The sequence below is a fragment of the Sus scrofa genome, chromosome 1, assembly GCF_054392235.1.
Source record: "Sus scrofa isolate SSC_HxYL_T2T_F1_AM1 chromosome 1, Sscrofa_HxYL_maternal_Yorkshire_Landrace_v2.0, whole genome shotgun sequence".
NCBI classification, from domain to species: Eukaryota; Metazoa; Chordata; class Mammalia; order Artiodactyla; family Suidae; genus Sus; species Sus scrofa.
The window spans coordinates 287,381,857-287,656,935 of NC_139383.1; the positions used below are offsets into that span (position 1 = coordinate 287,381,857).

Below are 275,079 nucleotides of genomic sequence, written 5' to 3' on the forward strand. Positions count from 1 at the left end.
GGAGGCTGGGGAAGGAAACAACCCACAAGGGGAAACACTTGGACACTGAGAACCACGATTCCGCCGCTTAAGGAAGAAGCGAGGAGAGCTTACAGCAGTGGGAGCAGAGGGTGGGCAGCAGGTCCCGGGTGCAAAGCCGAGGGCACACCTGGCCTGCCCCACCCTCTGCCAGGCACTGTGGGAGACACGGCCATGGGGGGCGGTGGGGAGTCCCTTCCACGGTGGAGAGCGATGAGCAGAGGTCCACGCGCAGGGAGGGAAGGGCCGGAACCTGGCAGTAATTCCACGAGAGGAGGCAGACACGCGGTGAGCCTTCCCGGGTGGGGCGGGGGCGGGGGGCAGGGGTGGGCTGGGGTCTTGCTCACTGTCCATGTCCTAGAGCCCAGAATGAAATCAAGAGTATTCAGAGGTTATGGGAGCCTGGGTGCTGCTTGGGGTCAGCCACCAACAGGGATTGTTTCAAGGATCAGGGCAGGGCCATTAGCATCTTTCTCGCCCGAAGGCAAACCTGGGTTCAAATTCGGGCTCTGCACAGATGGGCTGGCACTTTGGGTGAGTCCCGCATCTTCTCTGATCCCCAATTTCCTCCTCTGTAAGGAGCAGAAATGACAGTATTCACTACGATTGTAGGTGACCTGATACAAGAGTGGCTTTAAAGTGGGGGACACAGGGCCGAGGGCAGCCTGAACGCTCGGAGGGGTGGCGGGGGGGCTGGCTGGACCTCCTGTGGTTCCCAGTGGAATTCTTTTTTTTTTTTTTTTGTCTTTTTAGGGCCGCACCTGTGGCATATGGAGGTTCCCAAGCTAGCGATCTAATCGGAGCTACAGCTGCCCCCACAGCCACAGCACCTCCAGATCTGAGTTTTGTCTGCAACCTATACCCCAGCTCGCAGCAACGCCAGATCCTTAACCCACTGAGCAAGGCCAGGGATTGAACCCGCAACCTCATGGTTCCTAGTTGGACTCATTTCCACTGAAATCCGACGTGTGGCGGGGCGTCCCTCCTACAGACAGGTCAGACTGCTGGCTTGGGGATTTTTCTCCCAGTTTCCCAGTGGCATAGAAACTTACCTCCCTGCTCAAGTCCAGGCCAGGTGCCTCTGGCTCTCAGCAGAGGACAAAACGCGTCTGTCCAGTCCGCTCTCGGGCCTGTGGCACAAGCCTCCTCTTTATGGTGAGGTCAGCTCTCTGGGCGGCACAGGGAGTTGCTTGACTGGCAGCTGTTTAAGCCAAGCCAAAGCTCAGATGCCCGTTCCGAGTTCCAGGTGTTGGGAGGGCTGAGTGCCCAGCGCAGAGGCACACGTGACTTTCACAGGAGGAGTACCCCTGTCCCCGGAGAAGCTGGCTGCCCACTGGAGGAGGGTGTTCCAGGCCCCGGGGTGGGGGTGCCGGGGGCTCGGGCAGTGTCTGATGGAATTTCTCTCTCGTTCAGGTGCATCGGAAAGCAAAGACCAGCTCCAGGCCAACAAACACACGCAACTCACCCAGGTACACACGCGTGCCCATGACTCCCACACACCACCCACTTCCCCGATCATACGTGTGATTTATACGGGGTGTAAAACAACGAAGAACTGTAAATCCCAGAAAGAACATTTCTCTTTACGTTGGGGTCTCATCCTTTCTCTGTGCAATATTTAATAGCTCCAAGATCACGTGGGGCAGGTAGGGAGCTTGAGCCTCAGGGGAGCAGAGGCCGACCGCCCAGCTCAAAGGGCAGCCCATGGCCACCCCAGCAAAACTCACCTCCACCCACCCACCACCCTCTGCTCCTGTTTCCAGGAAGATGGGAATTAAAGGGCATGTGGGGAATTTCACACCCCGTGTGGAGCTGTAACTGGAGACAGGGAGCAGGGGATCCCAGCCCGCGCATCACTGGCTGAATTGTTTGTTCAGAGGGCATGAGGACAGCTTAGGGCTCGCAAAGCCCCATGACCCACCTTCACTCCTCTTTAGAAACCTGCTCTGCTCTTGGGGGAAGGGGTGGGGACAGGGCTCTGGGCCTCTGGGACCAGGTGGAAGGGGGTACCCACCACGGACGCCTGGCAAGCCTGCTGCTCCAGGGAGCTCTCACCAAGGCTTAAAGAAGTGGCAGCAGTGGTGCCTGCTGTCACCTCGCAAGGGGGGAGTCCTCTGCTTCCCCCTTTGCTGCAGAGGGGTCACCCACAGCAGGAGCCGGGAGGGGGGAGGGGTGTCGGCCAACTGCGCCTGATTAATATCCCGGACGTGTGGACGTGTGGCGCGCAAGCTCCCTAGGGAACCTCGTAGGAGCCTAGACCCCAGCTTGGGCGCGGGGGTGGGGAAGGTGGGGGCCGGGAGGCTGTCCAGGCTGACATGTCTGCCACAGTCTTGGGCGCCCCGATCTGGCTGCCCTGGAAGTTCAGTCTCCACCCAGAAGAGGAGCTCCGAACTCTAAGGAAAAGAAAAAGTTAGGCGGGGTGAGCGGCAACTTTTTTTTTTTTTTAATTTTACCCCCCAATGACGGAATTCGGGGCCCCTCCGCCCTGGTTCTGGGGCTCGGCGTGGCGCGGGCACCGGGAGCGGCGAGAGCGCGGGTCCTGGGTGGGCGCTGGGCTTGGGCGCCGCGCCCGCCCCGAATCGGCTCCCGCCCCGGGCCAGCCCCCTCCCCGCCGCCACTCGCCGGCTGTCCCCGCCCCCTCGCCCGCGGCGCCCAGTGGGAGGCGGGGGCCGGCCTGGCCGAGCGCAGCGCGGGCTCTGATTTGCTGCGGGCGCGGGGGAGCGACGGCCTCCGCGGGTGTCTTCCCGGAGAGCGGGCGGGGGGAGAAGGGGGAAAAGTGCTCGGCGCCCAAGGCGAGGTCCGCACTCCTCGTCCCCGCGGCCGGCGCAGGACCTCACTCCAGCGGAGCGCCCACGGGGAGCGAGTCGCGGGGCGGCGGCGGCGGCGGCGGCGGCGAGGAGGAGGCGAGCAGGAGGCGGAGGCGGCGGGGGAGGCCAGAGGGAGCGAGCCGCGCGGGGTCCCAGGCGCCCCGCGGGGCCGAGGTCGAGCCCTCCCGCCCGTGGGCGAGCGCGCCAGCCGATCCTCCCGGGAGCCACCACCACAAAGAGATCCGGCGGGCGCCTGCTCCCATGACTCCCTAAAGTTGTGCCGGCCCCGCTGAGTCCGCTGCCCGGGCCGTGCCCCGCGCCCCGTGCGTCCCCGCGCGCCGACCCGCGCCCCGCGCCCCGCCGGCATGGATGTCCACACCCGCTGGAAAGCGCGCAGCCCGCTCCGCCCGGGCGCCCCGCTGCTGTCCCCGCCGCTGCTGCTGTTGCTGCTGCTGCTGTGGGCGCCGCCTCCGAGCCGCGCAGGTAAGGGCGCTGCGCGCTGGGGGGCGCGGGGCAGGGGCTGCGGGCGCGGGCGCGGGGCGGGCGCGGCTGTCATCCCCGCGCGCCGCCGGCCTCTTCCGCGCCGGCACCGCCTTCCCGCTTGGCTGTGGAATGCACGGGGCCGAGACTCCGAATGCCATTAGTTGGGGGCCCGGGAGAGAGAGAGAGACGCGCCGACACAATGCTCCCGGGGCGCCGAACGGGCCGGCCGGGAGGGCTGTGTGTTGGATCAGCCAGAGGGGTTGTCCACCAGGCCGACAAACTTTTGTCGCGAAACTTTGCGTGCTCTGTCCCTCAGCGCAAGCTCGCAGCTCTGGCCCACACAGCGCCGCTGCGGAACTTCCTCTCCCGAAACCCGGGAAGGGTCGCCCCCTAGAGTCACCGCGGGTCAGTTCTCCTGGGCCTCCTGGGATGGGGGGCCGCCGCGGGGCGGGGGCGGGGGCGGGGGAGGTCCCAGAAGCTGAGCCTCCAGGGCCTGACTTCTCCCAAGCACCCTCCAGTCTGCCCCCAGACCCGGCTGGCTCTCCCTTTCCCAGGGGACAGGACTTCTTGCAGTCCCTGCCGCCCAAGTACTCAGTGAGTGGTACTGGGGAGCCCCGGAAGGTGGTAGAGCAGCCCTGCTCTAATCCCACTTCTTGACCTTTCGGTGGGCTGTCTTTCTTGGGTTTGCCGCCCAGAGACGGGTTTCGGGATTCATGCTGCGGCACCGGGAGAGGGTCCTGGAGTCTGGCTGTGAGGGGTTCAGATGGTGCATAGCTGTGGGTCTCAAGGGAGGGCTGCCCTTAGAAGGAGCTGTCTCCCGCAGGCGTCTCCACCAGGGCTGGGCTGACAGTGCGCCTGCCTGGATGCTGGCAGCTCCCACTCCCTCCTGCACAGCTTCCGGATGGGCCAGTGGTTTTCTAAGGGTCCCCTTTTGTGCTTCCCTGTGGCTGGGTTTTTACACACCCTTGTCACTAGAGCCCAGGGCCCTAAAAGTCCCCTGAGGCCCTGGTAACAGATGGGGCATCTCGGGGCCACCAGGCAGGGTCAGGGAAGGTGCGGGCAGAGCCATGAGGCAGTGGCTCAGTGGACCCTGGACCAGCCAGAGGTCCCCCAGGAGAAGGCACTGCTTTCCCCCCCGCCCCCCCGCCTCCGCCACCCCCCCCCCCACCGCCCCCTCTTCGTAATTTGAAGACATGCGGGCAGAATCACTTCTCATGTTCCACTTGCCAATTAAGATATTCGGTCCCTTTTTCCTGGCACAGTGCGTGCTTGTGGGCCAGAGGGGGTGAGCAGGAGTCAGGGTGTCCGGCCAGTCAGGGGCTGGGGAGGGGAGGGCTGCCTGGCCTGGCTCCAGGGACCTGGGATCTTACCTCTGGGCAGCCACCAACGTGTCCTGGAGCCCCTGCTGACTGGCTCTCTGTTTCTCTTGGGGTCACTGAAGGTGGGGGACAGGAATGGCCTCCAGGAAAGTGATGGGGAGCAGGCTGGGGGCTGTGGTTGGGGACCTTGTGTCCAGGGACACAGCCCTGTCCCAGCTCCTCTGCCGGACGTTGCCCCAGGAGTCAGGTGGGAATCTTTTCAGGGCATCACCACCCCAAAAAGCCGGGGCTGGGCACTGGCTGGGGAGCACACACAGTCTGCCTTCGCCTGGATTTGGGGTCGGCTCTTTGCCCGGCTCCCCATCCCTGCCCCCTGCCCCTCTCTAGTTTCCCTTCCTGAGGGTGGCCCAGAGGTAGCTGCCTGGACCGTGGCTGCGGGGTTGGACCTGCTCCTTTTGCCAAAAAGACGTTTCGAGCCCTGGAAGAAGCCACTTCTCCGGGTGGGTTTCACAGACCCCCTCACCCCCCCAGGGTGGGACCAGCTTGGCTTGGAATCATCCTCGGTGCTCGGCCAGTGGGAGCGGCTTTCCACTGAGATGCGGGGGGTGGGGTGGGGGGAAGAGGCATCCAGAAGTATCCTCTCCATTTTGGGAGTCACCAGATGGTTTCTGAGTTCTCTCAGAACATGGCTTTTTTTTTTTTTTTTTTTTTTTTTTCCTACCTTCTTCTTGGCCAAGTGTGTGAGGGAATGAAAAGTGAGATTGCGTTTGGGGCCGTTTAACGTTGTAACGGGCAAAGGAGAGCATGTGAAATGAAACATGACCCCAATATTTGGAACTTGAGGTCATCTCCTCGGCCCATCATTGGTGGACGCCGGTCACGTGACCGCCTCTTGCAATAATTTGGTGGGAAGCGCTGTCCAAGTTTTGCGGGCCTTGACAGACATCGAATGGTTAAATTTCCTCTGACTCAGTCGAGCTGCTGGAAGGAGGGCCTCTTCCATCTTCCCTCCCTCCCCCCTTCTCCATAAAAGCACAGTCGGGGGAGGAGTTCAGAAGCCAAGCGAATGCCCCAAGCCTCGGTCTCCTCGGGTCCAGATTTCAGGGGCTGGAGGGCTTGCAGCGGCGGTCACTGCCTAGCTCTGGGACCACCCGGCAGGGGCCGTGGGCAGCCGTTTCTTCCCAAGGTGGAGGCGCAAAGCCCCTTGCTCCAGGGCTGCTCTGGGGTGCTGGCCGGAGCCTGCTGCATCACCCCACCCTTCGGATATTTCTGGAGGCTCACCACGGCCCCGCCCTCAGCCGAGCACAGCTGATGCCCGCCCGCCCCGCCTCTGCCTCCTGCTGTCTGGCTGTCTCCCATCCCTGCCCTGTCTGTGACCGGGGATGGAGGAGAGGGGTGCGGGGAACAGACACCCCCACCCCTCACCTTGTGAACGCAGAGTAGCTGTGAGCGATGCCCCCCGCCCCCGCCCCACCGCCCCGTGAGGGTCGAGGCTGAGTCACTCACACCCCAGGCCCGGTGGCTGTGCCCACACTGGGTTTGACTTGAGCAGCCCCCGGGAGATGGGCACATGAGGTGACCGCTGGACCGAATCTGCTGGCACCTGTCTGGTCTGCTCCTGGCCTTGACTCGGCAGCATCTCATGGACCCGCCCCCTGGGGCCTGTGAGGTGAAGGGGGCTGGGCTCCGAGAGGCCCAGGGAGCAGGTGCACTGGGACCCTAGACCCTGGTCTGTCTCATCTCTGCGCCCGGCCCTCAGTGGGCTTTCCTCCCTGTCCTCGACCACCGGTCCGCTCTCCCTGGGAGAGGCCCTGTGCCCAGGGTCGCAGTGGCCTGGGGCTCCGCCCAGACACAGCCCTGGGTCAGGGAGGTGTTCCGTTTGACCAGCAGAGTGTTTCCGTCTTCCTGGCACCCACCCCCCATCTGTTCCTGCCCCCCCTTTAATCTCAGTGCCATCTTGGGGCACCCAATGTCTGCCGTCTCCGCTCCCCTTTCCCCAGGCCCTTTGCTCACCTGCGTGACCTGCTGGCCACTGGAGGTTTGCCTGCCCTGGGCCTGGTGGTGGGAAGGCAGGGGTGACAGGGACGCCTTGGCTCCAGGGGCCCGCAGGCTGGTGGGGGCTCACTCTTCAGGCTCCTGCCGGGTGTCATGGAAGAGAGTGTGGAGGGTCGGCCCACTGGGGAGATCTGGGCCGCTTCCTGGAGGAGGCGACGCCAACCTCGACATGGCCCTCTCTTCTCCTCCCTTCTGTCCCAGAGAGGCCCCCAAGCGCCTCCTCGGCGGTGCCCTCGTCCAGCCCTGCCTTTTCCTGGAGGACTCTCCCCAGCGGCACGCTCCTCCGGGGCGACTTCCCATCGCTGGAAAGCCCCTCGTTTGCTCGGGTGGCGGGGCGCCCCCAGCACCGCCTGACCCCAGAGAGCTGTGCCAGCACAGGGGCTGCTGTGAGAAAGAGGGCGCCTCCGAGGGGACAAGAGGGAGGCCGGGACTTCCTGAACCCTCTCTGGGTCCTGCACTGAGACAGCGTGATGGCCTCCGCCTGCCCTGGCCTGGGAGGAGGGCTGGCCCCTTTGGGTCCCCTTGCAGGGGCGGGGGGGGTGCACTCTTCGACAGTCAGATTATTGAGCCCAGGGTGGCCTGCACGGCTCCTCTGCCTCTGAGCGCTTGGCTGGGTGGGTCAGTCGCCGGGCCTCATCGTTCCCCTCTGGCAAATGGGGCGAGTGGATTTCTTACATGGAGGGTGGCTGTGGAGACGGAGGCTGTCGGTGGGAACAGCATGTGGGACCCGAGGTGCGGGCGGCCCCTGAGTGATGGGGCCTCATCCCGACTGCGGTTTTGAGCGGTGTTTTTGCAACAAGCATGGTGTTGCCACCACCCCCTTAATGCCAGTTTTCCAGCGGGAGCCCGGTCTGGGGAGGCGTGTCTGTCCCAGGAGACTCTGGGGGCTGGTGAGCGCGCCCGGGGTGGGGGGGGTCTGCCGTCCACAAGTGACTCAGCCCGGCCGCTCCCTCACCCTCCTCGGCCCCTCATCTGTTGGCTGGCCCGCTTTCCCACGTCACCAGAAGCATCGTGTGTGTGAATGCTTTACAAGCCCATTCGAGGGTTGCGGGTGTGTGTGTGTGTGCGCGCACACGCTTCAGAGCCTGGGATGTGTGCGAGGTGTCCGTGCGTGTCTGTGGTGCACACGTGTGTAGGTGTACAGGTACTTGTGTTTTCAGGGCCTGCGCAAGCAGAGCTCACGGCAAGGCCCCTCTCGCTCCTGTGTGCCCCTGGGGGAGATGAGCTGTGGCCACGGGACCCGCCGGGCAGCCACAAGGTGGAGGGTCCAGCCCAGGTCGAGTGAGGTCCCGCTGAGGCTGACAATCTGATGAGTCTTTTTTTTTTATTATTCATAGGGGCTGCGGTTCTATTGCAGCTTCTGCATTTCCCTCTGTTTGTTTCTCCCCTATAATCAACTCATCTGGTGTCAGCATGTGGCCAGTTGTTAGTTTTAAGATTGCTGGCCTGGCTCATGGTGACACGGAGGCCCTGAAGGCGGAGCCCTCGCTGGCCCTTCTTGTCGGCAGGGCTGCCCCATCAGAGGATGCGACGCGGAGACCCGGCGTGGGGGTGGCTCAGGCCGGGCGGTCTGGGTCCCCAGCCTGCCGCCTCGCCCACCAGCTGTGCGTTTGGCCTCCGTTTCCCTGTCTGTCGGAGTGTCTGTGACTCTGCGGGATTTCTGAGAGGGTTCGGTGCATAGTGTGTGCCAAGCACAGAGCAAGCCCCTTTTTCTGTTGTCACTGTTCTGTCCTCCTTGGGCCCCAAGGTGGGAGGAGGCAGCGGGTCTGGGGCCTGGGGTGAGTTCCTGGCTCTGTTCCTGGTGGCCGAGTGGGCCCTTTCCTCTTTCCTGTGAACAGCCAGTCACCCTGGCGTCTCCCTTGTGGGTAAGCCCGAGAAGGGGTTTCACGGGCAGTGCCTACTGGTGACTTTATCGGATCCCTTTGCTGCTCCTTTTAGAATCCCAGCCTGAGCATGGAGGTGTGTCCTGGGCAGTTGTGGGGCGGTCCCCACCCAGCATGCCCGCCCCTTCCTCTTCAGGCCACCCCACTTGACAAAAAGGAATGGGGGGGGGCAGGGATGGGAATGGACCTGCCCACCCATGTCCCACCTCAAGGACTCTGGTCCTCCACCCCTAAGACTTGACCGTGGGTGATGGCTGATGGTCTGGAAGGTGCATCTGGCGGCGGGGGGCGGGGGGGGGGGAGGTGGCGGCACAGTGGGGGCTTTGCTCACTCAGACACTGTAGCTGTACCAGCCCAGCCCCAGGCGGCTGCAGCAACGCTGGTGGATTTGTGCTGGGGTGCTGGGGGTCCCTCTCCGTCATATATGTCATGATCCCATCAGCTTTGACTCACCCAGTGTTCCTGGGCAGATTCCCAACCTGCATAATAACCCACACGTAATAACCCACAGTAGGAGAACAAGTCACCACTCTTTGATGACTCAGACCTAAGAAATGGAACCACACGCTGACCCATTTTTCTCCACGTTTCATTTCACAGGGTCAGGGACCCAGCCCGTTTCCTGCGATGTCTCTGTGCATGAAATGGGGGTTCCTTTATTTTCTGTTTCCTAGACCTGTGTTCTTTGGGGGGAAATTCACTCCTATCTCCTGTTCTTTCCCGCCAGCACCTTGGCAATAAGGATTTTATTGCCCTCCTTTTTTTTTTTTTTACATTAAAAAAATAAACAAATGCCGCAAATCGACATCAAAATGTGTGTATGCCGCCGGAACGATTTAACTGTAAAAACTCTTGACATTCTCATTGGAAAAACAGTGATGTGGCAATGAGAAAGGATGAGCGTTTTAACCCAAGTGGAAGGTGGGAATGATGGTCTTCCTGGGGCGGGGTGTGGGGAGGGCGGCGGCTGAGGCTTTGGCGGAGTCCTTTCCCGTGCGGGTGCGGAGGGAACACCGCAGAGGCCGGCCCCTGTGTGGAGAACTGCTCCGGAGGGACAGTGGCTGTCTGGCGCGTTTGTGGACCTCTGAGGTGAGTCGGACCTCTGCCCGGCCCGGGGCAGCAGGTGCACAGGTGAGCAGTTGGTGACCATCCCGGCGCTGCAGGAGCCTCTGCGCAGCGGGGGACTCAGACCTGAGAACAGACTCTTGTATCCAGGGAAGGGCCAAGTGGGAGGTCCTGAAACACGTGTCAGCCAGTAGCAAGCTGCCTCCAGCCAATCAGAGGCAGGCACCCACCGGCCCCCTGGGCCTCCAGCCAATCAGAGGGAGGCACCCTAGCCCCTGCGCCACCAGCCAATCAGCGAGAGGTACCTGCAACCCCAGCGGTGCCCTGGCCAATCAGAGACCAGTGTGCTTCGCCAGGCCCTGAAGCTTCTGGGGTCCCACCCAATGAGTTTAAAGGGAGCTGTCCCTTGGCGGAGGCACGTGGCCATTTCCTGTGTGTGTCTGTGTTCTGCTTCCTGTTCATATTTAACCAGCCCCTCCTCTGGGGTGATACCCGGAGTGTCTGTGATCCCCACACCAGCCTGGACCGAGTAGGGTTGCCCGATCCTGCAGATGTGCAAAGGAAGGGCCTGTAGGGCAGCTGGCGCAAAGGCATGACGGTTGCCCTCTGCTTCCCAGTGAACGGCACCCCCTTTGGTGCAGGTCGTACCAGTTCCCGGCATAGATGCCGTAGTAGGTGCCATTCTCAAACCCAGGTAAAGGGGTCTCCCGCAGCTTCCGGTCCTTGTTTTCTGTGGGACAATCTCTTGGCGGCAGGGTCTTCATAAGGACGTCTGGGGCCCCCACCAACTGGCCCATGGGGGTCAGTTATGGGAGCCGGTTGAGTGGCCTGCGGAGTGGAAGTCTGGGGAGAAGCCGGAGCTGGCCCAGGGGAGGGGATGGGGGGCCAGTGTTCTCAGGACCTCCTTTCTCACCTGAGATAGGTGGACCGCAGGTGTCAGGATAAATGATGGGCCGGGGGGGGGGGGCGCTAGAAGGGGAGGAGTGCCAGGATGGAAGCCATAGATGATAGACACTCCCCCACCCCGTATCCTCCCCATTTCCTTCTGCAAGCAGCAGGGATGCTCGGCCTTTCTTTCCTACCTGGGGGCAGGCTCACCTTTCTCCTAAGGAAAGACGGTTCTACAAGAGCACAGAGCAGTGGTCAGGGCGACCGGGAGTTGGGGAAAGTGAGCCTCAGGGTTTACTGGGCTTGGCTCTGAGAGTGTTATTAGTATCGTTGTCGTTGTTGTTGGGGATGTTTCAAACGCAGCACATCGGATCCTGCGATCCACGTAGAATCAACAAGGACTGGCCCAAGGCCAGTCTCGTGGGGCCCAGTCCCCACCCGCTCTCTGCCCGATCACTTTGAAGCCGAGCCCTGACGTCACGTGTCACGCAGTGTCCACCTTTGTGACCTGTCCGTGGGGGTGGGATGGTGGACAGCCCCTCCTGAGGGGCTCAGAGAAGGACCTCAGCTAAGCCAGTGCCCTGAGGGGAGGAGTGGGCACGACTCTGTGACCCCCAGGCTTGCAGCTCCCTTGCGAGCCGAGAGGGCGGGGCCCTTGCTTCCAGCCTGTCTCCATGTGCCTGGGCTCAGCACAGGCACTGAGGCCCCTAAGAACACCTCCCTGAGCCTTGGTGGCCCCATCTAGGAAATGGACATAAATGAATACCTGTCCCAGGGGCCTGCTGGGCTCACAGCACTGGCTCCTGTCATTTTATTGCCACCTGTTAAAAGGCATGACGTCAGTACTCAGCATTTGCGTAGGTGGCGTGTGGGGAGCTCCCTCCTGCCCTGGCATCGAGCTGCTGGAGCCTGTTGCGATGCCACAGGAGAGAACTCAGGGACCACCTTTGTCCTCTTTAGGCCCAAGGAATTCACGGGCCCGGCAGGTGGTGCAGGCTCCAGACTCTTCCTCCAGCTCCAGCCCCTGCGTGGGACACTCCTGAGACAGGACCCTGCCATCTGCTGTTGGGAGCGGAGGGACCTGGCTCCCCTGTGTGAAGTGCCCCTGGGTGGCTTGGCCACAGTGACATGTCCCTTCTCCTGGGCTCAGACCTGGGTGGCCCCAGCTCCCGGGGGACACGGGCTGCTGCCGTGAGCCGACTGGCTGGGCCAAGCCGTAGGGAGCACAGTGTGTGTCCAGGCTTGGCTCAGCCTGGAGGCATAGGCGGAACCAGAGCGAGCCGAGGGACACTGGGCACTGTCACTTCAGCTGGAAGCCCCAGGAATGTCCATCACTCCTTTGGTTTTCATTTTATTGGGCTGTGTTTGTGACCTGTGGAAGTTCCCAGGCCAGGAATCGAACCCACATCACAGCAGCGACACGGGCCATTGCAGTGACCACACCAGATCCTTAACTCACTGTGCCACCAGGGAAGTTCCACTCCTTTGACTTTGGAAAGGAAAGTTCAGGACATGAGGCCGAGAAGCAGTGATGCATCAGTGCACGGCAAATGGGACCCTGCAAGAGCCTCCAAAGGGCTTCCACTCCCAGCTGTGTGACCTCGAACTCTTTCCTTAACCTCTCTGATCCAAGTTAGCTTATCTCCAAGCCAGAGGCACTAGCGCTGCCTGGAAGGACATGACCTGCCCGTGGACAGAGGGCCCATCCTGGGGTGTCCTGCATCCTGTGTTTGATGCAGGGCAGCGGATGCTGGAATCATCCTGAAAGCAAGAACTGTTCTTGGTCTCTGTGTTATTATTATTGGATAATAACGATTCTGTAGCATTGTTGCTATTTATATTGTTTCTCTTACTGGTGGAACTCAGGGAGGCAGTGCCCGTGGTTTCTCTAAGGTGCTTGAAACTAGGAATAAAGCTGCCTCTTGCGGGGCTGGGGCCACAGAGGAGGCTGAACCGTCAGCGCCAGGGGCCCAAACCTTGGGGCGGGGTTGGGGGGCAATCCAGGTGGGGTAGGGGGTGCATTTTACAGACAATATTTGGGGAGGCGGCTGTTGAACCTTCCACTGAATTCATTATGGGACCTTCTCCGGGTCATTTTCTTGGCCCAGGAGCGCTCGGCCCTGACGGTGGACAGGCCGCATCCCTCGAAGGAAGTGGATGTTTGCGCAGAGCAGGAGGGCTCCCCCAGTCAGTGGTCTAGCCTCTGGCCTTGGGGTCCTTTATTGCTGATGAGTCGACTCAGACCTGGTGGGCTGGGCCCCGTGTCCCGAGTCTGGGGGGCCCCGGTGGTCTCAGAGCTCCAGAATCAGGGACAGCATCTGAGCCCCACAGTCTTGTTCTGAGACTCCGAGGCTGGAGGGCAGCCTGGGTCTCCTGTCCTGACCCTTGTTCACTGGACACCTCTGTCGGGGAGCTCAGCCCCATGTGGGCAGCCGGCATCCAGGGGCAAAGCGCTGGAACCCGGCCTCCGGAGCCCATGCTTTCAACCTTCGTGCCGCCAACATGGGGCTCATGAGCCTCTCCAGGCTTCTTGTTCTCAGGACTGGGAACGAAAGTGGCTCCCAAGTGGAGAGGCTCATCCTCCCTCCCTTTTCACCCCCCCCCCCGCCCCCGTCTCCAGTGCTGCTGGGGAGGAGACGCGCCGGCCAGGGGGATGGTGTCCTGGCGAGGAGGCGGCCTGTCCTCACACCCCCCGCAGCGCCCTGGGCCTCTCATGGGCAGGCTCCCACCTCCCCTTCCTGGCCAGGCCCTGGCCGATTACAAACAGCTGCCTGGCCCGCGAGAAGGATTTACAAACACTGGGGAGGGCTGGGGTCCAGCTGGAAGGCACAGGGCACGGGGGTGGGGGGTGGGAGCAGCTGGGCTGGCTGGGTTGGCATGACCGACCTGGAGGCTCTTGGCCTGCCCGCCACTCTGGTCGCCTCTGGGCCTGGAGGATGAGGGGCCTCTGGTCCGAGCCAGCCCTGGGGTCCCTCGGCCCCTCAGTGGCCTCCTCGACCCAGCAGCTGATACTTGAATTAGGTAGAAGAGCATCTGACACAGGAGAGGTGTGTCTGCTTGGGAATATTCTCTGAAGGCGAGGAGTCGGAACTTCTGGATCTTTCTTTCCCCTTATCCCGAGTGCTGTCGACCGTCGTTTTATCCAGATGACGTCTTGGCAAGGTGGGAGCATCTCCATCTTCCAGGCAGGAAAACTGAGGCTCACAGAAGTCCCACCACTAGTAAGCTGGAGTCTTTACAGTCACATTCGAGTTGTGGAAACTGGGTTTTGCCCAGCCTCCTGGGAGCCAGACATTGCAGTGAAGGGAAGTTTCAGCCCCATCAGCCCCATCTTTCCATCTGGGGTCGGACCCCCCCGGGCAGCAAGGGGCTGAGAGAGGAGGAGGTTGGTGGAACCCAGTGGCTGCCCTCCACCTGTCTCCTGGGGCCCAGGCCGGGAGCTGGTGCCTGTTTGGTTTCGGGAGGAAGCCGTGCTGTATGGGGCGCCCACTTTCCAAAGCCCCCCAAGTCCCTCATCCTTGGGCTTCTCAGAGGAGATGGGGCAGGCTCTGACCTTGCGCCCTTGTGTTCAGCTGCAAGGAGCGGGTTTGTGCGGTGGGGGTGGGGGGGTGAGTGGTTCTAGCTGAGTCACTTTTTCCATTTTAGGGGGAAGGAAGGAGTGATGGGCGAGGATTGTGGCCAGGTGGGGCCTGCCTGTTTAATATCAGTTCCCACACGCGGCCCCGGGCCAGCAAAAGCCAAATGTTGCAGAAGATCAGGGCGGGGAGGCTGCGGGGGCTCCCCCTCTGAGGGCAAGGTGGGGGCCCAGTGGCCCCGCAGAGGTCCCAGGAGTGAAACTTGGGCAGCTTCCCCATCACCTTCTGGGTCAGGGAAGCTGGACCAGGCAAGGGCCCCATCTTTCAACCATCAGCACTTCAGCAGAGAAAAATGAACACGCGGAGAGGAGCGATGCCCGGGGGCCTGACGTCTGAGTCTGCCTTTTATCTCGTGGGCAGAGAGACCGTGAGAGCCAGCGGGCTTGCTGAGCACCAGGCTCAGGCGTTCAGCTCTTGGTTTTCCCTGAAGATGGATCGTGAGTTCTAGAGAATTCTCAGAGGCCTCAGAAATTTTCTCCTTGGGTGGCCCTCCTCCCCCACTGACCGAGGCCAGGCGGGTTCTCCTGGGAAAAGCCAGGGAGTTTTGGCGCATCTGAAACAGAGGGAAGAGGGCGCCTCCCGTCCACGTGGTCCCAGGCGTGTCTAGTTGGAGGTCACATCACTGGCGCAGAAGTCCCCGCAGATGGTGGAGAGGCAAGGCTAGTTCACTGTCGGGACAGCCGAGCCTCATGTTTCCAGACCAGGTGTGGGCATGGCTCGCCTGGAGGCCAAGGGCAAGACTGCAGCCGGGCCCCACCTGCCCGGGACCTGGCCTGGCTGGGAGATGCACTGCCAGGCTCCCAGCTTGACGTCAAAACAGCCTTTTTCTTCCGTGTCCTGGTTTCTGATGTGCAAAATGGAGCAGAGGGGGTCTCCGTCGTAGGTTTGGGTGAGAGTTTAAGGGGGCACCGTTGGGATCTCCACGCAGACGGGGTCTCCGGGTCTGTCCCATCCCTCGGCACTGGCAGTGCGCAGTTGAGGGAGGCTCACCAAGGAGCTGCGGGCTGGAGCGGAAGGCGTTTGCTAAGCCCCGGGGGTGTTGGCCGGCCTGCTTTGAACTGGCTCATTCTGAAGCAGGGCGGGCGGACGTGAGGGCGTCTGGGCTGGTCTGGGGGAGAAGGGGGACTCACTGGCTGGCAGAGGTGGGTGTCCTGGACTCGATGCTCCTAGAGGGGCCAGAGAAGGGAGGAAACGGGGGGTCTGCCAGGGGTGCTCTGGGGTTTGGTCTGGGGAACGCGGAAGAACAGCCTGGGGAGCCCGGGCGCGTTTGCGGGGTGGAGGCTGCGGGCTGGACTGTCCACACTGACATGCATCAACCACCTGCTTCATAGAGCCGTCCGAACTGCCCCAGGTCCTTCGTGGGCTCCCCAGGCGAGTGACTCGTGTGTGTCTCTGTGTGTGAGAGCGCACTCGTGTCACATGTACCTGAGCAGGTGTGAGCGCTGTCCCCCTGGTGTCTCCAGTGCCTTGGGCTCCAGTGCGCTGACTGCCCCCCCGTGAGCTGCTGTCTTACACTCGTGATTTCTCGCCCCCCTCCCCCGACAAGCCCCAAGGTCAGTCGTGCAAGGAGTGGTCCAGGTCAAGCTAACGAGGAGGAGACCTGGGATTCGAATGTGGCCCCTGCGGGACCCCAGGCCACCCCCTCGGCGAACCCCCACCCCTTCGTCCTCTTGATAATGTCCCCTGCTGTCGTCCTGCTGCTTCTCTGTAATCTGCCGAGGCGAATCTTCGCAGGCATTTTCACCCCAGGCTCCTTTAATTCCAGGATGGGTCGTCTTACCCTATCAGTAACTTCCAGAAACTCTTTCAGCGTGTTTTGGAATTCTTTCAACACTGCCAGCTTCTGCCCCCGCCCTGCTCTTCCGAGCCCTTACCTTGACCTGCATCATCTTCCAGGACTTGTGTGTGGGTAGAGGGATCACTTCCGGTGTCCCGGGCCGCCGCCTCCTCCCCTGCCCGCCAGAGCAAGGAGCAAGGATGCTGGCACCACGTCTCGCGCTCAAAGCTGCCTTCCCCGGGCTGGCTGCTCTGGCCTGGCCTGGGCTGCCTCTCGGTCCCACGATCCGCCCTCCTGAGCTGAAGTTAAGCCCCAGCAAAAATGTGGGGCTCCAGGCATGTGCCTTCCTCATAAATTGGTTGCCTGGTCAATGTCTCAGCAAACAAACAAAAAAAAAAACAACAAAAAACCACTTGAAGAGGGGTAGTCTGGTCTTTTTCCAGTCACTTAGGAGAACATTTTCTGGTCCGCTCTCTGCAGCAGGGGGGGCGGCCGTGAGCATCCGCCCCCAGAAAGGGCCCTGACGTCCCCCGTGCCATTCTGCACAGTCATCGTCTCTGGGCTCCATCAGCCTCTCTCAGAACCCCTCTTCCCCTGACCGCTCATTCCTCTCTCCTCTTGCTGCCGGGACCCTTCCCTCCCACTTTGCCCACCCCCTGGGAAGCTCCATGCTGGTGTTGCCACCTGGCTGGAGGCTGGTGGCAGGGGCAGCGGGGATAGCTCCTGTTGGAGGCCGGCCGGCCGGGTACACCTGCTTTCTCTCTCAGCCTCCCCAGCCTTGACGTTCTTGCCTGGCCCGGCGGGGGCGCTTCCTGGGCTGCGTCCCCCGCTCAGGTCCTCAGGGTCCGCAGTCCCCCACCTCCCCCTGTCTCGTTCCCAGCCTGGCCTTTCAGGCCCGGAAAGGAGGGAGATGTGGGCCGGCTTGCGTGGGAAGGGCATCTGCTGTTGATCAGGTCTTCGCTGGGCCAGAGGTTCCAGGCCCAAGGCTGCAACTCGAAACTCCGGGCTGCTGGCGCCTCCGGAAACCTCCCTTGTGCGCCCCTCACCTCCGCGTGTCCACCTGCCTGCTTAGGTGCATGGCAGGAAATGCTCTAGAAACACTGCCTCCGATTCGGACTCGCCTAAGGTCTTTGCGGGTGCCCCCAGCATCTCGGGCAGTGCGTGCGGCTTGGCCAAGGGGGTGGGTGGAGAGGCCGCCTTCCTAAAATGCCCTTCAGCATTGACTGCGCACCAGCTGTCGCACACGGCTGTGCCACGGCCGGAAGGGCTCACAGCCTGGCCTGGGATGGGGGTGCCCCCACCCAGCTCAGGCTGCCCCCGAGGCCCTAGAGTCAGTACACAGGGGCTTCTCCTCTCTCTTCTTTAATTGCATTGTGTGTATATATGTATAGTTAATATCAACATACATTTAAGCATATGTGGACACGTGTTTTTTAATGAGAAAGGATGCATGTTTAATATAGGCATTTTGGAAAATAAAAAAAAGTAGAGAAGACAATAAAAATCACCCATAATCATCCCAGACTCAAACCCCACTGGGTTCGAACAGAAGGAAAAGCCTCATGGTGGCTGGTCTGGAAATTTCCTCCTCAGCGGGGCCTTGATCCCCACGGGCGCCCCTCCCTGAAAGGAGAGGCCTCGGAGCCTAGCACAGCTGGTTTTGACTTTCTGTCTCCACTCGGCGACGAAGGCACTCTTCCCATCCGGGGTGGTGGGATTCAGCCTAATTCATGGAGAGTCTCCTAGTGCCGGACGTGGTCATTGCCCAGGGTTTGGTTCTGTGAGTGACTCTGCATTAGTGCGACGTGCTTACTCAGGCTCTATCTGAGCTGCTTCCTTCCCCCCTCGGGCTCCCCCGGGGGGGGGGGGTGGAGCATCTTGGGGGCGGGGTGAGCCGCAGAGCCTCCCCTCCCTGTGGACCGTCAAGGGGGTGCACAGCTGTTGCCCTGTGGCTCTGAAGGCCTGGTACCCGCAGGGACCTAGGGTTTGAGAAAGACGGCATTTCGCGTTGGCTGGGAAAGGAAGGCTTAGTCACTGAAACGGGCTGGGATGGGGACGAGCCATCTGGGAAAAAGAACTTGGATCCTGCCTCACTCTTGCACCAGAATGCATTCCAGATGGACGGATGACGACGTGAACTTGGAAAACGCAACCATAAAACTACTAGAAGAAAACCGAAGAGACTGGATTTTATGATCTTGAGATGAGAAGGCCTTTCTCAGTGTGACATAAACCCCAGAAGTTATAAAAAGAAAAAGAATACTGATTCTATAAAAGTCCACATTTTCTCTCTGCCCCAAACCACCCCCCAAAACCACCCATAAGAAAAGAATATGAAAATATGTGTGTCACAGAGAAGGGATTGATAGGCTGTAATATTCATAGAATTCCTGCAGATCATTAAGAAAAGCCTAAGAACCAAACACCTCCCCCCACCAAAAAAAAGAACAAAAGCCATGAATAGTTCTTAGAAAGAAGACTACCTATAGTTTTTAAACGTGTAGGAAGATGCTTAACTTGCTCATGAGAAGAGAATGCAGGTGAGCCCCAGGGAGACACCACATCTCACCTGGCCCGGTGGTCAAAGAACAAATGCTGAGAACAGGTGCTGTTGGCTCCAGTGATGGGAAGTGAGTGTCCTTACAGGTGGTTCTTCCAGGAAAGGCTTTTGCAGTTTCTCTGGAATCCCTTGGACCTGGCGACTCCGCGTCCTGGAATGTCTGCTGTGGACACACACACGTGTGTGCAGAGACCTGCGGCGACAAGAGTCAGGGCGCACCGCCGGCAGGAGCGGAGGGTCGACACGACCAGGTGCCCGTCCCGAGAGCCGTTTGGGTCAGTTACTGAGCAGTTACGGAGGAGTCGGTGCAGAGGCTGCAAGAGGGGCGTTTACCTGCCTTCACATTTCCTGAAATGCATCGGTCACCAAGATGTGTGAAAAGCAAGGTTAAGAAGGTTCCTCTTGGTACGAATGCGTCTCTGTTAAAAGGACATACGGGTCTGGAGTTCCCGGGATGGTGCAGCGGTAACCAACCCGACCAGTGTCCATGAGCATGTGGGTTCAATCCCTGGCCTCGCTTGGTGGGTTAAGGATCCAGCATTGCTGTGGTGTAGGTCACTGTGTGGCTTGGATCCCCCATTGCTGTGGCTGTGGTGTAGGCCTGCAGCTGCAGCTCCAATTTGACCCCTAGCTTGGGAACGTCCATGTACCATGGGTGCGGCCCTAAAAAGACAAAAAAAAAAAAAAAAAAAAAGACATGTGTCTAGGCCTGCCTATTCTAGATGACAAGCAGGACGCACACAAACTGGGACCTCTGGTTTTCTCTAAGGGACCTCTGAGTTCCCAGGGTGCACTTCTCTCCAGCATCTTTTAATCAGATGAACGTGTTGAAACAGGGGGTCAGGTGTGTAGGTAACAGAGGGACGAGGCTGTGAAGCATGGGCTGGCTGCCATGGGAGCTGCGGGCCTTTCTTTCTGGCGGGCAGATGCTTTTGGCTGGAATGACTTGGTCAGTTAAAAAAGTCTGTGGTCCTGGAGTTCCCTGGTGGCCTAGTGGTTAAGGATTTGGTGTGGTCCCTACTATGGCTTGGGTTCAGTCCCTGACCTGGGAACTTCTGCATGCCATGGGTGTGGCCAAAAAAAAAGGTGGTGGTTCGAAAAAATATTTGCCACCGTGGCCTTGAGGGGACCAGTGGGAAAGCTGGAAAGGGCCTCAGATGTGACAGCTTTTCCATGGGACGGTTTGTGTGCCAAGGACCTGAGGCTTAGCACGTGGTAGCAGGTGGTGGATGTGGCCCTGTGACCTCTGACCCCATGAGCACTGTGGCAGCTCTGTGGTCACTTTTGACCCTACATCATGGCCCTGTGCTCCCTTACCTGTTGTCACGAGGCTTGTCCCTTTCCAGGGTCTGAGTCACGGGGTCCTTCCAGCCTCCCTGAAATCCAGTCCAGACAAGAGACTTCAAGGCCTCCACATGGGAGGACGTCAGGGGAGGGGGCTTATGGCGTCATGAGACAATGGAGACTGAAGTTCCCGCTTGCACCCCAGGGCTCCGTGTCTTCTTTCTGGGAGGTCTCTGCGGGGAGGTGAACTTTTCCCCGACCTCAGCCACTGTTCCCACCAGGGCGCTGCTCTGCCCTCTTGGCGCATGGAGTCATTGAGGAGGGGGAGGGGCTGAGATGCTCTTGTTCGTGGTTCATCTGATGGTGTTACAGGTGCGCCAAGTGCCTTGGGTGGACCGTGACGCCAGGAAGCTAAAGGATGGACAGGCTCCCTGCCCTTGACTCCCACGTCCTGGTGGGACGGGACAGCCTTCACAGTATGTGCAGTACATCTGTTTTGTTGAGTCGTGTGAAGCTGCCATTTTGTCAGCCAAGAGAGCCGAACAGTCATTTCATGTGTTTGGATCTAATAGCATGTGAGTGGCCACTGAGGAGGGCCACCAACCCAGCATGGGGTCGGGGAGGCCCTTCCTGGAGGCAGCAGTGCCTAAGCTGAGGTCTGCTGGATGAAAGTGATTCACCAGCAGTGGAGGGCCGGCTGCCACGATTCCAAGTGCAGGGAACTGAACGTGCAGAGGCCTTGACACTATGATCTTGGTCTTTGAGGACAGGGTTTAGCTTGGCTAGAGCATAGCGTGAGTGGGATGGTGGGGTGGGGGGAGGGAGTTTTACAAAAGATGAAGCTTTGGGCATTTAAATTCAGTTTAAGTTGGCAAAGGCGTATTGCCACCTTCATCCATCCATCCATCCTATTTATCCACATATCTGTCCATCCATTTGTCCATCTTCCATCCATCCATATACTCACCTACCTGTCGGACCTTCCATCAATCCAACTATCCACCCACCATCCATCCATCCATCTACCCAACATCCATCCATCATCTATCCACCCACCATCCATCCATCCATCTACCCAACATCCATCCATCCATCATCATCTGTCCACCCACCATCCATCCATCTACCCATTCATCCACCCACCACCCCTTCATCCACCCATCCATCCATCCATCCATCTACACAACCATGATCCAGACCTCAAACCCATTCACTGATCCAGATCATAAATCCACACACCCATCCACCTGCCCACTGATCCATTCCTTCTTCCAAGAGAGCTCTGGGTTGCCTCCTTCACTAAACCATTTTGTCTTTTTGCATCAGTTTGTCTATGTCCGTCTAGATGTCCACTCTGTACACTGGGACTCCCTGAGGGCAAGGCATGGCCGACTCACTCCAGCTCCTGGGGTGCCTAGCATAGAACCAGGCACAGTGGGATCTTGTCAAGTTTGGTGGTCTGAACTGAGAGACAGGACATGTTCCAGTTGCTGCAGCAGCAGGCAGTGCAGTCTGGATAACAGAGAGGCACTGGTGGCTTTGTAGGAGTGGAGAAGAGAAAGGAAACCTGTGACTCTTGAGCCGCTGGAGAAATGGGAGGTGACCTGGGGCCCTGGGCAGAGGAGGGGTGTGGACAGGGTTGGGGGGAGCCCCAAGGGCAGCCTTCCAGTTGGCAGTAACATATAAGATAAACTCCATCTTGGAGTTCCTCTTGTGGCTCAGCCGCAACACACCTGACTAGTATCCATGAGGATGCGGGTTCGATCCCTGGCCTCGCTTGGTGGGTTAAGGGTCTGGCATTGCCGTGAGCTGTGGAGCAGGTCGCAGATGTGGCTCGGGTCTGGCGTTGCTGTGGCTCTGGTGTAGGCCGGCAGCTACAGCTCTGATTCAGCGCCTAGCATGGGAAACTCCATATGTCATGGATGCAGCCCTAAAAAAAAAGTATATTTATATATATATAAATTCCCTCTTGGGAACTGGGAAATATCCATGTTTCAGGATATTTGGTTACAAATGAAGAGATTCTACTCATTCTCCAAATACCTTTATTAACTTTGCTCAGCCATAAAAATAGAGTACTCATTAAAGCAAATTTGGGAAACAGAAAAAAATATAAAAATGCCTTTTCTCTTTCCTTTCTGTCTTAGTCTGTTGGGGCTGCTAGAAGAAAATGCTACAGACTGGGTAGCATAAGCCACAGAAATTTATTTCTCAAAGTTCTGGAGGGTGGGAAGTCCACGATCAGGATGCCAGCCTTGTGGGGGAGGCGGGTGCCTTCTTACCACGTCCTCACTCACTTGGGAGGGGCAAGGGGGTTCTCCAGAGCCATCATCTTTGGGGGAACAGGATTTCTCTGTATGAATGTGGGGGACACAGACTGTCCTCATGTCTCCCCCTCTTTGTGGCTGAGCTGATGCGGTGACAGTGTGGGGTGTGTCCTAGTCGCAGACACTTTTGTAAGTACCTTCAGGGCTGCACATTTTCTTTTTTGTCTTTTTAGGGCTGCACCTGCAGCATATGGAAGTTACCAGGCTAGGGGTCAAATGAGAGCTGTAACTGCTGGCCTACACCACAGCCACAGCAATGGGGGATCCGAGCGGCATCTGCGACCTACACCACAGCTCATGGCAATGCCGGATCCTTAACCCACTGAGTGAGGCCAGGGATCAAACCCACGTCCTCATGGATCCTAGTGGGGTTGGTTACCCCTGAGCCACAATGGGAACCCCAGGGCCGCGACTTCCCATCCTAGGCTTGCGCTGGCGTTCCCTTAGCTGTTCATCTCCTGTCGGATTTGGTTGCTTCCAGTGGTTTGTGTTATAAATAACACTTGGATGAACATCTTTTGAGGAATCCTTTCTGCCTCTCCGATTCTTTCCTTGGGGTGGATTCCTAGACACTGACTCACGGCATCAGAGCACAGAAACATTTTAAAGTCCTTTTATTGCAGAATTATGTTTTGGCCAACACTGGGCAGTTACCGCCGCAGCTGCTGTGCCCTGGGCCACGCTCTCCTCAGGTGCTGAACCCAGACGGACACGCTGTGATGGAAGTGGGGTTACCCACCCTGCTGTAAGCCAGTCACTCCCCGCTTTCTGCTCCCCGAGAGACGTGCAACCTGGCCTTTAATGCTTAGGGCTACTGTGACTGCCGCTGGGCCTGTGGCTCCTTCTGGGTTGCTTGGCCCTTGGCAGTCACTGCAGTTGCCTCGTCTGGAGAATGGAGGGCACTTCCTGTCCCACAGGGTTGTTGGCAGATGTCAGATTACTAATTACAGGTATAATGCATGTGTGTTCCCAGCTTTAGATGCCTCCTCTCGTTGTATCGGAAAACATAAGGGCATCTTCTAGAACTTAATCGAGAGTCAGTAGATGCTAATTGTCTCTCCTAACTCCCCCCCCCCCCCTCGGGCCATCTCTGTGTTTGCCAAGTCCCTGTGGTGGCCAGGTGGGTGGACAGGGACGTCAGGGTCCCGCCGATGGTAGGGTCTTCTCCCCACCAAGGTGGTTCCATTGAAGGAGGTGCTTGCAAGGTGCGTGCGGTCTGCACTGGAGGATGGGGGTCGGGGGAGAGTGGGCTGCGGTGGGGGCTCGCATCTGGGAGTGCTGCAGAGATGGGTGGGGGAAGGGCCCGCCCTCCTGGTGGGGCAGCAGGCTGCTCACCTGTCTGGGGCAGCTGGCTGGGTTCTAGCCATGAATCTCCCATGACTGGAAATGGGCTCCCCGTGGCTCTTCTTACTCTTGTCTTTCACCCACTTTCTGAGGGCGGATGGAGTTTTCTGAGCCCGTGCACATGACCTACAGCTGTCCACCCCTGGCTGTGGTAGGGGCCTTGAAACCCGACTTCATTACCCCCTGGAGTGTAGAGCTCAGAAAATTCAGCCGGGCCTGGTGGTGTGGACTCATGGTGTTGACTGTGGAGGTTGGTTCTGAATTTTGCTCCCCAGTGCAGTGCCTCCTGGGAGCTGATGGCATCTTGGCAGAGTTATGCTCTCCTGTCGTGTCCACGTGGCTGGTTTTGAGTGCCAGTTAAGAGTGTTTGAAGACCTTCAACGTTCTCGTGATTGGGAAATGCCTTCTTTCTGGTCCCGTGGGAGGCGCTGTGGCATATCCCTTCAAAGGTCACAGTGACCCGGTGCCGTGTTCTTTTACTTGAATCGCACAATTGAGGAGAGTAATGTCAGAGCCGGATGGTGAGAATTATCTAGACCCTGGGATCCCTCAGCGGCCTGAGCTCTGAACGCATCTCCGTTTGGGACTGTGTTGTGAAAGTGATGCTTGGCCAGACAGTGGCTTTAATCCGGACTGGGAAGTATTCCTTTAACTTTATCTGTCACGTTGTTTGCCTTGTGACATTTATTAGGTGTTTAAACCATCTTCTATTTCTGAAGTTTTCTTTTCTGATGAGAATTTCAAAGCAAATCCCAGCTGATGGCAGTGCTGGAGGATGCAGGAGCCAGCAGATACATTTGCCTTTGTCTGCATGTCAGTCCAAAAGGGCAGGAGTGAGCTGGGCCAGGCACGGCCAAGGGGGCTCTGTGAGGATGCCTGGGGCGGGTGGCTCATTTCAAATGTCAGACTCTGGGAAATGTAGACATTCCAAAGAAGTGCGAATGCAGTTTTGGCTTATAAAGACCAGTTACAAGTTGTACCTTATCAAGGCAAAGTCTAAAAGATCTGTGACTGTCCTGCATTTGGGGTAGGCACAGAGAGAGGACAGTTATTTAATTATATAGTGCATATCCTGCTGGACATTAGCTGGCGTTTATTATGTCCTTAATTTGTTATGAAAGCAATACAGGTCCATCACAGAATTGTTAAAAGTTACTAGAAAGTATAAATAAGGAAATAAAATACATCATAGTTCCTTACTTATTTAAAGCATGATGCTAATGATGCTGATGCTGTGATGGTTTCTGTTGAGTGCAGCCAAATGAATTGCTAACTGAACATTTTGAAGTATTTATTTTCCAGTATTTTTTCTAGCCTGGCTTTTACAAAATTAGGATTGCATACTCCTTTGTAACAGTTTTAACCTAAAAATATGGGGAGTAAATCTCTGAAAATGGGGGGAAAAGGGGAACTTCCTCAAATCTGATAAAGGACATCCATGTAAAATCTACACACTGAATGCTTTTCCCCCTAAGATCAGGAAAAAAGCAAGGATATCCATTCTCACTACACCTGTTTGATATTGTATGGTGATCCTAGCCTGTGCAATAAAGCAAGAAAAAGGAAATAAAAAGCATGTAGATTGTAAAGGAAGTTGTAAAACTGTCTTTGTTTGAAGACCACATGATAGTCTATGTCAAAAATTCTAAATAATGTACACAAAAGCTTTTAGAACTAATAAGAAAGTTTGGCATGGTCCCAGGAATCAGAATCAATATACAAAAATCAGTTCCCTGTCTAGGTGGTAGAAGTGAACAATTAGAAATAGAAACTTAGCCACTGCAGTAGTATCAAAAATATGATATACTTAGAGGATATTTGACAAAATACTTATACACTGAAAATTATAAAACATCACTTCAAGATATGAAAGAAGATCTGAAGAATTGAATAGGTATACCATTCTCATGGACACAAACACTAAATATTAAGATGTCATTTCCCCCCAAATTGATCTATGCATTCAGTGCAATGCCAGCCACCCATTTTAAAAATAGATATGGACAAGATGATTCTGCAATTTAGATGGAAATGCAAAGGACCTAAAATAACCAAAACAATTTCGAAAAAGAAGAATATTGCAGGACTCATGCTGTGTGATTTGGGGACCTCCTGTAAAGCTACAGTGATCAAGACATTGTGGTGTTGACAAAGACAGGCATATGGACCAATGGGACAGCACAGACGTACATCTTTCTGATCATTTGACTTTTGACAGTGAAGCTAAACTAATTCAATGGGGGAAAGCAAAGTTTTTATCAGCAAATGCTGTTAGAACACTGAGACATCCATTTACAAAATAAATAAATAAACCCGGATCTTTACATCACATCATATGTAAAAAATTAGGATGTACCGTAGACCTAAAGATTTCATACTGTGAAGAATCAAACAAAGGAGGACGTCTGTGTGTGACCTCCAATTAGGCAGAAATTTCTTGGAACGTACGCAAAAGTGTGAACCATAAAAAACGGATACGCTTGATTTTCTAACACAAAGACCTGTGCTCTCAGAAAGATGCTGCTAGGAAAATGGAACAGCAAGCCACGGATTGGAACAAAATATGTGTAAAACACACACCTGATCATCACTGAAGTCTAGCACGTAGAAAGGCACATTGTAACTCAGTGTAAGAAGGTCGGTGACCCAGTTTACCGGTTCCATCTGGGCAAAAGAGTCGAACAGACATTTCACCAAAGAAGCTGTATGAATGGCCAATACGTATGTGGAGAGATGCTTTTCAACTTCTGCCACCAGGGAAATACAAACTAAACCCACAAGGAGATACCACTATACCAGCCAGCATTGGCAAGGACGTGGAGGAGCTTTCCTATGTTGCTGGTGGGAGGGCAAGCTGATGCGGCCGCTTTGGGAAACAGTTTGGCAGGTGTTTATAAAGTCAGTGGGACTCAGCAATTCCACTCCTGGGTATTTACCCCAGAGAAATGAAGGCATCTATTACAGAGACATGTGCGTGTATGTTCATATGTCGTTCTGTCACCCCTTAGTGACACAGCTCGGCTGTCGCTCTGTGCCAGGCTGTCTGGATCACCCTTCCTGCAGCCTCTGCGGGGCGTCTCACAGACAAGCCTTGTTATTCAACCTGCTTCCCACTGGTGGGCATTTGCCTTGTTTCCACGTGTCCACCCACTGGTAGTTGGGACTGGGAAGGGACTGGGACACAGCCACGCAATGGCATACCCATGGGCAGGAGGGAACTGAATTCATGAAATAACGCGGGCACAAAAGTAGGACATTAAGTGAAAGAAGCAGACACAAAAAGCTGTAGACAATGTGATTCTATTTATGTGACATGCCAGAAAAGACAAAACTATAGGAATAGAAAAAAAATTCCTTCTTACCAGAGGGCAGCAGATGGGGAGAAGGCGTAAGATTTGACACATGCTGTGGCCCCGACCTCCGCGGTCAAGATCCGGAACCACTTTCATCCCTTTGAAAAGCCCCCCATGTCCCTCCCCCACCCCCTAGCCAGTTGGATGGGAGACAAAGGCGTCTTGATTTATTTAGATTTATTTAACTGCTTGTGACAGGGAGCATAATTTGTCTGTTCGCTCCCCCCCCCATTGTCTTTAGTTGCAAGAGCGTCACATATATGCCTCATTTGTGTTTCTGTTACAAGTATCTCCCCCTGTTTATGGCTTGCATGCTGTTGGGGTGCTCTGTCCTGCATCACAGCCACCCCCAAACTCAGTGTCTAAAGACGATGACCATTTGACTTCACCAGCTTAGTTTGCTTACGAACCCGCATCTGGGGCAGAGCCTGGCAGAAGTCGCTTGTCTGCACCCATGACGTCAGGTGGAGCCTAGGCTTGGAGGGCTGTTTTTAAGATGCTTTTCCCACCCAGCTGGCAAGTCCTTCCTAGTTATTGGCTGGGGGCTTGGCTGGGGCTGCTGGCTGGGGCCCTGGGTTTCTCTGTCCATGGGACCTTCCAAGGGGCTGGTTGGGCTTCCTCACAGTGTGGTGCCTGCTCTGTGAAAGAGCATTCCAGACCCAGGAAGTAGAAACTTCTGGCTTATTAAAGCCTAGATCAGTAAGCTCACATGCGTTTCTTCCGCCACATTCTCTGGGGCAGGTGGTCACAGAGCCCACCTTTTGTAAAGGGAGGGGACGTGGGTACCACCTCTTCATGGGCACCTGTGCTAAAGAATTTGTAGACCTTTTTAAAACTGCCACATCTAGGAGTTTCTGTTATGGCTCAGCAGGTTACAAACCCGACTCGTATCCATGAGGACGCAGGTTCTACTCCTGGCCTCGCTCAGTGGATTAAGGATCTGGCGTGGCTGTGGCTGTGGTGTAGGCAGGCAGCTGCAGCTCGGATTTGACCCCTAGCCTGGGAACCTCTGTATGCCGTGGCACACACACACACACACGCCCCCCCATCTAAAACACACGTTTTGGTGTTTTTGGTTCATAAAATGATGCAAGTTTTATGTGGATACATATAACATTTTTCGGAACTAGGGGTGTGCAGAGATGAGTGGCCATGCCTTTGAGTTCGGCTGGTAGTGTTCTGGGCATTTTCACGTGTACGTTTACCTGGCGCGTGTTCGGACCCCACAGACGTCTCTTCCTGAAACACACGAGGAACGGTGCTCTGCGAAGTCTGGTGACTTGCTCTTTGCCCTTAGTGACCCAGCTCGGCTGTCGCTCTGTGCCCGGCCGTCTGGATCGCCCTTCCTGCAGCCTCTGCGGGGCATTTCACAGACGAGCCTCGTTATTTAACCTGCTCCCCACTGGTGGGCATTTACCGTGTTTCCAGCTCTATTACACACGACATTGCTGTGCGTGTATAAGAGCCTTTCCGCAGGATTTAACCCCAAAGCGGGGGGCTGCCTGGTCCATGCACATACGCATCTTAATTGGAATCTGGCAAAATTGCCTCCCCTGCCAAAAGGTTTCTTCCATCAGCATTTATGTTGAATCCCCAGAGCGCACATTCCCTTTGTAAGGTGGTTGATTTCATTCACTGGCCGGCTGGTGGGTTGGGTCTTCCTTCACGGCCCTCAGCGTCTGCCCCGGGCTAAGCGCTTCCTGCCGCCGTGATGCTGCGGGACACTGTTCCTTCTCTCAAGGGGCTCACGACGATCGGTCAGGGAAACGGTACCTCCTGCTGGTCCAGTGCAGGCTGCGATGGGGAGCTGGGTGACACAGAGGAGGCACAGGCCTGTCCCTGTGTTTGGAGGGCTTCTTGTTCTCCTGGAGCTTCATTAGCAAAGAGGATGCCTGCAGACACCACTTTGACTCTCTCATAAGTCTTTTTTTTTTTTTTTTTTTTTAATGGCTCACCTATGGCAAATGGAAGTTCCCAGGGGTTGTATCTGAGCTGCAGCTGCAGCAGCACTGGATTCTTTAACCCACTGTGCTGGGCTGGGGATCAAACCTGTACCTGCGCAGAGCCCTGAGCTGCTGCGGTTGGGTTTTTAACCCACTGTGCCACAGCGGGAACTCTGTCATCCTACGTCTTGAGGGAGAGAAGGAGCCTGAGGAGCCAAGTGTTTTAGTGTTGCTGATTCTGGCTGCCATTCATGGCTTCTCAGTAGAGGCAGGTCCCGTTGCTATGGCAGCAGGTTAGTAAGCTGCCCGGCAGGGAAACTGAGGCCAGGGTGGCGGGGCGGCGGTTGGTTTGGGGGGTGCTGGCGCTGGTCCCATCGCGGATGTCACTGCCTGTAGTCCCTGCTCCTGGGGGCTCCACTGCCCCGTGCAGGAAGCCGGGGCTGCTCCTGGGGGTCCAGCCCGCAGCACGTGCGGAGGTCAATGGAGCCAGGGCACAGCCCGGCCTCTGCAGCGACCGGAGGGTCAGTCTGGAACTGATGTGGACCTTACCCACGTGCGGAGGCACAGCAGGCCTCAAAGAGCAGCGCTGAGTGGATGAGGCCCCCGTGGTGGCCCAGGCCGGCCTCAGTAACAGCTGCGTGTCCCTTTCCGGATGCTGTCTGGGGGTCCAGTCCGCCACTGGTGCCGTTCTGTAACTGGCCTGTGCCCGCCTTCCGCCTCAGTGTAGCTCCCTGGGTGCCGGGCCTGGGCGCGGCCTGGATATGGAGGGCCCTCTGCCAGCATGACCCCAGCTGGCCCGCGGACAGGCACTCCTCCCTCTGGGCCTCTTGGAGGCAGGCAGGGCCGTGCAGGAGCTGCCTGTGCAAACGCAGCCAAGCCCAGCAAGTGGAATCTGGCATCCCGTGCCATCCCCACCCCTTTTCTCCAGAACAAGCAGATAAATTACCTCTGAGGAAACTGAGTTTAATCATCTGGTTCCCCATCACACCTGTGGGCTCTGCTCCTGGACCAGCTCCCGCTGGCAGTGCCCGAGCATGTACAACCCCGCCCGTCCCGCCCTGCCCCGCACCGTCTCTGGCTGTTGGATGCAGGACTCATGTCCGTGGCTGTGTCTGTTCCGTTCATACCCTTTGAAGAATGATGGGGAGACAGACAGTGTCTGTTCCGTTCATACCCTTTGAAGAATGATGGGGAGACAGACAAATATACTTGCGGTTTTACACAGACAGATGGAAAGCAGGGGTGACCAATGAGAGGAAGAGGTGTGGCGTGGATGCGGGGAGGAACCGGGCAGGTCCTTCTTAGGGCCCGTCGGGAGGCTCCCCTTGCCCTTTGGCCGTGGCATTTCCTCCCAGTGCTCAGTGTAGAGGCTTAGTCTGGCTTGCACGACCTGGCGGGAGCACGCTCCTCTGCATGGCCTGGCGTCTGTGCCTCGACGTCCCCTTGCTGCTCTGCTGAGTGGTGGTGCCCCCGAGCCCAGAACGTTCCACATGTGGCCCCAGACTAGCCAGTGGGGCTTCTGTCAGCTCCTGAGGTCCTTCCTCGTCACTGCTGCTGCAGGACTCCATCTCGGGGGCTCTGCGGGTCCCCTGTCCCTCGTGTGGCTCCTTGTGGGCCATAGGACCTGCTTCCAAGTGACAGGGTGTGTGCTGGGGGCTCACCCGTTGGACTATAGGTGCCCTCAGGCTGGGTAGCAGCAGGGACATCTGTTTGAACCCTGCAGAAGCGTCACTAGCATCTGGCTCGGTGTGGGCGGATGTGGAGGTGCGGGTGTCCGGATGCAGGGGTCAGCCCCAACGAGAAGCAGAAGACGGCCATACCGCCCCGGGGCAGCGAGTTTTAGATGGTCCCGTCTCTGCACACGGGGACCGGGGAATGCCTCCCCACCGTGGCCCCTCCCTGGTGACCTTGTGTTCATAAGCAGGGTGGCACCCACACAGGCTGACATGTCACCATAAAAATCTCCCAAGCCTCTGTTAGAAGCTCCTCAGAGCTCTTGACTTTTTTGTCTGGACGAGTGGATGAGGAACGGTCCACCATGCGGTCCAGCTCCCAGGTCTGGGTCACTTTTCATCAGCCTCCTGGCGGTGGGGGCTGGACAGTGAGTCCCCTGTGTGGTCAGTTCTGCACCCCTCACTTCCCTGAGGCGCACACACCACAGGTTACCCACCCCACCCAGGTCCGTCCCAAAGGCACTGAGCCAGAGCGCCATTTGCCTCTTGTCAGGGAGGAGGTTGGCATGGAATCAGACACAGGCATCACACAGGGCTTCACCTCTGGCCCGGAAGGGAGCGTGAGACCACCCAGGACAGGGAGACGGTCAGGTGAGTGGTTGGTACCTAAAAGCTTTGAGAAATTAAAGTTTATCAATTGAATCTTCAAGATGATGGCATTCCTTCCTTCCATCCATCTAGCCATCCGTGAAGTCATTCCTCATCCATCCTTCCTTTCTGTCATCCTTCCATTAATCATCTCTCCTTCTATCCTTTCTTCCATACTTCTTTCCATCCTTCCATCCATCCATCCCTCCATCCATCCATCCCTCTATCCCTCCATCTTTCCATCCTTCCATCCATCCCCCATCCATCCATCAATCCCTCCATCTTTCCATCCATCATCCTTCCATCTTTCCATCCATCCCTCTATCCCTCCATCTTTCCATCCATCCCTCTATCCCTCCATCTTTCCATCCTTCCATCCATCTATCCATCCATCCATCGCTCTATCTTTCCATCCATCCATCCATCCATCCATCCCTCCATCCACCCATCACTCTATCTTTCCATCCATCCATCATCCCTCCATCTTTCCATCCATCCTTCCATCCATCCCTCCATCTTTCCAACCATCCTTCCGTCCATCCCTCCATCCTTCCCTCTTTCCATCCCTCTATCCCTCCATCTTTCCATCCATCCCTCCACCCATCCATCCCTCTATCTCTCCATCTTTCCATCCTTCCATCCATCCATCCCTCCATCTTTCCATCCATCCATCATCCCTCCATCTTTCCATCCATCCATCCATCCACTCATCATCCCTCCTTCTTTCCATCCATCCATCCATCCCTCTATCTTTCCATCCATCCATCCATCATCCCTCAATATTTCCATCCATCCTTCCATCCATCCCTCCATCGCTCTATCTTTCCATCCATCCTTCCATCCATCTAGCCATCCGTGAAGTCATTCCTCATCCATCCTTCCTTTCTGTCATCCTTCCATTAATCATCTCTCCTTCTATCCTTTCTTCCATACTTCTTTCCATCCTTCCATCCTTCCATCCATCCATCCATCCATCCATCCATCCATCCATCCATCCCTCTATCCCTCCATCTTTCCATCCATCAATCCCTCCATCTTTCCATCCATCATCCCTCCATCTTTCCATCCATCCCTCTATCCCTCCATCTTTCCATCCTTCCATCCATCTATCCATCCATCGCTCTATCTTTCCATCCATCCATCCCTCCATCCATCCATCACTCTATCTTTCCATCCGTCCATCATCCCTCCATCTTTCCAACCATCCTTCCATCCATCCCTCCATCCTTCCATCCTTCCATCCATCCATCCCCCATCCATCCATCCCTCCATCTTTCCATCCACCCATCATCCCTCCATCTTTCCATCCATCCCTCCATCCATCCCTCCCTCTATCCCACCATCTTTTCATCCTTCCATCCATCTATCCATCACTCTATCTTTCCATCCATCCATCCATCCCTCTATCTTTCCATCCATCCATCCATCCATCCATTCATCATCCCTCCGTCTTTCCATCCATCCATCCATCCCTCCATCCATCCATCCCTCCATCGCTCTATCTTTCCATCCATCCTTCCATCCATCCCTCCATCTTTCCACCCATCCATGCATCATCCCTCCATCTTTCCATCCATCCACCTATCCACCCACCCATCAACCCATCTCTCCATTCATCCATCCCTCAACCCATCCTTCCATCCCTCCACTCCCCCCTCCTCCGTTCCCTTCATCCCTATGCCCATCCTTCAGTGGGGATTATGGATGGTCCATGTGGTACTTTGAAAGGATCTTGTGAAGAGCAGAGGACCGTGTCTCCAGGCTGTTTTCTCAGGTGGTACCCAGGTCAGTACGCTGAGGCTGTGCACAGCTAGGAGACAGCCTCTGACCTGCCATTCGCCCATCAGCCCAAGATTCTGAGGTTCTCCATGGTCCCTTGGGGTAGAGGCTGAGGATCTCTCCTGTATCTGAGGGCTTCCTGAGGCCCTGAACCTCTAGAAGGAGCAGCTCCTCTGTGCCCTAGAGTGACCTCGCTCTGCCTTGTCACTGCCACCATGCTCTCTGGTCACTACTTGGAAGGGGGTGAGCCTGGCCGTGGTTTGTCTGGAGGTGCCTCGGGGAGTGTCCTGCCCTCTTTCTTCCCCATGGTGTTGGGGGGAGAAGAGGTATTTGCAGCCAGACACCCGTTTGCATGCCAGTGGCCTTGGGACACTCAGCTGCCTCTCCCAGCCTGTGGTTCCTCATCTGCCAATGAACGTGCTCACTTTGTGTGCTGTCTTGATGAACAAGGGAGTGGAGGAGTTGGGCGTAGAGCCCAGGGCATGTGGGCACAGTGGGTGCTCAGGGCCCAGCTGCCCCTCCCCCAGGCTGGGTGCACTTGAGCTGACGCTGCAGTCGCCGGCTGTGCTCCAGACTCACGTGGCCACCGTCCTGGTGCTGCCTCCTTGCAGTGTCCTATCTGTTTCGTAGATGGTGACTGGGGGCTCCGGGTAGAACCCTCTTTGCCCAGGGAGGCGTGGCTCACCAGGGGCTTGGGGATCGGGGCCACACCCACTGCACCATAAGCCCTGGTGTCCTGTGTCACCGCTAGGGACGTCACGGTGGCAGAGTCAGGTGGGTCTGCCCTGCAGAGTGGGCGGCTGGTCTGGGGGACAGAGGCTCCGCACGTGGTCTGGGTCTGCTCAGAGGGTGACCTGCAATGGCACCGTCTCCTCTCCCCAGAAGCCCTGCTGGCGGGTCCTCAGTCCTCCTTCAGAAAAATGGGCGCAAGGCAAGTGACAAACACAGTGTCTCTGAGCCCCACAGGCCCGAGCTGGCCTCATTGGTGGCTGTTTCTCGTCTCCGTGAAGCAACAGAGACTAGCGGGAGATGGGAGAGTGTGTTGAGGTGGGCGGGATTGAGTCGGGCGGGCCCTTCACGTCCATCCCTGTGGGTCCAGCCCTGCCTGCCTCCAGAGCGCTGCTCTCTGCTTTGCCAGCCTGCGAGGCCTACGGGCAGGCTCCTGGGCTGGGCAGGGCAGGGGTGCTGGGCACTGCTCACCCCCAGGGGCGCTGTTCTCGGGGGTCATGAAACACATGGCATTGGTGGGGAGGTGACCGGGGAGAGCTGGGTCCCCTGGGAAGGACTGGGGTCAGAGGGCTGGGGTGAAATTGGCCTGGACACTGAGCAGAGGAGTCTGGTATCCTTGGGGACAGCTCCATGGAGCAGAGCCTGGGGACCTTGTGTTTGTGCTGGCGCAGGAGCCCGTGAGCCTGTGCACATGCCCCCAGTTCACCTGCACTGGGCTCAGGCCTCTGCTCTGTGACACCCCTGGATGAGCGGCTGCAGGGATGATCCGGGACGGACGGCCGCCGCGGGTCCTGCCTGCCCTGCCCCCAGGCCTGCAGCACAGTTTCCACCCTGTTCTGTTGCTTTGTCCCCATTGCTGGCTCATGGAGCAGGAATTTCAGTCGGAGCCTCCAAAGCGGCTGTTTGTTTTCCAACCTGCTGGGCTGACCTCCCCGATGGGGCCACTTGCTCTGCGCGGGCACTTCAGCCCGGGGCCAGCGGCGCCTCCATGCTCCCAGCCCCCCTCCCCGCCCTGCCCGGGCCTCGGTCCTGGAAGAGCCGAGGCTCTTTTGGCTTCCAGGAGGCGTGAGAGGGAGCTAGCAGGGGTGCAGGGACCTGGGAAGAGTGGGGGTGCTTCCAGGGTCACCCTGCTGGGCGCCCCACAAACACCGGACAGATGTGGCGTTTGGTGGCAGTTACCATGAGAGTCGGTCAGGTTCCCCAGGCATCAGCCCCGCTGAGGTCCGCAGCCCAGGAAGGCAGAGCCACCTCACGCAGGGGATTAGACATATTGATACCTATGGAGCGGCAGGGGCACCAGGGCTGTGAGGGCAGTGGGTGAGGGCCAGCCGCAGGCTCCGTCTTCCATCTGCCTGTGCCGAGGGGGAGGAAGCTCGTGGGCCTGGGGTGGATCAGAAGCTGCAGGTGGCTCTGCATCCGCGTGCAGTGTGACCTTGTGATGGTCACACTCCTTTCCCACGCACCTCTTTCAGCGTGAAGGTCGTGAGCCTGGATGCTCTTCACGGCCCCTCTGGCTCTGAGGTTAGAAAGCTCTGGGAATTTTGAAGACGTCCGCCTTGGTGGCTCTGTGGGGGCGCCTGCATGTCCTCTTGAACATAACGACGTTGACCTTGGATGGAGCGGACACCCCCTCTCCGCTCCCGCCCCTCCTGCTGGCTCCCCAGCACCTGTCCCACTCGCTCTGCTCCCAGACGCCGGCAGGACCTGGCCTTGGGCTGAGGGTCCGGGGGGCTTGGTGTGGCAGAGGTCGGGCTGTGCCCTCGGGAGGACGGGCCGTGGAGCTCCATCCAGGGCCAGGGGCCTGGGAAGTCCTCCCTGCAGGGCTCACTTTGCCCGGAAGCACTCCTGGACCCGAGGGTCTTGAGTGTCCTGTGCCTCATCACAAGGTCCACGGCCTTCCCGGACCAGAGAAGGCAGGTGTGGGATGAGGCTGTTCAGGTGACCCCAGCGGTGAGTGACCTGATGGCCTCTAAAGTCACCACGTGAGCAGGTTCTGATTCATCACAATCTCTGCCCGAGCCTCTAGGCTGGAGGGGACGGTGACCACTGACCCCCTGGCGTGAGCTTCTAAGGCTCTCTTTGCCGATAGCGAGTGTTTAAGATTATTCATAGCCTGTTGGGAAAAAAGCAAAAAAGGGGTGGAATTTGAGTGAGAGCCCATGCAAGCCCTCGTGTGCCTCGTGCGGGAGGCCTCAACCCAGTGCCTCCCCAGCAGATGGAATGGCCGTGCGTCCCCTGCTTTCGGCCTGGGGTTGCCCTGAGAGTTAAGCCCACCATGAAACCATGACCGTGGAGCAGCACGGCAGGGGGAGATGGTGTTTTTTACGGAGGTGGCAGCAGTGTTCAAGCTGCCATTTCCCTCTCCCCCTGCCAGTTATAGGTTAAGAGCTGTGGGTTTGCTCACTCAGTCATTCAACAAACTTGGCTGAGTGCCCGGTGTGTGAAAGAGCTCCTGCACAGTTGATGACTAAATCCCACCCATTTTTGTGTCCTGCTGAGACTTGGGGGTGAATCATTAAATCCCAGAAGTGCACCCTTTACCAGGGCCTTGGCGCTCAGGTGGGTCTTTCTGGCTGAGTCACTTTTGTCCTGACCCCACCCCAGCACCAGGCTCCGAGGGCTGGGGAGGGCTGAGGAGGGCTGGGAAGATAAGGCATTGCTGTCAGCCCTTGGCGAGGGTCCGCCCATCCTGACTGTTCCCAGCCCTGGGGCACCAGGCCACTGGTGGCAGTGCCCCGTTAGAGCAGCCCGATTCTGAGGACACATCCTTGGCAGCCAGGGTGGTGACCTGGGCCCTCATCCTGCTTCCCCTCCTCTCTGCTCCTGAAAGCCAGGTGCAGCCTGGCGTTGTCCGCAGAGAAGCCTTCTCCCATGAGGGGTTCCACTTGCTAAGGCGGGGCTGCTGAGCCTGATACAGACCCTTGAACCCAGTCAGGCTGGCACTCCGGCCCCCATGGCCTCTTCCTTGCCCTGAGCCCTGTGGAGTGGTGTCCAGAGGCCAGCTGATGGCCAGGAACCAACTTAAATTCCTGCTAAGAGCAGTTGCCTGATTCCCTCTGCTCTCCTAGGTACTGGATGCCTGCACCCACCCCGGCTGTTCTGCAGGTTCAGGGGAGGGAAGCAGGGGGCGGCTGACTTTTAGGGGTGATTGTGGAGCCCCTCTTGGGGAGACAGGGAGATCATCCTTGTGTGGTTGGTGGAGACATTGCCGTTGACAGTTGAAACATCTGACTACTTAGCTGGACAATTGTGGAATTTATCTCTGGCACATCTGCCTCCTGATTTGTATCCCTCGTGTATATTGCTTGTTCATCCATCCATCTGTCCATCCATCTGCATCCATCATCCATCTGTCCATCCATCCATCATCCATCTGTCCATCTGTCCATCCATCCATCTTCCATCCATCCGTCCATCTGCCCATCCATCCGCATCCATCATCCATCTGTCTATCCATCCATCCATCCATCCATCCATCCATCCATTTCTCCATCCATCATCCATCTGTCCCTCCATTTGTCCATCCATCCGTCTGTCCATCCATCTATGCATCCATCCATCCATCTATCCATACATCTACATCCATCATCCATCTGTCCATCTGTCCATCCATCCATCATCCATCCATCCATCCGTCCATCCATCTGCATCCATCATCCATCTGTCTATCCATCCATCCATCCATCCATCCATCTGTCCATTTCTCCATCCATCATCCATCTGTCCCTCCATTTGTCCATCCATCCGTCTGTCCATCCATCCATCCTTCATCCACCATCTCTCCATCTATCATCCATCTGTCCATCCAGCCTACACTTCCATATTTGGGCTCCTCCTTTGTGCCTCTGCTTTCCTGGGCCCTCCTGCTGCCTTTTTGGCATCTGGCACCTGGAGCTCAGTTCTACATTCCCAAGTCCTTCCTCACGTGCTTCCTTCTGCCTTAAAACTGACCTCTCCGGCATCCAGTCCCTGACGGGTCCGGGGGTGTAATACCTGGTTGCCTCTGCACGGTCTCTGCAGGCTCAGTGCAACAGCAGAAAGTAAGCAGGCTGTTGTGGGGACGAGGCTGAGTGCAGGAAGTAGGGCTTACACAGCCAGCGGCAGAGCTGGAGCGCTGGGCTTATGGGTCTCCCACTCAGGGTCACATCCCCAAAGTAAAGTGGCCACTCAGACTTTAGGAAGTCACTGCTGCCAGTGTTCCTGGTCCCCGGGACCTGGTCGCAGGCCCTGGCTCGCAGCCCAGACCCTGCAGGAGGAGGGTCTCTCTTTCATTCCAGCTCCACTCTGAGCGTGGGACGCATTTGTGTTGGAGCGCTTCCCATAGGGCGTTCTGGGAAATGCAGTTTTTAGTGTCTGGGCTCCACAGAGCAGGGAGAACTTGAGTGAGCTGAGGCCGCTCCTGGCCCTCTCCCCCCCACCCCTCCCACCCACTAGGCCAGGGTTACGTGGGTGCCACTGGCTCTGCTTTCTCGAAGCCCTGGGACCATCACCTGTGGTCCTCGGGTGCTGTGAGCCTGGCGGAAGCCAGGGGTGTTCTCCTCGGAGGGAGGAGGCAGGAAAGGGATCCGCGTGTCAAGATCCTGGTCCGGGGAACTGTGCCGGGCCCTTCTCACCGGCCTCCAGAGAGGTCGTGGAGCCTGCTTCCTGGTGGGAGATGCTAGGCTCCAGCCCACACCCAACTGTTCCCAGAGCCGGCACCATCTCCCAGCGGACTCCTTATGCCGATAGAGAAACTGAGCTCCCGGTTCTTCCCAAAGCTGCGTCAAAAGGGCGCTGCGGCATCACCAGGAAGAAGAGCCCACGGGGACCGTCCTGCCAGACGGGCCGTCGCCACAACTTTTGTTAAGAGGAAGAACTGCCTTCTTAGCTCTGGCACAGGGAGCCCCTGGCTGGCAGGAGGGGTGGCAGAGGGCCTGGAAAGGTCGGTGGCCTTTTCAGCTTGTTGCAGCAGAAGTCCGTCAACTTGGCCCCGAAGCCTTCGGGCAAAAAGCTGTCCCCGCGCACAATGGAGAAAGCAGGTTCGCGAGCCTGCACGTCTGGAAAAAGCATCGCATGCGAATGGCGTGTGAGTCCCAGACGCCGGCCGGGCTCCTCGAGGCCTCTCCTGGCCACTGCCGCTCTTGGAGCCGAATCTCCGAGATGAGCCAGGGCTCGGCTCTGTCACTGAGGCAGGTGTGCCAGCGGCTGGCACGGCCATCTCTTCCCACGGGCTGCGTCCAGGGCACCTGTGCCTGGCTCTCTGCTTCTCTTGTCAAGTGGATGAGCACTGGCGAGGCCTGTGGGGGGCAGGGTAGGAGGGCTCGCTGGTGCCCAGATGCTACTGATGTGTGAGGGGCTGACCACCCCTGGGGGGACAGGGCTCTGGGTAGGAGCCACGAGAAGCAGCGACTCTATAGGTGGCAAACGCCAGCCCGGACCAAGCCTGTCCTGGGTCCCCCTGTGTCCCTCCCTCTGCAGAGGTGGGAAATCCCTGTCCCCCATGTTTCTTGTCCCTTGATTCAAATGACAGAGGTCTGGGAGTACCCTGATGGCCTAGGTGGCCTAGTGGTTAAGGATCCGGTGTTGTCACTGCTCTGGTTTGGGTTCGATCCCTGGCCTGGGAGTTCACAAATGCCATAGGTATGGTCAAAAAAAAAAAAAAAAAAAGAAAAGAAAGAAAGAAAGAAAGAAAGAAAGAAAGAAAGAAAAAATGACAGGTCTGCAGCAAAGCTGAGTTGTAGAAGTGACACTGTGGAACGCGGCCCTCAGAGCCCCAGCATGTGGGTCCTGGGACCGGGGCCGTGCTTCGCGGTGGAGAAGAGCAGCTTCTGTTCCCTTCCACCCTGCTCCCCCTCGGAGCCGGGCCCAGCTCCTCATGGGGGCGAACGGGGGGCCAGTGGCATCATCCACACTGACCGCCCTGGCCGGCACCTGCTCCCCTTCAGACCTGCCCCTGGGGACAGGGCCTCTGTCCGGGTGGGTCTCTTGTTAGGGCCTTGCCTGGACAAGCGGTGAGGCTGTGTGCACCCCCCACCGCGTACCCCACCCCCTGCCCCCGGTGGTGCTGGGCTCCACACACAGCAGCTGGCTGAAGGCTTGCCCAAAACCAGGGGAGACCAGCCTTGGGGGTCCTTGCTCACTTGCAGAACTTCCACCCCTGTTGCAAATGTGGAACTTTCCTCTTGAGCAAGTCCCAGGCATTTAATAACCCTCTGGGGAGAAAGGTCAGTGAGCCAGAAACTGAATAGTTAAGAGGCCCAGAGATCTCAGCAGTAAGCTTGCGCCAGCCCTGCTGTTGCCCCCAGAAGTGGGTGCGGACTTTTAGTAGCAGGTGTCAGAACATAACCCAAATTGGCATAAGCATAAGGATACCTTACTTATTCGTATAGATGAGTCTTCTTCAGGCACAGCTTGATCCAGGAGCTCAGACCGTGTGGCAGGAGTCTGTCCACACCCTCAGACAGGCACTCCCCAAGCCTTCAGGAGACGGTCCCCCGCCCAGCTGCAGGTTCATCGTCCATGGGTGGGGCTGCAGAGCAGAGAGGGATTCCTCTTTCTTAGAGGGGCAAGCCCCAGAAGGGAGCCTGGTCCAGTCACATGCCCTCCCCTGGGCATTGTGCTCTGATTGGCCAGGCAGGCTCACGGGCCCCAGTGGAGGGGGTATGGTCAGCCACACCCACAGCCACAGGGCCATGAAGGTGCTGGTTGCTGGGGTCCCCGAAAGCCTGGGGAGCGCCCCAGCCCTCCCTGTGTCCTGTCACTATGACTCTGAATTTGAGTTCACCTTCCCTGCCTGGACTCCCAGGGCCCCGAGTTTGTAGTAACACAGGCAGAACGTTGCGCACAGAACCGGCTGTGTTTAGGGCAGTGGGCGCGTGGCCCCCAAGCCTGCGGGCATCAGAGCCTGGAGGTCGGGGCTCTTCCTGATCTGGGGGCTGGTGCAGGCACGTGGAGTCCATCTTTAGCAGGTGTCGGGGACGGTGGAGCTCGCCCTGACGCCAGCTTCTCCCTGCCCTCTGGGGCTGTCTCCTTCTCTGCAGTGCCATGGGGGGAGGTCAGAACTTTCCAGAAGGGATGCAGGGACCTCCCTCGTTCTGGGTTCCGTGCCTGTCTTGCCCAGCAGGCGTCAGTCTTCTGGGGGCAAATGGAAACCGGCTATTTGTGTAAACCCTGATGGGAAGATTGCATTTTAATTGGATAAGGATGGAGGGGCAGATGACATGTGCCAGGGGCAGCCCCGCCGTTCTCAGTGGCCCCCAGGTGGTGGGCATGCTCCAGCGGTTTCGTAACAGATTTCATGAGCTGTCCGTCACTCCCGGTTCATAAGCCCACCCGCGGTCACCTGCTTCCGTCCGCGATGGGATCCAATGCCACCTCTCAGCTCCTGTTGGGGCGGATTTTCTGCGACACTAATACGAAGAGGTGTTTGCGGGCTCGGGGCTTGTAACACACTCGCCACCTGGGGACTTGGGGGCAAGAGCAACGTCAGTGCTTGGTCAGGGAGGACTGGCCCCTGGCGGGTGGCTGCTCTCAGGGACCGGGTCGGGGCCCTGGTTCGGCTGAGCGGGACGTGTGTGTTTCTGCAAAGCGGGGCGTCCTGGCCCCGAGGGCACCGCTTCTCAGCGGGGTGCAGGGAGGTGGCCGGGGTTGGTTTCCAGTTCACGAGGGCGGCCTGCCCTGGGCGCCCTCCTCTCCTGCTTGCGGCTAACTGCAGCCCTCCCCTTGTCGTTTCAGCTCAGCCAGCAGATCTCCTGAAGGTTCTAGATTTTCACAACCTGCCTGACGGGATAACCAAGACCACGGGCTTCTGCGCAGCGCGGCGATCTTCAAAAGGCCCCGATGTCGCCTACAGGGTCACGAAAGATGCCCAGCTCAGTGCGCCCACCAAACAGCTGTACCCTGGTAAGAGGGGGTCCGTGTCCCTCGGGCCCCTCCAGGGAGCAGAGCCTGGAGCTCGTGGGGTGGGAGGGACGTGGCTGGCTTTCCGGGAACCCCTCGAATGAGCCGGGTTTGATCTCCGAGCGCTGAGAACACAGCCCAGCCTGGCAGCTGTCACCCCTACCCCCCGAGTGGGGGTGGGTCTGCTCTGTTCCCGCCGCGCCCGCAAGCTGCTGTCTCTTCAGCTGTGGACAGGCTGCCAGGACGCCCAACGCAAAAAGGCTCTGGATGGTTCCCTGGTGACGCGGGTAGACCCCCCGGGGTCACGGGAAATGAGACACTTCTAGACAGAAGCTTAATTGGGGGCGAGGACATTAAGAGATGCACGAATCAATGTCATGGGCCCCAGTGCAGGAGCGCAGGCTTTTAATGAGAATCAATTGCCAAGTGTCACATCCCTGCTTTTAATTACGTGCCCTAAGCGGGAAGTGACAGGAGCTGCCGGAACGCGGCGTCCGAGTTGTCCCCGTCACCCGGCCGGGGGGCAGGGGTGGCTCCCTCCCCCCACCCCCTGGCATATTGGGCCGGCTGGGAACTTAGGCCCACGATCGACCACCCCTCCCGCTGCCCAAAGGGGCCCATCTTCCCGCGTGGGCCAGAAGGGGATCGGGGACCTCGGGCAGCGGCGCTGACCTCAGCTGTCTTGTCGTTATTAGATTTGTCATCTTTTTGGTGCTGGGAGGTGCCCCGACATCGAACCCCGAGCACTCTTTTGAGGGACCCGCTCCTCCAGGGCTGCGTTCTGCTCCCTCTGAGCCTGTCTGTCCCTCGTCACCCTCGTCTCCACCCCAGGCATGTCCTCCGCCGACCTTCGTCCACCGTCCACGGGGCCTTTGGAGAGTGTGGCTGGGGAGAGACGCCGGGTCTGCCCTTTCCAGGAATGTGGCTTTGGGTTTGGCGAGAGCCCCTTCATTGTGTCTCAAAGAGCCCCCCACTTTACCACCTCTGGGGGCCAGATGGGCTCGCTCCAGAAGGCCGGACACATCCTCGCAGGCAGAAGGCATGGCCACGGCTCCCTGGTCCGCTCGCCACCAGGAATGGCGGGGCTTTCATTTTCCCAGACGCCTGGCAGAGCACGCGTGCCCTTGTCCCTTAGAATCACCCAGGCGCTGTCTGCTGTGCTGCCCCGAGGCCCGCGTGTGGCATTCTCGTCCTAGAGGGATGGAGGGCACTGGCTCTGGGGAAGGCTTGTGAGAGCCGGTGGCCCAGGACCTCGGTGACTTTGGGACAGACACCCGCAGCGTGCTGTGAGCATGGCGTGGCCGGTCACCTGCCGAGGGCATCCTGTGGCATGAGGTGTCCTCCCTGGAGGCCCCTCTAGTTGGCTGGCTGACCGGTTAATCTGATCCTCGCCACCTAATTCAGGGTCCCAACCAACTCTCCAGAGTGTCTGTCCTTTCTCTTCCTTTCTGCTGATGTATCTCCTGGCGAGAAATATCACAGGGTCTCAGGATTCAGCCCGGTTATTGGAGATCTAGCACGAGCTCCCGAATAGCAAGATAAGGATTTTTTTTTTTAGCTCATCTTTTCCCAAGCTCTCAAATTAGGGACTTGATTAGACACTGAAAGAGTTTAAAAGGCTGTTGCGGTGCCTTCTGGCCACAATTAGCCTCCGGAGTTGGATGGGTCTCTATGTAATAATCACCTCATTAATGCCAAGCAAAGCTGGCGTTGCTTTGGGGTGATTGAAACGGGCATTTCTGGGGCTTAGGCGGGGAGCTCTGTGACAAGACATTCTCAGACATCAGTCAAGTGTGACCTGTGGACCTTGGGCCACGTGAAGCCACACAGCCCCTCTGTCCTTTCCTCTCTTGGGGACCTGGGGGTGCGCCCCCACCTGTCATGCTTTTTGCTCGGATGCCAACCTGCCCACCCCGGGAGCCAAGGAGTCTGGCTGCATTTTATTATTTTAATTTTTTTGGCCACGCCTGCAGGCTGCAGAAGTTCCTGGGCCAGGGGTGGAACCTGTGCCACTGCAGTGTCAGCACCGGCTCCTTAATCGCTAGGCCGCCAGGGAACTCCTGGCTGCGTTTTAGACGCCGTGTGTGCAGGGCAGCTGCAGGAGGTGTGGTCGGGGACCGTGGTGGCCCAAGCTGAGCACAGATACTTTCGACATCTCAGCGCAAAGCAAGTTTAGGTCCTGGTGACTTCTCTCCATGACAAGAACCCCGGATGTGGCCTGGATTCGCTGAGCCCGTGGTGCGCTGGCACTGGCCGTGGTGGTCTGGGTTCTGGGCGAGGGTTCGGGCCAGGGCTGAGCAGGTGTTAGGGAGCCTCTGTGGGGATCTGCCCCCAGCCCCGGCGAGATGCCAGTTTCCCGCAATGTCCAGCAGGCCAGCCTCATCAGCTCATCGATTCTGCGGCTTTGTCCTGACGGCCTGTGCTCCAGGCCTTCACTCTTTTCGGGAAACCAAGCTCCCGGGGCTGGGATCCGTCAGGGCCTCGCCCCCGGCACAGCTGCTAAAGAAGCAGGTGGGTGCTCTCTGCGCCCACCGGCAGTGCGGGGCCCAGGGTTCCTCCCCCGCCCCAGGAGGACTTGCTGGGCTTGCATAGAGCCTGTAATTTGGGCTCTGAGATTGGCAGGGCCCAGAGCTCGATGCCAAGTCCCCGACCTGTCCCGGTGGTTCATGCTGGGTGGTCCTGCCACCATGTAGACCAGGCCTTGAGGACTAAAGCAGCACCCAGGACAGTGACGCCCTGTGGGGAATGGGCACCCCCAGCACCCTGGAGAGGGTCGCCCGGCAGGCCTGGCGGTTCCCGGTGGTCTTCTGCCCGCCGTGTGGGGGTAGGGCATCAAGTCGAGCCCAGAAGATGCCATCATGGACCCTCCTTGAATGCAGGAAGCACACGTGGCCCCTGAGGCTGCCCGGGCCCCTGGTGGAGCCTGTGGCCATCACGCAGGGCCGAGCCTCCGCTCTGGAGACATCCAGACAAGGCAGCCTCCTTGGGGTCCCCCAGCCCCTCCTCTGTCTTGTGCCCAGGACTGGGGCCCTCTCCCCATTGTGTCCCCCTCTAGTAACCCCGGGGCCGCCGAGACTCCCTTCCTGCTCAGGACTTGCAGCAGGGGGCTGGGCCGAATGATGTCCTCCGGCCCCCCTCCCGGGCTGGGGGAAGGCTCCAGAGTCAGCCTCCCTCCAGCAACGCATCCTGTCCAGTGAGTCAGGTGCACGTATGAAACTCCCACTGTGCACCTCGGGGCCTCGGGGCCTCAGCCCACGTGGAAAGCAAATAACCAAAGGAAGTCACTGGGCCTCTGGGGAGCCCAGCTCTCAGTCCGACTTTTCTCAGAGCAGCAGGTGCGTTTCTCCCAGCCGAGGTAGATTACGGAGCGTGCCGGCTCCCGGCTCCCGCCACCACCAGAATGGACCGTCTCGAAAGTGACGGTAAATCCACTGATTCTGCCCGGAGAGAGAGAATGGCACACAGACTTACCCTTTCAGGTTATCTGTGCTGAGAACACCTGCTACCGTGGAGATTCAAAAATCGGGAAGCACATCTTACTGAGCTGGGAGGGAGAGGTTTCGTTTGCGGCCCTGGACGGTCCCCCACTCCCCAGCCTCTCACTATCTGAGACAAGGGGGTCCCTGGACGTGGCGTGGAGTCATCACCGGACAGGGACAGGAGGCGGGCGACCCTGTGAGACGAGAGCAAGGGCCTCAGGTCGTGGTTGTCGTGTGTCTCAGACCCGAGATGCTTGGGGTCAAACACCACCCTGGGCCCCTCGGTGCCCACTCGCCCCCAGGGCCCCAAGGGTCCTCCTCGGCCTGGCTGGGGGCTCCCGCGGGGCCTGCATGGGCAGGTCCCCCCATGTCCCACGTCTGGAGGACAGCAGTGGCCTGAACAGACCCCTTTCCAAGTGGTTTCCCATCGGGGGAAGGGCAGCCTGAGCCGGTTCCGCAGTGAAGGTGGCCTTTCCTCAGGTGACCGCACCTGCCACCTCCACCTGCCCCTTGGAGCTGTCCCCCTGCTCCGGGAGTGAGGCATCCAGCTGGGCCCCTGCGGGGAGAGCCGGGCCCCTGTGCTGAGCGTAGACCCCAGCTTCCCGCTCCGTCATGCACGCCTGACCCTGGGCTGCGAGCCTGGGCCTTTCCCGATCCACACCCTTGCCAGAGCTTTGGGGCCCGTGGGGTGGGTTTTTCACCCGCCTCCCGACACGGCCTTGAGAGCACACACAGCCCTCTGTTGGCTGTCGGGGTTTAGTTTCTCTGCCCGAAGCGCCTGTGGCGCCTGTTGGCCTCACCCTAGAGACCCTTCTGCCCAGGGCCCTCTTCTCCTCCACTTTGGGCCTCGGGCATCCTGTTTCCCTGGCAGGGCACAGTGACCAGAAGCAGAGGGCCGCGGCCCTGCAGTGGGGCGGTCCTGTCAGCAGAGGGCGCCTGCGGACAGCCTCCCAGCTAGACAGGCACGAACCCCCAGCTCTCCACCCCGGCCATCTGGTTGACCTTGTTATAGTTCTAGGAGGGGTGGGTCTGGTGATGGGCTCTGTCCTTACCCAGGAGGGTCGGCTGGGCTCCAGCCCTGCAGCACGCCGAGCGTGAGGCATGTCCAGCCCCAGGGCCTCGTCCTTCCCCTGTCCCGTGTCCCCACGGACGCCCCTCTGGGTCCGCTCCCTCTGCCTGGTTCTGAGATGCACGCGGACGGGCTGAATTTCCTGGTTGTGCATCGAGTAGCTCAGCTCTCAGTCAGCCCCCGGCCCTCGTTCTCAGCAGAAATGCAAACTGCACACAGAGGGAACCGCTGACTCCAGCCCCAGGATTGACGGGAGGAGGGGGCCGAGACCGCCTGTCCCCGCCACGGCCACGGGGCACGAAAGGTGTGCATGTATAGAGTCCCGGAGCGAGCGGAGCAGGTCTTATGCCCTCCGCAGGGCCAGCGTGGGTCTGGCTTGTCATGAGCTCATGTTGGTTCTGGCCTGTTTGGTAAGGAACCCTCCCTCCTACCAACACACCAGGGTTTGGCTTTTCTTTTTAAATTTGAAGTCTTTCGATGTATTCTACTTTTTCTCTGCTTTGTGCAGCAACCACGAAATGTCACAAAGTTCAATTCTAGTCACGAGCCTCTGCCTTTCTTCCCCTCTTCCCTCTCTGCACCCTCCCTCCACTGGGTGCTGGATGAGACACACTCTGCAAGGCACAGCTTTAGGCCCTGCAGAGGGTACAAAGATGCATCTGAACAGCCCCTTCCCACAGGAAGCTCACATTCTAGAAGGTTCTAAGAGGGATTTCTGCATAGATGTATTGAGGTGTGGGGACTGAAAAGATGGCATTGGAGGCTCACAGTCAGAAGGACCAATCAGGTTTGCATTTGAACGGAGCCTCCTCCAAGGGGGTAGGTAGGTTTGGCCATCTGGTGATGGGGAAAGGCTTCAGGAACAGTTTGATCAAGGGGCAGATGGGCAGCAAATGGCTGTGCACCGCCACACACAGCAAAGTCTCCCAGGTCCCTGGGCTGGTTTGTTTGGCTCTCTTCGCAGCTGGGGGCTTCCCGACTACCTTCTTATCTCTCCTGTCCTCTTTTCCAGCATCTGCGTTCCCCGAAGACTTCTCCATTCTAACCACTGTGAAAGCCAAGAAAGGCAGCCAGGCCTTCCTGGTCTCCATCTACAATGAGCAGGGCATCCAGCAGATCGGCCTGGAGATGGGCCGCTCCCCGGTCTTCCTCTACGAGGACCACACCGGGAAACCGGGGCCAGAGGACTACCCGCTCTTCAGAGGCATCAACCTCTCAGATGGCAAGTGAGTGGCACCACTCAGCAACACCCACCCCCCCGGCGGGAGGGTCGGGACAGGCCACCCAACGCTCCCTGCCTCAACTGGGGACATTATGGCGGGATGTGCTTTGTAGCAGGATGGTGCCGACCTGCCCAGCGGTGAGCCGCAGGCGGAGAGAGCACTGGGCTTGGAGTCCTGGGGGCTGGGTCTTGGGCTGGGGGCTGGAGCCTTTCGTCTCCCCAGGCCCCCACAAGCCCTTTGTGAAATGCCCTGAACTGTATTAGATGCTGGCAGCTTCGTAGCCAAAGGGACATGGGAAATTGTACCCAACTTGTCCCAGGAAGGATTTAGGATAGCCTTAAAGATAAGACACGGAGGAGTTCCCACTGTGGTTTGGGGGCTTCAAAATTCACCTGTAGTGGCTCAGGTTGCTGCAGAGATGTGGGTTTGATCCCTGGCCTGGTGCAATGGGTTAAAGGATCCCGAGTTGCTGCAGTGGCTTGGATTCCATCTCTGGCCTGGGAACTTCCCTATGCTTTCAATGTGGCCATAAAAACAAAAATAAGGGAGTTCCCACTGTAGTGCAGCGGAAACAAATCCAGCTAGTATCCATGAGGACGCAGGTTCGATCCCCAACCTTGCTCAGTGGGTCGGGGATCCAGTGTCGCCACGAACAGTGGTGTAGGTCGCAGATGTGGCTTGGATCCCGCATTGCTGTGACTGTGGTATAGACCGGCAGCTGCAGCTCTGATTTGACCCCTTGCCTGGGGACCTCCAGATGCCGCAGGTGGAGCCCTAAAAAGCAAAAGCAAAGAAAAAAGGTAAAAAAAACAAATAGAAACCAAAAAAACCTCTCCAAAGTCAAGTCTTTTCAGAATTCTCGACTGGGGCCTCCTGAAGCCTGGCCGTCTGAAATTGCCCCTTTTGGGGCTGACACGTCTGAGGCCACGTGCCGGGGCTTTGAAGACCTCAGGGCGGGATTCCTGTGTCTCTCCCCGAGCGGCATCTGTATCTCTCGGGCTCCCTGTCTCCCGCCGGCCTTCTCTGGCAGCCTTTGCCGTTGGGGGTTGAGACGGCCCCAGGGACGCGCCCCGCAGGCTCCCTGCCCTTGACCCCCTGACCCGCCCACTCCCGTCTCGGGGCTGCACTCGGGGCGGGACGGCTGTCCTCGTCCCAGAGATGAGACCCCGGGGCCTAGGAGCAGCAGGTCTCGCGTGGCCCTGGGCGTGGCCCTGCGCCCCAGCCTGTCTGACCACCAGCACTCGTGAGCCCCCTTCACCCGCCCGGGCTGTCCGTTCTCTGCAGGTGGCACAGAGTCGCGCTCAGCGTCCACAAGAAGAACGTCACCTTGATCCTGGACTGCAAGAAGAAGACCACCAAGTTCCTGGACCGCAGCGACCACCCCATCATTGACGTCAACGGCATCATTGTGTTCGGCACGCGGATTCTGGACGAGGAGGTCTTCGAGGTGAGCAGGACGGGCCGGCGGTCCCGCAGCCCGGACACGCAGCCTGGCCGCGGTCCGCAGGGCTGGCCTCGCCTTGGTGACCTGGGGCCGGCGGTGTCGACTGGCCTGATGCTGTCTTGGGGACAGCAGGAGGGAGGGGCCGCGTGCTGGTCACGCCGCTTCTGTTCGACAGTCGGGGATGTCTGTCCCTGGACGCGGGCATGCGATGGCACGCGCCTTTGGGCTTTGATGGCACGTGCGGAAAAGGAAGTCTCACTTCTCTCCAGGGTCCTCCCGGGCCTCGTGCGTGACCACGAGACGCTCAGGGGCAGCTGAGGGCCACACTCCCTGCTTTCTCGTGTGCTGATTCCCAGCCTCGTGCAGGTTGCTCTGACGTTTCTAAGCCTCAGGGCCTCCATCTGCCAAACGGGATCCCGAGGAGCTCCCTGGTGGTGCCGCGGGTTAAGGATCTGGCGTTGTCACTGCGGTGGCTCGGGTTCGCTCCCTGGCCCAGGAGCCTCTGATGACGCGGACATAGCCCAAAAAAGGGATCATGAAAGCAGGTCTTTCGCAGACGGTGGTGGGAATTCCGCGAGGTTGAATGCATGTGCAGTAAAGCACCCCGGCTCCTCATGGCAGGCGCTTGACACCTGCCAGTTCTGCCACTCACCCAGCACCAGAGCAGGAGGGACGGTGGGCCAGAGCCGTCGGGCGGATGAGGCTCGGCAGGGAAGGAGCAGAACAGCCACCTCTACGTGGAAGTGGGGTGGGGAACCAACCCGTGCGTGAAGGTGGGTTTGCGGGTCCTGCGAACAGGCGTCCAGGACGGCTGCAGCCTGGGGCCAGCAGGGCGGGCCGTGCACCCAGATCCGGTTGGCATTGCCAAACTCGAGGAGTTATATAGCCCCCCGCCTCGCCCCCAGCCACCCCGAGCCTGCCCCTGACCAGACCTGTGCAGATATCCTGACGAAGCGCAGAGTGGCCTGGCCGTTGCGGCCAGGCCTGGGCAGCTCTGCGGCTCTTCCCCGGAGCTGGTGTCAAAAGCTTGGGGGTTGCACAGACTGGGATGGAGGGGTTGGGTCTTTGCTGTGTAGACTTTTTGCTGGAGGGAGGGTCGGGGGAAAACCACTGACGTTGGTGAGCTTTAGGATTTATTTCTAGAACGTGGGTGAGGAGTTCCCGTTGTGGTTCAGTGGACACGAATCCAACTAGTATCCATGAGGACGTGGGTTTGATCCCTGACCTTGCTCAGTGGGTTAAGGATCTGGTGTTGCCGTGAGCTGTGGTGTAGGTCGCAGACATGGCTTGGATCTGGTGTTGCTGTGGCTGTGGCTGTGGCGTAGACCGACCCCTAGCCTGGGAACCTCCACATGCCGCGGGTACAGCCCTAAAAAGACAAAAAAAAAAAGTGGGTGTCTGTACCATTACCTCGAGAGATGTCAGGGCCCACCTGGGCTCACCTGTGAAGCGCTCGGCTCGGGTACCTGCTCGGTGACCTGGAGCCCGGGTTGTGGTCACCGCCCCTTCTTCTGTGGCCCGAGGTCTGGATGTGGCCGTGCGCCGGGGCTGGGGTTCGAGGACCGGGAGGTAGCTTTTCTGAGCCACATCATTCTAGTGTCTAAGGTGTGTCCTTTATTGTAAAGATACAGGAAAAATCTTTCTCTAGTGGAAACAAATTCGGATCCGAAACCAAATTCTTCCTTGATTTCCTGAGCCAGAAGTGCTTTTTCCCCACGAGCACACATCTGGAGCACCGCCGCTGGCGGGAAACACGAGGACAGGCAGGGCTGGGTTCGAATCCCAGCTCCACCGTTGCCAGGCGGCGAGATGGCGGGTGACGGCCCAGCCTCTGTGTGATGCTGTGTGGGTGAGGTGTGTTCGAGAACCCAGGCCTATGAGTGGCCCACAGCGAGCACCCCGTGGGTGTGACCCACGTGGAGGACTGGAGAAAGAAAACCGTTTATAATTTCCTTTTCTCTTCTCTTCTCTTTTTTCCCCTCTTTTATGGCCACACCTGCAGCATCTGGAAGTTCCCAGGCCAGGGGTCGAACTGGAGCGGCAGCTGCGGCCTACGCCCCAGCCGCAGTGGGAACTCCCCGTTTATAATTCTTGGAAAGGAACGTCTCGAATCGGGTGTCCCCTCTGCTTGTCTCTCCGTCGACAAGGCAGGTCTGCTCTGCAGCCTGACGCCGGCAGGCTTTTGATGGAGCCACAGCTCAGGAATATGTTCTGAGTCCCGGGAGCCTCCTGGTCGTGGTGTTCGCTTTGAGCTGGAGTGGCTGCCAGGCGCCAGAGATTTTTGTAGACCGCAAGGCCATGTTCTGAAGGAAGCGATTCTCCAGCCCCCAGCACCTCCTTGGCTGTGGGTGGCGTCTCCTTTGGAAAATGTGACGCATCCTTCCTAATGTGACCCGGGAGGCGGGGCTGCCTTTGGGGCGCGGGAGCATCCGTTTTTGCTTTTTCTCCGGGATAACGTGGGGTGGGTCGTCCTCACGGTCCCGGCTGCCCCTTGTCTCTTGGTGGGTGAAACAGAGTGTTTTATTTCTTTTGAAAGAAACGTGATTTAGCGCTTAACGTTCCAGCAGATCCCATAGAACAAGGCTCGCGGTTTTAACCACCCTGGTTTCTAGAGCAGCCTCTTTAACAGGCGGGGCCGGCCCTGGGGCAAAGGATTTCCCGGCAGCCGCATTCTTCCCCTGGAAGGGTGACTTCCCTCATTAAAAGCCAATTTGTCCCGAAGCTCTGCGCGCTCGTGGCCCTGGGAGGATGCTGGGTACTTTGGTGGGAGGCCAAGCTGCCGCGGGCACACGCTGTTTCGTGATTCGTGCTGTTTTCAAACAGCAGTGTAGCCAACTCTAGAGAGGCTGTTGGGGCCCTGGGGTTTTTCCTGGGGTGCACGTGGCCCCACAGAGGTCCCCTTCGTCCAAAGCAGATGGGGACCGTCAGAGCTGAGATCATGGCACCGTCCCTGCCGCGTGTCGCCGGTTCTCGGCAGACCGCACGGCGCCCGGGCTCCCCGGTGCAGATGCCAGCCTGGGTGTATGGCTGGGGCAGGTGTTGGCGCCCCGGCTCCCTCAGCCTCCCAGGCCCGGATATGAACCTGGCTCTGATGGGACCGCCCTGCCGTGCGGGGACACTGGAGTCCGCTCCTTCTAAAGCCACCCAGGGAGGGAGCGGGGTGCATGGCGAGGTCTCCCCAGCTCTCCTGCTCTTCCTCTCCCGCCGATGGCCTGAAGCCCACGCTGGCCCTCCCCAAGCCGTGTCCTCATTTGTGAAATGGGCACAACAGGGCTGAAGCTATGGGTCGTGGGGGGGCCGGATGGGATCCGCGTAAAGTGCCTGCGCCGGGAGGGCCACAGAGCACCCCGCTGAGCAGACAGACCCCTGGCAGTCAGAGCGAGTGGCCCGTTGTCAGCATCAAGCATGGTCTGGGCTGTGACCGAGGTGTGCTCCCCTGCAGTGGCCCAGGCTCACGAGCTGTCCCTTAGCTCTGCTTTGCCAGACTCACCTGCAGCTTAGGTGCTGGACTCTGGCTTCGAGACAAGTGTGCAGAATGGAGCTGCCCCGGCTGGCGGCCCTCCTCCTGTGCCCAGAGGGCGGCTCCCCGGCTGGCCCTGCCGCCTGTTTGCCGTTGTCTTGGTTCCCCAGGGGCTGGTGGCGCTGTCCTTGTCCCTGGGCAGAGCCCCCAGGGTGCCATGCTGCGCTCTGCAAGGTGCTCCAGCCGGCTCCCAGGTCACCACTGAGCCACCCACCTTGCTGACCTGGCCAAGCCCCCATCCTTGCCTGTCTGTCCTCAGGTGGGGCGTGTGCCTGGAGGGGCTGCCTGGGGTGGGGGTGGAGGCATCCAAAGCGCACATCCTGTTGCTTCTCCTGGGCTGTGCCCTGGGGTCAGTGAGCAGCCGGGGGTCCCGGGGCTTCATCCCGCTCCCCGGGGGGCCCATGGTGGTGGGGGGGGGGGCTAGGGGCTATTCTTCAGACCCCTCCTTCCTGCGGGCTTCCCTGTGCAGGAAAAAGTCTTGTTTTCACCCCGGGCTTAGGAGCAAGCTCTGTGTTTTCGGAAACAGACGAGACTGCCAGGAGTGCGTCTGGCAGGAGGTGGGATGTGGCTGTTTTTCTTCAGTGGCAAAGCTGGGTGGGAAGCGGGGCAGGGCTGCCAGCAGGGCCCCGTGACCACACGCCGCCTGTGGGCTCTGCCCTCCCTAAACTGAGGTTTCTGCACCAGAGGGGTCAGGTGGTCTGCTGACGGTCAGCCAGCACAAGGGCAGCCCGGTGGGGTCGGTCCCCAGATCTGCTTGTCCGATGTCACAGTGGAGGAGCAGGTGTGACGGTCACAGCAGCACGCACATCTCTCTCTCGCTTGACCAAGGAAACCAGACTGTCCCCAGTCAGGAGCCTTCCGTCTTGGAGGCCCCGACGGTGCTGGCGGTGCCCAGCCTTGCTCCAGGCTGCTCTGTTCCTGTCGCCCTGCACTGGCCCCCGAGGACACTGGAGGGCCCTGGCCTGTGGGGTCCGTGAGGCCCCGGAACCTTCCAGGGAGAGCCAGCACAAGCTGCTTGCAGGGGCGGCGGCTGCTAGAGCTGCCCTTCCCTGTGTGGCCGTGCCCCCTCGGCCTGCCAGCACCCTGAGGCTCATGTTGCAGGCCTGGGGCCCCGGTTCCTGATGGAGGGGTCTGCAGGGTGGGGCTGGGGCGGGTCAGAGCCTGGGCCGGTGAGGGGGGGCCTGTGCAGGGGGAGATCGGGCCCCCAGGGCGGGGGGGTGGGGGGCGCAGTGAGTTCCTTCTGGGCCAGGAGCTGAATCTGCTTTTAAGCTGTTGAATGTTTCAAGGGGCAACGAGACAAACAGAGTAGAAACTGGAGCTCTCTCTGCACAGCCCCCGGGCGCCAGCAGGAAGGAACGCACCGCATTCAAGGGACAGCCCTGCCGTCTGGCGGCTCTCCGCCGCCGTTTGGAAGGGACCCAGGGCTTTACCTAATCCTGACTCCCTTTTTCCAGGGGCCTGGCTTTTCCACTGACATGGTCTTTCTTGGAATTTAGTTTTCCCGGCGCAGGAACTGGGCCTTGGCTGAGGCGGCGCTTTTTCCCAGAGACCCATGGAGACGGCCTGGGATGCCTCTGACCTGACTTCGCCATGGGGAGGGTGCCTGAGGTCAAGGTCTTGACGGAGAGGGAGCAGTGAGTTGGCGTCAGAGGTCAAGGTGTGACCTCTGACCCTGGACCCCTCAGGAACATCCTGGCACCTGGCCCCTGGCCCAGGGCCCCCTGGGGTCGGGACACCGGTCTTGTGGCTCCAGAGGGGACAGACGTGCACCTGTGACGAGGGGTGTGGTGACGGGTGAGCTGCAGGGCCAGGTACCTTGAGGCCTCCTGTGCCCCTTGACATGCGGGGACCATCTGCTGGAGAAAGCGTTTCCCCGCGGGTGTGGACGAGCCCGGCCCCGCCGCGTCTGCGTGCCCTGCATTTGCATTCAACGGCCTTTCTGTGCGCCTCCCCGCGGCTCTGTCAGGTTGACCCTACTGTCTCTCCAGAGGGGCCACAGACCCTTCTAGATGGCTCTAGTCCCCTCTAGAAGGCGGTGCATTTGCAGGGTGGCGGGGCCAGTCGGGGTTCACCATTTGGGCAAGGTGGATTAGCGGGGGGGCGCGTCTGCCGGCGGTGTCTCTGCGCCCCCAGCCCCACTGTTGATGGCATTCACAGCCCAGGGTCCCCTCCCTGGGTGTCCAGGCGTTTTTCCAGTTGGTGTTGCTGGGGAGACCCGTCAGGGCGCAGGAGGAGCCGGACTCTGGCGCTGGACCAGGTGGGAACCTTGGCCCCATCCAGTACACGGGCCAGCGGGTTCAAGATTGCTGCTGAGTCCAGACCAGCTGCATGCATGACCCCCCATGTTCTCAGAGAGCCAGGTTCAGGGCAGACCGTCAGAGACCCCAACAGATGCTCCACACACCTGTCAGCGGCCACCTTCCTGCCCGTGTCTCTGCCAGAGCCGAAGGGGTGGCGTTCCTTTCCGGGGCCACCACGAGGTGGCTGTGCGGTGGTTCCGAGAGCCAGGCCCAGGCTGGTGTGGCCGCGCGCCCATCCCTGCGACTCCCAGTGGAGAGCCTGGCACACAGAGCAACAGAGGAGGGACCAGGTCTGCCTGGCGCACTGTCACAGTCTAGGCCCAGGGACTCTGTGTTCAGATGCAGACGCAGAAGCTCCAGCGCTGACCTGGGTCTGAATTCCCGAGGAGCCACAGGAAGCCAGGCTTTCCTGCACAGATGGCAGGCCTGGCTGGAGAGTGTGGGCATGGCTGGGGGGCATGGGCGTGGACAGCCCAGCAGCAGGGCCTGGTTCCTCCAGCTCTGCTCCAAGACCCATGTCTACCCTGGTCCCAGCTCTCTCCTTAGCGTCTTTCCGTGCTTTGCCCAGGAGCACCTCCCGGGCAGGTCCGGCCATGTGGGAGGCAGACCCCTAGGGAGGCAGAGGAACCCAAGTGAGTCAAGGTCAGGACCGCCTCTGCCTCAGCCCCGCGGCCTTCACAGGGACCTTCCCGGACTCCTGGGAAGGAGGGGGAGCTGCAGTCTCCTTGTGTGATGGGTCCATGATTTGGTGGCTTAAAAAGACAGCCTATTGTTTCGCAGTTCTGGAGGCTGGAAGTTGGAAATCAAAGGGTCAGATGGACAGGGCAGAGCTCCCTCCAGGGGCCCCAGGGGAGGGTCCTTCCTGCCTCTTCCAGCTTGGAGGGCCGTGGGCAGGGCCAGCCCAGTAGCAGGTGGAATAAAGTGGCAGCAGGCAGAAGCCAGTGTGACCTCAGGTGGCCTGATGTGGCCGAGAGGTTTTTCCCGGGGAAGCAGAAGCCCAGGTGTCCCTGGCTTGTGGCCGCATCGGTGAGTCTCTGCTCCAACTTTGTGGCTTCTCCTCTTCTCCTGCATCTTTGTTCTGCGTGCATCTTATCAGGACATATGTTTGGGGTCTGGGGCCCATCTTAATCCAGGCTGATCTCATTTCAAGAACGGTCCCTTATTTTTATTTACTTATTTATTTATTTATTTATTTATTTATTTATTTATTTTTTAGTCTTTTCAGGGCCACACCTGCAGCATGGAGAGGTTCCCAGGGTACGGGTTGAATCCGAGCTACAGCTCCCGGCCGACACCACAGCCGCAGCAACGCAGGACCTGAGCTGTGTCTGTGACCTACACCACAGCTCCTGGCAACGCCGGATCCTTAGCCCACTGAGCAAAGCCAGGGATTGAACCTGCAACCTCATGGATGCTAGTCAGATTCGTTTCCACTGAGCCACGATGGGAACTCTTTTTTTTTAATATTAAAGTCTAGTTAATTTCGAGTGTTGTGCCAATTTCTGCTGCACAGCAGGGTGACTCAGACGTATATACACATTCTTTTGTGTTCGCCTTTCCATTAAGGTCTCTCCCAGGAGACTGGGTAGAATTCCCCGTGCTGTACCGTAGGACCTCATTACGTATCGTTCTAAGCGGCATAGTTTGCATCTACTCCCCCCAAACTCCCCGTCCATCCCACTCCCTCCCCCTCGGCAACCCCGGGCCTGCTCTCCAAGTCTGTGCGTCTGTTTCTGTTTTGTAAATCATTCTATCTGCGAAGCCCCATTTCTAAATAAGGCCACGTCCCCAGGTTCCAGGGAGGAGGCCCGGCTCCTGCCATCGGGGTCTCTGTCCAGCCCGCTGCCAGGCCAGCGTGGAGAGAGGGGCTGATCTCCCGTTAACGCCTGCAGGGTGTGTGTGGCTAAGAAGAAGCCCGTCTCTGGGTGTGAATACTCGCTTGGTTTCCAGCCGAGGTTTTCTTGGGCTGCTGAGCTGTGTGTGCCCAAGGAAGTCAGGGTGAGCTCTCCCTGCCAGAGGGGCTGGCAGGGCAGCCCTATGTGGCTCCTGGCTTGAATGGGCAGCTGGCTGGCCAGAGGGGACAGTGGGCAGAGAGTTCGAGGTGTGTTTTTGTCTCCAGTGGGTGAGCCAGGGCCCGGACTCCTGCCTGGGGCGGATGGCCAGCAGCAGCCTGTGGGCTGGGACCCGTGAGCAGCCGGGCGTCTGGGAGGCTGGGACCCCTCGGCAGAGGCAGGGGGAGCAGGGTGGCCGTGGAGAAATCGCAGGTTCTCGTGTCAATGTCTGAGCCAAGGGGCTCGCCCCTGGAATCACCTGCTTGGGTGGGCACTGGGTCGGGGGAGCTGGCCGGGGTCGTGCCTGGTCCTTGTGAGCCAGCAGCCGGGGAGGGGCCGTCCCACCCTGGCCTGGCAAGGAGGGGTCCAGAGTGACCCCGAGGCGTCACACCCGCCCTGCTTCTGCGCATGCTCTGTGAGACCCGGCCCCCGAGGGCTGCGGGTCTATTCTGTGGAAACGGAGCGGCAGGCCCTTTGTCCCAGGCTGGACAGGCTGGCGCGGTGCTGGAGGCCGGCCACCGTGGGGTTTCTGATCTGTGGGTCCCCTTTGAGCATCGTGCCCGGTGATCCACAGGGGCGCCAGCGGAGGGGCCCCGAGGACGGGCTGGGTGGTGTCGGAGGAGGGTCGGGGCTGGTGGACGCAGAGTCCCTCCGTCTCAACTGTGGGGGCCGGGGGCGGGGTGGGAGGGAGGGGGAGTGGCCGAGGGGGACCCGTCCCCTGGAGGGCTTGGCGGTCATGCTGGTGCCTGGCCTTCGTTACCAAGGCCAGCGGTCACGGGCAGCCGGGGCCTCCACTTACCATCTGCAGGGCCCTGGGCAAGCCTGGGACTCAGCGTCCTCACCCAGAAGATGGGCCGCCGGGCTTGTGGGGAGAATGGCCGGCCACCGTGCCTGACAGTCCCCAGCGCAGGGTCCACAGCCCATCAGCCAGCACCGTCTGTCCTCAGAGAGGCTGGTCAAGGGCCCGGCGGCGGCTCATGCTTCTCCGGCCATCCCCGCCATGCGGGAGGGAGGCCGCTTTTGTGCTGGTTGTCGGGACAGTGACGGGTGCTGTTGCTGTTGCGGCCACGCTGTCCTGTTGATGGGTGATCCCGGAGTGGCGGGGAGAGGGCCTGAGTGCTGTAGGCTCGGCTGGGGCGGGGGCTGGACTGATCCTTATCTGCAGACCTTGTGCGTGGGCTGGACTGAGACCCCCTGAGCACAGAGCCTCCAGCAGGCAGGGAGGGCTCCCCAGGCCCACGGCCGGACCTCAGGCCCCTGGGAGGCCTCCTCCCACAGCCTTCAAGACGGGGGTGGGCTGACGCAGCTGTGGGTGCTCGGGGCTGGAGGGCCCGGGACCTGCTGACCGCTCGAGGACCGTCGTCAGAGCCTTTGATGGTTGCTGCCGAGTCTTGCTCTCTGAGGACGTGGAAAGGCGTCTGCTCATGTCTCTGTGCTGCTGGGATGGTCTGGAAGCCCTTAGCCTCGGGGAGGTCAGGCACGTGTGCGGCCACGCTGGCTGGTCTCCTCTGTCTGATGAGTACTCACAGAGCCGGGGAGGCCCTCACTGTCTTGGCTCTGCAGCCACGTGGGCAGCCTGGAGCCCAGAGAGGTAAAGCCACCTGCCCAGGGTCACACAGCAGGCAAGTTCAGGCCTGGATTTTGGGCTCAGCCTTGATAGCCGCTTCCCTGGATCAGCCTGGGCGGGGGCGCGCTGGGTCCCAGGTGTCAGACCTCTGTCCCTGTGCCTTTGAACAACTCCCCCTCCAGACAGACAGAGCCACTGCCTGGTGACTCCCTTCTCAGGGTGACCTTCTGGCCGGCCCGGTTCTTGGACCCTCCTGAGCTCCAAGGACTGAGCGTCCCCGGGAGTTTGGCACCCGGTCTCGCCCGGTCTGTCCCACGTCCGGCAGTGAGTGTGTGCGGCTGAGGTGGCCAGGGCTGGGGTGGGGACGGTCATGCGGGTGGCCTGTGGGGTCACGATGCCTCGGCGCTGGAAGTGAGGCTGGATCACGACGTGGAGTCCGCTCAGAACCCGGGAGCCGGCAGGACCTCTCAAATCCCGCCCCCCACTCCACCTGCCCTGCCCCCCCCACCCCGTCCGCCTGCCCCGCCCTCTGCGTGGAAGTGAGTCCCTCGGATGCCTGGACCCGGTCTGACGGTCCCAGACGTTGCCAAGGTGCTCTCTGGGTTGATGGAGGTGCGGAAAGGGGCCTCTCGGGCTGGGACCGTGTTGTAGAATCGAGGAAGTGAAATTCAATGCGGGTAAATGCGACTTTCTGCTTTGGGTCCAGAGCCGTCAAGCGGGGGATGCGGCTGTGAGGCGTCCCGAGAGGAGGTGCCGGTCCGCGCGGGCCAAGCTCGGTGGCCGTGGGTGTGATGTGGTGTCACAGGGCTATGCCGGGAACAGAGGCAGCATGATCAAGGGGCTGGACCGAGCCCGGTGAGGCTGAGCTAAGAGCTGGGGTGGGGGCTGCAGGAGGGACAGAGCAGGGCGGCGGTGAGGGGGGGGGATGAGGTGGCGGCAGGGGGAGGAGCGCGCATGTGAGCCTGCAGCACCCTCTCCTCCCCCAGACCCCGCTCCGAGGCCAGCCCCTCCAGGATGCCTGCCTTGATTGCCCCAGGCCGAGGGAGCCGCTCGGCCACCTGAGCACTTCTCGGGGCTGCAGTGAAGCTGGAGATTTGAGGTCAGGGATGCTGACCTATTCTTCCTTGTGTCCATGGGCTCGAGGTGCTGAGGACCCTGGGTCAATGAATAATCCGACCCGCTGCCTTCGGAGGGAGCGGCGGAGGGGGCTGGGACGAAGGCGGTCATGGCGTCGGGGTGGCGGCGGTGATGGAGGTGGAGGTGGCAGTGATGGAGGTGGAGGCGGTGGCGGTTGCCACTTTGTCTAGGCCCCACCCCTCCGTGTGTCCGGCCCTCGGGCCGTCTGCACGCACAGCATCTAGTCCTGGGGACACTGCTGGTGGGTAGGTCTTTATCCTCTTTTGCAAATGCACACGGCAGGTGCGGGGGGGAGGTGGGCATGGCTGGAGAAACTAAGTAATGTGCTTAAGCCCCAGAGCTGGCCGGGGGGCATCCAGTGCCCAGGCCACCTGTGGTCACAGCTCACCCTGGGTTGTGCCCCTTCCTCTCTGGAGCCCGTCACTCCACGTGCGTCCCCATGCTGCATGGCCAGCCCCGCATCCACAGGCCTCTGCTCTGAAAATCCAGAGAGAAGGAAGGCTCGGCTTCACCCCTGTGCTGCCCAGTCCGGGCTGGTCACCTAAATGTCCAGAGTGAAACATCTGGGGCCACAGAGGTGACAGGGAAAGGAGTTGAGACGCCCTTTATAGAGTCGGGTGGGCCTCCGAGCTGGCCTGCCGCTGGCTCTGCTGCCTTTGGTCTGGGGATGAGGTGTCCACACTCCGAGGTCACCAAGCTGACCCTTTGGTCACTGGGGCCGGTTTCAGGGTCCGATGAGGCTGGGAGTTGACCACACCCCCCACACGCACCCCTGCCCTTGGCCCCTTCGTAGAGACTCAGGTGTGGCCCCAGCCTGCATCAGCGCAGGGGTGAGGAGACTCGACTCTAGACACCTTGGGGCCGCCCCCTGCGGGTGGCACAGGTGAGAACTGGACCGGGCCGGGTGGCGGCCACGTGGCAGGGGCGGGGTCACAGGCTGGACCAGTGAGACCGACCTGGGGGCCCGGCAGGAAGTGGTTTCCAACCGCGTGGCACTATTTCTTGAACACGCACTCATGTGAAAGGTGTGAAAGGCTCTCCCACTCCAGGGCACTCTGAAAACCAGGAGAGGATGGTTTAGACCCTCTGGCTCGGCGTCCTTCCTTTTCCATGTGCGACTCGGGATGACAGATAGCACAGCGAGCGGTCAGGTGGGCTTGACAGGAAGAGGGGGTTCGCAAGTCTGCTGGACGTCAAGAAGGTGGCTTGTGCGACCCCCTGCCCTGGGTACCCCCCTCCAAGTCCTGTTTGTCAGCCCCCACCAGGCTCCCCCGGGGAGGAAAGCCTGTCGGGTGGACCGTGACTGCGTGTGCAAGTCCCCGCTGCTCCGTGCATGCGTGTGCCCTTCTGTGTCACTTGGGAGATGCGGTGGTGACACAGCTCCTGTTCACCGACGCCGGGCAGGTGACCCCTCCTGCAGCCCCAAGGTTGCTCCTGCTCCCCCCCCCCCACCCCAGCCATTGTTCAGACCAGGAGACGTTTTGGGGACATGCTCAGGTTCCTCGGGTGGGAGGGACACGCAGGTGTGCGGGTCCTGCCTTCCTCTGGGTCCCTGATGTCCGAGCTGGGGGCCCCTGCTGCCCCCTGAGCCTCAGGCCAGGAAGCCACGTGGCCAGGGACTGAGATGGCCTCGCACGGGGCAGATTTGTGGCCAGAGCCACCAGCGGCAGGAAGGCCGATGCTTTTCCCCTCTTGTTGCTGCTCCCGCAGCCTCGACAAGAAGCATCCATTTTCCTCCAAAGACTGGTGCATCTAAAATTAGCAGCAGAGTCCACAGGAGAAGCCAGGTGGGGGCCCTTTGCAGCCGTTCAGGTTGGATAAGGAGGGGCCCTGGGGTGGGGCGTTACCATGGGGCTGGCTTCCCCCAGGGACCTGTGGCTTTTTGTTGCAAAGGAGGAAGGGGGGAGAGAGAGGAGAGAGAGCCTGGGGCGTGATCAGCGGGGGTGGCAGGGATCACAAACCCCTCAGGCTGAGCCAGAGCCTTCCTCTTCTGGGCAGAGACCTTTTCCGCCTCCACAGCCCCCAGGGTTGCAAAGCTCTCCAACGAAAACTCTGCAATTTCCTCAGCTCGTAGTGGAAACGCAGCTTGGATAAAAGCTCATTATCGGAAAAGGCAGAACTGATTCCCTCACAAAATGCCTGGCTCAGCGAGGGCGGGCGACCCCTGTGCCCTGGCGTCCCAGGGGCTGTGGCCTTTTGCCCAGGCTGCCCCTGGCAGGAGGATGGACTGCCCATGGCCACCCTGGGCGTCAGGGCTGTGTAGGGAATCGAATGGCCGTGGTGACCGCGAGGCCGTGCAGAAGCTTCTAGGACCCCTGGAGAGCTTTCCTGGCCACGTGGGGTCAGAATAAGGAGGTAAAAGGCGAACCCGTGGGCAGCATCAGAGCGAGGGAGGCAGTCGAAGCTGCGGCGCCTGCGTCTCGGCAGGTGACTTGGGCCCCCAGGCGGGCTGTGCAAGCCCGAGTCCGGGCCTTGGTGTTTAGAGCTACACTGAGCGAGGCCTGGGATTGGAGATGGGGGCGCAGGTGGCCTGTTGGGCGGGGGCCTGGCCCATGGAGGGCTTCCTGGAGGAGGTGAGATGTCGTTTGTGGGAGCTGGAAGCATGTGCAGACACACCAGGAGGCTCTGGGCGGGAACCGCCTGTGGGGTAGAGACTTGGGACCCCCGCTCTGTGTCCTGGGAGAGTCACCCTGCCCCCCTGCTCCGCCCCGAGCCTCAGTCTGTGCATGTGTGAAATGGGGATGAGAGGGAGGCAAGGAGGGTCCAGCTCCCAGTGGAGAGCCGTGGGGAGGTGGGCTGGGGGGCGGGGGGCGAAAGGCAGAGGCTTGCTATGGGTAGTGCGCCTGGAGAGCCATCCCTTGGGGGCTGCGGGGGGAGGGGAGTGGCACCTGTGCCGTCAGCCCGGGACTTAGAGCTGCAGCTGAGGGAGGCGCCCGAGTCCCATCTCCCCCGTCCCTGGCTGGTGTCCCCTCCCCACATATCCCCCCCTCCCCGTATCTCCTCCACACCCTCTGCAGGTCAGCCGCCTGCTCTGGGCTGGGCTGCAAGTGACCTTGAGGACGGGGCTCGGGGGAGAGATGCTGGAAGGGCAGGGCAGGCCTGCGGCCGTCGGAGCTCCCCACAGGCGGGGCCCCCACTGCTCTGGGCTCTGCCGGCAACGAGGGGGGAGCCAGCGTGAGAAGGGGTCCCTTCCGGGGGGCAACCATCGCACTCAGGTCACGGCGGGGATCTGGTTGGTTGGGGGAGAGGGACGGCACAGCTGGGGACACTCTGTGAGGGCTCTGGCCATGGAGGATGAGGGGGCCCGCAGGCCCAGGTCACGTGCGAGGTCACAGGGCCGCCATGGGGCGGGGTCGAGGAGGTACAAGTGGGACCTTCTTGGTTCTGGAAAGCTCTTTGCCTCGGCTTTCCTGACTGTGAAATGGGGGTTGTGGTGAGGCTCAGGAGAGATGCCCGGGGGATGTCCAGCAGTGGCCAGGGGCACGATGAACCCCGGTCACGATGTCACAGTCCCCTGTACTCAGAGGCCTGGAGCTGACCCTCCGCTGAGCCCTGGCGGCCCCACCCCTGTGGACCTCAGATTCTAGTCTGTAAAATGAGACGATTTTCCTACATCCGGGATTTCGACTTTCTAAGAAAACCCTGTAAACCCTTCTGAACTGATCTATGCGGCAGCCTGATGTGTAAAGCCTGCTAGAGGCTCAGGCCGCCCTGGGGATGGGAGCCCTTTTGGGAAGCGCCGGCCAGGCTCAGGTCCCAGGTCCCCGTGTCCCGAGGGAGCCCTGACAGGTAGGAGGCCTGGGAGGCAGGACGCCAGGCGGTCCCAGGAGGCCGGCGCAGGCAGCGCTTCCCCGCCACTCCCCGGGCTCTGTGGGGCCGGGGCCGTCCCCGGCATCTCCCCCCAGCATGTCCCCCAAGCAGCTGCTGTGAAGGCTCCGCCAGGGGAGGGCTCCGTGGTGGGTCCAGAGTTTGGCACTTGGTTTCACATCAAACGAGCGTCGTGAAAATGCTCTCCAAACACGGCCACAAAGTTGCGGTCACGGTGTCACTTTGGAGAGGCAGCCTGCACCCGCTTAGGCAGCGGGGGGCTCGTGTCCCCATGTCGCCGGGCGGTGGCTGCCGGAAGCCCCGGTGGAGAAGGATGCTCAGGCTGCCTCTGGTCTCAACAAGGCCAAGGACAGGGGGAGCCGAGGTCTCTGCGAGGGGCCCCCAGGTGTCGGCGGCCCCAGACTAAAACGCAGACTCGAGTAATTCAAGTTCTGGCTTCCCGCTCCCGCGCGATGGCACAGAGTCTTCTTTGATTTTCTGACCTTCTGGCCGAGCTCTCTGCCTGGCCCTCCCGAGGGTGGAGGAGGCTGATGGCCGGCGGCGCTGGGCAGGAGCCCACGTGCCCCCTTTGTTTCAGAGAGAAATCTGATTGGATGCTCCAGAAGGGACAGGACTTCCTGAGGCCACCCCGGCACGGAAGGAGGGGCGCTCTCCGGGTTGGGGGGGCTGCCTTGGACCCAGACACAAGGTCAGAGCTTGTCTGAGGACAGCGGGGCCGCTATGGGTCCTGGCTGCCCCTCTCGATGAGCAGACCTCCGGATCCCTTTGGGGCAGAGGGTCTGGGAGGCCTGGGGCAGGAGACAGGACTTTCCTCCGCCCTGATGCCTCGTGGTGGTTACGGCCCATGAAGGGCGTGGGTTTCGGGGACGCGGGCCCACTCTTAGTGGTGCCCCATGGCCTCCAGGACGGCCTGTGTCCCCAGGAACCATCCCACTGCGGTCAGAACCGTCGGCCAACAGCCTGAGGTGAGAGCCGTCGGAACCCCCTGCCTGAGTGGTCCTGCCTGGCCTTGCGCTGACCTAGTGCTCCCTGCCCATCCCAGGAGGGGCTGGGGTGGTTTCCTCGGCTCGTGCAAGGTGGCTCTGGCAGCTTTGTGCTGAGCCCCAGCTTCTCTGCCCAGTTCTCAGGGGGCTCGGCTGCTGGGGGAGGGGGGACAGCATCCTGCAGCCCCCCCCTGCCCTGCCTTCAGGAGATGGTTCCAAAGTGGCTCCTGGCTCCACACGGCCCTGTGGGTGCAGGAGAGCCAGCCCTCCTTCCAGAAGCCCGGAGACAGAGCCAGGGACACGCCTGTCACCCCAGGTCCTACCCCGAAGCTCCCGAAGGGCCACCTTGGGGTGTGAGCCCCCAGCCCCGGAGCGGGAAGAGGTCGTGGGGGGTGGCTGGAAGGAGCTCCGGAAGAGGGTTTCCGGGGAGCTGCCCACCTGCACCTCAGATTCTGCTTCCCCACGGTGGGTGGGGGACGGGAGACCCCTGCCCGCTGAGGGACCCGCCCACAGAACAAGTGGGCCTGTTTTGGGGTGTGCAGAGCCACTCAAGGATTTGGTGGGGAAAAGATTTTTAATGCGTCTGGGCCTTTGCAGGGGAGGGTGGACTGGAAATGAGGGCCTGCATGCGTGTGGGGCCCTCAACGGACCCGTGTCCACTGCTGCAGCCCGGGGGCGGCGGGGGCGGGGCGCGCAGGAGCCTGTGCTGGCATTCCAGAGTCTGGGTGCGTGGTGGGGACCCCTCTGCGCTGGCCTGGCCTGTTTGGGGCTCTGGCTGCCCTGGTCTTTAGCCTTGCTCGTTGCTTGCTGTGGAGCCGTGAGTGCCTGTCGTGCAGGGCCTGGCACTGGGCTGGGCACCCTGGGAGGCAGGGACCCAGAGATGCACCGGCCCCGTGTGCGACCTTGGGGACCTGGGCTTTCCATGGGGGGCAGGCCCTTTTCTGGACCCCCGATGAGTGTGCTGACTGCTCCAGGGTCACAGCTGCGCCCCCCCGCCCCCGCAAAGACCCCAAGCCTCTTCTTCCTTCCAGTAAGTGCCTTTGGATAATGTATATTCAGATGTCAAGCTGCCAGCTTCACGGAGAAAATACTTTATTTGAATTGGATGGAATTTGAACTAGAAGCCATGTTGTTTAATGAAAACGTGTGGTTTTGATTCACTGTTCCCGTCATATGGTCCTTGTCTGCTGGAGAGTTTAAAACGTGGGCCAGGAGCCTCTGCCATCCCAAGGGAGAGAGAGAAGGAGAAGGACAGAGAGAGGAAGAGAGAGACAGAGAGAAAGTGATGGGGGCGGGGGAGTGTGTGGGTGGGCAGTGGTACCAGTCCAGGGAGGAGGGCACATCGTGATTTTGAGAGTGAAGCCTGTGGTCCGGGTGCTGGGCGGGGAGTGCCAAGGTCTGGGGCAGGTGGGGCCCCTCCTGCTCTGTTCTGTGACCCCCCCTCCCCACATGCCTGCTCCTCCCAGTAGCAGGAAGGTAGAGGGAGGGGCTGCACATGGAGCCCCCGCTGCAGGTGGAGTTGCGGTCGGAGATGCTGGCAGGAGGGCCCACCTGAGTGTGTTGCCCGAGGCAGAGCTGGGCGTGGGGGCTGCCCTCTTTAGAGCGAGGAGACGGGCTTCCCGAGGGAGCCCTCCCCGCCGCCCCCTGCTCATCATGGGGCTTTGCAGACCCTAGTCGGGGGGGGGGGGCACACGTTTTTGGACCCATATGCCCCCCAGGAATCAGGAAGGAATGAGGCTTTTCTGCTCCAGGGCTGGCACCCAGTTCGCCCCATCTCTGGGTCAGGTTTCCCACAGAGCTTCTGGGGAGCCAAGGAGGCCACGGGGGTCCCCTCCCCAGAGCTGTACTCGTGGTTGCACCTGTTCTCAGACCCTGGAGGCAATCCATGGACCTGTGCTAGTGACCCGGCGACACGTCCTGGCAGCCCTGCTGTGGTCCGGCGATGAGAGGCCACATCTGGCCCCTTCCTGGCCCCCCCCCCTTCTGGCACAGCCCGGGGTTTGGCACAGAGAAGGGCCTCATGCACCTTCACCAAATGGCTGGCAGGGAGGGTGCAGCTTCCTTGCCTGAGCCTGTGGCTCTGGCTGAGTAGATGGGCACTGGGCTCTCACTCCATGCCTGGCTCTGCCCTTCAGGAGCAGCAGGTGCCTTTGACTGGATCCTGGCAGAGTGGGGGTGCAGGAGCGGGGGTGCAGTGGCCCTGGAGGGGGCATTGATGAGAACCTGATGAATGCAGCCTGGGAGTAATGGGGTCTAACCACAGGGGCACAAGGCAAGCCCAAGGTGTTGGGGAGGGCGTGGGCACCACCAGGTGGTGGTTCTTGGCCATGGCTGCATCCCCCCGTATGTGGCGCAGTGGCTTGCATTTAGTAGGTGCTCAGTACTTGCTGCTGAGTGAGTGGATGGGTGCATAGATGGATGAGTGGCTGGAAGGAAGGATGGGTGGATGGATGGATGAGTGGGTAGTGGGTGCATGGTGATACCTGCATGGATGGGTGGGTGGAGGAATGGATAGGTGGATGGATGGGTGAGTAGTGGGTGGCTGCTGGTACCTACATGGATGGATGGGTGGGTGGGTGGGTGGAGGAATAAGTGTGTGGGTGGGTGAAAAGACAAATGGATGGATGGGTGGGTGGCTTGCATGGCTTTTGAAGGCAGCAGCTCTCCTAGAGGAGGTCTGACCCCGAGGATAAGCCCTCAGAAGTCGGGAGGGTCCCTGGGTCCCCATGTGCGTCCCCTCTGTGCCACCTGTTCATGGCGTCCATCCTTTTCCAGGGGGACATCCAGCAGCTGCTCTTTGTCTCGGACCACCGGGCGGCTTACGATTACTGTGAGCACTACAGCCCTGACTGTGACACCGCCGTCCCCGACAAGCCCCAGTCGCAGGACCCCAACCCAGATGAATATGTGAGTCCTGCTGGGGGCCGCGGGCAGCCCCTCTGGGAGGGGGCGGCGTGGAGGGACACAGAAGCCGTGGGAGCCCCGTTTCAAGTGGGCTTACTGGCTGGGACAGTAATCGATCAAGGGCCAGGGTGGGATCCCTGCTCACTTTCTGCCGGGTCTCCCAGGGCAGATGTCACAAAGACGCAGGCTTTTCTTACCCTCAACACCTGGACGGGTGCCCTTGGGGGGTGTCGAGCTTGCCGGGCGGGGCGGGGGCGGGGGTGGCGGGCTCGGGGCTGTCCTCTGACCCCCAGAGGGGCAGCAACTCTGAGAGGCAGCCTTTTCCTCTGACCGTGACCCCTGTGACTGAGGGTCAGCCTCTCCCGTCCACCTGCCCCAGCCTCCAGCAGCACCTGGGGCAGTTTTATCCGCAGTCTTTTGTATCATTTCCAAAGGAAGTCCTCCCCGCACTCAGATTTGACTCCCGTTTCTTTTAAGTAAAATAAGAGCCCTGCTCTTTATTTTTCCTCTGGGCCCCCCTTCTTTCTTGGCCGGTCCCGAAGCCGCTGGGATTCTGGCCCTGGCCTGTCTTACAAACCCTGGGACGGGATGGGGACGGGGCTCCCCGTGGGTCCTGCGGCCGAGGCCCCCTCCTGGTTCCTGATGCAGAAACGGTCTGAGGGCCAGACCGCCTCTCACCGTGATGCTCTCGCGTGTGGTCTGGGGCTTCGAGAGGATGGGGGACCCCAGGGGTAGTGGCTTTGCCCACAGAACCCATGTTCGGCTGGTTGTCCTGGCTTCAGGTCCTAAAGGTCAGAACTTGGGGACCGTCCAGGGCTCCTCTCTCTTTGAAGGGCGCCTGGGGTCCCCGTGTCCTCCTGGGACTTCTCAGGGGCAGCACTGCTTCCCCGGACCTGCAGAGGGGGCTCCGCTGGTGCCTGGAGCTGGCATGATGGTCGGGGGTCCGCTCTTCCGGTGGAGCCCGTGGGGGAGGGGCAGCTGGCATCTCGGGTGGGGGCTCACGCCTTCCTCCTGGCCCGATCTCCTTTCAGTACCCGGATGGAGAGGGCGACGGGGACACCTACTACTACGAGTACCCCTACTACGAGGACACGGACGACGTGGGCAAGGAGCCCAGCCCCACCAAGACGCCCGTGGAAGCTGCCCGAGAGACCACGGAGGTGGCCGAGGTCTGGCTGGGTGGCGCTGGCCCCGGAGGGCGCGGCATGGTGGGGGGAGGATGGAGGGGCTGCAGGGGGCACGGGGGCCACTTGGAGACTGGGCAGTGGCAGAGAAGGGATGGGAGGCCGTGTGCGCTTTGTCCTTACGGGGGGTGTGGGGCAGGGGGCTTTCCTCGGTGCCAGGGGACACCAGGGGACATGCCTGTGAAGGAACACCACCCGCTCCCCCAGGGTGGACGGGACCCCAGCCCACGTTGCTCTAAGACTCTGGAAGGTCTGGCTCTCGCACCAATTTGGAGATGCCTGGACCCAGTTCAAGTGCCCCGTTCTGGGGTTTGGCGTCACAGCACTCCCCAGACCCCGGCGGCCCCTGTGCCCGGATCCTCGGGGTTCGCTTGTCCGATGGGTCGGCCTGCCTCTCAAGCCGCAGGGGAAACCCCTGCCCTGGTCCCTGGCGCACCGGCTGCCCCCTGACGCCGCGTGTCCGCCGGTTTCCAGGAGCAGACCCAGCCCCCCACCAGCGCGCCGGTGCCCGACACCAGCGAGGCGGCCGGGAAGGAGGAGGACCCCGGCCTCGGGGACTACGACTACGTGCCCAGCGAGGACTACTACACGCCGCCCCCGTACGAGGACCTCAACTACGGCGACGGCCTCGAGGGCCCCGACGAGAACCCCGACCAGGGCGCCCGGGCTGAGGTCCCCACCAGCACCGTCCTCACCTCCAACGCCTCCAACGTAATTGAGCGACTGGGTCCGGGCGGGGGCGGGGCCACCCTGCTCCCCACCCCGCTCCCCGCCCCCGCCCCCGCCCTGCGGCCCTCGGCCCTGGGCTGGCTTAAATGCTGCCCCCGAGTTTGGAATCTCGAACTTGCCCAGGGGATCTTCGTGTTAGTTCGTCACCGGCAACATGGGTGGCGTGGGCCTCGCCCAGGTCTCTGGGGTTTGGGTGCAGGTGGGTGAGGACCTGCATTCGCGGTGTCCTCACTGTGGCCTGGGAGAGGGCAGGCTGGATGGGCACACGGCTGGGGCTCTGGGCGGGCAGCTGGCACACGAGGCCGAGGGGTGCTGGGCACAGCCGTGGGCTTTCTCGTCAGGCGGCCCTGACTTGGCATCTCCCTGGACATCCGTGACTCCCCCTTTACACGAGGGACATGCCTGCCTCTTGGGGTCATGGCCAGGTCTCCAGATTAGAGAGTTGAGCAGAGCCCGTGGCACATAGCGAAGCCTTGCAAATGGCTGATGCTGAATTCCTTGTGGCCCCAGAGCAGACGCAGGGCTTCTCACGGCCTTGGATCTCTCTGCCAGCGGGCATCGGGTTAGGGGCATGTTGTCCTGAGACCCCGAGCTTAGGGGGGAGCCCCTGGAGGCCCCGACTTCCCCAAGAGCCTGGGGCAGCCTGGCACGGCATGGCCACCCCCAGCAGCCCTGGTTTGCCAAGGCATCTTGGGGTTTGGGGGTGGGTTTCCCTGTCACGAGAAGGTGGAAGGTGCCCCCCAGCAAGGGCCCCTCCAGGCTCCCCGTGTCCTGTGACCTGGGAGTCCCCGGGCTGGGGGCCTGTGCCGCCCCGTTACCTGGCGCTGATGCCTGCCGGCCTCCCCCTCAGCCGGCTCCGCCTCCGGAGGAAGGGCTGGACGACTTGGACACGGAGTTCACGGAAGAGACCATCAAGAACCCGGACGAGAGCTACTACGACCCGTACTATGACCCCACCATCGCCCCGTCGGAGATCGGGCCCGGGATGCCCGCCAACCAGGACACCATCTACGAAGGGGTGAGCGCCTCGGAGGGCACCTTCCCGGGCCCTCGGGCGGGGCCCCTGGGGTGCTGTGGCCGTGGGGTAACTGCCGCCTTCTTCCTTCTCTCCCTCTCCTCGCCACGTCTTTCAAACTCCAGATGGGAGGACCGCGGGGCGAGAAAGGACAAAAAGGAGAGCCCGCCATCATCGAACCCGTAAGGCGCTTTCTTATCTTAACCGGCCGGGGGGGTGGGGGTCGCAGCTCGGGGCACGTGGCGGGTTGGGCAGGACATGGCCAGATGCTGGACCCCTTTCTGCCCAGGGCCACCGCAAGGACGCGCCTGCTGCTGCTGAAGCCCCCCAGCAGGGGGAGGGCTCTGGACCTCGGCTGGGCAGCCCGGGTTCCTGTGGGTCAGGACCCTGTGCCGTGTCCACCTAAGAGCTGGGCACGTCACCGTGCATGCATTTCTTCTCGATGAAAAGAGACTCAGCTTCTGGGAGGCAGGGCCCTGGAGGGTGGAGGGTCCGCCGGCTGAACGTGGACCCGGAGCTGCGGGTCTGAGGCAAGAGCCGTAGTCGGACCCGCCTCTCCGCGCTGGCTCTGCAGCCGTGTTGCTGCTGCGGACGGGGAACGGAAACCTGCTTGTCAGCTCAAACGGCGCTTGAGCGGCACTTCACTGAGCCAGGTGATGGGCCACGGGCAAGTTAGTGACCCTTGATGACTCCGACCGCTGGGACCACAGCCAAGAGGTCCCGTGTGCAAGGAGTGGGTTCGTGGGTGTTGGCGGGGCCCTCCTCTGTGTCGGCACGTCCCCTGCCTGCAGGGAGCTGCTCCCGCTGGGCCCTCCAGGGCCCACCCCGTGGCCCGAGGGCTGCCCAGGTCAGGGCCCTAACTGGGGTGGGCGAGGTGCCAGGCGATTAATCGCCTGGAGCGGGCCCCCTGGGACTGCTCGTGGTGGGCACGGCTGTGGGCTGGGAAGCGGCCCTGGACACCAGAGTGGGGAGGCCGGCTGCCAAGGTCCGCCCCTGCCACGTCCTCTAAGAGCCGGAGGGAGGAGGCCAGTGTCCTGCCCCTCGACCGGTCACGAGGCTGGGCTGGGCCCCGGCTTCCACTGCCAGCACTCGGTTCCCAGTGGCTGAGCCAGAATGTGACGTGGCGGCTCCAGGGTCTTCTGATCGTGGGCCCCCAGGAGGCGGGATGGAGGGGCCCCCACCCCTCCAGTGGGCTGGGAAGGTTTCTTTGGAACCTTATCTCCCTTAGAGCCCGTGGCCATGGCAGACAAGATGGGGGGTGACTAGATGACCGTCCTGCTCGGCCCCCCACTCCCCTGGCCTGTCTCAGGGCTGTGGCTCATCTTTTTCTCCTGGGCTGCGGTCACTGGGCACACGCGTCTTTTGCTCGGATGAGAACATCCCCTTTCCCTGCTCCCTGAAGGTCCACGGGATGCAGGGCCTGTCTGAGGCTGAAGGATGGGGTTTGGGGAAGGGACAGAGGTGCCAAAGGGAGGCGGGCATGGGTACCAGGGGGCCCCTTGCTCAGCGACATGAAAAATCCTGACAAGTGCAGGTGCAGGGAGAAAGGCCACCCCAGGGAGGGGCAGGCAGCCAGCGCTGGTTGGAGCCTCCCCTAAGGGACGGGCTGCCCAGGACCCCCTCCCGTCTTGCAGGGCTGGGGGTATGCCAGGAGGTGGGCCACCCCTGCTGTGGCTTCCGTGGTCCAGCCGTGCGTGGAGCACGACCCAGATGGCCTTGACCTGGCCGTGGACTTGGGTGTCCTCCGTAGCGTCCCCGTGGCCACAGTGAAAGGGGCCTCTCGTCCAGGAGGAGTGGGAGCCCCAGGCAGACAGGAGCCGGGCTCTGTGGGGTCCCGGGTTGGGTCCCAGCTCTGGGAGGCCTGGCAGCACCTAGGTCTGGCTGAGCTTCCCATTCACACGTCCCCCAGTCTGGGCTGACCCTGTGCAAAACTCATGGCAGCTGGACACCCCAGGTCGGGGCTGGGGGTGGAGGCGGCACCCAGGGAGTCCAGCTGCCCGGCTGCACCAGGCACCGCTGGTGAGGGCTGAACACGCCCAGGCCGTCCAATGCAAACAGCGTGTCCCTAGAATCCACTCCGTCTTCGCTGGGGGAAAAGCCAGCCATCTGGATGTGGTTAGGGACGCTGCCCGCCCCCTCGGGTCCTGGCGTTTGCTCCCGCCCAGCCCCCAGCCTGCTCGGAGCGTCTGCGGGGCCGAGGCTGGTCCCCCTGGGGAGATGGTGTAAACACTTGGAATTTCTCAACCTGGAGTGTCGCCAGCTGTCCTCAAAGTCTTAGTTCCTCATCAACAGATGGCCGCGTCCTGGGAGGTGGCCGACGGGGTCTCACGGCTGCGGCCGGTGTCCAGGCCCGTGGAGGGGGGGGGGGGGCTGTTTCCCCTCCCACCTGCGCAGCCACTCGCCCTCGGGTGTGTCACTCACTGAAACCGGCTCCTTGTCTCCGCCCACCCCAGGGGTGGGGGCTCTTTCCCACTCAGATCCGGTACCCTCCCTCTGTAGCGGCTCGGCAGCCTCGGGGGCTCCTTGAAAGGACAGGAACCCCTCAGCTGAGCGGATTCGGGCTCATCGGATCCGGCTGCCCCAGGCCCTCGGGGACCAGCAGTCTCCACGTTCAGGGTTTCATCATGAGGGAGGTGCATAGACATCCACCGTTAAGAGCTGTTTCGAGCTCGGCCAAAGGCGGAGGCCTGACACCCCGGTCAGGGAGGGGGAGCAGGGCTGGAGCAGGAGGGCGTGGCTCCCGTGTCACAGGACCGGTCCTCGGTGGGGTGGTGGCCTCAACCTGCTCGTTTGCCCGGTGGCCCCGCAGCCTTCCCCCAGCCGGCCCAGGGCGGTCCTCCCACGCGAGCCCACTGAGGCCCCGGCTCCCCGACGATGGCCCTTGGCATGTCCCGGAAACAGCTGCGGTGTCCTGCAGCCCGCAGGGCCTGGGCTCCTGTCCTCATCCCCGCTCGGCCCCGAGCCCCCTCAGCTGCCTGCGTGGAGAAGGAAACAGGGAAGCTGTCGTGGGAGGCTGTGGGATGAGCTGTCTGTGTGCAACGCGCCTGCAAACATTTCTCCGAGCGCACATCTGTGTAAACACAGGGTGCTCCTCCCTGCCGCTGGGCAGCCCCGGCAGGGGCGGGAGGGACGCGGCAGCCCTGGGACCCGCTGTCCCCCCGGCCGGCTGGCCGCCCCCTGTGCTGACCTCGTGCCCCAGGAAGCGGTTCCTGGTTTCCGCTTCGAAGAAAAACCCGGCCTTGATCGGCCCCTGCCCTGGCCTTGTTCCGGGGCAGCGGGGGGAGGCCGGCTGCAGGCCCGAGGGGTCCCAGCAGCGCAGGACATTGCGGGGAGGGAGGTGTCACTGTGCCCAGTGGCCCCACGTGTGGCTGAAGCCCGCCCCGCGCCTGTCCTCCAGCGCCCTCCACCCCCCACTCTCAGCCTGCAGACCCCCGTGGGGCCGTGCAGCCCCTCATACCCCCGAGTGGGCACAGAACACCCGGGATGCCGGGGCCTGCCTGACGTTGGCATTGACCTCACAGCAGAGAGGAGACCCACGCAGGGACGGAGGCTGATGGGGCGGGGGGCCTTGTCCCTATTTGGGGGGCAATGGTCAGGTCTGGGGGACCTCGTCCCAGCCCGGGAAGGGCCTGGGAGGGGAGCATGGCCGAGGGTCCAGTGGATTTGGCAGTTTTCCCACTTGCTCTGGGGCTGCTGGGTGGGCGGCGGGTGAGGCGTGGCCTGCCTGGAGGGGGAGGGGCAGTCTCAGGAATTGGGCCTGAAGGTTCCCCAGGCCTGAGGTTCCCCGGGCCTGAAGCCTCTCCAGGTGGGGCTCTCAGCCCGTGGGGCCCCTCTCCTCTTGTCCCCCGGCAATCCACCCGCAGCCGTCCCCCCACCCTCTCTGGCCCCTCATCCTGGGGCCCACGGCTCCCTCAGTGGCAATCACCAGGGCCTGCCTAGGCCTTGCCCCGCGGAGGGCAGGCGGACCCGAGTGGCACCGGGGGTCCTGGCCCTCCCTGTCCTCTGGAAGCTGCTCCGAGGGAAGCCTCTTGGTTTGCTGTGGGCTTCTTGCTGCCCTGGAAACGCTCGGGGGAGTCGCCGTGGCCGCACCACAGCCCCCGTTACAGAGACTGCTCAGGACCCCTGCCAGGCGGAGGGCGCTGCCCCAGAGGCCCGATCTCCGGTCCTCTGGTCCGTCCAGCCTGGAGGCGTCCCTGGGCCTGGCCCACGCGGGGTCTCTGGATGAGGAAGGACCCTGGGATCTCAGACGCTCTCCCGTCTCTTCCAGGGCATGCTTTTGGAGGGGCCGCCCGGCCCAGAAGGCCCCGCGGTGAGTGTCGGGGTGTATCTCCCAGGACTTGGGGGAGGTGCTCAGGCTGGAGGGAGGCCCTTTAATGCTCGTGGATGGAAAAGAGGAGCAGACGCCCCTGGCGGCTTGTCACCCCCGCACCACGCAGGAAGCGGGAACCCCCGCCAGGTGGGAACTGCCCCGTGGCTGCATCTTTGACCTCTGCCTCATTTTGTTTTTAATTCTAGGGTCTCCCGGGACCTCCAGGAACGATGGGTCCCACTGGCCAAGTGGGCGACCCTGGAGAAAGGGTAAGATGGCCGGGCCCCTGGGATCAGGGCTCCGCGGGTGTCCGGGCCCCTCCCTGCCGGGGACTGGCCGTGTCCTTGTGTGTGGGTGATGGCGACACACTGACGACCTTCCCCACATTGCCCCAGTCTCGTCACATCTCAGGCCACCCCCTACTGCGTCCGTCCTCTTTAGATAGTTAGGGGTCCACTCTTGGCCCTGAGCCGGGGCAGTGGGCTCCTGCGAGAGTGAGACTCAGCCGGGCCGTGAGCCCCCGGAGGCCGGGGGTCAGTGCAGCTTGGTGGCCCTGCGGCCCTGCATTAGGGCAGCAGTAGCAACGGCTGCAGTGGCCAGAGAGCTCGGGTGCTGCCTGGGCATCACGCGGGGTCCACCGTGGCCCACCCTTGATAGGAGACCTTGGTTGGTCTTCAGTCCCCCTTGCGCCAGCGTCCGTGTTGGAAATCAAGCCATAGACACAGGAGTCAAAGACCATCCTGGGCTCACCCTGGTCACAGGGGTGCATGCTGAGGTCCCCAGGTTAAGGGACAATTCTGAGGTCTCTCTGGTTACAGCAACCATCCCAGGCTTGCCCTTGTTCAAGGAACGCCTCTGGAGGTCCCCTTGGTGAAAGGGGTCATTCTGAGCTCACCCTGGTGAGAGGGATCCTCCTAGGGTCACCTCAGTCACAGGGACACATCCTGGGTGGGGGCCGGGGGCTGCCGTTGAGATGCTGGCTGAGCCCAGGATGCCCCAGTTTCGTTCTGACACCTAGTGGGGGTTTGCGGTACTGCAGCCCTGTAGGTTCTCCAGGTTGGCTCGGTTCTTTTTCTTCCCGTTTTTCCTGCTGGTTTAGCGAACGCCGATGTGAGCTCGGGCGGAATAAGCGCTAGTGATCGGGTGGCTAAGTTGTAGCTGGGACGTTATCCCTGGGCCTGGCACACTGCCCAGAGCAGAGTGAGATCCTCATGGTTGGGGGTGGACCATGGCTGGTCTGGCACGAGGAAAGGCGGCCAGGCCCTGGGGGCTTTGGGGTGATGCTCCCCTGAGGTCTGCAGACAGAGCGGTGACTGCAGGACCTCTGGGAGCAGCCGCACCAGTTGGGCACCTGTGGCCGGTGGCTTTGGGGGCCTGGCTCCGTGGGGGTGGGGGGCCTCCGCCTTCCCTACTTCCCCGCCTCTGCCACGTGCTCAGAATTCCAGACAAGCCATCGAGGGCCCACTGTCCTCCCAGACCCCAGAACTAGCACCACTTGGGTTTGGCCCCGGGGACTGTCGTCTCTAACCCAGCTCACTCCAAAGATCTCTGTAAGATGGGGTGACAGCCGTGTCCCCCCACAGAGCCACCATCAGAGGGACCCGTGGGTGTGACCGAGTCCACACATCAGTGAGAGAGCACAGCGTGGTGCAGCAGACATCTCCTTAGATGTAGGCTGGGCGCTGGCCCCAGGGGCCACTCTACTGACCAGCGTCCCTGGTTGGTCCCAGTGTTGCCCCAAGTATCTGCTGTCCCTCCGCTCATCTGTCCAGCACCCAGATACTCACCGAGTGTCCACAGTGCTGGGCACGGGTGTGTCCCTGAGGATCTAAATGCTCACGAACTAGAGGCACCCTCGTCCCCACTGGGTCCCTGCCTCTGGGCCGAACCTGCGCAGAGCCGGAGGCAGTGACCCTCCTGGAGCCCTGGAGAGGCCAAGACACCTGAGGTTGGAATCAGTGCTTTTAGAAGTGGCCTCTCTTAAGTTCAGGGCAGGGTCCAGGAGACGGGCCGGGGTGGGGGAGGCAGAGGGACCACCTGCTCCAGCGCCTCCTGGCCCTGGACTTGGAGGGAAACCCACAGCCCACGGACCTTCCCGTGGCACTTCCCAGGAACGGGGCTGCTTCCAGGAGCTGCGCGCTGCCCACCCTCTGGGCTGGGAATTATCCCTTGTCCAGGAATTGTCCCTGCTCACAGCTCAGCGTCCTCTCCTCTCAATGCCCAGATCTCTGGGTCGCCTGCTAATCAGCAGCGAAAGCACACTGGCTACAGAGTCGCCTGCACGGCCGCCTCACGAGGGCGACCTCAGAATCCCTGGGATTCTGCAGCCCTTCCTAACGCTTGTGGCTCATTACCTGCTGTCTGACCTTTTCTTGCTGGAACCTTCCTTCCTAACTGCATGGTGAGTTCCTCGAAGGCGGGCTCCACGCCTGCCTTTCTCCTGTGCCTGCAGTGGGCACGCAGCGGGCCGGTGGCCATGAGCCCGCCTGCATCCTGTGCCCACAGCATCCTGTCCAGGCATCCTGCCGACACGCGCCTGTGTTCCCTCCCCTTCCTGGCCCACACTCGCGCCCGCGGGCTCCCCGCTCTCCTGGCCGCGCCCCTTGGACCCGTCTTCTGCGCCCTGTCTTAGCTGCTGGCCCCTCCAATCCTTTCTCGCCGCAAGCTTCCAATAATCATTGCTTCACCAACGAGTGTGTTGGGTCCGAATGGCTGAGGCGGGAGCCCCTCCCTCGCCCAACGGCCTGGATGCTCGCGAAGCCTCAGGGGGTCCTCCCAAGGCCCTTCAGGACCGCAAAGGGGCCCTATCCCACAGGGGTACCTTCCCCCCGCAGAACCGAGATGCACCTGACACCCTGGCGGGGGGGCCAGGGAGGACAGAAGGGTCAGTGACTCTGGGTCTGTCCCTGCTCCGTCCATAGGGACACTGCCACGGGCACCGCCTCTCCAGCCCCTTCTCCTCAACCCCTCCCCCACATCTTCATTTTTTGAAGGTTGGGCTTCCCCACGGAAGGCCTTTTCTGCACCCTAAGAGGTTGGTAAGAACAGCCGTCACTCTGCCCACTGACAGTGGCTGGTAGCCTCCCCGGTGCCAGCTGGTTCAGTGCCCCACTGTGTCCGCACACTCCCTCCTGGCTGGCTGTACACCCCCGGCCAGAAGAGTGGATGCAGGCTGGGCCCTGCAACGTGACAGAGAGGCAGAGTCCCCTGAGGCTCGGGGGAAGCGTTTAGCCTCGCCAAGGCTACGGCGCGTGCCCGCGCCTGGTGCCCGCAGTGCCAGCTTGTTTCACTGTCTCCCGCCTCCTGGGGCAGGACGTGTGGCTCTGCCTCTGGTGCCCCTGTGTGCCCAGGACCCTTTCATGGGGCCACCCGGTCTGGGACACCTGGTTATTCCCCGGGGCCATCCCTGGTGTGGTGGGGCCACGGCCTCTCTCTGACTTGGTGCCCGCCCCCCCCCGCCCCGCCAGTGATGTCAATGAGGCATCATTGGTGCTGAGCCTCTGTCGTCTTGTTAATCCCTCGAATCCCCTGGAAGCCAGAAGGACCCTTTTCATATTAGGGAGCACACAGAGGGGGGCCCTCGCGAGGGGACAGGCTGAAAGCGGAACCCAGCCTCGGGCGCACCTCTGCCTCCTCCAGGCCTGCCAGGCTCTGAAAACCCTAGGGAGCTCGGCTGGGACTTGCCAGGCCATGAGCCTGCCTGCATCCCGTGCCCACAGCTCCCCCAGGGCTCTGGCCCTGACCGTGGGAGTAGCCCCTGACCCTGGCTTTCAGCATCAGAGCAGGAAGTGACCTCTGAACACTTTGCCAGACACTCCCAAGCTGCAACTGCCCAGGAACCAGCCTGACATTTTTTTTTTTTTTTTTAAAAAGCGTGTATGTTGGGGATCTGAGGGTTGATGCGTGTTCCTCTCCTTTTCTGGGTCTTTCTAAGAGCAAAACAAAAATATCTCAGCACAGATTCCTCTGGACTCTGGAGCTCCCTCCCCGACCCACTGCCTTTACTGCGAGACGCAGCTGGGCTCCGCTTGCTGCTTCCACCTACGTCACGCCTGGGGGTCACCCCGCGTCCTTCGTGGTGCTGAGCCCTGGGCTCACGGGTTCAGCCTCGGGCCTGAGTCTCTAGCTGTGGCCGATGGCCGCTTGGAGCTCCCTGGCCCTTCGCCTCTGTGCCAGGGCGGTGCCAGGACGGCCTCGGAAAGACCCTCTGCTAGGCGGCAGCCGATGCGCCACATGGAAAGGCTGCTGTGTTTCTTTCTCTGGCCCACGTGTGACCAGCCCTGCGGGGCCAGGGTTTTACGTCATCACCATCTGGCCAAATCAGGGTGCTGGTCTGGGGCCCAGCTGATGAAGTGACAGAAGACACAGGAAGACCGGGCGACGTTTCTCAGTTCGCCTTGAGCCTGGCGGCCGGAGCAGCCGCAGCTTGTCGCGGACCCGCGGCCGCCGGAGCGCCCTGAATGTCTGGCGCAGGCCGTGGACAGAGCGCGCCCCGTCCTCGGCTCGGGTCCCGTGTCCTGGGGGCAGGGAGGTGGCTGTGACGTAGCTCACCTTTCCGCTCAGGGGACCGAGTCCTTAAGGCACAGGCCTGGCTGCGTGCCCACGTTTTGCTGGCAGGTTTTTTGAGCGGAGGTAAATGCAGGTGCAGGCGGCGCTCCGCAGGCCTCAGGCCAGATGTTCGAGCGTTGGAAGGGGGCACGGGGGGGCTTTTCTCCCGCCAGCCACCTCCTTCTCGCGGGGTTTCCCGATTCGTCTCATCCGTCAGTTCACACGCTCTTGGGAGTCGCTCTGGATGCAGTTGTTGCTTCTACCAGCGCGAGGGTGAAATTGCTTTGGTGAAAATTCAGTTTTCACCCCATGGCTTAGAAAGAGGGGGAGGGAGAGCTTTGAAAGTGGCAACGGTGGACAGGAAGCCGCCCCGCTGTGCCTCCTGGCTTCCAGCGCCGTTCACACACACACACACACACACACACAGACGCACACACACACACGCTCACGCGCCAGGCGGACACCCTGTGGGTGGCATTTGCTCCCTGGACGACACGGACCCTACGCTTTGAACTGGGGGTGTGCTTTGGGATCAACGTGGGTAGAAAGCTCAGCCATGGGCACTGGATTTGTGAGAGGACATCTAGTGGGCACACACGCTCTGGCCCTTTGTTTGTTTAAGCAAGTGTTTCTTCTGCGAATGGTTTCCAGAGGGGCAGGAGAGGGCGATGTGGCCGTGTCCATTTGCAATTAAAAACAGAAAAAGGATGAAATCCTTTGGCCCTGCAGTTCCGCCTCTGAGGCTCTACCTAGAGAGATGCTGAAAAGCGGCCTGTGTCCTGATGAAACCGGGGAGGAGGAGGCGGATGGACCAAACAAGCGGTGGGTCTGTGCTGCCCGGGAAATGCGTTGGCTGCTAAAAAGACGGCGGCCACGCGCACACAGAGGCCGTGAGGAGCAGCAGAGGGCACCCTGCCCAACCGCATAGGCGGGACGATCTCAGCAAAGGGAAGAAGCCACCTCCCCGCCTCGCACCCCTAGACCAACGGGCGAGATTCACGCTGCGTTTGGCGCGTGTGCTGCCAGCCCTGCCCGGGCGTGGGCAGTAGGCCTGGTCACTTCCGGAAGAAGGAGAAGGACTCTCTCTTTGCCCTCTGGGTGCGTCTGTGATGTGCGGTGTTCACGGGAGCAGGGGTCAGTCTTGGGGTAAAAAGATCTGCGGGAGATAAGACAGGCAGGTGAGCGTTCTGGCCCAGGCAGTGCCTGCCCTTCTGGGCCCTTCCAGGATGGGCCACCCTGCGGCTTGGTCCCCTCCCGGTGGGCGTGGGGGGCACTGCCCTGCCTGGCCCCGGCCTGGGGCCCCGTGGAGGCCTCTCCCTGCGGAGGCGGAACTAAACCTCACCTGTTTGCAGCCAGCCCTCTGCCACCGCAAGCTGGTTGCAGGTCTGGCCGTGTTAGTGGGAAGCTGACAAAAGGCTTTTCTGAAGATAAGCGTGTGTACCAGCGCCACAGTCTCGTAGGCCTGGCGCGGGCGCCTGCCAACCTGGACACTGCCGAGGGGCGTGTGGCAGGGCCCGTGTCCTGGCCATGCAGCATCTGTGCACAAGCGGGTCCTTGACCTGCTCAGGGGCACTTGGCTCCTCTTGGCGTCTCTGTCCTCGAGTCTGTCCCAGAGCGTGGATGCTTCCTGTCTGACAGGGTGGCGGTGTGCAAGGAGGAGCCCCCCGCTGACCACGGACCCACTGGACCTCTGAGCGGCCAGGGCTCAGGTGTCCTTGGGCTGCCCTGATGGTCCGTGGGACAGCTGGAGGGGCCGTTCCTGGGACACAGAAGCCCTGACACCCCCCCACCTCCCACAGTGTCCCCCCCTTTCCATCCCTGACCCTCTGGATCTGCTCAGCACCCCCTCCCCATGTCCTTAGCCCACGGGGACTTCACTCGGACCCCTCCCCTGGGCTTGGGGTCTGGAGATTCCACGCCCGGGTCCTGTGCTTGTCCAGCGTGTGTCCTGGGGCCCTGGATCTGACTCGCATCTCGCCGAGCCCGGCTCCATCCCTGTGCACTGACCTGGCTCTCTCGGCCCCTCTGTCCACAGGGTCCCCCTGGACGCCCGGGCCTTCCTGGGGCCGACGGGCTGCCCGGCCCTCCTGGAACCATGCTCATGCTGCCTGTGAGTGCCCTTCCTTCTGGGGGGGGCGGGGGGCAGGGCTCGGGGCTCGACGTGCGACGCGGAGTGAGGCCCTGGGCTGTTTCCGAGGGGTCGATCCCCCAGCCACAGACCAGCTCCAGCCTGGGTCAGCTGTCCTGTAGAAATAGGGTCCCTGTGTGCCCGGCGGGGGCGGGGGAGGCGGGTGTGCTGCGGACACAGCCGAGTGGACCCCAGGGTCAAGGTCTCCACCTCTGCCGGCGTCCAGGGCTGGCCCCTCCGAGAGGGAGTGGAGCCCAGTCCTGCGGGGGCACCTGTCTCCGTCACACACCCGCCCCCTCCACTCAGGCCCGCGCCAGCCCGTCCCTCCTCGACCTCGACCTGCTCATGACCTTGGGGGTCTGCGGAGGAGCCGGGGCCACCTCCCTCCCGGGAGCCCAGGCTGGGGGCGACTGTGTGGAGGGCTGGGCTGGACTGTGTGGAGGCCGTGCCTGGAAACTGGCACTGCCCCGCTTGGCCTCAGCGCAGGCATTTGCATGGGCCCTGGGCGTTTCCTCGTAACAAGTAGGAGCTGGGGGTCTTGGGGAGATGCCGCAGACAGCAGGAGGGCAGGGCCTCTGGGTGGCCCCGGGGCTGAAATGGCAGGAGCGATGCAGCAACTCTGTGCCCTGTGAGCAGGAGGGCATCTGGGGCTGGAGGCAGCCCAGCCAGACCCTCCAAGACCCTGCTGTCACTGGAGAGGCCAACGGGCACTGCCTCGGCCCTGGGGTCCAGAGTGGGCACCCACATCGGTGAGCCCTTGGTGACCCCAAGTCTTACACCTGCAGTTCCGGTTTGGAGGGGGCGGCGATGCGGGCTCCAAAGGACCCATGGTCTCAGCGCAGGAGTCCCAAGCTCAAGCCATCCTCCAGCAAGCTCGGGTGAGTGGGGCCGGGGACGGGGCCCAGGGCCCAGCCCCTTGGGGCTCGGAGCCCAGCTTGGAGGGAAGCCTCTCTTTTCTCCTTGGCTGTCCTCACCTGCCGGGGAGTCAGGACCTTGCAGGGGTCCTGTCATCCGTGTGCATTTGGAGAGGTGGGAGAGGTTTTTCAGGGGTTCCTTGTCCACACTGGGGTCCAGGTTCCCGGATAAGAACACAGCAGCTGAGCCAAGAGGCCCCTGCCGGCCCACATGCCCTCTCAGCGGTCTGCTGCCCTCCCTGGGCCTGGGGATGGAGAGAAACCCCATGTGACCCTGGAAGGGGTCCCTCTGAGGGGGCTGGCGGAGCCCAACACCTCTGGGAGCGCCTCTGGGCCCCACAGCCCCTCCCTCAGCCTGGGTTGGGGGTGGGCATGGCACATTTGCCTCCTGCATGCTCTGCTCCTGGCAAATTAGCAGATGAGCGAATTGGGTTTTTAATTGACGAGGCTCCAGATTGCTGATTGCCTGTGATAAGAGTCAGAGCCACCCTGTGGGGTGGGCAAGCCTGCAGGGGAGAGCCCGTAACGGGCATCACGAGATGCCGCTCAGTCGTGCCTTGTTTGGGCAATATTTATGCCGCTCTGGCGGCAGATAGATGCTAATGATCAGAGCGCGTGGATAATTAATTGCGGGCCGTGAGCACGGAGTCGTTGCCATGGAACAAATTGCCGTGTGATGCAATCAGCGCGTAACAAGCCCCATCGCTGCCACCGGATGTCGCAGCCCTTCTGGCGGGTGGCCTCTGAATCTGTGTGTTTCGATTGATGCCAAGTGGGTGACGGGCTTCTGAGAGGGGTTTATGACAAAATCTTCCAAGATTAAAATGGCATCATGCCCATAGATAGAGCTGCATAGGGGGCAGAAGAGGCCCTGTGAGAAGCAGGTTGGAGTTCCCATTGCGGCTCAGTGGGTTAAGAACCCGACATAGTGTCCATGAGGATATGGGTTCAATCCCTGGCCTCGCTCAGTGGCTTAAGGATCCAGCATTGCTGTGAGCTGTGATGTAGGTTGCAGATGTGGCTCGGATCTTATGCTGCTGTGGCTGTGGTGGAGGCCGGCAGCTGCAGCTCCGATTCGACCCCTAGCCTGGGAACTTCCCTATGCCTCGGGTGTGGCCATCAAAAAAAAAAAAAAAAAAGAAAGAAAAAAGCAGGTTGAATCGTGCAGGGCAGCTGGGAGTGGCCTGGGCACGTGTCCAGGTGGGGCCTCGGGGACTGGGGCTCCACGGTTGCCTCTTCGGGCCGTGAACACGCAGGCGGGTGGAGCGCCCGCCGCAAAGCGGGGGGTGAGCATGACCTGGCTTCCGCCTCTGCGTCCCTTTCGTCCCTCTCGTGGTTGGTGCCGGGATCCCCAGAGGAGCGGAGGGGGTGGGCCTGGCGCCCCTGTGCCCTTCTCCCCAGAGGCTCCTGTCCGCGGCCCCGCTTCTCCCGTCGCCCCCTTCCCGCTTAGGATGGAGGAGAACCAGCCGTTTCTCAGCGGGTCCCCCTTTTTCTTGCAGCTGGCGTTGAGGGGGCCGGCCGGCCCCATGGGTCTTACTGGGAGACCTGGCCCCATGGTAAGTCATCCTGGGGGGCTGGGGGGGGGCTGGGGGCTGCCTCTCGCCATCCCCTGCCTGTTAGGCTCCGGGCTCACCCGGTCAGCGGGCAGTTTAAGCTGCCATCCCTGCTCTCGGGTGGGTGGGGAGGACCCGGGGGGCGGGGCCTGCAGTGGGGGCGGGGCTAGGAGCCCTCACACTTGCACTCTGACCCCGGGGGCTCCAAGGTTCTCTCTCTGGAGGCTGTCATTGTCGTCTCTAGTTAGTCAAGACTGCCTCAGTGGGGGGCAGACTCTGACCCTAGGCGCCCCGCCCCCCGGACCCCTGCTGCAGGAATGGTGAACAGCGTGCCCCAGGCACACCTGGCCAGGGGGCAGGAGGTGTGGTGGCAACCAGGCCAGGCGTGCAGCCCCTACGGTTTGCAAGGAGCCGGAGGATTGAAGCACACACCCGTGTGCCCGGAGGGTGGGCCTGGCCCCCGGTCTGCGTCTGCTCCTCGCCCCGTTGGCTGGTGCAGGGCGGTCACCACGTCTGGGGAGCTTGCCCTGTGATAGGCGAGGGTGTCCACGGGTGGCCCTGGGCTGTGATAGACGGGGCCCAGTTCATCCTGGAGAGGAGCCCCGTCTGAGCTCCCGGCCTCGCGCAGGCCGTGGTCCAGGGTCTCCCTCAAACCGGCAACAGATGCGGACCTGGAGGTGGTCCTGCCTGTCCCTCGGGCTCCGTCTGCCGGCCCACAGGGGGCCCTGCCCGGGGCGGTCCTGTGTCCTTTCCGCCCCCCCAGCCCTCCCGCCACCCCTGCAGCCGGTACCGCGCGGCATCCACTAACCAGACGTGTCTCCCCAGGGCCCTCCTGGGAGCGGAGGTCTGAAGGGCGAGCCGGGAGACATGGGGCCTCAGGTACGTGCCACCTCGCCTTTCTCTCTAAGGGCACCGCGGAAGGCGGGAGGGGCCCAGACGCTGCGTTTCCCCGGGACGTCGGTGGGAGCTGCCGGGGCGCAGGGCACAGCGGGTGTGGAGTCTCGGCCGTGTCTGTGGCGGCAGGAACGGGCTGGCTGTTTCCGTCCCTGCCATCCCTTGGGGCAGCCGGCCCTGTGTCCTGTCCCGGAGTTGCCCACGTGCTGGCAGCAGGGATGGCAGCTGTGGGCCTGGTGGACAAGCACGGGGACAAGGCTTTGCTTTTTCTTCTGAAAAATGCAGATTTACTCCTGACCTTTGCCCTCTGTTTCTGGACAGGGTCCCCGAGGGGTGCAGGGCCCGCCCGGCCCGGCAGGAAAGCCTGGAAGAAGGGTGAGTGTTTGGGGGGCGGTGACAGCGGCTGGGCCGCGATGGGCAGGCATCTGCAGCGCGTTTGCCCTGAACACTGCGTCCTGCAGGCCGGGCTCCCCTCCCTTCACGGGGTGCATCTGCCTCCAAGGCTGGCTGGTCCCTTTCTGAGGGGCGGATACAGGGACCCCACCCCCCGCTCCTGTCCCCAGCAAGGGAACCTAGTTTAAAAAAATTTTTTTTTTAATTTTAAACACGTTGTAAAACGTTATATTGAAGTGTAGCAAAGTGACTCAGCTGAACCTGTATCTTCTTCATCGTATGCTTTTCCATGATGCTTTATCCCAGGATATCAAATGTAGTCCCCTGTGCTGTGTCCGGCAGGACCTTGGTGTTTGTCCATCCTTTGCATCTGAGCCCAAACTCCCAATCCCCCCCCCACCCCTTGGCAACCACGAGTCTGTCCTGTCTGTGAATCTGTTTCTAACAAACATTTTTAATTAAAGCAATGTCCCGGGCCCCTGAGAGCACACGTGCGGAGGTGAAATTATCCGTGGCCCCCATTTATCTGGGACGGCCTCGTGTCTCTAGAAATGGCTTCGCTTTGGAGGACACGGCCTGGCGGCCGCTCGGCACCCCTTCTCCCCAACACCGCCGGCACCTCACCTGTGTGTCTGGCCTCCTGGCTTCTTGGCTTGGGGTGCAGTTCCAGCGGGTGGAACCGGGCTGCTTCCGAATGACTGTGGCCGCTGACCGAGGGCGTGCATTTATAACCCAATATAAAGTAATGAATCCCAGCCAGACGAACTCGGGAAATCCTCATTAACCCACATTAGGCTCTAGCAAGTGGCTCTTTTCAACACAGAAATGTTTCTACTGAGTGAAAAAAAACCTTTTTCTTTATATGTTGCCTTTCAGCTGACATGACCCTCTACCAGGGGAAGTGGCCACTTAGCTGCCTGTTCCCGCTCTAGCTGAGTGTATATGAGACCAAAGCGAGCAATGCCTCGGTGGTGAACACGGCCTCCATCCCAGAGTCAGTCGTAGTTAAGAGGGACGTGGCGGAGCGAGCCACCGTCAGGCATGGCTGTCTCATGCAGCCCCCCGAGGCGCCAGTTCGCAGATGGTGGAGGAGCCCCACCCAGGGACAAGGCAGAGGGGCCACTGGAACATCCTGACAGGGCTGGAATTCAGTGGTTCTCGGGAGGCAGGCGGTTTATCTAGCATCCGGTTCTGAAGACGGTTTTATTGCCTTGAGCTTTTTTCATTTTTTAGTTTTACTGAAGTGCAGTTGATTACAAGGTCGTGATTGTCTCTGCTGCACAGCGAAGAGATTCAGATGTACACACTCCCACGTCCATTCTCTTTCGGATTCTTTCCATGTTTTTTCTTTTTCCCACATAGCTCATCCCAGAATACTGGGTAGCGTTCCCTGTGCTAGACAGCTGCTGAGGGTTTTTTGGTATCTCTGTAAATACGTCTCGTCAAGTTTCCCTGGAAACAGTTTCTCAGGCAGGAGGTGAAAATGGGGAGCCATGGGGGGGGATGTTTGTAACGTGACTGGGGGCAGAGACCCGTGCCAGGGCTGCGGACCCCGGCAGGCGGCTGGAGAGGACGGGACGGCGTGAGGGGCTCGGGGCGGGGGGCGGGGGCTGGTCTTTAGTTCTGGGTCCAGCGGCCATGAGGAGCCTCTGGCCGTGTGCTCAGCGTGTCCTGCTGTGCAGTCTTTGTCATCTTTTCTGACCAAGTCCCCGTGATTTCTGGAAGTGCATGGAAGTCGGGGGAGCTCCCCCTTGGCCCTGTGCTCTCAGGGTCGTGTCTGCACTTGGCCTGGAGCTGCCTTGCCTGGGCGCCTTTCCTGAGATGCCTTCATCCTTGGCTGCACCTCGTGACCTTTCACCTGGGGCGCGGGCCGTCCGCCGGGGGCCCTCCTGGACCCTCGCCTCTTCCTGGTTATATACGGGGCCTCCCTGCCCGTCGGCGCACCTGGTGCCCAGGGGGCCTCTGCTCAGGTGCCTGTGGCAGAGCTGCTGTGGATCTGGGCCGGGGCTTCACATGCAGCTGCCTGACGTACAAGTTTGCACCTGTCCCGGTCCCTGTCCCGTCTGGGTGGCCTCACGCCTGGCGGCCTCTCTGTGCTGGCTGGGCGTCTTTACTGGGGACCCTGGCTGGTCCAGGCCCTTCCTTCAGCCCCAGGTGGGGATGACAGGCTGGCCTCTGTGGCTGGAAAGAGTGACCACGGAGTGGCCCTCGGGCACGGAGGGGCGTGCTTACTGTCGAGACCCTGCCTGGGGGCGGCCGTGTGGCCTCCGTGAGCCAGGCCACCCTCTGGGCCTCCGCTTCCTCCCCTGTCAGTCGGGTGCTTTCTCTCGCCCTTCTGTTCTCTGGGCCGGGCTGTCCCTGAATGTCCAGCTGGTGGACGGACCACACGCTGACGTCAGGGGCAGGCTCTCCCCTGCATCCCAAAGCGGGTCCCACAGACCCACACAGCCCGTCGGTCACCCTCCACCACCGTCTCACGACTCCGCACCCTCACCTCCAAACGCGGCGTCGGGGGCAGTGCGTTAGCCCTGCGGTGCGGTTCCGGGCGGCGAGGCGGAAAAGACCAGAACCTCACGTGAGGCGAATTGAGCCCCAGGCTCCGGGTCTGGGTCCGCCAGGTCGGCCTGGCCTCCGGGGCCGCGGACTCCTTGCCTGGCATCTCAGGAAGCCACCGCTGGGGGAGCCGGCCACTGCTCTGCACTGACAGCCTGCCCCTCCGTTCCAGGGCCGCGCTGGCAGCGACGGAGCCAGGGGGATGCCCGGACAGACCGGCCCCAAGGTAGGCGACACTGACCCACCACCTCCTGGTGGCCGCGTCAGCATCTTCACTGTCGTCCGTTGTCCACACAGGGTTATTTGACAGATGCAGGTAGATGCTGGCCCCCGGGGTAGGACCTGGGGGGAGGCAGGGTCAGCTTGGGTCAGTCCCCCTGGCATCTTGACCTGAAGACAGGGGTTGGCGGGGCGACTTTCAAGAGCCACTCCCAAGTCCATGGGCAGCAAGTCCTCTTGCCCCTGTGGGGGATGTTTGAGCTCCCTGGAGTTGACGGGAGCGAGCAGACAGGGCTGACGGGTGAGTGCAGAGATCAGGGCGGGCGTGGAGAAAATCCGCCCCGGGCTGCCCCTGCTGGAGCCCAGGGGAACCCCGCTGCTTCCTGGCTGCCGGGGTTGGGGGCCTCATCCCTTGGTCCCCGACGTTGGGATGGAACTGGCCCCGTCTTCCACCCTTCCTGCTCTGCTCGGGCAGAGTTTGTCCAAGGCCGTGCAAGGCGCTCGGGGAGGTGTCAGTTCTCTCCAGCGAGGACTCCACACTGGGGACAGCAGCTGTTTTTCTCTGGAGGGGGAGCAGGGCAGGGGTCCCCAAACCCTGCCCCCCGTAACGGCGTCCTGAGCTAACGAGAGGCTTTGGTCTTCAGGGTCCCGCGCCAATAGAGGAGAAAGTTCCTGAATCTGTCTGGGTAGATTAGCGTCTTTTCAACAACAAAAGTGTTGGAGCCTCAACATGGCCTGTAACACCCACGAGGCAGGGAGCTGGGCTCCAGGAGGCAGCCTGGGTGGCGGAAGGGAGGCTGGCAGGGAGCTGGGGGGCCCTCGGGCCGGTGGCAGTGCTGAGCCATCCGCCAGATGGGCAGCTCACCTGCCGTGTGCGGGCGGCAGGTATCGCTCTGGACCCCAAGGGTGTCGTGATAGGGAGCAGACAGCAGGTGCGGTGCGCGCACACACACACACAGACACACACACACATGCTGGCTTTGCAGCCTCACCCCAAACACTGGGGTCTCAGGACCGCCCACTGTCTGGTTCCGGGATAGAAGCCAGGTCTCTGTCTGCAGCCTCTGTGGTGTTTGGGGGAGGGAGACAGGGGTACAGACCCCGGGCTGTGGGCGAGTGGCGAGGGGCAGCCCATGGCACCTCCGGGTTCCTGGGACACTGATGCCATCCAGAGGTGGGCACCTGGGTGGGGGGCTGTGTGCTGCTTGGGCTGAGCTGCCCTCTGTCCTTGCAGGGTGACCGCGGCTTCGATGGCCTGGCTGGACTACCGGGAGAGAAGGGCCACCGGGTAAGTGGTTCCTGTCCGGGAGGCGCGGGGAGGGGTCCTGGTGGGCAGCGTTTCTCAGGAGGGCTCCCGGGGAAGCCTTAGGCTTCTGGGGGTGGGCCCTCAATTCCAGAGGGTCCCCAGACGAGCCTCATGGCCGTGGGGGCGTGGAGGTGGACGCGGGCGTGCCGTCTCTGGGGATGGAGGGTCAGACCAAGGGGAGCGGATTTCTCTCTGCGGCCCATGGCCAAAGAGCCGGCGGGGGTCCTGCAGGGACGAGGCGGGAGGGAGGTGCCCTCCTGGGAAGTGTTGGTACGGACCTAGCACACCTGCAGGAGGCCCATGGGCTGCCCTTGCGGGAGCGGCCAAGGGCACTTCGCCCCGTTAAAGGGCAGCTCTAGGAGGCGGACGGTCCCAAAGGCCGTCCCGTGGATGCGGCCGGGGTGTGCGCTGCGGGGGCTGCCCGTTTCCTCGCCCGCTTCGAGGCGTCGCCGCCTGATGCTCTTGGCAGCTCCTCGGGCGTTTCCTCCCTTTCCCATGTTCTTTGGCAAAGATGACGCCGCTCTCGTGTTCCGGCACATCCTGGACACGCAGGCACACGTGTGTGTCCATGCACACATCCACGCACACACACACACGCTGTTGGTCTTGTCGTGAGGGTCCCCCGTCACGTCCAGATGCCCTGAGACTTGGCCGTTGTGATTTCGCCCAGTGCTCATGTGGGAGGCGGAGTGAAGGTGGGCACTGCTCAGGGCCAGTCTGCCAGGCTGACTGATGAGCACGTATTGAGCGCCAACGGTGTGCGAGGCCGGCTGCAGGGCGGGAGGTGGACCCTCACAGCCCAGGGCAGTGGTGCTCTCAGCGCTCCCTGAGCCCGGACCCCGCCTCTGTGTCCCGGGGCGCCCGCTGTCCTGGGCGAGGGTCTAGCAAACCCGCCTCCAGGACACCAAGTCCCCAGTGAGAGTCCGACAGCCGGCAGTGCCCGGTCGCCCCGCTGGCACTGCCTCCCAGGGGTCCTCTGTGACTCTGGGAAAGTCGTGGGGTGGGGGTGGGATTTTCAGTCTCGGAAGCGGAGAAGAACAGGAGGGGGGGCTGGAGACAGCCCGGGTGTCTAATCTGACTCCGCTTGGCCCCTTAGGGTGACCCTGGTCCTTCCGGCCCCCCGGGGCCTCCCGGGGACGACGGAGAAAGGGTACGTATCCCGCTGCGTGACGGCCGCGTCTGCTGCCTGTCTCCTTGGTAAAAACTGTGCAAGATGTCCCGGCAGTGATGAGGCCTGCGTGGGGGGTCCGGGGGTGGGCAGCGCAGGGCTGACCTCCAGAGAAGAGACTGCAGGCCTCCACCCTGCCGACGTGGCGGGTCTCAGGAAGAGACAGGTGCCCAGGCCACGCAGGAAAGATGGCCCAGCCGATGAGCTCTGGGTGTGCGGGAGGAGCAGGCGGGCACAGCGAGGGGCACAGCTTGGGAACTGGGCAGAGGGCGAGATGGAGAGGACCCAGAAGATGCCTGTCCTTGGCTCTGGAGCGGGGGACAAAGAGACAGGAGTGTGTGGTCGGAGCGGGGAGGGGCACAGCCATCCGAGGCCTGGGCTGGCGTGGACGCTCAGGCAGGCTCGGCCCCGAGTCCCCGTTTTGTCAGGGGCGTCCTTAGGGCAGGGGGGCTGCAGGCGAGGCCTGGCCTTGAGATTACAGCACAGCTATCCCGGGTTGTGGGTGTTTAAGCCCCCCTCCCTCTGCCCCAGCCACTCGGGGGGGTTTCTTCAGGTGAGAGGGAACGCTTTAGAAGCCCTGGGGCCTGGGAGGAGGACCAGGCCGCTGCTGACAGCTCTCGCGCTGCTGTGGTCAGGGCACCGGCTCCTGTCTGGGCTGCAGCGCCGTCCACTGTAGGATGGGGGGGGTCCTCCAAATGTCCCTGCTTCTGGAATTCTGCCCCGTGTGTGTGTGTGAGTATGTGCCCTGTGCAGGGCTGTGTGTGTGCACGTGCCTCGTGAGTGGGTGGGTGTGAGTGTGAGCGTGAACGCGTGCGGGCTCCTGCGTGCGCGCAGGCAGTCATGGTGCACGCACACGTGTAGCTCTGAGCGTGCCTGCGTGTGCGGTGGAGGAGGGCAGGGGCAGCGCCTGGGTGGAAGACGCAGAGAGCTGCCGGGCAGCTCCTGGTTGTGAACCAGTCAGGCCAGGGCAGCATCTCCTCCTAGAGCCAGGAGGAAAAGTCTCCTCTTGCTTTGCTCCCCCGGCTGTGTTTAGGGCCTTTGGGGTTGTCCGGGGCTTCCAGCGGTTCTCCCGGAATCCCTCCCTACCCCAGTTTCCGTCATTCACCTACCCCCGTCTATCTGTCTGTCTGTCCACCCACTCACTCATCTAACACCCGTCCATCCACGCAGCCATCCATCCATGTATTATCTATCTAGACGTCTGCCGTCATCCATCTGTACGTCGAACCTTCCATCATCCATTCTTCCGCCCGTCATCTGTCTCTACTGGTTTAGCCATCCATCTGTTTATCTAGCCATCCATTGATCACCTGTCTACCCATCTGTCTGTCTTCTATGTAGCCACCCGTCCACCGTCTTTGTCTTCATCCATCCACTCATCCATCCATCCATAGATCGTCGGTGTATCATCCATGTGTCCACCCACCATCTTTGTATCTATCTGTCCACCCCCACCCATCTATCCATCCATCATCCATCTGTCCATTTATCATCTGCCCAATCTGTCCATCCATCTATCCACCCATCCATCCATCTCTCATCCATCATCTATTTATCTCTCTATCCATCTATCCATCCGTCGATCCATCTGTCCATCTATCATCTATCATTTATCCTTCTGTCATCCATCCATCCATCCATCCATCCATCATCTTTCTCTGTCTAGTTTCTGTTGTGCCATCTCTCATCTCTACCTTTGCCCAGCAGGTAACCAGTGGTTCTTCCTGCCCAGCTTCCCCTTCACTGGGGCTGTGGTTTCTGAGCTCCTGAGAAGAGTGTGCCAGAGCCCCAGGTGTCACCTTTTACCTGCAGCCTCTGGGAGTGGGGGCATTCCGGGCTTCCCTGCTGGCACAGGGTCTGGCCTATGTGGAAGCAGCCCCAGGCCAGAGAGCCCTGCACAGAGGAGGGAAGATTGTGTCCCTGGTGTCCAGGCTTCATGGCTTGTCCCTAAAATCATGCCTCTTTCCTCCCCCACAGGGCGACGATGGAGAAGTCGGGCCCAGGGGGCTGCCCGGGGAGCCCGTAAGTCTGCTAACTGTGGGGGATTCTGTCGCCTCCTTCATGCGCTCGCCAGAACTGGGGATTAACTCAGAGCGTAGATTAGAGAGGGCTCAGCTTTGAGACCGACACACCTGGGGCCTCCTGGGGGAGGCGTGGAGGAGAACCTGGGGAGGGGGGCGGCACAACTCTAGGGACTCAGGCTTCGCCTTTGCCAGGGGAAGGGGGTGGCCAGGCCCCTGAGGGCTGTGGTTGGGACTCCAGGGTGCAGACATGGTGGGATTCCAGGGTCCATGATGGTAGGTGTCTAGGGTCCATCCTGGTGGGTGTTCAGGGTCCATGATGGTGCGGGTTCAGGTCTGTGTTGGTGGGTGTTCCGGTCCATCCTGGTGGGCGTCCGGAGGCAGTCACAGAGCTGCCACACTCCGAGACTGCGTGGGGTCCTCCAGGAGCGCGCCCCTGCCTGGGCGTCGCAAAGCTCTTTTCCCCAAACTGACTTCTCTCGAAGGCCAGAGCCGATTTGCTCAGTGACAGAAGAACCTTAATTGCGTTTCACTTACTGTTACTTTCAAACATCTCGTTTTCCTCTCCACATCCACGCGGCCACATGCGCCGGAGATGTTAATTGTGGAGAAATATTGCAGACGCTGCGGGGGGAGAGCCCGGGCTGGGCGTGTGCTCCGCTCGCTCGGGACTGAATTGGACCCTGGGTGTCTGCTGAGCCACTAAGGAGAATTCCTCAACACAGCCCTCCTCTTAGTGGGCGTCTAGGTGATGGCGTCTCGGTTGTTAGCTTCCAAAAGACACTGGTGTGACCAGGTGTAAAGTGACGAAGGGGTCCCTGAAGTGGCACTGTCCGTGGGGAGGGCTTCTCTTCTGCTGCATCTGAAAAGCTTCCATCAAAATTAGGGGCACTGGAGTCTCTCTGCCTGGGCGACAGGCTCCAGAGCGCCCCGGCCTGGGGGAAGGTGGGGCGGCCAGGATGCAGGCTCGGTGGCCAATAATGCCCGCGGTGTCACCTTTCAATTCTTGTGACCTGTCCTCGGGGCAGGGCTGCCTTGGGGCTGTGTCCCCTCCCCTTGCGCCTGGGGTGGTGCCCCTTCCAGCCAGGGAGGGGGTGCTGAGCCCTTGGCCAAGTGGCCATCCCGGAGGAGACCTGGGCTCCTGGCTTCTTCGCGAGCCTGTCGTCACCAGGTTCCCGTCAGAGCCCTGGAACCTCCTGCCTGTGCTCCCCCCGCCCCCCCATCCTCGGGCTGTGGTGCACGGAGGGACTCGGGCGGGAGCTGCTAACGAGCCTGGACACTCCCCATGCAGCAGCGTGTAACCCTGACCGTGGCCTCCGCTGGAGGGGTTTTGTGTCCATCTGTCACCTTGTAGGACTCCCCTTTCCCCAGCCCCTATCAATCCGAGGTGCTCCTGCCTCTGGTTCTCAGGGCCCAGGTAGAGCTGGGGTGGGGGTTAGTGAGGCTCTGGAGCAAGGAAGAGGGGGTGTTGGTCACGTCCCTGGGAGACCTGCCTCTCAGCACAGAGGCTCCGGGAAGAGGGGGGCCGGGGGCGGGGCGCTGGGATTCCTGGCGGGGTCTGAACCCACCTTGCTCTTTCCGCTTGCAGGGGCCGCGTGGTCTGCTGGGGCCGAAGGGGCCCCCGGGCCCTCCAGGACCTCCTGTAAGTGCTTTGTGTGTGTCTGTCCCTTCTCTGCCCTCGAGACCCCATTGCCCAGCTTGTGGCCCACTCGGGCCTGGGGGCAGCTCACCACTCTGACCCTGTGCACGCCGCCCGGGGCTGGCGCGAGGTGCCCACAGGGCCCTGATGCTCGTCCACGGGAGGAAGGCCTCGGCAGGTGTGGGCTGGCAGGTGGAGGCACAGAGGCCAGCTGGTCTTGTACTTCCTTTTTTTTTTTTTTTGCCATTTCTTGGGCCGCTCCTGTGGCATATGGAGGTTCCCAGGCTAGGGGTCTAATCGGAGCTGTAGCTGCCGGCCTACACCAGAGCCACAGCAACACCAGATCCAAGCCACGTCTGCGACCTACACCACAGCTCACGGCAATGCCGGATCCTTAACCCACCGAGCAAGGCCAGGGATCGAACCCACAACTTCATGGTTCCTAGTCAGATTCATTAGTCCCTGAGCCACAGCGGGAACTCCTGGCCTTGCACTTCTGCTGCCACTGGCTTTGTCCCTTTCCCGCACACGGCCTGTGCTGTCCTGAACGGTAACCAGGACGCCCGGCTCCTCCCTGGAAAGCACTGCCCGCCTCCAGCGGCATCTTGGAACATCCTGGAAGGAGGCAGAAGCCCGTGTTTCTGGCGGAGGTCTTTCTGGCGGGGCTCTGTTGGGGGGCAGTAGCGGGAGTGGCTTCCCCAGGGCCAGCCCCTCGCCCTGCTTTCTGAGAACGCGGGGCTGTGCACAGGATGCTGGGGCCTGGCAGCCCCGTTAACCCCGAGCCGATCTAGGGATTCTTTGGGGTCCGACTTTCTCGCATTCCCAGGGGCCGTGCCGTCCTCCGCCAGGCGGCGGCCAGGGCTCAGGCCGCGTCGAGCGGCGTTTTCTGTTGAGCTTTGTGAATTCTCAGTCCCTTTCATTTCACTGTCGTCCAGGGTGTGACGGGAACGGATGGCCAGCCAGGCCCGAAAGGCAACGTGGTGAGTCGGGGGTCCCGCGGCAGAGGAGGGGATCCGTACACCCAAACCGCAGGGGGTCGTGACGGGGGGGCGAGGTGCAGGCCTCCATCGGGGCAGCGAGGGCTGAGGTCCTGTGGCTGGTGCTCGCTCTGTCCAGAGCCTGACCACATGGGGGGGGTGCTTTCTCACTGTGCCTGGCCAGCTGGCAGTGGGCACGTGCGGTGACAGTGTCCACCAAGAGTTCTCATGGGCTGGGTCTATTTCAAGGGCCTGGGAGACTTTAGTTGGCCTGGCGATTTGGGAATTTTCTGCCAAATGAATTATTTTCTGGGAGTGCCCGGGCAGCGGCCTGCTGTGCCTTCTGACTGTAAGCACACGCTCCTTGCCTGGAGGCCCCGGGCCTGGCTCCCTGGCCTCCCCCAGGGCTCCGGCCTCCCCGCCTGGGCATCAGAGCTGACTTCAGCCCCATCCAGACCTCTCTTCAGTGTCTTGCTTGTGTTTCCTTCAGGGACCCCAGGGAGAGCCCGGTCCCCCCGGACAGCAGGGTAATCCAGGTGCCCAGGTGAGTGAGCGGGCAGATTCCTGGGCAGCGGGAGGGGCGGGTCTGCGGTGCCCGGGGCCAGAGTGGCCAGAGTGCTGCCCGTGCTGCTGGTCAGCCCAGCAGGGCCTGCTTCCTGGAGGTGCCCTAGAGCTGGGGTGGCACCAAGACGCAGCAGAGTGTCTGGGAGGGTGGGTGGAGGGCAGGGAGGGGCTCTGAGTCAACCAGTCCCCCGACCCTTCCTCCTCACTCTCTCCCTCCCAGGGTCTCCCAGGCCCCCAGGGAGCCATCGGTCCACCGGGAGAAAAGGTAGGTGGCCGATGGGGCAGAGGGGCACCCCTGCCTGCCTGCCTGGGGTGCATCTCCTTCTCCTCCCTCCCTCCCCCGCCCGCCTTCTCCAGCTTTGTACTGAATTGCCAGATTCAGGAAGAAAAACGGACGTAGGATGCTGGGTTAAATTTGAACTCTGCGGATTGTCTGAAGTCCAGATTTAACTGGGCATCTCCTTTTGGTGGTGTTTTCTTTTCATTTTTGCTGCATTTAGCAACCCTGAATTTATCCCCGGCACCCCCAGTGCTGGGGAGAGAACTGGAGTTGGAGCCCTCGCAGGGCTTGGGGACCAGGGCACGCAGCCCCTCAGTGGGGACCAGCCCAGTTTCCTCCAAGGGGTGGTTTCCGGTGGGGGCTGTTTGAGCCGCGCCCCCGTCTTCACTTGATGGGTGATTCTGCTCCCAGAGCGGATCCTGCAGGCTCTGGGAGCAGCGAAGGGCAGAGGTCTGTGGTCCTGGGAGCTTGGCAGCCAGCGGGAGCAGGTGCCTCTGAGCGTCCTTTTCAGCAGATACTTTTGAGCAGAACAGTTGAAAAGTAGCTTTGGGGCACGTGGAGAGGGTGGGCAGTGAGGGAGCCCCCAGCACGTCTGCTCACGTGTGTCTGGTTTGTTCCAGGGTCCCCTGGGTAAACCAGGCCTCCCAGGAATGCCCGGCGCCGACGGACCCCCGGTGAGTGCCCCTGCCCCCCCCACCCCTTCATGCCTCCTGTCCTGTGTCCCCCCAGGGTGGGGGCCAGAAACCCAGGGCAAGCCACCCTGCCTTGCTCTCCAGATGCCGTACGCACACGGCCCGCGTCTCCTCGTCCACCCCTGTCCGCAAGGGCCTGTCTACACAGCGATTGCTCAGTCATTACTGGGTTTGGACACGCTTTCCATGACGTGTTTCCACCAAAGGCGGTGATTGTGTGAATAGGGCTGGTAGTTATTTATCAGGTTTGCTGCTTCCTCATCAGCACCCGGCCCGGGCTCCTCGCAATCACGGGTGTCGCCAGCGCCCGGTGTATTTTTAGCCGTCACGCCCTGAGGGGGTGGCGATTAACCGGGCTCGTGATGTGTGAGCCTGCGGCTGTGGAGCCAAAGTAGGTGCCGCCTGGAAAGAGGGAGTTAGTGACAAATCCAGTCTGTGGCCAAGCTGCGAAGGGAGGGGCGGGGAGGCGACAAACGCTGGGCATGAGCCTATCTGCGCCCACCTGCCACGATTGGTGTGGGTCGCTGGTGGGGTTTTTGTGTCTTGGTTATTTTTAGTGTACCCAGTTGATGCTGAAGAGAGAGCCTATTTCGGAAAACGAGATTAGCCACATCAATTATTTCAGACGGTTGCTTTGGTGTTTTGATAACCCCATGAAAGAATGCACCAGGCCGATACACGCACCGTGAGTCCGTGAGTCGGGGACGGGCGCGGCACGCGCGTCTCCGCTTTCACGGCTGAGAATCCTCTGGGCCAGGGAATCGCAGGTCCCCGAAGGTCCATCTTTACCTGAACCACCAGCTCCCCATCTCATTCCTGCCCGCACAACTTTGAAAGCTCCGTCTCCCGGGCGTCTGGGGCTCGGATGCCAGAGATGACTATTTTGCAATATGTCTTGGACGCCCCTTTTAATTGCATTTATACCTAATTGCATCTTCTACTCACAGCATAGCTTGTTATGGACAATTAGGACGATAAATAAAATGACCACAGAAAGAAAACCAGCTCTGGTCCCATCCCCCCGGGTTAAGCCCTGACAGCAGGCAGAGGTCCATCCTTCCAGGCTTCTGTTTGTGTGTCTTCTGCAATATTGAACATACAGAGAGCATTTCTGGCCGTGGCTCGTGGCAGTGGCCAGGCCGGGGCACTGCAGGGAGGAGATGGCGCGGCCGTCTCCCACAGACACTCCGTTTCTCTTCCCCCAACTGTTACACTTCCCTCGCTCTCTCTTTCTTTCTTTCTTTCTTTCTTAGGGCTGCACCCGCGCATGTGGAGGTTCCCAGCAGGGGTTGAATCAGAGCTGCACCAGCCTACACCACAGCCACAGCAACACGGGATCTGAACCACGTCTGCAACCTACACCACAGCTCACGGCAACACCAGATCCTTAACCCACTGAGGGAGACCAGAGATTGAACCCGGGTCCTCATGGATGATGGTCAGCTTCTCACCCTGCTGAGCCACAAAGGGAATTCCTATTACACCTTAGTTATTTATTTATTTTATTTATTGCTGCGCCCGTGGCACATGGAAGCTCCTGGACCAGGGATTGAATCGGAGCCACAGGTGCGGCAAGGTGGATCCTTAAACCTGCCGCACTGGGATTGAACCCGGGGTCAGGGACGGAACCCGAGTGGCTGCATTCAGTTTCTTAACCCACCATGCCACAGTGGGAACTCCTGCTACACTTTAAAATGTGAGTGTGCGGTAGCCCCAAGGGAGTGTTTCTGTGCTGGGTCAGCGCTGAAGATGCTTAAAGCGGAAGACAAAACATCGACCCTGCAGGCCTGGGGAGCGGAGCCCTTTTGTCGTAGGTGGCCCTGGAGGAGGAGCGGGATTTAAAAACGCTTTCCCTCCAGTGGCAGCACCCTTGTTGACTGACCTTAAAGAGAGGCCTTGTTCCTTTTGCCTCTTCCGTTGGTTGGGGTTTTGGCTTAAGAAAGAAAGGACAGAGCTCGGGTGTGGCTCAGTGGATTAAAGACCCGGCATAGTGTCTGGGAGGAGGCGGGTTCCATCCCTGGCCTCGCCCAGTGGGTTAAAGGGTCCGGCGTGGCTGTGGCTGTGGTGCGGGCCGGCAGTGGCAGCTCTGATCCGACCCCGAGCCTGGGAACCTCCACATGCTCCAGGTTCTGCAGGAAGGAAAGGAGGGAGGGAAGATTGATTTCAAGACGTCGAGATGTGAAAGGGGTTTCACGGCCGCCTGGGGGGGCTGGAAGCACGCCTCGAAGTCATGTGGTTAATGAATCACGGCTCGTGGGAATATTACGGAGCCGGGAAAAATCAAATTCCAGTGCATTTCGTAACAGGAGAAGATGCTCCTGTTATGATGGTAATTTAAAAAATACATCATATGCTGCCAGTTTTGCATGCAAATGAGCCGGGAAAGTAGATTACCTGCAGCAAACATCGCACCCCCGGCCCCAGGTGCTGCGCGTGGGGAGGTCATGAGGGCTTTAATTTTCTCTTCCACGTGCCTGCTGATCCCCGGCAAAGTCTATTTCTTTTTTCATCAGAATATATCCAGTGCAAATAACTTAAGCTTTATTATTTTTCCATTTGTCTTCAATGAACGTATATCACTTTTTAAATCAGAAACACATCAAATCTCTGTATCTTAGGCTTTATTACATGTCCACGATGCACGTTTCCAGAACGCTGGGGAACTGCCGACAAGGAGAGAGAGGGCAGAAACGGCCTGGCTGGAAACCGGTGTTCTGGCTCTGCTGTGTTTATGTTCTGCCCTTTTTCTGTTCAAACGTTTGTAAGAAGTGAGCTTTGTGTCCCCCCCAAAAAACTGCTCTCATCCCGGAAATTCAGCTTAGAAGGCACCCTAGAAGCTTGGCCTCAGCTCCAGCTCCAGCGATCGCTGTAGTTGGTGGCTCTTCGTACCCCCTCCGAGAGGCTGCAGTCAGGAATTCCCGCTAGAGCTCCACCCTGTAAGCGAGGACTTGGCCCCCCGAGGGGTCCGCTCCCCTTCCCCCACGACCGAGGTGGGGGTCTGCCCACATGTGTGTCCCTGGGGTCCGGCCTTCGCCGCCCACAGCCACCCATCCGCAGTTCCCGCAGAGAAAATTCTGGGTTTGATGGGAACTAAAAAAGGCCCCTAGGGGAGTTCCCAGTGTAACTCAGCAGGTTAGGAACCCAGCACCTAGTGGATCTCCTGGGCACAGTGGGTTAAGGATCCGGTGTTGCCATGAGCTGTGCTGTAGGTCACAGACGCAGCTCGGATCCTGCATCGCTGTGGCTGTGGTGTAGGCCGGCAGCTACAGCTCCGATTCAACCCTTAGCCTGGGAACTTCCTCATGCCTCAAGTGTGGCCCTAAAGAGAAAAATAAATTAAAGACAAAACAAAAACACCCTTGGGAGATCCCTGGTGGCTTAGTGGGTTAAGGATCCAGCATAGTCACTGCTGTCCTGCAGGTTCCATCCCTGGCCCGGGAACGTCCACAGGCCACGGGTCTGGCCAATTAATAAATAAATTTTAAAAAATAGCCCATGGAGAGCCCAGTGGCAGAGGGAGCAGCCCCCCTCTCCCCCTGCCCTTCTGGCCGTCCTGAGGCAGGATCTCCTGGGCACAGTTTGGGTGCAGCCCTGCCAGCATGCGATGTTGGCGCTGAGAGCCTCCTTCTGGCAAGGCGGGTGGCGGGCAGGGTGTCCCCTCCAGGCCCGGGCAGCAGGCCTGGTCCTACCTGGTGCCTGATTGTTCTCAAGGGCTCCCCGAGGGCACCCCACACTGCAGAAGAATTTCTATGCGCTCCCCTCCCATGGCCACCCCCATAGGCTGTTTGCTGTGGCATCACATCCAGTTCATGACTAATGAAAATAAAAAAGAACACACACAGAGTTCCCGGCGTGGCTCAGTGGGTTAAGAACCCGACATAGTGCCATGAGGATGCAGGTTCGATCCCTGGCCTCACTCGGTGGGTCAAGGATCCAGCGTTGCCACAAGCTGTGGTGTAGGTCACAGATGCGGCTTGGATCTGGCGTGGCTGTGGCTGTGGGGTACACCCTGCAGCTTCAGCTCTGATTCAGCCCCTGGCCTGGGAACTTCCATATACTGCAGGTGCGGCCCTACAAAAAAAAAAAAAAAAAAAGACACAGACAAGTCATTTATCCGAATTGAGGAGTTCTGTGTCTTCAGGATATGCCGCTGTGCTTTACAAGCAGAGCCCTAGAACTTTAGAGCCGTCGAGCTGAAGGAGCAGCCAGCCCACCCTGTCATTTCACACACGAGAACGAGGAGGCCCAGAGAGGGCGTGGACTTCCCCAGGGTCACACAGCGGGCCCGCGATGGAGCCAGGCTGTACCCTGCCCTGCCAGGCCTCTCTTACCGGAATCCCTGGCGTAGGACTGTGTTTCCAGACGGAAAACACTTGTGTGTCTGTTTTTACCATCTGTGTTTGGGTCATGAACTCAGAGGCTTGAACCTAGTGACCAGCTCGGGTCAGAGAGTCGGAGATGTTCAAGTTCCTGAGAACGGAATGGGTGGGGGCCAGGGTAGACGGGGCAGGGACCGAGGGGCCACCAGCGGTTCCCCTGGGCCTCAGCTCTGCATCGCTGGGGTTGGGGGGGTAGTCTCCCCTGTTCCCAGCTTCCCTCTCCATCTGTGTCACCTGGTGGGGGGGAGGGGTTGAAGCCCTAGGGTGCACTGGGGTGCCGGACATCTGGTCCCACTTCACTATCCTTGTTTGACGGGATGGCTTTGAGCAAATGCCCCTGTGGTCACTGTTCCCACCCAGAGCCCTCGGGGGCGGGCTCCAGCTGAGCCAGGCGACACTGGGGCACACTGGGGTCTAGAGCCCATTTGCGGGTGTCCAGTCACGACCCCACCGCTGTTGCGGGTCCCGGCGTGATTCCCGTTTTACAGGTGAAGCAGCGGAGCCCCGATCCTGGCTAAGACGGCGGCGGGGGGCGGGGCAGGCCAGCTTCCTCAGTGGTCACTGACTAACACTGACCTTCTCTTCCCCGACAGGGGCACCCCGGCAAGGAAGGCCCCCCTGGAGAGAAAGGAGGCCAGGTGGGTCCCTGCCCCGCCCTCGGCCCCCCAGCATCTTCTGCGGGAAGGACAGGGACACCCCACTCAGAAGGGCAGCCTCCCCTGTTCTCACCCAGCAGGAGACATCCCTGGGGCCCGCTGTCCCCATGGGGCTGGGCGCAGTGCCCTGTGGGTCTGACCTGAACGTCTGCTCTGCCCGTAGCAGGAGGGTGGTTTGCTGGGGGCAGGCGAGCTCTCCAGGTAGTGCCGGAAGGACCTAGCCCTCTGCCATCCCCCCTGAGAGGGGGCTAACACACTTTCCCCTCTGCTTTCAGGGTCCGCCTGGCCCCCAGGGCCCGATTGGCTACCCGGGTCCCCGCGGAGTCAAGGTGAGCGTCTGAGAGCCTCGGGTCCTCCTGGAGGTCAAGGCTGGGACTGGCGGGCACGGCGGCGTGTCCTGTTTTAGGTTCTACCTGCCTCCTGCTCATGCTGGGGGCGCCCTGCTCTGGGAGGTTGGGTCCCAGGATGTGAGCAGGGGCCAGCAGGGCCAGCGGGGACACTCCTGAGACAGCAGAGAAGTGGACATTCCAAGGACAAGGGCAGAGAGACGCCCCAGGTCCCAAGCCTTAGACGGGTGGCTTCTCCCTGAGGCCGGCTTTTGGCCGGCTTGGCGCCCGTGCGTGTTGAAGGGCGGTGATTTATCAGCCGTGCTGACTGGGTGAGCTCTGTGCGTGTTTATGTTACAAATTCCTGTTGCATAAAGCGTTGTCACCCATGCCAGCTACCCTACATGGCTAACCGCGTGGCGCCGCTTCTGGGAGCTGGAAAGGTGTCTGCTCCGAAATGGTAGCGTTGGATGCTCTTATCTGGTTGGACGGATTAAAATTCACCGTGACACAAGCAGTCGTGTTAGGTGGAGAAGCGGAGGGTTCAAGGGAAAGCGAGGCTGAACGCTCATTCCGTGGGAAGCAGACTCTCATCCCCAGGGGCCGGGAAGCGACAGCGGAGCCCACGCCCGCTGTGCCCCGAGGGCAGGGCCTGGGAGCCGCCCTCCCCTCCCCCCAGCACCTTGACGTCTCTGGCCTTCAAGCGTCCCCTGGCTGCCCTCCCACCTGTCCCTTCTTGGGGTCTGTTTGGGCAAATCAAACCCACCCTCCCTGAGCCGGTGGGAGGGGGCTGGGCTGGCAGAAGACCCCTCAGGATGGATGCGCTCGGGGCCTTGGCAAGCCCGGGCCTCCTCTGCGCCCTCACACCACTGGCAAGGCAGTTCCTGGCACTGGGCTCTTCTGTGACCTTTGCTGTCACTCCCGAGAGTGGGACGGCCAGGGCCGTGGCGGGCACTCTGGTCCAGGGCTTCTCCCTGCTGGGGATGCCCGGAGATGTTTCCAATTGTCCCGACCTGGAGGGGCTGCTGTCATCTGGAGGGTGGAGGTCGGGCGGTGCTGTTGGGCCCCCTGTGCTGCCCGGGGCAGCCCTGAAGGAAAGAGCCATCCAGCCCCAAAGGCAATGGTGCCCAGGTCCCCGTCCCCTGGACTTGGACGTGTCGTAAGACCGCAAACTTTAGGTCTGGGAGGGAGCCTAGCGACTCTCTCCCACCGTCTTGGTTTGAAAGGATGTGGGCTGGGCCAGAACCCCCGCGGCTTCGAGGTACCTGCTCCCCCCGCTGTGCCGAAGCGGACGCTGCCCTGAGGCCAATGGAGCCAGGGTGCAGGCTGAGCCGGCTCTCCTCTCGTGTCTGTCTGACCCTGTCCCCCAGTCCCTGGCCCCTCCCCAGCTTTTGTCAGGTCCCCCCGCTGGGGCCTTGGGGGAAAAAGGCTCAGAACTGCGACTTCTCTGCTAGGGTCTTGCTGCAAGAGAGCAGCTAGCAGCTTGAGGGTCTGGGGGATGGGGAGGGGGCGGCCCCGCCATCCTGGCTGCAGCCTCACATGAATGGGCCCCCCCCACCCCGCCTCTCCAGGGCCTGCTGGGCAGGTGGCCTGAGGACGCCTCGGGGCGAGTTCTGTGCCCTGCTGAGGGGGGTGGGGCTGTCACCTCCATCCCAGGGGCGGGTTGGTCACCTGGTCCAGCAGGTGGGAGCAGGGAGGCGAGGACCAGCTTGTCCTGCTCTGATGGTGCCTGTTTCGCACGAGGTGAGGCGCGTCCTGAGCAGGCACAGTGACGGCCGTGGTGGCCAGTGTCCTTGGTCGTGGTGAATAATAGTGCGGGCATCAGTGATGATGCCAGCAGAGGACGCAGATAACCAGATGGCACACAGCTGCCTTTACTGAGTGCCTGCTACGTGCCAGGCACGGTCCCCAGGGCTTTGCAGGGCCCCCTCCCACCAGCAGTGATGGGGTGACACTTGTCATCACCCCCACTTTCCAAGCAGACGTCAGGGACCCTGTCAGAGGCCACGAGCCTGAGCTCAGGTCTTAGAGAGACAAATGTTGCTGGAAGAGGGCAGGTGTCAGTGGGGGGCGGGCGCACCTCGTAGCTCTCCCCCCGCCCCCATGGTGGGGACACTGGGTGGGAGCTCATCTGGGAGGACAGCGGGCGCGGCGTCGGCTGCTGGCGTTCCGCCTTCCTCGGGGCAGGGTCAGGCCTGTCTCTTGCGAGGGTCCGGCTTGTGGCCGCTCATCATTCCTCTGTTTGCACAGGGGGCAGATGGCATCCGTGGTCTGAAGGGCACCAAGGGCGAGAAGGTGAGTGTCCCCCCTCTTCCCACAGGGGCTCAGCCCTGAGCTGGATTCTGTCTGGTGGCCCCATGGGTGACAAGTCTCCAGGAACGCCAGCGGAGTGAGGCTGAGGTCACCCCTGGGTATCAGGGGAAGGCTGCCACCCTGGGGGACAGACTCTGAGAGGCAAAGCTCCCAACCGAGGGTCCGGGGCTCTGCGCCCCCTGCCCGAGGCCAAGGCCCTGGCCCAGATCCGTGCATAGCCCCTGACTCTCTGCAGAGACCACAGACGCCACTCGCACGGCAGCTGCAAACGGGTCCACTGAGTTCAGTGTCCTTCCTGGGCGAGGGCGATGGAGGCTCCCAAGGGCAGAGGGTCCTATGAAGCAGGCGTGCCCCCGGCTGGGCGAGTTTCAGGCCCCCGTATCTCTGGCCTGCGGTCCCACCGGGCCCAGGATCTCTGCCCCGGGGAAGGTGGCTTCCTCAAGCCCAGAGGTGTGGACATATATCTTGTCACCCTTGTCCCTTAGGTCCAGACTGGGCTGCTCGAGAAAATGGTGATGGGGCTGCAGGGTGGACGGCTCTTGGTGGGGCTGTGCTCTCTGTCCCCAAGGGGCCACAGAAGGCAGCCTGAGGCCATTCCAGGGGTAGGGGTGGGGGGCCTTCTCCCAGGACCTAAGTCTTATCATGGCCACGGCCCATGAGGGCGGGCACTTAACTGAACGCGGGTATAGGTGGCGGGCCAGCGGGCTGGGGAGGACCAAGTTCACATCGTGTCTCAGAAGGCCCGAGTTCCCACTGTGGCTCAGGGGTTAAGAACCTGACCTAGTGTCCATGAGGATGTGGGTTCGATCCCTGGCCTCGCTCTGTGGGTTAAGGGTCTGGCGTTGCTGTGGCTGTGGGGTAGGCCGGCAGCTGGAGCTCCGATTTCACCCCCTAGCCTGGGGACCTCCATATGCCACAGGAGCGACCCTAAAAAGAAAGAAAAAAAGAAAGCAAGTTGCCCTAAGCTCCCTGCCGCTCTTGACCCTGGCGACCTGGCTGGGTTTCCCAGTCCCCTTCATCTCCATCCCCCAGAGCAGGTGGATGAGGTCAGGACGCGGCCCTGGACGCTAAGAAGGAGGTGAAAGCCGAGCCCCCCACCCCATGAAGCGTCCAGGGGGTCTCTCTCTGGTTTTCGGGTTGGGCAAGTCCAGCCCGGGGACACCAGGGACGGCAGATCCCTGGCATATTGAATCCACCACATTCACAAATAGCACAGATGTGTGCCGCTTCCTGGTGAGACGCGGGACCTGAGAGCCGCAGGCCCCCCGCTTGCCCGCCGCCCGGCCTGGCAGGCAGGACGGCGCACGTCCAGGACCGTTCCCGCGATGCCGGTTCCTTCTGGGGGCTCCTCCCGCAAGGCTGTCAGGAGCAGTCCCGTTCCTCCGGGGGGCTTTTCCACCCAGCGCCCCGCCTCTCAGAGGCTCTGGGTGGGGGGACCTGGCCGGTGGGCTCTCTCATCCAGACGAGGCTCCCTCTGGCCCCATGCAGGGTGAAGACGGCTTTCCTGGCTTCAAAGGCGACATGGGCATCAAGGGTGACAGGGTGAGTTTTTCAGGGCAGGTAGGGGGGGCTGAGGGAGGGGCTGAAGGGCAGCGTCTCTGTACAGTGGTGACACCTCAGGGGAGGCTCCTGGCCACCTCAGGGACAGCAGGGAGCTGAGGCCGGCTCTCTGCCTCCTCCTCAGCCTCTAGCCTGAAGCCGTGGCCCCTGGGCCCTGGTGCTAACCCCTCCTTACGGGTCAGCTGTGGTCCCCTGACCCCTCTGCCCTGTGTCCTGACCTTGTCCACGAGGCCGATACCCTGGTTTACAGGGCAATTCTTTGGCTCAAGAAGGGTGACAGGTGCCTGGGAGAGAGGGAGGGGCTGCAGAAACAGACCCACTCCCCAGGCGTGTAGCGGCCTGCCCAGGGCCCGGGATCCCTTCCCAGCCCTTCAAGCTGGGAGCACCTCTTAGGGACAGTGCTCCACTCGTGGACCCTGGCGGCTGAGGGGTGAGGGAGCCATGAGTCTCTTTGTCCTGCGATGCACGTTTCCACTGGGGGCGGCCACGCAGCCGTCCTGCAGCTGCTCCTGGAAACCAGAGGTCAGAGGAGGGCTCGGCAGAGGGGACCAGGGTGGCACGCTGAGCCCGGGCCATTGCCCCGTGCTGCCCTTGGCCGGCACTCCGGGCCTCCTCCTTGTCTGCACCCAGGCCTCCCCGCCTGTACCTTGGGGACATTGGATGGGGTGGCACTTGGGCCCTTGCGTGTCTGATAGACCCTGTGGGTCTCCCGTGCTCCAGGAGCCCCGGCCAGGGCCCTCATGGTCCATTCCGATACCTCCTGGGGCTTCGGGAGAAAGAGACCCTCCCCCGGCCCCCGAACAGTGACTCCGCTCTGTTTGGGGAGGTAGCTGTTCAGAGCACCTGCTGTCACCGAAGTTATTCCAGCCGAGAGGAGCTGGGGTTGGGAGAGGTGGCCGGAAGGAGGAGTGTGGGCTTGGGAAGGTGGTGGAACGGCCGCCGCCCAGCAGAGTCCTGGTCTCCGCGGGGCCAGGACAGGCTTCGTCACTTGAACCGGCCGAGGGGCTCCCCTGCGGTCCCGACCCCCGGCCTGGGATCCGGCCCCTCGCTCCCAGCCTGGGCGGGGGATGGGACTGTGGCGTCCCCCTCACCTTTGCTTTCCCACCTGTAGGGGGAGATCGGCCCACCTGGCCCCCGAGGGGAAGATGGCCCCGAAGGCCCCAAGGGTCGCGGAGGGCCCAACGGCGACCCCGGTCCTCTGGGACCCCCTGGGGAGAAGGTACGTGACGCCAGAGCGCGACCGGTTCCCCGGGACAGACCCTTGCGGACGGCCTGGGGTGTCCAGGGCATGACTCGGCCGGGCTGAACCCTGCGTCCTGACACAGTTCCTGCCCCGCTGGCTCCACCCAGCATCCTGGCCCCCACAGCCACGCTGGAGAGCGCCTTCCCCCGCTGTCCCCGAAGTGCAGGGTCTGAGCCCGGCAGCTGCCTGGCTGCATCGTCTTTCACAGCGGGGGCGAGGGGGCGCCTGACAGCGGCTGTTCTTACACCTGAGTGGGGGGGCTGCCCGCCCTCACCTCGCTCCCCCCACCCCCTACCTCAGCCCTCACCCTGGCCTGCCCCAAGGCTGGCACTCTTACAAGAGGGCTGAGCAAAATCTCTTAAAGAAACCTTCTTTGATTCGGGGCGTTTGCTTTCAGCGGTGCTGCCCATCCCGCTCTCGGACCTTGCTTTAAACCGGTCCCAGATCTGGGGGAGACACCACCCCACAGGGACAGACGAGGGTCTCTCATGATGACCGTGTCCTCGGGCTGGGACCCACACCCTGCCCTGGTCCCCGGCGGGCGTGCTGGCGCTCTGCTCCGAGAAGCGCCGGGCTAGCTGGGTAACCTGCATTCGTTATTTCCCCAGGGAAAACTCGGAGTCCCCGGACTGCCCGGCTACCCAGGAAGACAAGGGCCAAAGGTAAGGGGCGACCTCGCGGGGTTGGACAACCGGCCCTCCCACGGTCACCCATCCGCCATCCCCGCGGTGGCTGCCGTGACACAGCAGAAGGTCATGGCTGCCGTGCCTCTGTGCTGCCCTGGTCACAGCCGTTGGCAGTGACTCGGCTGCGTGGGAAGCGGGCGGCGGGACCCTCAGAGAAAGGGACCACCCAGCCGCGGCACAGGCTGCCCCGGGTCCGCAGAGCCTCTGGCCTGGTTTCTGGGTTTTTTCCCCGAGAACCTGTGTCCCCCTCTCGGCTTTGATTCACTCTGGAGATGAGAAGGTTGTTTGCTCGAAACCGAGGATAAAAGCAAGACGAACCCTTTCTTATAGGGAATCATGTTCTCCTTTAAACTGAACAGCTCCTCACGGCTTTTGCACACCATTTAAAGCATTATTTTATTTATTTTTTATCCCCCACCTTTTATTATTCATGCTTCTGCCTTTAAAAATAACCAGCTGCCTGCCCTCGAGACGTAATTAACAGCCAGAGAGAACGCCCTGTCTCTGGGGTTGGCGTCCACACATCCTGCATTCCTCTGGGGTCAGCCCTCTGGACGCCCCCTTGTTAGCGGAAGGCGGGCCCTGGGGGCAGGGCTGCACCTCAGGTGCTTCCGTGCGGCTGCTGGAAGTGCTCAGTGCCGTGCCGTGTGTGGAACTCTGATGCCCACGCTCGGTGGGTGAGCCCACAGCCACTGCGTGGGGAGATGATTTGCCTTTGCTGTGAAACGGGTTTTGCTCCAGGATCCGCCATCGACGTAGCCGCTGACCGCAGCATTGTCCATTGTATTTGGACGGAGAGCATCTGCTGGACGTGCTTTCGCTCCTGAAATCTGTGTCCCTTTCGGGGAGGAGAGGAGAAGTTTGGGGGAGATGGGGGGCTGTGAGGCTATAGGTCAGGCAGCGTTTTGGAAAGACGAGGGCAGAGCTGTGAAAAGGCCGGGACCGTTTGGACAGAGGCGTATCCAGTAGCTTGATGGACGGGTGGGGGTGGATGGCAGTGACCGGAGGCCGCAGACTCTCCCGGGCGAGGACCCAGCCCCTGAGCTGAGCGCCGTGAAGCCTGCTCCCCGGGTTTTCCCACCGTGAAACTTGGTCCAACCTCCCGTTTGGAAGAGTAGGTGGGCACGCGGGTGTCGTGGCCAAGGTCAGCCCCGTGAGGTCAAGGTTTGAAGAGTGGGTACACTTTTGTGGTCTAAGCACATACTGAGGTCAGAGTTTTAAGTCACGCAGGGAACAGAGGCTGAAGTGGTGCCTCAGACAGGGTCACGCGGGGCTCACGTCGTAGGTGCTTGGCTGTTGGCCTAATGGAAGCCATTTACTACCTCTCTGGCTGTGTGCACCCGGTGGACTTCTAGAATTAAAGAGCTGGGTGGTGCTACAGTCCGTGCATAAATGTGCATTCGTTTCTGACTTCATGAGCGGCCATGCTTTATTTGGAGGTGTTTTGGGCCATAACAAAACAGGACAACAAGGCGCAGAAAATAAATGCCGTACATGTGAGATTCACGCATCACCTCCAGCTAATCTTAGTGGTACACGTTCCCCTTTCCCCCAAACACCAGTGTTTTGCAGGCATGGGTGTGTGAGGAGAAGGCTGTGGAGGGGGACGTGGTTAAAATTCCGTTCTGGTTTTTAGCTTTGGGGCCCATGAGATGCTCCAGAAGGATTTACTGAGTAGGTGGTTTGGTGGATGGATAGAGGAGTAGACGAGTGGCTCTTTGGGTGGATGGAGGGTGGGTGGATGGGTGGAGAGATGAGTAGATAGCCGTTTAGATGGATGACTAGTTGGATGTGCGTGGGTGGTGGATGGGAGGTGGTGGGTAGTGGGTGGATGGGTGGATAGATGGATGGAGAGATTAGTAGAGAGATAGCTGTTTAGATGGATGGCTAGTTGGATGGTGGGTGCGTGGTGGATGATGGGTGGATGGGTGGATAGTGAGTGGTGGATAGATGAGTAGATAGATGCTTGGGTGGGTGGCTAGTTGCATGGTGGGTGGGTGGTGGATGGGTGGGTGGATGGATGGATGAATAAGTAGATAGATGTTTGGATGGATGCTAGTTGGATGGTGGGTGGGTGGTGGATGGATGGATGGTAGGTGGTGGATGGTGGGTGGTGGATGGATGAGTGGATAGATGCTTGGGCGGGTGGCTAGTTGCATGGTCAGTGGGTGGTGGATGGATGGATGGTAGGTGGTGGGTAGATGAGTGGATAGATGCTTGGGTGGGTGGCTAGTGGGATGGTGGGTGGGTGGTGGATGGCAGATGGTGGGTGGTGGGTGGAGGGATGGATGGATGAGTGGATAGATGCTTGGGCGGGTGGCTAGTTGCATGGTCAGTGGATGGATGGATGGTAGGTGGTGGATAGATGAGTGGATAGATGCTTGGGTGGGTGGCTAGTGGGATGGTGGGTGGGTGGTGGATGGCAGATGGTGGGTGGCGGGTGGAGGATGGCTGGCTGGTGGGTGGCGGGTGGCGGTGTCCAAGGCCATGAGCTCTGACAGCCCCTTCCTCCAGCTGCAGAGGCAGCATCGCCGTCCCTCTGGTCAGGCTCTCATGCTTGCTCCCTAATTAACTCTCTTTCAGGGTTCCATCGGATTTCCTGGATTTCCTGGCGCCAATGGAGAGAAGGGCGGCAGGGTAAGGACGGTCTGGCCCCTGCTCGGGCGGCTCCATCTGCAGCCGTGGTATTTCTTCAACGCATCCTGTTTCTTTCTCACCCACTTTGCTGCCAAAACTGCTTTCCAGAACAGCTGACCTTAAGCCTTTAGCGCTAAGCGCTGGTGGCTCTGGGAACACGGGGCTGGGGGGTGAGACGATGGAAGCGGCTGTGGGCCAGAGAGGAAGGCGTGTGGCGGGGTGGCGCTTTCTCACCACGACCCGGCAGTCTTTTGGCTCCATAGTGAGATCCAGATTCTTCTTCCAGCCCCAGTGACCTTTCCTCCTGGCTCATTTTAAAAGGAAGGAGGAACGGAGTTTCACTTTGCATTTCCCCAATTCCGCTGGTCCAAGCCCAGGGGGCTTCCCTCCCTGGCTGTGTCCAAGCTGCCACTGTCACTTGACCCTGCCGGGTGCAGCGTGCTTTGGTCCCCTTTGCTGTCACTGAGTGAAGGAGATCTGGGGGCCAGGCTGCGGGAGCTGCCCCAGCCCTTCCAGCTCCAGCCCCTGAACCTGCGGGGGGATGTCACGTGAGCACTGTCCCTTGGGCAGCAGGGGCCCGCGGGTCCTCCTGGGCCTCTGGGCTCTGAGCCGGCCTTGTCCAGGCCGGTGGGGTGTGTGCAGAGCAGGCCTGGTCCCCCCGCACAGACCGCCCCTCCTCAGAGCCCTCATGCCAAACTGGCATCCCCGCGTTGGAGCAGAGACCGCACAGTCTCTGGAAGGCGGGGAGGAAGGCTTCTAGGCATCCGGAGTCTGCGTGCACGAACGCGTCTGCTAGCGTCACGATGCAGAGAAGTGGGGCTTTGCTGAGCGCAGTCGACACAGAAGCGCAGAGACCGCTGTCTGTTCGTCTCTCTCTGTCTCTAGAGGTGTCCACGCTGTCTGAATATTTATGTCTGTGTCTGTCTATCGTCTTCCTACCTGTCTGTCCTGTCCTTCCTTGTAGGGACAGTCTGACCGGCGTCTTTGGGGAAAGGCTGTCACTTGTGAGAAGTGACCCAGAGTCCTGTAAGCGTGGGCACCGCGGGGTGACAGCGGAGGGGACAGCCCCCCTGCTGGTGGAGGGCCCTGCCTTCCACACACCGCGTTGCCATGAGAATCTCCCGAGAAGGGTCTTGGTGGCCGATGGGGTCATGGATGTGACCACGACCCCGTTCCGAGGAGGAGCCGGACGGGGGACCGGGCCCGTGTGGTGGCGTGGAGCAGTGGAGGCCTGGCTGTGGCCCGGGGGCCGGCACTCTGGCCCAAGCTCTGCTCCCCTCTCCCGCCCCTCCTGCCTCTCTGCCTCCCCTACCCCGCACCGAGCAAGTCACACAGATGCCTGGATGCCCCGAGCCCCCATGGGCCGTGGTTCCAATGCCTCAGCACCGGGGGTCGCCAGGGTCACTGCTGGACACAGGGGTGGTGGGGACGTGGGGAGCCTGGGACCAGGAGGCCAGCTCCTGTCCTGGGGTCTGGACGTGGCTCCCGGGGCCTGGAGCATGGACCCCAGAGGAAAGGATTGACTTTAGGACTTGGAGTGATTTTCTAGTTTCGTGTGGCTGTATCTCTGACAGGGTGGCCACGGGGGGAGGGCGGGGTGGCACAGGTGCTGGCTGTCGCAGGAAGCCATGGTCAGGTCATGGCCGGAGTGCATGTCCACTCGTCATGGGAGAAATGTGCCTGGAGGACGCGGGATCCGGGGGCCACGGCCGTGTCTGCCGCCGGGAAGCACCCATGGTCACCAGCTCACAGAGAACAAGTCAGCGCCGTGGCTTTACGTCCAGGCCGACGGACATGCGTGGGTCTGAGATCCCAAGCAGTCACGGCTCAACTGTGGGCTCCCCTGTCCCTGCACCCAGCTCTTCCCGTCCTGCCCTTGGAGAGACAGACGCCTTTATTCTGGAAGCTTCCGCTGGAGGAGGGCGGCCTCTGCCTTGGCCTTCCTGCGCTGGACTCTGGGTCTCCCCAGAGGCTCTGCCCTGAGCTGCCTGCCCACCAGCACGCTGACCACCTTTGGCTCAGAGGCCCGAGTGTGTGAGGACGCCGAGAAGTCCGGGGAGGGACAGTCACCCAGTGGTGGCCTCCCCAGCCCCGTCCTGGCGGTTGTGAACGTCCAGCGTCATCCCCCGTCCTGCTTTCTCGTCCTTTCCAAGGAGTCACAGGCTTGTTCTGTGTCACTGAGTCCAGCCGCTCACGTGCACCTTTGAGCACCTGCTCGGCCCCCACGTCCCAGTGCCACGTGAGCCCTGGGGACGCCGCAGGAAAAGCCCAAACCCGGGCCCCGGGACGTGAATGAAGCTGTGATGGCAGCGCGAGCTGTGGGGAAGAGGAAAGCGGGAAGGCAGGGAGGCCGGCCTGGAGGAGGAGGCCTGAGTGAGGGCAGAGGACGCGGCTCCGGGGGGAGGGTGCTGACCAGGCCCCGTGGTGGAGGCGGTGGGAGGGGCTGAGCCCCCAGGGTTCAAAGCATCCCTGCCCTGACATTTAAAACGTCACCCCAGGAGTACCCACTGTGGCTCAGCAGCTTCAGACCCCTACTCGTATCCATGAGGAAGCGGGTTCCATCCCTGGCCTCGCTCAGTGGGTTAAGGATCCGACGGTGCTGTGAGCTGGGGTGTAGGTCGCAGACGCGGCTCGGATCCCGCGTGGCTGTGGCTGTGGTGCAGGCCAACAGGTGCAGCTCTGATTCGACCCCTAGCCTGGGACCCTCCCTGTGCCGCGGGTGTGGCCCTGAAAAGACACGAAGAAAATAGAAAAAGTGATGCCCGAGACTCCCAGCTGAAGACGACTGCCGTTTGGACGGGAACAGCAGGGAAGGTGGTGAGGAATGGAAGTCCCGCGGCCTCGGCGCTCGTCCCCTATCTGCTCCACGAGGAGGAGGGCCCTGCGGGCTGACGACCCAGGAGCCCACCCACTCCCAGGGTGTGGAGGTCAGACTCCAGGCCACGTCTCCACCTCCAGGCACGTCTGCACCAAGGCTGCAGGCAGGACACAGAACTGAGTCCAGTCTGCACCAGCCGGCCCCCAGCCCAGCCCCCGGCGGGAGCCCCGCGCCCCTGCCGCTGTCCTCAGGGCAGCCCGTCCCCTCCGCTTCGGGATCTGCTGGGCATGGCTGGTCCCTGGGGTCGCTGGTGTGACCGTCCCCACCACCCCTCGGCTGTGGGATTCGGAAGCCCTGGGGCCATTTGGAGAGAAATTCATTCTCTTCCGCAGCTGGGGCTTCTAAAGTCTCCGTGAAGTGCCTGGCCCTGGGGACCCTGCCGCCCACGGAGGGTGCCCAGAGCTGGCAACCCTGGGTGACAAAGGACAGGGGCGTCTCCCAGGAGCCAGCACAAACTCAGTGGTCAGGGGAGCACCAGGAGGCACCCAGGCCGGTCCTGGTGTCACGCAGGTGGAAGAACGCGGGTGTGTCATGAATTTCTGTGTGCAAATATTGATTCGAAGCCAAAAGGCGCCGCCGGGCGATGCGAGGCGGGAGAGCAGAGGCACTGCTGGAAAGCATCCGAAAGGCCTCCTCGTCAGAAACGGTTTTATTAGATTCATTTCAAGACGCAGGACTCTGGGAAGCAGTTTTGATCGTGGCTGCCAGTGAATGAGAGATGGGGAGAGAAAACGCATCAGGTGGCTTTTGGCAAAAGACAGATGCATCTTGGGCTTTATCGTTAGAAACCAGAAAAAAAAAATAATTCCGGGAAATGAATCACAAGTGGTGAAGATTGAGGGCCTTTCCAGCCCGTTCCTTCCACGTGCGGTGGGCAAACTGCACTTACCAGCTTTCATGTCGCTGCTTTGGGGGAAAAAAAAAATGCAATGCATTTGTTTTCCGTGGTTTGCAAAATGCAAAACAAGAGCAGAAAAAAAAAAGGAGTCTAAATTCTATTAGAAGGGAAGCAAATGGTTCTTGGATGTATGATTTATATATTAAACTGCACGTTTGTTCGTCCGCAGAGCCTGTTGAAAATTTAATGGCTAATATCCTTAACTGTAGCAAAAGTAAATTATGTATGAAAGGGGTTGACTGTCTTCTCTTTTCTTGCAATAATGATCCCCCCACCCCTGCTGAGAGCGCGAGCCTGGAGAGAGGAGGGGGGAGGGGGAGGCTGATGCTTTGAGGGAAGGAAACCAGATGAGGCCGAAAGCATCCATCAGGCGGCAGGGAGAAAATTGGATTTTGGAAGGCCTTGTCCAGAAACGCAAAGCCGTGCAGGGCAGTCCCTCGCCCGGTGCGTTCTCCCCTTAGAGCTGAGATAAGGAGGGTGTCCTTGCTAGCTTCTGCCTTTGGCGGGGGCAGTGGGGTGGGGGTGGGGGGTCTCTCCATCACCCAGGCCGTGCCAGGTGAGTCTGGAGTGACTGACCAGCACCCCCTTCTCCTTTGACTCTAGGGCACGCCTGGGAAGCCGGGACCTCGGGGACAGCGAGGCCCAACGGTAACCGTGGCCTGGAGGGCGGTCTCCCGGGACAGGAGGGCGTGGTGGGGAGCGTGCGGGGCGGGGTGGGGGCGGAGGTGTCGAGGCCGCTGAGGATTGGAGCTGACCTGTCCTCTCTCCCGTCTGTCCAGGGTCCTCGGGGTGAGAGAGGCCCAAGGGGCATCACCGGGAAGCCTGGCCCCAAGGTACGTGTTTGGTCTCTGTGGCCCCGGCCCGCGCCACAGCTGCTGGAAGGCCAAACAGCTGCTGGTGCCACAAAGCAAAGGGGTTTTCTCTGGGGAATTTAGGAAGGAGGGGCTCCCCTCCAGCAGCCCGTGGATGGTAGGGCAGGTTGAGCCACGTGGCTGTGGCCCTGCCGCCCTGCAGAAGCTGCCTGGGGCTCCATCCCGCGGTGGAACTTTCCAGCCAGCAGCCCCAGGGCTCCAGGGGGCCGGGCCCAGCCAGGCTCTGGACAGAGGCCCCACCTCGTCCTGATGGGGACGGAGGCCTCCGTTCTTCCTTGAAGAAGGGTTGGACGCTGCAGAAACATCTTTGCCTCCATGAGAGCCTGGGCCTCCCCCACTGCCCCGTCTCCTCCCCCTTGGGGGCCTGGACAGCAGCTTCTCTGGTCCGTGTGGAAGCAGACCTCGGCCAGGCAGGCTCTTCCTGTCCGGTCCTGTACGGTCCTGTCTGGTCCTGTCCGGGATGGGCTTCCAAAGCGTGTTCCCACCCCAGGGGACAGGCCTGCTGGCGGCTGAGGTGCAGAGCCTACGGCCTGGTGCACTGACCCAGGGGCCACGCAGGGGCCTGGGTCCCGTCTCCTCGTGCGTTTGGAGGCATCTACTGGTGGGAGCACGGCCTTCATCCCCCAGGAGAAGGGTGCTCTCCTCCTGGAAACGCCGCTACCCTGCTGATACCGGCTCCCGGTCAGGGTGCGGCTAGAGGCCAGGGGACAGGTGGTCTCGGGGAGCTGCGGATGGCTGGCTGGCCTGCCGCTCTTTCCGGAGGAGCTGGTGGGGCGATTCACGGAAGTGTGCAGGTGCAGCACGGACCTCTGAAGCTCCAGGGGTGTCGTGGGCTGAGTCTGCTCGTCAATAGAGTAATGATTAAAAAAAAAAGATTTTAAGCTTTTCTTGTTCTTTCCTTCCCTTCCCAGGGCAACTCCGGAGGTGATGGCCCGGCCGGCCCGCCAGGTGAACGGGTGAGCATCTGGAACACAGGCCGCCCCCTCGTGTCCCCGCTGGACTTCTCCCCGGGTGGGCTGGGGAGAGGGAGGCCGGCCTTTGACCCTGCGGCAGGAGAGGTTCCTCAGATCCGAAGGTGGAGCAGGGAGGGCCTCCCTGGCTGTAAAGCTGCGGGTCCCAGACTTCCCGTTGTGGCTCAGCGGTTAACGATCCCGACTAGAATCCATGAGAATGTGGGTTCGAGCCCTGGCCTCGTTCACTGGGTTGAGGATCTGGCATGGCCGTCATCTGTGGTGTAGGTCGCAGACGCGGCTCGGATCCTGCATTGCTGTGGCTGTGGTGTAGGCCAGAGCTCCGATTTGACTCCTAGCATGTGAACCTCCACATGCCGCAGGTGCAGCCCTAAAAAAAGCTTCGGGTCCTGACTGCTTGGCCGTGGGCTTGGGGTCTGGGGCGGTGGCTGGGATGTTGGGGAGCTGGGTCCCGGCCCGTGCTGCCCCGAGGGAGCTGGCCATGTCACCTGGCCTCCTCGGGCCCGTGACCGCACTTCCTTTTCACATGGGTCAGGGCGGGACTGGAAGAAGGAGAGGAAAAGCCGAGGGAGCAGGTGGAAGTGGCGCCTGTGCTTGGGGAACCCATGGGCGGGGGCGCCGCTGGCCCGGGGGCCTGGGAGGAGCTCCGTCTCACACAGGCCTTCTTCTGTCCTCAGGGACCCAATGGACCTCAAGGACCCACCGGGTTTCCTGGACCAAAGGGGCCCCCGGTGAGTAATGTGCTGTCCCCGTGGGGCTGGCCCAGGGGCTCCTGGGGACGCTGGTCTGTCCCAGGGCCCCAGCAGCCTCCTTGCGGTGGGAGGTGGGGAGCGAGGCCGCCGGGGGGCTCTGGATGGAGGGAGCTGCTTTGGGGAGCACGGGCCCCTCTCTCCTTGAGACCATCACGACTTTCCAGTTGGCGCTGCAGTAGCGCCCTAGGTGTGTCATGACACAGGAGCACACACGCACGTGGCCAGTTAACCACAGAAGCGTGTGCTCTCACAGTTTGGAGGCCCCAGTCCAAAATCCAGGTGTCAGGGGGATTGGTCCCCCCGGGGCCCCAGCGAGGATCCATCCCAGGTCTCTCAGCTTGTGGAACCCCCACCCGAGCTCTGCCTGCGCCTGCGCCCTGCCTCCTCTGTGTTCCTCTGTCCTCGATTCTCCGTCTCTGTCCACCGGCCACTGCAGAGGCACCCGCCCTCAACCAGCCGGACCTCACCGGGCCTGGGCACATCTGCCGAGACCCTGCTTCCCAGCGGGGCCCGTCCCAGCTTCCGGGGGGCTTGGGTCTCAGCTCATGGTAGATGCAGGGTTCCTCCCTCAGAAGGAAAGGCCCTGATGCTAGGAGGTCCCGCCCGAGGGCCGTGCTGGGGGCAGGGGCTAGGGGGGCTCTGGCTGCAGACCAGACCGGCGCCCCCCCCCACCGGCTGGACGCTGGGGAGCTGTCCTCTTGCTGCCGAAGGTGACAGCCGTGTGACCCTCAGGGCGGTGGGGAGGGTTGAGGATGGTGGGCCGGTGGCGGGCTCCCACTCCGTCCTCGTCCCCCCGACTTCGCCGTCCTCGGTCGTGAAGCCGTGGCTTGCGTCGCCTGGTGGGGCACTGAGTGCCCAAGACGTGTGCTTCTGACAATGGCACGAACCTCCTTTCCCTGGTTTCCTTCAGGGCCCCCCAGGCAAGGACGGGCTCCCGGGACACCCTGGGCAGAGAGGCGAGACGGTGAGTGTGGGCGGGGCCGGGGACGCGGGGGGCGGGGCCGGGGGTCCACTGCCCATCGGCAGCCTGGGGAAGGCCCCTGAGGGCCAGGCCAGCTTCTGTGGCCTTGCGGGGAGGCCCTTCCGGGGAGCCCGGGGGCCAGCAACAGCCCTGGCACGCCTCTGTGGGCGGAGGCAGGTGCCAGCTTCAAACCCGCCCTCGTGGGTTCAACCCAGGGTCACACGTGACCCCCATGAAGCAAACGGATCCTCGGTGCAGCCCCTCCGACCCCAGGAGAAGGTCGAGTGTGGCCCCAATTACGGCACGTGTGCCCGAGTGGAGGTGTAGCCGGGAAGCGGGTCCATTTCCAGCCGTGCCATGTGGTTCTGTCACGTTTCACGTCCCCAAACGTCCAGTGCAGGGTGTGGCCTCGTCCCAGCCCTGTCTGTCCAGGTCCCTCTGGCCTCGGGGTTGACGGCAGGGGGCCGGGGGGTCTCCTCCCGAGTCCTTTTCTAGAGCCAGAAGGGCAGGGGCCGGCCGTTGGAGGCTGGGAGCTTGGCTGGGCTCAGGGCTGGCATCCCACTGGCACAGGCTCACCCCCACCTCGCCCTGCACAGCCTCGCTGTGCTTGAAGGACTCCCGCGTGTTTCGTTAGGAACAAAGCATTGTCAGCGCCACGGTCAGTTCCTGGCCCCGTGAGAGCCATGTGGCATCAGGCCCAGCTTCACGCCGTGTCCATTCTAGGCCTGACCCTGGGGCCAGGGTGGGTACACCTGTGACCTTGAGGCTGTAGGCATCAGACAGCTGGGGGCTCACCGTGTCGGGTGACCTCCTTGTGACAAGACTGCTGGGAGGTGACAGAAGGCCGGTGTCCTCGTGGTCAGAGGCCTCTGAAGGACCAGCACGGGAAGGAGGTCCCCTCCCGAAACGGGAGGTTGACGCCCCCGTCCATCTGTTCTTGGTGCCTCCTTGGAAAAAAAAAATTCCCTTTGTCTGTTTTTGGCTTGTTCTGCTGAAGCCTCCTGTAATTATACCTTCCCAGGGTTCTGCGCGGCGCTGGGGCCTGATAAATGGAGAGTCCTTTGCTCCTTTGTTTAGAGAGAAAAATTAAAGCGCGCCGCCTGAGTTTTGCATGTTTTCTCTCTAACGCCTTCCCGAGGAGGCGAGACGGAAGGTTTGGCCTATAGGGTGTGTTTTTCTCCTTCCGACTGTTCCTGGGAAGAGACTGCGGAATAATTAAGCCATTTGTTTCTGCTGGAAGAGTAGGACAGGCACTTGCGGTGCCCTTGGCAGAGCCTGAGGGGCACCCGCACCCAGACCCAGCTGGGGTGGCGGGTCCTCCACGGGCCAGTCCGACGCCTTCCAGAAGGGCCTTCCCGGGACTTCCGCTTTCTTTAGCGGGTGGGACACCGAAGTCGTTGCTGGTCCTGAGTCCAAGCCCAAAGCCCCCCCCCATGGGGCTGGTGACAGATCCTGTCCTCAGCACCGTGGACGGTCCCCCAGTGGGCCCCACACCCAGGCTCCTGCCTCCCTTGGGCACAGCTACCCAGCTCACCCAGGGCTGCTCTCGAACCTGCCCCCCACCCCTTGATCTGATGCTGTCAGGCTGCTCCAGAGAACACTGCCTTAAAATCACTGCCTTAAATGAGGCCATTTGTGTCCCTTGCGTGCAGCTCCGCCGGGCCTAAAGAAGGGAGCCACCCTAGAACCTGCAGGAGCTGCACCCCCGTGGGTTCGCACGGCCTGGGGGCTGAGTGTGAGGTCACCAGCGCTGGCTTTCTGGCTGCCGTGCAGTGAATCAGAGCCACCCTGGCTCATCTGCCACGGGAGCTGGGCCCCCACAGCTCCAGCTGTGCCAGGCTGCTTCCCCTCCAGACTCTAGGATTTCCACTAAACACCCCCCCAACCCCCCGGGCTTAGCATCTGTGCATCTCCCCCAGCATCACGTGGCACCTGCAGATGGCAGCTCGTTGGCATGTGCCATGCTCTGTAGACGGGCCGGAAATTAAACTTGCAGCACAGCCAGGCTGCTGCCGACGTGCCAGCGTGCAGAGCAGAATGGAGAGGTGCCTGGATGGAGCTAAGAATACGCCTAGCTGCCGCGTTTGGGAAGCAGCGTGTCCTCACTGCTTCCTGACTTCAGTCAGTGCAGAGGCGCAGGCTGGGAAAACCACCTGTCTTGAGCTGGGGGCCTTGGTGACACAGGCAGGACCGTCCCCATGGAGTCACTAATGAGATGCAGCCCAGAGGTGGCTCCCAGTTTTGGTTTCTAGCAGCTGAAAGGTGACACTAAATCTGCTCAGAAAATGAACTCTTAGGGTTGTTATAAAGATGAATGGTTTTAAAATATATTTCTCAGCACAAAGCAGGGCAGGGGAGGCAGCGAGGGAAACTAACTGTCTGGCTTCATTACCTTCATGAAATGAACACAGAAGTGAAACGAGAGAAATGGCCTTTCAAATGGAGACTGGAGGGTCCATTGTTTGGGGACAGGGTCAGGGTTGGGGGTAAGCGTCTACGGAGAAACCAGCAGTGGGGCTGGCGCGGGCCACTTCAACTATCTCAGCACGGGGACTCTCTCTTTGCAGGGTTTCCAAGGCAAGACCGGCCCTCCAGGCCCACCAGGTGTGGTCGGTCCTCAGGTGAGACACAGCATCCCCTGGTGTCCCTGGTCACCCTGGGTCCCTGCCCACACAGAAGAAAGGGTCAAGTGTGGGGGTGAATTCTCCCCATTCTCCAGGTGCAGGTGCAGCCAAGAGGGCATCATGAGGCTTAGTAGTAGTGCTTATTAAATAAGGAGCTGTACCCTGTGCAGGGGAGCAGGTGCAGAGAGCAGGACAGGGATCTGTTGACGTGAACCCGAGTCACACCAGGTGGGCTCAGGAGCCTGGCTTCCACCCCCTGGCAGCCCAGCTGTCCACACAGCCTGACTCTCTGCCCTGGATTCTCGTGCCCGGGGCCTGCTGTTCTCATTGCTTGCAGATCCACTCAAGGACAGGCTTGCAGGCTCAGAGATGCAAATCGGGGTGAAGCTGCTTCTTAGAAAGTTCACAGCTGATGTGGTGGTAAATGAGGCAGAAATCCACGGCATCAGGGCTGCAGGAAAGGCAGGCTCAATCCCCGCCACCCCTCTCTGCCCTGGTCCCCGTGACACCCCACGGAACACAGGCCCTGCTCTGATGCATCAGGGAGGAGACGCTGGAGCACAGGGCAGGCCAGGCAGTGGCTGTTGAACTCCTGCCCCGTTTGACTTGCCCTGCCCCTTTGGGACTTTTACCGGAAGGAGACGCCTTTTGAAGGAATGTGCAGGTCCAGTGGGCTGGTGCTGGCCTTTGCCAGGCTGTCCTGAGATTTAGGAAGAGAACGTGCCCGGTGAACACGTTCGCGGCTGACGCAGGTTTTTCCCTGCAGGGTCCCACGGGGGAAACTGGTCCCATGGGCGAACGCGGCCACCCTGGACCCCCGGGCCCCCCCGGTGAACAGGGGCTCCCGGGCCTCGCGGGAAAAGAAGGGACGAAGGTGAGTCCCCGGGACCCCTGTGCCCGTCGGCCTTTCCTACGGAACTGTTTCGACCCTCGGTCTGGGTCTTCCTCTCGCTTCTTTCTGGTGAACGGGTGGCTCCTCAAGATGCCTTTTCCTGCCCAGACCAGGAACTGAGCTCCATCTGTGCTTCTTGGAAGGAGGGCCTGGGCTGACCCCGCCCCAGGGATGAATGTGGCGCGGGCTGGGGACCCCCTTCTGCCCGGGGCCACCTGCAGCCATCGCACCCCTTCCCCAGACGCGGATAAAACTGCCTGACCCTTCGTGTGTCTAAACTGAATTTAACGACCCTTTAAAAATTCCAAATAATAAAAACGTCTCTCCCTGGCCGGGGTACCCCCAGCTGGGGGTGGCAACTTCCTGTGTTTCCCCATTTCGGCTTTTCAGGGAGGGACACAGGAAATACACGTGCTCCAGCACTTTGTGGGACCACACACAAGAAAGTGAACTTGATTGAAAAAGTCACACACACACACACATATGCATGTACGTGGTTGAGGACATGCCTGTGTACTTGGGAAACTGTGTGTGCGCGTGTCTGTGTGTGTGTGAGAGGGGGAGGGAGGAGGGGGGAGGTGCAGAGACAGGCGCCCAGCCACGAAGGGGGCTCTCGGAGTTGGAAAGGAGCCTGAGGGCACGCTGGTTTAAAGATCCCTCAGCTCCCACGTTGGACCCCAGGGAAAATTCTGGAAGACGTCCAAGCTTTGATGAACCTCAGGGCAGGTGGAACATCTTTTCAGAAAATGTGCTTTCGGGCTTGAGACAAGCATCCGTGTGGGGCAGAGACGCCTTCGCTTGAGCCCCAGATACTTGGAGGGGTGCGAGGGGGTCACGTGAAGCAGCCCCTCATGGCCCTGAAGGACGTGATGGGGTGCCAGGGCTCCGTGGAGTGCGGCTAGAGTCCCAGTGGAGTCCGTCCCCACACCACACCACACCACAGCAGGGACAACGCCGGGCCCTTAACCTGCTGGGCCACCAGGGAGCTCCCTCAGATTCCTCGTAAAGCCCAGTGCCCGGGAAGGCCCCCCCGCCACGGGTCGTGGGCCCGGGCAGGGACTGCCCAGCTTCCTTCCACCCCAGTCTGGGGCATCGCTCAGAAACTGACCTACGGCTCTGATTTCAGGGTGATCCAGGCCCCGCCGGCCTTCCTGGGAAAGATGGTCCCCCAGGCCTACGCGGCTTCCCTGGGGACCGAGGGCTTCCTGGTCCAGTGGTGAGTGAGGGGCCAGCGGGGGATGGGGGTGGACCCCGCCCAGCCCGGGGCCCTCCCCCCGCAGCGCCCTGCCCACTTTGTTGCTTTGCAGGGGGCGCTTGGACTGAAAGGCAGTGAAGGCCCCCCCGGCCCGCCAGGCCCCGCGGTGAGTGTGCTGGCCCCGTGCAAGGCCTCTCCCCCCCACAAACCCGCTCTGCAGGCGAGCGGTCAGTCCCGAGATCCAGGGAGCACGCACACCTGCCCTGGTCCCAGAGGAGGCGCTGGACGCAGGAGGGACGTGGATGGTGGGCGAGGCTGGCAGCCAGATGACAAGGGGGGGGGCACGTTATGTGAGGAAAGCTGGAGAACCTGGCAGCTGGGAGGGAGGGCCGAGCGCCCCACCCTGACCCTGCTTATGCGGGGCAAGGAGCAAGCTGACCTGCTTAGTGCGGGTGGGGATGGAGCAGCCTGGACACACAGGCACAGCCATGGCTCCATGGCCTGGAGAGCCGGGCCGGCCACACATGCAGGGCTGCCCAAGGCAGAGGTCCCTGTCCCAGAGCTGTGCTCTTACCATGGTCCCCCCCTCACCACTTGGAGGTCCCGCCCTGAGAGGCCAGGCGTTCAGTGTTCTGGGGCCCTGGGCTGTGGTCTGGGGGATTCGGGCCCCGTGAGGCTGCGCCCACCCTCCAGCAGCAGCCCAGGGACCGCTGGCCTGGCCTGACTCTTTAGGGAAAAGGGACATGTGCCTCAAGTCCCCCTGCCCTGCCGGGGGCCCGTCCTACAGCCCCCGCTGCTCGGCATGGCTGTGGGGCCGCAGGAGCTGCCCCGGGCCTGGCGGGGTTTGAACGCAGACCCCAAAAATGACAGCCCCTCCCCTGACTGAGTTCTGGGCCGTTGGAGGGAGGTGACGGTGGAAAGTCAGGCGGAAATGGAAACGTCCCCTTTCCTTCCCATGAAGGCCAGGAGCAGGACGACACCCGGGCCACAGCGGCTCCCCGGTGCTGACCCTAGAGTTAGCCCAGGTGCCCACCTGCAGCCCTGCCAGAGCCCCCGCCCCCACACGGTGGAGGGGCAGCGTGGAGGAGCGGGTAGGAAGGGAGCGCCGGTGGCAGGCGGTACCCAGAGAGCTTGTTCAGGGCGAGCATTTAAGGAGGCTGTGTCCCCAGACCCTCCGGGGCTCAGACCCTGACCACACAGCTCATGCTGGCCGGGGCCCTGGGGAGCCCCTGTGGGCTCTAGAGTGAGAGTGGTACGACCGGGCGGCGCTTTGGGAAGTCGTATGCATGCATGTTGAGTCTTTGAAATAAACCACTTTCTTGGCTCGCCCAGGGATCTCCCGGGGAGAGGGGGCCGGCTGGTGCTGCTGGGCCCATTGGAATCCCAGGGCGACCCGGACCGCAGGGACCCCCCGGACCGGCTGGCGAGAAAGGCGCTCCCGTAAGTACTGCCTCGGAGGCGGGGGGCTTGTCCCTGCCCCTGTGCTGTCCCCTTCCCGGGCGTTTCCCTGGGGGTGGGGGGGGGACAGGGGGGTGGGTGCCGTTTGTGCTGCGTGCCCAGGTGTCTTGACTGAAGTCCAAGGGCAGGTCCCAGGGACGGCTAGTTTCTTGCAGGAGTCGCTTGAGCCACTGGGGTACTCGGCGTGCATTGGGGCTGGGCAGGCCCTGTCACGCCCACACGTCAGTGCCCCCTACGGGTGGGCATGGGAAGGGGTGGCAATAGTGTGTCCGCGCACGGCCTCAGCCTCGGGCTGGGCTGTGGGTGCCCCGTGTGGATGCTTCGCAGCCCCCACCCCTCTGGCCTGGGCTCACGGCCCGTCTGTGTGGGAGAAAAGTGGATATTTGGGTGGTGCGTTCTTTGTCGGTCTGGGGGTCAGTGTGGAGAAGAGAAAGCTGCTCCTGGACCTTCCGAAAGCCACCTCCTGGGGCTGTGGTCACCCCGGCCGGAGGCTTTATGAAAGCTCCGGGGCAGGGGGCCGGCTGGAGGCTGGGTGTCTGTGAAGGGGGTTAGTGAGCCCCGTGTTGTCTCGATGCCTCTGGAAAACCCATGGCAGCCCCTCTCCTGGGCTCCTCTCCCCAAATAAGACACAAAGCGCCCCTTCCTGCCCGGCCGTTCTCTTGCCCCAGCCACCGTGGACGCCTGCCCCCACGATGTGGCAAACTCCCACCTTCCCCCACATCCACTCAGCTGCGGAGACAAATTCGAGTTCAGACTTGTCCTCCACGTTGCGAATGTCTATGCGCCCCGGTTCCTGGGGCTCAGGCTGCAGACACCCCTTCCCGTTGAGTCAGGAAGGGGGCAGTGCTTGTGTGTCCCCCGTCCACGGCTCCTGGGTGAGAAGAGGGCCCTGGCCGCCTGCCCGGCCGAGAACTCCCCACTGGGCACTCGGGCACCAAGGAGAGTTCCGTCGGCGCCTCCTCGTCACCTCAGTGGCGTCTGGTGGTTCCCATGAGCCTCTGCTAATTCTGCGCCAGAGCCCAGGCTCCGGTCAACACTCAAGCGCACAGACCCGATGGGAGACGGCCGGGTTCGTTGTTTCAAGAGAGTAAATATTTGAGCAGAAGCCTCTCCGAGTTGCACCATCCAGGGAAAAGCTGGTCACGCTCCCAGAATAGCCACAGAAGAAACGGCCGAGTGAAAGTCAGGTGTCGCGTCGGGCCAGGAAGGTTCCACGTGAGCTGCAGTCAGCCCGGCGTTTTCTGCCTTAACTGGGGAAGCGTTTCTATCAGTGAGAAGGGAATCAGGGAAGTTGCCTGTGCAGCAGGAAAGGAGGAGAGGGGGCCCGAGAGGGTGCCAGCCCTGGTGAGGTCCAGCAGTGGCCGTGCACGGTCCCATCTGTGTCCCCCGCCCGTGCACGGGCCTGGTTCTGCTGGGAAAAGGGATTCGTGGCTTGGGTGAGAAAGTTCCAGCTGCTCACAGGGTGATGTGATGGCTGGTAAAACTGGGAAGGACAGGGAGTTCCCTGGTGGTCCAGTGGTTAGGATTCGGTGCCCTCGCCACTGTGGCCCTGGTTCTATCCCTGGTCTGGAAACTGAGATTACACAGCAAGCCGCTATACGCTGCGGTCGAAGAATGTAAAAGCCGGTGGTAAGGATCGTTGAAATTATCCAAGGGGCAGTTTGAGGAAAATGAACCAGAGCTACGAGGAGAGGAAGAAGGGGTGTGTGCAGGTGCGCGCGTGCGTGCAGGCCCCGCGGGAGGGTGTTTGCAGAGAACCGGGCAGTTCCTCGGAAGGGGCTGGGGCTGGCGCTCCGGCCCCCCTGGTCGCTGGCCTGAATGGGCCTGTGAAAGCTGGTTGACCAGGTTGCCATCCTGGCTTTGTGGCTTGTGACCCAAGCCTCCATCTCCCCGTCTGTCGAAGAGCAGCTCTTCCTCGGATGGGCGCGCATTAGACGCAGCGAGGCCCGGGATGCTGATCCAGGGCTGGACGCAGAGCCCAGCGGAGAACCAAGGACTGGGCGACGGTCCCTCCCCGGGAGCTGTCTCTGGGCCTCTCTGGGGGCGGGGGAGGGGATGGGCTGGCGGCAGGTGGTTCCTCTGATGGATGGAGCCGCCTTTGACCAGGGACCCCCTCTCCTCTTTAGGGTGAGAAAGGTCCACAAGGCCCAGCCGGCCGAGACGGCCTGCAGGGTCCAGTGGGGCTCCCTGGTCCAGCTGGCCCCGTGGGCCCCCCAGGAGAAGATGGAGATAAGGTAAGGAGGCTGCAGAGACGCCCCCATCCCCATCCTTGGACCACGCACGGCCAAGCTTGGCCGGTGCTGGCAGGTCAGAACCGGGCGGGTGGGGGGCTTTGAAACCGTGGGATGCAGGTGCTATCAGGGCTCTGGTGCTAGAGGGACCCTGTGCTGCCCATGGCCCTTCTGGGCATCCGTGGATGATTTGAGAATAACTCGCAAGCCGTGCTAGCAAACGCCGTCTCTGCCATGCCCGAGGCGACTCGGACACGGCTTTTCTCGTGTGTGGTTTTGATGCCGCCAGAGACAGGTGCTGCAGCGGCCAGAGCGGGGAAGAAGGCTCTGCATCGTTTTGGAACTCTAAATCTGTGGGGCCAGTCGGGTGCGGTTTTGCTCCACGTCTAGTTTTAAATGTCTTCACCTGGACCATCAAGGCTCCCTTTCCTCAAGGATGGGCCTTGTCCTTGCAATGCGCTCCCGGCGCTGGCCTGGACGTCGGTGAAATTCAGCTCTTTGGTTTGACCGCCCCTTTATGAGAGCTCTCCAGTGGCATTGCCAACCATGTCACCTCCCCAGCCATGCCGCCTTGCCTCTCGGGGTGGGAGACGGCCCTGCACTGCAGAAACACTTTGGCGGCACGGGAACTGAAGCGTCTGTATTGCACCGCTGTGTCGGCCCATTTGACAAACAAAGAAGATATTTCTACGAGAAAGTTCTACCACGCTTGCAAATCTACTAAAATCCTGCCAGGCATCAGATCAAGGCCTCGTCCCGTTTCGCTCTCTTATTCAAAAGGAAATCAAATTAATATATGGAAACCCTTCTTCTTAGGAAAGTTATAGGGCCCCCCGGAGAGGAGATTATTTTTTTATCTCCAAGAAAAATTAATTATGGGGAGCAGATCATGTGCAAAGGGGTCTCTTGTCTTCCCACAGGGAGAGATCGGGGAGCCGGGACAGAAGGGCAGCAAGGGCGACAAAGGCGAGCAGGTAGGGGGCCACGCGTGCCGCCTGGGGCCGCCGGTGGAGCCACGGCGCAGGGCCACGAGCTCGGCATGGCGCACACGCAGCCCTGCGTCAACAACCCTTAAAATACGACAACGTCCCCACCCCTAAAGGATGGTTCGCAGCTGGTGGGCTCGCCTCCCGTGTTGAAATCTCGCTGCGACCCGGCAGCAACCACCTGTCTTCTCCCCACAGGGACCTCCCGGGCCGACAGGACCCCAAGGCCCCATCGGACAGCCGGGCCCCTCCGTGAGTATCTAGTCAAAGACCCTCAGAAAAGCGCCCCCATCCCCGGAGCTGGCGCGGCCACGCACCTGTCGTCACCACGCTCACCCCTCTCCCTGCAGGGCGCTGACGGCGAGCCGGGTCCCCGAGGCCAGCAGGGCCTTTTTGGGCAGAAAGGTGACGAAGGCCCAAGAGGTTTTCCTGGGCCCCCCGGCCCCGTGGGGCTGCAGGTACAGCAGAGCTCGCTCAGCGCCTGGGGGTCGGCTTCCGCTGATTCCTGCCTCTTTGCTGTGGCCTCTCCTCCCCTCCCCTGCCCTCCCTCCCCTCCCGTCCCCTGCCCTCCCTCCCCGCCTGTCCCCTCCCCTCCTGTCTTCTGGAGAATGGGGAAACTGAGGCAGGGCTGCAGGGCTTCCTGGGGCTCCCGTGCATGGAGTGCTGCAAAGTCCCATACGTCCAGGGGCCCCTGCCCTGCTTCTCTTACTGGGTAGCGTCTGTCTTCCTGCTTGTCGGAGACACGCGAGGCCCTACCGATAAGCTGGTAGAAAGGGAACAGACGTGGCTTCCCGGGGCGCGGCAGCGCGTGGCCGCACCGTCCAGCCCCCGTGCGCCCACGCACGCCTCCTCCTGTGTGGTGTCTGCACGCTCTGCCTCCTGCCGCATGGACGGCGTTTGGGCCCAGCTTTTCCCACTTCATTTTATGAGTCTTGTCAAATGGCATTGAGTGTTCTTTGAAGCCGTCCCTTTTTATTTATTGTTGAAAACATGACGTTTGGTCGCTGCGCCTTGTCCCAGCATCTGGTGGTGACATAACTTATTCACGCGTTTCCCTGCTGTTGGCTCTTTAGGGTTTATGGTTTGATGGGACTTTGCAATAGGCACTTTGTCCATAAATCTTGGCAAACTCCTCCAGCGTTTTCTGGGGCTGACTCGGAGCCCGGGGTTCTGGGGGGCTTCTTCCTCTGTACCTGTGCATGGAAGACCACATTCCTGAGCCTTTGGGCTGCTCGGCCTGGGGTCGCGCCGGGGAGACCGCAGAAGCTGTGCGTGCGTGTCCCGTGGAGCAGTGCCGGCTGCCAAGTGTCTGATGCGTTTCTCTTCGCAGGGTCTGCCAGGACCTCCGGGGGAGAAGGGCGAGACGGGAGACGTGGGTCAGATGGTACGTGTCACCAGCACGTGGAGACCTGGCCGGGCAGCTGGCTTCTGTTTCGGGGGACTTTGCATCTTCTCTGCGCTCAATGGCTCTGCTCTTCCCAGGGCCCTCCAGGTCCCCCCGGCCCCCGAGGACCCTCTGGAGCTCCCGGTGCCGACGGACCGCAAGGTCCCCCTGGCGGAATAGGCAACCCCGGCGCAGTGGGAGAGAAGGTGACTCACGCCCCGAAACGGTCACGGTGTCTGAGTGTGTGCATGTGCGCGTTCCTGGCTGTGCCCGCCGCGTAGGCACAGGCGTACAGGTGCCTTCCAGGGCTGGTCCTATCAGATGCTTTTTGAAACTAGAAGAGCGTGCAGTGGGCCTGGGGGTCCGCCTCTGGCCCCTGTGACTGCCTTGTGCAGAATTTCCACACGGTACAACCGCCAGCAAGGGTCCTGCTGCCTCCTCTGAGGTGGGCTGATGGACGCAGCTCTCTGTTCCTTGGGGCCAGTGGTTGCTGCCTTTCCAGGTTCCATCTCGGCCAAACCCTACTTTGTCGTAGCCCCAGGTCCCCTTCCTCTGACCCAGTTAAGTGCAGGGCCTGGGCCTGCAGAAGACCGGTGAGCACGCTGGGCCTCTGCGTGCACACGTGTGCTCATGCCTTACACGCGTGTGTGCAGTGGGCGAGACAGCCCTGGAGTCCGATCCACCCAGACCCAGGAGCTGGTGCTCCTTTTCAAGCCCTCACCCAGTCCCTTGGGTGGAAGGAGGGGGTGGGGGGCGTCCTGCCGTTTGTGCTGCTTGCACGCCATTCCAGAACCTTCCATCGAAAGAGGTCTTCTGTCGCTGCCCGTTCTGTACGATACAAAGATCACAGAGAACCCCCCCCCGGCCCAAGAGCCCCCGTGAATGGTATACCGCCTCTGCTCGGGGCGGCGTCCTCTCCCCGTGCCCCCCGTGGGCCTGCACACCCAAGGATGTCCTGTGTTTTCTGGCCCCGCCTCCTTTCCCCTGGCTTCGCCCGGTCCTCCCCCAGAGCTCGCCTGGAGCGCCCCTTCCCGGGGAAAGCCAGGGTTAACACCCCCATGTGCTCCCCCGACCCCATCCACCTGTCCATCCCAGGCCTGCCTGTGTCAGTGTCACCCCTCTCTCCCTGGACGCCTCACCCGTCTCCCCTCCAGTCCTGACCCTCAGGGACAGTGACCGCTGTCCCGCCCTGCCCCCTGCCCCCCCCCCCGGCCAGACCCACGGCTCTCCTTGCCGCTGTCATCACACCATCGGGTGGCGCTTCTTCCTTTAGGGTGAGCCCGGCGAAGCGGGAGAGCCCGGCCTTCCCGGAGAAGGAGGCCCCCCGGTGAGTGGCGCTTTGGGGCAGGGGCCGGACGCAGCTCGGACGGGGTGGGTGGGAGGGTCCTGCTTGGCCTCGGTTTTCCCATCCATGACATGGGAGGCCTGTCCCCTCTTGTGCCTACCTCACGGGATGGCTGTAAAAAGGGCAGCGTGGTGGGGAGTGGGCCGGCGTGCGTGCATGTGTGTGCCTGCCCCCACGTCCGTGATAAACACGCAGACAGCTGGCCGCGAGAGGCCCTCCATCCGTGGTGCTCTGGGCCCCCCACAGGCTTCCATAAGTGGGGCCGTTGTCACCCCGTCGGCCCAGCCCTGGGACATTCAGACCGTGACAGGTCGGATGGCGTCCTCTCCAGCCCCCATCCCCAACCCCCGAGGGAGGCGCTCCGGCCCAGGGGGCGCCTGGTGAACAGAGTCCCCGGGGCTGCTGGCTGCTTCCTCCACCTGGGAACCACGGGGCGGGCGGGGGTCCCTGCGCCCCCTCAGGGTCCACGCCACCGGCGGGCAGCTGCTGGTGCCCACAGACACGGGGCCCGGCCACCGTGGGGATGCTCGCTTTCCACCTGATGCCGTCCTTGCTCTGGGCGGCCTCCAGGCGGGCTCTGGGAACACGGGCCTGGCCTCTCCCCCCAGGGACCCAAAGGCGAAAGAGGAGAGAAGGGCGAGTCGGGCCCTTCTGGTGCTGCTGGACCCCCTGGACCCAAGGGCCCCCCCGGAGACGACGGTCCCAAAGGCAGCCCCGTGAGTACCTGTGAGATGCCGCAGGGCCAAGGTCCGCCTCGCCCCGGGCGCCAAAGCTCCCGGCCGCCCGAGTCTCGGGGTGAGGTTCTTAGGAGCAGAGGTTTCCACCCCAGCTCCTGAGCCGAAACAGAGGAGGGGAGGGGAGCCCCGTGCACGGGCCGGGCTCCGTGTGGCCCCTCCATTGCCTGCCTTGGCTTTGCGTCAGGAGGGGCTGCACCGCAGCAGGTTCCAGAAGCTAAAGGTCCAGGCTCCGGTGTCAGCCGGAGGCTCCAGAAGCAGATCGCTGGGCCAGAGGCCGCCTTTGAGGGCCTCTGGGGGGCGAGAGCGCAGCCCCGCCTTGCCCGATTCTGGGCTGGCGTGGCTCGCGTGAGACGATGTTCTGGAAAGGCCGTCCTGGTACGGAGGGCACGAGGTGTCAGAGCTGGCGGGGTGCTCTGGGCGAGGGCGGCGCAGGTGTGGACGGTGGGCGGCCTGCGTGGCGGGGTGCTCCAGGCCTGGCTGCTGAGCCCCCGACGGCCTTTCTTCCTGTTTCAGGGCCCTGTCGGTTTTCCTGGAGATCCCGGTCCCCCCGGAGAGCCTGGCCCCGCGGTAGGTGCCCAAGGGCAGAGCCCCGGGGTCCCCGCAGCCCCAGACCTGCCTCGCTGGCCCGTCTCTCTCTCCTTCTGGATGTTTCTTTTATGACTGTCGGTGGGATGTGGCCACCTCCCAGCGGCATCTGTGACCTGATGCCGAAACGGGCCAGGCCCTGCCCACCTCCCAGCCCCTCGGGGATGGAGTTTGATTTTCGGGTCGGGACTGGGGACACTGGGAGTCGGTGCCCGAACTCAGGTGCATCCGGGAGGCAGAAGGAACTTGCTTGTGTCTCCACAGGGTCAAGACGGTCCCCCTGGTGACAAAGGAGATGACGGTGAACCCGGGCAAACAGTGAGTCCACCCGGGGCCTCTAGGGACCCTGTCGCCGCTTCTCGGGGAGGTGGGAACGTTCCCCTAAATGCAGCAGAACTGCGGGGGGCAAGCGGGTCCCCAGGCTGCTGCGGCCCAGGCGCCCACGCAGAGGTGGGGGCAGAGGTTCCAGGACCAATTCTGCCAGAGAAGAGCGGGGCAGGTTCAAGGCTGGCTGAGGACAGACTAGACCCAACGTCTCTGCATTTCCGTCGCCTCTGACCCCAGACCCGCCACGTCTTCATCTGACGGGCCTGATTCCCAAACTCTCTGTTCTGTCTCTGACCCCAGGGATCCCCGGGCCCTACTGGTGAGCCAGGTCCATCTGGGCCTCCAGGGAAAAGGGTAAGTGCTTCTACAGGGGCCCTGGCCCCTCAGTCCCCCCGCCCCCGCCCCGGCTCGGACCCCGTGAGGAAGGTGCTTCTGTTGGAAGTGCGTTCCGGCTCAGCTTCCTGCCACATCATCAAATCTCAGCCCTGCTGGGTCGATGAGCCGCTCCTTTTAGGGTGGGCCAACTGCTGACACGCCAGGAACAGCCGTGGTGGGAGAAAAACACCCACGGAGCTGGAAAAACCCCCTTTCCCCTGGGTCAGACCTTTGGAAAAATCACAACAAGCGAAAAGGCCTTTTGCTGATGCTGCGGTAACTGGGCCGCTTGCTGTGCGGCCAGGGCAGGAGCCCCCCGAAACACAAGGCTGCTGGCACCCCCAGCCCCCCAGGGACCCAGCCGCCTTTTCCAGAACCAGAGCTCCCGGGGCTCCTTCTGAGATCCTGGGAGTGACCTGCACGCCCTCCCTGCCCCCCAGGCCTGTCCCCCTCCACTCAGCTTCCACGAGCTCCCTTGTCACATGGTCCCTCTTGTTCCTCCCAGGGTCCGCCCGGCCCCGCAGGCCCCGAAGGCAGACAGGGAGAGAAAGGAGCCAAGGTAAGTGCTTTCTGGCCCGGCCGAGGCTGTGGCCGTGACCCTCCAGAGTGCGCCGAGGGCCCCGTGGGTGTGGAGTAGACACGTGCTCGGAGGTGCCCAGCTGCTGAGGCAGCCAGGAGCTGGTGGGGCCCAGAGGGCAGCCAGCTGTCTCTACAGTCTGAGCAGAGTGCGGTGGCCTGGCCGAGCCTTGGCTCTGGGGCCCCCGACCCTGAGCCATGGTCCATCTGCCCCGCCATCCTCAGAGTGGGGAGGCCCTTGCTGGGTGCCCTCGGGCCTGGGTTGACCTGGCCAGGCCACCCTGCCTCACATTTGAAGTGGAGACGGGGCCCGTGCTGGGCTCAGGGAGGGTGGGGGGCCCGTGCTGTGCAGTTAGCAGGGAGCCCAGCACCCAGAGCCCTCGTGGCCGCTGCCCTGGGGAGGTGCTGGGTGGGCCACTCCCAGGGGTGCCTGGCATTGACTGAGACAGCAAGGGAATGTGTCCAGCCCCACGTCTGCTCAGGACACGGCGGCCGTGTTGGTTGGGAGCCCAGAGGACCGAGGACCGTAGCAGGATGGAGGCTTGGCCGCTGTAGGGAACGTGGAGACTCGGGGGCAGCCCCTGAATATCCGGGGGGCTCCGGGGTTCTGTCCGAGGCTCCTCGGAGTTCCCGAGCAGCAGTCCTCGGCAGGGGTAACGGGCCCCTCGAGCATTGGTGTCCCACCCTGGCCTCCTTGCCGCCCTGCAGGGAGAAGCCGGCTTGGAAGGCCCTCCTGGGAAGACTGGCCCCATTGGCCCCCAGGGGGCCCCGGGGAAGCCTGGTCCTGATGGCCTTCGAGGGATCCCCGGCCCCGTGGTGAGTGGTCCAGGGAGGCTGGGGGTCGGGGTGGCGATGCTGGGCGGGGGTGGGACTGGGGATGGGGACAGCCCGGGCGGGGCTCACGCGGAGGGTCACTGTGTTTCAGGGCGAGCAAGGTCTCCCAGGAGCTCCCGGCCCGGATGGTCCCCCCGGCCCCATGGTGAGTCACGGATGCCCCGAGGCCCCCCGGCGGCGGCGGCGGCGGTGGAGGGCGGGTTTGGGGATGAGACCTCTGATCCCGCTGCCTTCTCCCCCGCAGGGCCCCCCAGGGCTCCCCGGCCTCAAAGGAGATTCTGGACCCAAAGGGGAAAAGGTGAGCCGTGGGGACGCCTCGCCAGGGGCCCCGCTGGTGGGACGCGCAGCCCTTTGAATACAGCGCTTGAAACTCAGCAAGATGTGGGGCGTCCCCTGCGTTTGTCCCGTGTTTGGGGTGGCGGCCTGAGAGGTGGCTTTGAAGACCGTGGCTGGGACCGGGCCCAGGTGGCTGGACCGGAGTCGCCGCCACCGCAGATGCCCTTTCCTCTTCCCACAGGGCCATCCAGGCTTGATCGGGCTCATTGGACCCCCGGGCGAACAGGGCGAAAAGGGTGACCGTGGCCTTCCCGGCCCCCAGGGCTCCTCTGGCCCTAAGGGGGAACAGGTACGTGGGATGCTGGCCCTGTGTCACGTCAGAGCCGGAAGGATGTCCCCACGTCCACGAATCCAGATGGGGACAGCAGGACAGGCTCACCTGGGTGCACGGGGACCTGGGGCAGAATGGGAGCCCAGCCCGGACCCTGCCGGGGCCTCAGGTCATCCCCCCGCCCCACCCCCCACCCCGTGTGAGAGCCTCCGGCCCAGCTGACCGCCCGGAGGTGATGGTCGGTGCTCGACTGCATTTGCACGGGTGGGCCAGGCGACTGTCCGCTGGCACCCTCACTCCCACCTTAACCCCAGGTGTGCACATCTCACCCTAGACTCCACTGGGAACTCCTGCAGCCGATTGGGGTCTGCAGCCCCCAGGAACCATAGCAAAGGAAGCCCTGGCCTGCGAGTTTTGCCTTGTCCTACACCTGGGGCCACTTGCCCTGGATTCCGTGGCTGGGGAGGTGGGGGCGGGGCAGGCAGTCTTTCCTCTCCCCCACGTGAGGGTCACGGGGCCGCATCCCGGCCTGTGAGTCACCGCGTCCCGAGCCAGGTGCGACCGTGCCCCTGAGCTGTGCCCACCTTGGCCCACAACTGACCTGAGAGGGGACAGGATGCCCGAGGCAGAGCTGGAGGGGGCGGAGCCAGGAGGCCCAGGGGTGTCCTCGGGAGCCCCCGCCTCCTCCACCCTGGCCTCCCCGTGGCCCCGAGAACTGGAGAGAGGTCAGCTCAGAGGCTGCAAACTCCAGGTGTGGGAAGGGCCGCTGGGAGGCCGGACTGGACACACAGGACCCCAGGACACTTACTGCGCCCCTGCCGGGGGCCTGGGCTTGTGGGGAGACCCAGGCCGTGAGCAGAAAGCAGCCAGGGCACCAGGCAGGGGCCGTTCACACGAGACCATCGGAAGGGCACGTTCCTGCCCAGTCACCTCCCCGAGGCCCCGTGGACACTGGGGTCCATCCAGGCGGGCTGGGGCAGCAGCGCCTGAGGGCTCAGCCTCACGGCAGGCGTTCCAGCCCCTCAGGTCCCGCAGGAGGGGTGGCTCCCGCGCCCGCAGCCCGCGTTGGGGGAAGAGGCGTGAGCCGAGGGCCGCGCCCGCCTCCTGGTCCAAACGGTGGTCGTTTCTGCTTCTTCCAGGGCATCACCGGTCCTTCTGGCCCGATCGGGCCCCCGGGCCCCCCAGGCTTGCCGGTGCGTATCTGGGATCCGTGTGCGGTTCCCTGGGTTATTCCTGGGAAGGGAGGGCCTCCGTGCACGGCCGGAGGATCACGGGCCCCCGGGGTGATTTGCTCAGTATCTCACATCCAGGTTCCGAGCTCAGAAGCCGGGAAGTGGGGCCTCTGGGCTCTGGCGTCAGGTGCGGGGGAGCCTCTGTCTCTGGGCATTTTAGGGCATGCGGACAACCCACTGTGGGCATCTGGGGGACGCTGACGCCAGCGACGGCGGCTTCCCCAGCAGCACGCACAGGCCCAGGCCGGCCCCGACTGGAGCTGGGGTCCCACTTCTAGGCACCCAGCCTGGGGCCTCCCCCACGTAGCTGGAGCCCCCCAAACTCCAAACGCAGCCTCCCCCCCACCTTCAAATCTCTTCTCACCTGAAATCAGTAACCTGAGGCCCGCCTGGGCCTGGGTCCCCGTGACCCGACGCTGGGCCTCCCTGCAGGCTGGGGGTGGGGTGGGGCTCGGTGTCCGGGCCTCTGAGGCCAGCCTGCCCTCGTGGACCCCTGACCCTGGCGGTCGGAGCTCTGATCTCCCTGCTGGGGAGGGCGGGAGGCTGAGCGGGACCCAGGGACCCTCCCTGCCTCCATGTGGGTGCCAGCCAGCCACGCTCACCCCCTCAGCAGTCAAGCAAGGACAAGCCTGGCTTCCAGGAGGGCAGCACGGGCGCGCGAGGGGGTGAAGGCGGGGCCGGAGGGAAGGGGCCTCCCCCAGCTGACCCCCGCCCCTCTCTCCGCAGGGCCCCCCTGGTCCAAAAGGTGCTAAGGGCTCCTCGGTAAGTGGTGTCCCCCCGGCCGGCCCACGTCACCCTGGGGGAGGCATGTGTGTCCCCTGGGACGGGAACCACCCTGGGGTCCCCCTGCCCCCTTGAGTCATGGGCCCAGAGGTCACGGCCTCCTCTGCGGCTGGCATCCCTGAGCCGTCACAGGCCAGGCATTTGGGCTGTTGGCTCCCTGCCTTCCAGAAAGGGCCCTGTCCCCCGCAGTCCCCAGCACGGGGTGTCCAGTTCTCACACCCAGGACTGGGCGGCCCTGCCTGTCAGGCCTGCCCCTCCGCCTTCTCCCGTGTTTCTGGGGAACATTCCAGACCCCGGGGTGGATTCGGTGAGTGAGACGGTTCTCTTCTTCCCCCCAGGGTCCAACTGGCCCCAAGGGTGAGGCAGGCCACCCTGGACCCCCCGGCCCGCCGGTGAGTAGCCTTCGAAGGCCTGGGAGTCGGGGGGCGGGGGGGTCTCCTAACAGCCAGGGAGTCGTGGAAGCCGCAGTCCACGTGGTTAGATCTTGGCGTGCTGTGCAGCGTGTCTGGGGCGGGGGCGCTGTCCCGGGACGGCGCGTCAGGCAGAGCCCCCTCCCACCCGCGGCTGCCCCTCTTCCGCCCCCAGGGCCCCCCCGGCGAGGTCATCCAGCCGCTGCCGATCCAGGCGTCCAGGACGCGGCGGAACATCGACGCCAGCCAGCTGATGGACGAGGGGGAGGCCGAGAACTACATGGACTACGCCGACGGCATGGAGGAGATCTTCGGCTCGCTCAACTCCCTGAAGCTGGAGATCGAGCAGATGAAGCGGCCGCTGGGCACGCAGCAGAACCCGGCGCGGACCTGCAAGGACCTGCAGCTCTGCCACCCCGACTTCCCGGACGGTAGGCGGCTGCGCCCGGGCCCCGACATCAGGGCAGGGGGGCAGGACAGGGCAGCCGGGTTCGGGGGCAGCGGCCCCGCCTGGGCGGTGGGCGTGCGGGCCTCTCCCCCTGTCACCTGGTGAGGTGTCGCACGAGGAGGGGAGGCTGTCCTCAAAGGCCAGGAGAAGAGGTCAAAGCCATGAGATCGCACGGAGCTGGGGTCTGCTCTAATCTCAGCTGCTGTCTGGCAGGGCACCTGCTCCCCTGGAGCCCCAGGTTCCCACCTAGAAACACCTGCCTCTCCGGGGACATGTGTAAAGTGTCTGAGATGCTTTGGGCCTGCGCAGGGCAAGCCCTGACGCGACCTTGGCTGCCACTGCTGGTTCATCTTGGCCCTCGCGCTGGCGTCGAAGGGCACACTCAGAAAGCACCACTGAGCCTCCAGAATATCACAAAAATGCAAATCAGTCCCGTTCTTGGCAGTAATAACCCACTGAAAGATGACACCGCGTTAGCATGTGGTTCCCCCTCTGGGAAGGAGGGGTGAGCAGCAGCGTGCCATCGGACAGACCCCAGACAGGCCCGGCCGTGACCGCCGAGCGGAGACGGCGTGGCTGCTCCTGGAACCGTCCGGGACCCGCTCTCACGCACCGCCCCCCCTCCCTCCAGGTGAATACTGGGTGGACCCAAACCAAGGCTGCTCCAGGGACTCCTTCAAAGTCTACTGCAACTTCACGGCCGGAGGGTCCACGTGCGTCTTCCCCGATAAGAAGTCCGAAGGGGTGAGTACCGGCCCGATCGCCTCCCGCCCGGGCCGGGCGCACGCCACTCCCGTGTCTGCGTCTTAGGGAATGGAAGGCAGACACGGGCCAGTTGCAAAATCAGGACTTTTCCTCCAGAAGTCAACTCGCATTTGCTCTAAGGAGACGTTTCTAGCAATGGGAGGGGCTGCGTGCAGCCTCGGTTCGCGGAAGGTTGAGGGGTGGCCGGCTCCCCCCACCCAACACTGGGGTTTCAACCACCGCTTGGTCCAGTCCGTCCTGAAGTGACCCTGTCCTTCTGACCGCAGACCAGCCCGAAGCCCATGGAAGGACTTTTGGGCAAACGAGTCCCAGAGACATATTTGGAAGCTGGTGTTTGCCTAGGTCCTTACTTAGCGTCGGCTTGCCTCCCCAGCACACTGCCCGCCTTTAAAGCCTGTTTAGGAGAAAATTGGGCTTAGCAAGGTTCTGATCCATTGAGATTTTGTGACGTGTCCATTTCACAGTCACCTCTGTGGCCTTTCAGAGGCCTCACCTCCAGGGTGGGATCTCCGAGTGTAGACAGGGGTGAACCAGTGTGTGTGGTGGCGCTTGGGGATGGTGTGGGGATAGTGTGTGGGTGGCGTGTGGGTGGCACGTGGGTGGCGCGTGGGGCGCACGCACTGCTTTCTCTCGAGGGTGCGTCGGAGCCCCGCCCGCTTGGGCCCGGGGCAGGTGAGGGAAGAGGGTGCGGTCTTTACCTGGGAAGATGGAGGGCACTTTGGCCGCAGGGCCCGCTGCGTCGGCCTGACCAGACCCTCCTTGTAACGTCTGTCACAGAGGCTCCCTGTCCTGTGCAGGGGGTTCCTGGAGGCTCAGGCCCGGGCCGGCAGGGGCGGGCAGCCTGTGGTCCTCGGACTCCCTGCAGCCTCGGCGTCCAGAGTGCTTCCCTCTAGGAGAGCAGCTGCCTTCTCCTGGGCACGTCCCCTGTCCCTAAACTCACGGTCACTGTGGGAAGGTCCAGCACCCCCGTGGGCTCTGTGCTGACCAGGACAATGTGGGGACCCCTGCTTTATGCATTTGAAATCCTTGGGAACCTGCAACACCCCTGTGGCTCCAAAGAAATTTCTAAGCTCGGGACCCTTGTGTCTGTCAGAGACTCGGGAGGAAGTTCCGGTGAAGATGCCGTGTCCTACCCTGCCTGGTGCTGTCTGCCCTCTGAAAGCGGCCTCGTTGCCCAAGAGCCAGCACGATGCCCCCAGGAGCCCAGCTGGTGGTGGTGCCAAGCAGAGGGCGGGCTGGGGGTGCCGAGTGACCCCACAGCTCCTGGCTCTCTCTCTGCACATGTGCTGACTGCCAGGGGTCCTCGGGCCACAGCCGCTCAGCCTCCTGTGGGTTGAGACCCCTGCCGGCCGCCTGGGCTTCTGGGCTCCTCGGCATCGGAGGGGAGGGGAGAGGATGGAGGGCAAATGTGGGGGCGGCCCCCCGCCCGCGCCACTGGTCCTGCCCCAGGGAAGCCCCTGGGCTATCCCAGCACAGAGCTGATGGGCGGCGGCTTTGAGAGCAGGTGGGCCCGTCCTGAGGGGCAGGGGGCAGGCGGACCTGCTCTTCCTCCATGAGGCCCCTCCGCGGGCTCCTTGAGGCCAGCTCGGGGGAAGAAGCCAGGGGACGGAGCCCAAGCAGAGGACCTGAGGGACGCCCAGGAACAGGCTGGACCCGCGGGCACTGTCATTCCACCCGGGGTCTTTGTGCCTGCAGCAAGCAGACCGCGGGCAGAGGCGGCCCCCGAGCTTCTGCTTCTGGAGTGGCAGCAGGTCCCCTCCCACAGGACCACAGGAGGGAGGGTTCATTCATCTGTTTATTCCGCCGCAGTGTCACCAGGGCTGCTGGTGCTGCTCTCGGGGTCTGAGGCCCTGTCCTCTGCAGAGCAGACCCGGAGGGAGCCCCGCCTCCCCGGAAGGGGGTGCTGCCCCTCCCATGACCTGTGACACTGCTGCTCCCACGGAGGAGCCGGGGTCACAGGTCACCGACTCCCCATGCTCCCAGCCACACACGCTGCACACACCATCTACACCGCACACACACATAGCACACGCATATACATCACACACACTGCACACCACACACACTGCACACGCTGTGTACACATGCACAGCACACAGCGTGTACACAACACACAAAAACTGCACACACCATGTACATTGCACATGCAGCACATGGCGTGTACACACACGGGGCACACAGCATGCACATGACACACACACTGCACATGCCGTGTAGACCACACAAACTGCAATGCCATGTACACTACACACAGTACACACACCATTTGCACACACAACGCACACGCTGTGTACACACACACCACACACGCTGTGTACACACACAGAGCACACAGCATGTACACGACACAAAGCAGACAAGCCGTGTACATACACATCACACAGCATATACATGACACACAAATTGCACATGCCATGCACACCACACACAGTGCACACATCACGCACACACACAGCACACAGCGTGTACATGACACATAAGGTCCAGATGCCATGCATACCGCACACAGTGCACACACTGTGTACACATACTGCAAATGCCACGTACATGCACACAACACACAGCATGTACATGACACATAAACTGCACATGCTGTGTACATCACACACACAGATCACTGCGTGCACACACACACACAGGTGCACATGCCGTGTCTACACACACTGGACATGACGTGTACACACATAAAGCACACAGCATGTACATGACACAAATTGCACATGGCATATACACACACACATGTTGTGTACACCACACAGGGCACACAGCATGTACACACACAACACGTACATACACAATGCATACTCTGTGTGCACACACACAGCACACAGCATGTACACTGCACACGCCATGCACACCACACACAGTGCACATGCCATGTACACATGCAGCACACAGTGTGTACATAACACACAAACTGAACATGCCATGCACACTGCACACAGTGCACATGCCGTGTACACACACACACAGCACACAGCTTGTACACAACACACAAACTGCCCATGCTGTGTTATGTATGCACACACACCAGTGCACATGCCATGTGCACAGACACACTGTACACAGTGTTAGACAATACACAAAGTGCACACGCTATGTACATCACACACAGCCCATGACGTGTACGCACACACATGCTGGGTACACCACACACAGTGCACATGCTATGTACACACAGTGCACACACCATGTACACACAGACAGTGCATATGCCGTGTACACACACTGCACAAACTGTGTACACACACAGCACACAGCGTGTACACACACTGTACATGCCATGTACACACACAACGCACAATGTTACACAACACAAACTGCACATGCCATGTACATCACACACACAGCTCAGTGTGTTCACACACAGTGCACATTGCTGTGTACACACACACTATACACAGCATGTACACAACACACAGCTGCACACGCCGTGTACACACACACCACACATGCCCCCTCCCCACACACTGCACACGCCATGCATACACACTCACACGTACCTCACACCCAGCTGACCCCAGCAGGGTGTCCCGCCTGCTCTGTCCCAGGGAGAGTCCTTGGAGGTGGAGGCATGGCCCTCGCGTCACAGGATTCAGTGGGCGGGTGCCCACACGCCTGGCCTTCCCTCGGCCCCTTGGTCCCTGTTGTCGTCATCCCTCTCTCTGTTGGGGGGTGGGGACTGAGAGCCTCCCCATTCCTCCCTTCACCGCTCAGCCCACCAGCGTCTTCCTGCAGCTACGAAGTGCGGGCTCTGTGCTGGGTGCCTGACACGCAGAACGGGTGAAATGCAGGCTCTCTCCTGCACGGGTAGCAGGAGCAGGCGCCTGGAGAGCACCGGGGCTCGCCCGTGCCCCTCGCGACCCTGGGCCCGTCCTGGGGCGAGCGCCCAGCTGGAGGGCACCTGCGGGATCTCCGGGCCGGCGCGGCGGCATCTCCGGCCGAGAGGCGTGATTGCAGGACGCGGGAGCGCTCCCGGCGGAGGCGGGAGAAATAACACTCTCCTTCTCTGTTTCTCTCCCTCCCCTTCTCCCCCTGGATGTTTAGGCCAGAATCACTTCTTGGCCCAAAGAGAACCCGGGTTCCTGGTTCAGTGAATTCAAGCGCGGCAAACTGGTAAGGTGGCCTCCGGCGCGTGTGCGGTGTCGTTTAAACGCGCCCGTTTCGTATCTTGCAGAGTAAAATGGCCCGCTGGCCCAAAGAGCTGCCCTCCACCTGGTACAGTCAGTACAAGCGAGGGTCGCTGGTAAGTGGCCGCGGGGCTGTCTGCTTGCGGCACGGCCTGGCTGGGCTCTGCATGGGACTAATCGCCGCCAGCGCCACGCCTGCTCTCGCCCTTTGGCCACGCTGCTCCGCGGCCGTGACCGCCAGACTCAGGCCGGCCCCTCCTGCCACCCCGACGCGGGTTCACTTGAGCCGGGAGCAGCTGGACGGTTTTCTGCTCAGGTGGAGGGCATGTGGCTGGCACGCAGGGCGCCCAGAGCCCCAGCTGGGCGCTGCCAGGAGGGAGGCCAGAGACACCAGGCCTGCAGGGCTTATTTGCTGAGACCTCGTGGGCGGCGGCGATGAAGTGGGTCCAGGCCCATGAAACTTCCTGGTTCTTCCCAGGGCCCGTCCCCTGTGCCCTGCCCCGGCTGCGGCTGGGGGCGGGGAGCCGTTGGGATCGCCAGCGGGGCTGTGGGCTCCTCTGCCACAGCCCCCCAAGGCCACGTGGGTCCCTGTTTTACTCTGGGAGAACCAGTCTTAAAGTGCCTGCCCCAGAGGTGAACGGCAGCAGGCGCCCTTGAACTAGCCGACCACGATGCTTCTCCAGCCAGCATAGGGACCGAGGCTGGCCCGACCCCTCTCAGGAGGTCTGTGGCTGCTTCCAGCGCCGAGCGTTTCCCCAGCATCTCGGGAGGTGGCCTGGGGCCCTTTTCTGGAATGAGACAAAGAGTTCTGTGCCCTCGTCCGTCACGTTAGGGAACCAGGTTCCAGATGTGGCCGCGGTGCAGGTGCCCCGAGAGCCTCTTGGCTTCCCGCGGTTGTCTGGACTGGGCTGCCCTTGAGGGACGTCCTTCTCACCCGGAAGCCAGCTCTCGGGTCCCACGGCTTTGGGCCTGACCCTTTGCCCTCTGTCCCCAGCCTCCCTGGGGGCTCGGCATGGGCAGAGCCGGCCACGCTCCCCCAGGACTCAGAGCAGGGCCTCCTGCCAGCCTCTGCCCGCCGCACCCAGCACCCTCCTTCCGAGACCCAGAGGCGCCCACGCGCCCCGTTAATATCACCCTCTCCCCGTGTCTTTGATCCCCAGTCACGCAGGCTCTTCCCACGCACTGAGGGCTCGCGCTCTCCCTGCCATCCTGGGAACCCCCTCTTCTCATCCTTGTGCGGGGGCCTCGGGCACCCTCCCGCTTCTCCTGCTGTGCCCCCTCCCCTGCTCCTGCCTTGGCGTTTTCCTCGGAAGGAGCAGCTGGGATGCAGAAGGACCTGAAATGGATGCCACTCAACAGCAGGGGAGGGGGTGGTAGGGGACACTTGAGGTGGACAGAGGGTGGGGGCAGTGGACACAGAAGGCAGGAGGGGGACCCGGGGGTGGGTCCTTTCTGCAGCCGTGCTGGTCGCCCTCTCCAGACAGGGCCCCCCCACACCCCATGCCCACTTGCCTCGCCCTGCGGAAGCGGGTACAGGACACCCACTTTCAGCCACCAGCCTGGAGCTGCCTCCACTTGTGGCCTGTCTTGCAAATGGCTGGCCGAGGCTGGAGGTGGAGGGACAGTCCACGGGGGAAGCAGCAGTCTTTGCGTTTTCCCCGTGTCATCTCTGCCTCCCTGTGACTGGCGCAGGGGCGGCATAGGTGCAGGCCCCTCCCTGAAGGAACAGGTGCTTTGGTGGGCTGGCTGCCCCGGGCATCCCACCCGAGGCAATCCTGCAGATTCCTTCCTCAGGAAGGGCAGGGGCTCACGCGGGGCTCGGGGCTCCCAACACGGGGCAGGGGCTTAGCCGTTCCCGGGCCTCCTGCCACCCTGCCTGGCACCGGGGCTTCAGGTCCTTCTGCGCCCAGCACCCGCGCTCCCACCCCCTGCCTCCCTCTGTGCATGCACCCGCCCCCCAGTCAGTCACCTTCCATCCAGGAGGAGCACCTGACGTCCAGACTGCGGTTGGTATACTCTCTCCTTGGTCCCGGGGGCAAGCCGGTGTCCGGAGCAGGACCCAGGCCTGGCCTGCTGCCTTCAGCCCTAATGACATGCGTATCTATGAGCAGAGAGCATCAGTTTAAATCCTCCCTCGTGTGGTCGGCTCGGGTCTTTGGGGTGGGCTGGGGCGGGTGGGAGACAGAGCAGCGGGCGAGAGGCCGTGGGGCAGGGAGGCACCCCGTCGTCTGATGGGACCGCGCCCGGCCAGGCTCCCGCTGCAGGCTCGTGAGGAGGGCTTTCGGGGAAGGAGAGGCGCGCCCGATCCCGGGGGGAAGGACCGGGGCCGCCCGCCGGCGCGTCCAGTGCGCAGAAAGCGCTGATTGCAGAAGGTGCAGAGACCAAGGTGTCCCTCCGGCCGCCCGACACCGGCCCGCGTCCCGCTGAGCTCACAGCCCAGCGCCTGTCCAGCCAGCAAGGCTGACAAGTCTCTAGAGAACCAGCCTGCCACCCCCCGGGGCCTTGCCCTGGGTCTGCCAGCAGAGAGCAGGGCCTCACAGTCATGTTGCCAAAGCCCCCGGGGTGCCCCGCTGGGCGTGGGCAAAGCTGAGTGCCCCGGGCCCCAGGACGGCCCACCCCACTTCCCCTTGGAGCGCGCACCCCGGAAGGGGCAGGAATGGCCTCCCCGTGTGCCCCCAGGCGGGTGCCCGGTCCCCTCAGCCCTCTGGCTCTTGGCCATACGGCCTGTGACCCTTCCCCAGGCCAGCGTCCTGACTGCTGGCCAAGCACCTCAGCCGGCCTGTTCCTCCCAGGGTCTCTGGTCCTTGCTGTCCCCAGTTGTCCTGGTCCTGGCCTGGTCCTTGCACATCAGGGGCGATCGGCCATTGATCTTCACTTATTAACACCATCTCACTCGTGCCTGCCTTTTGCTGGCCTCGGGCACAGTGACAGGGACCTACGCCAGGCCCTCCTGCCCTCAGGGCCCTCAGGGTCCAGGGAGGGCTGCAGGCCAGGCGCCTGTGCTGTGGAGGGCCTTCCAGCTGGTAGGGCAGATGGACACGGAGCCAGGCCAAGGTGGGTAAGGGCACCCAACCCAGGCAGGCTTCCTGGAGGAGGAAGCATTTGAGCAGAGCCCCGGCGGATGAGAAGGGAGCATCTGGGCAAAGAGGAGTGTGGGTGGCTCATTGAGGTCCCTGAAAGAACGGTGGCATGGTTCTCTCTGCTCCAGGGCACCCCCAAGAGAGCCAGCGCGTGCTGGCCTGGGGATGGGGCGCGTGGCACGGTTCCAGGCGGTGCCCTTGGCGAGGCTCGTGCTCCAGAGGAGACGGCGTGTGGCCCGGGGGCGTTGCCGCTGCGGGGCGCCCTCTGCTGAGCCTTCCCGCCCTGTCCCCCGCAGCTCTCCTACGTGGACGCCGAGGGCAACCCGGTGGGCGTGGTCCAGATGACCTTCCTGCGGCTGCTGAGCGCCTCTGCCCACCAGAACATCACCTATAACTGCTACCAGTCGGTGGCCTGGCAGGACGCCGCCACGGGAGGCTACGACAAGGCCATGCGCTTCCTGGGCTCCAACGACGAGGAGATGTCCTACGACAACAGCCCCTACATCCGCGCCCTGGTGGACGGCTGCGCTGTGAGTGCCCCGCCGCCCGCCGGGACGGGGTGGGGACGGCCTCTGTGGCTCATTCATTCCGTCGGCACGGATTTCCTGGGCGCCTACCGTGGGCCAGGCGCCGGGCTGCGTGCCGGGTACAGTGAGGGCCTGGGCGTGGCGTGGCTGATGCGTGGCTGGTGGATGTGGATTCCCCCGCGAGCCGCGGGGGCCTTCCCGCTGTGCTGGGGTTCGGAGGGCAAAGGCCAGGAGCCCAGGTCCCTGACCCCGTGCCTGGTGCGATGTGACGTATTCTTGCTCCCATTCGGAAACGAGAGGTGTCTCCTGTTCTGGGGACGGCCGGAGCTGGGGCTGGGTTTGCTCCTGAGAGTGTTGCTATGCTGGGCAGCGCTCTGCAGACTCAGGGGGTGGTGACGTTGTCACTCCCGTGACAGCCCGGCCCCAGCCGGGTCATGGCCCTGGACCCCAGGCTGTCCTCTGGGAAAGATGCTCTGCTTGGGGCCAGGGGTCCGTCGGGGCCAGGACTGCCTGGCCCCTACACCTGCCCCCTCTGCCCCCCACCTGTGACCCGCAAGGGAGGGTCAGCCGCTTGGACTGGCCCTCCGGGGGTTGCATCCGCCCTGGGCAGCCCACGGATCTGAGCCGTGTCCTGTCCCTGCGTTGCTCAGTGCAGCCGTGCACGTGACCCAGTCCTGGCCAAACCCTCGGACACGCCCCCCGTGTAGACTTTCAGAGGCGGGAGGCAGGTCGGGGGCAGTGGGGGTGGGGAGTCACCAGGAAGCCACTGTCTCTGTGGGTCTTGTGGTCGCATCTGATATCGGACCCCCGGACTTTCATCACCTGCTCCCCAGAGACCCAGCCCGAGACAGCTCCTGCTGGGGACGGGCTAGTGTGCGCTCCCCCCTCGGTGCCCGGCCAGGTCTCTCTGCTTCGTGTTCCTGTCCCATGCACATGTGGCATCTGAGGGTGCTCCCTGATGGCCAAGGTGGTCCGGCCGCTTAGCTGGGCCAGAGTGGCTGGGACGGTTCTGCAGAGCAGGCTTGGTCAGGCAGGAAAGCAGGGGGGCCGAGCTGACCCCCAGGCGAGCAGGTCTTGGATGGACCCAAGGTCCCATTGAGCCTCCCCCTCTGGTCCTTTTCCCCACAGAAGGGTCTAGTTTATAACCCCGGGGGCTCCCCTGTGGGTTGGAGGTGAGTGTGCTCAGGACAGGCCTGAGGCCGGGGTGCCTGGAGGAAGAGCCTTCTCGGGGCGCCCGACCCCCCACCGCCACCGCTGCCGCGGGTCAGCCCTTCCAAGCTGGCTGGAATGTTCAGGGCGTGTCCCTCTTTAAGGGCCCAGGGATGCGGTTCCCTGGGGAAAGGGATCCAGAGGCACCCAGGGGCTCGGCTGCCCAGCACCTGCTCACGTTCCTGGCACGAATCGCAGGCTGCTTCCCGCAGGTCGTGAGGCACTGAGTAAGATTATCCCCCGTATCTGCCTCCCACGAACGAAGATAATAATAGCACCCCCGTCACAGGGTGGTTCCAGGAGGAATGTGCCTCAAAAGAGCTCAGAAGCACATTCGGCTGCCAGAGCCCGAGAAGAATCCCCGATCCTGGGACTATTTTTAGGCAAGACCCACGGCAGCCACTGTGGCGCTGGAGAAAGAAATGAGGAGTCTGGTGGAGGTCCAGCCCGCGGGGCAGAGCCGGAGTGGGGCTTTGAGCTTCCTGGCGTCCACGGCGCAAAGGGAAACGCTCTCGTTGGCCCCTTGGAAATCAATCACCTGGTAAAGGGGCAGACGGCGTTCCCATCCTCTGGAACTGCGGACCATTCTCTGGAACGGATGCTGGGAAAACGGATCTTGCAAAGAACCTTCTGAGGTTTAAGAGCAGGGGGCCTAGGCTCCCTAACCAGCTCAGACAGGCTTCCCCCCTCTTCAGAACTTCCAGGCGAGGCCCAGGCGCTCCCATCCCTCTCTCAAAGCCCCCCACCCCCACCCCGGCGCAAAAGTTTCCAGCACTGCTGTCCAACTCAGAACCCGGCTCCTGGGTCTTCAGGCATCCCCATCCAGGCTCGAGTTCGGAGCGCCCTTGACCCCACCATCCAGAGTCTTCTCCCTCCGGGCCAGTCTCTCTGAGGTGCTGTCAGCATCGGCGGCCGCTGCCCGCTGCTTGGGCCTTTCAGGCCATCACCCGCCCCCAGACACCAGATGCCACCAGGAGCACCGCCCGCTCCTGGTGCCCCCGTTGAACAGGGCGTTCACTGTTTTGTGGGTACAGAATAACGGTCCAGCGACCTGCCGGGGCCCTCGGGATGACAGAGACATCTCAGAGCTCCCACCCCAGCCTTCTTCACACCGTAGTCCCTTCCTGTGCAGCTGCTCCTTGAATGCCTCCATCCACGGGGCGCTCATGACCCCCTGAGGCAGCCCAGGCTGCGGGTGCGACGCCTTCGTGTTAGGGAGCTTTTCTGAGCAGTGAGCCTGCCTGCCCGTAATTTCCACTTCTCTCTCTTCCGCTCCCTTAAGTCACGCGGAGGCAACCTGGTTCTAGCCCAGAGTTTCTCAGCTTTGGGGGCCAGAGTGGGGGAGGAGAGGGGGTCTCTGTACAGTGGGGTGTTGAGCAGCTCCTGGGCTTGACCCGCTAGGTCTTCCACCCACTCCGTGTGACAATCCGAAGTTCCTTCAGACGTTGCCACACGCCCCCTGGGGGTCGAGGCAAAACTGCCCCAGCAGAGCTGCCACCCACAGGAAGGACAAAGATTTGGGCATCGCTCAGAAGGCCCAAAGGACCCGGCTCCTTCACCTCCACCCCGAGAAGCCAGGCCTGTCCAGGCGGAGCGGCTGGCCAGAACCGGTGAAGCTGAGATCCAGGTGAAGTCCGGGCCGCGAGCTTCTTCATAGAATCAACCACGTGGATCCAAGGAGCTGCCCAAATGCCCGGAGTCCTGGTGGTCATTTTTGAGCTCCCTGGTGGTTCTCTGGTCATCTCGGAGGCAGAGGCAAGACATAGCATCATGGGACTATCTGGCCTGGCTCTCAGCCAGGGAAGGAAGACTGCTCCCTCCCCGGACAGTTTTACTTCTGGAAGGAGAAGAGTCCGAACAGAATCACCTGCTGTTGGAGGAAGCTGGCTGGCGGGCAGGCGGGACGGTGTTACGGGGAGGGGAGGCCTAGGGCCTGGGGCTGCTTCCAAAGGACGGTCTGGAGCGGCCAGTGCTCTGCTCAGCCCACCTCCCAGCCCACCCTGCTGGAGGCCCGAGGCCCTGCACGTTCGCTGGTGCAGAGAGGCCCGCCACCCCCGGGGGCCCTGCCTGATTCACTTTGTCATAAGGGCTGAAGACACCGAGATTCCGACGCTGGCTGTGTAGCCTGATGGACGGGCCACCGTGTGGGGCCGGCCCTGCGGAGAAGCACAAATCACGGGGCAGGAGGCCCGAGGAGCCACGTAAATCTCATCGTGGTGCAGCTCTGCGCACCCCGGGGGGCCGTTGCCAGCCTTTAATGGTTGTTTATGCCTCGGGAATGACAGGTAACGGAGCCGCTGCATGGACGGCGGGCTGCTCACAGACGCCCTCTCTAAGGGCGCTGGTAATTGGAGTGCCGGAGCCCCATCAATCGGGAGAAATCCCCCTGCCAGCTTGGCAGGCGCCGCCGCTGCTGCCTGTTGCAGGAGGAAGAGGCACACGCTGCCCCCGCCAAGGCTTGTTTGTCCGCCCATCCCACGGGGTGAGACGTGGCTGGGGCTGCCCAGCTCGCTGGCGTGGAGGCTCAGGCCGCCCGTGGCCAAGGCCCGCACTGCTTCCCTTGACGGCAGTGCCTTCCAGAGGCCCAGCAAAGGCCAGGCAGCCGTGTCACCTGAGTCCCTGCCGGGCAGTGGTCGGACTGGTGAGGGGCAGAGCCGAGGCCGGCAGAGTGGACTCTGGCCTCGCCTCGCTGGACTGGGCAAGGGAGGGCAAAGGGTCCACTTTCTCCCCGGGCTTCATGGCTGGAGGGGCACGAACGGCCATATCCTCTGGGACTGTGTGTCCAGCCGGCTGCCTGGCCAGTCCTCCGGCAGTTCTGAGGCTGCAGCGGTCCTTAGCCCCTTCCCAGGCGTCAGAGTGTGGCCATCTCCAGGCTGATGCGAGGGGTGTCCCCATTCCGGCCGTGCTCCCCCAGGAAGCCTGCAGCCTGTGCCCTCGAGCACCCGGCCGGCTGTGCAGGTCCCTCCGGCAGGGGAGGCTGTGAGCCCCGCGGGCCAGAACTGCCAAGAGGCATCTGAACGATACAGACGCCGAATCCACCCTGGGCTCCCCATCCCGTCTTGGGGATGGGGCCTGAGCGGCAGTGCTCGCGAGCTCCAGGGGGGGTCTGTGGCTCTGAAGTGCCCATCCTGGCTCTGAAGTGACCCCAGCCTGACCGCCGTAGAGAAAGTGCTTGTTAGGGCAGGGCTGGGGGCAGGACGAGTCTGTGGAGCTGGGCGGGAGCCCCACTCTGATGCTTCTGTCCAGCCTCACGGCCTCTGTGGAGCTCCCGGCCCGTCCCCCGGTGAGAAAGCTGAGTCAGAGAGCCTGTGGCTTATCCATTGCTTGCGAACCGCCCCCCCTCCAAATACAAATATCTGTCCTCTGACTCAGGGTCTGAGGGGCAGGGATCTGGGGTGGCTCATTCCAGTCCAGCGTCTCTCTCTCTTGGTCAGTCTGAGCTGCTGTCACAAAGTACCGTGACCCAGGGGCTCGTCCCCAACAGACAGGTGTCTCGTGGTTCTAGAGGCCGCACGTCCGAGCTGCTCCAGCTGAGGGAGACGGCTGCCCCCTCGCCTTCTGGGATAAAGAGACAGCTTTCCGGCCGCTTCCTCAGGGGACACCTGTCCCACTCACGAGGCTCCACCTTCGTGACCCAATTGCCTCCAGCTCCCAACACCACCCCGGGGGAAAGGCTTCCCCACCCACTCAGCCCCCAGCGGTGCCGAGAGCTTGCCGAGCTGCTGCCGTGGAAGGTGCCGCTGTGAGGCTGTGGTCAGCACGTGGGCCCGCTCCTGGGGCCGCTGCCCGGGGGGTGATCCCCGAGGGAGATGGGGCCGCGCCCTCGTGGATTCTGCCACCAGAGTGGAGGCCGCCTCGTAGCAGCTGCACTCAGAGCGCCTCTCCAGCCTCGAAGGTCCAGGAGATGCTGTGGTCACCTAGGTGGTGGTCACAGCCTCCCCGAGAGGACGCGCAAACCCCGTCCCGCGGGAGGGGACAGGCCCCAGAGGCGCTGCTTCCCCGTCATCCCTTGCTGAGGACCAGACGGTGGAGCGAGAGCCGCCCCGGGCCAGATGCAGCTGAGACGGACCTGGCCCCGAGTGGGGTGGACAAGGCCACTGGTTCAGGCGTCGGCAGGAGCCGTGGTCCTGGGGGAGCTGATGGAGGGGGAGCCCGTGCATCTTCCCGACCAGGGGCCCGAGGCTCGGGAAGGGGTGTGGGCGGCTCTCGGGCCTTCACTCCGGGGTTCTGGGACACGTGGTCCATAGGGCAGGGGAGACGCCGCTCCTGGGGCAGTTCTGTCCCCTCCTCCTTCCTGGGGGCTCACCCTCCTAATTGGAAGCGGGGGGCTTCCCACTCCCAGGGCTGTGCTGAGGGGGCGCAGATGCTCAGGGGGTCGGAGCAGAGTGGGGCTGACTCACCCAGCAGGTGCTCCATTCCAAGCCCACCCTGGCCCTGGCCCTCCCGCCTCTGTGCCTCAGTTTACCCCGGAGCCCCTGCCTGCTTCAGCTGGCGGCGGGCAGGCGGGCAGGCGGTCGCTACCTGCAAGTCTTAGAATTCGGCACTTCTGAACCAGGAGCCCTGGCGTGGATGTTTCTGGGGAGCCAAGTTCCTGGCGGGGCTCCCCTGGAGCAAATTCCTAGGGAGCAAGGTGGGGGTTGTCCCAGCTGTAAGGGGGGCGGCGGCCCACGTGGGTTGCAGACCCTCCGCACGCCTGCCTGTGCTCACTCCCACACCGCCCTGGACTGGGAGTTAGACAGGATGTCTGAGGGTGCACTGAGACATCTTGGGGGTACGCTGAGACATCTTGCGGTGCACTGGGATGTCTCAGGGTGTGCTGGGATGTCTTGGGGTGCACCGGGACGTCTTGGAGTGCACTGAGAAATCTTGGGGTGTGCTGGGACATCTCAGGTTGCACTGGGACATCTCAGGCTTTTCTGGGACATCCTGGGGTGCACTAGGATATCTCAGGGTACACTGAGACATCTTGGGGTGCACTGAGAAATCTTGGGGTGTGCTGGAATATCTCGGGGTGTGATGGGACATCTCGGGGTGCACTGTGACGTCTTGGAGTTGCTATAATGTCTCGGGGTGCACTGGGACATCTCAGGGTTCACTGGTACGTCTTGGGGTGTGCTGGAATATCTCGGGGTGTGATGGGACATCTCGGGGTGCACTGTAACGTCCTGGGGTGTGCTATGATGTCTCGGGGTTCACTGGGACATCTTGGGGCGTGCTGGGACATCTCAGGATGCACTGGGTTGTCTCGGGGTGCCCTGGGATGTCTTGGGTGTGCTGCCTGCTCCCCTGCCCGCAGAGGGCGGTGCGCCTGCCGCCCTGTGGCTCACGGTGCCGCGGGTGGGTTTTCCGAGCCGGGGCAGCGGCGGCGGGCCGGGGCGGTGGGTTACTGCTGCAGCCCCGCTGACCGGCCTCCCTCCCCCCCACAGACCAGGAAAGGGTACCAGAAGACGGTGCTGGAAATCGACACCCCCAAGGTGGAGCAGGTGCCCATCGTGGACATCATGTTCAACGACTTCGGGGACGCATCACAGAAATTTGGATTTGAAGTGGGGCCGGCTTGCTTCCTGGGCTAGGAGCCGCGAGCCCGGCCCCCAAGAGCAACCTCGTGACCTCAGCACGCCGCCTGGGGGTGTCCTGGACCGCGAAGGCCCCTCGTCCCTCCCCACCTCGTCTGTGCCTCGGCCCCCCGGGCCGCCCCACAGCAGAGACAGCAAAGGGAAGAGCCGCGCCCCCGCCCCGGAGCCGAATCACATGACCTAGACGCCCCAGAGCCTCCCGCTCCTCCAGCCCGGCCCCGTCTCCACCGCACTCCCCAGGGGCACGGAGGGGGCCCACGCCGCTGGCCCCGGTCGGCGGCTCTGAGAGTCCGCAGCGGTGAGGGCGAGGCTGCAGCATTGGAGATCTCGGTTTTTTGTCTTTTTCATTTCAACTTGAAGATGCCTGTTTCCCCTGACCTTCAAAAATTGTTCCGAGGCCAGCCTTGGAAAGGTCGCCCCGTGCTCCAGAGTCTCCGTGTTTAACAAGATCCATTCACAGGCCAAATGTCATTCTGCATGTGCCTTTCCGATGGATTAAAGGTGCTTTTGTTTTTGTGAGTTTTAAGTAAATATTTGTATTGTATTGTCATAAATGTTCAGCGTCCCTGACTTTCAATCCCGCCTGTGAGGCCGGCTTCACACCCAGGGGAGAGTTGGAGGACACGGGGGGAGCTGTCTGTTCCGGGATGCAGCCCACACCCCCGCCCACTCGAGCACGTACCCCGTATTGGAAATTTGCCCAGGGCAGCAAGGATTCGCCGCCCCCGCCCCACCCCCATTTAAAAAGCAGGTGCCGGCTTCCCTTTCGGATACGTTTTTGATCAGCTCTGCATCTTTTGTTTTTAAGGAGAGAAAAGAGAAAAAAGGCGTTTTATGCGTTGCCCCTTCCACACGTGCTGAGATGAAAATGCAGGCTTAAATGAATGTTAATTGCTGCCTTTTTCCAATCGTCTTCTCACAGTGCCTGATGGGAGGAGGACCAGGGCAGGGAAATCACCTTTCTGTAGATGAGAATCAAACGACACTTGGTGCTTCTATCGTAACACTCCTCTTTCGTGGTGCTATCTGCTCGGATCTCCTGGAAGGCGACACTGGGGGTACCTGCCTGCCTCATTCTCCCATCTTTCTGGATCCTGGCAATTGCTTCCACCACCTAGGTCTCTGCCAAGGATGTTGAGATAATGCAGGCCACCTGCCCACCCCGCAGCCCCGCTCGCTGCTGTCCTCCTGGGCGGTGGGGGAGACCCCCACCCCCGGGCCTGGTACCAGCGTTAGGCTGTGATTCTGTGATTTGAAAACACACACACACGCACACACACACACACACACACACACACAGACGCTTCCCACATGGTCCATGGCATGACGACAGCAGATTGTATCCAGTGGCCGAATGTTTGTGGTGCTAATTTTTATGTTTGTTCAAAGAACTGAATCGAAGCTGCATGTGGTATCTCAGCGGGGCGGCCTCCCTCGCGGCCTCAGCGGACAGACAAATGTGCAATGAACTCTGTGGGTCCCTCCGAGGTCGCCCGCGGTGCCCACCCCCCACGAAAGCTATTCGGTCTTCCATCTGCTAGTGTCCCGGGCTCAGGTCCCAGCCACGCGGCAGGTGCTCAGGGCCGGCCGGGTCCCCTCCCTCCTCCCTGAGCGAGGAGGAGAATAACGAGGCCGGCGAGAAAAGGCCATCCCTTTACTGTGAAAAGCTGCCCTCGTGCAACACCCTCTCCTTCCGAGGTGGGAGAAGCCAGGCGGGGCCCGGGACCCCGCGCAGCGCTCCCGGCAGGAGCTGTGGCCCGTCCCGGTTCTGGTGCTGCCCCGCCCACCCGCCCCATCGGACTGTGGTTCCAGCTCAGGAAACCACAGCGCAGCCACCCAGGAGTGACAACATGCACCCCCCCACACGAGGACTCCCCGGGCACCCCTGGAGACGGAGGCTTGGTCTTGCCAAAGAAAAGTCTGGCTTCGCGCTTCTTCCGAACCCAGGATGCCAGCATCTGCCGACGACGCTCGTTCCCGCCTCTTCAAAAGCAAAGCCGTTCGGGGCGTGGCGGGGCGCGTCTAGGTCATGTGATTCCACTTTGATTTCTCACCCCGCCCGCGTCCTCCTTTCCGTCTGTGGATCTGCTCCTCCTCTGGTCCCTGCAAAGCTGTTGTAATTTGTACTGAAGTCAAAATGTGTCCTGTTCTCCCCCAGACCACTTAGCTATGGTATATTGCAATAAAATTACTTCTTATATTTGCAGAAATTCTTTTGGCGTCGTTTTGTTTGTTTCCCCCCATCTACATCATTGGATGCATGCTGACGAAAAGAGGAAGGAAAGGGTTAGAAAAGAAAAGAAAAGAAAACGGACGGTAAGGTCTCCAGGACACATAGGCCCTTGAGAACAGGACGTCAAAGACGCCATTGTACGTTTCCTAAAAATCCAACAGACGTGTTCCGACGTTTTAACTGTAATGCCAGGAGAGGGTGTCTTAAAATATTTTAAACCTGTGTAACAGAGGAACAATTGTAATACTTTTTCAATAAATCAAATTTCCTGTTTCCACTGTGAACACATGTGATTGGCTGTCTTCTTAAGTGGGACCGAGGCCTTCCCTGCATTAAACCGATACGTGGAGCTCCCGTCCTGGCTCAGTCGTTCCGAACCCGACTCGTATCCATGAGGACACAGGTTTGATCCCTGGCCTCGTTAGTGGGTTAAGGGTCCGGCGTTGCTGTGAGCTGGGGTGTAGGTCCCAGACGCGGCTCGGATCTGGCGTGGCTGTGGCGGTGGTGGAGGCTGGCAGCTGGAGCTCCGATTCGACCCCTAGCCTGGGAACCTCTGAATGCCGCAGGTGCGGCCCTAAAAAGACAAAACGGCAACAACAAAAAACAATGTGTGACCCAGACTCAGGACCATAGGAACTCTCCAAACCCTGCAATGGTCACAGAAAGAGGAAGGCAGGCACTGCCCAGGCCACCCGCCAAGGGAGCTGCTCCGTAGAGAGAGTGGCCGTGGGCCCCCCACGGATGTGCCCACGGGGTGTGCTCAGGCTTTGTGGGGGACTTTCTACAATCCCGGGGCGTCCAGACCTTGACACCGCTCGGGTCTCGCTCTCACCCTGAGCAGTCAGCCCCCCAAGGGGCAGGTGTCCGGCTCCCCGACTCTGCTGTCCAGCTGCGTAATGGGAAGACACTCCCCAGGCCCCCGGCTCGTCCCGGCCAATGACCCTGAGCAGAAGCGGTACGTGACTCTTCCAGCCTGACGCAGTGCTTCCCTCTTGTGTGTCACCTGCCCTGTTCCCGGAGGGGCTGCGTCCCCAGCAGGTTCCCGGAAGGAGTCCCCGCCCAACCTGCGGTGAACTTGCAGCAGGAGCCAGAAACAACCTTACCGTCGCTTCCAGGAATCGTCGTTGTCCCTGCGCTAGAACCCAGACCCCGTGGCTCTCCAAGTGCCATCCACGACCGGTGGCCGCAGCACCATCACCTGTGGGAGAGGCAGGCGCTTGGGAGGAGCCCCGTCGCCTGTGCCAAGGTCCAAGGTCATTCCAGGGCCGTTCGGGCTTGAGATCCACGGGCCTGGACGATCCCAGAGCAGATGGGAAAGTGAAACCGGAAGTGGGTTTTTCCAACAGCGATGGCTCGAGTTGAAGGGTCCTGAGGGCAGGCGGTGGAGACGGAGGTGTGGTCAGCTCGCCGTTTGCGCTCTATGAGAGCGTGCAGGCCTGTGACCCTGGAAGAGCTCGGAGCCAGGACGGTGAGCCGGGCCGGTGCTTTTGGCCACACTGGGCACGAAAGGAGACAGAGGCGGTGGATCCGAGGATTTTCAGGGCTGGAAGAGGCAAGCATTTCTCACCATCAGCAGTGAAAGGGGAGCTGGAGGGACGCTTTGCGGGACAAACGCCAGTTAAGGCTCATTCATCGCAGGTGTGAGTCGCTGCTTGAAACTGCGGTGTGGGGCGCAGGGCGCCTGATAAATGACTCAGGAAGCCGTGTGGCTTTCCCATCACAGCCGCTGGGTTCTGAAGCTGCTGCAGTGAAGTTAAGGTGGGAGTGAGGTGGGCAGGGAGCCTAGGGCCGTGGGCTGGGCGCTGGCCCCTGGAGTGGCTGAAATCCCATGCCTGCATGAGAGAGAGAGGTGTCCTGCCTGGCCTGAGGAGTTGCTTACCTTGACCTACAGTGAGCCCAGGCCCCTCCCTCCCAGGGGCTGCACTGGCTCTCGGGTGGCCACAGGGCTGGGTGAGGGAGGCCTGGGAGACCAGAGGCTGCCGCCCTGTGCTGGAAGCAGGTGCTGACCCTCAGAGAGGGGAGGGAGGAGGGTCCGGGAGCTCCTGCTGTGGCTCGGGGGGCGGTTAAGAACCCATCATAGTGTCCCTGAGGATGTGGGTTCGATCCCTGGCCTCGCTCAGTGGGTGAAGGATCCAGCATTGCCCTGGACTGTGGTGTAGGTCTCAGACACGGCTCAGATCTGATGTGGCTGTGGCTGTGGTGTAGGCCGGCAGCTGGAGCTCCGACTCGACCCCTAGCCTGGGAACCTCCATATGGCGCGGGTGCAGACCTAAAAAAAAAAAAAAAAAAAAAACCAGCGGTCCGGAGTGAGACCCATCCAGGGGGTGCCCTGGAGAGCCCCCTACTTCTCTGCGCCTCTTCCATCACCTGGAAACCTGGCTAATGAAAGCGTCTGTGGAGTTCCCTAGTGGCTCTGTGAGTTAAGGATTCTGTGTTGTCACTGCAGTGGCTCAGATCACAGCTGTGGTGCGGGTTCGATCCTAGCCTGGGACCTTCCGATGTCGTGGGTGCGGCCAAGAAAGGGAGGGGGGAGAAAGCGTCTGCCCATAGGCTGGGCTGGAGGATGAGCCCCTGCACGAGCAGGTGCGGCCAGAGCCTGGCGCCCAACAGGCAGTCCCACGTGTGCGTCCCCGAGGATGGGAGAACCGAAGTGGGCTCCCCCGGGCACGGCGCTCCCAGACCAAGGGCCCCCTCCCCTGCACCCACCATCACACCCTGCCCACAGTGATTCTTCTGCTAGAGCTGGCCATGCCCTGCCACCGCCCACACTGGGGCTGGGTCTCCAGTCTGGACATGACCCCTGACTTTTGCTCTCGTCTTGGGAGAAGTGAGACCCATGGAAACAATGGTGCCACCCCAGTCTCAGCTGCAGAGGGCTGAGTGTCTGGGCTCACAGCATCTGTGTCAGGAGCCCCCTCGGGAGCCGGGGAATGGTTGTCCGTCGGATTTTAGCATTCCCGCAGGGCTTGCTGGCTGAGGGGAGACACCTGTCACCGCAGGAGAGAAAGCAGGCCACTGTTCGCCATCTGCAGCTGGAATGAATCCAAGCTTCCTGCGCTGGAGAAGGTGTACTCAGCGTTCCTTATGCGAGCCCAGCTGCTCTGTGTCCCGGGAGAGGCCGGGCGGGGCGCGGGGCAGGTGGGGGGGAGTCGTGCACACCGTTTGGCATGTGGTGGGGGGCTTTGCGAAGAAGCCTCTGTCATTGCAGAGCTGGTCTTGAGCCATGTGTCGCTGTGTATCTGCCAGGCTCTTGGCCTCCAAGAGCTGAGCCTGATTCGGGCAGTGCCTCCATTTGGATGGTAGGTGGGCACGGAGACGTCTCTGTCTCAGGCCACCTACCCTCCTGGAGCCTAGGAGCACTGGGACCCCTCTGATTTCTTGGTCCAGGACAGGCTGACAGCTGAGCAGTGGCTGAGCCCTGGGAAGCTGGCTCATCACCTCCGGCTCCCCTGGGAGGAGGTGGGGAAGGGAGCATCAGCTTTGGGAGCTTCCGTCGGGGAGATGCTCCCATAGGAAGCCTGCCCCCACCTGCCTTCTTCGCCCCAACCTCCCCCTCGGACCCCAAAGTTCGGCCACCAGGCATTCAATTCAGTCATCCATTCATTCATTCAATGGCACTTTATCGCGTGCCTGCTTCGGGCCAGGCACGGGCCCCCAAAAGAGGGGTGACGAGGACCTCAAGTGGGTCTCGCGATGTAGATGTGCTGCCTCAGAAACACAGTCTCGTGGAAACAGAACAAAGAGGAAAAGCGTTTGAGGACGCGTCTGGCCTCGGGGCTCCCACCCGCCCAGAGCCCCGCGAGGTCACCCGAGGGAGGCGCGGCCACGCGGAAGCGCGTTCCCCTGAATTTCCTCCTGGAAGTGTGCGGGGAGACGGGAAGGCAGGACTCAGCTCGTGCCCCGGCCAGGAAGCTGTCCCCCCACAGGAACCCCCAGGAGTCAGTACTTCAACAAAAACCACGGGCACACAACACCCTGCCTTTTTTTTTTTTTTCCGAGTTGACAGTGATGGGTACGGCGTGGCGGTGGGGGAAGCCGGTCCCCAGACGCGCGCTGGGGAAGGGCCGTTCGATGGTGGGAGCACCTGGCACCCTTGGGACTTTCTCAAATTCATGTTAAAACGAAGAACCACTGGAGCCCTCGATGGTCAGGACTCTCCGAAAGAACCCACGTGTGTGGGAGAGGCTGAGATTTCACCTTCAGGGTTTGGACTCTGTCGCCAGGGAGCAGAGTAGCCCACGACGGAGCCGAAAACCACGCACAGGCATCAGCTCACATTCCTCCGGTCAGGAACCTGGACCCGCCTGGTCCTCACTTCGGGGCTTCGCACAGAACCTAGAAGCAAAGGTATCACGTGACTGAGGTCTCATCCTGAGACGCGTGTGGGGACAGTTCCCGCTGGCTGCGTGTGCGTGTGTGTGTGGGACGAATGTGCAAATAGCGGGCAGGCTCCTCGATGACTCTGAGGCCTCAGGCATGTTTCCAGCCCCTCACGCGTGGAGACAGGTCAGAAGATGTCCAGCTGCCCGGTTTCCTCATCTGGCTCTGGGCTCAAGTGTGATCACGCGTGAGGAACACTTCGTCCTGGGGCCTCAGCATCCGTGTCGTGTGCTGGGCCTGCCCCTCCAGCGCCCACCACACCTGCACAGTCACTGCATGGGCGCCCAGGGATCTCAGGACACGGGCATCATGCCTCTGGCGAGAGGCACTGAGCGATCGCCAAGCGCCTGGCACCTGCCGGGTGAGCAGCCCCGGGCTGGCAAGTGAGCAGAGAGGGAAGAAGGGCCTCCAGCTCCCCAAGTGCTTCAGCACATCCGGACTCACAGGCAGCCCTCGGAGAGCCGTCCAGAGACGAACGAGCCCCAGGCTGAGGGCGGGAGTGGCTGAGGCGGCAGGTGTGCAGCAGGAGGTGTGGTCCAGCCTGGACAGGAGCTGAGGATGGGACACGTGGAGAAGACGTTTGCAGACTTCCTTGTGCGAACGGCTGCGGTGCCTGCCATCTGTCTGTCTGTCTGCCAAAAGTCTGTCGGGATGCTTGCCCACAGGGTGGAGGGCTTTGCCCTTGAAGGCTGGGTCCTGGAGCTGACCCTCTACGGCTGACATCCTGGAAGATGGGAGAGGAAATGAGAAGCGGGGTCCACGGCAGCCTGGGTGGGGGCTTGGGGTGCACCATCAGTCCTCCCGGACCGAGCCCCACCTTGGCCCTACAGCCCCCACCCTGGGGCGCCCCTCAAGCACAGAGGTCCGTGGCCGCAGGCAAGCAGGGCTCTCAGGTGTCGGCTGCGGCCTCCTGAGCTGCGAGGCACTGGGCTGTGGCACAGGACGCAGACTCACGGGGAAGGTGGGGTCCCCACGAATGCCCATCTCCGGGAGGCTTTCTGCGGGAAGGGGTTTGGCCTGGATGGGGAATCGGATCTGACTCGGTGACGCTGGCTGTCCCCACTCGGCTCCGGGGATATGCTCCCAACTGGGCTGGGTCCCAGGGGCTCCCGAGGGCCTGGGGAAGTTTACGTGGAGCCAACTGGCACGGCTGGCAAACGTCCCAGCCCACCCTCAGCCCTGGGACTCCAGCTGCCCTGCTGGCTTCCCTGAGCTCTGCTGCTTCATCTCTGCGTGGAAAACGCTGGAATCCTCCCCTGTGCTCCCCCAGGCGGGAGCCCCCGCTGCAACCCAGGGCTCTGAGTCAGGGCCTGCGGGCTCGCTCACCCGGCCCTCCTGATGGGCTTGGAACCTGTCAGAGTGGTGCCTGGCACGACCTAAGTGCTGTGCCATGAGTGGACTCTGATTGCCCCATGCTGCCCACTCTTTAGAGGCAGAGGCTGCTTTAAGGAGAGTCCAGCTGGGCCCAGGCTTTGGTTCTGGTGACAGCTGGCTGGGAGTGGAGTGACCTGTCCACAGCCAGGTGCCTGGTGGCACAGAAGGAGTGGATCCAGGGCCCGTGCCTGGGGGGTCTGGGGCCAGGAGACAAGAGGGCTTTGGGGAAAGGGTTTGTCATGGGAGGGGCGGGGCTCCCTCTTCCTGCTCTCAGAGGTCAGGGCCTGGCAAGTTCTGGCCAAAGGCAGCATCCGGGTCACCATGGGTTCCTGGACACTGCTCCCTCAGCATCTGGTTCGGCAGCTGTGCCGAGAACACACACGTCACCTCCCCAATTTCCCAGGCGACCCGCTGCTGCTTGGAACACACAGGAATCAGGATCAGCAGCTCTTCCTGATTCTTGACCCTGGCCTGGCCCCAGAAGAGGCAGGTTTTACTGCATTAAAGCTCAGCATCCTTCTTTTTTGTCTTTTTAGGGCCGCACCCGCAGCATATGGAAGTTCCCAGTCTAGGGGTCGAATCAGAGCTACAGCTGCCGGCCAGCACCATAGCCACAGCAACGCAGGGTCTGAGCTGCATCTGCGACCTACACCCCAACTCACGGCATCGCTAGATCCTTAACCCACCGAGCAAGGTCAGGCCCCCAAACCTGCATCCTCGCAGATACTACGTTGAGTTCTTAACCGGCTGAGCCACAGCGGGAACTCCCACGGCCTGCACGGCCGTCCTGCTTGGGGCCGGGGCGAGGCCAGGCTTCCTGCCATCAAGACCCCCCGGCACCAGCTCCCATCAGTGATTCTTCTTTTCCTCCTGGGGCACCCCGGCCTTCGCGTGCCTTCTCAACCTGAGAAGCTCTCGCCCTCTCAGCTAAATGTGGCATAGCTGACTCGAGCTCTCAGGTCTCTACTCAAATGTCACCTCTTCCGAGAGGCCTCGTGCAACTAGGAGCTTAAAACAACGTACTTTTCAGATTTCCGGGGCCTGGTAACAGGAGATGGCTTACTGGTACTGAGCCCCCTGCCAAGAAAAACAACACTGCCTCCCAGACAGACCACGTGAGCCACGTCAGAGCCACACCTTCTATTCATCTGCTCTTCTGTTTTTCTTTCTTTATTTTTTCCCTTCTTTTTTTTACAGCTGCATGGGCGGCCTATGGAAGTTCCTGGGCTAGGGGTCGGATCAGAGTTGCCGCTGCAACCTATACCACAGCTCACAGCAATGCCAGATCCTTAACCCACTGAGCGAGGCCGGGAATCGATCCCGCATCCTCACGGACACCACGTCAGGGTCTTAACCCACAGAGCCACAACGGGAACTCCTGCTTTTCCATTTCTAAAAAAGAGGCAAAAAGAAGTCTTGCCTTGGCACAGGTTTGAAGCCGGAAGCCAGCGTCCGGGTTGTGCTGGTCTGGAGCAGAGACATGACCTGTGGGCCCTGGTGGACTCCAGCTCCCTTCTTTGGTGTCGCCGTGCTGGGACACGGCAGGCGGTTCCTGTGTGGGATGTGGGTGGGTGGGGTCTGGGGAGTTGGAGGCGAAAGACCCTGCAGGCTGAATCTTGCAGCATGGATGGAAACACAACTATTAGAAAGTGACAGAGGTGGACTAAACATGGGGAGACACTGGGCGTGGGGCAAGACTGACAGTTACCCGGGCCTTCTTCAGAGGGCCTCCTAGCCTATGGGATGCGGGGCTAACGTGGCTCAGACAGACGAGGCTGTGTCCTTGGGCTGGGGCTTGTGTCAGAGAGCCAGGCTACCAGCTGGGGTGTGGCGGGTGGGGAGTCCTAAAATAAGAGAGGACCCCACGTCTGACACAGACCCTCCCCTGTCCCTGGCTGATGGCTGGTCTGAACACGCCTGAGGTGAGATGCCCACAATGCAATGGGGGAACCCGCAGGGTGGCCAACACAGCCCAGCAGATTTCAGCACTGCCTGGAGTCAGCGGGCAGTTTGAGTTCATGGCGCATCATATGAGATGGATTTGAGAAACCTCTCCAGCTTTCTGTTGAAACCCCAGGGGGCCAGACCCTTAAGGAAAAGGACAGTATCCAGGACCGAAGCCAATCGCCTGGGATTATGAACCGCACAGAGCCACCCTGGCAAGCCCAGAGCCAAGACCCCCAGGCTCCACAGGACCCCACCGACCTGCCTGCCAGCACCGAGCTCAGCTCTGTTTTGAGGAAGAGCTCAGAATTCAGTCTCTGTAACACAGCCGCCACCACGTCTGGCACAGAATTGAGGTTTACTAGACACACAGAAGAAGGAACACGTGACCCGTCATCAAGAAGGGAAAAGCTGGAGTTCCCACTGTGGCTCAGTGGTAATGAACCTGACTAGTATCCACAAGGAGGCAGGTTCAATCCCCGGCTTCGCTCAGTGGGTTAAGGATCCCGTGTTGCTGTGAGATGTGGTGTACGTCACAGACGCAGCTCAGCTCTGGCGTTACTGTGGCTGTGGTGTAAGTTGTCAGCTGCAGCTCCGATTCAACCCCTAGCCTGGGAACCTCCATAAGCTGCAGGTGCAGCCCTTAAAAAGGGGAGGCTGGCGGAAGAGGGTAAAAGGCAAAAACAGAATGGGTGCCTCAGATGTTGAAAATTACAGACAATGACTTTGAAATAAGTAGACTAAATATGATAAATATGACATAACAAAAGAGGAATATAACGAGTAAAGAAATGGGGGATCTCGGGCGAGATAAGAAAACTCTAAAAAATGAACTGATTGTAAGCCTTAGAAATAAGCATCACAGGAGTTCCCGTCGTGGCGCAGTGGTTAACGAATCCGACTAGGAACCATGAGGTTGCGGGTTCGGTCCCTGCCCTTGCTCAGTGGGTTAACGATCCGGCGTTGCCGTGAGCTGTGGTGTAGGTTGCAGACACGGCTCGGATCCCGCGTTGCTGTGGCTCTGGCGTAGGCCGGTGGCTACAGCTCCGATTCAACCCCTAGCCTGGGAACCTCCATATGCCGCGGGAGCGGCCCAAGAAATAGCAACAATAACAACAACAACAACAACAACAACAAAAAAAGACAAAAGACAAAAAAAAAAAAAAAAAAAAAAAAAAGAAATAAGCATCACAGTATCTGAAATAAAAAAATCCTTGGATGACAAGGACAGGCGGGTGGCCACCATGTAAAGATGAGAAGATGTTCCACATGGCTACTCGTCAGCGAAATGCAAATCAAAACCACAGTGACGTTTCACACCCCACGCCTATAAGAATGGCCGTCATCAAAAAGTCTGCAAAGGAGTTCCCTGGTGGCCTAGCGGGTTAAAGTTCCAGCATTGTCACTACTGTGGTTTGGGCCACTGCTATGGTGCAGGTACCACCCCCGGCCTGGAAACGTCTGCCTGCCTTGGGCCCAGCCCCCCAAAACTGTCCACAAATAATATATCCTGAAGAGGGTGCAGAGAAAGGGGAACCCTCCTACACTGTTGGTGGGAATGGAAATTGATGCAGCCACAACGGAGACAGTGAAGGGCTTCCTTAAAAAACTAAAAAGGGAGTTGCCATGTGATCCAGCATCCCACTCCTGGGCCTCTATCCTGAGAAACCTCTCTTTGGAAAAGATACCTGCACCCCTGCGTTCATTGCAGCCCTATTCACAACAGCCAAGACATGGAAACAACCTAAAAGTCCATCGGCAGAGGCGTGGATAAAGATGTGGTACATACACGCAGCGGAATATTACTCGGCCGTAAAAGGAATGAAATCATGCCGTTTGCAGCAACATGGGTGAACCTAGAGATGAGCATACTGAGTGAAGGAAGCCAGACTTTAGAGAAAGACAAACATCCTACGACATCACTTATGTGTGGAAACGAGAACATGATACGCATGAGCTTATGTGCAAAACAGAAACAGACGCACACAGAAAACAAATTCATGGTCACTGAAGGGGAAGGGGGAGCAAGGAGATTTAAAGTAGGAGTTTGTGAGTCACAGACACACATTATATATAAAATAGATAAATGACGAGGTATTACTTTATAGCACAGGGAACAGTATTCAATATCTTGGAGTAACCTATAGCAGAAAAGAATATGAAAAAGAGTATATATACACACACATACTTATTTGTGTATCACGTTGCTGTACACCTAACATTGCAAATCAACTATTCTGCGATTTAAAGCATTACTGTAGGATTTTCCAGCAGCCGAACTATCCGGCATTCTCAACGCCGTGGCTCTGGTTACAGCTGTGGCGTGGGTTGGATCCCCGGCCTGGGAACGTCTGCATACGGTGGGCGTGGCCAAAAATAAATAAATAAAATAAAAAATTATTCTGCAAAAGAAAGCTTGTTTGTTGCCAGTCAGATCCACGTGGCCAGGACTGGCAAGTTCTTCGGGCTGATGGGACACGGTCCCAGATGGAAATGCAGACCCTTCAGGAGAAGCAGAGAGTGACGGCAGCGGGAGATACGAGGAGGGGTCTTCCTTTCGCTTGAAAATGTCATTGAAAGAATCTTTAAGACACAACAGTGAAAATGCATCGTGGGGTTAAAAGACACGTAGAAGCGAGTTCCACAATGAGTGGTGAAGAAAGGCGGTGGCAGGGTCTGCACGCAACGCGTGGTGTCCCTGGACACACAGAGGGGACGTTGCGTGAGATGCATCATGCGACCCCTGGACATGCGCTGGGCGGAGCACAGAGGCGCAACCAGACAGGGCGGGGGTAGAATGAAACCCCAGAACGTTGACCAACCAGAGGAAGCAAAGCAAGAGAGACCAGGACGGGACAGCAGCTGAACAGCGGGATGGCAGACGTGACGCGACGCAGCCATCACACCCACTGTCCCTCAGCCCAGGGCGGCAGCGCGGGCGAGAAGAGCGGGAACCAGCGAGGCGCTGCTTACGGGAGACGCGCTGCGAGGGACCAGCAGGGTGGCAATGAATGCGTGAGAAACAACCTCGCAACGTGCATTTTCTGGAGTCTCCGTCACTGCCCTGTGTGCTTGGCAGCTCCCGCCCAGGGGCCACCCTGATCACACAGCCAGGCTGCTTGCCCAGTGACCCTGGTGGCCAGATGGAGCCAAAGTCTGGGGCCAGCGGAAGGATGGGGGCGGAAGGGAGCCCGGGCCCCATGACCTCCCCCCTGCCCCCCGCCACCGCCCAGGTGGAGATAAAGAAGCTCTCCGCTGCCCCCCTGCCTGGGATAAAGACGACCCTCAGGCCAGCAGCCGTACTTGGAAGGTGGCAGACACATGGTGGGTCCAGGAGTCACCGCCGGGAGGGGAGGGGCCAGCCAAGGGCGCTCGGGTTGGACGGTGATGCAAAGCCACAGAGATGTCCGGTTTCATCGGCTCCGGGCTGATGAACCGCTGTGGACACGCTTGGCTCCGCTTTCCTTCGAGGTGCGCGCCGCCTGCTCAGAGTGCGTCGTTGGGCTGGTAGGACGGAATCGCCCGTCTCCTTGATCGTTTTCTGCTTCCCTCAGGTTGCCCCTCAGCACGCGGGCTCCATCTTCTCTGTTCTCCGCGAGTCACAGGGCCGAGGCCAGCGCCCGGCCCACACCCGGGGCTTCCAAACACCCCTCTCCTCTCGCGCTGGGATGCCAGTCGCGTGGGAAGCCGCGTCCTTGCGCCTTGGCCCAAAGGAGGCTTATGAGCACAAGGGCCTGAGTTCTGAAATTCTGGAGCAGGAAGAGCCGAGTACAAGGCGGCGGATGTCAGGACTTTCATTCTTGGGTGTTACCTCTGGATCGATCCTTCAGGGGCTGCGAGAGCAGCCTTTCAGCTCCAGCGGGGACCCTGCAGGAATGCTGGGAATGCCCCGGGCAGGGGCCCCAAGAGATGAGGGTTGTGCAGGATGAGGAGCCCTGGACCAGGAGCCCGAGCGCAGGTCTCTCAACCCCTCCTGGTGGGGGTGCAGGGGGCAGAAGAGGGAGAAATGGGATGGGGGGGAGAGGATGAAAAGGAGGTGGGGGCCAGGCAGGATCCCCCCAGGGGCCTTTGGGGAACAGAGTTCTAATCCTGGCTTCCCACTAAGGGCTGTGTGGCCCCCAGGCAGCCTCTTTCCTTCTCTGTGCCTCAGGCTTCCATCTTCAACAAGAGATGCCCTCAAAGGCACGACGGCTGAGCAGTGCCTGATGCTGTAGCCAAAACCAGCCTCTGTACATCGGCCGCAGTGAAGGCTCAGAGACAGGGTTTGGGGTGAAGCAGAAAGAACAGCTTTATCACTTTTCCAGGCACAGGAGGTCACAGCAAGTTACCACCCTCCAAACTGTGCCCTCCCTTGGATGGCAAAGGGTCGTATAGGTTTAGCTTGAAAATCCAGGGCTGTGGCAAAGATTAGGGTACCCGCATTCTTCTCCCTCATGGATCATTTCAGAGTCATCAAGGCTGGAATCAAGTGGTCCAGCAACAATTTCTGGGGGTCTTTGGGGTTATTGTCCCTTGACCTTCTCTCCGCAGTGAAGATGGCTCACAAAGGAAAGGCAGTGTTGGGGTCCCATTGTGGCTCAGCAGATTAAGAACCTGACGTTGTCTCCGTGAGGATGCTGGTTCGATCCCTGGCCTCACTCAGTGGGGTAAGGATCCGGTGTTGCTGATAAACCGCAGATGCAGCTCAGATCCAGGGTTGCTGTGGCTCTGGTGTAGACATGCAGCTGCAGCTCCAATTTGACCCCTGGCCTGGGAACTTCCATATGCTGCAGGTGCAGCCATTAAAAAGAAAAAAGAAAAAAGAAAGGGGGTGTTAGGAGTGTTTCAGGGGACAAAAAGAATACCAGGTGTGCAATATAATTCTAACTAGAAAGTGGTCATTAGTAAAAGAAAGTAGTTAAGCAACGAAGAAATCAGTTGTGAAAGCCGATTAGATTAAGTGCATGGGTCAAGGGCAGGACCTAACATAATGAGACTTTTAACTAATTTTTAGCTGTATCAGTATTTCCTCATCATTAGCTCTGGAGTCTGCCTTCTGAGACTGAGGGGAGGCCTGGGAGACTGAAGGAAAACTTTACCTCAAACACGAGGACCCGGGGCTTGTACACGGTCTCGATCCCCCATTTTCTTCAATGCACCCCAATCTTGAGGAGGAACAGGTTCAGAACAAGAAAGAGAATAAAGTTTTAGACTGAGAGGTTAATCAGAAACATGGCAGAGGAACTCCGTTTTAGCTCCATTTCTGGTTTAATTTTCTGAACTCTTTGAGGGAACGGAGTGATGACCATTCTGGCTCCTTTCTGCTAAAACGGGGCATAGTCCTGCCTAATTTGGGGAATGGACCCAGAGTTGGGTATAATCTCAGGGCGTTCCCATTGTGGCTCAGAGGAAACGAATATGACTAGTATCCATGAGGACGCAGGTTCAATCCCTGGCCTTGCTAAGTAGGTTAAGGATCCGGCATTGCCATGAGCTGTGGCATAGGTCACAGACATGGCTCAGATCTGGCATTGCTGGGGCTGTAGTGTAGGCCAGCGGGTACAGCTCTGATATGACCCCTAGCCGGGAACCTCCATATGCCACAGGTGCAGCCCTAGAAGGACAGAAAAAAAAAGAAAAGAAATAAACTCAAATTCTGAGCTTAGCATCAATCTTTTGTACTAAGAAAATATTACCTTTCTCTTTGTCCAGAAATAGCACCTGGAAAAACATTTGAAAATTATTAGGCATATTACAATGTGGATAATGACCAAAACACACCTCTGTACTGTTCCTCAAGAGTCCTCTTATTTCAAATGACAATCAGGAAGGTGAGTTCTGGACTATTTCCTTTTTACTGACATGCAGTAACCAAGTAGCACTTTGAATTATTTTATATTCGGGTTTTAACTTTTCCAAAGGTGTATTAATTATGCATAAGAAGAACTATTGGCCATTACAAAACATTCCCTTCTTTCTTATTTGGGGGGGGGGGGCACAAAATATGATTTAAGGCAATTTTTTAGCTAATACGACTCTGGCTGAAGAATCTGGTACCTTCTGCTGGCAGGCTATAGCTTAAGCTGTCTTGTTTGCCGCTACTATTTTCAAAGCAGGAGACAACCTTCATAGCTACAAGGGGACCTTGAAACAATAAGGCTGTAATCGGCAGCTGCTAGCAGGTATTTTTGAAAGTGGCCAGTGGTATCTTTAAGTCCAATAAAGTTTAGAAAATTCAAGTTCTCAGTGATATAGGAACATATCTGAAGCCGCATCCGCAATGGCCACCCAGCTCCATTTTAAATGCATGAAACACAGTTATTTCATTTTGATTTTTACACGTACATTTTTCTTAATGGCCAAAGCAGATGTACAACTTGTGTTTAAAAGGCCACAAACAGGCTGTTTGGTTAAGGTTCAAATTCAATCATGTATAACCCAGAATGATTTTCCCATATTTTAGTATGTGAAATTTTTTTTATCATTTCCCCCTTTTGGTTTGTAAATCTTTCCATAGAAAGCATTACTGATCAAAATATTTTTCCAACATTGCCAGAGTGGCCCAGTTGCCTGCTCAGGGTCCATTCATGTCCCTTGGCAGTAAGCTTACTTTTTGTTCCCACAGTTCTCACATTAGGAAAAACTAATGGGATATCATGAACAGGCTCAGAAGTATGTTGATGGGGAAATGCTTTATAGGCCATATATTTATCACTTATACCCAGTGGTCACACAAGCACTGCACATGTGCCTTGAGCCATAGACTTAAAGCAGGCAATGATACCGTATACTCAGCGATAATTCCACTAGATAATTTTTCTTTCCTTCTGAATATCAGGGCAAAAGTGTGGCTAACACAATTAACTTTCATCAATACAGACTTTAATGAACAGAACTAGAATTTAACATCTATTGAAACATAATTTGAAATTTTTTTATCCTCATCTCCATTAAACAGAGTTAAACCAAGACTGATTTGTTTCCAAAATAAGTCTGGCCCATTGACCATATAGGTTTTTCCATATTGACTCTGGAATAATTCTTCACAAAGATTCTCAGACTAATTCCCAAAAGGCCGCTCAGGAAAGCCACACCAAAGGTCTACCATAGATTTTGCCCTGGTGGATTTTTCTCTTTTAGAGGTCCTCCAAATATTTTGAGATTCCTGTACAAGCCAGGAGACAGTCTTTTATTTAACTGATGAGGTTACTCAGAACCCAAAGGTCTCTGATTTCTGGAGGGACCAGGCAGAGAGGAAAGAAAAATGTTTTAATTTTATCCACAGGTATAAATTACCAAATTGTTGTAACCCATAAGTGGCTGAGGGGAAGAACTTCTCTATACCTCAAAAACAAAGATTAAAAGCCTACAGTAATGTATTAGACAAAAAGTCATAAAAATTATAATCATATGTAGCCGCTTAATCTCATGTGGTTGATTTTTGTTCTGTTTTTCTGTTAGTTTTGTTGGCCTTGCCTGACGATTGAGGACAATAGCGACGGTGATAATTTCAAGCAGATTGTGAAGTTTTTATTAAGGCTGGTATGATTTGCCTTGATCACTGGAGATTGTAGAGCGTACCCCCTAAGTGGAAAATACATTTTCTGATCATCTCCTTATCATCGTGAGGGCATCAGCCAGGGAAGGCTTTAAGCCATCAAATACACATGAGGGTTGCAGAGTTCCCATTGTGGCTCCTGGGTGAAGAAACCAACATAGCGTCTGTGAGAATGCAGGTTCGATTCTCGGCCTCACTCAAGGGATTAAGGATCTAGTGTTGCTGCAAGCCACGATGTAGGTCACAGACGTGGCTCAGATCCAGTGTTGCTGTGGCTGCGGCATAGGCCTGCAGCTGCAGCTCCAGCTCCAGTTTGACCCCTAGCCCAGGAGCTTCCACATGCCATGGGTGCAACCATAAAAAGAAAAATAATACTAAGAATCAGGTTTGCAAGGGAGCCAGGAAAAGCCAAGCATCAGCCTTAGAGTTCCCATAGCGCTGACTGCATATAGCTGTCATTTACCCATCTTGAATTTGTTGGTTTAGGAGCAGATTTTTGCCATGTTACAAGGACACGGGGATAGCAAAAGTCTGACAATGAGGGGTTTTTTTTTCATAGAAGCAGAATGGACTATATCTACATGTCATAACCTTTACAGATTCTGTTGTTTTTTCCTTTTATTTGACAACGTTCCTGCTGCAATTTAATCTGTGGAATAATCCCAGTGAGTTTAACACTTTGCTGAGATGCCTCGGGGGCTCTCTGAAGAACCTCCAAGTCAGCTGGGAAAGAATTTTACTTAGAATTTGACACTTGGGGAGTTTGTTAAAAACATCCAACAGTTTTAAAACACTTGGTCAGATTGTGAAATAATACTTGCACACTTAACCAACGTAACAAAAGATTGTAAAAGCAAATCTTAAAGACAAACCTTAAATTGTTTAAATCTTTAAAAAAAATCTTTAAAAAACCTTAAAAAATGTTTTAAATCTTTTTTTAAAATTTAAAAAAAATCTTTAAAATTTTTTTTAAAAAGCAAATCTTAAATCTTTGTCAAAGACAAAGAAATGCCCATAATCTGATACCAAAGGCAGCATATTCCAGGAAAACCTTGTTCTCTTGACAGAGAGGAAAAAAGCAGATTCCAGCCTTTATAACTTCTGCCACGAAAACATGTGTTTTACTTGCTTCACATTCTGAAACGTTTCCCTTCTTATTTTAGCAGCTTTAATTTGTAGTCATTTCATTTCATATTACAATTTTTAACCCTTAAAAACCTTAACCTCTAGTGAGAAGCAAGAAGGAGGCAATTGGGAGCTGTACATCATATTCGCATTTTTCTGGTGAGAAAAGAACCTTCTCCATAACCTCTAAACACACGCCTTTGTCCCAAAGCACAGTTTCTCTTTAATGTGGTACAAGACGCATGTTTAACAAACCCAAACATCTCTAGGTTCCCTCTCACAAGAATTCAAATGTAGGTACGTTTAGATTCATGCAGCAATGCTCTGATAGTTTGTCTTAAAATGACTTAGACCTTGGATGAGTTTTCATCATCTGCTGATTTAGTAAAGAATCTAACATTTCAAGTTACCAACCTTCTGGAAAAACCATTGTAAGGAGACATGTCTAAAACATAATTATTTTTAAAGTGTTCATTTAAGAGTTTTTAATCCCATTTACTTTTATTATTTTTTAAAAAACACGATGCATTTTATTTTATTTTATTAATAGTTGTACAACCTTTATCACAGCCTGATTTTACTTTTGACAAGAGCAAGCATCACGCCAGGGAAATTTCCTAGCTGACAGATGTTAGAGCAGATGTCGCGTGAACTTGCTTAAAGTAAACTCAGGTACCACTGAGGAATTACACTCAATACTAACGGCGTGTCTGTGCTAATGAACACACCTAGTTCCCCCGTATTTAGAATTGTTTACTTTTCTTTAAGCCACTTGAATAGGCTCCTTTACACATTAACCTCAGCGGCAGGATCCAAAGGCAAAGACGCCTCTTGAGACACACACACATCCAGACAGACGGAGACCTCATAGCTTTAGCTTAAAATGTCACCCAGGGAGGATTACGGCCAGGCCGTAGTACAAAAGAAAATCAACTTTTTCCATGCCCTTGCTTGTCACTGGAAGCAGTCCAGTTCTGCAGATTGCGCTTCCCGGGGCTGCGTGCAGGAGCCGAATTTGAGTTTCCCACGCCCGTGCCTTACGCACGAGACCAATGCAAACACACCCGCCAAGAAACAAATCCCCTCCTTCAGGTGTATCTTGCAAATGGGTGACGTCCACCAACTGCCTCAACTTTTTCAAATAAAATTTCCTCTTTTTAACAATGAACACCTTATCTCCACGGCGAGATAAGGAATTAGGACTGTGTGTGTCACGGCCATTCACCTGGCGACTGCAAAACCAAAAAAAAAAAGGTGGAAAAAGTTAACTTTACTTACTTGAATTTAAAAGCCGCTTCCCCTCCTTCCCCCTCCCCCTGCCCCCTGGGCCCCCTGGTTTGAAGTTCTACGAATTAACCCAAGGCTGAAGTCTCCGACAAAGTGGACCCTGTTTGTGTTGCAAGGACACGATAAGACTTAACTGCATGCTTTCCCCTAGGTGTCTTTTTGTTCTCTCAGGCGCAGAACTCCGGGAAAAAAAAATTTTTTTTTTCATCAAGCCAGATTTCTCTAACTGCACCTGTAAAAGGAATCAGTTTGGGAATTTCCTCAACCGATTTTCCCCAGAATCTAAAGGCCATTGTGCCCACACACAGGGTTCAATCAACTTTTCCTCACTCATCGTTACAACCATAGGTTGACCCGTTTGCCAAAACTTTCTCTCGAGGGGGCGGAGGGGTGGGGGTGGGGGGTCCGGGAGAATCTAAGAGGCGCCTCCTGTGTTTGATGGAACAAAATCACCCACAAGTGGATGAAAAACAAACCAGAATCCGCACCGGCAAGCAGAGCGGGCCTCACACCCAACACACAGAGCCAGACTGCCCAAAGCTCAGACTGGCTCTGAAGTCCCACCAAGTCCCACTAAGCCCGTGACCTTAGTCCCGTGGCAGCCAGAGCCCAGCCTGTGCACACGGGCACCGAGGCAGGGCTTTGGGCGAAGCAGAGGGAACAGCGTTATCGCTTTGCCAGGCGGGCAGAGGAGGCCACAGCTGGCTGACACCCTCCAAACCGTGTCTCCCTCGAGAGGGGAGGGCAAGGGGTCTCGCAGGGTTAGTCGGAAACAAGGCGGCTGTGGATGAGGACGGGGGCACCGCGTGCCCCTCCCTCCGTACGTCATTTCGGAGTCATCGAGGCTGGAGTCAGGGCGTCCGGTGACGGTTTCTGGGGGTCTTTGGGGTGATGGCACCTTGACCTGCTCTCTGCTGTGAAGATGGGTCGCAGAAGGAAGGGGGGTCGTGGGGGTGTCTCAGAGGGAAAGAAAGCCTCAGGTGCCCCGTAGACTGCCTAGAAAGCAGTCCCTGGTCAAAGGAAGCCGCTCAGCAAGGAAGAAACCAACCCTTTTGTAAAGCCAGCTGCCGTCCGCGCACCGGCCAAGGCCGGGCAGAGCATCCTGGAGACTCTTTGAACTAGTTTTTAGCTGTAACGGAATTTCCTCATCATTGCCTCCGGAGTCAGCCCTGTGAGGCTGAAGGGAGGCCAGAGAGGCTGAAGGCAAAGCCTTTGCCTTCCAAACACAAGGACACGGGGCCGGCACACCGTTTGGGTCCTCGCCCAGGGGCCCGTCTCCTCCGCGGCATTTCTTTTCCTGCCCAGAGACGTCACTCTGTGCGCTGCGGCCTTTTTAGAGGACTTCAAATGCAATTGGCTCAATTTGTTAAAAGTACACATTCAGAAGTCCAGAGTTCTTTAAGCTTTTCCGTTGGACGGTGACAACAGGCAGCTTCGAATAACTTCCTTGAAGGGGCTGTATATTCCTTGTCCCGTTCACTGGCTCAGGGGACAGCTTTGAACATTGTAACCGTGTTTTCAAAACGAATATCTTCATACTGGCGTTTTCGCATTTCAAGGGCCCATCTTTAATGAAACCGTCTGAATGCAGCCTAAGGAGACAAACCACATGAATGTGAGAAACTTGGGGTCTCTTAACTCTAAAGGGTAAGATTTCCGCATAAAGTCACGAACTCAAGGTCACCTTGTCTTTCTTTTTAAAGTATATCTTTTCGATTGTATTTATTTACTTATGTTATTAATGAATTGCTTTCTTTAGGCCACCTCGCAGCACGTGGAGGTCCCGGGCCAGGGATCAGACACAAGCTGCAGTTGCGACCTGCTCTGCACGTGAGGAAAGGCCGGACCCTTAACCCACCGACCTTGCCGGACGGGGGCATCGAACCTACGTCCCAGGGCTCCGGTGCCTGCCGATTGCGTTGTGTCACGGCAGGAATGTCTAGGTCATGTTTTCAGCTGGATTATCTGAAAATTTAAGATAATCCAGCTAAAAAAGAAATTTGAATGAATGATGCTGAAGCTCCAAATACCCAATCATTGGTGGGATTTTTTGGTTTTTTGTCTTTTTGGGGACTGCACCCACAGCGATGGAGGTTCCCAGGCTAGGGGTCAAATCAGAGGTACAGCTGCCAGCCTCCACCACAGCCACAGCAATGCAGGATCCAAGCCACATCTGCCACCTACACCACAGCTCACGGCAACGCCGGATCCTTAACCCACCGAGCGAGGCCAGGGATCGAACCCCCAACTTCATGGTTCCTCGTCAGATTCGCTTCTGCTGCGCCACGATGGGAACTCCCACACTGGTGTCTTTATCCTAAAATGTTAGCCCTGACACTGTGCGGGTCAGTGTCTCTCTCTGTCTACACTCAGTGAGAAGCACACAGATCCTGGGGGGCCAAGAGGCCTCAGTCCAGCCCCAGCTCGGTGTTCTGGCCGCACGTCCCCAGGGAGCCCACCTCTGCCGGCCGAGTCACCCCACCATGCGGTGCAGCATCCCGCTCCTGGGGCGTTTCTGTCCAGGTGGCAGAACACCCTGCCCCCATGACGCGCCGCTTTGGGGAACCGGCTCTTCTGAGCTGCGGGCGCTTGAAAAGCAGCAAATGCAGGGAGCCGAGGGCCTTTCTCTGAACGCCCTCCATCGGCCTGAAGACCAGCCCCCCACAAAGAGTTCTGTCCTCTCCCCCCACCTGAGGGAGTTTCACCACCCCCGGAAGATGGCCCCTCGACAGGTCACAGGAGAGGAGACAAGAGGGGGCGCCCCCCCTGCAGCTGTCACACACTAGGCCCCCTCCGCCTGCCCCATGAGGCCCCCTCCCCTTTCCCTCGGGGAGTTTCCAGAGTGGACCCAGTGCTAAGGCCCCTCCTGTGCTTGACTCTGCAGGGAGTGGGGGGACACCGGGATGGGGGGACCTTGCTTTTCCTCCCCTGCCCCGCGGGGACCAGCCGCTGTCCTGGTCTCCAGCCGCATGGCCCGTGGACGTTGAGACTCACAAGATTTTGTCTGGCTTGGGGTTGCGATCCCAGTACTTGGGCAGGGGCTGTTGGGGTGGGGTTGGGGGCACAGCCCTGCCACCTCTGTCTCTCCTGGGGGACACCGGATGAGAGCTGGCTCCAGGATCTGGCTCTTCCCTAAGAGGTGTGGAAAGGCACCCAGCCTGGTCCTTCCTGGAGTGGGGGTTAAGTGGCCTCCCCCCAACCAGAGCAATTTATGGCTCTGGCCTCCCACCCCTACCTAGCACCCCCATGCCCCCCAGGCTGGAGCTGCTGAATCTGGTGCAGGGCAGCCTCTCTGTCAGCACCCCAGGGCCACCCCGTTGTGATATTTTCAGCCTGGCTGCCCCTGCTCCTTCTTGAGGCGTGTCCACGCCCACCGCGGCCAGAAGGCAAGTGCACCCCAGGCTGGAAAACCGAGCACACGTCCCTCCTCCCAGACACCCCAGGGGAAGTTTCCAGATTACTCTAGACTTGAAGCCCATAAAATGCAAATGAATTCCTCCACCCCTGCGCCCTGGGAAGGCCTCGGGTGCTGCTGGCAGAGCTGCAGGAGGAGAGGTGGGCGGCCCTTCCCCTGAGCCCTGGGGGCCCGGGGCTGCTGGAGGGGAAATGAGGCCCCTCCCGGGGCAGCACTGAGGTCAGATGCTCCCTGAAGAGGGCAGGGGGGGGGGGGGGAGGAAGAGGCCGTCCCCACCAGCCAGAAAAACAGGGCCAGAGGTGACCGTGGGCGGCCGCAGCCTTATAAGAGCAGAGGGGATCTTTCCTCGGCAAAGGTCCCAGCGATGGACACACGCGGAGTGGCCGCGGCCATGAGGCCCCTGGTCCTGCTCGTTGCCTTCCTGTGCACCGCAGCCCCAGCCCTCGACACCTGTCCAGGTGAGTCGGACGCCCCGTGAGTGAGACCTGGGGGTGGTGGGTTCTGGAAGCCACAGGCTCCCCTCATGGATGCGACCCCACGGCCGGGCCCCCTGCGAGGCCCTTTCACTGCCTGCCGTCTTCCGTGGTGAGTGGCGGTGGTCATTTTTCAAAAGAGGGGCTGAACAGTTTACTGCCACGCTGACCCTAGCGGGGGGTGGGGGGGGGATGCCGGCCTCAGCCGGGGGCCCGGCCCAAGTCACCGCAGGGCAGGTCCCCCTGGATGGGGTGGACTGCCGGCTCTGCGGGACTCGCGGGTCCAGGACGAGCACCCCACCAGCGCCCTGTTTCCCTGCAGAGGTCAAGGTGGTGGGTCTGGAGGGCTCGGACAAGCTCTCCATCCTCCGAGGCTGCCCGGGGCTGCCTGGAGCCGCAGGGCCCAAGGGAGAGGCGGGCGCCGATGGACCGAAGGGTAGGTGCCGGGGACGGATGGGGGTGGGGGACCCTGAGCCCTTGATCTTCTCAAGACAGATCCCCGGTGGGCAGTGCCGCTGCACATCTCAGGTCGGGAGCTTGGCCTTGGCCCCGCTCAGAGGCGGCGTCCCAGGGGGCCCCCGAGAGGCCCACCGGGATGGCCAGTCCCCAAGGAGGGGACTGGTCTCCCACTCCCCAGCGAGCGCTCGGGGGGTGTTCTGGTGGAGGACATGGTTTCTAGAGTTTTATGTGGACCCCGCAGGCCCCCACCCCGCCCCTCCCAGGCTCACTGAGCCCCCTGGGCTGAAAGTGCCTGGAACCGACCTCCCTGGGGCTGTGCGCCCCCGACATTGGGAGAGGTCCCGGCTTCTGCCAGCGGTGAGGGGTGAGCTGGGCCTGGAAAGCCCTCCTGGTCTCCCGGCCCTGGTCTCTGACTGGAGAGGGGCCTCTGCGGGGGCTGGGATCCAGGGTCCCCGCCTGCTGGTCCCCAGGGTACATCCAAGCACAGCGTTTCTCAGGGCGAGGCCTGGAGTCCCTGGATCAGGGAGGTTTGCTCATCGCCGCGTGTTGAAACTTGCAGGAGGACAAGGCCCTCCCGGAGCCCCTGGGGAGCCAGGACCCCCCGGGCCCAAAGGTAACAGCCCGACGAGGAGGGGGGACCCCTGAGCAGGAGCCTCAGCCCCGGCTGTGGAGGAAGAGGAGGGAGCTTCGGGGCATCACATGCCATTCCTGGGGAGCTCACCCTCACCCCAGAGAGCACCCAGTTCACCCTGGCCCAGGTCTTGGTCCAGACACCCTGCGTTAGCCGAGGGGGGACCCACCACAGCCCAGCAGGGACTTCCAGCCCCGAGATACCTGGGCCCAGATGTATGGGGTCTCTCGGCTCCGTTACCTGTGTGCCCACACCTGCCCCGCTCTCTGGACACGGAAGGGCAAGGGGACGGGACGAGCCCTTCTCCCTGCAGGCGGTCTGACCCCTCCTCTCTCCCCAGGAGACCGAGGGGAGAAGGGCGAGCCTGGACCAAAAGGTGAGCCCCTCTTGCCATCCCGGGGGGATGACTGTGCCCAGCAGGGGCCTCCGGGTCCTGCAGCATCGGCCCAGGGGGCGGGGGAGCAGGTGGAGGTGTCAGGGGCGGGCCGCACCCCTCTGGCCTGTCCCAGCAGCCCTGGGCACTCCCGGATTCCACCCCCGGGGCCGAAGAAATCCAGGGCGATTCTTAAAGATCCAGAGTGGGCCACAAATGGCAGCAGCTGGACTGTTGAGAGGAAACGTGGGAACATAAAACATGAAGGCTGAGGCGCTCCCCCTGCGGCTTAGCGGTTAAGAACCTGACTGGTATCCATGAGGATGCGGGTTCGATCCCTGGCCTCACTCAGTGGGCTAAGGATCGGGCGTTGCCACAAGCTGCAGCAGAGGTCTCAGATGTGGTTCAGATCCCACTTGGGCATAGCTGTGACATAGGCCAGCAGAGGCAGCTCTGATTCGACCCCTAGACTGGGAACTTCCATATACCGCAGATGTGGCCCTAAAAATAAATAAATACCCTTAAAGATATATATATAGGTGTATTATAAATAAGCATATAAGCTTATATATTTATATCTTGTGTAATATAAAATATAATGCATCTTCGGAGTCCCCTGGTGGCTCAGCGGGTTAAGGGTGCTGTTGTCACAGCCGTGGCGCAGGTTCTGTCTCTGGCCCAGGAACTTCTGCACGCTGCAGGCACAGCCAAAAAAAAGACCTGAATGAGATATTTTCTCATATACTTCCTTGTGAAATATTCTAAAAAACCCAGAGAGACGGGCCCAGGAACTGCACGCCCTCCCCCCATCAGTGCTCTTTTAACCTCAGGGTCTTTATCCTGAAAACCTCCAGGTTTAATCACGTGTTGAGTCCAAACATAAAATGCTCGTATGAGGCCCCGCCCCCAGGTAGCAGCGCAGCCCATCTTTAATCCCACGTCCAGCTGCAAAGACAGGCTGTTCTGGACACGTGGGGCCTGAGACGGACACAGCAAGGAGGCCGCTGTCTTTGGCGCAGGGCAGCCAAAGGAAGGGGCCGGTCAGTAAAAAGCTGGCGACTTGGTTTCCCCCAGAAGCCCGGAAAGGCCATGGTCGCCCCAGGTAGCCAGGGGTGCAGTGGGCGTTTCTGGAGGCTCGTCTCCACGGTCACGCTGGGAAGATCTGTGTTGGGGACACATGTGTGGACGTGTCATTCTTAATGTGTGCTCACTCTTCCTTCCACCTTCAGGAGAGTCTTGGGAACCCGAGCAGTGTCTCACAGGTTGGCGATGGCCCTGAATCCCCCACCCCAGCCACACCCGAGGACACCAGCCAGGCCCGGCCCTGACCTGGCCACACCCAGGCCCACTGCTGTCATGTGGACCCAGAGGCTGTGTCTGTTCCTTCTCCATGAGGCAATCCCATACGACAGTGGACAGCCTGGACACCTGTCCGCTGCCTTAAGAAGGACTGGCCATGACTTTCCCAGTCTCTTGCCCTGAAAATAGAAGAGCCCACAAGGCAGGGGGTGGGGCTCTGAGATGGGGGCAGCCCTGGGAGGGGGGCAGCCCAGGTGGACCGGGCTGGGCCATCGCAGCTGGCTGGCCTGGGGGCTGCGGCCCTGCCCCAGGCTGCAGGCTTCCCCTCCCCCAGCAGGGGTCCCTGCGTCTCCCTGCCCCACCCCCACCCCCGCTGCCCCTGCCCAGGGCTCCGGCCCTGGCGTCCACCTCCCCGCTTCCCTTCCCAGGACCTCGGACCTGCAAGGAGCTGCTGACCAGGGGGCACATTCTGAGCGGCTGGCACACCATCTACCTGCCAGACTGCCAGCCCCTGACGGTGCTGTGTGACATGGACACGGATGGCGGGGGGTGGACCGTGAGTGCGGGCTCCCCGAGACGGCCCTGGGGTCTCGGGCAGCGGTGGGCTGTGTGCTCCTGGGAGTCACAGCGGCCGGGTCCTGCACGGGTGGGAGGGCCCGTGTGGCCGAGGTCCCCGTGCTGGGGACGGCGCCAGGCCCCCGTCTCCCGCCCTCTCCCACCCGCACAGGTTTTCCAGCGCAGGAGCGACGGGTCGGTGGACTTCTACCGGGACTGGGCCGCGTACAAGCGGGGCTTCGGCAGTCAGCTGGGAGAGTTCTGGCTGGGGAACGACCACATCCACGCCCTGACGGCCCAGGGTAGGGCCTTGGCGGGGGCGCTCCGACCTCCGCGGGCCCCGGACCTCAGCCCCAGACCAGCCGGAGCCGGCGATGCCGCCCCCCGCACCCCGGGTGGTCCCCCCTGACTTCAGGAAGGCTTGTCACCGGGCCGGCCTGGGATTGCCACACCTGGCCTTAGCCCCTCGCATCATTAGGCTCAGAGAGCATCAGGACCTTGGGGGAAACACTGTCCGGAACCCAAGACAGGAGGGTCTCGCCCCCCGCCCCCGGCGCTAATTACCATCCCGCCAGCGCTCCTCCCTGAAGCAGCAGCTCGGAGAGGGGAGACTTGATGTTTGCCGCCATCCCCGGGGACACTCACTCCCCGTGGATCAGGACCGGGGACAGCACCCTGACCCCTGCTCACCTGCCCGCGTGTCCGTCATGACTGGTCCAGGGCAGACTGCAAAATTGCCCAGCTTCCCTCCCCCGTCTGGACCCCACGGCCCTCTCCCGAGACAGCGGACCCTCCCCAGATAAAGGGACCACAGAGGCGGCTTCCCAGAGCAGGCGGGGAGCCACCTCACAGCCCAGGGCAGGAAAAGATACACTTTGTAGCGTGTTCATCAATTGGCTACAAGTGCAGGGATCTCAGGCGTGGCAGAGGGACCTGTGCCAAGTGGGTTTCCTCCAACCCCCATGCAACCAAGGACTTTGTCTACAAACTTGCGGCAACTTCCCCTGGGCTGCCACGTTCAGACACCCCTTGAGAACGGCCCCCAGTTCCCACCTCCCACGCCTGAAGGGAGAGGCCCTTCTGCTGAGACCCGAACCCCTGCCCCTGCAGGAACCAATGAGCTCCGGGTGGACCTCGTGGACTTCGAGGGCAACCACCAGTTTGCCAAGTACAGGTCCTTCCAGGTGGCAGACGAGGCAGAGAAGTACATGCTGGTCCTGGGAGCCTTTGTAGAGGGCAATGCAGGTGGGCGTCTGCGGCGGGCACCGTGGCCTGGGCTGCACCTGCTTGGTGTCCTGGCTCTGCCTCTTCTGTGTGATGTTGGTGGGGACTTAGCCTCACCAGTTTCTTCACGCACACGGTAACACAACACTGTGCACACACCTAAGTGCAGCCACAAGGAAGATGTGACACAGGACGGAGTGGGGCCAGCAGTGGTATTATGATTCACCACCATAATTGGTGGAAAATGGGGAAGGGTGATTCCTGAGCACATTTTCCTGAAGGTTCAACATGCATTCTCTCATGGCTGGAGCTCTCCCTGAAGGAACCGAAGAGTTTGGGGGCAACAAGTGGCTTCCCTCTAAGTGAGGGGGTGCCTGTTGGTGGGCAAGGGCAGACCCGATGAGGGGGTACCAAGGCCACTGCATCAGCAAAGGGATGTTTCCCGGGGTCCTGTGGGTGGCCCCCCTTGGAGCTGCGCAGTGCCCAACAGGCACGCCCGGACATGGCAGCAGCTCTGACCTGGTCCGGTGTCCCGCCCAGCACTTCCCTGCACTGTGTGCCAGCTGGGCTATTTCCCTTCTGAGCAGGTGATTCCCTGACGTCCCACAACAACAGCCTCTTCACCACCAAAGACCAGGACAACGACCAGTACGCCTCAAATTGTGCAGTGCTGTACCAGGGAGCCTGGTGGTACAACAGCTGTCACGTGTCCAACCTGAACGGCCGCTACCTCGGGGGCTCGCACGGGAGCTTTGCAAACGGCGTCAACTGGAGTTCGGGGAAAGGGTACAACTACAGCTACAAGGTGTCGGAGATGAAGTTTCGGGCCACCTAGGGCGGGACAGTGCTTCCAGAACCCTCCCTGGGGAGGGGCCACGGGGCTCCCGCTCACTATCCGCCCGGGTGTGAAGGGCCACATCCCAACCCCTGGGGGGCGGGCCATGCCCTCTGCACCTCCACCAGCTTCCAATCTTCTGTCCCTCTCAGGAGGACAAGAGTGACCGTTACTCCAGCAACATGTATTCTCAATAAAGACACTTGCTTACCCAACGGCAGGCGTGGGACTCCACTGTCACTTCCGTGCTCCGATTGCTGGTCCTGAGCCCACATCCGTCCCTCCACCCACACGACCTGGCTCTGCCGGTGCCCTTTGGCCTGAGGGTGTGCCTAAGATGGGAGTGGCCGGGCAGGGCCCCCATGCGAGGCTGCGGGAGTCTCGTTGCCTCCCAGCCGGCCGTCCCCAGGCAGTTTCCAAGCCCAGGCTGAGAAGAGGGCGGTAGGCTGAGCCAGGCGCCCCCACAGCCTGGAAAGTGTTTGCTCTCAGCCCTTCTAGACAGTGTCCTCTGACCCCTGCTCAGAGGTGAAGTGGCCCCACAGTCCCAGCTGGCCCTGCTCATGCACGCCGCTCAGGCTCCTGGGTCCCCACGGGTCTCAGCACTCAGACACCCTAAAGGGTGACAGGAGCCTGGGTGTCCCTCACATCTAAGGAAATGGACTAGGGGTGGGTGTGGCTGACTGCCGTGCTCCGGGAGGGGACCCCAGCACAAAGCTCCCCAGGCTGAGCCGGCACCTGTCGAAGGGACACCCCCACTTTCCCAGGCAGCCCCCTCTGAGAGAGGAAGGTGCCCTTAGAACCTTGTGTCTGCTGAGGAGGGGCCCGGCTCTCTCCCCCTGCTGCCTCCCCACACAGCCCGGGAAGACCCCCACTCTCGGGTGGCCAGCCCATCTGGCCCTGGCTGGTCCCTGAACTTTGCGTGGCTATTTGGGTCCCCGTAAGCCCGTTTATGACTGTTCCGGCCATGTCCTCTACTGGGAGTGAATCCAGAAAAGTCCACAGTGGCCACTGCCCTCCTTGCGCCTCCAGGGTCCCTTAGGTGGGTCTCAGTTGGGATTGGCCTGGGAGGGGGCCCACCATTCTGGAGCTGCTGTGTCCCCAGTCTCAAGGCTCCCGCACACCGGCCTCACCCCAGCCAGTCTTGAGACAGTCAGGGCTGGACAGAGAGCCGGTCCTGGGGCGTGGCCTCCTGGGAGGGCGTGGCCTTGAGAGAGGGCGTGGCCCTTCCTCCCCCCTGAGGATGAGGGCGGGGCCACACCCACTTACTTGGCCCCTGATTGGTCCCCAGGACAGACACTGTCAAACTGTCAAATGCAGTGGATTAGTATGAAATCAAGGATTCTCCTGTACTGAGGAGGGAATATAAGTTGTTGCAGCCACTCTGCAAAACAGTATGGAAGTTCCCCCAATAACTAAAATTAGAGCTGCCATTTGATCCAACACTCCCACTCCTGGTCATATGTCCAGACAAAACTATAATTCAAAAGCATGGGAGGTCCCGTTGTGGCTCAGAGGTTAATCTGACTAGTATCCATAAGGATGTGGGTTCGATCCCGGCCTCACTCAGTGGGTCGAAGGACCCAGCGTTGCCGTGAGCTGCCATGAGCTGCGGTATAGGTTGCAGAGGCAGCTTGGATCCCGCCTTGCTGTGGCTGTGGTGTAGGTCGGCTGTTGCAGCTCAGATTTGACCCCTAGCCTGGGAACATCCATATGCCACAGGTGTGGCCCTAAAACGAAAGATACATGCACCCCAATACTCATAGCTGTACTATTCACAATAGCCAAGACATGGAAATAACCTAAAAGTCTATGACAGAGGAGTGGATAAAGACATGGCACACATATCCAATGGAATACGACTCAGCCATGAAAAAGAACAAACTAGTGCCATTTGCAGCAACGTGGATGCAACTAGAGACTCTCATACTAAGTGAAGTAAGTCAGAGAGAGAAAGACAAACATCATATGAGATCACGTCTATGTGGAATCTAAACTATGATGCAGATGGACTTATTTACAAAACAGAAACAGACACACAGAAAGCACAGACTTCTGGTTGTCGAGGGGGAGGGGGTGGACTGGGAGTTTGGGCTTAGCAGACGCAAGCTATTACCTACAGGATGGATAAACAGTGGGAACCTACTATAGCGCCCAGGGAACTATATTCAGTATCCTGGGATAAACCATCACAGAAAAGAAAAAATAAATAAATCACGTGAAGGGTTCTGCTGCCGCAAAATTGTACCACATCAAATCTTTCCCTTCTCGAAGACCTGGTTCCTTAACGTTTGGCAGGATGGCAGTTACTGAGTGGGTACTGGCTCCCTGCTGGGGAACGTGGGAGCAGCTCTGTATCCTCCAGCGCTGGGCTCTGGGCACTACCTTCCAGGGCAGCAAAGATCTCACCAGGGGCCCCAGAGCCACTGTTGGGATGGCCAACCTGGTGGTGGGGACCTCCTCGATGCCCTCCACCCACCCTGCCCACGGCCTCTCCCTTTCACGGGGACCAAGCCTTCAGCACTGGGGCAACGCCCACTGGCACAGCTGGAAAAGGCAGAGCTGGGAACTTGACCCTGCGTGCTGGCCTTTCAGTCCCAGAACCGAGGTTCTTCTGGATTTTTCTGGATCCTCTCTTCCCGACGTTATAGTTAATGTTGTGCAATTAAGTCTTGAGAAATTCCTCTTGACCAAAAAAATGTCATGTCTTAAATGCCCTGTCATGATTGTGGCAAAAGCAAAAGAACCTCCAGTACATACAGAAATGGTCTTAGCTTGGCAAGCCAGGAAATTCCGTAAGCGTTTTGTGTAAAACCTGCTTAATCGAGAGATGGGCTAAGAGTTAAAAAAGAGTTTTTATGAAAATTTCATTTGCGCCTTGCTGTAATTTATTTAGAAAAACGCTTTTGCTTTCGGTACTTGAAAAGACTTTTTAAAAAGTGCTTAGAAAAATGGTGGAAGGTGGTCGAGGGGGTTTGGGGGAGCGGGGGGCTTGTGGGGCTAACAGAGAATCCTGAGTTCTCTTGCATTATACGTGTATGCACTTTGTATACGTGTGTGTGTGCCTGTGCGCGTGCACGCGTGTGTGTGTGTGTGTGTGTGTACACGTGTGCATGTGCGCAGGTGGGGGCCGTGGGAGGTGTGATTGTGTGATGGGCATCTGAGGGCTATGCTGCCAGGCCACCGTGGACCAGCTGCCCTGGGCAGCACTGGGGAGGGAGGCTGCCGCTTGTCCCCTGCGAGAGCTGGCTCCTCCAGGCCTTCAGAATTGCTTCAGGGCTACAGGCTGCCTCCCAGGATCAGGGGTTCAAGGCCAGCTTGGCGCTCGGGCCCGGGCCAGGCATGTCCCCTGGGCTGGGCTGTCCCCATCCCTCTACTGGCCCTGCCCTCCCCCTCCTCCAAGGGCTCGGGGCTGCGCTGGGGGGAAGGGGGGCAGAGGCCCGGGGGCACCCCGTCCACACGCCTCTGCTCTGATGCTTCACTGCGGCCATGGCCTCACGGTCTGGGACGGCCTGGCCCAGCCTGGGGAAGCCTGGCTTTGGTGGGAATGACCCTTGATGACGCTTAGGGAAATGAACTCGCCCTGAACCAGCACCGCCGAGGCTCCCCTTATCTGGAAGCTCAGGACAGTCCATCAGAAATGTCGCTGCAGAAGGGGGGCCGTGGCCCCGTCCAGGTGAGCGAGGCTGTCCTCCACCTCCAAGGGGTCCCCTGACGTTGTGATGCCTCCTGGGGACCGGGCACATCCCTGCCCCTCCCACTTCCCTTCTCCACAAAGCCACACCCCCTGCCCTCTTTCTCTCTGTCCTTCGACCGCTCCTTCCAAAGTCCAGTCTGGCTCTGGTTCCACCTCTACCGTGTTGCTCTCCCCGCTAGAGGAGGGCCTTTCTCCCACCCATTGGGGGCCGCCTGATGGAACGCGTAGGAAGCATCCATGTCCGCACACAGTGGCTCTGGGGCCCTGGGCTCGACTGGTACTATAGCCTGGCTTCCCCTCCATCTGGGGCAGGCTGGGGTCTGACCCCGGGCCTCTGGGGACTCCCTGGCCTTGGCATTCATGCCCTCTTAGCACCTTGGGGCGCCTGCCCTGGCCAGCTGTCAGCACATGTTTGTGCAGCCCCGTGGGCTGCTCGGTACAGTCTGTGGGCTCCGAGGTTCGGGAGGCCCGGGGTGGGGGCTCCCGAGCAGAGCTGGCTGAGCTCAAGGACAAGGAAGCCTCGGTTTCAGCTGGTGACGTGCAGGGGCTTTGCCTCCACAGGGACCTGGTCCCCCTGGGCTCTGCCAAGTCCAGAGGTTGTGACCCCCTTGGGCTGGTCACTTGATCTCCCTGAGTTTTCTTTCGGTGACTCAGGATAACAGGCTGGGATTGAGGACCCCCTGGAGTCAGGATCCTGAGTGGGAAGCTTGGGTCTAGTACAGACCGAGGGGTCACTGACCGACCGTGGGTGTGGGCCTCACTCGGCCTTGCCCGCACCCAGCTGGCCCTGACTTCCTCCCGGCAGCCTCTCTGCCCACTTCCAAGACTGCCCTCCACGGCCCAGCCACCCGCTCTGCGCCTGAGTCAGGTTTCAGCTTCCGTTGGGTATTTCACAAGCTGGGAGAAGAGGGGCCACTGGCTGGGGGCTGCTGTGACCCTCCCCTGCCTGGCTCCTCATCCCCCAGCTTCCCTCCCTGACTCTCGGGCAGCTGGGCTGGGCCATGGCTGCTCCTTGGAGGGTGTCGGGACTTATGTCTCTGGGGACAGACCCAGGATGGGTGGGCAGCTCTCTGCGGGCACTGTCCTTTTGTCACTGCTGCTCACACCTGCCCGTGGTGGGCTCAGAGCTGAAGCCAGGCTATCTGTCTCCTCTGCCATCAGAATCCACGAGGGAGATTGGCTTCCTCCATCTCCTGGCCTGAAGAACTGCGCCCCCAAAGCTGAATTTCGGGAGCTGGGACCGGCCCCGACCCTGACGCCAGCAATGTATCAGCCCACCAGCGTCTACTGGTCTCAGGTGCCTCCCCTTCCTTTGCCATGAAGTTCAGGTTCTTCCAATGGTCCCACATCTCAAGAGCAATGTACACGGACAGGACTTGGAAGGGGCCATCTGGTCAATTTCAGGCTCAGCTGGGTCCAGGGGGAGCATGACACCGCTCACCAAAAATGGGCTGCTGTTGGGGGCTGCATTAATGGAGGCATGGCGTCTAGAGCAAGGGAGGACGGAGCCCCGCTCCTCTTTGCACAGGCGAGACCACACCTGAGCCTTGGGGTCTGAGTTTTGCTCTTTAAACAACCGAGGATGGGACATCACCGAAGATGGAAGCAAAGAGCTGGAAAGGACAGCAGCGGCACTAGCCCAGCAGCCCGAGCGTGGGCTGGGGGCCGAATGATTTTTGTTTGATGGACGTGTTGCTTCTGATACCTTGAGGCAGTTCCACGGAGCATCCTCTGTGGCCCCAAGGAAAGAGCCTACATACCCAGACCTTTGGTAGCGTGGGTTTCTCTGTATTGGCTGTGTGAGGAGGCGTCAGAAGAAAAAGGAGAGCTTCAGGAACAGCTGAGCCATTTACAAGCCAAAAAAAAAGTGAAATAAGGAGTCCAAGAATTTGAGGTCTTACATAGTTGGAAAAGAAGAGTATCTCTGGACTCACAGAGCAAGACGTGGAAAGTCCTTGAGTAACAAAGACCAAGGAAGTATTTTTTTGTGTGGGGGGCGGGGGAGGGGGGGCGCAGAGTGACTCAGCCTTGGAAGTCAGATCCTTCCTGCCCAAGCCTGGGAGCTCGGGGCCAGCCTCCCTAAGAAGACGGACCTGGGGCGGCGTGGACAGGAAGAAGCAAGAGAGGCAGCGTGAGAAGGGCCTCGGGACGCAGGCGCGGGACGCCAGGCAGGTCTGCCTCCTGGGTCCCTGCAGGGACCGGCCCCATGGCCTGCGCGACCGTGGCAGGTTTGTATTGTGTGATGGCAAAGGCTGTGTGTGAAACGTCAGCCGTCACTCACCCCCACAAAGAGGTGGCCCAGGTGAAGGGGGGATGCGGGGCGAGGGGAGAGGAACCCACACTGCTCTCATCCTAAACCCACTCGGGGCTTTGAGCCCACTTTGCCGCCCATCAATTTCCCATCAATTTCTTCAGCGGCGCCGCTAGAGCGACTCGACTGGGTTGTTGTCACAGTGACGAACCAGCCATATGGGTGGGGGGGCGTCCGATTATCTGATTCCTGGAGCTTCGCTGGAGGCGGCCAGCCCCACCCGCCCACCCCATACGTGGCTCGCGGCCCAGCCAGGAAGCCGGGAGAGCCGGGAACCATCTGGAACCGTCCATCTGTCCCAAGGGAGCAAGCGCCCCCCCCCCCAAGTCCTGTGCCTGCAGGAGGGGTGTTCTAAATTTTAACTGGGGTTGAAATAGAAACCATCAAATCTCGGAACTGCAGGAAAGGCGCGGCGGCTCTGGTTCACGCTTTCCCCGCGCCCCTGACGGAGACCCATCCTTACTTTCCTTAAAGACCTGCAGACGCCAGCAATGAGGGCATGTGGCCGGGGCAGCTGTCGCGACCTCAGAAGTCCTTCCTCCGGCGGAATCCGGCAGAGCGACTCCGTGGAGCTGGGGGAGCGCATGGGGCGGTCGGTTGTCCAAGTTTTTCATCCTGCATCCTCAGAAAGGCCTCTGCCAGCTGGCGACCGAGACACGGGAGCCAAGGCCAGGCCACTGCAGAGAACAAAACAAAACTAAGGCCATATCGTCCAATGGGCTGTGAGGCTCCCGCTTCCCCAGCCGAGGAATCGAATAAGATCTTGAGCGGCCTGGGCATCTCCTGGTGGCTCAGCGGAGAGCCTGCCTGGCTCCCCAGCTCCCACGTCCCAGGGATTCCAACCAAAATGTACTCCTGGTAATGAGCTCAGCTCTCTTCCCCGGAGGGTCTGTGTCCTTCCGCACAAGCTCTGCTCCGATAAGCCTGGCGGCCCAGGCGTGCACTGGCTCTCCCTGAAATCACCCACCAAGGTTGCTCCAAACCCAGCCCATTTTTGGTAACCGAGCCCGGCTGCCGCTCAGAGCCACCTGGGAGGTGCTTAAGATACAGAATCAGGGGATCCATCCCCCACCTGCGAAACCGAAGTCGCGGGTGGTACCCAGAGCCCGCAGCGTTTGAGGCTTCCAGTTGACTCCGACCGTGAGCCATTTTAGGACCTGCGTGACAGCACATCAAGTGGGCAGAGGCGACACCCCAGCCTGTCCCCCGCCCATGTCCAGGCTCCCAGGGGCCACATGTCCCCAGTTCCTCCTTCACTCCTCAGAGCACAGGCAGAAGAGACCTAGGCCAAGGGAAGGGATGACAAAAACCCCGCTGAATTACAATGTGTTATTTCCCATTGGAAATATACTAGTTATAACTACATTTTCAGCATCTACACTACGGGAAAAGGTGACTTAATCAATGAAGCTCACCCCCTCCCTCCCCTCAAAGAACCAACCAACAAAAAACAATTAGGACCAAATGAGTTGCAGGGACTCTTCACATGCCTCGAAAGAGACATAGTTTATGATTTAAGTTTTTCACATTCAGTGTCACACATACGCCCTTTGAATCATTACCCGCCTGGGAACTTACGTCTAGAAAAGCCCCACTGAGGAGAGAAAGCTGTGTACATGGATGCATTAACTGCAAAATCGCGGGCTCAAAACATCAGCTAGAGTAGAAATCTTCCACAAGACGAGAATGACCGTTCCTCCAGCCAAGAATAAGTGACCATTTAAAAAATGCAACCTGTGCAAACTCCAGGACTGTGGAAAAATACCCAATGCCAGAAAACTGGGAGCTCAGGCTCTCACGTCCAGGAATAATGGATTAGATAACAAGGGCCAAACTTCCTTTGACGACACATCCAAAGCTGGACGAAGTTCAGAGATGCTCCTCCTGAGCCTTAAAATGACCGTGACCCCGAGGAAGTCCCAGAACAAGATCCAGTGGACACAGACATCAGGGGGCTGCGTTTGACAGTGTCTTCGCCTGGGATCGTTTGCCGGTCCTGGGAGGCTGTGCGGGACCTTTGACAGCTTAGCGGAAGACAGGGCTCTATTGCTGAACTGGAACAGAGGTCAGTCAGTAGAAAATATCCTGCTGAATGTGGAGGAAAAAAGAACAAAACACAGAGAGACATGGGTGTGTGTGTGTGTGTGTGTGTTTGCAGGGGAAATGCTGCTGTGTTAACGTCCTTGGAAGATAGAAGAGAATGGCTGTAGTCAAAGAAAACCTTATCCAGACACATCACAGAGAAACCGTCAAGGCCAAGAGAAAGCCTTACCAACAGCCAGAGGAAAAGAAATCACAATCTCTTCAGAGGCAAAACAGTCAGACTTCCAGCAGAAAGTATCAGCTCTGGCAATATCGGCCACATGTGTTGAAAGGGCTAGAAGAGGGAGTGCCCACTGTGGCTCGGTGGGAACAACCCAACTAACATCCACGAGGATGCAAGTTCGATCCCTGCTCTTGCTCAGTGGGTTAAGGATGCAGCATTGCCATGAGCTCTGGTGTAGGTCGAAGATGAGGCTTGGGTCCTGGGTGGCTGTGGCTGTGGTGTGGGCTGGCAGCTGTAGCTCTGATTTGACGCCTAGCCTGGGCACCTCCATATGCATGGGTGTGGCCCTAAAAAGCAATGAATAAATAAATGAATAAATAAATAAATAAATGAATAAATAAAGTACGTGCTGGAAGAAAATACCTGCCAACCCAGGATTTTACACCCAGTGAAAATACTCTCGAAAGTGAAGCAAAATAAAGACTATTTCAGAAAACAAAAATGGACAGAATTCATCACCAAAAGAGACCTTCGTTCAGAAATTATAGACTGAAAGAGCCCAGAATGAGCAAGAGATGGGAGACAGAAGAAGAGCCACCTAAGGGGCGAGAATGCAGCTGCGTCAACATGGGCTGTGTAACCACGTAATAGCAACGCCTGGTGCGCTAGGTCAGGTGATAAAAATGCATCCAGGACACAGTGACACAGAAGGCAGGAGGTGCAGGGAGCTGACCAGGGCTGAGAGAGCTCCCTGGTCGCCAGTAGAGGGACTCGTCCACCCTGGGCTGCAGTCTCAAACTCGACCACCATGAGGGAAGGAAGAGGGGCGTCCACGTTAGGCTGAGAGAGGGAAGGTGGGGAAAGAAAGTGTTCACTAACGAGAGAGCAAGGCTGGGCTCCGAACCTCCCGGTGGAGCCCCACCTCCCCCTCCTCAGGAAGGAGACGGGGCGGGGGGTGGTGGTGCCCTTGTTTTGTTCCGCATCCGAAGGCTACAAATCCAAAAGCTTGGCTCTCCCGCATCTCTTGGGTTTGGCTGACAGATCTTGTTCTTCTATTTGTAAGACCTGCAGAGCTATTTTGTTGTTAAGTTATTTTTTATGACAGCACCCAAGGCACATGCTGCTCTTGGGCCAGGGATTGAATCTGAGACAGCCGCAGCTGTGACCTGCACTGCAGCTGCAGCAAGGCTGCATCCTTAGCCCACGGTGTGGGGCCGAGCTGAGGCAGTTGGATTCTTAAGCCGCTGAGCTGAGCCACGGCGGGAACTCCAAGACCTGCAAATCTTAACAGTCCCTTTGAAGGGCCTTTAGGCAGCACACATCTAATTCATGAAACCTTCAAAACTTTGAATTGTAAGTGTAATATATTCAAACTCCTCCTTTATGCATTTCAATTGCCTAATGGACAAAACCTTCTTAGTGCTAATTAATTTTCAGAAATCTAGTGATTTTACTTAGAAATGCAATGAATCCCAAGTCTCTTACATACTCCAATACTGAGTCTAAATGCACCAAGGTTCCCAGATAACATTACAAGACCAAGTCACTTAGTTAATGGCACTTTTAAGATTGGATTTGTGACACTTAATTTGCAAGAGGCCAAATTCTTTAAACGTGGTAACACCGTGAGATGCAAACCTGTCCAGATTCCTTAACATGAAAGTCATAATTCAATGGCTTGTATTAGCCTGCAATTTTCTCTTTTTTTAATTTAAAAAAACCTTTTTTTGTCTTGTCTTTTTGCCTTTTCTAGGGCTGCTTCTGCAGCATATGGAGGTTCCCAGGCTGGGGGTTCAATCAGCACTGTAGCCACCAGCCTATACCAGAGCCACAGCAATGCAGTTTTTGAGCCGCATCTGCAACCTACACCACAGCTCACGGCAATGCCAGATCCTTAACCCACTGAGAGAGGCCAGGGATCGAACCCGCAACCTCATGGTTCCTAGTCAGATTCGTTAACCACTGCGCCACAACGGGAACTCCTTTTTTTGATAGTATCTTTATCTGGTTTTGGTATTAGGGTGTTGGTGGCTTCATAGAATGTCTTTGGGAGTGTTCCTTCTGCTTTAATCTTTTGGGGGAGTTTAAGAAGGATGGGTATACGTTCTCCTTTGTATGTTTGGTAGAATTCACCTGTGAAGCCATCTGGTCCTGGACTTCTGTTTGTGGGGGGTGTTTTTATTATACATTCAATTTCATCTCTAGTGATCATTCTGTTCAAACGCTCTGTTTCTTCCTGACCCAATTTTGGTGGGCTGTATATTTCTAGATAGTTGTCCACTATAATTTTGGTGGACTGTATATTTCTAGATAGTTGTCCATTATGGCTTTTATTATATGAACCATTTCTAGACTTATAAATCTTCCTGGATTTTTTTTTTTTCTTTTTAGGGCTGCACTGGTGCCATATGGAAGTTCCCAAGCTAGGGGTTGAATCAGAGCTGCAGCTGCCAGCCTACACCACAGCCACAGCAACACAGGATCCAAGCTGTGTCTGCCACCTACACCATAGCTCACGGCAACGCCAGATCCTTCACCTACTGATCGAGGCCAGGGATTGAACCCTCATCCTCCTGGAGACTAGTCGGATTTGTTTCTGCTGAGCCACCATGGGAATTCCATCTTACTGGATTTATCAGATGCTTACATTAAGGAAGAAAGTTGCAGCTCCAATGAGCAGACTTTACTTCTGATGAGAGACCGTGGCTGGGACGTGGTGGGGCCTGATGAGCTGCAGGGGGCCGCAGGGACCTCCCCTCAGTTACTGAGTCAATGACCGTGGGTGTTGGGACGCTCATCCTTGGATCCAGGGGTGCCCTTTTCAAACAAGTTATGAAATTGTGACTCCAACATGCACCCAAAAGTGTGTAAAATGAAAACTGCAGTGTGTTACCGTGTGGCCAGCCTGCTCGTCCTCACCACGCAGAACCCCGAAGGCCATCTGCGTCCCTTCCCAGGCACCAGCAACCCCACCCCAAAGGCAGTCACTTTCTGGTTGTCCTGGTGTGTTTACCACCTACGCGGGCATCCCAAATACAGCAGGTTACTTTGACTTCGCAAATGATTTTGTTCAAAGTGAGCCAACAGCACACACTGCCCCGAATCCCACTTCCTCTGCCACCACTGCCACGCCAATCCTCTCTCTCCACCCAGAACGTCAGCCGGGCTGCGCGGTGCTCTAGGTCATGGCTCGGCCGTCCTGGCTCTGTCACCACCGTCCTCCTCCCGAAGGCGGGGTGGCTGGACGTCTGTGTGGCTCTTGACGTTATTTCCTCGTCAGGCAGCGGAGTTGCCAGGTTACGAGAATGTGGGTTTTCTGCTCCAGCAGAGAGGCTGCCAAACGTTTCCCAAGCTGGAAGCACCCATTCACACCGATGCCAGCAGCCCATGCAGTCCTCCTCGCCCTCCTGCGTCACCAACACTGGGTCTTGTCAGTTTTTCGAATTCTGGCCGTCCTGGTGAGGGACAGCATCTCGTTTGCGTTGTAATGTGCCTTTCCTTGAGAACCAGTAGCACAGAGAGGCTGTGCATAAATACAGTGGTCCTGGGGCGAGATCGCCTTTTTAATGTCTTAGCCTCTTCTTACGGAGCTATTATAGCTCGCGTTGATTGGGAATTCTTTAAATAGTCTACGTATCTAAATATTCTCCAATTCCAAATACGAGACCATGGTTTTTTGGTTTTTCTGCTGTTTGGTTTTCGTTTTTGTTTTGGCCGCCCCCTCGGCATATGGAAGTTTTCAGGTCAGGGATGCAATCCGAGCCACAGCTGTGACCCACGCCAAAGCCGCAGCAGCATAAGATCCTTAACCCCCTGGGCTGGGGATCAACCCCGCACCTCTGCGGTGACCTGAGCCACTGCAGTCAGATCCTTATCCCGCCGCACCGCAGCAGGAACTCTGAGACTGTGTGTGTTTTTTGGGTTTTGTTTTTTTTTTAGCAGGCTGTGGTAGGCAGAATAAAATTTCCCCAGCCGGATTCCCTACCCGAATCCCCAGAGTTCGTGTCACTTTCCATGGCGGCATGCTTAGGTTAAGGGTCTCGCGTGGGGGGTCCTGAGGTACCGGTGTCTGGGCCTAAGCCCGTGAGTGCCTCCCAGTGGAAAGCCTTTCCGGCCATACCCCGAGGGAGGTGTGACCACGGAAGCAGCTCAGAGAGAGCCGCTCTCGCTGCCTTTGCTGTTGGAGGAAGAGGCCACGAACCAAGCAGTGCCAGGGCCTCCGGAGGCCGGAAAAGCCGAAGGAAGAGACTCTCCGTGAGGCTCCCCAGAAGGAACCAGCCCTGCGGCAACTCGCGTCTAGACCAGTCACTCTACACTGACCGCTAACCCGCAGGACTCTGTATTAACACAGGGCTGTGTTTCCCAGCCCCTGCACTGTGGGCAGTGAGCTGAGGCAGCAGGAGACAATTAATAGCCTACGTGTCCCAGAGGCTTCCTCTCCCTCTGACTTTCTTCTTCTATCCCGCGGTGTCCTTTGATACACAGAAGATCTTGACTTTTTTTTTTTTTCGTCTTTTTAGGGCTGCACCCACAGCCTATGGAAGTTCCCAGGCTAGGGGTTGAAACGGAGCTGCAGCCAGTGGTCTACACCACAGCCACAGCAATGCGGGGTCCGAGCCACATCTGTGACCTCCACCACAGCTCCCACAACGCTGGACGCTTCACCCACTGAGCGAGGCCAGGGGTGGAATCCGTGTCTTCATGGATGCTCGTCGGGTTTGTTATCACTGAGCCACGACGGGAACTCCCAAGATCCTGATTTTTTTTAGGTCTTGATTTTAGTGATATTGGATTGATGGATCTTTTCCTTTTGGCTGGTGCTCCTGAAATCCTGGTTAAGAAACCCCTCCCTGACCGGAGAGATGGAGATAATTCTCCTTTACTTCCTCCCACCAGGCTCCCCAGTCTTGCAGGGGTAGGTCTGTAATTGCCCTGGAGCAGAGGCTTGTGCCGTGCGAGGCTTTGTGGGTGACAGTCGGCAGCTGCGCCCTGGGCAGAGGCAGCCCTCCCCTGGGGACCAGGGTGTGGCATTTCAGCTGCTCCCTGGGGAAGCTGGCCCAGAGCACCTACTGCATGGACAGGAAGCAGAACGCTCCCTGTTTAACTCCCCCACTTGCTTTTTTTCTGTCTTTTTAGGGCCACACCCGCATCACATGGAGGTTCCCAGGCTAGGGTCGAATCCAAGCTGCAGCTGGCAGCCTACACCACAGCTCACAGCCACGACGGATCGATCCTTAACCCACTGAGCAAGGCCACGGATCGAACCTGTGTCCTCATGGATCTTGGTCAGGCTCATTACCACTGAGCCACAGCGGGAACCCCTCTCCCACTTTTCACGAGAGTTCTCTAGGTGCAAAGCATCCTGCTTAAACATGTGCAAAGGTGCTGAGACTAACTGAGGACGGGGCAGGGGAGCTGGGGGAGCTGGGGGCCACCGTGCCCATAACGGCGGGAGCTTAAGTCCGGGGGCTGATGATGGCGGAACGTGCCCTCCGGGGATGTCAGTGATGTCACCTGCTAAAGGGACGCCCTAACGCTCCCTAACACTGCCAGGTAGATGCTCCTGCTGAGAACTGGCTACAGATGCTGAAAACAGCTGGTGCTCCAGGACGCAGACTGGGAGGAAAAAGCAGAAAGCAAACACTTTTGAAACGTGATTCTTCCTCTGTGAGGCCGTGGGGCACATGCGTTCAGACACTGATGGGAGAGAAGGGTCTGGGCAAGGCAGGTTTATGGAGTGGGAGTGAGGGGGTGGCAGGGATGACGAGATGCTGGCAGGACGGAGCGAAGCTTCTGGAGGCTGCAGGCCGGTGGATGGGGAGGAGCCGGGCCGGGCCCCCCCTACGTGAGACGCACTTTCATCTCCGACACCTGGTAGCTGTAGTTGTACCCTCTCCCCGACCTCCAGTTGACGCCGTTGGCATAGCTGGTGTGCAGTCCCCGGAGGTAGCGGCCGTTCAGGTTGGAGGAGTGGCAGGCGTTGTACCACCAGGCGCCGTGGTACTGCTCCGCGCAGTTTCCCGAATGGTTGTCGTTGTCCTGGTCTTTGGTGGAGAAGAACTGGTCTCTGTGGGATGACAGGGAGTCACCTGCTCGGGAGAGAGCGTGGGTGCTGCTGGTACCACAGGGACCCTGCTGTCCAGAGGCCCCGCCACCTCCCTCCGGGGACACGTCAGCAGGGCCCCAGGGAGCCGAGAGCTGAGCCCTTGGGGCAGGGGAGGCTCCTGGTCCAGGCGCTCCACCCAGGGCGCGGGACCACCTTCTGCAGCCACTCCTGTGTCCTCCTTGCTCCAAGGCCACCAGGACCAGCTCTCTTCTCTTCTGGCCCCTCCTTGCCCCCATCCTGCACCTCTTTTCTGGGCCTTGTCCTCACCATCTGGAGCCCCCGCTCCCCCGAGCAGGTGCGTGTCAAGGGAACATGAACTTGAAGGCTCCCATGAGCAAGGCCCACCCCGCCCCACCCCCACCCGGTGGGCCTTGACCTGAGCAGCTCAGGGTCAGCACAACCGGACAGGCTCCAAGCTCCTTCCCTGAGCAAGTGCACACAGGGGGTTCCCTGAGGATGTGCTGGAGGAAATGCCTTCCCGCATATCCTCTGACCATAGTCTTTGGGGCAAGTCCATCCCATGGGGCTCCTGCTCCACCGAACCCAGTTTGGGAACAGGGTTCTAAGGCTTCGTATGAATGGTCTGTCCTTTTCCAGGGGTCAGCAAGGACAGGGGTCAGTCAGAGACCCCTCACAGCTCTGCAGATAAAGTCTAGGAGCTGTAACTTCCTGTGTCACCAGTCCCCAGGCTACACAGAGCCTCCGGTAAATTAGCGTCTGCATTTACAGATGGAGAAGGCAGAGCCCAGAGAGGGGAGCCCCCGGCCCAGGGTCATTCATGGCAGACAGAGCCAGGACCCAGGCCACAGTCCCGCCGCAAACACCCACCTGCATTGCCCTCCAGGAAGCCTCCCAGGACCAGCTTGTACTTCTCTGCCTCGCCTGCCACCTGGAAGGACCTGTACTTGGCAAACTGGTGGTTGCCCTCGAAGTCCACGAGGTCCACCCGGAGCTCACTGGTTCCTGCAGGGGCAGGGGTTCGGGTCTCAGCAGAAGGGCCTCTCCCTCCAGGTGTGGGAGGTGGGAACTGGGGGCCATTCTCAAGGGGTGTCTGAACGTGGCAGCCCTGGAAGGTTCAGCCAGGAGTGGGTGAGAGCCTGGGACAAGTCCCTCTCTCCAAATAGCTCCCCTGCTGTCCCCTCGGCCACGCCTAACGCGATGTTGGTGTCCCTTGGCTGGAATGAAGCCTCTCTCCCCTGGGAAACTGTAAATTCTGCAAGTGGCTGTTGGTCCCCTCGCCGCCAGGGTGCTAAGTGACTGTGTCTAGAGTTTCCTTGGCACGACTTTCCAGGCACGAGAGGTCACCTTCAAGGTCACGGAAGATGTCGAAAAGGATGTACAGCCTCTCGGTTTTCCTCAGGACAAGCCGTGAAGCCGGGGTTATGAACAGAGAAGGGGGAGGGTGGCTTCGGGGGACCCCCGCGTGCCCTGACTGAGAGAGGCCGGGGAGGGGCTCGGGGGGCCTGAGACCCCAGCCTCAAGGAAGGACCGACAGCTGGAAGTGGGAGAAGGGCCCCTCAGGCCAGACGCCCCCCACTTCCTCATCCCAGCTTAAGATACACTTGGCCCTGAGACCAGAGAGGTCTACACCCTAACAGTCCAGCTTCTGATTCTAACACCCAGCGAGACGAAGAGAAAACCTGTCCCAGGCCGGCCCGGTGACAAGCCTTCCTGAAGTCAGGGGGGACCACCCGGGGGGCGGGGGGCGGCATCGCCGGCTCCGGCTGGTCCGGGGCTGAGGTCCGGGGCCCGTGGAGGTCGGAGCGCCCCCGCCAAGGCCCTACCCTGGGCCGTCAGGGCGTGGATGTGGTCGTTCCCCAGCCAGAACTCTCCCAGCTGACTGCCGAAGCCCCGCTTGTACGCGGCCCAGTCCCGGTAGAAGTCCACCGACCCGTCGCTCCTGCGCTGGAAAACCTGTGCGGGTGGGAGAGGGCGGGAGACGGGGGCCTGGCGCCGTCCCCAGCACGGGGACCTCGGCCACACGGGCCCTCCCACCCGCGCAGGACCCGGCCGCTGTGACTCCCAGGAGCACACAGCCCACCGCTGCCCAAGACCCCGGGGCCGTCTCGGGGAGCCCGCACTCACGGTCCACCCCCCGCCATCCGTGTCCATGTCACACAGCACCGTCAGGGGCTGGCAGTCCGGCAGGTAGATGGTGTGCCAGCCGCTCAGAAAGTGCCCCCTGGTCAGCAGCTCCTTGCAGGTCCGAGGTCCTGGGAAGGGAAGCGGGGAGGTGGATGCCAGGGCCGGAGCCCTGGGCAGGGGCAGTGGGGGTGGGGGTGGGGCAGGGAGAGGCAGGGACCCCTGCTGGGGGAGGGGAAGCCTGCAGCCTGGGCAGGGCCGCAGCCCCCAGGCCAGCCAGCTGCGATGGCCCAGCCCGGTCCACCTGGGCTGCCCCCACTTAGCCTCCTGGGCACCTGGCCCTGCAGGGGCAGGTATAAACTCCTCCAGAATTGCCATGGAACATGCTAGAGTCATCCAGGCAGCAGCTGCCGGTCGCTTGACTCTTTGAGGAGTAACATGGGTGCAGAGTGCTTTGTCTTTGGATCCTGGAAGGTGAGTCTGTGCAGCTGGCCTTCTGGTCGACCTCTCCCCAGCAGGGGCGGGTCCAGGCTGAGGTCTGGAGGTCAGCGTGTGGGCAGTCACCTGTGGCACATGACTGGAGCTGCCCAGGCTCTCCTGTTGTGGGGAGAGGGGACATGCACATCACACGTCTGGAAACAGCCTGTCCCCTTCAGCCCCACCTGCTCTGCGAACACAGAACGGAGACCACTATCCAGCTCTTTCCAGGACAAACACCGTCCGGCCGCACGAAGCAGTTCACAGATGCAGCTTCGCTGGGCCTTGCTTGACACCCCTCCCCACCCCCCACCCCCGTGCCTGGCCTGGCCTGGCCTGCCTGGGACGAGTGGTCGACACTGGGGCTCGAGGCCCTGGCCGGGACGCCGCGGTGGCCGCCTCGCCTGGGCTTCACCGCTTTCCACGGCCGGGGTCCCCAGCAGAGTCTCGGTCGCGGAAAGCCCGAGGGGTGCTCGGAGGGAGCTCTGGGCCTCGGCCTTGTACTTCGTATGTGTGACCAGGGCATCTGATGTGTCTGAGAGTTTCGTGAGTTTTGCCTTTTCTTAGTTTTGCAGTTTTTAAATAAGTGAGCAGAAAACAGAAAAAGACACAAGGTAAACGCCCACCGTGGTGCAATCATGGGTTTTACGGATCAGCTGTGTCTGCAGCTGGCCGCTGCGGGGCTCTGAGCCCCCCGAGACCGACCGTGAACAAACCCAGCCCGGCTCAGAGGCCCTCCGCCCCCACCCATCATTCGGATGAACTGGGTCGGAGACAGGGTCGGAGACCCTCAGCCGGGGTCATGCTGGGTGTGACCGAGGCTCTGGGGCCCCAGCCCCCTGCGGAGTCTATGGGTGTCCCCAAGGTGCTGAAGGGGCTCACCTTTCTCTCCACGCGCGCCCTTCTCCCCTCGGTCTCCTGGGGAGAGACGGGGGATGCAGAAGAAGACTGGTCAGCGGGCACCGACCCTCCCCCTGGAAAGGTGCTTGGCTCCTGGGGAGGTCGGGGTGGGCGGATGAGGCCGAGGGCTCTGGGCACCGCACAGGCGTGCTCCGTGGCTTACATGGCTTTCAGGGGGCTGGGCCCCGGGGGGTGCTCAGAGGCCTGGGGTTTGCCCTGGGTTAGGAGGGGCTGCCTTGGGGGCGGGACCCTGTTCACGCACTTTCCTGAGACTCTGGAAGTGGGAACCGTGATGGGAGCCCCTGGGGTTCTGCCTCCCCCAGCCCACCTCCTCCCTCGCTCCATCTCCGTCTCGCTTCTCTGTAGACGGACCCCCCGCATCCACTTAGGGGTCCGAGCTCTCGTCTCCTTGGTTACCTTTGGGCCCAGCCGGTCCTGCCTTCCCGACGACGCCGGGGGAGCCTCGCTCTCCTGGAAATTCCAAAGACACATCCGTGAGGAAAAGGCCCACGGAACCCTTCTGCTCGAGCATCTCCAGGCTGAGGAATAAAGTCCTGCCTCCCCCCCTTCCAGCCCAGCTCGGGCACCCTCAGGACCGCTGTCCCATGACTCAGCCGGGGTGGCTGCAGAGAGAGGTCACTGGGGTGCAGACCCGCCAGCACCCCGAGCTCTGGCCCCAGGGACCCCCAGTGCCCCAGCTCCCGTCCACCACTGTGTGACAGGGCCAGGTCCACACGCACCCAGAGAGCTTTACCATCTAGCTGGGGGCCTGGGACGAGGAACGCGTCCTCGGAGTCCCTGTCACACAGGTCCAGCTGGACACGTGGGTTCTGGGAGGGAGGAGGGGCTGGGCGCTGGGCTCAGCCTCAGATGCAGCGCCAGTTGGCAGGAGGCTGCCTCCCGCTGCGGAGGCTTGGACTCCACGTCCAGCAAGGAGGGGCAGGAGCTGTGAGGCCTCCCTGGAAGTCAGCGGGGCTAGGATGTCCCTGGGCCCCTTCCCCTCCTCCTGAGAGGACTGAGAAGGTCAGGAGAGGCAGCCCCGGATTCAGCCGGGTCTCAGGACATGGCCAGCAGGCTCACCTCCCTGCAGGCGGTGGGTGGGCTGGGGCGGAGGGGCGGAGCCTGGGCAGCAGCTGGGGTGGGGAGTGCAGACCGACCCGGGCTCACTCTTCCTCCTCTCAGTGCCCCCTCCTGAGCAGAGATCCCACCTGGAGCCCCTCGTGCTGAGCGCATGCAGCCCTTCCACCTCTAGGACCTGAACTGGCCACCTCTTAGGATGCTCACGCTGTCTCCAGAGCCCTGCCCCAACCAGGCGCCCTTGGAGCCATCTGTTCACACCCAGGCTGGGGGGATGCAGCCCTCAAGTCTGCCTTCTGCACCAGACTGGGGCCCAGGCCCTCACGGGGGTCCTCACACCAGATGGAAGCCCAGCCCCACCCTCCCTGGACGTGGCTCACCACCCTGAGCCCCAGTTTCCTCTGATGGCCACATAAAGCCAGTGCCCAATCCGGGACCAGGAAGCAGAGTCTATGAAAATATGCCCAGATGTGAGCTGAGAGAAGAGTTGAAACCAGCCCCTCCTCCGGGAGTGGCCATCCCGGTGGGCCTCTCGGGGGTCACCTCTGATGCCGCCTCTGAGCAGGGCCAGCGGCACTGCCCACCGGGGATCCGTTTTGAGAAGATCAAGGGCTCAGGGTCCCCCACCCCCCGTCCGTCCCCGGCACCTACCCTTCGGTCCATTGGCGCCCGCCTCTCCCTTGGGCCCTGCGGCTCCAGGCAGCCCCGGGCAGCCTCGGAGGATGGAGAGCTTGTCTGAGCCCTCCAGACCCACCACCTTGACCTCTGCAGGGAAACAGGGCGCTGGTGGGGTGCTCGTCCTGGACCCGCGAGTCCCGCAGAGCCGGCAGTCCACCCCATCCAGGGGGACCTGCCCTGCGGTGACTTTGGTCGGGGCCCTTGGCTGTGGCCAGCATCACCCGCTTCTGAGGAGGGTCAGCATGGCAGTGGCTTTTCCCACGTCTGGTGGGCACTGGTCAGGTGGGGAGGGGAGGCAGAGCCCTGGCCTTGGAGTCCATCTGGCCAGAGCAGCCCCCTCCTCAGTGCTGTGTGTCTTTGGGCAAGTCACTCAGCCTCTCTGAGCTCTGCCCATTGGGCGCCCAAGTGGGCACAGGAATAGGGCTGTGGGAAAGATTAGATTAGATAGTGCAAATTTTAACAGTTTTAAGTATAATTCATTTCAAGAGTTTCACAAACAGTGTGTAATTTCAATTAATAATAACAATAAATATTTATAAGATGGGGAATTGGGGTCCACATAATATTTTCACCCCCTGACCTTGGGCACATGACTACAGAGTTTCTGAGCTGGAAGGGCTCCGTGACTGTTCCCCAGAGAGGGGACACGTTTGATCCTAGGACCTAGAGGAAGCACCAGAGAACCAGGGACCTGAGGTCTGTTTCCTTCTCAGTAAGGATAATTAATTTTGCTGATTTAAGAACTAAAATTCCTCCCAAGAGACAAGGTAGAGGACGTGGGAGTTGGCCCTGCTCTCACTGCACACCCAGCGGCCGCTGTCCGGGTGTCTGCCTCCTTTCCTTCCGACCTGTCTTCGGGGCAGCCAATCACAGTTGGGGGGGGCATCCACCTGCCTGGGGTCAGGAGGGAGACACAACGCCATGGGCCCCAAAGCTGCCCAGGCTCTCTGAAGTAAGGGCCAGACACCTGCACTAACAAACCCCAAGTGGGAGCCTTTGGCATTGAGAGTCTTTCCAGAAAGCCCAGGAGTAGACAGAGGACGTGAGCTGTCCTCCTTGGCGCAGGGTCGAGACCGCGCTGGGAAGCTTGTGGGGCAAATCATAGGCTTGAGGGTCAGACAGACCCGGGATTAGAGGTCTGCCCTCTCTCTCTGACCTGCATGACCTGGGGCCTGTCTTCTCCTTGCCAGAGGGTGAAGTTCAGCTGCTGCATCTTCAGAAGAGATGCATGCAGAGGGTTTAGCCCAGGACACTCTATCTGTCCACACTCACTGACTTGCAGGGACTGGAAGTTCAGGTCTGTCTCACCTGGACAGGTGTCGGCAGCCTGGGCAGCCAGGGTCTGGAAGCTCAGGAACAGGAGGAGCTGGCCAGTGGGCCCCAGGGCCACGGCAACTCTGCTCAGCTCCATGTCCTCAGTCTTTGATCTCTCTCGCTCGTGTGGGCAGGAGAAGCCAGTGCAGCCTGAGCCTGGGTTTCTCAACTCCCCTGGGGAGGCCCACTTCCTCCAGCCTTTGGTCACACCAGCAGCAGGTCCCAGATGATGGCAGAGGGCGTTTCCTTCCATCTGGGCCCCACCAGGCCACCCGCTGAATCAGGCTCACTTCCCCCTGCCCGACACCCTGGTCCCCGAGAGCTCCCAGCTCTGTTGGGAAGGATCCACCCTGTTTGTGGCTTAGGAAAGCCCAGTCCCCAAATCCATCTTACTACTCAGCTCCACCCAAACCTCAATCTGAGGCCTCAATTGGAATGGAAGCAAGGCTTGGCTGGAGATAGCGCTCTCCACCATCTGACTTCCAGAACATTCTAATGATGGAGGCAGTCACCGGGCACTTGGAGGGAGGAGGAAAAAAAATTCTGAGCACTTACTCTGTGCCAAATACTACTGACATCTGCCAGGAAGACACTGTTATTTGAATTTTGCAGGTGGGGAAACTGAGTCTCACAGCGAGTAAGAGCTAGACAGCATCTTGGGTCTGGCTAATGTCTGAGGACCCCTGGTCTGTCCATTGCACCCGTGGGAGAGCACCTGTGAGAGAGCTAAGTCTTTCCCCCCAAATCCCAGAAGGCAGACCCCACATCTGGTACAACGAGCACCCTCGGTTGGGACACGTGGCAGGCGTGGTGTGAAGGGGTTCTGCAGATGAGCAGAAATGGTCACAAAGGAGCAGAGGAAGGTGACAAGGGGACGGAGCTGAGGGTGACAGTCCTTTGTGTTTTGCTACCTCCCTGGGCCAGTGTGTATGGGCTGGCCTCCAAACCACACTCTCTGCCAGACCAAAGATTGGCGAAAGGGGGACACAGGACCTTAGGTCCAGCTCTGCCGGCACTTCAGTGACACTAGACCCTGCAGATTTTTATGCAGTGGCTCCAGCCCGCTGAGGCAGGGTGACCAAGCAGCAAGCATGTCTCAGGCACCATTCAGCCTCCCCAGCTACTAGAGGGGGCATCCTGTCCACACAGCACAGGTCTGGACTTTGTCTTTGGAGAAAAGGCAGTTCAGGAGTGTTCATCTGGCCTTTGCAGGACAGGGCAAGAGGCAGCAAGTCCTCATTCCTCACCCCTGTCTGCCAGTGATGCCCCCTGCCCCCACCCCCATACCAGGAGGCTTCCTCTTCTTTGCATTGCTGGTGGAGGTATTGCAGGTGAGCTGTCAACAATACATCTCAGTATCGATCAGTTATCACTTTAAGGTTTCTAAGAGGACGTGGCCCTAAGGATACAAAAGAATGCAAGCCTCAGTCAAGTTCAAGCATCTAAAAGTGGGATCAATAAAAGTCATTTGACTTCTGGCAATGGCGCATTAGGTATTTGGGGCTGTCTGTCCTCATAAGGGCAAATAGACAAGACATTAAACAGGAGATTTGCTACCTGTTACTTAACTATTTCATGTTAACCCCAACCTCCTAATTAATCCCTCCCCCCAGCAAGGACCTGCTGTACAGCACAGGGAAATCTACTCAGTACTGTGTAGTGACCTATATGGGAAAAGAATCTGAAAAGGGATGGATACATGTATGTGTATAACTGATTCATGTTGCTGTACACTGAAACTAAAAAACGTGCCCAGTCAATTACACTCCAATACATTTTTTTAATTAAAAAATTTTAAAAATAAAGATAAAGTAAAAATAAAAACAAAAAAAGGTGTGCTTGAAGGCATAGCCAAGTTAACTGAGTAGGAAAGGGCCAACTTGCTATACTCTTAGAGCAGCAGAAGTTTGGAGAGAGGAACAAAAGACAGCTGAGAAGCCGGTCTGTTACCTTGACAGTTTTGCAGGGCTAAAGGTCAAAGTTGGGGTCTAAGGTCTGTCAAGGGATTGGATTTGGGGTGGGGATCCAGAAGGGTTTCTCCCTAGGAATAAGGATGACTCATCGAGAGCCAGCCCTAAGTGGATTGCAAACTGGTTTTGAGACATCTATGTGTCCTGGGGAAAATTCTTAACTCCCCAAATTCTATTAAGGTCTCTCTGGGTCACTGGTGCCCACTGCTCCTGGTAGAAACCAACACAGATCTTCTCTGAAGGAGAATAGCATCCCCCAGGACCTAAATCGTTCCTGCAAATTTCAAATTTGCAGAATTAAATTCAATGTTGAATTCAATGTTTCAAATTAAATATTAGAACACAGTGAAAGATGATGAGATTCACGAGGATAAAAGACAACACACACAAGAACAAACAGAAACAACAGACTTTAGAAACAGGTCCCCAGAAGCTGCAGATACTGAAATGGCAAGATATTTAATGGGGAAGACAGAAAAATATTCTCCGAGACTGAAAACAAAGGGCTGCCCAGAAACCACTCCTTCTGGTCAATGTGGTGTTGGATGTCACTCCTGGTGCAGCAAGCCAGAAAAAGACATGAAATGTAAAAGATTTGGAAAGGCAGGCACAAGGCTGTTATTTTCAAAAAATATGGTCTGTATAGAAAATTCAAGAGAATGTAAAATTAAGTTTTTACAATGAATAAGCTTAGCAAAAATCAATCATGTTTCTAAAATTTAGCCACGAAGAATTACAAAACAAAATTTTAAACATTTTTGATAATGACACCAAGATCAAATAACTGTGAATAGTCTCAGCCAAATATATGCTAGTCCTCCAAAGAGAAAACTGTCCAATATGAGTGAAATACATTTTAAAAAGTCAGAACCAATGGAAGAGTATTCTATGTTCACGAATTAGAATACACAATATTGGGGGTTCCTGTCATGGCTCAGTGGTTAATGACCCATAAGGATTTGGGTTTGATCCCTGGCCTCGCTCAGTGGGTTAAGGATTCAGCATTGCTGTGAGCTGTGGTGTAGGTTGCTGACTCAGTTCAGATCCCGAGTTGCTGTGGCTGTGTTGTAGACTGGCTGCTACAGCTCTCATTGGATCCCTAGCCTGGAAACTTCCATAAGCTGTGGGTGTGGCCCTAAAAAACAAGGCCAAAAAAGTATACACACAAATTCAGGATCTTGCTGCACCACAGAGGTGGCTCTATGGAGCAATGGGGAGAGAATAAACTTTCAATAAATGCTATGAGCTTCTTGAAGACAAGAATTGAAACACGATCTTTGCTATGAAAAAAAGAGCAGTGTTGGAAATACTGAGGTTTTAGAAATATGGGGTTTTAGAAAAAATATGAGGTTTTAGACCATATATCATAAGGTATCAAATAACTTTGGGGATGTCTTATGCAGGAATGAAAAGCACTAAACCTAATGGAAAAGCCTGAACACTGACCTTGAAATTAAGAAGTTCTGGTCTCACAGGATACCCCAGAGATAGTGAAAACACACACCAGGGGGAGGGCAAGGGGTACTGGCAGAATTGTCACAGAAGTGACAAAGTGTTGTATTCAGGATAAATAAAGAGTTGCTGTAAATCACTAACCCTGCAGAAAGTGGGAAGGTGACTTGTTACAGACACTTCCAAAGACATTTATTTATTTATTGTAAAATGTATTTTATTGAAGAATAGTTGATTTACAATGTTGGGTTAATTTCTGCTGCATGGCACCCGCACACACACACACACACACACACACACATGCTTTTTTATGGAGTTTTCCTTTATGGTTTATTCCAGGATGTTGAATACCCTTCCCTGGGCTCTACAGTAGGGTCTTGTTGTTTAACCCTCCCATGCACAATGGTTTGCATCTGCTAAATCCAAACTCCCAGGCCGTCCTTCCCCAACCCCCTTCTCCCTTGTCAACCACAAGTTTGTTCTCTATGTCTGTGAGTCTCTTCCTGTTTCGTAATAAGTTCATTTGTGTCATGGTTTAGATTCCATGTATAAGTGATAGCATAGGATATTTGTCTTTCTTTTTCTGAGAAAGATACTCCACTTAAAAAGATAACCTCTAGGTCCATCCATGTTGCTGCAAATAGCATTATTTCATTCTTTTTTATGGCTGAGTAATATTCCATTGTATATACATACCACATCTTCTTTGTCCATTCATATGTCAATGGACGTTTCGGTTGTTTCCAGGACTTGACTATTGTGAATAGTGCTGCTATGAATATTGGGGTGCATGTATCTTTTCAAATTAGAGTTTTTGTCTGGATATACACCCAGGAGTGGGCTTGCTGGGTCTTGTGGTGGTCCTGTTTTTAGCTTTTTGAGGAATCTCTGTACTGTTCTCCACAGCAGCTGCATCAATTTTCATTCCCACCAACAGTGTAGGAGGGTTCCCTTTTCTCCATACCCTCTCCAGCATTTGTTATTTGTAGTTTTTTTAATGATGGCCATTCTAACAGGTGTGAGGTGATACCTCATTTGCATTCCCCAAAAGGGAATATTTAAATGTCTGGTGGAATTTCTACCTGATACCAACAGGTAGAAAAGGTGTTTGACTTTACTAGTGATCAGAGAAATGCACATTAAAATCCCGTGTCCACTTGGACAGCACAGGGTTCAGTGTGGCTACATGAGGAAGAGGATAGTGTCACCTGGCACCTCTGGGTGTGCACCCTGGCACCACCACTTTGGGGACGGGCTGTGCTTGTGGGCATGCATGAACTTGCTTGATCACTCGCAACCAGAAGCTGGGTCCTGCCCCACCAGCCTGCGTACCCAGGGGTAGAGGGCCCATGGAGAACAGTGTCCTGCTCCAAACTGCAGCTACTAAAATGTCCATCCAGAGCAGGAGGGACCCCTGGCCTGAGTCACGTTCCTGCTGGACAAACCTGCAGAGCGTTAACACGAAGAAATTCCTGCTTCCTGCAAAACCATCGTGGAAATTCACAAGCAGAGCACTGAGCAGAGGAAGCCAGCGTGAGAACTTGTTGGATTGCATTTACGTACATTTCAAAAGTGCCCACACCACAGGGCTGTGTTTGGAGAGACGTGCTGAGTGGACTGTGGAGAAAAGGGCAGGGGTGTCCCTGGAGGGTGGCAGCCCCCTCGGGAGGGGACCTTGGCTGGCACTGGGCTCTGGCTTCACCTGGGAGGTGTACTTGAAGTTTCACGCTCTCTGGTGAAAAGATGTTACATTTCACTTTTAAAAGGAAGTTTAAATAAAACACAATGGAGGGTGCAGATGCCACTGTCACTCTGTGTTGTGTCCTGCTGCAGTGCGGCGGCCCCAGGAAGCACGGAGATTTGCAAGGGCCCCTTGTCCCGCCTGGCTCCTGGGAGGCCGGCTGTCTCCACACAGGCGCTGCTACAAAGCATGTGAAGGAGGTGGTCCCGGGGGGCTGGGGGCTCCCTCACACCTGCCCGCTGTCCCGGCCCCTGGGGCGGCCCGGCAGCTCTCCTGAGGGCTTAGTGCCTGACTCCGCGGGTGCAGGAGGGCTGACAGAACCCACACAGGGCCACTCATTCTCCAAACATCCCTTCCCACCCCAGGTCCCGGCTCAGCGGGGAAGGGCCACACCAGAGCTTCAGGAGCACAGGATCGGGTCCTTTCTCCTGAGATGTCCCAGTCTGGGGTAGGGTGGGTCTTCCAAGGGGGTCTGGGGTAGGGGGCAGCACATCAGAGTTTAGGACCCATGGACACAGCAAAGTGAGGACTTTGAGGGGGGCTCTAATGCAGCTGTTGGAGGAGTTGATGGGTCTGTGGGCGAAGTGCTTGCCTTGAATTATCACAGCATTTGCAGCTTCCATTTTTCTGATCTGGGGTCTTCAGGAGCAGCAGGGCACCTGGGAGCACAGGTGCAACCCCCCCAACACCTGCAGAGGACTGGAGCCTCCGGGGCACCAGAGCTGGCTTCGGGGTGTCCCCTTCCCTCCCAGGAGTAGGACGTGTCCCCCAGGCTGGGCTGTCCTGCCCCTCTGCCCCTCCCCCTTCCCTCCGGCTCCTGCAAGACTCATGTCTGGAAAGGGGCCACCTGCGGGCTGGACCTGCGGGGTCCTGCACACAGTGACCCGAGATTCCCTGGAGGTGCCTTTGTTTGAGGAGAGGGTCTATGCCTGGAGCCCTTCGGCAGGAGGGGGCGTCTGCCCAGCTCACCCCAGAGCCCAGGGACGGGACCCGCCCGAAACGCCTGGGATGGTCTTTGAGGGGAAGGGGCGGGTAGGAAGCAGGGCCTGCCTGGCTTCTCCTGCCCCAGGAGGTGCGACCTTGGGCGGGACACTTGCCCTCCATGAGTCTCTTTTGTTATGTGACTCCAGATAACAAGCTGGCACTGAGCACGCGGTGGAGGCAGGGTCCTGAGGCGGAAGCTTGGGTCTGGGACAGACCGAGGGGTCACTGACCGACCATGGGCGCGGGCCTCACTCGGCCTTGCCCACGCCCAGCTGGCCCTGACTTCCTCTCAGCAGCCTCTCTGCCCGCTTCCAGGTCCGCCCTCCACGGCCCGGCCACCTGCTCCGCCCCGGGTCAGGCCTCCGTGTCCGTTGGGTGTTTCACAACTGGGAGGAGGCGCTGATTCCCTCCCTTCCTGACCCTCTGGCGGCTGGGCTGGGCCCCAGCTGCTCCCTGGAGGGTGTCGGGAGCTGTGTCCCTGGGCACAGACCCAAGATGGAAAGGCGGTGCCCACCCCCCACTGGTGGGCAGTGCTCTGTGGGCGCGTGGCCCCCACTGGACCGTGAGGCCCTTTGGGCTCAATGCCTACAGCCTGTGACATTCTTAGGGGCCCATGAAAATGTTTTTAATTTCTTTTAAAATCAGGAGAAAGAGGACAGAATAAAATCTGACCCAGATTATCTTCGTCCTGGAAATTCTGCCACTATAAAATAATATTTTCATCTTTTCTATGGAGCTGAAGGCCCCGGGAAGCAGAAGTGCCCAGAGCCCCCAAAAGGGAGGTTCCCTCCCCCCCAGGGACCCTCCTGGCCTCAAAAACCCAGGGAGGGGTTGGCACCACAGCCAGGCTGTCGGCTGCCAGCGGAGGGGTTTCCCTCCCCGCCGCCCCCCACCGTAAACTTTGTCTCTGCGGGGGGCCTGTCCCGCCTTGGCGTGGTGACATTTTGGCCCAGATGGTTCTTGCCATGGGGGCTGTCAGATGTCAGCAGCCTGGCCTTGCCCTGCTAGATGCCAGGAGCACCTCCCCTCTGAGACGTGACAACCAGAGGTGACAGGACACGATTCTGCCAGACGTCCCCTGGGGGCGGGAGTCAGAATCACCCCCTGCCCCCTAATTTCGGATGCGCCGCCTCTTCCAGGTCCCAGATCCTAAAGGGGACGTGAGTTCTTGGCCAACCCCGAGCTTCACGCTGCTCCCGTGCCCCCCCTCTTGCCCCCTCCCCAGGTACCTGCAGCGGTATCTTTCCTTTTTAACGATGTTCTTAGGACGTGGATTTTTGTGCCTGCGTTTGTAGCCTCGGTGAGGGGCATTCCTGGGAGCGCCTTCTGAATTCCACTCTCCGCACTCAGCTGGCCCGGTGTGTGTCCGTGTGGGGCTGCGACGTTCAGAAACATACATCTTGATATATTTACTGGCATTGAGTCCCTTGCTCTCAACTGCCAAATCTTTCTCAAAGGTGTGCCTGCAGCCGCCTGGACCTGTCCGTTCCCAGGGCCGTCGCCCGGGCAACCTTGAACCCCATCCTCCTACTACCACCACCACCAATGCCACCGTGCGGTCTGCCAGGGTCCTGTGCTCACACCAAGAGAGGGATTTCCAGGTCGTGTGGTCTCCGCAGCCTTAATGCTGGCACCTGCCTCCCACACTCCCCCAGCTCTGTGCGCTCCAGCTTCCGGTCGGTCGCCTGGGCTCCCAGGACAGCTCGTCCGCCCTTGAACCTCAAGGCTTTCCTCGTGCAGAAGCGGCTCTTCCATCGCCTTTGCCCCTTTCCTTCCGTGAAGGTGGCTACCTTCTCGCTGCGCTTTTTCCCAGCCTTCATCACGTGAAGGTTTAAGACGCTGCAGATATCTCCACCCATCCCGCCAGCTCCCCACTGACTTTGCCCCAAGATTTTTCGAGCCTGTGACGCTTCGAGTCTTGTTTGTGGAGCTTCCCCTCTCCCAGAGCCCCAGGGACAAGTCTCCTGCACGTCGCCGACGCTCGTCTTCCACCTCCTCTGTCTGGCTCCTCATTCTGTGCGGTCCTCTTAGTTTCTAGGTAGCCACACACACACACACACACACACACACACACACACACAGAAACACACAGACATACACACTTAGACACACACGGACACACACACAGGGCTTCATCTGTCCTCCCATCTCCTGAGCCAGTTTCCGGAACTTTCTTTCTTTTTTTTTTTTGGTTTTTTTTTTTTGTCTTTTTGCCTTTTCTAGGGCCACTCTGCAGCATATGGAGGTTTCCAGGCTAGGGGTCCAATCGGAGCTGTAGCCACTGGCCTACGCCAGAGCCACAGCAACGCGGGATCCGAGCCGCGTCTGCGACCTACACCACAGCTCACGGCAACGCCGGATCCTTAACCCACTGAGCAAGGGCAGGGACCGAACCCGCAACCTCATGGTTCCTAGTCGGATTCGTTAACCACTGCGCCACGACGGGAACTCCCTCTGGAACTTTCTATCAAGCCACTGTCATCTCCCATTGGATTTCCAGTGCCGCCTTTGTGGTGAATTAAGTTCCCACCTATGGTCGGTGGGCCCCGTCCCTGAACTTGGCACCAGGCTGCAATTCTGTGCTAAGGCCACACGGGATTTATTGCTGCTTCTCTGCAGGATGCCTGGTGCGTCACAGAAGAGCCCACACTCTCTAGTCTGCTTTCATGAAGATAGTGTAGCTGTTTCTGGGCCGCATCCATCTCAGATCGCCTGGGAGTTCTGCCAAAACAACTTCTTTGGTTGGGATTTTGCCTTGGGTTCACGGGTTAACTTGGAGACAGCTGACATGTTTGTAAGTGTAGGGCCTCCCTGCCAGAGGGCGTGGGGGCTGCCATGCACGCCGACCGCCTCAGACCCTCACCTGCGGGGAGGCGGGTCCCAGGTTCGTACGGTTCCTGTGCTGCTGTGAATGGCACTTGTTGACAAATCGTATTTCCTAATTATCGTTCCTGGTGAAAAGAAATGTGACTGCCTCTTGCAGCTTCCATACGTCCAACAGGCAGACCCAGCACCTCGGCTGCCTCGGTTGGCTTTTTTCTAGAGAGGTGATCTCATGAGGAAAACCCGTGATGACTCGCTGAAAACGGACCTGAGAAAAAGCGGTTCCCCTGTTTTGCTAGAATGAGCTCGTTCTCTGTCTCTCTCTCACACACACACACACCTCCACACACACGAGCATGCATGCACATGCAAATTCCTATATACTCACGCACACACATGCACGCACGCACATACTCATATGCACACGCATGCACATGCACACACATATATCCATGAACACACACACGTACTCATACATGCACATGTATAGCCTTATATACCCCACATGCATGCACACACAATATACCCACGCACGCATATACAATATACCCATGCACGCACATGCATGCACATACAAACTCATATATACCAAAGCACACACGCACATGCATGTGCACAAACACTCATATATATCCCCCACATGCACGCACATGCATAATCATACACATCCATGCACATGCATGCACACACATGCTCATACATGCACACACACACACACACACACATACGCTCATGCACCCGCATGCATGCACGCACACTTATATTCCCATGCACACATGCATGCACACACACATTTATAACCCCCTCACACACACGCACACACACCCCCATCTTTAAAGTTCCCATCCTGCCTCTCAGTGTTTAGAAAAACAAATACATTAAATAGATAAACAATTTGAAGGAAGAAGTAGCCAGTCCCTCGTCGCTCCTGCAGAGCCTGTGGGTCCTGCTTGGCACCATGGCACACGCTCTGTCTGTTGCACCTGCTGGGGCACAAGTGTGGGCTCCTGCTCTCCAGGAGCCCAGCTCAGGCTGGGGATTACAACACATGCGCAAAGAGTCACAGCAGCAGTGGAGTAAATTCTGCAATGTATTTCCTCCAGTCTCAGTGGCCGTCACCTCCTCCTCTCTCTTCCTGGGGAGGCGAGGGTGGTGGACCTACCAAGTATGAAAGACCTCGTCCCCGGCCCAGAGGGCAAACTCCTCTGGAGGGGGCAGGTGCTGCTCTACCAGATAGACTCTCCCATCTGTGTGCTCCTGGCCGTGACCCCCATAGTGACGTGGGGCAGGAAGGGCAAGCGAGAGACAGGCTCCCGTCCAGGCTTCAGCCTAGTTGGAGACCCAGTTTCCCCATTTGCTGCACAACACCAGATCCGAGCCGAGCCGTGACCTACACCACAGCTCACGGCAACACTGGATCCTTCACCCACTGAGCAAGCCCAGGGATCGAACCCACATTCTCATGGATACGAGTTGGGTTTGTAACCCCTGAGCCACAATGGAACTCCCGCCAGCTTTAATTCTTAATGCTTGTGAACAGATGAGAAAAATCCAAGAGGCAGTTCTCACCGAAATTTAAATGTGTTCATAAAATCCCCAATCCTTTCATTGTTCTTTGTTTCCAGGGGCCGGAACACCAGCTGCTTCGCTCTTGATGTGAGCGGCGGCGGCTGGATGGGACGGTCATATATAATGCATGAAACGAGTGGCAGACAGACCAAAGCCGTGTTGGGCACACACGTTCTCCACCCTGGAGCGCTGCTCCCGGAGCCGCCGTGCAAACATATTTACTCTGCGTAAAAGAATGGGATAAGGCTGCCCACGACATTTGTTCACTGCAGTGGATTTAATTTTTAAACTTGCATTAGGACAGGCTTAACCTTGCCGAAGGATATCAGACGCGGGCGGAATGCATAAGAGTAATCCCAGATACACGTCGCCCCAGAGAAGCCCTGGGTGGAAGCCGATCTTTGCGGCACGCAAATGCCTTCTCCCCTGCCTCCCTCTTCCTGCGAGGTCACCCAGGACAGCAAGTTCTCTGGCCAGTGAAGTGGAACTCAGGGCAGGGGGCTTGATCACACACCCCTCTTTGATCCTCCCGGTGCCCCCAACCCTGGGCATCTCAGTGATGAGAGGTGGCCACGGGCAGATGGGCGAGTTTGCCCACTCACACAAGCACATGTGCCCCAGCATGGTCTCTGCCAGGGCTCTTTGCTTCACTGGAGATGAGCTCTCTGTATGGCAGAGAGAATGTGGCCTCGGCCGTCCCCATCCGTGACTGGGGAGGCAAGACAGAGCCCACCCAGCAACACCCAGCATAGAGTCCCAGGGAAGCCTCTGATTGGCTGGCCACTGACCAATCATCATGATGGAGAGAGGCTGAGTGGAGCCACTGGGTACAGACACATGTTGCCTGGCCACCCTAGGGACCTTGACCAGCCAGTCCCATCTGCCTAGGACTGTCCCAATTTCAGCCGTGAAAATGATGTCCCAGAAACCCTTCAGTCCTGGGCAAGCTAGATGGCCGGTCACTCCCCACTCAAAAGTCCGCCAAGAAATTTCCAAACACAGCTAGTGAGTTCCTTGAGCAAGTGGTGACCTGTTTCACAAGCACTCCGTTTGGGCAATTTCCCCACAGATGGTTTCAAAAGAGCCGATGAGGAAGAGCTGAAACCAGGTCAGGGAGCACCTCCTGATTTTTTTCCTCGGCAGAAACCTAAATCCCTGTGCCATCTCATGGTTAAACTGAAACTGAAGCTTGGGAACCCCTGCAGACCCCAGCCTCTCCAGCGTGGCACAGTCCTCTTCCAAGGGTTACCGACCTGGAGCTGCTCCATTGCCATCTGGGGCCAGTCTCGCTTGGGTATCGGACACGAGCTTCCCCACCCCTCCCTACAAGTCCACCTCAGAGAACAATCAGTGGCGCGGTCACAGCATTCCGCAGCGAGAGGGTCCCGAGTCCTGGGAGAGTGTGGACTCTAGATACTTTAAGTTCCCTTCAAGCAAGAGGACCAAGGCCTGAGCCACTACCTGCTCAGACACAAGGAGAGGACCTCTGGGCCCCCCTGTCCTGGAGCCACGGGTGACCTGGGCATACACAGGGGTGGTGGCGGCGGGGGGGACTGCAGAGTGGATGGGACACTCTGGTAGCACCATCCACGGGCAAATTTCAATGACCTTTGATGAAAGAAAATCCAGGATGACCTCGCAATCCTGGGTGACCTTCACGGTGTGCTGGCGGGAGCGGCTTCACCCACCCTGAGGTCCTCCGTCTTTGTTACCTGGAGGGAGGGGGGTGGTCGGGGGTCCTCCTGTATTTTAGGGAGCCTGAGGCAACCTCGTGGAGGTCACGGCGCTGGTGCAGATGGAGACGATGGGCGTTGGGTGGCAGCGAGCTGCGGCTTTGCAAGGAGAAGCCTTGCCTCTGCCAGGACGCAGCCTCTATTCCCTGATGTCCCCCATTCACGAGCAGCCTTTGGGGTACCCCCTCAGACGCTCAGATTTCAAGTGAGTTCTGCTTTCTCCAACCACATTTAGCTCAGCCAGAGCCCAGATTATCTGATTAAAATAATTTGCACTTTCTAGCGAAGCCTGAGAAGCCTGATCTTTCAGAGAGGGTTTTGCCTCCCGCCCCGCCCTACCTTTTGAACACGTATCAGCTGCTAACTGGACAGTTGGTGGGAGAGGGAGCTGATGAAATTGGGGCATCTCCCTCCCTGGAGGCCACACCCCTCCCCTTCTGTCTCCCCCACCCTGAAGGCAGGAGGGGAGCAGTCTGCAGGGTGCATTTGGGATTCTGGAATGTTGTCAGTGCCCCTCGTTCTCCAGAGAGCTGGTGTGGGGTGGGAGGGCAGGCTGCTGCCCTCAAGAGTGATGGATGTGGTCGGGTCAGGAACTGGACAGGGACGAGCTGAGGCCCCCACCTGGTCGGCTGAGCATCTCCCCACCCTGCTCCACGGCTGCCCATCCAGACCTGGGGCTTCTTCGGCTGCCAGGCATCTGCGTGGGCCCAGGGAGGTCCCAGCGATTTCTGGGGGCTCTGGAGTGGAGGGCTGGGCTCGTCCTGCTCCCAGGGCGCAGAAACAGGTGCTGGGCTTCAGCACCGCGTCGGGGGGGGGGGGCATCGCTCACTCTTCAGGAGGGCCCTGCTAATACTCGCACTTCCCCGGTGACAAGACGGCGGCTCTGTCGGGGAGGCTGCTGGCCCGTCACCCCCAGCGCTGGAACCGGGTTTGCAACCTGCCCCCGAGGTGACCGCTCACCGCCCTGAGCCTCATCTCAAGCCCCCCTTGCCTTAAAATGTGTTCAATAAGAGGACAGGACACCATGGAGAGGGAAAGGGGTCCTGGAAGGGTTTGCCGGCATGAAGGACCTCCACAAAGAATGGACGCTTCCTCTCTGCAGGTCAGTGCAGGCATCTGCTCACCCGTGAGGGACACGTCGCAGTCCGAGGGCCTGGCCTGCCTCTCCCCACCACAGGCCCCAGAAGAGAAAGAATGGGTGCCCAGTGGCAATGGACTTAGGAGGGTCAACAGGGCCAGTGTCCTGCTCCCAAGATGCCCCCACCCCACGACCAGGGTTTTGGCCCCAAGGACTCGTGGGAGGGGCTTAACCAGGACACAGTGCAGTGAGCAAATCCGGAGGTGACCATGCTGACACCTGCACCCCACCCCGGCCCGCAATGGGGACAGGCTCTCTGGGGCCAAGGGCACTTTGCAGCGGCTCGGGCTTGGAGGAGGACGCAGGATCCAACCTATTTTCATCACAAAGGAAGAGCCAGTCCTGCCCCTCCCTGGTCGGCCCCTTGGAACCTGCGAGGCTGACTCCCTCTGAGGCTGACTCCCTCTGAGGCTGACGTTTCTGTCCCACCGTGTGGCTGCAGCAAGAGCTTTGATTCTCTGTCGAGAATCTGTCCTGCAGGCTCCACGGTGGGGCCTGTCCCTCCCAGGAGCGCAGGGAAAATGATTTTGTCAACTCCAGGTAATTAAGTCACCAGGCAGTTATGGAACACGCATCGTCTGATGATTAATCCCTGGGACGGCGAGGGTATTTTTCATCTTCAAAGCTCTCCTCGGCTGCTCGTTAATCATCTCGGGCCTGGGGAGAGAAGGGCTGTGGTTCTCGTCCCCAGAGCAGGGAAACTGAGGCTACCCAGCCTGCCCCCCCCCTTGGTACCCAAAGGAAACAGCTCCAACCGGCCACGCCACGGGCATCTGCTTGCTTCTCCAGCCGCGCCTGGGCATGAGTGCAGGAATCAATACAGATGCTACTTTACAAGAAAAAAAAAAAAAAACTCCAGCCAGGCAGCCCCCAGCTCTGCTCGCTTGCTGTCGTCAAGGGCCTTTTGCATCGCCTTTGTTCTTGTTTTTCTCCCGTACCTGCATTTCCAGCTACCAGCCTCCCTTGGAAAGCTGCCGCCCGGCTTTCCCATCTGCGAAGCCAGCAGTTTAAAGGAAAGTGCTGTTTTGCTCTCAGATGCCTTCCTTTCCAATTGGGACAAACTGCTATAAATACAGCACATCCCGTTTTGCATTCAAATTGTTGTGAAAGTCTGAGGCTGTAAATAATACTCTCTCGGTGCTCAAGGCAGAATTATTATTATTTTTGTCCCCAGTTCTTGGAACGCGGGGTAAATTAACATTCCTCGTGCTCTCCATCCCCACCCACACCAGGCACGGAACGTGGACCGTGGGCCTCGGCTGAGCAGGGGTGCGTTGAGTGTGTGGGTAGGGGGAGCGCCTGTATCAGTCAGGGCTTCTCGCCGATGCTCTCTGGGGGCCACCTTCCAAGGGTAAGGAGCTTCCCCTCACAGCTCGGAAGCTGTGTGGCCCAAGCTGGTCCTTTTACGCAGGGGGAAACTGAGGCAGAGAGATTTCTGGGGTTTCGTCTCTTCTCTGCAAATGCTGTTTCTGACCACAACTCATAAACCCCTCCAGCGGCCCCACCCAGATCCTGGGAAGTGGCGTTTTTCTGGGTGCGGGGCGCTGGGCACGGCTCATGGGGGTGGGAGAAGCCACTGTCTCCGAGACAGAGGCCACGGGCATCAGGAGTAGAAGGAGCCTCCAGTCTGGCTCACACCTCACCGCGGGGCCTTGAGCGAGGTCCCGGGGTCTTGGTGTCCTGGCCTGGAAATGAGGACGACAGCGGCCGAAATTCACCAGACCCCACAACCGGGGGCGCATGTGCAGTGCACGCATTATCCGGCCACCCTGATCCTGGGCAGCTAACCCAGTGCCCGCTGGCTCTGGACACAGGACGCCTCCCTGCCCCGGTCCAGACCAGACCTGGCCCAGCACTGCCCTCCTGGCCTCTCTCTGGAAGGATGCAGACCCTGTCTGAGTGCCAGAGTCACAGGCATCCTACCTGGCAGGTGGCACTGAGGTGTCTGGAAGCTTGCTGTGCTGAAGGTAGGGGGGCGGGGGATGGGAGGGGATCAGGAAGTGGGAGGGAAACCTAAACCCCAGCCAGGTCTCAGCTTTTCTCGCTGCTGGCCTGGCCCTGCCCTCCTAAGATCTGATCCTGGACCTCAAAAAATATGGAGACCTTCATTGCACAAATGACAAAACGGAGCCACAAATGAGACAGGGATGGACCCAGGCCACTTGGCTGGACACGGTGGCTCCTAATTTCTGCCAGGAGTGCCCCCATTCACCACCTCATGGGGGCAGGGCCGCACCTGGTCCTGGGTGTTGGGCTTCAAGGACCTTGGGGGAAATAGAACTCAAAGCCTCTGGCCAAGACGAGAAGGACCTGACCCTTATCACCACCCACTGGTCTCAGGGTAATGCCCCCTCCCAACTTGAGAAACCTGGCCCACTCCTTCCTGCCCCTACTAGGAAAGCTATGTGGCCTCATCCCCCGCCCTCCACCCCACAGGGCCTTATACGCCCACAACCAACCAGCGAGTGTATCTAAAGACCCTCTTTCCCCAACCAATCAGCAGGCCAGCAGGTGAATCGTGAGAGCTCTTCTCTCCCTGGGCTATAAAAACAGATGTGACCATGTGCTGGGTGCTGGCCCTCCCTGTTTATCGGGCGGTCTTCCGTCCCACTGCACTTGCAGCATCTCTTATCTCAATAAACTCTTCTTTCTCTTCACCTTGCCATGACGGAAAATTCTTCTTTCTTCCCTCGCACTCTGCCCTGTGTTCAGCCTTGACGTCTGGCCCACAAGACACTCTGCTGAGGTGTCCACGTGGAGCTGGACGCAAGCCTGGGTTCAGGAGACATGGCCTTGTGGCTGGAAGGTGGGGGCTGTGCAGGCCCATCTCCCGCTTTCCTCCCCAGCTCAGAGCCCCCGCTTCCCAGGTGGCACGACCTCCAGGCCTGCCTCAGGCCCCAGTACAAAACCACACTCGCACTGTGGCCTGGGTCACTGTCTGGGAGAGCAGAGCTGCCTGGGGGTGGGGCGGGGGCGGGGCACCTCTGTGATCCCACTGCCCAGTGGTCCCAGATGTCAGGGTCTGGGGCCCATGAAGTGTGGCTAGGCCTCCTGGGGGGACAGGAGCCACGGCTTTGAGGCCCTGGCCAGAGGGGCAGGAGGGGTTGTCACACTTCTGCTGTGGCTCGGGAACCAGCAGCAGGTGAGGGTGGGGGGCAGGGCCCCAGGGCTCTCCCCGTGCCAGCTGACCCTCAGGACTGTCCTCAGATCGGCAGCACTACGGGCCTACCCCACACATCTGCTGCCCACCCTTTGTCCCGAGATCGTCGGGCGCCTTTCTGGCGTTAAGGGGTCCTTGGTGAGCAAAGGACTGTTTGGACCCCCTGCCTCAGACTCTTCCCAGGGCTTTGGCTGCTCCAGTTCAACAGCGGAAACCCTGGGTGCTGATGGGCCGGTTCTGGAAGTGAGTTTGGTTCCCAGCCCTGAAGTGACAACCCCTGCAGAGCGCTCGCCCCCATGAGGGTGGCTTGAGTGTGGCACCCCCACCCCATTCCCCACCTGGAGGCGGGAAGGGTGGGGCCCCCCAAACCTGCACCTCCTCAGAGGGGGGTCAGGCACACTCAGACGCAGACAGGACACACATGATCACCTTGTGCTCAGACACACGCACTCGGGCTCACACCCACCCCTGCTGCCCACCTGCTTCCCTGGCCCCTATGACCCCCAGAGACCAGAGCGCCAGCGGGAGTCTCCCTTTCAGTCCAGGCAGATCCAGGGTGAGGCCTGCGGTTCCTTCTGCAGGTGTGGCCACGAATCCAGGAGGAGCCCAGGGGCCTGTGCCTGGGGGGATGCAGGCTCAGCACTGCCTGGGGCCAGCCTCCAGGCGGGAGGATGCAAAGCCAACCCTCGGCTCAGTGCCAGTGCTGCCTCCGCCTTCTGTCTCCCAGGACGCTGGAGCTGGGGGCTACCCATGGTGATAAGCACCCACGCGCCTGCAGCTTTCAGAAAGTTCTGCCACATGTGGCAGCTCCTCAGCATCAACAGCCCTGCGGGGAGGCGGCTGGGGGTCACAGACACACTGGGAAGGGGACCTGCGCTCAGGGTGCCGGTCAGCTGCCTGCGTGGTCAGAATCCCAGGCAGATTCAGATGCCCGAGACCTACCGGGAACCCGGCGGGTAGGGGGGGCGGTGGTCAGCAGGACAGAGGGTGTGGCTTCCCTGGAACATGCTGGAAGGCTCTTCCTGCCACAAGATCACCTGCAGCTGACCTGCCTGTTGGAAAAATAGCACCTCCCTGCAGGGCCCTCATGGGAGACTTATTCCTGGAGAGGCTGCAGCTAGGTGCGTGTGACTGGCGAGGCTGGCCCGCGGCAGGTAGCCGACGTGAGGGCAGGGGTCCGGGCCGCCCACTCCCACCCCATCTGAGGCCCCTGGTCAGGAGGAGACACGCAGACGGCTGGGTGGGCAGGTGCGCAGCTTCCCGAGGCTGCTCCCTGAGCATCCAGAACTGATGGGGGTGCCTCGTCTCCTCCCTCACCTTCCAGGACTGAGGGCTGGAACGATGGCCCAGGACCAGGAGCCATGGGAAGTGGTCACCTCGGGGGCAGTGGCAGCGCTGGAACAGCAGCCGTTTCCCCGCCTAAAGGGTCTTCTCTCCGCCCACCACAGCGAGCTCTCGGGAAGGGCGGCTGCTTCATTTTCTAGCTGATTGATCTCTGGGCTGGCTCAGCAGGACGGTTCTGCAGACTGGGCATGAGGCTGCCTCTCTTTTTCTCCCCTCTCTGACTTCCCCAAATTCCCACTGGGTGGGCTCGATACGGGTGCCGGGGTCACAGGCCTGCACCCCTCAGTGGCGCGGCCCCATGTGACGCCTGGAACACCACTTTCTCAGCCCGAATCGGCACTGGGGCCGATCACCCAGCAGGGAGCTGGGTTCCTGGACCGGGTTTGGTGGGACCCCGCCTCCTCAGGACTCACGATGGGAGACGCCCCACTGCAGCCCAGCCTCTCAGTTTTCCCCACAGACTCAGGTTGATTGGCGTGTTCGGTGCTTCCTTGTTCTTTGCCCCCCGTCCCGGGACCATGAGCACAGGGTCTGGCTCACCAGTGCCGGGTCCTTGGAAAGCACGGCGTGGAAATCCGCCGGGCGATCCCGCCACGGTCCAGGGAAGGCCCGCCCTCGAGGTGTTCCCTGCAGGAACGGGGGCGGGTGCCAGCGCAGCCAGACTGCACCCGGGAGAGAGGAGACCCTGGGCAGTGCGGCTCGCAACCACCCCCAAAGGGAGACGCCCAACTGTCCATCCGCAGAGGACAGATACACGGATCATGGCAGGTGGACCCGTGGGCTATTCCTCAACAGAGAAGAGAACACGCAGCATCATCAAGGCATCCCCAGACTGTACGAGGGGTGAAGACACCTGGCACACGTGCCCTGTGTGGTTCACTCCTTTGATTTCTAAGCACAGGTGCAGCCTACGATGGTGACGCGGTCAACGGAGGGAGGCCTTGCCGGGGGTGGGGGAGGCTGGCGAGGGGCTCCGGGGGGCTTCCTGGGGGTGATGGGAGTTTCCCATAATTTGGGGTTTGGGGTGGTGGCCTCATGGGTGCCTACCACTGTCAATATATATTCAATCAAAATCCGTGCTTTTCTGTACGGAAAACTTTTCTCAAATTTAAAATTATTTAGTTGAACAGAGCGTTGACATACGATCAGCCTTGCTGCTTCTCACCGCCTGCCTCTACTCTCCGTGGTTAAAGGCTCAGTCTCTCGCTGCTGGTCTGTCATTTCCAGCTCAGCTCAGCCCCGCTCCCGGCTCCTGACTGTGCGTGCGTTTGGACGTGTGTCTCCCTTCTCCGGGTCCGTCTCAAGGAGGGTCGTGTGGTATTGACTTGCATTTTCTGGAACCTTATGACCCTGGGCCTCTTTTCATGTGCTTATTGGCCGTTTGTACACATTACTTAGAAAAATGTCCTCTGCCTTTACAAAATCAGATTTCTTTTCTACGGGGTAGTAAGACATTTATGCATGCTAGATAAAACCCCACGTCAGAGAGACGACTTACAAATATTTCCTCCCACTGTCAGTTGTCTTTTCACTTTCATGTGTCCTTTGATGTGTAAAAGTTTTTAATTTGAATCAAGTCCAGTTTACGTATTTTTCCTTTTGTTCTTTGTGCCTTTGATGTCATATCAAAAAGCTATTGCCTGGTCTGAGCTTATAAAGATGTATGCCCATGTTTTCTTCTGAGTTTCACAGACATTTAGGTCTAGATATTTTGAGATTTTTTTTTTTTTTTTCTGGCAATGCCCATGGCATGTGAAAATTCCCAGGTCAGGGATTGAACCTGCTCCACAGCAGCGATCCAAGCCACTGCAGTGACAATGCTGGATCCTTAACCCACTGAGCCACCAAGAAACCCCCATTTTGAGATTTTTTTTTTTTTTTGGTCTTTTTAGGGCCTCACCTGAGACATATGAAGGTTCCCAGGATAGGGGTCTAATTGGAGCTGCAGCTGCCCGTCTACACCACAGCCACAGCATCATGGGATCCGAGCCACGTCTATGACTTACACCGTAGCTCATGGTAACGCTGGATCTTTTAACCCACTGAGCAAGGCCAGGGACTGAACCCGCATCCTCATGGATACTAGTTGGATACTTAACCCACTGAGCCACAAGGAAACTCCCATTTTGAGATAATTTTTGTGCACGCCTGTGGATTCCCAGTTGTACCAGGGCCATTTGTTGAAAAGGCTCTTTTGAGTTGACTCGGTGCCCTCATAGAAAATCGACTGGCCACAGATGGGAGGGTTTATTTCCAGACTCTCAGTTCCATTCCGTTGATCGATGTGTCTGTCCCTAGGCCAAAATCACACTGTTTTTTGTTGTTGTTGTTGTTGTTTGGGTTTTTTTTTTTTTTTTTTTTTTTTTTTTTTGCATTTTAGGGCCACACCTGTGTCATATGGAAGTTCCCAGGCTAGGGATCTAATCGGAGCTACAGTCTCTGGCCTACGCCACAGCCACAGCAATGCAGGATCTGAGCTGTGTCTGCAAACTACACCACAGCTCCTGGCAACGCTGGATCCTTAACTCACTGAGCGAGGCCAGGGATCGAACCTGCAACCTTGTGGTTCCTAGTCGGATTTGTTTTTGCTGAGCCATGATGGGAATTCCCAGAATCACACTGTTTTATTGTAGCTTTATGGTAGGACACGTGCATCTTGAAACTTGATTCTTCTTTTTAAAGATTGTTTTGGCTATTCTGGATCCTTGCATTTCGACATGAATTTAAGGATAAGGTTGTCTGTTTCCACACACCAGAAAAAACAGCTAAGATTATGATAAAGACTACACCACACCTGAATATAAACCTGAGGAGTATCATGATTTGAACAACAGTTAAGTCTTTTGCATCCAGAATATGGGTTGTCTTTCCAGTTATTTAATTTTATTTTCTGTCGACAATGTTTTATAGTTATCAGTGTATGTCTTATACCTCTTCTGCTAAATTTATACCTAGGTAGTTTATTCTTTTTACTGCTTTTTTTTTTTTCCATTTTAGGGCCTCACCCACAGCATATGGAGGTTCCCACACTAGGGGTCAAATCAGAGCTGCTGCTGCTGGTCTACACCACAACCACAGCAACACAGGATCTGAGCCACCTCTGTGACTACACCACAGCTGATGGCATTGCCTGATCCCTGGACCCATTGAGTGAGGCCAGGAATCGAACCCACATCCTCATGGGTACTAGTTGGATTCGTTTCCACTGCACCATGATGGGAACTCCCCTTTATACTGAAATTATAAGTGGCGTTATCTTCTCATTTTCATGTCTGGATTGTTCATTACAGTATGGAAATATACTTGATTTTTGTATATTGATCTTGTATCCTGCCACGTTACTGAACTCTATTAGCTACAGGGGTTTTTTTTAGAGTATACCATTGTGGGTTCTGTGGGATTGTCTATGTACAAGATCACATCATCTGCAGGTAGAGACAGTTTAATTTCTCCTTTCCTTTCTGGACGTCTTCTATTTCTTTTTCTTACCTAATTGCTTTGGCAAGAAACTTCAGTGCAACGTTGACTAGAAGTGTTGAGAGTGGACATCCTTGTCTTGTTCTTTATTTTAGGGGAAAACATCCAGTCTTTCTGCCCGAGGTATGATGTTCTCAGTGGGCACTGTGATTATTTTCAAATGATGCCAAAGTAAAGTCTTTCTTCACTGTGTCAATAAAGCTTTCACCAACCATGAGTTTCCAGAGTCCTTTGTTCTTCTTCTGCTTCCTCATGCTCATCTCCTACCTTCCTCCTTCCTCAAGATTTTGAACAAAACCCACCAGCTGCTTCCTACACTACTCTCAACACTTCAGCTAAAGTTGGAACCACTTAGTGCCTGGATCCTCAAGGCAGAAGAGTCTGCAGCCCACTAATTAGGGTGAAGGAGCACACCTAATGCCCCCCCCGCCTTTGTACCTGCAGCTGTCACAAGTCCTGTGGGAGTGCATTGTTGGATGGATGATGGATGGATAAAGTGAAGCTTGTGTTCTAGTTGAACCACCATCGAGTGTTACGAGGAGAAGTGGAAGTCTGGGAACCACGCAGCCTCTGGCAGAGTGTTTATTAGAATTCATGTAAAGTTCATTTAGTCCATGAGTATCTGTTGAACTCCCATCACATGCCAGGCACTGAAGAAACAAGAATGAAGGAGTCAGGCAGAGGCCCTGCCCTCTGAGGAGGCAGCACCCTCTGTACTAATGGTCTGGGCCAGGGAAGGGCTGGCTTCTCCTGGCTGAACAGAGGTTAGCCAGACAACTTGCATCACTAGACATCTGTTGTAGGTCCACGATTTCATGTGCTCAGGATGCTGACCTTGGGAAAGGCCGCTGGCAGAGTAAGGAAGAAAGGAGCATCCATGCTCCAATGTAACCCTGGGCTGGGGCTAGAGCAGGGTTTCCACTGGAGCAAAGGTTAGTGGACACAAGAGCTGAGAACTGTGGACATAAGCTCTGGCTTCTGTCACCTGGAAGTGACACTGTCAGAAGATGGCAAGGGTTAAACATGGTTCCTTAACCACAAACATATATTTTTCTCTGTCTTTAAACAAGCCTCTGGATTCATATCATATTATTAATTACAGGGTTTTGCATGGAGCACAGTAATGGAGGCACACACAGACTGATAAAGTATGAATGGAAATTGACCCTGGATGCAGTGATAGGTGAGGATGCTTGTGGCTCATGTGGGAGGTAGGGCTGACTGACAGGTGTGGCACCTGTGGAAAGACGTCTCTCTACCCTGAGGATACTCCAGAACTAGCTGTGTCTCTCTCCACAGGCACCGCCAGTGTAGTGTGGCAGCCTCCCTGACCTCTGGGCCAGCAAAGACCACTGCAATGACCACAAGGTCCATCCAGATTTGGCCACCACAGGCCCAGGACCAGCCTCATTGTCTCCACGTGGCCTATGCTGGGGAGGAGTTTCCAGGAGGGAGTATGGCTGGAGCTGGAGGCTTGTGCACCTCTGCAGTCTGGAGCATCCATCCATCTCCTGAGCAGGAGGCTGGGAGGAAGCAGAGGCAGCCTAGATGGGCCCCGTGAAGCAAGACCCAATCCAGTCCATGACACACATGACGCCGCCTCAGACCTTGCCATTCCAGTCTCACCTTCACTCTCTGCCCATGGTGTCACAGTCCATGTGTGCAAGTTGGAAAAAGAATTTTCCAGACTCATAGTGAGGTGAAGAGAAAGAAGAGTTTATTGAGATAAGAGATGCTACAACTATAGAAGGACAACCTCCTGATAATCAGGGAGAGCCAACCCTGAGGATGTGGTCATGTCTGTTTTTACAGCCCAGGGAGGAGAGAGGTCTCAGGATACACCTGCTGACCTGCTGATCGGTTGGGGAAAGAGGGATCTTATGATACACTTGCTGGTTGGTTGGGGACGTATAAGGCCATAGGGGTTGGGTAGGGATTGGGCCATATAACTTTCCTCATAGGGACAGGAAGAAGTAGGCCAGGTTGCTCAAGGTGGGGAGGGGGCATTACAGTGAGATGGGTGGGGCCACAATAAGGGTCTGGTCATTCTTGTCTCCTTGAAGGACTTTGCAGTCCCACAAATGGCAGCAAGAAATAATCTTTTCTGAGCTTCTTTTCTCCTTCTGAAGTCTCAAAAACTCAACAAGAATAACAAGAATCCATTAGGATCCTCCTGAGGCACCATCTTCCTGGCATTGGGTTAAAATTTTAACTGGGGCTGCAGTAAGCTTTTGTATCTTTATGTGTGCATGCCTCTGTGTGTCTGTGTGTGTGTGTGAGCCTGCACACATGTGTGCTCTGGTCACCAAGCCCAGACTTTGCCGTCTTGATTTGAGGAGCTGAGTGACCAGAGCATCATCTTCCCAGAACAGGTAAAGCTGAACCTGTCAGTACATTGGCACCAATTAAGTCTTAGAGACAGGATTTGGGGTGAAGCAGAAAGAACAGCCTTTATTGCTTTGTCAGGAAAAGGAAGTGACAGCAGGCTAATGTCCTCCAAACTCTGTCCTTCCTTGAGAGGGGATGGCAAGGGGTCTTACAGGTTTAGTTTGAAAAAACACAGCTTTTGACAAGGATTGGGGAGTCTGTGGTCTTCTCCCTCCAGAGATGAAAGTCTTCAAGGCCAGAGTCAGGGGGTCCAGTGATGGTTTCTGGGGGTCTTTGGGGTGATCACACCTTGACATTCTCTCTGCAGTGAAGACTGGCCACAAAAGGAAGGGGTGTTAGGCAGTGTCTCAAAGGAAAAGAAAACACTAGGCGGGCAATAGAGCTCTAACTAGTAATTATTAGTAAAAGAAAGCAGTTAAGCAAGGAAGAAATCATTTGTGAAAAGCCAGTTAGAATTAAGTTAGTGGGCCAAGGCTGGGCAAAACATCATGGAGACTGCCATAACTAGTTTTTAGCTGTAACAAGATTTCCTAACCATTAACTCTGGAGTCAGCCTTTTGAGGCTGAGGGGAACCCTGGAAAGCTAAAGGCAAAGCTTTTTCCTTCAAAACACAAGGACATGGGGGCTTGTACTCGGTTTCATAGGCAGCTCAGTCTACGCATTCTCAAAGGCAGATCCAATTTCTGTGAATTTCATGGGGTGTCCTTGTATGATTCTTTCAGTAGAGCATCTGGCTGGTCTCAGATGTTGTCCCCATTCTCCCATTGACAGCTATACCCCACGGAGCACCCCTTTATTCTGCTTTGGGACTCAGGGACCAGGGCTTAACTGCACAGGGACAAGATTGGCTTGAGGCTTTGATCAGAGAGGCAGAGCCACTGGGAGATGGGTTTAAAGGATTTATTATAGGAATTTGCTCTGATGTGATTTTGGGAGCTGGCGACACCAACAACAGGAAGCCCTAGCTTCTGTGTCTGTGGTGGCGTGTGAGGTCAGAGGGCAGCCTGTCATGAAGGAGGAATGGATTAGAGTGGGGGGGGGCAGGGAAATAGGAAACTGCTAGGATGAGTGGACCCTGGAGTGTGGTCTCACCATCACAGCCTCCAGCTCGTGCCCCTTTTGTGGGACTTAAACACCATGTGTATTAGCTGTCTGTGGCTGGATAACACAATCCTTGAAACTTGGGGGCTGCACTGATACCCTGAGGATGGGAGGCTGGGTGTGGCTTTCATAGGGATGGAGCCAGATAGTTACACAGGTAGATGTCCCAGTCCCAGGGGACCAGAGATAGCGAGGGAAACTAGGGAAATTTGGGGGACCTCTGTAAATTAATGACCCTTCAAGAAAGACCTCAGAATGTCGTGGAACAAAGCAGATTTTTAAACTATAAAACCATAAATAAAAGCATGAGATATGCCTCAGGTCATCAAGTGAAAGATAAAATGAGGCCTGCATTCAAGTTCAGCAAGATAATGATTCTTAGGACTAAGGACAGGAATTTAAGGGAAAAATGACCTTCCAAATTAGGAGACCCTCATTATACAGAAACCTGAGATGATTCAACATAGTTTAGCATATATTACCACCCTTCTGCTGATTTGAATAAGCATTGAGACTGTCCTAGTTTGACCTCATAGGATTAATACTCTCTTACACAATACGGAGGTGGAGCTAGTGAGGTAAGCCTGACATTTACACGAAGAATGAAGAATAAGATGGTCTTTTTCCCACCCCCACTTCCCTTGGATAATAAAACTGCAGCCTACCTAATCCTCAGGGCACAGTCTCTTTGCCTGCCCTCTTGCATCTCTCATAAGCATCTTATCTTAATAAATCTCTTTCTTGCCACTTTTCTCTCCCTGAAGTCTTTCATGCTTAGACACAAAGAACCTGAACCTCAGTAAGTCCAGACACCAAGTAAGTGATTCTAATTTAAGAAATCATGAGTTCAAGTCCAAATCTGAATTTAGGTTGGGTTTGAGTCAGAGGTGTTTTCAGTTTCAGCTTAGCTGGGACCCTCTGCCCAAGGTCCCACAGTGTTGCAGTCAGGGCCAGCAGGTCCCATCTGTTCTGAAGGCCAAAACGGGGTTGGGGGGGCAGTCCACCTGTTGCCAAACCAAACTTGAGTCCCCTTCCCTGAGTGCACAGGAAAGCCAGTCACTGACATAGGGTTGTGGAGAAGGCAGGTACAGTGTTTACTGAAAGGTGCCAGACAAGGAGATTGGGTGGCTTGGGCTCAAACCCCTCCATAACTCCCCAAAGTATCTCAGTAAAACAATTTAAAGGCCAGGTGAGGGAAGGGCCTCCAAGGGCATGTGATCAGCTAGTACCCAATTCTCTGATTGGTTTATGGTGAGGTCACAAGGGTTAACATTATCAATCCTTAGGCACCAGTAACTCTGGGAGCTCCTGGTCACCAAATAGTTAATTGCTTCCATTTGGTGGTGGTTTTAGCATCTGAAAAACAACTCAGGAATGTGTATCAGACACGATTATGTAGGCCCTCGAAAGGAGTAGAGCAGAGGAGATGGGAAGGGGTCTGTCCAGGGAGGCCCCACAGTGTCCCGCTCAGTTACACCTCCACACTCACTGGCATGGTTGTCTACTCGAGTGGTCAGGTCCTTGCCCCACAGACTTCTTCAAATGGCAGCTTGCATCTCTCAGAGTGAGGTCTCCAAAAGAGTAAGGGACCAAGAAGGTGGGATCACATCTTTTTGTAAGTGGCAGCTTTGAAGTGACAACCCCTCACTTTTGCCAGTTTCTATCTATTGGTTAGAAGTGAGTCAGTAGTGTGGCCCACACTGGAGGAGGAGGGATCAGGGATCAGCTTAGAGGCTGCCCATCCCTGTCTAACTGAACAGCCGATTTGTGGGACTTCAAGGCCTCTTCAGGAGATTGAACTCAAAGCCTTTGGGCAAGGCAAGAATAACCAAACCCTTATTATTGCCCCACCCATCTCATTGTAATACCCCCTTCCAACCCTTGAGCAACCTGGCCTACTCCTTTCCACCCCTACTAGGGGAAGTATGTGGCCTACTCCTCAGCACCCCCCCCCCGCAACAGGGCCATTACACACACCCAACCAGCCAGCAAGTGTATGGAAAGACCCCTCTTTCCCCAACAAATCAGAAGGTCAGCAGGTGTATCCTGAGACCTCTCCTCTTCCTTTGTTCCTGGGCTATAAAAACAGGAAGAACCACATGCTCAGGATCAGCGCTCTCTGATCATTAGCAGGTCATCCCGCTGTGCTAGCAGCACCTCTTATCTTAATAAATGTATCTTTCTTTTCACCCCACCATGAGTCTGGAAAATTCTTTGTCCAACCCACGCACAGACCACAACACAACTGAATACTGTTAACACAGCCCAGGTTAGAAGTGGGGAGGTGAGAGCTGGGAGGTGGAAGAACAGTTGGTTACTATGTATACAACACATGCATCTAGATAAGCAATAAATATTCATGCCTATCACACCTACTTATCTGCATGGCTCATGCAGCTAGAGTGAATTCAAAACCAGGTCTTCCACCCCATGTCTTCCACCCCACATGCCCTCTGCCCTTTGCACATGCCTTAGCTGGCTGGGCCCAAATCTTCATTCTTCAGCTGCCTGGACCATTAAAATTGCCCTTGTCATGGACTCTGTTGTTTTCCACTTTACCTGTGGCACTTTGAGCATCTCGAAGGCAGATGCCTCGGAGCTGGGTAATTGAATTTCTAGAGCCCTGTGCTGCCCCAGGGCCTCCCAGACGGATGGAACCCCAGCCCCATGCTGCCCTGCAGGATCTGGACCTGGGTCACCAGAAGGATACCACCCAGCCTTGTAGCTGCTCTTTACCAGGGTCGTCGGGGGGGCAGCAGGTCCGGCTCAGGTGGAGCCCCCTCTCGGGCTTCCACAGGCTCACAGGGATCCAGCCAGGCATTCCCTCCATCTTTATCCATTGCTTGGCCAGTTCTGGCTCCAGGGCTTCATTCCGAAAGCCAACTGAGAACAAGACAGGCTCGGCAGCTGTGTGATGGAGCCAAGTCTGGGGGGGAGGATGACGTGCCCTAACTCACTCAGGGCAGAAGTCCACTTGGCAGGTGGCATAGGCATGGACACCATCTGGAGGGCCAGGCTGGTGGACGTCAACAAGGGGCTCTCCAAGGTGGGGCCCAGGGAGGTCCTGAAGTGGGGGATGGGCCACCAGGGCCTCCCTTCTGGCAGCCGGAAAGGGATATGGGGGGGTGGGGAGGGCTGGAAATGACCAGACTCCGTCCAGAGAGTAGGGCATCGGGGGCGGGGCTCCCCAGCCCTCTCTCCAGCCAACCCAGGCCCCAAAGTGCCGACTTCACCACTCACACAAGAGCCTGTGAAAACCCCCTTTTCTGGATCCTGAGACAGCCCATGCACTAGGGCTGATGGGGTGGGGGTGCAGTGGGAGGAGCTGGGGACCAGCAGTGTGGCCAGCAAGGGTCACTCTGAGACAGATGGCCCAAGGACGCTGGTGGGGCACCCAGGCAAAGAGCGTAGGAACCTCCAGATCAGACGTGTACCCCCCGCAGCCTGGCCAGAGCCAGGCTGTCAGCCAAAGCCACCTGCTTGGGAAGAAGGGAGAAGCAGATCTGAGGGAAGAGGCCCTGACACTGGGGTGGCCCGTTTCTGGCCATGGTCTGGGGAAGAGAGCAGAAAAAGCTCCAAACATCCCACAGGGGCTTCGAGAGCCCGAGGAGGCCACTCCGGGCCAGTTAAAAACCAGGAAGGGGAGTTCCCGTCGTGGCGCAGTGGTTAACGAATCCGACTAGGAACCATGAGGTTGCGGGTTTGCTCCCTGCCCTTGCTCAGTGGGTTAACGATCCGGCGTTGCTGTGAACTGTGGTGTAGGTTGCAGACACGGCTCGGATCCCGCGTTGCTGTGGCTCTGGCGTAGGCCGGTGGCTGCAGCTCCGATTCGACCCCTAGCCTGGGAACCTCCATATGCTGCAGAGTGGCCCTAGAAAAGGCAAAAAGACAAAAAAAAAAAAAAGAACCAGGAAGGCAGTTAAGAAGCATGGAGCTCGGCCCCCCAGCCCCCGCTCTTTGGGATGCGAGGGGAGGGGCGTAGTTAAGGCCACGCAGCTGCAGGATCAGTATTCCAGCCCGAGAGCCGGGGTTTAATTAGTAATTAGGCCCTTTCTGCAGAGCCATGCTAAACAGACAAGGGTACCGAGACCTTCGTCCCCAGAGGCGTGGTGACATGGCCTGTCTGCTTGGAGAAAGCACCATCGGCTTCTGTCACAGTTGCGCGGCTGAAAGGACAGGAGGCCAAGGCTGGGCTGGGGGAAGGTGCAGGTCTCTGCCCCCCCGGGCGCCTCACCAGCCCGCTGCAGACTCTGCTCCAGAATCTGCCCAGGCCTGGAGCGCCAGGTTCGGGGGTTCTTCTGGGGCATGCGAACAGCCAACACAGAGACAAGCTGGCTGGCAGGAGTGGGGAGCAATGCTGAGCCCCCAGGTTCCATAAGACCAAAGAGTCGGGGAGAGAAAAGCCAGTAGCCCCTCCCCACACTCCTGGGATGGGAGAGGGCTCCTGGGCCGTCAGCCCCCTACCCAGGGCATCCACGACCCCACAGCCGAGCGGCCTGTCCTGTCTAAATCACCCTTTGTCGTCGAATCGTAGAACTTGCAGCTGGCCTGCCCTGGAGACCACGCCGCCAAACTCCTGCATCCCGAAGAGGGCAGCCGGGGCCAAGAGCAGCTGTGACCAGGTCCCACAGAGGCTGGTGGCCAAGCCTGGACCAGGACCGGGGACGCCGGATCCTCTGAGCTCTTCCCAAAATTCACACAAGATGCTAATAGTCGTGAGCATTTTCTGACAAAGACTCACAATGAGTTTCTCTGAGAGGACTTCTTTGGTGGCTTTTAAAAAGCCCAAAGTTGTGCCAACCGGGCGCTGCCTTCAGAAATGCCCGACTCCAGTGTCCCAGGAGACAGCCCTCACTTTGTCACTGCCTGCAGTGGCTGCCTCTCAGCACCTGTGGGGCCCACAGGCCCCCAGCAACCCCTCCCATGGGCTACCGGGCTTCCGGCTCCCCCACCTCCGGCCACTCGGCTCTGGCAAGTCGACACGCAATTCCTGGGTCCTTCAGCCTGCGCCCGGGGCCCTGACTGTCCCGGACAGGCAGAGTCACCTGCACGTGCCCGAGGGCAGGTCATCGGTTTTTGTTTGGTGTCCACTTCCCAGGTGCTCAGCCCACGGAAGGGACCCCGTTAGCGCTTGGCCATTTTATAGGAGCCCGAAGCTACGGGCCAGCGCAGCCAAAGAAACAGAGGTCACAGGTCCGAGGCCTTTGTAAGCAGGACGTGTGCGTCCTAGAGCGTGGCTGTACAGCAGGGCCCCCGCCTAACAACGCAGTGTGTCACGCACTTTAAAACAGGTGGAAAGAATAGAGCTCACTGCTGAGTGTTCTTAGAAAACAAAAAAACAAAGGAATCCCAGCATTTTGGGGGGTGATGGGAACATTTGGCATCTTGGGTGTGACGGTGTCACAGGTGTCTGTGCTTTTTTTTTTTTTTTTTGCTTTTTAGGGCTGCACCTGTGGCATATGGAGGTTCCCAGGCTGGGGATCCAATTGGAGCTGTAGCTGCCAGGCTACACCACAGCCACAGCAACGCGGGATCCAAGCCGCCTCTGTGACCTACACCACAGATCACCACAACGCCGGATCCTTAACCCACTGAGCAAGGCCAGGGATCGAACCCACATCCTGATAAATCCTAGTCAGCCACGAAGGGAGCTCTCAGGGTGTCTGCTTTTTAAAAGCCACAATGGCAGATAAGTGCCCTTAAAGAATCTCTCCCATAATTTACTCAGTGCATAAAGGTGACTGTTAGCACGTGGCCACTGGAAACTCCAGGAAGAAGATATTTCCCATGCAAACACCACTTGTCTAAGTCTCCCGGCCTTTGGGTGGCACTCGCAGCAGCTCCGCGTCCAGCTGGGCGCCACCATCCCCCGGGAACAAGGGCCCGTCCCGCCTGCCCTTCGGGAAGGGTGTTGGAAATCAACAGACTGCGTGGTTCCCACTCAGCACAGCCGGGCCGGCACTGAAACCACACTTGTCTCCTCCGTGTAACGGGTCCACTAGCGATTGCCTTCCGTCCCCTGGTGGGCTGAGGCCAGGGCTGATCCTGGCATTGATTGCTGGCCTCTGTCGGTGGCACGGGGCCCCTGACTTTCTCCGTCTGAGCTGTGGTCAGTGCTGCTCCTGTATAGATGGAGCAACTGAGCCCAGAGAAGGGTCCGGACCCTGCAGAGGCGTCCGAGCTCAGAGGCAGCCCAGGGTCTGTTTAGCTCCCAAGTGTGACAGTGGCTGTGACAATGAATGGCCCTGAGAGCCAGGGGTGCTGGTCCTCACACACACACACACACACACACACATACACACACTTACACACACTCACATCTGCTCACACCTCTTCCTGCTCACTCATCCTGGGCAGTAACTCTTCTCTCAGTTGCCTTTTCTGCGTGAGGCTCTTTATGCCGAAGGGGACTTTTCCAAACGGGGACAACGGGCCGTCCAGGGCGCCGCCTTGCGGTCAGAGTGGGATGAGCTGACACGTCGGAGGACTGCAAATAGAACCATGGAAAAGGAGGCCCCGAGCAGGTGACGAGGACAAATCAGCGGGTTTTCGACACGGAGCAGGGATCGTGGGTCGGGAGCTGCTGCCAGGGGCAGCCGCACAGCAGGACGGGGAGCTGCCCATGGGGCGTGAGGGCGGCCGCAGGGTGGGTTGAATGGAACTTGTACTGGGACCTCCTGAGACCCTCAGAGGCCTCTGGCCCCAGCCCGCTTCAGCCAGGCTACCGGCCAGCACGTTCGGCAAAGCCTTCGGCGAGGGGTCGCTGGGCTGCTGACCGGGCGGCTTGAGCAACGGAAGCAACAGACACTCGCTGCCTGTCACCCTGAGGCTGGACATCCAAGGTCAAGGCATCAGCAGGACGGGTTCCCTCTGAGGCCGTCTCTTCCCTGCATCCTCACGTGGACCCCTCTGGGATGTCTGTCTCCCCTTTTTAGAAGGACACTGGTCACGGTGGACGAGCGTCCAGGCCAATGCGCTCTTTTAACGTCATCACCTCTGCCCGGACCCTGTCCCCCAGACGGTCACACCCTGAGGTCCCGGGCTTAGGGCTGCAACAGTGAACTTCGGGGAGGGGGGCACGGTTCAGCCCCTACCGCTCGCTCCTCCCTCCCTCACCCTGGCTCCCTCAGCCCTTCTGGCTTCCGCTCGTTCACACAATACGTCTCACCTGCGCCTCGGCTGGACCAAGGCAGACGCTGCCCTCAGGAGCCCAGCGCCCGGGGGACGTCAGGACAGAACGGGGCTGTGCCACAGCAGAGTCAGAGCCAGCCCCGGCTGTCCAGCCCTCCAGGACTGGCACAGACCAGGCTCTCTGAGTATTCATTCTTCAAAACCAAGTCCTCGGGCAGGTGCCAAGCAGATCCAGTCTGGCGGCTCAGGCATTTTACAGTCCCAGATGGAGGGGACAGCGCCAAGACCTGAGAACAAGGTAGGTCCCGAGCCCCAGCGGGCACATCTGGTGGCAAAGCTTACCTCACGGTGGAGCTGGTGGGGGCTGCAGGTGGGCCACAGAGAGCCTCCCGGAGGAATGGGCCAACATCTAAAACGCACGTGTCCCTGAGCCCCCAACCCAGCCCCCTGCAGGACGTCTCAGGAGATCACGGGACAAGGGCTCAAGGGTGTGCTCGGCTCCACCAGACAGCCCCTGCCTTCCAGGGGCTTCTCCCAACAGGAAATCCACGCAGTCACTCAGGGCTCCAGGTCTCCACCTCAGGGCGCCCTCCCCGGCCCAGCCAGCCATAGGGGGCACCGCTTCCCCGCCCCCATTCCCGTGTTCAACTGGCTGGACCCCGCTCGTGTGGAAATGCGGTTAATGGAGCTGGGCAGGGAGTGCCGGCCCCATCCCTGGACAGTCCCCCCCGCCCCCACTAATGCACCTTCCTGGAAAGGGCACTCAAGACAGGTCCTGATGCTCCGAGATGGGCCGAGCAGCCACTTAATGACCCGAGGCCGCAGCGCAGCTAAGAACCACTTTCCCAGACTCAGGTTCCCTGCAGCCTAGCGAGGCTCGCCTGGTCCACGGCCTTGCTCTGCAGGACGGAGGGAGGAGGGGGCAGACAGAGGCCCCCAACAGATTCCTGGTGGCCTGGAGCCCAGTCAGCCCACCCTGGACTTACCCGCCGTAGGCCTGAGCAGGACATTGGCAGCCGGGGCTAGGTGGGCAATAGGTGGGCAGTGGCTCCAGGGGTCTGGCCACTGCCCGGGGACTTCCCTTTCATGTCCAGACCCATTTCATCCTAAGACACGGGGCTGTGGGCTCTGGAGACGCCTGTGAGGGATGCTCCGGGGACGGCGTGGGGCCGGGCACACCCACATGAGAGGAGGGAATACACCCTGGGTGCTCCCAGCCCTGGGTGGGCGGGAAGGGGCCACCTGCAGGGAAGCTCAGCCCAGGAGGACGTACCTTTGGGAGGAAAACGCAGCCATGCAGCCCCCGTTACTGAGCCTCCTGGGGGGAGGGGAGCTTCCAGGCTCCCTCCCAATGCAGTTCCACGCGTCCTTGACACTAAGCCTCTCTTTGTCACCATTTTTTTTTTAACCCATTACCCATGTTTTCACAAGGCAGGTGGAAGTTCCCAGGCCAGGGATTGAACCCGAACCACGGCAGTGACAACGCCAGATCCATCACTGCTGCGCCACAAAGGAACTCCGCTGTCAGCTATTTTATTTCATTTTATTATTTTATTTTTATTTTGCTTTTTAGGGCCTCACCCGAGGCATATGGAGGTCCCCAGGCTAGGGGTTGAATCAGAGCTGCAGCCGCCGGCCTTTGCCACAGCCACAGCAACGCCAGATCCAAGCTGCGTCTGCAACCTGCACCACGGCTGGATCCCCGACTCACTGAATGAGGCCAGGATCGAACCCGCGTCCTCATGGATATTAGTCAGATTCGTTTCTGCTGCAGTACGATGGGAATTCCCACTGTCATGCATTTTACAGGACAGGCCAAAGTGCTACTCAGCCCAGCTGACTCTGCCTCCGACCTTGAACGGGCGAGCAGCTTGGCTCCAGCTCACCCCAATCCTGCTGGAGAAGCACCACGGCCTCCAGGCACCTTGAGCTCTCAGGAGTCCTCCTCCACCAAGAGAAAGAGAACGTCTCCCTTGGTTTATAAAAAGCGTATTTGGGGGCAGGAGGCGGCTGCCGTGGGCAGCCGCTGACAGCTCAGGGGACAGGGATGAGGAGGCGGGCAGCCGCCCACCACCCGCTCTCACGCCACCCCAGTTTGCAGCCTCAGCACCACCAGGCTGCGAGGCTTAGGCTGTCAGTCGATTAATCAAGGAGGGAAGGGCTGCTGCGGAGGCAAAATTATGTTTTCTGGTGCTGCTCTCTCACTATTTTAATTTTTCGCAGTGCTAAAGTTGGCTTCCCTTTCCTTAAAAAAAAAAAAAAAAAAAAAAAAAAGGAGACACAATTGGGGCAATTGTCTATGATATACATTTTCTCTTGCCTCGTCTCAAAGACGAATTTCTAAAAGGGCTACTTAACAAACGAGAACCCGATGATTAGAAGGGGGAGGTGAGGTCGGATTTCAGCAGAATGTCGGTGGCCCCAACGGTCCCTTCGGGAGCCTCCTTCTCCCGTGTCCCCACAGTAGAGGGACAATGCAGCGTCCTGACTCCAGAGCAGCGAGGGCTCTGTGTGGCTCCTGGCCTCGCCTCCCGCCCCAGCTGAGGTGCAACGTGAGGCTGCCCTGGAGTTCACGGTTGCCTCTGCAGGATGGGCTAGAACCCTGCCGGCCCAGCGGGTGGAAAGCGGGCCCTGGGGTCCACTTGTTGATTCTAACAATTCGCCCACCTTCTGTGATGAAAGAAAACAAAGAGCACGTGCGGGTGAGGCCAGGAAACGGGGCCTCTGGGCACGCAGGAGGGGACCCGTCTGGGAAGGCGGTGGGAAACGAGCCTTTCCGAGCCCTCCTGGGCCAGGCCAGGTCTCAACCTCGAATATCTGGGCCTCCGTGGCTCACTGACATCTCCAGCACGGCCCAGAGAGGTACCACGCCGCTCAGGGTCACACAGCAGCTAAGCAGCAGAGGGGGACGCTGGCCCTGCTGCCAGCCCCCAGCCTGCTCGCCTCGTACATCTCAGGGTCTCCCCGGGACCCAGGATGGAGTCCTCTGAGCCCCCCCACCCTGTCTTGTCCGCAGGACCCATTGGGCTCTGTCACGTGCAACATCCCGTCTCGGCATCTCTGCCGACGCCTGTGACCTTCACTCGTCTCCTAGGACTTGTGCATCCGTGAGGGCCGGGCCGGATGGTTGTGAGTGTGGCATGAAATGAGGACACGAAAGTGCTGGGTGAGCCAGCCCGGTGGACAAAGACTAAAACTGGAGATTCTGGGCGTGGCCAAGCTGCAGCAGGGCTCTCCTGGTGCAAACGTGGCTGCTGCTGCCCCCAATGCAGATTTCAGGCAGGGACAGATGGTGCAGGCGGGCAGCGCCCCGGCTCCTCCCTTGAGGATGCGCCCCGTCAGCCCTGGGAAGGGCCCGAAGCAAAGCCGAGTCAGACAGAGGCCAGAGGGCCAGGCTGGGGCTCCGGCAGCATCCAGGGCTTTCAGCGCTGGAGCAGCCCAGGGGGACCAGGGGGCATGAGACCTCATGTGGGAACTGGCGGAGGTGATGGAAGGACAGTCTGGCCTAAGGCTGAACTTGAGTCGATTCTGGGGCAGCACATCCCCCGTGCGTGGGGGAGGGGGTGCAGCAGGCAGGGTGGCCCTTGAGACATGCTGGCTGCCTGGCCTGCCCACCCGAGGGCTCCCTCCTCCAGGGAGCCTGTCCGGACACCTGCCTCCCAGGTGTGACTCCTTCTGCAGAGAAGCACCCCAACCGGAGTCCCCGTTTTTGCTCACCTCCTTCAAATGGTTTACACAGCGGGTCCACTGTCCTTGGCAGCGGGTCCACCATCCTAGACGGCCCTGGCTGGTGTCCCGCTCTGTCTGACACCTCAGGACCGGACGGCTGGGAGCTGAGCCCTCCCCCGCAGGCTGGCCCTTGCCCCCAGCCCTCTCGCACCCCTGGGCTCCCTCGGGGGTCTCTCCCCTCTCTCCTCCGTGCTTCCTGCTGAGCGCCCTGAGCCGCTTGCCCTCCAGGGAGGGGTGAGGAGGGGGAGGAAAGCAGTGCACAGCCTTCCTTGTGTAAATGCTTTTCCCGCCCTACCCGCGTCCCAGAGCAGGGTCCAGCCCACGTTCATCCATCCATCACGCATGCATGAGCCAGTGAGTGAATGAGCGAGCGACCCACAAGGACCGACGCCTCTGGACGCCTCCCTGGGTGGGGCTCCAACGGGCTGGGGTGGTGGTTGAATTCTAGTGGGAGCCCGCTGAGATCACAATACCTGGTAGGGCCATCCCAGGCCTTCTTCCTCCGTCAGTCTGTTTTGTGGACATTAAACCACACACGCCATCTGTCTGGTTACAAGTTGCTCGTGGAGAGGGTTTAGGGCCGACTGGGTTCTTGGCAGCTGTGGGTGGGCCCATGGTGACCGGGTTGGGCTAAAACGTCCAGCCTGGTGCCTTTGACCCCAAGCTGACCTTATTTGCAGCCCAAGCCCTGCCTGCCCTGCCCTGGCTCTCTCCCGACCTTGGGGTGGGGGGAAGGGCTGCCACGTGTCTCTGGTATTGACAGGAGGGGCCAGGGCGGGACCCTTCATCATTCAATTAACGGTGTCAGCAGAGCCATTATTCAAATGGCCGGCCGCATGTGTAATCCATCTTTAATGAAACAATAATTGTGCTTCCCGGTCGATGAGTGCCCAGCCTCCCCTAAAAACCTTCTTGGTAGCAATAACAGATGGTGCTGGGCTCGGCCAGAGCAGCGTGTCGGGGGCGGGTGTTTTCCAGGCGGCTTAGGGCAGGAACCTCGCAGCAGCTGGGGGAGGAAGGACCCGTGAGTCTGTGCCCCCGCCCAGCCAGCCCAGCGTCATGAGAAGGGGGCGACACCCCCCCCCACCCCAGACAGACACCCAGCCTCGGAATGCTCCGGGCCCCTGGGCTGGGGTGGGGGACACAGAGACCAGTTATCAGGGGATTTGGACGTCAAATTCCAGTGACCCTTCATCTTCTCATACAACCTCCGGGGAAGCCCCCTCCTCCCCATCTCTGAGCCCCATTTCCCATCTGAAAGGTCGGGGTGAGGACGCCGAGGCTCCAGGGTGGATCTTTACTGATGGAGCATCGGGGCTCTGCAGGAGTTCATCTGGAGCAACTTTGCACCCCCAGCACTTTCCCTGGACGCCGGCAGCCCCCACTCCACACTGTCCAGCACGTCTGACTCCGCAGAATCAGTTTTGTCCACGCAAAGATCCTGGACCCACCTGAGGCTCCAGGGCAGAGAGGGGCTGGGGGACCTGGACATGGAGAGGCTGGAAGGCTGTTTTCTGCTCCTGGGGGGAGGGGGGTGGCCAGCCTGGGACATGTCCTCCTCCTGGTTGACTCAGGGGCACAGCCAAGGGACGGGTACCCCTATTGTCATGTTTATGTCTTGAAGTCCCTGAAATCTCAGCTTCCACTGCCCTGTTCTTCCTGTGGAGACGTGAGTGTGGGGAGGGTGGACAGTTGGACCAGCAGCTGAGCACTTTCTCCTGAACAGGCCAAGTCCCGTGTCACCTTCTCGTTCCTGTTCACAGCAGGGGTGGCACTGAACCGCTCCCCCCACCCCAGACCCCAAGCGCCTCCGTGTCCTTGTTGGCATCTACCTGGCCACATAAGGAGGGGCTGCCTCTAACATCTTTACCTGGCTGTGAGCTTCCCGGTGGGGCAGGCGATGCCAGGGCTGGGAGGGGGGAGGGCTGCAGGAATGCTCTGTGGAAGAACCTCCACAGAAGCCTCCTGGCCAGGGCATCTCCAGGCAGCCCCCCGAAACAGCCTTTCCAGCTGTGCTCCAGCTTCAAGAGATAGCCTAGAAAAAGGAGGGGTTTCATCTGTTTAGTTCCAATGTCATCTGACACTACCCCCCTGCCCAATCCAACATCCCACTTGGCCAAGACACTGCACAGCTCCTCAAACACATGGGTGTCCAGAGGGCATGTGTCTGAGTTACGTAAGTGAAGATAGATTCAGGGTGTCCAGGCTCACCCCAGCCCAGCTCTCAGTGGCCCCCACCCTGGCCATGCTGCCCCTCCCCCTCCCACACTGCACCCACCTTCCAGCCCCACACTGCCCAGAGCACTCCCCCCCGCCCTCTGTCCTTCTTCTCCCACTGCCACCACCATGACCCAACCACACAGCTTGATGAGACCTGTGTGAGCCCAGCATGCTTTCCGCCCGTTTCCTAAACTCCCATCACCTCACATTCTCCTCATTGGCTCTTTGGCACTTTTCCTCCCCCATGAAAGAATTTTGCTGGTCTCTTTGCTCTTCAACCCTCTGCCCTCTGCACGAGGCAAGGCACGGGAGAGCTGAGGCACCAGGGCAGGAGGGCACAGGGGTTCTGGAGGCCCCTCCTCCTTCCCCTGCCCCCGCCCTTTCGCCAGGATGCCCCTTGCTTCCCACCTGGTCAATCCCATGGCCAATTAGACCCACTTGTAGTCTCTCTGCCTGATTCTGCAACGGGAACCTCATCATAACTCATGCTCTCAAAATGCACATTTCATGAATAATCACATTGACTTGATCACATCTGCTTGGACACTATCAGCTTTTATAACCCTCAGGGACCACGCTGTAATTAACAGCTAATTGTGAGATTCATTTAATGGCTCTCTGGTATCCGAGGGCAGCTGTCCTGTCTGTCTATGTACAGCTCCATCTCCTCTCATCCAATCCACTGCCTGGCATCTTTACATTCAGCAAATAAATACATGTTGAATGAATGTGTCTAGCAAAATCTTCTCTTGGCAGGAGCAATTTAAAAAATTAACATAGCTTCCGGCCAAGATGGAATAATGGGAACCACACTGCTCTCCCACATGAAACAACTTAAAAAAAAAATAAAACAAAAACAAAAAACCCTGAAACCGAAAACAAAAACACTGGACAAAATATATCAGACAATGTCTAAAGAGTTGGGGTGTCAGACAACAGAAGAAGTACACCCTGAAAGCTGTGAAACTAAGAAAGCAAACCTGGTGATTATGCCAGCAGGACTGCATCCAGGTTGTAGGCCAGAAGGAGCCCAGGAGATCTCAAGGTGTCTCAAAGTGGAGGAGCTAGAGCTGGGCCTTCAGGGAGGCTAAGGCCACAAGGATCTGCAGAGGGGAGAGCTGCAGAGAAAGCCAGAAATCAGCAGACAGACCCATGAGTGCACAGCAAATTGGCACCCAGCATGCATATGTGAGGAAAATACCCAAGGCTGGGGGCGGGGGTATCCCAAAAGGATTGTGGGGACCAGTCCTGGGAAATCATGCAGGCTGTTCCCAGAGTCAGAGGGTAAGACTCACACGTCACAGAGCATCAAGTGGCACCCTCCAAAGGGCACTGCATAAAAGTAGCCCAAGACTAAAGGCTGCTCTGTTTCCATCTGAAAAATCTCACCAAAAGGTTAAAATGTTTCCAAGAAACTTAAGGTCCCAGAGTAAGCACGATGTTAGTATGGGATTGTATATAATCTTGAGTATTAACAAGGTAAAACTGCTGATGTCTAGCATCTAACCAAAACTTCCTAGGCATGCAAACAGCCAGGAAATGCAATCCATACTGAGAAGGAAAAGCAATCAATTGAAAATGACCCAGAAAGGACACAGGTAATTGAGCTAGTGGAAAAGGAGTGAGCAGTCTAACTGAATCTCACATAGTCAAGATGTTACAGGAAAGAATAAACATATTCCGTAGAGATGAGAAAGACATAAAAAGAGCCAAACCAAACTTCTAGACATGAAAACAACAATGTCAATGATGAACTATACATTGGATAGAATTAACAGCAGAGTTGGCATTGAAGAATAAAAAGTTAAGAAATTTAAGACATAGCAAATAGAAAATCCACAAAATAAAGCCCAGAGAAAGAAAAAGACTGAAAAAACAAATAAAAGAGCATGAGTGAAATGTGGCACGGGTTCAAGTACCCTGGTAAATATGGAATTGAAGTCCCTAATGGAGAGAAAAGAGAAAGTGGTCAGGGAAAACAAAGTGAAAGTAGTAAAATACAACATTTTCTAAATTTGATGAAAACTATAAACCCACCAATCCAAGACTCTCAATGAATTTCAAACACAATAAACCCCAAGCACAACTACATCAAGACCTAAAAATGACTGATTTCTTTAAACTCTCATGATAAAGAAAAAAACCTCAAAGGCCGTCAGAACAATAAAGGACACATGACACACAGGAGAACAAAGGAAAACCGCAGATCTTTTACCTGAAACAGTGCCTGCTAATGGAAAGTGGGGCGACATATTTAAAATCTGAAAAAAAGCAAAACTGTCAACATGGAATGCTTTCAAAAGGAAAAATATCTTTTAAAGATGAAGGGGAAATAAAGAACTTTCTAGACATGCAAAACCAGAAATAATTCATCACCAATAGACCTGTACAACCATACGTGTTCAAGGGAGCCCTTCAAACAGAAAGAGAACAAGATGGTACGGAAATATACTAAAGAGAAAAGGATTAGGAGTCCCCATTGTGGTACAGCAGAAACGAATCCAACTAGGAGCCATGACGTTGTGGGTTCAACCCCTGGCCTCACTCCGTGGGTTAGGGATCCAGCATTGCTGTGAGCTGTGGTGTAAGTTGCAGACACGGCTCGGATCTGGCATTGCTGTGGCTCTGGCATAGGCTGGTAGCCACAGCTCCAATTAGACCCCTAGCCTGGGAACATCTATATGCTGCAGGTACAGCCCCCAAAAAAGGACAAAAAGGCAAAAAAAAAAAAAGGATTAAAGAAAAAAAGGGCTATATGGTTTGTAACATATGTAGGAGTGAAAAGCATGAGAGCAGTAGCACAAAGTCTGGGGACAGAGAAAGTGTAGGACCCTTGTAAGATTCTTATGCTACAGATGAAGGGACACATTTCTTGGAGGTAGAAGTCTATAAGCTAAACATGCGGATGATCAATACCAAAGCAACCAATAAAATACTACAAGGGTTTAGCGTTAATTAAGCCAACAAAGGAGTTTAATAAAACTTTCTTAAAAATCGAAATAATTCTTTTGGTCATTAGTTTGTTTTTTATGGCTCCAACCATGACATGTGAAATCTCCCAGGCAAGGGACATAAGCCTAGCCACAGCTGTAACCTATGCCATGGCTGCAGCAATGCAAGATCTTTAGCCACTACACTGAGCCAGAAATGGAACCTATGCCTCCGCAGAGGCAATGCCAGATCCTTCACTTGTGCCACAGCAGGAACTCCAAAAAGCATAATGATTCTTTAAAAAGCTTAAAAGAGGACAAAGAGAACAAAAATGTATAGAGTAAACAGGGAAAAAATCAAAATGGTAGAGTGAAAACGAACCCTATAAAAATCACATTAAATGTAAATGATCTAAAAAAGGCAGAAATGGACAGACTAGGTAAATAAGCAAGACCCAGGTATATCTGACTTATAGGAAATCCATAGTAATATAAAGGCAGAAATAAGCCAAAAGAAAAATGATCACAAAAGATACATTACACCAATTGAAACAAAGGTGATTTTGTTATATTATTATATGACAAAGAATATTTCAGAGCCAAGCTATCACCAAGGATAAAGAAGGACTTTTCATAATGACAATGGAGTCAATTCATAAGGGGGCATAATAATCTCAAATATCTATGCACCTAGTAACAGAGCTTCCAAAACACACAAAGCAAAAGCTAATAGAACTACAAGGGAGCTGATGGCTGGAGGCTGTGTGCTGACCACTCCCCATTCTGGAGGGCATCTGAGTGGTGTACACCCTGGAATCCTTTGAGTCCACCTTTTTTGGGAACAGAAGGTCCTCTGGCCATTTTTCCTGGGGCTGAGCAGAGACAAGACAGGTTAAGGGAGCAGCAACGTTGGGCTTCCCTGCTGGGCGTTGACGCCCACTTCAAGCTTTGCATGTGCTGGTTTTTGAAGTATGTGCCACCCAGATCTGCTCAAGTCCTAGACCCCTGAAGACAGTCTCCTCAGAAGGTGAGGTCTCTTTCCTGGTGTGTGCCAAGGAGACATCACAGGCGGAGGAAGGAACACTTAACTGGGAGTTGGACAAGATAATAACAACTGCCTTGAAGGATGCTGTGATGATTCAACAAAATGTGATGCCTAAAATGCCCCATAGGTGGTGGATGTACTTGTGCAAGTCCCAGCCAGACCTTGCTTTGTTTTTCTGTCATTCATTTACTCCATGAAGGTCACGCTGGGGACGGCTAGGCATAAGGTCCCTTCCACTCTGGGTCAGACCCTGGACAGCTCTTCATGTCAACCCTGGGGCGGCTCGTACCCTTTGGCACCAACTGATCATGCCCTGGGTGTGATTCCTGCTTCCGTCTTCTTCCCACGCAAACCAGGGCCCAAGGGCTCTCCCAGGACCACCATGTGGCCACCAGGAGCTTTATTTTCTGAGAGCTGCCGGCCTGTGGCTTATCACCCCACAGCACCGGTGCCCCTCGCTCCCCTGTGGGTATATATTCGCACCGTCCCTGGACAGTGTGGTCACGTCAGAGTCTCAGGAAGGTCCCATCTGACGCTACTGGTTTGGGATCCTGAGGTTTTCCCAAGGGGGTTGAACTCTGCACAGAGGGACGCAATTCCTCCCACCCCTGAGCACAGGCCCCTTTTCAATGTGACCCTGCAGCTCCTTTGTGAAACTGCCCCTGCCGCTCGCACCTGGGCTGGGCTGACCGCTAGGTCTGCAGTGACCACTAGATGGTTAGTGGACAAGGCTGTGAGGACCCCGGGCTGGGAGGGGAGGAGGCCCAGCCGACAGTCGGTCCAAACCGGCCAGATGTCTGCAGGTGCAGGAGCTGCTCAGGAGAGGATGATCCAGGCTGTTGACACACAGAATCCTGGGCAAATAAAACAGTGGCTGATTCAAAGGCAGGCGTGAAACCGCCCCTCCCAGAAAAGTCCCTTGACTCATCCCCTCCACACTCGCCCGTGTCCCTCCCAAAGCTCCTCTGCTTCCTAATAAGATCCATTGTTTGCTAGTTAATTCCTTCTCATCCGGGTTGTCTTCGTTGTTGTTTAATAGGCATACATTTTATCTCCACAACCAGACCGTGAACAACCCCGGATTGGGAATTTATGCAGAATGGGACTCCATCAGTCGCTGTTTGCTCTAACTCACATTTTTTTGTGAGAAATAGAGACCCCAGCCATGATGGGAAAGGCTTGGTCTTGTCTTGGTTATAGGAATTCAGGGGTCACCAAAGCGCAGATGACCACAGTGCCTTTGCACGTGAGGTCAGCGTGGAGGGAATCAGACCCCGCTGTGGCAGGTGGGGGGACGCCCTTGTCTTCGGCTTCTAGCTTTGCAGGTGTGAGGGCCCCAGCCCATGTTTCTAGCAGCCGTCAATATGGGTTATTCCAGGGCTTTGCTCCCATGATGGCATTTCACATCTTAATCAAATTACACCCGCAGAGCTTCGGTGAACACAGCCCTTGCTGGCACAGCAATTGCGAGACGTTAGGGAAAACGACAGGGAGGATCCCAGAGGAAGAACAAGGTGACTTCAAGCAGAGGGCCCCTGGCTTAGAACAGGGGGAGCCTCTGGAGGGTTCCAGCTCTTTCTGCCGGGGTAGGGGTCTCTCCGGGGCAGGGTCGAAGGAGCGGCGTGGCCCCCACACCAGAGACGTCCTGGGAAGGTCGCAGGAGAGCAGAGGCGTGGGAGGCAGAGGGCGGGGAGCAGGTGCAGGGCAGCCGTGCCGGGAGGGAGCCTGCTTTTCCTCCATCACTGCCGGGGGAGGCTCTGAGCCGCTGGGCAGCCTTAACCTTGCCCTTTACAGCCCAGCTACTGGCCGTTCGCTGCTGCGATGCTGTGCTCAGCTTCCTCCCTACCCCTCCCTGCCAAAGCCCGGAGTGTTGACCGTGCGTGTTGATCGGCAATGGAGCGCCCCGGGGACCAACTGCACAACTTTTCAGTGTGGAAATATGGGTTTTCTGGGCCTCGGCTCTGATCTCTGCTTTCAGCCCTATGCAGCCATGATCTGGCTGAGAGGGGCTGGGCCTGCCCCCACTGGGATGGCTGTACCCAAACCCAGCTCCCCAGCAGAAGGGGCTGCACCCCAGGGGCCCAGCCTCTGGGAGCAGGGCAGACTCTGGGGGAGACACACATCACAAGACCCTGGCCACGCCGCTCAGGAGGGGCCAGGCAGCTGAGCGCCGAGGCAGCCACGGGGGCCGGCACGAAGCTCAGCTCAGCTCAGCTCAGCTCAGCTCTGCTGAAGGGCAGGGGCTGGTGGCGTCTGGGAGTTGGGGCCCTGGGGCCTCCGCCCCGGGGAGGAGTGAGGATGTCCCCAATGTGGACTCAGAGTGCCACTCCTGTCCAGGGGCCTCACGCAGGGGTGGCATCTGGCTCTTTACCGTGGACCACGGGGCTGGGAGTGGGACTGAGAGACAGGAGGAGACGTGACCATCCCCAGGTCACTGAGAGCTGGACGGCCCCTGAGCTGCAGCCTCCTTCGCCCCGGCCATCCTGGCTGTGGGTGGTTGTAAGTCCCCAAGTGGCCCGGGACTTACAGGCCACCTCCCCAGTGGTCGTCTGAGGCTGGGCCAGGGACCGGGGGACCCACTGCAGAGCTCAGCCCTCCAGCACCACCTGTCGGACTTGGATGCGGCTTTGGAGGAAAGGCCAGCTGGCACCACGCCGTGTCTTAGCTGGGCCCCGGGACCACGGAGTGGCCCAAGCTTGCAGCACAGGTGTCCTCAGGTGAGGCTAAGCGGACTTGGTGATGGACATGGTGTGGTGGGCGTGGCGTGGAGGACGTGACGCATGGGGGGGGCATGGTGGGCGTGGTGTGATGCAACCCAGTGAGTGTGAGGTGGCGGCCGAGAAGAGCCGTCCCATCCTTCATAGAGCAAACACTTGCTGAGCACCGTCAGGGGAGGCCGACAGCAGAAGCCCGGCTCTATCCTCAGCCTCACCCCCTGAATTAATCCCTTTGTTCGTTTATTTTACGGGTGTCCCCAGACCCCCCGGAACCAGCCCCTTGGGCCAAGGGAGCAGGGCCCTGCCCTCACCGGGCACAAGGCCAAGAGTAAGGACACAAATATCCACCAGTGCAAATCCAGCCACGGCCGTGTTTGGGTGTCTGAGTCAGAGCTGGGCTGAGCTTGGGCCGAGCAGAGGATCAAAGCTGAACTAAAGGCAGAACCTCTGTTAGACCAGAGACGGCCAGTGTCCGGTCCCACGGAGCTTCGGAACCAGCTCCGGGGAAGGGCCGGGCACCCGGCCTGGCCACGTGCCAACAGCATGAGCTGGACCCTCCCCGCCCCCAGCTCACAGGTGGGAGGGGCCGCTGCAAGGGCTCCAGGGAGGCCAGTGAGCTGGATGAAACCAGGGGTCCCGGCCACCATCAGTGCGGTGACCTCCCCCCGCCTGACCGGAGGCCGCCACAGCCCAGGACAATGGCCATCTGTCGGAGGCTCCCCTTCGTCAAAGGGAAGCGTGTCCCTTCCCCTTCGTACAGCCAGGGTCTGCGCAGCGGACAGGGCTGTCCACGCGTCACTGCAGGGCTTCTGGCGGGGCCTCCTCTTTCTTCACCGCAGTGACTTTAGTGAGAAAAAAATGGAGCTGCGAACCTTTTCCAAATCCCTCTCCAACCGCGTCAGACGGCGCTAATTAAAATGACTCATGCTGCCACGGACGGAGTCCAATCAATCTTTCTTTAGCAAATCAAAGCCCATTCCTTTCCTGGCAGCTTCAGGGAGCAGGTGAGCCTGCTCAGGTGTCTCCCTGCAGGGCTGGGGGGGAGGCGCAGCCAGGGCAGAGCCACCTGGGTGGGGGGGGGGACGCAGATCAAGGAGCACGTCCAGAGCCTGGGTTCAAGGGCCTCCCAGTCAGCAGCCTGACCTGGGCCGTTCATTCCTGGGAATTTGCTGCCTGGGTTTTTTGCTTTCCTAACCGACCCAAAGAAGAATGAGTATTTACTGGATCCCTGCTGTGTGCCAGGCAGGAGCAGGAGAATGCTTTGGGGGCTGGGGGTGGGAGGGCGGTGATGGGAAGGGTGGGAGGAGGAAGAGAAGGACAGCAGCCAGTGGGGGAGGTCCTCTCCCAGGGCATCAAAAGCCAGAAGACAAGGTGTCAGGTTCACACAAAAACGCCTAGCTGCGGAGGGCGGGGGGGGGGGGGGGGGGGGGGGGGGGGGGGGTGTGACTTTGGATGGGGGCACCCAAAGAGGGGGCAGGAGCCGGGAGCTCTGCGTGAATCAGAGGGAAGAGTGCAGCCGGGGAGGTGGGAGCAGGAGGGGAGGGGGCCCCTGGCTCTGCTCTCACAGCTCCGACCTTGGCCCCTGAGGGGCTGGGCTCTGGGGGCTGCGCAGGAGCCCACAGCTCTAGCCTGGTGGGCGAGCTGGTGGGAGGACAGGAGGAGGGTACATGGGATACGGGAGGTACCCAGGAGGGGCTGACAGACTAAAGGCCCTGACCACGTGGACTCTGGTGGGGAGAGAGGGTGACTCAGGGTTCCACCTAGGCGTTGTATGGTGGCGCATCTCTAGGTGAGGCCACTCAGAGAAGGGCTGCAGGGGTGCAGCCAGGAGCTGTGTGCCAGCCTGTTGCACAAGGTGCATCTTGGGAAGCTCAGTGCTGCGTCAGGCAGCAGGTGAAGAGCTGAGCTGGAGCTCCGCGGGGGAGGCCAGAATCCCGGACGTGGTCTCCAGAAGACGCCGCGAGCATGAGGCTCCAGGCGGCCACCAGGGGCCGGAGGACAGAGAGGGGAATGCAGGGCAGCAAGCCGGGGGCTCTGGGCATCACCACATAGAGATGAGGAGGTGGAGCCTGGGAGGTGAGAGGAAAGCCAGGAGCCTGCTCCGGGAAGGAGTGATCCAGAAAAGGGGGGACAGAGCCCTGATGGCGGGGTGTCACAGCGAGGTCATGGGCACCCACCAAGGTCTGTGTGGACAGCGGAGATGGAGACCCAGCGGTGTCCACTGATGAATCTCAATAACATGCTTAGGGCAGCAGCAAGGCCCACGGCCCCTGGGAGCCTCCTAGACCCTGGTGCCCCCCCGCTGGGCTGTGCACTGGCCATGTCTCTCTGGGTCCTAGAGCTCAAGTACCAGGTGCCCAGAGGGAGGAACTGCAAGGTGCAGATGGGGGTGGGACGAGCTCCACCTGCAAGCGACTGGAGGGCTTCCCAGAGGAGGTGGCATCAGTGGAGGCTCAGGGTCTCTGGGCATTTTCTAGGTCAAGAAGGGAGGCAGAGGGAAGCAGGGAAGGCTCTGGAGGGAGGGAGGGATTCCGTGTGGGAGTGAGCTGGGCCACGGAGCTCTGGCTGCTTTGCTGAGGACGGTAAACAAGACACACGTGCCCAACCCTCCCAGGGCATCGCCTGGTCTGCTGTGTAAAATGCATTAAATATTTTGTCCATCATAAGATCATCTGCATCCATCATGGAAAAACTGGGAAAGGCTCTGAGAGGCCGACGCCATGCCCCTCGAGGATGGCCATGTCCTAGTCCCCAGAAACTGTGAGTCCCCCTCACACAGGAAAAGCTGGAAAAAGCGAGGAAACAGACCCTCCCCTGGAGCCTCCGAAGGAACCAGCCCTGTCGATGTCTTGGTTTTAGACCAGTGAGAGAATGAACCTGTGTTGGTTGAAGCCATTGCACCCAGGATGATTTGTGATGTAGCGACGGTAGGCAATTAATATAAATGCCAAAACGCAGAAAGGAAAGAGAGGGAAATACACCACAGCCATGATTTACCTTCCGCCCAGCCTTCTGTCCTCATGGAATTCTTTTATACCTAATTAAGACTGAACAACTTGATGTCCTGTTTTGGGGTGAACTTTTACAATGAGTCTTTCTCCCACTTTGTTAACATTATTTTGTAATGGCTCCTCATAATTATCAGATTTTTAAAGTAAAGGAACAACACGATCTGTGAAAATTAATAAAGAGACTTTAATAAAATTAATGAAGTCAATAAAATGGACTTGAGAGGCCAGAACAGGAAGACTCACACAGATACCACTTGATGTCCACACAGATCCCACTAGGTAGAGACCTGCCTGGCATCTCCAACAGAAAGAAGCTTACTTCACTACCTAGCAGGGGAAGAAAGATTTTCTCCCTGCCCGGCAACAGCTCAGCCAATGAGAGACCATCACAGTCCAGCCAATAGAAAGCCACTACACTTCCAATTCCCAGTTTCCTCCAATAGACTCCTTGTTTAGAACACACCCACCCACTTCCCCTTCTCCTCTAAAAAAGGATTCCATCTCCTTTGACTTGCTGAAATTGTGTGTGGTTCTCCATAGACAGGATGCCCCAAATTACAATTCTTTGCTGGTCTGGAATAAACCCTTTTTATTGTTTTAGGTTAACAATCCAAACCACCTTTTGGAAGGAAAACTCTGGCACGCAGCACCCAATCCCAGAAGCTAGAGCAAGTCTTAGTAGGAGCTCGTGGCTGGCTTGGGATCCCTGATGAGGGTGTTAGTTAAAGCACAATGCCCCAAACACCACACGTGTTTACTTTCCACTCGCGTGAGGTTAAAACTCAGCTTCCCGTTGACAGGCTGTCTTCTCAGGCGGTGACTCAAAGGGGCACACGAGTTTCCCCTGTCATGCCTTTACTCATGGCTTCCAAAGCCAGTGCACTGGAAGGAGATGCAGAGGTGGAGGGTGAACTGGGGAGAAGCTGCCGGGAAGAGACAAAGTCAAGAGCCTCTGACTGGGAGGATTTTATGGTCCCACGTGGGAGGAGCTCATCACCAGGACAAACTGCCAATCTCGTGGTCCCACCCAAAGGCATGGAGGCTGGGAGACGGCACTGGACAGTGAATCAGGGAGCAAGAGAAAGCGTCTGTCCAGCTGTGTCCATCTAAAGTTCAGGGATGTCTCTGTGGGCAGGTTGGAGCACTGCGTGTAAGTAAAAGGTGGGAGGCAAAGGAGCTGGCTGTCCAGCAGGGGACAAAGGACCATGTGTGAGAAGGATGACCGCCAGCCTGGCCTGCAGGTCTGGAGCCGAATGTGAACACCGTGCTGGAGGAGGGCCCTTTCGCTGGTGCACTAGGTATCGTGGGCTGCATGGCGCCCTCCCAGGGAACGTCCACCGGCACCTGTGAAGGGGACCTTATTTGGGGCGGGGGGTGGGAGTTTTTATAGATGTAACTAAGTTAAGGGTCTCAAGACAAAATCATCCGGGATTACCCAGAAGGGCCCCAAATCCAACGGCGAGGGTTTTTATAAGAGGCAGACAGAGGAGAGACACAGGGAGAGGAAGAAAGGATGGAGCAGAGACCCGGGTGGCGTGGCCATGAGCCAGGGATGCCTGGGCCACTGGGGGCTGGGACAACCAAGGAAGGACCCTCCCTGAGAGCCCCTGGGACTTGGGCTTCCAGAACTCGGAGACAGTAAATCTTGGCTGTCAAGGCAGCGGGCTTGTGGTCCTTTGTTATGGCAGCCACAGGCCACTAAAGAGGGGTGTGAGGTACAGAGGGAACCCCCCCTGAGTGCTCAGGAAGCTGATGCTGGACCTCCACCTAACTTCTCTAGAATACCCACCTACTCCTGGAAGGAGGACCAGCTTGATCTCTCTCTATGTTGGCCACTCTGCCCACCCCTGTGGCTCTGGGCAGAGGTGCAGCTGGATGGAGGGTGGGCTCAGGGGTCCCAGCTGGGCTCGGGGGTCCTGGACAGGGGTCGGGTGGGCACAGAGCGTGTGCTCCAGGCCCGAGCACCAGGCCAAGCTCACAGGGAGACCGTTGCCCCCTCCTCCCAGGGGAGCCAAAGCAGCCGTCCTGGGGGGTGCAACAGGGTCCGTGGGGGTAGGCCATCCGTCAGCACTGGGGTTTTGCTTTTTCCCACACCAGTGATGCTATAACTAAGGAAGAAATTTCCCAAGAGAAGCTTCCCGTCTCGCAGTTCCTAAATAATTTGTTATTTGGAAACTTCTGCAAGATTTATTGGATTCAAAAAACAATTAACTCTAGTTTTGAATCCACACATTCAAAGAACATTCCTGAAGCTTCCAATGTATTCGAATGGAGAAATGAGGTTCCCAGAGCACCTCGGATGACAGCTCGTCCCCTCCCCACGTTCAATTAGCCACACGTCCTCCATCCAGAATGTGCGCGGGGGAGACCTGAGATGAATTTTTCATGGGGCGTTGGACCGAAAATGATTTTTCTATTTACTTATGTAACTCGTACATAAAAGATGATGGTATTTAATCAAATACGGGCCCACTGCAAATTATGCTGGATAAACAGCGTGAAAAAAATCCAATATGCTATTGACTGCTTATACACACACACATATATATTATTGATATATTTTTAAGAGTAGCAGTCTACTTCAGAGGGTTAACCCCTTGTAAATAGGTTTACACTTTCCAAGCATTTGCTGGTTGGTTGAGAAAATTTTGGATGCTGTTGCCATCGAGGGTTTGTCATAACAGGTCTTTTTTCCATCCTTCCCCTGTCAATGTGTGCGCTGCTGAGGTTCAGGGAAGACGGGCGAGCTCCCTGAACACGACTGACCTTGATTCACTCTTTGCCTCTCCCGCCCCTAGCCCGGGGCGGGGCGGGGGGGCTCTCAACTGGGACCCAGTTGACATGGGGGACATTTGACAACGTCCAGAGGCATTTTTGGTTGTTGCAGCTACTGTGGGCATCCAGTGGGTAGAGGACAGGGATGCAGCTAAACAAGAATCTGCTTTTCCAAAAGCGTCCTTAGTGCCCAAGGAGCAACCCAGCTTTAACGCCTCAGCCCACTCGGCTCACGTTCCAGGGAGGGAGCACGAGGCTTGAGTCACAACTTCTCACAGCCCCGTGCATCTGCTGCTCCTGCTGCCTGGAGGGCCTCCCCCGCTCCCCTTCTTCCTCAGCACACGCCTGGTCTCCTTAAAGACACAGCTCAGGATGGCCTTCAGGGAGGACCCCTCCCTGCACCAGAGCTGATTAGGGCACTTATCCCAGGACCCTTGCTTATTAGCCTGGAGGCTGCTTCCCCAGTGGCTCGTGAGGCTCCCCAGACCCATAAAGCCCATCTTGTTATTTCTGCTTTCCCGGCAGCTACACAGGCATACAGCCTGGTTTGCTCTGAATAAATGTTTACTCGCTGGCTGGATGGCTGAACATATGGTGGGTGGATGGATGGGTAGATGGACAGATGGATGATGGGTGGGTGGATGGTTGTATGGATGGATGGAGGGATGGATAGATGGACGGATGGGTCGGTGTGTGGATGGATAGATGGACGGATGGGTGGGTGTGTGGATGGATGGATGAAGGATGGATAGATGGACGGATGGGTGGGTGTGTGGATGGATGGATGGTGGATGGATAGATGGACGGATGGGTGGGTGTGTGGATGGATGGATGAAGGATGGATAGATGGACGGATGGGTGGGTGTGTGGATGGATGGATGGTGGATGGATAGATGGACGGATGGGTGGGTGTGTGGATGGATGGATGGATGGGTGGGTGGATAGATGGATGGATGGGTGGGTGGATGGATAGATGGAGGGATGGGTGGGTGTGTGGATGGATGGATGGGTGGGTGGATGGATAGATGGAGGGATGGGTCGGTGTATGGATGGATGGATGAAGGATGGATAGATGGACGGATGGGTGGGTGTGTGGATGGATGGATGAAGGATGGATAGATGGACGGATGGGTGGGTGTGTGGATGGATGGATGGTGGATGGATAGATGGACGGATGGGTGGGTGTGTGGATGGATGGATGGATGGTGGATGGATGGACGGATGGATCAACGAATGGAAGGAAGGATGGAAGGTGACGAATGGGGATGGATCCACAGATGGCAGAGAGATGAATGGACGGGTGGCAGTATGTAGGTCAGGGGACCTGGCTCTAGTCCTTCATTCACCACCAAGTGGCTCTTTGACTCTCAAAGGGTCAGCTAGACTCTGGAGAACTGAAGAGTTGGTCTAGAGAGGCAGGGGGCTTCTTTCCAAGCCATGCCGTGCAGTCCCGAGGACTCTGTGGACGTGGCCTCGGGGCTGCTCCAGGGAGCAGGCTGATGGAAAGCTGCCAGATAATAGAACTGGACTCCTTATCAAATTTGATTTTTTTTTTTTGGTCAGATAAGTAACCTTAATTTTTTAGTATAAGTATATCTTACATGTCATGGGACACCCTTATACTCAAATATCGTCCATTGTTTATCTGAAATTCAAAGGGAACAGCGCATCTCGCGTTTGCTAAGTCTGGTGACCCCGCCCGTGACAGAGAGGGTCCCCGATTGTCTCCCTCACAAACGCATGAGGTTCTGGCACCGAGCTTGAACACCACTGGCAGCAAAGACCTTCCTGTCCTTGTGGGAGCCCCCGGGGTCGTGGGGGCTGGCAGCAGGGCCACGACCTGCCCTGTACCCTTCATGGCCCGGACGGCACGGGCAGAACATGCGGAGGTGTGTCTCCGCGCTCTCGGTGGGCAGGGAAAGTGTGCCCCTCCCACCCCCGTTCCGAGGTCCCCTTTCACTGTCAGGCCAGCCCTCCAGCCCCCACTTTGCCTGAGGACAGTCCCAGACCTCCTCCCGGCGGCCCCAGCTCTGCTTTGAGAGGACAAAGTAATTAACTGCAAAGCAAACAGCAAGAAGCCACTGCAAATTTGTGTTTGTTGGTGGATTTTTACACTCCTAGGAAACCAACAGTGAAAGATTTGGAGAAATCATTGGCCCCACAGAGAGTTCCAGCGGGAAGGCCGGAGAAGCAACCTAAGTTTAGCAAAGAGACAGATGCCTGAGGGGCAGCGGGAGGGACTCAGCCTGCAGACCCCGGGTTGGGGGGAGCTGAGGACACAATAAGCTTCCTGCCACACTGCTCACCCCGCCTGAGACCCCAAGACCCCAGGGCAGCCCCTGGATTTCTGGGACCAAAGCTTTGCCAGATCTTGCCGTCACCTGTTACCTGTGCATTCAGTAAATACCCCATGGGGCCCCTCCCCGTGTCAGGTGCTGGGAAACCACTGCTCCAGCTCTGGACCCTGCGAGCCAGAACCCCAGCTGGGCCGGACAGGAGCAGGACTCGGCCTGCGAGGTGGCGTCCGAGTCCTGAAGACTGTTCAGGAGGACGGTAGGGGGAGGGTGTCAGGGCAGCCGCGGGACCAGCCATGCGGGGCCTGGAGGAGGCGGCAGCTGGCGGAGTGGGGACGCTGGCTCTGCCCTGGGCCAGGGGAGTGGAGGTGCAGGGGTCCAGAGAGAGGGGGCACCCTGATTTCTGCACTGAGGGCCTGGAGCACAGGAGCTGTTCCCTGGATTACAGGAGTCTGAGGAGGGCAGACCTCGGGAAAGACATCCTGGTCCCTGTGGGTCTGAGACACCAGCTGAGCCTCCGGAGGCACCGTCCAGAGAGTGGAGGATGGTACCTGCCCCCCCACCCCACCCCCGGCTCTCAACCCGTGGCTTTGAGAGCCCCCAGCGCCAGGCCAGGCCTTTGGGTGACTTCAAAGCTGAAGGGGCTTCCAACACGAGGCTAGCGGGCGGCGGGGGGACCACTGATGTGGGGGGATCACCAAGTCCCGTGCCCAAATGACCACAACCACACCGAAGCCTGCAGACAGCCCAGCCCTTCCTCCTTGGGCTCCTAGAGAAACAGCAGGTGACCTGTGTCTTCCTGGGCTGCGACATGCGTCCTCCTGGGCTGCGACCTGCGTCCTCCTGGGCTGTGGTCTGCACCAGCCAAAGTGACCCTCCGTCCCGGCTGCCCAAACCCAGGAGGCAGCTCCTCGCTGCCAAGGTCCAGCCCCCAATGTTCCCATCCTGGCCTGACAGCTGCTCTCCCCCCGGTCCTTCGGCTCAGGGGGACAGCAGCTGTCGCCCTCAGCGTGGGCTTCACTCTGCTCTCGGGCACTGGGGTTGAACGGTCTCTCTGCTGAGTCGAGCTGATGGCAAGCGAAGCTGACATTGAAGACTCGCTTGCCCTGAATAGATAAATCACCCCCGGAATCTTGCCAGCATTTTAGCTCTGCAGGTGCAAAGACGCATCACTTCTTATAAGCGGTAGTTAAGGTGGGATTAACAGCACCAGAAAAGTTCTCCAAAAATAGACCTAATAACAGATGCAGTAGGCAATTATTATTTTTCCTTGGGATCTTAAAAATTCCTTCTCACAGGGATTTTTTTTTTCTCTTGGCTGCAAACTTCTTCCACTCGGCTTGGAGACTGGACCCCACAGCCTTGACTGGCCGTGTCGTGTCGGGAAGGGGTGTGTGACCAGGACAGGTTTCCGAGGGAGGGAAGTGGGGTCAGGATGCCTGACCAGGGAGCAGGGAGGGGCCGCCACGGCCGTGCTCCCCTCCCCCCGCCCCAGCCCAGAGGTAAGAGCCACAGGACGGAGACGTTCACCCAGGAGATTAAAATCAGCCCTTGCCATGTTGCAAGAGGGAAGAAAAAGATAGCCAACCTTGGACAAAGAGCTGGGAGGGGTTTCAGGGGACGGGGCACGCAAACCGATCCCCGCCTCCCGTGTCGTGTGGAACTGTACCCCTGCACTCACCTGTTGGCGTCCTAAGCCTGGATACCCAGAATTTGACCTTGGTTGGAAACAGGGTCATTGAGACGTCATTAGTTAAAACAAGGTGACCCTGGAGCAGGCTGGGTTCTCATCCAATGGGACTGGCCTGCTTGTGGGAAGAGGAGGTGCAGGGAGTTCTTGGCAGGACAGGCGACGGGCAGGTGACGGCAGAGCAGGACAGAGGCGACATGCCCACGGCCAGAAGCTGGAAGCCAGGGAACACCCCCTCCCCGGGAGCCTCCCGAAAGAACCAGCCCTGCCGTCCCTCAATTTGGGGTGTCCCAGCTGAGACTGTGAGAGGGTAGGTGGCCTCACCCCAGCTTAAAACACAGGGGGAGGAGTTCCCGTCTTGGCGCAGTGGTTAACGAATCCGACTAGGAACCATGAAGTTGCGGGTTCGATCCCTGCCCTTGCTCAGTGGGTTAACGATCCGGCTTTGCCGTGAGCTGTGGTGTAGGTTGCAGACGAGGCTCGGATCCCGCGTTGCTGTGGCTCTGGCGTAGGCCAGTGGCTACGGCTCCAATTCGACCCCTAGCCTGGGAACCTCCGTATGCCGCGGGAGCGGCCCAAGAAATAGCAAAAAGACAAAACAAAAACCAAAAAAACAGGGGGGCCCAGGGACGCTCTGTCTCTCTGGGCAGCCGGACTGTGGTCCCTCCCCTGGGGTCAGTGACCAGCATCCTTCCGGCAACAAAGGATGCAGCTCTTTTCCTGACAAAGTGAAGGGCCCCTCTCCTCTGTGTCTGCTCAGCATGGCCAGAGACGTTTCGGCCACAAGAGCCATCAGCATCCGGAGGGCCGGGCTCTCATCGGGCATCCACCTCCCAGCTGTAGCCCGTCTGCCAGGAGGCCCCGTCCCTTCTCAGCCACTCTTTCTCCATCCATGGGGCTCCGTGTGCATAGGGCTACCAAGAGGACTGGAGGGGACGGTGGAGGGAGGTCCTGGGCTGCACCAGCTCTGAGGAAGTGGCGCTTCTGGGCGGCCGTGTTAGGCGTGGTCCTGGCTGGGGTCCCCACAGGCTCCTGAAGACCTACTTGTAACTGGACCATCTGAAGTCTGGCGGATCTGGGTCAGTTGGTGTCTCCAGGGAGGGGACCCTGAGATCTCACCAGGGCAAGGCACACGCCCATCCAACCTGTCGTCCCCAAGGTCCTGCCCGCTCCGTGCAGGCGGCGTCAGTCCCATGGTAGGAGGAGCGTGTGGGGAGGCAGGTGGACGGGGACAGGGGAGCGCCGATGCTGGACGCAAGTGTCCCCAGCCTCTGACTGGCACCGAATCCACTCGGCTGACGGCACGCAGCCCGGGCTGGCAGGTGGGGGGATCCCTCAAGCCTCTGAAACAGGCAGATTCCTGAGCCCAGACTCTGGTTCCGAAGGGCTGGGGCCCAGGGACCTGCATGTTTGACGTGGGGTCTTATCGTCTTCATTGCTTCCCACTTTTCTTGAAGCTGAGGACCTGGTCTGGTTTCTGTCTGCAGGGCTCGGCCCCGGGACACACCCACACAAGGTGGGAGGCACCTGCTGCTCCTCCCTGAGCAAGTTTCTCAGCCCAGGCCTCGGTCTCCGGGTGCATGAAATGGGAACAGCAGCACCAGCGGCCCTGAGCAGAGCAGTGCACGCCTGTCGGACCAGCGGCTCCCGCGCATGCATGGGACCCAACACCCAGGATGTGAAAAGGAGCAACTCACACCAGGAAGCGAAGCTGTCTTTAGAAAGTCGGCAAACTTGGGGAGGATAACTGAGACTTTTGGATCCCAGTCGCGGAGCTCACGGTAGTGGCTTTGGGGGGAAAGCTCGGGCCGCTTCACCTGGGGAAGATAAGGAGCCCCGAATACACGCCCAGGAGTGGGACGGCTGGCTCGTACGGTCGCTCTATTTGTAATTGTTTTTGAGGAACCTCCATACTGTTCTCCACAGTGGCTGCACCAATTTACGTTCCCCCAACAGTGTGAGAAGCTTCCCTTTTTCCTACATCCTTGCCAGCATTTGTTATTTGTGGGGTTTTTTGATGTTGAGCATCTCGTCACGTGCTTGTTGGCCACTTCCACGTCCTCTGTGGAAAAATATCTATTGGGGTTTTCTGCCAGTTTTTTATTTTATTTTATTTTATTTTTTGATGCTGCGTTGTATGAGCTGTTTATATATTTTGGCCATTAACCCCTTAGCAGGCATATCATCTGCAAGTAGTGTCTCCCACGCAGGAGACTGTCTTTTCCTGTGTCAATGATTTCCTTTGTTGTGTAAAACCTTTTAAGTTTAATTAGGTCCCATTTGTTTATTTCTGCTTTTATTTGCCTTTGCTTTAGGGGGCAGATCCAAAAAAAAATATTGCTATGATTTCTGTCAAAGTGTGTTCTGCCAATGTTTTCTTCCAGGAGTTTTATAGTCTCTTGTCTCACATTTAGGTCTTTAATCCACTTTGAGCTGGTTTTGTGTGTGGTGTTAGAGTGTTCCAGTTTCATTCTTCTCCATGCGGCTGTCCAGCTTTCCCAGCACCACTCGTTGAAGACACTGCCTTTTCTCCATTGCATAGTCTTGCCTCCTTTGTCACAGATGAGTTGGCCACAGGTGCGTGGGTTGAACTCTGGGCTTATTCTATCCTGTTCCATTGATCTATATGTCTGTTTTAGCACATGCTTTTGATGACTGTAGCTTGTAGTATAGACTAAATTCAGGGACCATGAATCCTGAGACTCTGTTCTCAAGACGGTTTTGGCAATGCTGAGTCTTTCGTGGTGCCATACATATTTTAAAATTATCTGTCCTAGCTCTGTGAAAAATGCCCCTGGTATTTTGATAGGGATTGCGTTGAATCTGTAGATTGCCTTGGGTGGTATGGTCATTTTAACAATTTTCCAAATACAGGCCTTTTGCCTCCTTTGGCTGAGTGTTCTTGGGTGTCTTCTTCTTTTTGATACAACGGTAAGGGGGTTTGTTTCCTTAATTTCTCTTTCTGATAGTTCTATGTTCAGAAAGATGTGTGCGTCCCAACATTCGTAGCAGCATTATTTGCAATAGCCAAGATATGGAAGCAACCCACGTGCCCAGTGTCCATCAGCAGATGAATGAAAAAAGAAAAGGCAGAGTGTGTGTGTGTGTGTGTGTGTGCGCACATGCGTGCATGTGTGTGTGTGTGTGTGTGTGTGTACACACAGAGTGGAATACTACTCAGTGCCCCCAAAATGAAATGCTGCCATTTGCCACAGCATGGATGTTACTGTGTCTGGGGAAATAGACAAAGAAAGACAAACACTGTCTGATATCCCTTATACATGGACTCTAAAACGTACAACAAACCAGTGAAGATGACCAAAACCAACTCGTGGATTCACAGATGCAAAGAACAGCTAGCGGTACCAGTGGGGGAGGGAAGGGGGGCAGGGGCGGGGGAGGGGGTGAAGGGGTACAAACCATTAGGTATAAAACACACTGAAAGGACATAGGGCACAACACAGAGAATATGGCCCATGTGTTAGAGTAACTGTAAAAGAAATATAACCTCTAAAATTGTAAATCCCTGTGTTGTTCACCTGTGACTTAGAGAATATTATGTATCAATTATATTTCAAATAAAAAAGCAGATAATGAGCAACTCATTCTGGCTGGGAGAGCTTTTTCTTCTACTGCAAATCTCATCCAGGAAAGGTTACCACTGGGTGTGTATATATACATATATAAATATATTCTAATCCACGTATTTTGGACTAGTTTTAGATTTACCGCAAAGTCGCAAAGGCGGTTCAGTCCCTGGGTACCCCCCACTCAGCGCCCCCTGCAGGAGCATCTTGAACGACCACGGTCTGTTGGTTGCAGCTAAGAAGCCAACACGTCACCACGTTACTAACTGCAGACTTGACCCAGACTTCGCTCCTGTTTCCCCAACGTCCTTCTCTGTCCCGGGACGCACAGGACATGTAGTCATCATGTCTCCTTGGGCTCCTCTGGGCGGGGACGGCTCCTCAGACGTCCTTTGTTTTGGTAATAACATTGACCATTTTCGGGGGGCTGGGGGGGATGCGGTAGCACGTCCCTCCTTGGAATTGAGTCAGCAGTCAGGGACAAGGCTTCTCTGGTTACTACGGGTCCGGACCCCTCATCTCCTGTTTAGACCGGGGTGGGCCTGGGGAGGAGGAGCACAGAGGCGAGGTGCCCCCTCAGCCCGCCCTGTCGAGGGCACCTGCTGTCAACACGACTCCTCCCCACTGACACTGACCTTGACCACCTGGCCGAGGTGGGGCTCGTTGGGTTTCACGTTTATTTTTCCTAAAGGGACACACTTTATTGTTCGTGCTCCTGCGGACTCCCCAGCCTGGGGCCCCTCCGTCAGGTCCAGAGTCTCCTGAAGCGCCACGTGGAATGCGTTTGTCACCTGCCATCTATTCATGCATGTGCTGGTGGGAATGTGGGGACCGCTGCCATCAGGGAAGCCTAAGAAGGGTCGGTGACCCCTTCCCCCAAAAGAAATAACAGTTGGAAACCAGGACACCGGTGTTTGAGGCTCCCCGCACCTGCTCAGGGCAGCTTCTCTGCCTGGTGGCCACTCTGCCTCCTCCACAGGGGCGGTGGCCCGCCTGCCTGCCCCCTAGGGAACTGACCCCCTCTCAAGGGGCCTCGGCCTGGGTGCCCGCTGGGGACTCTGCAGAGCTAGGGAGGCAGGCAAACCAAACTGAGCTAAGAGCCATGCTAATGAGGCCAAGGCAGGCAATTTCATGGCTCCGCTGCCCTTTTCAAATATTTATTTCTCAGTCCTGCCATCCTTCACTTCCAAGGGGCCCTTATCCTAAAGCAGCGCTTGATTTAGTGCTAATATGATGGCAGCTGTCTAAAGCGAGGTAGCCCTACCCCTAATTAGGATGACAAAGGGGGGCCGCGCTGAAGCACAGGAGGGACCTTTCTGCTTCCCCTGCAGCCTTAATTGGACAAGGGGATGGGCCCTGCCCCTGTTACAGCCTCCATCTAGCATCATGGGGGGGGCGCGTCCCGGGCCAGGTCCACTGCTGGGAAGCAGCCCCCCCCTTCCGGAGCCCCAGGGCCTGGCTGGGCGCATCTCAGGGGTACCCCTGCCGGCCCCTCCCTCCACCTCTCCCCTCATCTCCCTCCTGTGCCCAAAGGGGTGTTTACCAGACTCCTGGCCCTCCCCAGACAGAAGGCACAGCACCTCTTCCAGGCTCGAATCACTTTACAGGATGAATCAAAAGCCCCCCCTCCCTCCCAGTTCCCGCGTGGAAGTCCTAACCCCAGGGTCTCGTGTGGAACCAGGTTTGCAGACAAAGTCTTTATAAGCGTGATTACACTAAAACAAGGTTTTTGGGGGGTTTTTTGTCTTTTTGCCTTTTCTAGGGCTGCTCCTGTGGCATATGGAGGTTCCCAGGCTAGGGGTTCAATCGGAGCTGTAGCCACCGGCCTACACCACAGCCACAGCAACACGAGATCCGAGACGCAGCTGTGACCTACACCACAGCTCACGGCAACGCCAGATCTTTAACCCACTGAGCAAGGCCAGGGACCGAACCCGCAACCTCATGGTTCCCAGTTGGATTGGCTAACCACTGCGCCACGACGGGAACTCCAAAACAAGGTTTTGAGTGCGGACCCTAAAGCCGTCTGACTGGTGTCCTTATCAGAAGAGAGATTCGGACACCAAGAGAGAGATCAGAATCCTGCAAAGAGGAGGTGAGGCCCCCTGAGGACCAGCAAGGAGGGAGGGGCACTCCGCAAGCCCCGCCCCCCAGGAGGGAAGGAGGTGGAGAGAGCAGCCCCGCCCTCGCCTTGAGCTGACATTGAGCCCCTGAAACACAAGCCTCTGCTGCTTGTGCCCAGCTGGGACACACCCCAGTCAGGTGTCTGGGGACTTTCTGTTTCTATGTCATCACCTCACACAGCCGTGCTCTGGTGGGGGTTCCCAGGGTGGACCTTGACATAACACTCCCCTCCTACTTTTGGGGTGGGCCTGAGACCTCCAGGGTCCCTGGGACACCAGGACCGGGCAGAGGTCTCGTCCCCACAGGGGCCACCTGGGGCAAAGTCCAGGCAGGAGGCCTGGGCCACTTGACAGCCTGCAGGCGGGCTGGCAGCCAGTGACCCAGAGCAGGGCCTTTCAGTCCTGGCATTTGCCCTTTTCCAGGCCCAGGGGAGAAGTCCACGGTGAGGGGGGGCACAGCAGAGGGAGTCACCCCACTCCTCTAAGACGCAAGCACAAGCATGAGCGGAGCCTGGAGTTGCCAGATAAAATATAGGATGTTCTGTTAAATCTGAATTTCAGCCGTACGACCCAGAAATCCCACTCCTACGTAGCCAAGAAAAGTGGAAGGAATATGTTCACCCCAAACCCTGTATGTGAATGTTTCGAGCAGCAGGTGGAAACACAGCCTAAAGGTGGAAACAGCCCAGATGTCTGGTGTAAAAGAATAAATGTTTGCACCAGGCACACGTTAAAAATAGCAAACAGGCTTTATTCAAGCCACTGCAGTAAGAGAGACTCCAGGACAGAAATGAGCTCGAGTCCAAACACAGCCGGGCGGCCAGGGATTGACAGCCAGGGAGGGAGCATGCGGTGTGGACAGGGGTCATTAAGAGGGCCGATTAGGTATCAGGGCAGGAGGATTCTGCTAAAGGCCGGCCAAGGTCTTTGGCATTGAGGCTGCAGGTTCGATTCCTGGCCTTGCTCAGTGGGTTAAGGACCTGGCATTGCTGTGAGCTGTGATGTAGGTCGCAGATGCAGCTCAGATCCCACGTTGCTGTGGTTGTGGCATAGGCCAGTGGCTACAGCTCCGATTCGACCCCTAGCCTGGGAACCTCCGCATGCCGCGGGAGCGGCCCTAGAAAAGGCAAAAAGACAAAAAAAAAAAAAAAAAAAAAAAAAGTGCCAAGGTTGGGAGAGGAGTCCTGGGGACACTGGTTTTTAGCAGAATTCTTTGCTGAGCTGGGCTTGGCCTGCGGAGGGGAGCCAGCAGGCTGAGGTCTGGAAGAGGAGACGGCCAAAAAATTAATGGATGCTCAGGACTGCGGGGCGGGGGGATCAAATGATAGCCAGAGGGAACGGGTTTCCTTTCAAGAGCGGTCCCGAAAATGACTGTTGTGTGGTTATGTTTATCTGCAAATATACAGAAAACCATTGAATGGTACATTTTATTTATTTTTTAAATATTTTTGGCTGCCTCTGCTGCAGATGGAAGTTCCCGGACCAGGGATTAAAACTGAGCTGCAGGACGGCAACGTCAGATCCTTTAACCTACTGCACTGGGTATCGAAGCTTCGTCTCTGCAGAGACCCCAGACACTGCAGTTGGAGTCTTAACCCATGGAGCCACAGTGGGAATTCCTGTTAAAAAGGGTGCATTCTGCAGTATGTGAATATGTGTCAATAAAACTGTTTAAAAAAAAAAAACAGAAAAACCCCAAAACAGTTGTGGTTGATGCCCCTCCCCCAGCACATCCACCTGCACACGAAGCGTCCAAGGCAGCTCTTGCCTCTGAGTGCTGCCGTCATTGTCCTGCAAAATATTAAGATTCAGATAAACAAAAATGGGAGTATAAGCCAGTCCCATATATACTGGTCCTTCATCTGAGATTCACTAGCATAGGGCATTCTGCCTTTTCGTCTGCTAAGTCCAGCCAACCCTCTGGGCCTGGCTGTGGCCACCCGCACGCCCTGCTGAGCCTCCGAGCCCATCTTAGCCATGGAGGAGCCGAAAAAGAGAGTGGCTCCTTTTTCGATAGGATGGGCCAGTGGTAACAACGATGAAGTGAATCCCAGCCTGCGAAACAGCCAGGAAGGCTGCTCACTCCACAGCATCTATTGGGCTTGGGCTCCGTATCCGGCCACTGGTCCCAGGTGCGGCATCTCGGGGAACCGGGATCAGACTCCCAGGAAGCTGGGAGGCACAGGATCCCCTCCTCCTCGGCCCCTGGGGGCCGGAGTGGGATTCTGGATCCCGGGAGACCGGTGGAGCTGGGGGCGGGGCCAAAATCTCCGGACTGGGTGGCAGGGGTGAGGGCGCCCAGTGGGTGGTGCTGTGCCCACGGGAAGGGAGCTGCCTCTTTGTCTGGGGGGGTGGCCCTGGGGCCTCTGAGGCCAGCAGCACAAGTGCCCTGTGGTTAAAGGGAGACGTTGGCTTTTAGCGGGCACAGCCTGAGCTCCACGGAGAGAAAGGGAAATGGAACCTTAAGTGCTTGGCTCAGAAGCATCTCTCAGGGGAAGAAGAGAAGCATGTTCCGTCGCGGGGGGGGGGGTCCTCTCTGCCTCCACCTGCAGAAACCCCACCCAGGAAAGGCCCTCGGTGCTCCAGGCTGCACCTCCCTCGACCCCAGTTGTGGGATGGCTCCGCGGTGCCCCAGAGCTGACATCTTACAGCTGGGGTGACGGGAGGGCATTTACGCTGGAGCCCAGACACCCGGAGAGCGATGACAAGGGCGGCTCACTGCCCGCTTCTCTGCCACCTTCGCTCTGCAGTTACGTAAACCCGAGCACGCAGGGGTCCAGAGAGGTGAAGCCGCTTCCGCAAATGCGTAAGCCCCGGAGCCCAAACCCAGCGTCTCACTCCCAACTAGACGTTTGTGACACTGTGTCATTCGGATGACAAATTCCTTGCGAACAGCTACACGTGGTTTCCATTCCTCGGCATCCCGTAGACTCACCAAGACGAGGCCTGGCCCACGGCAGGTGCCACCTCCAGCAGCAGCAGCAGCGCCGACGGAGCCCTTCTGTGTCCCAGGGCTCCGACCCTGTCACCCTGCTCTGGGCCAAGGCCTTCGGTTCTTAAAATCCCCGTCAAATGACATTTGAGGTCACCAAAGAGATTGGCCAAAAGGGTCCCAGAGGCCTTCTCCTCCTGGTAAATGCGTCACCCACGAAGCATTTCCACGCCCGCCTGCAGCCTGGCTCCCTGAGCCATGGAAGATTACCAGGCCAAAGGGAGTGAGAGGGGACAGGGGCCGAGGAGCTGCCCAGCCCTTCCTCGGGGGCCAGGCTACCCCCTTGGGGAGGGAGGTGCTTCTAACCCCCTCCAAAATAACCTTCACCCGGCAAGGCACTTTTAGCCCCTCGGTGGTAAGGACCCACCAACCTGCCTCCAGCCAAAACCCCACCGCCTATGCTATGTGAGGGGACTGGGTGTCCCCTAGGAAGGTGGGGAGGCCAGGAAAGAGCAGAGCAAGTGCTGAGCCCGGAGCCCTGCAGCCCTAGACACGTGGGCCTGTCCCGGAGAAGGCAGCCATCCCCCCACCGCCGGCCTGCCAGCTGGGTACTAAGTGCCATCCATGGGCGCCCTCTGCTCCTGTAAGAAGGATGCTCAAGAGAATGTGTCCGGGCGTTCCCATCGTGGCGCAGTGGTTAACGAATCCGACTAGGAACCAGGAGGTTGCGGGTTCGATCCCTGGTCTCGCTCAGTGGGTTAAGGATCCAGCGTTACCGTGAGCTGTGGTGTAGGTCACAGACATGGCTCGGATCCCGCGTTGCTGTGGCTCTGGCATAGGCCGGCGGCTATAGCTCCGATTGGACCCCTAGCCTGGGAACCTCCATATACCGCTGGTGCGGCCCTAAAAAAAAAGGCCAAAAGCCAAAAAAAAAAAAGAGGACGTGTCCAGAGGGAGCTGTATCTTTGGGTCCTGAGCCATCCATGGTCTGGGCTGAGCTGAGCCACCATTGCTGGGTCGGCTTGGGGGCTGGAAGCCCGAGCCCAGGGCTCAGAGGGGTGGCCCCTGCACAGGTAGGCTGTGGTGGTGACATAGGCATCATTGTCACTTGAGCCACAGATTCTTATTTTGGTCTTTTTAGGGCTGCACGTACTGCATATGGAAGTTCCCAGGCTAGTGGTCCAATCGGAGGCGCAGCTACACAGGCCGACACCACAGCCACAGCAACACCAGACCTGAGCTGTGTCTGCGACCTACACCACAGCTCTCAGCGACACCGGATCCTTAACCCACCAAGTGAGGCCAGGAATCAAACCTGCATCCTCATAGACACTAGTTGGATTTTTAACCCACTGAGCCACAGCGGGAACTCCAAGCCGCAGATTCTTACTAAGGAACCAGCCGGTGACCCTGGTAAAGAAATTGAATCCGCACACAGGAGAGGAGGGTGGTTTGTGAGAAGAGCTCTGGCCTGGGGGCAGGTTGCAAGGTCCCAGCAGAGACGACCACCCGCTCTGTGGTGACGCTGGCCCAAGGTCATGGCTCAGGGTCTAGGCTATGGGGTGGCAGTGCCCCCACGCAGCCCCCCGGCCTCGGGCAAGAGGTGAGGGCTGTGTGCGCAGGCGCCTCAGCTCCAATGTCAGCCTCGCGGGATGCGCTGCGCTCGTGGGAGGTGTTATGAAACCGATTTATCACCCAGAACAGCCCCCCACCCTAGTCCAACCGCTTCAAACCAACGAAACTGAAAATCCGCTGCAGAGACTGGTACACCGGGAGTCTCACGAAGCTGTCGGTGCGGGGATTCTGCTTTCTGGACCCTGCCTGGGTCTGCCCAGCCCGCCTGTGGCCCCCAAAGATAACCTGTCCCAACGTCTAGAAGTGGCGGTGACGCGGAAACGAGGTCCTCGCAGGCGCGACTGAGGAGGAGGCTGAGTCGGGGCGGGGCCGGGATTATCTACGTGGTTCCGTCATCAGGTGTCCTGACAAAAGGCGGGCAGAGGGACCTTTGACACAGACGCGAAGGAGAAGCCACATGAGGACAGAGCAGAGACCACAGTGGGGGCTGCCAGCTGGGGACGCCTGGGCCCCCAGGAGCTGGAAGAGGCAGGAAGGACCCTCCGCGGGGGCACTGCCCTGTGACACCCTGATTTCGGACCTCTGGCCTCCAGCACAGGGAGAGAATGAACTCCTGCTGGTCTGGGCCACCCAGCTTGTGGTGCTTTGTGGTGGCTGCCGACGCACTGCGCTCAGGAAGAAGGCTCTGGGCTTCTGGGTGGGCGTCCCCGTCCTGGTGGCCTGGGGTTTCCTGAGGGCAGGTGTGGACAGCTGAGGAAGAGTGGTCCTGGGCACAGGCTGAGCACCCCTGAGCCTGCCCAGGGCCGGGCCCCACCTGGTCTTGTCCCTTTGGGGTCTGTGTGACTTGGAATCTTCTCCACGGGCCACGCTGACCCCGCCCACTGCCCCAGGAATACCAAGACCCCAGGGGAGCCTCTTTCCAGGACGTGGAAAGAGAGGATGCTGGGCACGCCTGAGGTAGGGGGCTGGCTCCTCAAATAAGACCCAGAGAAGTCTTGACACTGAAACCCCACAGAAGGCGGCCTCCTGCTGGCGCAGCCCTGAGCCGTGTCTGCCGTCCAGAACAGTCTGGGCAAAGCTCTACCCCCCGTCCTGGGGTCCAGGCACCCAGATTGCCAGCAGCTCCGTGTCTGATGGCTGCAGTGGAGACTGTGGAGCCTGCTGGGCATCCTGGGGTGTCCCCCGTGTCCTGTTCTGGCCAGTCGCAGTGCCCCAGGCTCTGGGTCACCTGCCGCGTTGGCATAAAGAGCTTCCCGCTTCTTGGAGGCAAAGGGGAGCGGAAGCTTGGCTGTGCAGGTGCAGCTGGACCCAAAGAAAGCCAGAGGCCAGCTCCAGGATGTGGGGCAATGCCCGCGGCCTGCAGGGCCAGGGGCTTTGGAGGTGGTGGGTGGTGAGTTAGCCGGCCAGAAGTTGGGGCCAAGCTCTCCACGGCAGCTGACCAACCCCAACACCGTGATCCGCTCGCCCAGCTCCCAGAATGTTCCCGGGCCAGGGGCTTCTTATGGCCCAGACGCCCTTGGAGGACCCGCAGCTTCCTTCCCACGAGGACTTCAGCAGCAGCACACACGGTGCGGGGAGCCAAGGTCATGGGCACTTTCAGCCATTAGGGTTCAGCCCCACAGCCTGGCCGGGCCACCCCTGCAGGAACCTCGGACCTGGGCTCTAGGCACCCGGGGCCACGGGGCCAGTGGGATCTGACCTGCCAAGCCAGCCTTGGCGGGGACACCAGTGAGCAGCCGTGGGAGCGGGGCCTGGAAGGGAACTTCTCTCCTCCAGGCTCCATCCTACTGGGGCGGGCCGGGGGGGCGGCGGGGTTGCAGGCTGCCTGTGGGGCCAGAACTTCCAGAAAGCCTCTTCCTGGTTGGATTCTGTACCTTTAGGTCTTAAACCCCAGAGGGCGCGACCGCAGTAAGGGCCGGGGAAAAGTCCGACTTGGTTTTTCACAGGTGGCGTCTGTTCTGCGTGAAGTCAGGTCCTCGGGGCATCGACTTGAAATTCCATCACCAAATGCCTTTGGTTCTAAGACCACGTCCTCCTCGGTTTCGAAGTGAAATATGCGGATTCCTTGGAAGATCCGGCCCTCCTGGCAGGCCGTCCGCCGTCTTTGTGCACTTACAGTAACAATAACGACAGCAGTAATAATAATATTAGCTCGCCTTTCGCGATGCTTCATGGCGAAAGCATCTCCACATCTGGGCATGGCCTGCATACCGATGGCCAGGGACTGGGCTGTGGGCTCCGCGGCCCCTCGGAGCCGCTCCCCCGCAACCTGCGCTGGGCCTTGAAGGCTGTGTGTACACAGAACAACAGCTCTGAGTGGGTGGGGGTCCTGGAACCCTTTCTCCCCTCTCAGGGGCAGGGCCTGAACCCCAAGGCTGCTGGTTCCCAGATTTGGCTCTGCTGCTCCTGACCTCAAAGCCATGCAGCCTTGGCCCTGTCCTGCCCTCTGGGGTCTGTGCACGCGTCCTGCGTGGGGGGGGGGGCATGTGTGTGTGTTCATGGGTGTGGGTGGGCATGTGGGCCTACACCTGTGTGCAGACGCTGCCTCTGCCAAGTTTGACCCCCACAGGTCACCACCTTTGCCCCCCCATCCCAACTCCCCCCAGACCCGCTGTGGACGGGATGCTGACCCAGCTCAGCCCCAGGGGTGCAGGCAGGCTGCGCTCCCAGGTCCCCTGGCCCCTCCTGCCTGTCCCCCACTTGCTGTGCTTTGGCTCCAAAGACCTGTGTCTTACTGGGGCCCCTGGAGCCAGCTGGCCTCCCTGTGCAGAGAGCCCCCCAACTCCCAGCACCCTGAAGTGTCCCTCCAGAAGCTTCTAGAAGACCTATGCCAGGTCCCTGATTTCCTTCTCCCCAGCCCTTCTGCCAGGAACAGACGCATGTCTCAGAGGCAGCCCGTTCATTGGCCCGTCGGCTACGGAAGGAATTCAGCTTTGGGAATGAGCGGCCCCCTTCATGGGGGTCGGTGCTTGTGGGGAGCACAGGTCTGGGTCCCACTTTACCTTGGGGACCCCTTCTAGGCAGGCCTGCAGGCCTCGGGTCCACTGTCCCCCGGTTCCCACCTTGGGGTCCTTCTCCCACCACCAGCTCACGGGACACTTCCTGCCCCAGTGGGAGCGTCCCCGCCCCGCCTCGCCCCACAGGGTCAGGCCTCCAGGCAGCTCCTTGCTCCTGGGCCGTGGGCAGTGCCTCAGCCTCATGGGCACAGCTGGCTGCAGTGTGGGGGGTGTCTGCCCCCCACCAGCATGTGAGCACGCAGTCTTTCTTTGGACCTGAGTGTCACTGAGCAGGGCCACTGCCCCTCCCGTGTTGGGGGACACAGGGGCTTTTATTTCCCTCCTCCGTCCCCCAGCCTGGGGGTTTGCTGAGCACGAACCATCTGTGCTCTTTCATGGGCGTTGATGGGTGAGAGCGCTGGGCGTCCACGGCGGATGCTGAGAAGGACCGGGGGGCACGGCTCCTGGGCTGTGGCGGTTTGACGAGCAGGACCCACGGCCTGACGGAGGCACCAACCTGCACAGGAGGGAAGACACCTCTCGGGGACCAGAGGGTGACACCAGGTCAACCTGCCCGGAGCAGCCCCACCACATGCTCCAAGGTGCCCTGGACTCAGACCATGAAGGCAGGGATGGCCAGGGCCGTCGGGCCGGGCTCGCCGAGCCAATGAACAGGGAAGATGAGGGCAGCATGGGCCTCTTGGGGCGAAATCCAGCCAGAAAAGAACTAGTCCCTGTCAAAAAGATAGGCTCCTTGGGAATCAGGTTATCAGCAGACAAGCACCTTCATTCAGACGGCGGGAAATGTGTGACTTGAAGGTGACAGTAAGCAGGGCTTGAAGTGCTCCCCACGGTGGCCAGGACCCCCTCACGCCCGTGCGTGTGTCCTACCCTCCTGGCGGCCTTCCCGGAGCTACGCCCGGCAGAGGGAGCCCCTTGCTGCTCCTCCCCAAGGCCAAGAGCAATGCTGGGTCTGGTCCTTACCATCTGGACACAAAGGCCGGCTGGGCATCCCATTTTGCAGACAAGGAGACTGAGCCCAGGGAGGGAGGACACGTCCCCGGGTCACCAGATAAACATTGCACCGCCCCCCCCATCGCCCCTCAGCCCACGTTCTCTGCGTCGCACTCCGTGGCGTGTCCATTTCTTTGGGCACAAGTCTGGCCGCCGCTTCTGATGAGAATGACCTCAGACCTCCTTCACCCACCAGAAGGGACAGTTGCTCGCTGAGACTCACACGCCCTGGGGCTCTGTCAGCACCTCGATGGTGGGAAGACGCACAGGACATAAAATCTACCATCTCGGAGTTCCCGCTGTGGCTCAGTGGTTAATGAATCCAACTAGGAACCATGAGGCTGCGGGTTCGATCCCTGGCCTTGCTCAGTGGGTTAAGGTTCCGGCATTGCCGTGAGCTGTGGTGTAGGTCGCAGATGCGGCTTGGATCCCACGAGGCTGTGGCTGTGGTGTAGGCTGGCAGCTACAGCTCCAATTCGACCCCTAGCCTGGGAACGACCATAAGCCACAGGAGAGGCCCAAGAAATGGCAAAAAAAAAAAAAAAAAATCCACCGTCTCAACCACTTTTCAGGGGCATTAGGTACACGTGTGCTCTGGTGCCCCTGTCACCACGTCCATCTTCAGGACTCTCTCATCTTCCCAAACTGAAAGTCTGTCCCCACCAGACACGGACTCCCCCTCCACCCCCCGACCCCAGCCCCGACCCCACCGTCCACTTTCTGTCTCAGTGGATATACCCTTTCTGGGACCCTTGCGTAAGTGGGATCATCCGGTGTTTGTCTTTCTGAGACTGACGTATCCCACTGGGCGTCACGGCCCCGTCCCCGCCGTGACTGGCGTCAGGAGCGCCTCCCTTTTCCGGCTGAGCATCACTCCAGCATAGCGTGGACCACGCCTGACTTACTCATTTGTTGATGGAGGCTCGGGTGGCTTCCGCCTTTCAGCCGTTGTGAAATCGCTGCTGTGGGTGTGGGTCGGCAAACATGTGCCCAAGACCCTGCTGCAATCCTTGGCGCCACTCGGAGATGGAGCTGCAGGATGGAGAGGCGGCTTCAGTTCTCATTTTTCGAGGAAGGCTGCTGCGGCGCTCCAGGCAGCCACACAGCTGCATCTGCACGGTGCTCAGGAGACTAATTTCTCCCCGTGCTCGCCCACACTTGGTGTTTGGGGGTTTGCTCACACTTGCTGTTTATTGCTTTTGGGGGATGATATTTACCCGGATGTCGACGTTAGCATTTTGCACGTTACCTCGTTGGCTCTTTTACTCCCTAAGATGGAAAGGCAATCACTTTTTACTTGCAATTATCGCAGTGTAAGGATGAGAACATTTAGGTCAGAGGAGCTGAGTTCTGTGTTCCATGCCAAGTGGCTGGCGAGTGGCCGGAGTGCCCCAAGCCAGGTCCCACTCTGTCCGGCGGGGACGCTCCTTCCTCACTGAGGACACCTCCAGTCTGATCTTATCAGCGAGCACACCCGAGAGGGAAGGGCGGATGGACGCACGAACATCAGCCTACGTGTGGGACACACCAGGGGTCCCCATGGGGCATGGGGGTGCTTCCTCCTGGGGGAGCCTCAGCTGATGAAAGGGGTTGGGGAGGACCCTCAGCTCTGGAGGCCTGGGAAGGGGGGCCCCAGAGGGAGCAGAGGCTCCGTTTTGCAGAAAAGGGGGACGAATCTACCGCTCGGGTTTGGGCAGCCAGTGCCAGAGACGACAAAGCTGGGCTGGAACCTCCGAGGCCAGGGAAGCCAGCCCAGGAGGGGGAGGGCCAGCAGGCAAAGCGGGGCTCCCTTTTCCCCAGGGACCCTGGGCTGACTTTAGGACTAGGCAAGGGACGGCTCTCTTCATTTGATCAAGAAATGAATTAGTTGACCTTGATTTGCCAAAGTCACTCTGCTTCCTTTTGCCTGGCACTCATTAGCCAGCTGTGCTGCAGGGTCTGGAATCATCCACGCTGCCGGCTTGCCTGGTCCTACTCGGGGCCGGGTGATGGAGGGGAGATGCCCCTGTGAGGGCAGATGTTACCTGCACCCCAAAGCCCCATGTACCCCAAAGCCCCATGCACCCCACCCCCTGCGTGAGGGGAAGGCTACCATTGGGATGAGCATTGGGGCAAGCACTTTGGGGGGCCTGACCCCCCGCCTGAATGTCATCACCGGATTCCTCAGCCCACAGGAGCTTCAAGCAGGAGTTTCTAGGGAGGGTGTCTAGCAACCTCGACGGCTAAGAACCGGCTGTGTTCTCCCCAGGTTTCGCCCTCCCCTAGGAGCCTGTCCCACGGGCCACAAGGAAAGACGGGTGAAAAGGACCAGAGACTCTCCTGCTGGTTCAAGGAAGGACCCAGCATCACCAGGAAGCGAGGCCTACGGCCGGGGGCGCCTACACCCTCCTCCGTCCCCAGAGATGCTCGCACAGGCAGGTACACGTGTGTGACACACGTGCTTATTCAGGTGCACAGCTGTGTCACGCATCACACACAAGGCACAGACTTTGGGGCCCTGACCTTTGGCTGCGGCCTGGAACAGTGACGCCCTTCAGCCTCTGAGTCATGTTTCGGCAGCATTCCGAGTGTGGCCCTCGGGGCCGTGCAACGCAGCGCACGGACAGGGCCTCATTGCAGCTGGAATGTCAGGGTCCTGGCGGGGGGGCTCTGCACTCATCCACACCCCCCACGCACCCTGGGTCACTGGACAACGCGCCATTGGCCGTGGCAGGACCAGACTGCAGCCCCCAGAGACGCATGCTCAGCGCTGGAAGAATCATACTGAGCGACTCCCCCCGCCCCGACCCCCCCATCCCACAGCCCACAGCACCCCGGGCGAACGCTCGCGTCCAGGACTGGCTTCTTCCAGGAGAACCGACCACAGGCGGGCAGGGGAACAGCCTTGGTCGCCTCCATCACGGCAGAGGTGAGGGGTCTGAGACAGACGCCAAGGGCGTGGCTTGTAGAAGGAGGGGTCTCAGCAAGCCCCCAGCCCAGGAGAGCATCGCTTTGGCTTGAGGTCCTACCTACAGGGAGCCAGTTCTCAAGGGACCTGGAACCCAGGCAGACCTTCCTTTTTCCTTTTATGGGACATTCCTGGCTGTGGCCTTTCAGTGGCACGGGTGGCTCCCCGCTGGCTGTGTTCAGCATGTACCCCTTCTGCTTTCCACACCCGAGGCACATGGCCGTTCCCAGGGCTCGGGGTCAAGCCAGAGCAGACCTCTTATTTAGAAGGATGAGGTCACGGAGTTCCCGTTGTGGCTCAGCAGTAATGAACCTGGCTGGCACCCATGAGGGTGTGGGTTTGATCCCTGGCCTCACTGAGTGGGTTAAGGATCTGGCATTGCTGTGGCCGTGGTGTAGACCGGCAGCTGCAGCTCCAATCCAAGCCCTAGCCTGGGAACCTCCATATGTTGCGAGTGCGGCCCTAAAAAGACCGAAAAAAAAAAGAAAGAAAGAAAGAAAGAAAGAAAGAAAGAAAGAAAGAGGTTGCATCTTCGGCCCGACTCGTTTATTGGAATTCCATTAAAATCCAGTCAAAACAAGGCTGACCGTCCACCAAGCCAGGCAGGACTCCAGGATTTCTGGACGGTAATTTGCAGGTTTCCCGCCCCTCCCACCATCACGCAAATCTGACTGGGTGCCTGCTCTGAGTCACGCCCGCGGGGGCCTGGAGGCTCACTGCGCACGGTGCCGACTGGCATCCTCCTGCCGAGATGGGAGCACGGGGTTATTTCTTTCTGGTACAGGGTTTCATCTTAAGGATAATAAAATATATATCAAAAAGGAAGCTGAGAATGTGCATAGCTTTAGGTCTGCAGCCCACACCAACAAATAAGACTGTAAGAAGAGGACGGAGCCCAAAAAGTATTTTCACTGCATAAAACTGGAAAAGTCGACATTCATTATTCATAACAAATCCCTTCAAACAATCTGCCTGGGCTGCGTGTCCCCAGAAGCGCGTGAGTCCCTTCCTCTCAGCCTGTGCGCGGCTGAGTTGAAAGCACATTCCCAATCTGTCTCCTCTGAGGCTTGCGGGGCCACTTCTTCCCTCTGCAAGCCTCTCCCAGCTTCCCAGGACCGGCTCCTGGGCTGAGCTGGTCCTGGAAATTTACAGGCTCGGATCTGGCGTGGCTGTGGCTGCGGTGTAGGCCAGTGGCTACAGCTCCGAATGGACCCCTAGCCTGGGAACCTCCATATGCCGCGGGGGTGGCCCTAAAAAAACAAAAAAAAACAATAAATAATGTCAATACTCTCGCTGACAACATAGACGCCAAAAATGGTTCTGACGGCTTTGCCTCTTCGCATCAGAAGGACGTACGGGCTACACAGGTGCACTCGGGGTTCTAAAGCCTCCGGAAACAACTCACGAGACGGTGCAGGCAGAGAAGGCCAGCTCCTGTCCCTGGCCGCTCCACGGTTCCGTCCCACCGGAGGCGGCAGCTTCACCCGGTGTTCACATGTCCGCCTCCTGGTCGGACGGCATCAGTAGCCATGTGGGGGTGGGTCCGTGCCTGTCTCACTGGCACGCACGCAGGTGTTCTCAGGTGAAAGGTGCTCTCCGAGCACGTTTCCTACATCCGTCCTTTCTGCTTCCCTCATGGCCCACGGTCCTGTCGGATATGCCTCTGTTTGCCCTCACAGCCGCGTGGGACAGCCAAGCGTCTTCTGGGTTTTATTCGCCCGTCGCCCAGGGGTGGTCTCGTGCCCATGGCGTTTTGTTCTCTTACCGTGGATTGATTTTACTACTTCTCGGCAGACCCCCCTCCAAGGGGATTCTGTTCGCCCGCATTCCGTGAGAGTGCCCGGGGGCAGCCGTAATAAGGTACCACAAACCTACTGCTTAAGACAATAGAAATGGAGTTCCCGCTGTGGCTCAGCAGTGATGAACTCAACCAGCATCCATGAGGA

General features: G+C 59.0%; 3 protein-coding genes and 2 long non-coding RNA genes across 10 annotated transcripts; 3 read left to right on the forward strand and 2 right to left on the reverse strand.

The window, feature by feature from the left end:
- The first annotated feature begins 3,025 nt into the window (after positions 1-3,025).
- COL5A1 (collagen type V alpha 1 chain) lies at positions 3,026-153,697 on the forward strand. Of its 3 annotated transcripts, none has more exons than XR_014836809.1 (66): positions 3,026-3,308; positions 41,284-41,451; positions 47,009-47,222; positions 48,504-48,666; positions 66,825-66,956; positions 67,985-68,122; positions 68,612-68,848; positions 69,717-69,884; positions 70,007-70,063; positions 74,149-74,190; positions 74,397-74,459; positions 80,774-80,848; positions 81,652-81,744; positions 83,280-83,336; positions 84,159-84,212; positions 84,549-84,602; positions 87,346-87,399; positions 88,627-88,680; positions 89,795-89,848; positions 91,844-91,888; positions 93,476-93,529; positions 94,462-94,506; positions 94,994-95,047; positions 95,288-95,332; positions 95,968-96,021; positions 101,012-101,056; positions 101,350-101,403; positions 103,651-103,695; positions 105,202-105,255; positions 106,385-106,492; positions 107,125-107,178; positions 109,786-109,839; positions 114,219-114,263; positions 114,395-114,448; positions 115,399-115,443; positions 116,136-116,189; positions 117,121-117,174; positions 119,739-119,792; positions 120,562-120,669; positions 121,814-121,903; positions 121,995-122,048; positions 123,215-123,322; positions 125,467-125,574; positions 126,492-126,545; positions 126,756-126,809; positions 126,908-127,015; positions 127,888-127,941; positions 128,040-128,147; positions 129,215-129,268; positions 129,895-130,002; positions 130,537-130,590; positions 130,873-130,926; positions 131,236-131,289; positions 131,816-131,869; positions 132,595-132,702; positions 132,812-132,865; positions 132,965-133,018; positions 133,238-133,345; positions 134,467-134,520; positions 135,286-135,321; positions 135,681-135,734; positions 135,928-136,183; positions 136,832-136,944; positions 141,013-141,211; positions 144,472-144,705; positions 151,338-153,697. XR_014836809.1 is itself a non-coding variant. In XM_085010628.1 (66 exons), exons 1-66 carry the CDS (start codon positions 3,191-3,193, stop codon positions 151,482-151,484), a joined length of 5,523 nt encoding a protein of 1,840 aa, XP_084866754.1. In that variant the 5' UTR covers positions 3,026-3,190; the 3' UTR covers positions 151,485-153,697.
- LOC146407335 (uncharacterized) lies at positions 19,339-26,776 on the forward strand. Its single transcript, XR_014842352.1, has 2 exons — positions 19,339-21,514; positions 22,433-26,776. It is a non-coding gene; the product is annotated as an uncharacterized LOC146407335 (long non-coding RNA).
- LOC146407336 (uncharacterized) lies at positions 28,728-39,260 on the reverse strand. Of its 2 annotated transcripts, XR_014842339.1 has the most exons (4): positions 36,293-39,260; positions 32,265-36,259; positions 29,916-31,338; positions 28,728-29,869 (listed from the first exon to the last, which is right to left on the reverse strand). It is a non-coding gene; the product is annotated as an uncharacterized LOC146407336 (long non-coding RNA). The 2 variants fall into 2 exon arrangements; XR_014842340.1 differs by lacking the exons at positions 28,728-29,869; positions 29,916-31,338 and adding an exon at positions 31,545-31,837 and having other exon boundaries at positions 32,347-36,259.
- Positions 153,698-175,143: 21,446 nt separating the features above from the next.
- FCN2 (ficolin 2) lies at positions 175,144-180,843 on the forward strand. The gene is given in 9 exon segments (NM_213868.1): positions 175,144-175,240; positions 175,578-175,691; positions 176,274-176,327; positions 176,686-176,721; positions 177,948-177,980; positions 178,446-178,573; positions 178,745-178,874; positions 179,683-179,817; positions 180,384-180,843. Coding segments are annotated over 9 exon segments (972 nt in total). The 5' UTR covers positions 175,144-175,146; the 3' UTR covers positions 180,632-180,843.
- Positions 180,844-194,543: 13,700 nt separating this feature from the next.
- Positions 194,544-201,664, reverse strand: FCN1 (ficolin (collagen/fibrinogen domain containing) 1). Of its 3 annotated transcripts, none has more exons than XM_021082870.2 (9): positions 201,531-201,664; positions 200,196-200,309; positions 198,885-198,938; positions 198,450-198,485; positions 197,655-197,687; positions 197,094-197,221; positions 196,793-196,922; positions 195,837-195,971; positions 194,544-194,969 (listed from the first exon to the last, which is right to left on the reverse strand). In XM_021082870.2, the coding sequence occupies exons 1-9, from the start codon at positions 201,631-201,633 to the stop codon at positions 194,860-194,862; spliced, it is 843 nt and encodes a 280-aa protein (XP_020938529.2). In that variant the 5' UTR covers positions 201,634-201,664; the 3' UTR covers positions 194,544-194,859.
- Between the last annotated feature and the right edge of the window lie 73,415 nt (positions 201,665-275,079).

Coding starts and splice junctions, on each gene's coding strand:
- FCN1 (XM_013988963.3), bottom strand. CDS start 201,633: ATGGAGCTGAGCAGAGTTGCCGTGGCCCTGGGGCCCACTGGCCAGCTC. Junction 198,939..201,530: donor GGCTGCCGACACCTGTCCAG/GTGAGACAGACC, acceptor TGGAATTTCCAG/GAGAGCGAGGCTCCCCCGGC. Junction 198,486..198,884: donor AGGACCGGCTGGGCCCAAAG/GTAACCAAGGAG, acceptor GTCTCTCCCCAG/GAGACCGAGGGGAGAAGGGC.
- COL5A1 (XM_085010628.1), top strand. CDS start 3,191: ATGGATGTCCACACCCGCTGGAAAGCGCGCAGCCCGCTCCGCCCGGGC. Junction 103,696..105,201: donor AGGGCACCAAGGGCGAGAAG/GTGAGTGTCCCC, acceptor GGCCCCATGCAG/GGTGAAGACGGCTTTCCTGG. Junction 128,148..129,214: donor CCGGCGCAGTGGGAGAGAAG/GTGACTCACGCC, acceptor TTCTTCCTTTAG/GGTGAGCCCGGCGAAGCGGG.